This window comes from Anastrepha ludens, chromosome 2, assembly GCF_028408465.1.
Source record: "Anastrepha ludens isolate Willacy chromosome 2, idAnaLude1.1, whole genome shotgun sequence".
NCBI lineage: Eukaryota > Metazoa > Arthropoda > Insecta > Diptera > Tephritidae > Anastrepha > Anastrepha ludens.
The window spans coordinates 27,646,327-27,934,684 of record NC_071498.1 but is presented as its reverse complement, the minus strand read 5'-3'; the positions used below and the strand labels follow the sequence as shown (position 1 = coordinate 27,934,684).

The window sequence follows — 288,358 nt, the reverse complement described above, 5'->3', positions numbered from 1 at the left end:
TTCATTTCCCGGAATCCAGCCTAATGTTACTATGGTGAGGCTTCCTAACGTGTTGAGAAGGTTTAGGCAATCATTTACCAATTTAGGGCTTTTAGAGCCGATTGGCTATCTGAAAGTATGTAGATGTGAGTACCTCTCATTTTCCTGCTAAGGCATTCTCTCACACATATTTCAATGGCATGTATTTCTGCCTGGAATATTGTTGGGTAGAGTCCCATCGGAATCGATTTTTTGAATTTAGGCCCATTGATTCCTGCCCCTGTTCTACCGTTTTGAAATTTGGACCCATCAGTAAACCATAGCTGAGAGCCAGGTTTGAAAGTGATAGAATTAGTTCTCCAGTCTGTGCGTTCATGAATTATAACTTGGAAGTACACTACTAAATAGCTACTTTGAGTACTTTTTTGTTACCTTTAGGCAAGCAGGGGACAACTTTTTGCCCTCTTTCTCAATCCTTCGTAAATGCAACCCTACGTAAAATAGTGTTAAAACGGCCTTGTCATTACTTATCTAACCTTCCATAATTGAATCATGTATTTTTATAAAAATATTTTGATATTTAATTTATTTGAATGAAAGTACAAAACCAAAAACAAAACACGTACTATATGACTCACGTACGCTACTGTTTACAAAAATGGTTGATTAATTTTGCGCCACTTTGTATGTATTAATATAATATGCTATATCAACTTAAAACCATTCTGTCTTGCGCAAAAATTTAGTCATTGCGAGTTTTCAGTGCCTTGTAAATGCGAAGATGTATTTTTATTTTTTTTTTTGTAATTTTTTATTATTATTAATTTTATTATTATAAACTAATGAAAACATTGTAAATAGCATCTATTCATTGCGTGAAAGTAAGCCGCTTAACGTGCGCATGCCCTTTCAATTCAGTCTATTTTTACAGCCCGTGAATGCTCGCAAATATGTAAGTGTAAATATGTATGCGGCTTTACAAGTACGCACATATCGAACTAATTGTGAACAAATAAGTGAGTATCAATTTACATATATACATACACACATACATACATATACATATATATCTATATGTATGCGAAAGTGTGTGCTCCACGTTTTGTTCAAAGAACATCAATACTCACTTTTATTTCTCTTCTTCCAACCTTTATCGAAGTTTGGTCATGCACTTTTCAAAAAAAAACATTAATAATATTTTATATATGTATACATATATAACTATATAAGTATACATATAACTTTAAATGGTATTACTGTTATTGAATATTATGCAATTATATTTTTGGTTAGTTTATTTTGTGTTTGTGTTTTATTAGTTTTTCACTTATTACACCAATTAAACTAAGCGTTGGACCCACTTTGTGCTGAGGTAATGTACCTGCTGCTATTACTTACGAGTATCTTTGACGAATGTATATGCAAAGATACCTACATATACAAATAAGTCACTCCGAAATTCATCACTTCATAGTTTCGTTGTCTAAAAGCGTCGTAAAAACTTTTTCAGAATGCAGTAAAGTTGCATTATTTGCTAATCCGATTATGTGATAACAATCACCTCAATTACACTTACACCACTGCTTGCCATATCTGCCAGTTTCAATACAGGAGGAACTCATATCCATTTCTGTGATTTTAAAAGCTTGAAGTCATATTTTTAGCATATGCAAATTATGGTGGCAAATACAGCCGTTGAAAGATACTTAAGAACGGTGCGTTGGCAATCGTATATCCGCATCCTTTATAAGGTATGCTGTCGTAACGATAATTTTTGTACTTGAATATATTTGTTGTAACCACTCTCAATTAAATGGGTTCATTTATTTACTTCCCTTGAAGGGTTCGCATTGATTTTTTGCCTTTTAGGAGAAGCACTCAATAATGATAGATTTACCAGGTTTGGTCTTTAACTACGGTGAAACAAAAATTGTGAGGGGAACTTCGGCTGCAATAGGAGATTCAGCCGAATACCGCACGATCATTTCACATGTATTCACACACTCGTGCAATCAGTCGTTTTGCAATAGCAACGAAGCAACATGAGCGAAGTCTGTGTTGATTTTTTTTCGTATATCACTAACACAATCTTATGGACAGCCGTAATTCGCACGATAATTTCACACATATGCACACACTCATCCAATCAGTTGATGTTCAGACAGCAAAGAATGTTTCGTTGGTTGATTTTTTTCGTATGTCACTAACACAAATTAAATTTTGTTAAACACATCCCAAGTGACGTCAGCCCACCAGCTGATTCCCGAATTAGCTCATAGTCATATTTCGCTGATATTTTTGTAAGAAATATACTTAAGAATGATTAGGCCTTTGCTTAAAAGTAAGTAAAAAATAAAGTATCTGGAGTATTCCTACAGCACTTGACTTTAGTTGAAACGATTCAATAAAGTCGAAAGAGAAAAAATTCACTTCAGGTGGTTTTTGATGCTTTGGAAAAATTTTCTGAGTTTAAAATAGCGAAAAGCGTTTTCAGAAAAAAGACTACTAGCCAGATTTGTAAGATGATCGTTAGCTTGTTAAAACAGGACCCTAGGAAGATTGCAGCTGACAACCATCGAGAAGTTTTCGTTCACCTGGAAAAGCCCTACGAAGAAGCCATTTGTAGCAGCACCGCAACGACAACGCCGAATTGAGTTTACGCTAGAGGGCATATTCCGGACTCAAACGTGGCGTTATATTTTATTCAGCAAAGAAACGAAAAAAATAGAGTGGCTCCAGATGGCAGAGAGAATACTTGCGGCGGCCAAAACGTGAACCATTCGACTCCAAGTTCGTCTCATCAATCATAAAGCACGGGAGGGGCTGAATAATAATGTGGCACTGTTTTTCGTGGAACGTTGTCGGGTCAATTCATCGGAATAAAATTTTTTTGAGTTATATGTTTGACAAAATAAAATCCGAATCAGTACTTTGCGTGACTACCCCGAGCATCTATAACACCTTGTAGTCTCAGGCTTCTCATAGAATGAATCAATTTTTGAACATCAGAGTACTGAGGTATCGTGTGCCATTCCTCGAAAATAAAGTTTTGCAGTTTTTGAGAATATTGTCTTGCGTCCATCTTATCTTCTATAAACACCAAATCACCCATTCCCTTGTTGGGCATGCATCCCAAAACCATCACTGAAAGTTTGCCAAATTTCACTGTCGGTATAATATTCAGTCTTTTCAGTGCTTTTAATGGCTATATCCACACTCTATTGGGTCCATAATACGTAATACAAGGAGATTTTAGTGTCATCGCAGAATATCAGCTCATCCCAGTAGGTATCTGCTTGAGGCTAGGTACGTTTAGCCTAATATACCGCTTTTCAATGTGCTGTGTGGAGAATCGGGCCCAATAAAGAGCAAAACATCTACTTCTACATTCTTTCTAGCTTCTCCCAGAAGAAGGATATCGTTATTGCATAAAGCTAGACTTCCATACCAGACCTTTCAGGCTTTGTGCTTTTTGAAGTTGTACAGGCTTTGCAGACGTTACTGGTATTAGAAGAGGAACCTTTTAGTTGCATTTAATAGTAGGTAGGGTGGTTGTCGCAAGACACACTTAGACCTTCGGCAGGTCCATTGTGATACAATTTAATAATATTTTTTATTTTTAATGCCTAATTATCAAATAGAATACTGAATAAATATCAAATAATACAAGAGTTTAACACCAGAGTTTACTCTGCCACGAGCCGTCAGTAAATGACTGAAAGTGCCACATCCCACGATGACCAAATAAGTAATAAAGTAAAGGCGCCAACTCACAGCAACAACACGCAAGGCTTCCGCATTGAATCGTCGTATTAAAATGAAGAGCTCGCCCTAATGTCATTTATTCATTCATAGACTGGTTTTAGCAGCAGACGCGTTTCCGGTTTCAAAAGTATAACACATTTTATTGGCAAGATGCCCAGTTTGTTGTGTAGGCGCGCTTGCGGCTAGGTGAAGTTGAAATGACCCTGCCGGCCACTCAGCTAACTTTTCATGCACTTTAATCTAACTTTTTCAATTTCTCAATTGGAGGTGGTTTACTTGGTTTTTACTTGGCTTACTTTCATGCAAGCGATGTCCTTGGCAGTAGTCAATTGTTCGGCTCTGCATCACTTTTCAACTAACGTAAACATACATAGTTGCTTAGAATTTAGCTAAAAGTTTATTTCATTTACAGTTTGCACACTTATTGTTTATTACTATTATGTTAAGATAAATAAAAGAAAAATTGAAAAAAGTAAAATTTTTTTAATTATGCAAGGGCACAAAAGACCAGGAGGTCGATGTGCAAATCTCCAATAAATCTAAATCTAATCACGCCAATCTATTCTTTAACATTTATTTTAGATATCAAAAGCAAAACTATGTGGATTATTTCCCCAAATTTCCGCTGCAGCGGCATGCAATGGCGCCCGTTATTCATTTTTTTGTAGTGCCACTTCCGAATTCGCGATTAATTTAGTTCGACCAAACCAAGTAGAAACTATAACCAACTTTATAAAATGAAGGAATGGAGAAAGTATGAACGTAGATGGCAAAAAAGTTTGTGTATTGGCGCAAACATCCAAAAACCAATCCCATCGATGTGAAGTTCGCATTTGAACGCAATAACTGCGCTTGGTTTCACACATTCGACACAGAAGAAAGAGAAGAGATTGCGGTAGGCAAAATAGAAATAGTTTATGCATTCTATACACACACACACACACACACGCATCTAAAAGCAAATATATTTTTAATCATAATTAATAGTTATTTATGCCCAATTCCATTGCTTTACTTTATTCCTGCCATTTGTGGACGCTCTTACAACTCAGAATATAAACTAAAACGAATATTATTATTTTTATTATTTTATTTATTTAAATGAACTGAATTATTAACTTTTTTAATTTTAATTATTTTTTTCATCCATTTTGGCAATGAAAATGCTTAGTCCCAAGTATTCTAATAATTAAAAAAATATATTTGTTATTCGCCGTATTCTGTGAATCAGAAAGAGAGTCACCATTGAACAGCAGGTATTGCTATGCCAAATAAGGGTACACATGAAACTTTTTTAACACAATTTTATTAGGTCGGGTTGTATGTATGTATGTATGTATGTATGTATGTATGTATGTATGTATGTATGTATATAACGGAATCTTTGAGCTTAATTTTCATTGGCTTCTAAAAATCTGATCGACTTGAAATTTTGCACACCTATCAAAGACAGATGACAATAATAATAAAATAAAATAATTTGATAAAAGTTTTCCATTATCCTTATTAGGATTGCCAGGATTAATATTTTCTTCTTTTTACTGTGGGCAAAAAGTAAGGTGAATTTGGTTGTAAAATGAAAAATCTTTATTTATTCTTGTAAATCAGTTTCTCAGGCTCCCTCCACGAAATAAGTTCTTCATCCCAATTACTTTTTTATCACGGCCGATAACTGCATAGCTTTAGACTCACAGTCGATAAGAAAGGAATTAAATATAACACGAATATATCGAATCATTTATTCACTGACTGCAATGATATCAATAATTTTCATTCATAATAAAAAATAGTTTAAAAAAAAAACTAAAAAAACACGCTTTTTTGCTAATCGAACTAATAAGTAGAAAATAAAAAATAGTTTAAAAAAACTAAAAAACACGCTTTTATTGCCAATCGATTTTATTGCATTTTGCTTCACTTTCATAACCCTCTGTACATAGGTAGTTGCCAATAGAATGATTGTAATATTTACTATATTAAGCATCCCACGCTTTTAACTCTAATTTGAGTTATTCTATTTGTATCTTAATTTTTGTTATAATTCTGTTCTGAGGTAGTTGACTATGACGATCGTTCGATTTGCTATTACTTCATTATAGGTCCCTTTGTCATTAAAATTTATTTTCTACTTTTTAGTTCGATTGGCAATAAAAGCGTGTTTTTTAGTTTTTTTAAACTATTTTTTATTTAAAACCAGTAGCGGTGGGCATGTCTGAAGTTCGATAGAGAAGGGGTAGTCAGAGGCCCGAAAAAATGAGCATTTTCAATCATTTTATTTTGCTAGTCAATTGCTTTATTTTACAAACTTTTCGACTTGACTTAAGCCAAATTTCAAAACAAAAATTAATAATTGTAAAAGTTATCGCTCGTTTCTCCATAAGTCCCTTGCGCTGATCATCACAAGTCCTTGGAGATTCATCTAAAATCAATCGGACAAGAGAAATGAGTTTTATTAATAGATAATCTTGAGCCTGATAGTTTTTTTTTTTCAAAATTAACAATATGGCGGCCTCAGAAAATATTTTTCAGATTTTCGAGAAAAACTGACAATTAATTGCTTAAAAAAACTGAAATTTTTGAAAAAAAAACCTTCGATCCGGCACGAGTTGTTTATGGTTTTCAAAAGCAGTATACATTTTATTGAAATCTACCAAGCGGTTTTTAAGTTACCAGTTTTTGATCACCAGTTCAAAAAACATAGTTTTGAGAAAAACGCATTTATAGCTTTGCGCCGAGCGCCCTTTGTTATTTGTTGAATAACTCGAAAAGGATTTGGCAAATTCACTTAAAATTTTCACACAATATTTTCAAGACATTATACTTTAAGAAAATGCAAACAATAAGTCCAAGTTTTTGAAAATTCTGCCTCCCCCCACCCATTAAATTTCATATTTCCACTTTTTAAGATAGCATAAAACTACACCAAATTTCATTAAAGTGGGAGTACTTATAATATTTCCACCCACTAGCGTGGATGGCGCGGTATTTGTCCAATTTTCAGCACATTTCTGATTTCTTTTCTCTATTTTTAATGAAGTGTCTATAGCGAAATCTAACCAATTTCGGCCGCCGCTTTGTGGCGTCGCGTAACTGTGTCGCCAATGCAGGGACATAGATAATTATTAAAAACAAGAGAATTCTCCGAATCGTACATAAATATGTATAATAATAATATGTGGTTGTGTTTAGGCCAGCAGTAACGGTAATAAACAAAGGTTGTGGAGTACTTTCGCTTGCTTGGCTTGCTAAATGGAATTTCACGTTTCGGGTCACTGCTATTCGGGTTAAATGCGCCCCCGCACTCAGTTACATTTACATTTTCGATACACAACAGCAGCAAAGAACAGTAACAAAACAGCATTAAAAACTGTTTAGACACATTAACACTATCAAATAATTACAGTATTTTTAATAGCGGTGCGCAGCAATCATAATCGCTTACATACACATAATTACTGTGCTAATGGGTTAAACTGACCAGCATTTCCAAATTCTTTAATTGCTCTATGATTTCGGTTTCCTAGGGTGGTGGTTAATTTTGTGTCAGAAGTCAAGTCTACAACTGATATTCAGTGTGCAGCCTATGCCATTTGTTCAATATTATTTAAAGCTTTTTTCACAAAATTTAGTGAGTAGAATAGAATAGAAGGTTATTTATTTATTTATATTATATTATTTATTTATTTATATTTACAGTTCACAAATTTGGCTTACGTCAATGGCCTTAAAGGTCGTATGCCGGAATATGCGAAATATTATTCCTTATCATTAAAAGCGTTTCTTTTTCCCTCTTTCCAATTTAGTAAAAATTTAAATAGCTCATAAAATCTCATACTTGAAAGTGAGTAAAAAGAAAGACCAAATTAGGAAAGATTTTTTTTTAAGTAAATATATGCAAAACACGGACCTGTTATGAGTAAGCTCTGAAAAAATGTATAAAGGGTATTTCAAAAGACGCGCCCTGATGTTGTTTTAAAATAAAACAAGTAAAAATTTAGATTGCATATTTCAATTCTCACTATTTTCATTCAAAATACGGCTCTTAAAAATTATATGTGAAAAATTACTTAATTTAAATGTCCACCACTGAATTAGCATTGGAATTTACTCCCCTCGACACTCGCACAGACAGCTTCGTCGATAGTCAAGCTGCTATTAAAGCAATAATGACTGTGATGACTAGCTCGGAAGGCGTGCAACTGTGTAGACCCAAAATGGACGAGCTCTGCGAGAACAGACAGCTCACAGGTATTGGACCCAGTACCAGAGCACAAGGGAATAGAGGGAAATGAGAGTTGACGAGCTTGCTAAGACAGGCACCCGCTTGTCTAGATTGAGTACGTCAAACACATAAATATCATATATCCTTCACTCTCAGTTTTGCAGACGGAAATAGACGAGGAACTAACTCTAAGAGTGCAGTCTATATGGGAAGCCTTGACCTCCCACAGTATTGCCAAAATAATGCTACGAGCTTGCAACACGAAAACAATCAACTTTATTTTATCACTGCCAAGGAAGGAATGTAAAATATTGGTTGGAGTACTGACGGGACATTGTCTGACGCCATATCACGCAGCTTAAATGGGATTAGTTCATAACGATGCGTATAATTTATGCGAAAAAGAATGTGGTACAGTAGAACACCGCCTTTGCCACTGCCTTGCTCTGAGCAAAACTCGTTACAGCTGCCTGGGATCGCTACAATTTTCATCCCTGACGAATATTGCTGATAAAAGTTTAAACTGTTTATTATAACTTGCCAAGGCATGCATCACGAACTAACAATATTGCTAACACGGCTTCAACACCGCTGGTAACCATACGGACTCTTGTGACATAAAAAATGTGCCGCCTAGGAATTATTCACTATTTACATCTAGGCGTCATTTTTGAAAGACCTTTTGTTATATTATATATAATATATTTTAAATAACAAATTGGTTATCGAGACGGCCGGCGAATGGGTCGGTTGTGCCCGGGCTCGAAACCTCGAGCATGGAATACCAAATGATAGAATTTTTTATTATTATATGTATTTCTGCCATGAAAAAGCTCCTCATAAAAAATCATCTGCCGTTGAGAGTCGGTATAAATCTGCAGGTGGATCAACATCAAGACGCGCACCATAAATACGAGTAGGAGGAAAACCTTGGCCAAATATCGAATACTGGAAGTAAGCCCTATATACATATATATTCACATATATATATCGGGTATCCAACTATTATTTCGCCAGCCAAAACATTCGTCCCAAACTTGAATTGGTAGCAGCTGTTATAAGGGATTTGTCATACACATTGAAATATTTTAGAAGGAAAAACAATAAATGTATTTTTTCCGTTTTTAGTAGAAAACACCAAGCGATCTCTGCCCACAGAATTGGGAGTCAATCTTTCAGATCCCACACAATTGCATCTTGGGACATTTACACACCAAGAAGAGATAGGATTTAAAATAGAATAGATGAAATAAATGTTTGAGGTATCGACGTTCATTAAATCTTTTTTTATACTTTTATCCCATTTTTTGTGACTGTTACTCATGTTACGAGAAAATAAAAATTTTAAATAAAAATTAAATACGTCTTAACGGGTTCTTTGAAATTTTACGTGGGTCAAATCTTACTGCATGTTGTTAAATTCCCTTACGACACTGAATGATTTGACACTTTTCTCTGTTTCGCCCGCGTGAAGAAGACTCATGGCACTTTCAATTACTCCTTGGGGTTATAAATGATTCCAGGTCAAAAATTTAAAGAGCAATAAATAAAGTTATAAAAAGTTTAACAAGTTGTTAAGTTTTTATTGAAAATTACAAAAATATGATTTTACTACAAATCGTCGTCGCTCTACCCTAATTCACTCAAATCTAAGCCCACAACTCCGTGGAGCTACCTAACACCAACAAATATTGCCTGATGAGGGAGAGTAGCCGCGGTTATCATCACCTCTAGATCTAACCAACTCTTGAGAAAGTTTTAAAAAATTCACTACAATTGCTTTAATTTATAAATAGAGTGGAAACTATAATCAATCTGGGCGAAGGGTGCGATGCTGATTAAGAAGGCCAGAAAGCCTTAAAGGTCAGAAGGCCGTTAAAGTAAATACAAGTAGCTTAAGACAACTAGTTATTACCAATTTTTAATTATACAATAATTAAATATACAAGTGTTAACTACAACTTTAATTAGATGTGACAACATTTAACTGACTAAAGACCCATCGAATTAAAAAATAATAACTTTCCATCATGTAAAACATGTTTGTGCGAAGTCAAAGAACTAATATAAGTAAAGATATGTTGTTAACAAAAATAAGAAAGCAGCAACAATTATGAAAATCGCTAATCATAGCGATAGAAGAAATTCACCAAAAACATACAATAAAGGTGGCACAAAATTAATCAGCCCATCGGAAAATTTCATCATTTTTGTAAATGGCGTCGTACGTGAATCATATTTGACACTTATGAACTAACATAAACAGCTGAAGTACACAAACAGACAAGCAATGGAGCGCGTAAAGGTCAAAGTAATTTTTTATTTAGTAAAAAAATTATTTAAAAACAGAATTGATGATTAATTTTACGCCACCTTGTAGATGCAAACTGAAATACAATACAAACGTAAAGATAAATAGAAATCATTCAAAAGAAAGACATAAATTTTACAGCAGAGCCACCAGGTTCAACTAGCTTCATTGACTATCTGAAAAAAGAAAACGAAATATTTGTTCGCCACGAGTATAAGAAAAGCATCTATATTTGAGATTGTAATTCCCACAAAGAACTGCAAAACAAATATTTCATAATATAATTCCAAATAACGACACCTATTCCTAAAGAGCTCGTACCTACTGGCAACCTTTCCTTTTAATTTAATTTTTAATTAAAAAAATTTAAAATTTGAATTAATTTTTTTTTTGTAAAAACGTTAAAAGAAGTGGAGATATTTTTTTATGTCTCAAAATTATTACATTTTCGTTTTTAACTTTTTTTGAAGTTTATTTTATGCTAAAAAAAGTTTAAACACACATTTGTAAAATTTTTAAATTTAATTTTTAATAATTAATATCATTTCTAATAAAAAACAAATGTGGGAAAAAATGTTTTTGGTAATTTTCTTGCAAGTGGCAACCATTCCTGGGGCCGGTCGCCGCTCGGCAAACAATGGCACGCCTTCGAGTGCACTTCTGCCGATAAAAGACTCCTAAAATAGCATCTGCCGTTCGGAGGCGGCATAAAATGGATTATAGGTTTTTCCATCTGTGGAAAAACACCAAAATGCACACCAAAAACAGGAGGGGCAGCTCGCCCAAACGCCTAAAAAAGGAGGTATTTGTATATATATAAATTAGCACCTCTCAGAGTTACTTCTGAATTGAAATGGACAATGAATTAAAGCCAAAATCTTTATGGAATTTATTCACTTCGTGCGGGATTGCTAACGTCCTACCAAGCTGATATGAACAATGCGAAAATCGGCAGCTATCTTCTTAAGCTTCCAACGATCGATTGTAGACTAGCAGTTGAGGTATTCAAGACACACTGCCTTATACAATTTCATGCCACAAAACACTTGCAACAACTTATGTTTCACAACTTATCCTTCGGTAGAGTAGAACTTACATTGATTTTGTGGCGATTTCTTCAATTATAAACATTTCGGTTGCGCTGATCAGGGACTAAGTCGAGCTTCTATGTAATAATACTTTATTCTAAATCTTTATTGCACTCTAAATTGCTAATTTCTGGCATTTCCAATATTTAAAAAGCACGAAGACCTAGAATATTCATACTAAAGGTTGGCAACTCTAGTAAGTATGTATGCACATTTAAAAAGGCATCTCATGGTTAGCTCCTTCTTTGCTGTGCTGTGATCGTACACACACGTGAATTTCGCTGAGATGCCATTATTTAACTCCCCGTTTGTGTTACATGGCCTTATCTAAAGGCAATAATGTGTAGTTTAATACAAGTAAATATGTGTGTAGGTACTTGCATGCAACATACACACACATAGACTTACATCCAAGTGCTTAGTGATAGAATATTTTCTATACCATCTGGTTTTGGCTGCAGCTTCAATGACCTCAATAGCAACAGGATTGGATTGAATGGCGATGACCCACTTGAGTAAGAATACACAGTTATTGTTAGTCTATTAACAGGAACGCCAGTAAACTTGTTTTTTTCTGTAGTGAGATATTTTAGATGTGGACGGAGAAACGTACGGTTTGCACATTTTATTATATTTAAAAGACGGATTTTTATGAAGGAATGATCCAAATGCTTACGAAGGAGGGCCCACAATTTTGAAAATTTATTCCATTATTATTTATGCTTTACGTGTAAAATGTTACTAATTAGGGGCTAGTTACTACTAATAGCAGTACTGTTCTCTTATAAAATACTTAATCAAATTCGTTTATACCGAAATTTCGTTTAAGACGGAACACTATTTGTAAGCACAACTTAGTCTTCGGTTAAAGTGAAACAAAAATTGTCTTTGTAAACAAAATAATTTATATGCTACATTAGCAACTTAAGAGCAAGCAAGACCAAGTTGTACGTATAGATAACCCCGAACGGTTTTTGCACTATTTACCAGTTCGCAACTGCGGCCGGTTCGCAGCCAAAGTGCACCAAAGTTCTTTGGTTGTCTAACCATCGCCTCTTACCTGAAAAAGTGCTGCTGAATTTAACAATTCACCAAATTCTTTAGAATGTACGTTTGCCTTTCTGCCACAGTAAGCCTTAGTGTAGATATGTATGGCTTCTTTACCTTCTACTTTTTTCTACATAACGAAAAAGTCTGCAAGTTATTAATGATCTACACAAATTGGGTGCTCTCTAAGTTTATTACCCTGATTTTGAAGCTTTTGACTCAGAATTTTAAGACGGACAGCTAAGTTATTCGGTACTCAGTTTCAGTCCCTTAGAGACCCCTATACGGCAGCTCTTTCCTTATTTCGAAAGAAATACGGACTGATGATGCCGCCAGTGTTCTAAGAACTTCTGCTTTCTCTAAATCAGCCAATATTCCTGACTCTTAAAACAGCCGAAATCTAGTAGTGTTCTTCAAGTATAGGTCTTCGCGGTCCTGAAGGCATGCAACATGCTTAGGAATCGCTGCTGCGAGGAAGACATAAATATCTTTTCCGATAATCAAGCTGCTATCAATTTCCAAACTCGTGGCGGTGGTCACCGGTCACTAGTTGATAGAGAAGCATGCAGAGAAGCTTGGACCTCCATACAACTCCCATTGCAATAGCTGCGGGGATCAGGCAGAGAAAGAGACTGTTGCACGCTTTCTTTGCGAATGCCCGGGTCTGGCGGCTAGGCGCTTGAGGTTCCTTAGTCTACCTTTCGGAGATAGCCTGAAGCAGTTCTCCAGCCTAGATCCAGCTTTCTTCCTCCACTAGATGACTGTAGATGGGGTTTCTTCCTCTAAATGGTATCTAAATTATGGTGGTCACCAGTCACTGGTTGCGTGTTTAAATTTTTTAGGATAAAATAAATATGAAAAAAGTTAAAAAGGCAAATATAATAATCTTGAGATATAAAAAAAATATCTCCACTTCTTTTAACATTTCACAAAAAACAAAGTTATTAAAATGTTAATTAAAAAAAATCAAGTTTAAACAAATTTAAATTTAAAAAAATTTACAAACAAATTAAAAATTAAATTAAAACTTAAAATTTTAAGTTTTTTTAATAAAAATAATAAAATTTAAAAATTGTTTACATTAAAAATTAAATTAAATTTTTTTTATTTTCAAATTTTAATTTATGTAAACAAAATCGAATTAAAAGAATTTAAAATTTTACTTTAATTTTTAATTAAAAAAATGTAAAGTTTTAATTTAATTTTTAATTTAAAAAAAAATTTAAATTTTAATTTATATTAATTTTTAAGTTTTTTGTAAAAACGTTAAAGTGAATATATTTTTTTGTTTTTAACGTTTTTTTAAGTTTATTTTTTGCTAAAAAAATTTTAATACGCATTTGTAAATTTTTTTAAATTTAATTTTTAATAATTAATTTAATTTTTAATAAAAAAAATATATTTTAAAACTAAAAAATGAATTTTTAATTTTTAAATAATTTCTTTTTATTTAAATTTTTAAATTAAGATTTTTTTTAGCATAAAATAAACCTAAAAAATATTTAGGGGCAAATTTATATTTTATTGTTGATATTTTTTGAGAAAAAATGTTTTTGATAATTTTCATAATGAGATTTCAGTAACTTTTCGAGTTATATTCACCTTCGTATGTACAGTAAATCACTGCAATATTCCGTGTGTTTGCTTACTAAAATAGTTATGTAGCGATGTAGCGCCGCAAGTGCACTGCAGTGGGTAATTGGAGCTAAAAATGGTGATTAATTCCCAAAAGCTGTTAGTTACGTAAAAGTAATTTTTTTGGTTAAGTATTCATAAAAAAGTAAACCGCTACTGCAATTAGAAGCATTTGAATGTTTTTTTCATATCATAAAAAACCAAAATTAGGTTAATTTCTTTTTTTTTTTTGTAATTTTTTATTTATCTAATTGAGATCGAAATATCGACACATAAATGTAACAAACAAATGTTCCTCGCTTTGATCAATTTGCAAATCGGATGGACCGAGGGAATGTGTACAGCTTGACATTAAACAAATCTAGCGCAAAACATTCAGAACTTTTTACTTCACCTAATATTTTAAATGTAAATATATACCCTATCATACATAAAAATATGTTCCAATTAAGGGGATTCGTATCAATATCCAAGACATTTTTATTAATCCATGGTAACGTAGTTGCATTCAATATTTTACTGCAATAAACGGTCGCTGTGACCAGATGAAAACCGGTTCACCTGCACAGGTTACTTCTAATGACCAACTTACGAGTACATACATACATACGCACATGCCGATGTATGATTTTCATATGCTCAGTACTGCATACTCTTGCATGAACGCTCGTAATCGAATTTTTTAATCGCGAAAATGTACGTTAGAAGCAATTTTCTCCATTCTTCTTGCTTCTCTTAACAGTAATTTAGCAAACTGCATTGGACGTATATTCTGCCGTTTGTGTTCTGTTCGTTTTGTTGGCATCACTTTAGTGCCAAGAAATATGTAGCACATCCATACCGGATTTTAATAGGCTGAGTAGCAGCTCGCAAATACAGTGGACGTTCGATAGAAGGAATCTTAGTGGGCGCCTAATTCATACAAACGAAAAATTCGTAAAAGGACAATTTTTCTCTATCTATAATACATCTTTATAAAACTCAATTCAATTATAAAACTCAAAATAATCGGCTTTCAAAAGCTAGACAAGCTTTCGGCGCTCTAAGCCCAATATGGAACTCACGCGTCATTTCCCCCCGTACACAACTGAAAATCTTCGAATCGAACGTAAAATCAACACTGTTGTACGGATACGAAACGTGGAATGGCGCACCAAAAGAAACAGAAAGTGCAAATGTTTGTCAATAAGTGCCTTTGCCAAATCATCAAAATCTTCTGGCCCAATACAATAACAAATGACAACAAATGATGGGGCACTTGACACAACAGCACCCGATCAATACAAAAAGTGGAAATTGGATAGGCCATACGCCACCAAACTACCCAGCGAAATCACTAGATGAGTCATTACATGGAAGCCACAAGGCAAGAGACGTAGAGGAAGATCAGCTCATACCTGGAGAAGGCAGCTGGAAATCGAAATGAAACGGAACGATAGGAACTTATACAAGTATATATAATACATAACTCAAGGTATTAAGTTCGTAAAAAAATTTTTACTTTATTCCAACGACAACAAAATTGGTTTGATGACTTTTTTAACCTATTCCTTGATTTTAAATTTAATTTGTAGAACGTTTCGATTTCCATATTTCACCGAGATAATCTTAACTAAAATTCACTTGTTGGGATTGCCCGAAATCGTTAAATTATTTTCCAAAGATAAACGCTTCTGTACTTTCTTAACTAAACAAGGTAGAACCGGTCACACCAAAAACTATTTTAAACTAACACTTAATTCAAGGTCAGTGATTAGTTGGTTGATTTAAGAGGTGATTCTGTAAGAATTCAATTAGCGCATTTCGTTGTGACAACCTCGCTACCAACGTCCTCGACTTCCATAGGGCAGGGCATTCGCAGAGGAAGTGGAAAATATTTTCTTTTTCTCTGGTAGATCGAACTATGACAATATAAAAGTATATTGTGAGGGATACCCATTTTCGCTGCTTGCTCACCTATGGGCCAGAAGCCAGTTACCACTGCAGTGAGTCTGCAGACATTCGTTCATTTCATATTTATCCATGTTGACGTTTGTTTGTGAGGGTCATAATATTCTATTATCTTTGCATGTCGTCTTATCCCTTCATCTACGATCCACGATTCGTAGGTATTTTGAGGAGATTGCATTCTTGATTGTACCCAGTGGTGTGAGTACAGATTCTGCAAGAATAGCTTATTCATGGCAGATGCCTCTCTTGCCAGTTCATCTGCTTTTTCATATCCTTCAATGTTCCGACGTTCCGAGACCCAGATTAAGGTAACGTTACAGTTTTCGCTCAAGGTTTTAAGGATTTCTGTTTTGTTCCACCAGTTTAAAGGTTGCTGCAGTCGAATGCAGGGGCTGGATTAAAGAGAAGTCTGCGTTTAGTAGCCTACAAGAAGCCCAAAACTTCTCCTATTGACAATACTTCCGCCTGGAAGATGCTGCAAGTATTAAGAAGACGCACAGATTCTTCAATTATAAATCTATTAGAGTACTTACCTGTTCCTCCAACACCACAATCCCTTTTTTGAACCATCTGTAGGATTGGAGTGCCGAAGTTTTTTAGGGAAAGTCCTTTATCCCATTTTTGCCAAGATGGAAAGGGAGTGGCGAAATTCATATTAAATGCCACCATTGAGACGAGGTAATCAGCCAAATCCAAGGTGGTCAGGGGTAACTTGATAAAAAAAAAAAAAAAAAAAAAAAATTTTATGCAGACGAACAACAATAATTTAACTTCCCTTGGCTTAGCGAAAACTGTTTTTGCAACGAGCGCCAAATTTAGAACGAAAAATTAAGCAGCGATAAACCAAAATTCATTAACGTTCGTATTAAAGAAACAGCAGTGAGATAATTTTGATGTTTCGTTAAATCAAAAATTCGTGTTATTCCGAATGTTCGTTATGCTGGCCGACCACTGTAGACTAGACAAATGCATGTACGTACATATTTACAGATTTAGAAGAATTAGGGCAAGCGATGACTTGAGTAAAAACCAAGATATATTTATGTGTGTGTGTATGATATATGCATAAATCTAACGGCAATTATATAAAAAAATATAAAAAATATGATCGTAACAGTAAACAGGGCGTCAGTTTGATAAAAAAATGTTTGAAATGGGCGTGTATCTCAAAGTGTGCTAAGTAAAGTGTGATCAATTTGGAGGTATTGGAAATTGAAATAAAACAACGAAAATTCAAGTTGATTGTGTAATCTTTATTATTTTTGTGTAAAACCATTCATGTCATTTATTATTTTAAAGATAATCCCTTTCAAATGTTGTTCGCAACTGCGCCATAATTCGGCCATCCATAAACACCAATTCTGAATGACTCGTTGGTGCCCAATCCACTGGTCCGAGACGAGAGAAAAATTGCTCACCGAAACGATGACGAAGTCCATTACAAATACATAATTCGCGCGTACACCCTTTTTGGGTGTTTGGCCGAGCTCCTCCTCCTATTTGTGGTGTGCGTCTTGATGTTGTTCCACAAATGGAGGGACCTACAGTTTCAAGCCGACTCCGAACGGCAGATATATTTTAAGGGGAGCTCTTTCATGGCAGAAATACACTCGGAGGTTTGCCTTTGCCTGCCGAGGGGCGACCGCTATTAGAAAAATGTGTTTCTTAATTTTTGGTGGTAAGTTCATTGTTTCAGGGAAATTAGCGGCAGTGTGGTAAGTAGCGCCGTCTTGTTGGTACCTAATCTTGTGGAGATCAAGAGCTTCAATTTTCGGCATCAAAAAGTCGTTTATCATTGCACGATAGTTTTCGACATTCATTGTTACATTGGCGCCAGCCCCACCTTTGAAGAAATATAGGGAGATGATTCCTCTATTATTCACGTAGCCATTAACTAAAAATGAGCCTCATCGCTGAACAAACAGGTCCCAAAATGCGGATTTTCGGGGAGTTTGTCAAGAGCCCAACGACTGAAATTGTGATGCTTTGGAAGATCAACCGGCTTCAAATCTTGAACTACCTTTATGTTCAGATCGACGCCGAATCAAATCTGGGCATTCGGAAAAACTCTAATTGACAGCCGCAATATTCTCTTTATTTAGGACTGTAGGTGGTCTAATCGGTCAGTTTCATACAATATTGTAAAATTATTCTCAATTTTGCCGATGGTTTGCCGAATGGTGCATAAATTGATCTGAACGCGCGATGAACACTTTTCAGAGAACGTCGATTTTCGTAATTGTACGATTTGTAAACGTTGTTGAGGCGTAACTCTTTCCATGATGAAATGTCAATGAAAATTGAAAAAAATTATGTATTTAGTTTGACAGTAGTCGGGAGTGATCTGTCAAAAAAAAAAACCCTATGGGAAAAAGTGCCTCCAATCTCATCACCTTTTTATATGTAGTATATCAAATTTATTAAAACTTTTACGGTGATTGAAATTAGCTCAAATATTTCCCCTTGATACTCCCATTGACCATTTTAAAGTGCAGGAAAGGAGCACTAAGAGTAATAAAGTGATTGAAAAGACTTTATAAGCAAACACTACGAATAGCCCAACAATTTTGGGAGAGCCCATATAAAGCAGCGATTCTAAGCTATCGATCTATATTTCCGACTGCAAAGTTCGGGACAATTTATCGAATTTTGCTTTAGCAAACAGTTTATATGTAAGTATCATAGTAAAGTTCACACTCGACGAACAAAACTAGCATTCAACAAGAATCTCATCACGCTCGTCCTAACGTATGGCGCAAATGTGTGGACGATGACAACATCCGATTAAGCGACGCTTGGAGTGTTTGAGAGAAAGATTCTGCTCAAGGTTTGTGAACCTTTGCGCGTTGGCAACGGCGGATATCGCAGGCGATGGAACGATGAGCTGTATGACCTTTACGCTGACATAGACATAGCGCAGCGAATAAAGATCCAGCGGCTACGCTAACTGGGTCATGTCGTCCGAATGGATACAAACGCTCCGGCTCTGAAAGTATTCGATACGGTACCAGGAAGAGGAAGGCCTCGTCTGCATTGGAAAGATCAGGCGGAGAAGGACTTGGTTTCACTTGGTGTGTCCAATTGGCGCCGGTAGCACGAGACTGGCGCGCTTTGTTAAACTCGGCCAAGAATAAGAAGAAACAGGTTATTACAACTAAAGTAGTTATGATACACAGCTGTCACCTACAAATCCATAGACTTTGAATGTGTACAGTTACGGAGTAAAAGCGAAGTGCATTCAATTGTTTACTTTGTTTACATTTCCGAGTACCTGCAATTTTATCGGTAGCGACACTGTGAGTACAGAATTCCATTGAGAATAATAGATTCAACCAAAGTTTTGTCAACATTTCTAGCAATTGATGCTTAAATAGTAGCTTCTTGAAAATAAAAGTAAAGCAATTTTTGTTTCAGAGTTTATAAATACTAGTTTGTAAACTACAATAAGGAGTTTCAAAATTTTCCAAGTCAAAAAAAAAAAAAAAAAAAAGAAAATGAAACTTATTGAATATAGCGACACCGAAAGTTGTGCAAGAGTTGAAGAGGAATGTTTTATTAGCGACAAAGGAAAAAAGTAAGACAAAAGCTCATCAAAAATGCTGAAATTGTATATTCCATCACTGAGCGAGGAAAAAAAACTATTTTAATTAATTGTTAAAAATGCTTCATTACCTTCATTTTCATTTCTAGATGAGCGCTGATCACATTTGTATATGTACATATCTATAAATATTTTATCTCCTTAAATCTAAAAATAAAAATAAATAATTGGTACGTACACTTCTGTTACGTGTTGGACCGCGCTCCTTCTCCTATTTGTAGAATGCGTAAATAGTTTTTATGAGGAGCTTTTTCATGGCAGAAATACACTCATTCAGAGGTTTGCCATTGCCTGCCAAGGAGCGACCGCTATTAGAAACAACTTTTTCCATCATTTACTGTTTCATGCACGGAGATTCGAACCAACGCACTCTCGAATAGTAATCACGCATCAAGACATTCTGCTACGGCATCCGCCGCTTTTTGTATGATATCCGATAAAATACGGCAACATTTCAATTGTAAATCAATCGGAGATTGCTTGGTATTATCAGCTTTCTAAGTACAGCTTCTAGGGCCCATCTTCTTGGGCATTTTAGTAGACAAACCAGACTCTCGGTGTTGCTGAAGTTACAATGTCCCACGGATTGTTTAAAATTGATGATGAAGTCGGATAGCCATCAAACAAAGCGCTGAAAAAATTTATTGGATTACGAAATGGCGTTGACGGAGAAGTGTGGTTGCATTGATAGAATGAAATCCGGAAATAATCGGTTACCAGTAAAGGTTTGTGAAGCTTTTGCCGGTACGCCTAAACCGAAGTGGTAGGAGTGAACTCCGAAGCCTTGTAAGGCAGAAGATGAAGATATATTTCCAAAACGCCCGCCTGACATACTGGTTAAAAATGGTAGAGTTATGACAATAGATCTCTTCATGTAAAAAGTAACTTAAATTCCGAGAATTCGCTCTCAAAGAGAAAAATATCAAAAAAATTATATGAACGCAAAACCAGTAACAATTTGAATATTTTACGAACAGTTGATTGAATTGTTGGCGGGAAAAACCACAAAAATTCACTTAGCTACGTTGTAAATTAAAAAAAGCAAATAAATGCAAAATAACGAGCTTAGCATCACATGATTTTATTCTGTTCACCATAATTTGTTCCATTTCATCATCGCTGTAAGGTGAAGCACATTCCGTTCGCAATTGCATTTTTGTAGCAATCACAGCTTTCTTCATATTTTCCTTGCAAGCATAGAACAGAAAAAATACATGCAATGCAACGGTGACTGGAGGCTGTGGTTCAGAAGTGCGTACCTCTACATCATTGGCCGATTCCTTTCTAATATATGACTTCAAATAAACTTTATAAATTTATTTTAAAATATATTTACTTACGTTCAACATTTAGATTTAAATGTAGAACTTTTACTCAATTCGCAAATTTTAATTCATTTTAATTATTGCTTTGCGTTCAGCTCTTTTTCTCACTTGCAAACTCTTGCAAATAAAAATTTATCCAGTAAAAACTTGCAACTTCCCCTCAAAATGAAATGACATTTTGCTCTCTCTCTCTCTTTCCCCTACTTTGCAAGTTGTTGGATACAGGAACACCAAAACTTGATAGTCTGTTAAAAATTATTTGCTTCATGAGCAAACCTAATTTTCATCCAAACTGAGAAATCTCTGAAAAAGTTTTCGCACTCGAGGAAATATTTCTCATTATACAGTATAAAATCATTAAATCAAAGCACCGCAGTAATCGGTTTTCATGATTTAAGGGGACAGATACCTGTCAAATTTCGAATTTTTTTTATAAAATGTTAATATAATCCTTTAAGAATAGGTCAAAAAAATTTTAGAGCGTAAATTTAAGTATTTCTTATATTATAGATCGTCAACCGTGACGACTCTATTCTTTGACGACTCTTTTTTCCAAAACTATATTTTTCGAATTGGCGTACACGATAACTCGAAAAGTTATTGCCCGATCTCCCTGAAATTTTGCACACATCTTTTTTATGATATTACTTTCTATGTGTTTCAAGTTTTCGAAAATTTTTCGAAGCAAAAATAGTAGGAAAATTCGCCCCATAATTCCTTTTTTTTTTTGAAGCATTTTATTCCGCGAATTTCCACATTTCAATTTTCTCAAACATTTCACATGAAAAAATATTATGGGACTACTACTTTGTTTATACATATATCTAACAATTTTATATTTCACTTAAATCTGTATTAGTTGATGATGCCTTTACTGCATATCAGCCTGAGTGTGGGTGTGGATGTGTGTGTATGCACTATGCCTTGTGTATTTTCAACATTTCAATATTCAATATTAAGATGAGCCACTCTTTGTTCAGAAGCATGCAAACACCTGTCAATAATATGTCAAATTACGAAGAGTAACTGTAATTGAATTTTCATAAATAATAAATGCAAAGTGGCGGTGATTGTTGGCAGCCTGCAAATGAATATTAAAAAAGGTGTTGGGAAGAACAAATATTGTCAATTTTTGTATGCACCGCCACCTATAAAAGGTGAATTGCCATCGGCTATTTAAGACATTTAGAAAAACGGCTCCTTTGGGAAAGCAGCTAAAATGTCTAAAATCCAAAGCAGGTCGAGAGCGGCAGAATTAGTGACTTTTACTTTCCTTGTCTGCGTTTTATTAAAATCTGCTTCAGCTAACAACTTAGATGCATTTAAGTCTGAATTACACGATGTAAGTTCGAATAGGGATAGTGGGCCCTCTGGTGGAATACCGCCCAAATCCTTTGGTGACATCAACGGTAGAAGCCTATTCGGAAACCATCGCAGCATGCGGCCCATGTATGGTATTGGTCCGAAGATGCTGCAAATATCCCGATCCAAAATACCTATCGAAATGGATTTGTTGATAGAAAACGAGGACAGCAGTCGTCCCAAACGCTTTGACGACTATGGCCATATGCGATTCGGCAAACGAGGAGGTGAGGAACAATTTGACGATTATGGGCACATGCGATTTGGTAGAAGCACTTAAGTATGAACTTAATAAAATTTCTGTGAAATGTTGACGAATTGACTATAAGAATTAGTATAAAATCAAAAATCGGTGATTGATTGTAAATATAAAAATATCTCTAGTGAGCAAATGTATACAGATAATAAATAAAATACTCGTACAGATAAAATGTACGTTTAAAGCAGTTGATAGAGGGATTTGCTTATTTTTATGCTCGAGGCTCTAAGATGAAAATATTAGTTGATTAAATCATTAAATTGAATTATTTACTGTTTGCTTACATAAAAAAATCGAGCAGCTTAGTGGGGAAAAATTGTCAAAAATTAACGGTATTTTGTAGTAACTTCACACTTGAACTAGGGCAATGGGCTATATGGAAAAATTCTTAAAATTGTGGTAAAAAAGTGGTTGATATTTTGAAAAAGTTTTAAAATTTTTGACAAAATTTGAAACTTTGCGCTGTGTTATTTTTGTTGAAGTATGACGTATATTTTGTATAAAAACAGGGGTGTGCTTATAATTTTGCAACGGGGTGTATATGAGAAGAAATCGTGGCGGTATTAATTAATAGTAGTTAGGGCAAGTAAACTTAAAAGCGTTGAAAGTTCGTAATTGGAGAAATAAGGCAAGAGAGAGAGACTGAATTGGAGGAGGATTGTTGATAAAGTCATGGTCCACAACAGACTGTGAAGCTAAGAGAGAGAGAGAGAGTTAGGAAAAGTATTGATTTCGATGAGATCGCTTTCTGAACTTGTTTTTCGACAATTATTGGACTAACCACAATTTTTGGAGCGCCAACGTACAGTGGTTCTAACACTTCACCGGAGAACGAACTAACTTTTATAGAATGGCACACAGTGCAATTTTAAATAACTGTGGAAAACGAGGATAGATTAGTTTTCTCTTTCTATCACTCTTCTTTTTGAACATGTAAAATTTAGATATTTATGCTTTTAATCTAAGTAGTTTGCGAAAAAGCAAAAATCTTTGCTTTTCAAAAGTCAAACTTCTAGCCAGACAGTTATGAATGCATATCTAAAGGGTTTTCCAATAAGAGGTGTTATTTTAATATTCTATTTGCTGTTTTTTAATATAAGCGATCGGATGTTTATTTCATTATAAAGAGAAAGGTATACCGTTAATAGCGGAAAATCACATCAGGCAAATGACCACCACGACGACGCTTACAGGACAATATCCTTTTCATGGAATTTTCCATAACCCTATGTCGTAGACCTTCTCTTTCACGTGGCCTCAAAGAAAAAAGTCACAAGGTATTAAATCACAAGATTTGGGTGGCCAATTATGATCACCTCTTCGAGAGATAACACGGTCCGGAAACTTTTCCCGCAAAAGATCAATGGGTTCGTTGCTTGTGTGGCACGTAGCGCCGTCTTGTTGAAATCATCTTTAGTTAGTCTTGGAATATTTGCAGCGTATTGGCTCGTAGAATATCTCAAAACCCCGACTCTTGGGACCATCGAATTATAGAAGGCGCATTTAGTTAATATGGAAAAATTTGCTAAACTATAGATGCTAAAAATTAAATCAATGTCTATCAGTGCCAGAGAAAGCACAAGAGTCGTTCAACAAATTTTAATATATTTAATAATTTAATATAGAAGGAAAGCAATTTCTGTGGACAGTGTCGCTTATTGGCGCATACTGATCGAATATTTTCTGCCAATAATAAGATGGCATACTTCCTTCAGCACACACACATAGTTTCAGCAAGATGACGCAGCGCAGCACACGACCGGAAAGGCCATGGCAATACTGCGGGGATTTCTTCCCTAACAAACTGATAAACTGTTTCGGTGGCATATCCCAGCTCGCCAGGCACCCAGGTCGCCGGATCTTAAACCTATGGACTTCTCTCAGTGGAAGTATATCAAAAGTAGAGTCTATGAAACAAACCCAGAGACTATCTCAGAACAAAAAGAAAATATCGTTCGCTAGGTTAATGGCAGCGAGTGACACAGAGTACGGCGGCCAGATTCTAGAAGTGTATCCGACTCGAAATAATGAGGAAAAAGTAAACTCCGCATTTGTCTTCTTTGTAATAGTTATGGAAATAAACTTTTATTATTAGTAAAACGTTTTTTATTTTGATTTTTTTGTTTAAATGCCTCGAAAACCCTTTTGAAAAGATTTTTGGAAGTTACATCCCTAGCTGACTTCCAGTGAAAGCTTGGAGACATTTGGTTCAGTGGAAGCGAAGTTATTGCGCCTAAAGAGTCAGTTTGTTTGTGTCATCGGTGCAAAAATGAGTTTCGAATAAAGAGCTCATATCGAATTTTGTTTTAAAATCGGTGAAACGTTTACCGAAACATTTGAATTGTTGAAATTAACTATGGACCAAAAATAGCTCGGAATTCAACATTCGAAAGACCTCATTAAAGAGGCGAGAAGAGACGAGAACTTCCTTTACAACGTTGTAGCTGGTAATACGTAAAACGTGATGTTTCAAACATGAACCTAAAATTAAGCGTCAAAGCGCCGAATGGAAGCCCCAGACCAGCCACCAGGCAAAAAATCGCGTTTGCAGAAGTCAAAAGTGAAGTCGATGCTCATTTGTTTTTACGATTCCCAGGGAATTGTCTACAAGAAGTTCGTACCAACGGGCCAAACCGTCTATGCAATTTTCTATCTTGGCGTTTTGAAGCGTTTGCTGCATCGGATTCGTCGAATTCGCCCTGAAACTGGCGCTTATTGCATGACATTGCACAATCTCATCGATCCACTCTTGTGACTGGTTTTTTGTTAAGAAATCGCATCGGAAAATTGCATTTGGCCAACGAAAGGAAAACGTTTTGTGTCCGTAGAGGTCATCCAAAAGGCTTGTACCGACATCCTGAAGGATATTCCGGTCAATGACCTGAAACATTCTTTCAAAAAGCTTTTAGATCGCGCAAAACAGTGTATCGAGTCTAGACCATTTTGAATAAATAAACGCGAAGTTATCAGAACAAAGCTATGATGAATTTTTTACAACTTTGTATTCCAAATAAAAGTCTGCGAAGTATTTAAACTTAATATCTTATTTTCCATTCTTCAATGTTATCAAATTTGATTTATATTTAATAAGCAATACTTGCAAGCGCCGTCCGGCTAGTTGTTTTCATCACTGTTTATTGGTCCACGCAATGGAACGAGTATCAGAATGGCAGACGACAGGCAGTATCTGTCAATTTTAAAATACATAAATTCTTATGAACGCAATTATTTAGACGACAGTACGAAAATTTGGCGACAGGACTTCAAGTGTCGATGCCGTCAAATTAAATCGATTTCTAATATGACCGGCGGCGAAGAGCATATGTATGTAGTGCTGCCACTAAAAATTCGAAAATTTTTTAGTACAAGAAAAGTATAAAGTAATTATGGTCTTTTAAATTCAGTCAGTTTATTTTCTGGATTTTTTTTACTCCTAATAATCACTCTGAAAAAGCTGTTTGCTATGTCGCTGCCGCTTTGAAAGTATTTAAGAAGGTGTCGTTAAGTCGACAGCTGCAGACAACACATTTTACTGCCGTTACGTGACGTCTCCACTGTGTTTATACCATCACGAACTTTCAGTGCGTTGTTACCGAAGCGCTGGTGAATGTGCAAACAATTCATTCACAGCAAATCAAACGTACAAATTCGAATTTATACTTGCAACCGCCCATTGCAGCGAAGTTTTATTTTCAATGTTGAAGACTATAAAGTCGAAGCATAGAAATAATATTTTATATCAATACTAAATAGATTAGACAGCCGTATTGTAAAGCAAAACAATGGCATAGAAAAGTATTTATTTACAAATTATAATCGGTTTCGGTTTTGTTCTATATTGTTTTTCTGAAAATTTGTACAAACTTTTGTTTCTAAGATATTTATCCTTTGCTTGTGTAACCCTGTGTTTCGATCTCTATTCAGAAACTGTGCAACAATTATCCGATGAACCTTATGATTGCGAAAGCTTTGTACTTTGCTTCAATTTGAATCACTAAAAGACATAAATAAAACCTTACTTTAATTAAACGTATTTTATGCAAAACGAAAACAATTTGACTATTGGTGTATTTGTACGAGTACAGTACGAACGCACCTGTGAAATATTTGTGTAAACTTTATTTGTCAGCTGTTTGACACTATAAAAAAAGGAGAAGCATTACATTTTTTTCTTGTTTAATCCTCTCGGGAGCAAAGGGCCTCGACAAGACTCTTCCGTCGTACACGGTTCTGTGCTGTTGTTTTTTCACCGTCCCATGAGATGTCGGCATCTGCTAGTTCACACAACATCGACCTTCTCCAAGTGTTTTTTGGTCGACCGCTATCTCTGCTCCCTTGCGGGTTCCAGTCCAGTGTCATTCTCGTGATACTATCTGGTGGTTTTCTCAACGTGTCACCTATCCATCGCCACTTTCTGCGTTTGATTTGCCTAAGGATGGGTTCCTCGTTCGTTAATCTCCACAGTGCGTCGGTACTGATGGTGTTTGGCCAGAATATTCTGCAGATGTTGCGGAGGCATTTGTTGATGAGAGATTGTACCCTCTGAAGTTTCGCTTCCGTATAACAATACGAACTTCACGCATGAGCCGAATATTTGTAGTTTAGTGCGCCTGGACATTAAATTTTAAGATTGTAGAAATATCCATATGTCAATACGTGGCTGGTCGGTGTTGGAGATAATCGAAGAACCTAATGGTGACAAATAGTGCTTGGATACTTTTGCAGGTACACATTTTTGTTTAACGTCTGAGAAAGTCAGGACGTAGGTAGAAATTTTACAGAATAAATTTAATTTGATCCTGTAAATGATCTTACAAATTATTATAAATTTAAACTGATTTTGGTTGTATACTGCGTATTGTAACGTATTGAACTAAGCTGTAAGAGTAAAGGGACTTCTTATTGAGAATATTTGAATGCGATTGGGATTGTACTCATGCAAATTCCTTAAAGCGCACCATGTCAAATTAAAAAAAATGCTCTTAAAAAGCTAACCCGCTTAAAATATTTGTAACTTCTATTCTGCAGATGTATTATAAAAGACTTAAAGTCTTACATGTACACCCACATATCTAAGATAAACAAATAAATACGCTTTCTTTGCAGTTGCTATTTGACAAAGGCTCTAATCATTGCTGGAGTAGGATTTGATAAATCACATTCGGTGAGGTGATTTGCTCATCAAAATTCCCTTCCTCACAGGTATTCCTGATGTTGGAAATCTGAGAGTACAGATGTAGCCTTGAGATTCTTAAACCTGCCGTACTACAAGCAGTACAATTGAAACAGCTGAAACAAAATAGTCATTTGGAACGATAAATGTAAGTATTGCTGCATTAATAATTGGCATAAACTAAATATCGAATCTTAACTCACCAAACATTTGCTGCGCCCAGGCACTAACAACAGCGACAGCATTGTATCCAGATCAATTCAAAGCCTCTATTATATGAAACAGAAATGGCTGTGTGATGCGGCAATCGAAGTCATGAAACAAGGCTGTTTGAACTTAGCCATCAAATCTGTTGAAGAAGACATGAGACGTGAACTCGATCAACGTATGTAGCTTAATTCTGAGTATTCACCACACACCAGGTAGGGGTTTGACTGGTAGCCAAAAGCGCATCGAAAGTCTTATACTCTCTATTGCGCTAGTCAAAAAAATATGAAGCAAAAATTGTTAACAATAAAACGAGTAAAAATACTGAAAACGTGAAACAGTGTTAAGCAACCAAGCAACTTAAAAGGTGCTGAAAAAACAGAAAATTAAAATGGAACATTAAGTAAATTTATATACTTTTGTTTAGTTTATATCTTACTAGCAAACCCGGCCCCCTTCGCTGGGCACACTAAAATAGAATAGATATGGTTTAGAACAGAAAATATATGATTTTCATATTATTTATTTCTTTATTCAAGCGCTTTGGCATAAACAATATTTTTTGTTTTTCTATTTGTTTTTGAGTAAATATAAAATATAAATTGAAAATCAGGAAAAAAGAAGATTGTTTTTAAATTTCAAATCAACGCATATGAATAAACAATCGTCTTTTTTCCTGATCATCCATGAATTTTTCGTTTCAATTTATATGTTTTATTAAGCATTGGAGCTTTTTTAACCATTATCCATTTATATTTTTCAAAAAAGAAAACGAAAAAAAGTTTTTTTTCCACGAACACATAATTTCATTCGGATTTCACATTAAATTCTCAAATTTCGTAAGAAACTATTCACTGTTCCAAAATCCACTCCAAAAAAATTCACAAACAATTTTCACATGTTGCACTTACGTTTTTTCCTTATGGCATCCAAATCAGAAAGAAATATTGACACATTGTAACTCACACTGTCAATTTGACAGTTCAGTTCCGCCCCAAGCGTTAAAAAAGTAAGCGACATTATGGCTGGTTCAAAAGAACGCTGTACCCGTTGCCAGTGCTCCGAATTACAACCAAACTTTACGAAACCCATTTTCAATACTTACTTAACAATGTGCGTAAGTTTGGTTTAATTCGGTGCAAAGACACGGCGGGTCCACGTTTTGGCATATATTTCCAGACCCTAGTCATCAATAGGTATGAAAATTACCCCGTATTAAAGCACTTAACAACAGCTTTCATTTGATACCCATATTGTACATACACAACCAAAGGTTACCCGGGTCCACGTTTTGACCTATATCTCGAGACCCCAGTCACGGAGCGGCATGAAAAATACTCTGTACTAAAGCATTCACCAACAGCTTCAATTTGATATCCATATTGTACAAACACATTCTAGGGTCTACGTTTTGGTCTCTATATCGAGACCCTAGTCACGGAGCGGCATAAAAAATACTCTGGACTAAAGCATTCACCAACAGCTTCCATTTGATACCCATATTGTATATACACATCCGAAGATTACCCGGGTCCACGTTTTGACCTATATCTCGAGCCCTATTTCCAAAATAAAATATAATCCATGTTACTCGTGGATGATGTAGCTTTCGAATGGTGAAAGAATTTTTAAAATCGGTCCAGTAGTTTTTGAGCCTATTCGTTACAACCAAACAAACAAACAAACAAAGTTTTCCTCTTTATAATATTAGTATAGATTAAATTAGATACTGTAGCATAAGATGTGCTGTAGCTACAAGGTAACAGTTTAAAAGCGCGAACCTCTATGTGCTCGACTTCTTTTATTGAAAGTCGTGCACATGTCATATATATTATATGTATGTTTTCCTTCTCCTTGGAACGTAGGGCGTGCACACGGGAGGTAAGTTGAAAGTGCATGTGTTGCTATGACTGTAAGGCGAACAGCGCCAAGTTGATCACTTATGCTTGTTGTAAATTCCTATTATAAATCCCTACGCTTAGATGAACCGCGCAGAGCTGGCCTCTTAATTTCCGAATAGAGGCTTAATTCCAAAATTTTAATAAATATTGCACTGTACAAAAACCTCATAAACTACTCTCTCTGTTTTAATATACTAAATTAAACTATGAACATAAATTTTTAAATCAAAATTGTTAACAATGAAACGAAATATTGAACAAAACCTAAAATATTAAGGAAATTTAATTCGTAAAACGTATAAGCGTTATAATTAATTTTTGTTTAAATTCTCAAATATATACATATGTATCATACATATATCTAAAAAATGTTATTGATTCAAGCGACTAAATAGTGATGTTTTAAATAATTTGCTAATTTGTTTTGAAAGTGAAAATTCCGCATTTGTTAATTATTTTTAAAAGTGACAATGAAATGAAAAAGAGCAAACTGTAGAAGGTGACATCCTTGTTTAGAATAGTCGTCTCTAGGTCTGCAGAAAGACGGATACGACAGTTTAAAGGAATTAAAAGTTCGTGTGCTCCTTGGTCAGCCGTGGCTTGCGTTTCCTTGAGGACTCCAATCCAGAGACATTCTTGTGTTGCTGTGGGGTGGTTTGCCAAGAGCGTGGTCTAAATAAGTTTAGTATGCGTTTAATTAACAATTATTTCATTAATTTTGCTTAAACACGGCTACCGAAAAGGACGCACTAGATGCCTAAGGACTTTTATTGGCTCCGATCATAATAGTTTTCATACAAAAATTTTGTTAATGATGGAGAGTAGGAAACGGTGAGAACCCATAAATTCAGAGCTTTGTCAAGCAGCCATTTTTAACTGTTATCGTTTGGTTCAAATTTTATTAATTGAATATTAATTGGCTTACTCTTTAACTAAAGACATAATAAAATCGACCCCTTGAACTAACATTTGGAAAGGGGACGAACGAGTACAAGCAAAATAAAGTACTTTTTTCATTAATTTTTAAAATCCATATTTTGAAAACGGTTAACCCTTTGCGCTCGACGACTTTTTCGTTGGGGTGGAGCAGCAACTCGAGACGATTTTGCGCATATATTACGAGTGTCTTATAGGTAGCATGCAATGAATTTATATACAGATTAACATACGAAAACGTTATATTTTAAACAGACATATGGAAGACATATTTTGGCCTTGATCAAGTTGGATATTTACATTTTACCGTAAACTATTCAAGAGAGTTCAAAAATAGAGCTACAGGTGTTTACACAAATAAAATAGAAGGAAATTGGACTGCAATATAGAGAGCTATCCCATACAGAAACAGAAAACTAAAACTTATAAAATTATATCTTTTTATATTTACAGTTAGTAACATAAATAAGTATACAGGAGCCTGATTTATGGAATTGTTTGAGGCAAACGCTTTCCTTAATATGTAATCAAAATAGTTTACACATGGTAATTATGTACTGGGATAAGCTTTCATATGCGCCTTAATTTAGCTGTAAATTTTAGGTACCGTTATCCACGCTTTGCTTTGTCTTTGATGCCAGCGAAATTTTTGTCACAAAAGTTAGTATACACCAAACGATTGTTCAGTTAGCATAACATTTATTTTTACGCATTGATTAAGAAAGTTAAAACTATTAAAAGGAAATAATCAAAGTGAGTATACAAATTTATGGAAGTACGTTTTGTATTAATTTTTGCGACAGTTTTAGTAATCGCACCAAGAGGAAAAAAGCTTTCTGATGATTTAAAAAAACTGATTATAAAATATCACAAGGAACATAAATCATTGCAAGAAATCGCTCGTTTGATAGATAGGAGTTTTGCTACAGTTCAAAATATTGTGGATAAATGTAAAAGTGCGGGAAGCACCCCAAATTGAAATCTGAAGTTAAAAATGAGCCTGGAAAACAATTTAGCACCCAAACTATGCCGGGTTTTGCATAGTGCTAGTTATCATGGGCGCAATGTTAGGAAAAAGCCCTTCGTGAGTAGTGTCAATCATTCACAAAAGATCATGAAAAATATGACCAAACGTTTTGGCACCAAGTCATATTTTCTGATGAGTGATGGCCGTGAAAAAGTTTGGAGAGAAGTTAACGTGGAATTGGATCCAAACAATATGACCGACACTGTGAAGCATGGAGTGGGCTTTGTGATGGTTTGGGGATGTATGGCTGCGAACAGGGTTGGAAACTTGGTATTTATCGAAAATATTATGGACCGATATGGTTATTTCAAATTTTTGAAAAATAATTTAAAAGAAAGCGCTACGAAATTAAGCCTTGGAGGAACGTTTATCTTCCAGAAGGATAATGACCCCAAGCACACATCCAACAGTGTACGAGAGTGGCTGTTATACAATATGCGAAAACAGCTGAAAACACCGCCACAGTCCCCGGATACCAACCCAATCGAACATTTATGGGAACATTTAAAGCGACAAATACGAAAGCATCCGATTAGAAATAAGGAACAACTAAAAAACGTCCTTCAAGAGGAATGGAATAAAATACCACCAGCTGTAACTGAAAACTTGGTGAAATCAATGCCATCACGACTTAAAGCGATTGTAAAGTCTAATGGTTATCCTATCAAATACTAGGATTTGATTTTAATTATGTTTTTGATTTCACAAATTAATAATGTGATGAACTGTATACTTACTTTTGAGACATGAATTTTTGTAAAGTTTAATATAAAAAGCTATAATTTTGTTCCTTTTTAAAATTTTGTCATTATTTGGATTAAATATGATTTCTGTATTTCATTCATGTAAATAAAACAGTGAAGTGTACGTTGCTTCTCGGGGGAATGCACACAGAGGCGTATGGCAGTTGTGCCAGTAGCCTAAAGACCGACCATTGTGGTAGAATGCCACTCCTGCACGAGGTGCCCCTGCTTTTAACCAAAAATGGCGGATCTAGAGAGGCATAACTCGAAAAAACCCGTAATCCTAGGTGTAATTCGAACCGTGCCTATAGGATGAATGGCACTACGTAAGTGTGTCTTATAACGGTGACCTCCAGATATCGGGCGCCCTCTGGTTGTAATTAGCCTTACCGCGACACCGGGGCACTGTCGTGGCTCGACCTTCCCTTCCCCTTCACTCGTGGGACCACATGGCAGAGTCAAACAATTTATTAAAAAAGGCAGAAGTGCCTAATATAAACCAGGTCGATAACGACCTTTCGGTAAATAGTGCCGAATTACCAACAACATCGCAGGCAGCTAAGGGCAAACAATGCCCTCCAACTGTCAGCGAAAGTACCGATATGGAAGTTGACGACATGGCCCTGGGGCCAGATGGCAAAGCTTCTACCATATCACCAGAGGAAGAGGAGAAACTATTATCTTCTCCCACTCGTGACGCAGGAAGAAAGGACGAAGACAAGGTGCGGCTTTGCGGTGCCGCCAGAAAGCGCCTAAAGTACTTCCTAAGAAAAGGTCACAGCATTGACGAGGCAAGAGAGTTGGCTCAAAAACCAGCTGATCTGAAGCGACAACGCTCCAGCAGCACCACGCCAAAGCAAAGCTCCCCTAAACGTGCCAATTTACAGGGGAGCCCTAGCGTTGGACAAAAGGCAGAAGAGCCTACCGAAACGGAAGGACCAAAGGCAGCAGTGCCTAATCCAGAAGTCAAGGTAGACTCAACAAAAATGTCTTACAAAGACGCGGCGTGTAGCACGAAGTTGGGAATAATTCCTCCTGACTATCCCACTACAGTATGGTCGACGGAAAGACTAACGGCCATACAACATGCTATCCTGGAGGCGATAAGGAAAAAGCAGACTGGCGCTGCAAAGCCCAAATTTAATAGCTGCACCTTTCGCCCAGGATATATAGTTATATCATGCGGCTGCGATGATACGGCTAATTGGCTAAAGGAAGTAGTTCCTAAGCTGAAGCCGTGGAAAGATGCACAGCTGAAGATTGTGCAGGAGGCGGACATACCGCGCCCACAAATCTTCGTTGGTCACTTTCCAGAATTGGACAGCCCCTCAACTGAGGATATCATTAGCCTCCTTGACGGCCAAAACGAGGGCCTCAACACCAATGACTGGCGGGTGCTCAACAGAGTGCGCAAGGGCACTGTGGTAGAAATTACCATTGCTATTGACCCAATCTCCGCAGAAGTCATAAAGACTTCCAATAACTGGTTGAACTACGGGTTCGGTAAAACCCAACTTCGGCCAAAATCTAAAGGCCCGATTGATCCGCCTAAGGTTACCGAACAGGACCCTGACCCCTCGGCGTAACAAAGCTCTGAGAAAGCGGGAACTTTGACTCCAACGGCTTCAATAGCCCAGGACGATAAGGCCAGCTGCTCCAGACACGAGCCAGAAAAGCCAACAACATCCGGCACATGGCGCCATAACGTGGCCGAGGGTATCCGCATGCGACCCCCGCTGCAGGCTGATAAAAAAGCGCACAGCCACAAGAAGGATCGAAGGGGGGATCAGATGTCCGCTGAGGAAGCAGTCCTGCTGAAAAGCAACCGAGGCAAGAAAAAGGCAGCCATTGCCAAACGAAGGATCACTAGATGACCTGGCCTAAGCAAAAACCCTACAACACCAGAAGGCAACTCGGATGCCTTCAAATAAATCTCCATCACGCAAAAGCAGCCTCGGACGTGCTTACGAGGAGATTTAACCAAGAACTCTTGGATGTAGCTTTCATTCAAGAACCATGGGTACGTAAAGGAGTCATTCAGGGACTCCAGAGCGCAAACGGTAAGTTGATATATGCTGCCAACAAAGACCGTCCCAGAGCGGCGTTGATAATAAATAATCAACTAACCTTTATCCCAATATCACAGTTCATTACAGAAGACCTGGTGGCGATTTGGGTAAAAGTGCCAACGAGCAAAGGTGAGCATGAGGTAGTACTTGCCTCCGCCTACGTTCCAGGAGATGAGGTCACTGCTCCAACAAGGGAGGTTATAGCCCTGGTGGAATATTGTCAGCAAAAACGTCTCCGGTGGATCCTCTGCTGTGATGCAAATGCGCACCACACAGCGTGGGGAAGCACAAACATCAATCCAAGAGGTGAGTACCTTATTGAATTTCTACTTAGGTATAATATATCTATCCTAAACCGAGGCAACGAACCTACATTCATTAATGCAATCAGAGGTGAAGTCCTTGACATCACTCTCTCTAGCCATAATGTTTTGTCCGAAGTCTCAAATTGGCATGTGTCAGAGGAAACATCTATGTCGGATCACAGACATATTAGATTCGATATAGGTGCAACCAAACCACAAATGACAATTTACAGAAACCCCAGAAAAACTAACTGGGACTACTTTCACTTCTATTTAGAACAAAGTGTTAACTGCTCTAAGCGTCACATTCAGCTTATATCTGAGCTTGAGTTCGAATCGAACGAACTACATTCAAACATAATATCTGCGTTTCACGAAAGTTGCCCAGTAAAAGTGAAAAAGCCACAAAGAAATGTTCCTTGGTGGAATAGTACACTTTCCAACCTGCGTAAAGAAACAAGAACCCTATGGAATAGAGCTAAAGCAATGGGGGACTGGTCCTCCTACTCAACAGCCCTAACCAACTACAATAAAGAATTGAGGAAATCTAAAAGGGCTACTTGGAGGAATCACTGTGAAAAGATTTGTAGTCTTCCGGATGCTATTCGTATCCAAAAAGCCCTACTAAAAGATCACTCAAACGGCATTAGTACCCTGAAAAAGCCAGACGGAAGCTACACAAAGAATCCAGAGGAAACCAGTCAACTTCTGCTGGACACTCACTTCCCTGGATCACTTGTGCTAGACGAGATCTCTGTACCGGCAGAAGCCACTACATCTGCGGGTGCTGAGAACTTAAAACTAGCAAACAAGCTATTCCATGAAAAGCGGGTACAATGGGCGATATCAACATTCAGCCCATACAAATCTCCTGGTCCTGATGGGATATTCCCCTGTCTTTTACAGCAGGGTGCACACCATATTATCCCTAATTTGACCAGACTATACAAAGCAAGCTTACTGCTAGGGTATTTGCCTACAAAATGGGCTGAGGTTAAGGTCGTATTTATTCCAAAGGTAGGGAAAAAACCCGAACAATTGCCTAAATCATACAGACCAATTAGTCTCAGCTCATTTTTCCTCAAAACAATGGAAAAGATAGTTGATCAGTATATTAGGGAATACAATCTAGCTAAATTCCCACTGCATCGACTTCAATTTGCCTATCAACAGGGAAAATCCACTGAGACTGCAATACACAGCCTGGTAACAGTTATTGAAAAGGCTATTGAGTCCAAACAGATAGCTCTATGTGCATTTATTGACATATCAGGAGCTTTTGATAACACCTCCTATGAGGCAATCTATAATGCCCTATATCTAAAGGAGGTACCTGAACCCATCACTAGATGGATAATATTCATGCTGAAATCTAGGACGATCAGCACCGAACTAGGAGGAACAATCAAATCTATTAAAGCCACAAGAGGTTGCCCTCAAGGTGGCGTACTCTCTCCTCTTCTGTGGACTCTAGTCATAGATGAACTTCTCCACAAACTGAATAACCTAGGATTTCACACTCAGGGTTACGCTGATGACCTAGTAGTTTATGTATTAGGCTGGCATGAGGAAACCATTTCGGATCGCATGCAACAAGCCCTTACACTAATAAACAAATGGTGCACGGAAAAAGGGCTCTCCATCAACCCATCCAAAACAACACTTGTACCATTTACTAGGAGAAGGAACATAAATCTCAAATGTCCGACCCTTAACAGAACAACACTTGAACTCTCGACAGAAGCGAACTATCTTGGCGTTAGTCTTGACAAAACGCTTACGTGGAACTCCCATATTGAGAGAGTTACTTCAAAAGCCACAAGGGCATTCTTTGCCTGTACAAGGCTTTTTGGTAAGACATGGGGACTAAGCCCTAGAATGACCTTCTGGACATTCACCGCAGTTGTAAAACCCATAGTCACTTATGCATCCTTAGCATGGTGGCCCAAGGTCAAGCAAAGAAAGGCGGCAAACGAATTAAGCAAACTGCATCGCCTGGTATGTGTTGGTATTACAGGGGCTATGAAAACGTGTCCCACGGATGCATTGGGTGTGCTCCTGAACATACCACCGCTTCCAATTCTAATTGAAAGGGAAGCTCGCTCGAGTGCCTTAAGACTAAAAGGTATATCCGAACTTAAAAGTGGGGATATGAAAGGACATTTAAAGATCTTAGAAGACTTCCTACATAGTCCCATTCTTCATAGGGATGATATACTATCACCCAAACCAATACTCTTCAGGAACTTCCAAGTTATAATCAATGAACGAACAGACTGGAGAACTAACTCTATCACCTTCAAACCTGGCTCCCAGCTATGGTTTACTGATGGGTCCAAATTGGAAAATGGTAGAACAGGGGCAGGAATCAATGGGCCCAAATTCAAAAAATCGATTCCGATGGGATCCTACCCAACTATATTCCAGGCAGAAATACATGCCATTGAAATATGTGTGAGAGAATGCCTTAGAAGGAAAATGAGAGGTACTCACATCTACATACTTTCAGATAGCCAAGCGGCTTTAAAAGCCCTTCTATCAACAACCATCACCTCTAAACTGGTAAACGATTGCCTAAACCTCCTAAACACGTTAGGAAACCTCAACACAGTAACACTATGTTGGATTCCGGGACATGAAGGACATGAGGGAAATGAAATGGCTGACGACCTTGCAAAACAAGGAGCAAATATGCAACTTACTGGTCCTGAGCCTTTCTGTGGACTGACAAAAGGCCACATTAATGAATTCCTTAGGAAATGGGAGGAAAGAAAACTTGCCGCACATTGGCTAAACTGTGCCGGTCAGCGTCAAGCCAAACTATTCCTAAGTCCCAACAAAGGAATATCTGACAAACTTCTCTCACTAAACAGAGTAGATCTGCGTCTTTTAACCGGATACCTTACAGGTCACTGCAGCCTGAGGTACCATCTAAACAATATTGGTCTATCCGAGACCAATGTCTGCCGCTTTTGCGAAATGGACATAGAAAGCTCAGAACATTTGCTTTGTGAATGTCCTGCGTTGGGCAGACAAAGACTTCACCACCTTGGTGGTATCGTAGTATCTCCATGCAATCTTTGGAACAACAAACCCAAAACTGTGCTAAAATTTCTAAAAAGCCTAAAACTCTAGGGTTACAAAATAGGCCTTTCACAATAGATCAGCTCTGGTCGCAGTGCGTAATGGCCTTCTAATAATAATAATAATAAATAAAACACAATTTTGTTATAACTTAGGTTGTTTGAAGGAATCGATTGGAGGGAAATTGAAAACGTGTCCGGTGTATACTTACTTCTGTTACTAACTGTATGTTAAAAAAAGAATTCTTCAACTCTATTACTAATAGAATTAATAAAGTTTTTAACTTGAATGTTGTTATTTTGTGATGAATTATGTTTTATACCAAAATTCACGAAATTTCCTTTACATTAGCCTAATATCTTTATTCATAAACCAATAGTGAGCTTCTATGAACTGGATATAAAGAAATCTAGTCTAAACAAACACTGTCGCCTCTCACTCGCCGTTCGAGTTGCTGCATGAAACATCGTGGCGAGTGAGAGTCGCCACTCGAGCGCAAAGGGTTAAGTTTTGGATATCGTGCCACATAATTGTATTAAGCAGAAGTGAACTGGGTAATATTGTCCTTGGGCATCGAGGACGACTTTTTTTATTTATTAAACTGATGTGTCTGGTCGCGATATTTTCTACAGGCATCACTTCAGAACGACTTGGTCGATTACGGTGAAGCTTGACAAATTATTAGAAACTGGCTCAACATACATACATGTGCACACACACCCTGCAAGAAATATGGACGTAAAAAATTAAAAAATTTATTTAATTTAAATTATCGAAATTGAATCAATAACCACTATGCCCACCATAGATTGTCGATGACTTTTGTGTTTGATATGGCATAGAATTAATAATCCTACGGCAGGTTTTTGTGCGAACAGTTCTTTGATTTTTTGCCGTAAAACCTCCATATTTTTGAACGTTTCGCGATTCGCATCTTTAAATCTCCCCAAAGGTTTTCAATGGGATATAGGTCGGGCGACTGGATTGGCCATTCCATAACTTTATTATTTAAAAAAAACCATTCACGTACTAACATTGAGTAGTGTTTTGGGTCATTATCTGGCATAAAAATGCACCGGTGCAGTGCTCGCTGATACTATACAAATCATTTTTCTTTTTGTCACCACGTCGTTCTTAGGAATTTTTGTGTTTAAGGACATTTGCAACCAAACTTTTGGACCGGCCAAGTGACTCAGTGATTTTTTTTTTGCTTTCGAAGATTCACAGCAAACCTTCGGTCTTCAACTGTACAATACTGCGCACGACCCATCTTTGAAAGCAATTCATATTAATTATTATATTAGTTATGAAATGAACTACCTACCTTGGCCGACCTGCTCCTCACATTTGTGATGTGGGACTTGATGTTTTCCAAAAATGCGGGGACCTACGGTTTTAAGCCAACTCCGAATCGCAGATGGTTCTGTATAAAGAGCGGCCGCCATTAAAAAAAAAAAAAATCGTCCTATCAATTGGTGTTTCGTTACTGAAGTTTCATACCTATGCACTTCCGAACGGTAGTCACATACCATTAAATCATCAGGTATCCACCGTAATAATACAGAAATTCACGCTCTTAGTGAATTTGAAGGAATCAGTTGATTTCCTGACGTTATAATTGGGTATTTGTTTTCATTTTATTGTTGGATTGTTTTTAATTTTTATGATTATTAAAGTGCGAATTTATCGTACTACGCAGTTCTCTCTTTTTTGCTAATTGCCACACACACAACCAGAAATACTCTCAGGGATGCCGCAATCTCGGCGTCTATCATTCTTGGTTCTATGCCTGTAGCAAACAGCCACTGAGCGTATTAATATTTTTCAATTACTAAAAAAGTATACGTCAATGTTACATAAGCATGCAGTACTCTCATGACTACAATTATATAAATACATATGTTGTGTATGTGTGTATAATTATTCTGCCTTTGCATATACCCAAGTACGCAGTTATACATGCAAGTACATTGAGTCGTTTCAGAGCGCACTTCTTGATTTTGCACCTGCCTTCCTTCACACTGAATGATTTTAGGGTGTTAAACCTTACAAGTTGAGCAAGTTATGCGATAGATATTCAAATACCATATAAATTTCAAAGCTATTATATGAACTTGAAATTTTAAGGTTATATTTTTTGAATCGAATCTCATACAGCCCTTCACATTTGGATCAGCTCGTGCACATTTATTTATTTCAAGGTAGTTTGTGGCTCTGGTTATAAACTTACGACTTTGGACAACAGGTGAAAAAGTGCAAGAAATGCGAACCCGTAGCAGGAAATCCACCGGTGTACTGATGTTAACGGAGTTTTCCATCTCTTTTAGCTCTCTTCCATTTTTCGAAATATAGGGCTGAAGAGCAAATAGTTATAAAATATATAAAAAATAGCTAGAAAAAAGGAGTTCTGTATTTTCTTTCTTGTTACGGTTTATTATTATTAAAATTGTATGTCGGGCTTTTTCGCACAAAAAATGGAATACAAAAAGAACTTCGTTGGCTTGTGTTTTGAGCAATGGATAGCTTCGGTTATGTTTAGAAAACAAAAATAAAAAGTTGTTAATAAAACTTATTATTTTTTTAAATTGCGTAATATTAACTGCTCCTATTTGTCAACCACTTAGCACCTTGCGAGTAAAATAACAAGCGACTTATTAGATAGGAATGTACACTGGTGGAAAAAATAATAGAAACAAGAGTTATATACGGTAAGAATTTAAAAAAAAAAATCGATTTTTTTATTTCTTAATGTACATATATTTAAGAATACACACAGAAAAATTAATATCGTTCCGGTGAATATTTTCGAAGTTCCACGCAAATTTGAAAAGGCGTTTCAGAGTGCTTGAAAGTACAAGACAAACTTTAAACGCATTTTTCTCAAAAAGGTGTTTTCAAAGGCGATGACCAACATTACTCGAAAACGGGTAAACTGATTAGTCTCAAATTTTAACACGGACTTCTTAAATATATTTTAGTAATTAATCGAAGGTTTTTTTCACCGATAAATATTTTTTATAAAAAAAAAAACAATTTAAGGCCGAAATTTTGGTCAAAAATTGATCGTTTTTTTTTCTTTTTTGAAAACCGCCGTTTTGCCAAAAAAATTTATTTTACTTATTCTTTTGATTAATTACTAGATTTGACATTACTTTAACGAAATCTATTTGGGTTTTTAAATTCAGAGGATCCAGTTCAGAGATATAGTGGTCAGCGCGAAACGTCTTTTTTGAGAACAGCTCCCGGTGATCAGCTGTAGCTCCTTTCCAAATAAATATTTTTACTAATAGTATATCTTAAAATATAGTTAAAAGAGAATATAATATGTTTTTGAATTTTTAGATCACTAAATTTAAAAGTTTTCTCTGAAAAAATTCTGGAAAGTTCGCTTTTTTTCGCCCTTATAACTTTATATAACCGCTTAATGCTGCTTATCTTGACAAATTGCTTTTATTGTCACTCCAGCTTCTAATTGTTTTTTGAACATTGAACTATGACATACGCGTGTTTTCATGGACAAAAATAGAAGCAAATCAAATTAACTTTGCAATTTTCGTTTGATATGTAAGCAAGTCATTTATTATGCATTTAAATTAAAAAAAAAAATACAATAGTAAAACTTTATACAAACAATAGCAAATACTTATCAAAATGGGCCGAGGGTACCATTCATCTGATTCGGAGCTGAAATTGATTATACAAAGAAAAGCCATGGACCAAATTGCCGGAATCATGAACTGCTCCAGCTGTCCTCGCACATGTAAAAAAAGAAACGTGAGGCAGAAAGCGGAAAACCACAGTTCGCCAACACAAATTGACCAGACGACAAATCAAAAAGGTTCCATTCAGCGCTTCAGATGCACTGAAGATGTGATAAAAAAAAAAAAGTGCAGTTAGAAGTGACAAACCCCGCGCAAAATCAGATATAGATTAAGAGAGCGAAGTTTGCCGGCGAGAAATCCAACAGAAGTACCATTACTTTCAAAAAAAGAGCATCAACCAAAGACTTTCCTTTGCGTTACGTCATTTGCATCGCGGACACTAGTTAAATATCCTATGATCACATGAAATCAAGATAAATATGTTCGGATCCAATGGAAAATGTTACGGCGGGGCCAAAAAAAAAACAGCGTTCGATCCTAAATTCACCAAAAAACAGTCAAACATGTTAGTGGATCAATAATGTTATGAGGCTGCTATTCTGCATTCGGTGAAGGTCCAATTTTTTCATTAATGGCAATATGTGTGCCGCGGGCTACATAAATATTTTAAATACAGCCATGCTTCCGTTTGCTAGGGAGGAGACGCTTATAAAGTGGGAGTTTATGCACGACAGCGGTTGTTAAGGCATGGATGAGTCAGAATAGCGTCAAGGTTTTTCAGTGGCCGTCACAGTCACCAGACCTTAACCTAAAGAACATCTATAGGGAATACTAAAAAACGGATGGAGCGCGAAGCAAGCGCGAACTTTGGAGAGAGAGAGAGGGTGTAACTTTTGCTAAGTTCGTCAATTCCATGCGTAGGAGATGCTTGGAAGTAATATAAGAGAGGAAGTATATACTATTCTGCACTATTTGTTTATTTCTATTATATTTTCCAACTACTATAAATGAATACTAACTTTTTAAGTAGTTTATGTTATTTTTTCTTCAATTTTGAATGTCTTCATAATTAACGGTTCATATAAATAGTTTTGAAAAAAATAAGAAATAAAAATAAAATGCTAAAAAATTGCCATGTTTCTATTATTTTTCCCACCAGTGTATGTGTATGTAAGTATTTGGCATCATTGAACTATTCGTGGACAGTTGGCAAATAAAAGAGTTTGTGAAGAAACTCGGTGCGTACAAGAAAAAATAAACAACACCGAATTTATGCAGAAAAAAACGGGTTAACCGCTTCGGTACGGATTTAGTTGAGAACATATTTTTTGGTTGCTTGGAGTAGTACAGTCCGGCTCACTTGATTAGAGGCAATAATTTTTATGGAAGAAAATGTTTATAAAAGAAACTTTACTGATAATTCAAGCGAAGTCTGTACTTTACTTGCATCAAAATATTATTCTATAAAAATTATTGCCTTCAATCAAGTGAACCGTAATGTATATAAAATTAATACAATTTACGTCATTTATTTCTAAAATATTGATAACTTATGCAGTATTAAAATGACTTCAGGTAATTAGAATTGCCAAACAAAAGTAAATTAATAAAAATAAAACACGTGATCCTCTCCTAGGACAAGCTGGTGCAGACTTGTTTGTCCCAGACATCAAGTATACCCTAAGGGTTAAATAACTATTTGCGAGTGTGCATAAAGACTATCCACAAAAGGTAAAATTCGTATGTATATGTACGTGGAAGAACTAGGAGACAATTTTTGGGCGCTAGTGTAACTGCTGAGTTGAAAAATTATGCGTTAAAACTTTGTTTCACTGAAGAACATAGTTAACTAGTACAGAAAAACTGATTCTAGTCTAAACTAGTTGCTTACGAGTTAAGGGGTCCCGGTGGTCTAGAGCTCGAAAATTTAGGGTATTTTCAGGAATTTTTTACAATAAAAAAAAATTAATAACGATATTTAAATTATTTAGGCCTTTTATTTAATATCTTTTACATACAAAAATGGAAAAAAAAATTTAATATTAATTTTGGACCTAGACGGTGTTGACCATTTTGGCTCTACTGTTAATTTGAAAAACCAAAAAAATTATTAATCTACTACCGCACCCGTACTAGAATAAAGAAATTAAAAAAATTGACAAAATGGCGCAGTTTTGAATTTGACACTCTAAAAATCGAGTATTTTTTTAGTTGTTCAATCAAAAAATACGAAATAGTTGAAATTCGATTCGGTTGAATAGTTTTTTTTTTTTGTTTTGACAACACCAGTCCAAAGAAAATCGTTTCGAGATAAATGAGTTTAAAGTTTGACGCACAGGAGCGCGCGGACCGCTCTATGCCTAGTTAATGGGCTGTAGAAGCTATATTATTGGGAATTTCCGCAAGAAAATTTCTCAGTATATTCTCAAGATATTACACTTTTGAAATATCTAAAAAATAAATAATCGATTTGTTTAAATTTCTAGACCATTGCCTCCCCCAAGTTGTTTTCAACGAAATCGCTTAGAGAGCCGACCCTACGTATAACCAAAATAATACTCAGAACCTCTCACATTTTTTGCAGTTATTATTATGAAAATTCGCTTATTAAAGGTTTCGCACAATTATTTTATTATATTTATTTTGGCGAAATTATTTTATAAGTTTCAACAAGTTGTTGCGGCGTTGGGTGCTCCATAATAACATTCCATTGACCACTGTCTGCGAATGTTAAATAGCACTTGCCAAATGTCATACACACCAAATTGTTGGCTAAACAAAATCGACATGTAACATAAAACGCACTCCGCGCCATGTGCTTTGCTTGCTTTAAGGCAAATCGTATGTAACCTTCTGCATGTTTAACATGTTAAATTTTTCAGTCCACAACAAGTATGCGTATATGTACATATGTATGTATGTATGTACATATGCATGTATAACATTTCTCCTTGCTAATATCTCCTTGCTTGCTTTAAGGTAAATCGTATGCAGCCGTAGCAAGTGTGTGTGCATGCATATACATACATATGTACACACACATGTACCCCATTTCTCCCTGCTAATGCCCATTCCTAAAGGTCTAGTAATCTTATTCATATTAAGTGAAAAAAGTATATTGTTTCCTTTAATACAATATGAGCTCTTAAATTTGTGTGTACCTTTGCAAGTACCCTATACCTGTTTGTAATCAACAGGTAAGAAAACGAGGTGCGGTGAATTGCTGCTTCCAAAATATTTGAAATTTTTCACATCTAAACCACTTCAAGTATTCTCTCATTCTCTCACAAACACTTATAGACCCATATACTATACGTAGCCATGCAATACCAATGATAGTATAACCGAAAAACTCACCACAAGTCAAAACCAATACACTCATTGTAACATACAACATAACTCTATACCAGCACATATTCTCAACAAAGGTATGTAGTAATAAAACAAGTACTGATCTGTGACTCCAGATACGAACGAAGGCGAAGACGAAGACGAAAACGAAGAGAAAAATACCACGTAGTCGGTACTTTGGTCATGGTCGGCAATGGTTACCTACATTATTCTCAAGTATACTATCGTAGAGTGAACAACGTTTACGCAATTAACGGGTTTTGCGCTTCTTCGTTTAATCGTCGGATTTTTTCGTTTCATTACATTCATGCACAAATACACACACAGTATACTTTAGTATGTTGTCTGGATAAACTGCGAATTTCATGGCATTCCGTTGTGATCCATTGAATTCAGTATTTTCATACATTCGGATCGTCGCATTTTTGAAAACTATTCGCTTATTTTCACTTTGCGGATTAAAATCGAAAAAAAAACATCTAACGATCAGCCGAATTGACGTTATTAAAATATTACAATATTAAAAACATAAAAAAATAACAAAAAAACGACGATTTTGTTTTACAACACCGATTGCAGCTTCTTTGTGTATCCGTGCAAGTAGTGCATACATACATACGTACATACATACATACATACATACATACATACGTACATATGTATTGTTGTGCGTACTTGTCTACATTGGTATTTGCAGAAAAGAGGAAATTCTTGAACTCCGCCATATTTATTTTGCCACGACAATAAAAAACAAGATATTACACTTACCACATATCCGCACCACGAAAGCATGACAAAGCTTTAAATATATGTACATACACATATAGGCATACATATGTAAGCAAAGAATCAATGGGCGCACGACGCTTCAGTGTGGAAGTCAGTAGTTCTACAGTCAAATTCCATTAGCCAGAATACTTGAGCTGCATTCTTTTAACCTTTAAATTTCAAGTGCCAAAAATAAAGAGATCAACAGCAATAATAAAACCAATTTGTGTATACGTGTGCGTGTATATTTTGAAAAAGTGTAAATATAATATAAGAATCTGGATCTACAACAAAGTAGTACTGTAGGGTGTATGCAATGTTCAGTGTTGCGGGTATGCTTATTAATAAGTACGGAAATTAACAGTTTTACACGTACACAAGTATCTTTGCATACATATTGACAAAGGTGTGTGTGTGTAAATGAGAAGAAAAATTAAGAATGAATATCTTGCATGATCGCAATTGTTGTAAATAGTTTTATATGATTGTGTTTAAAAATAATTTGGTGAAAATATGTAAAACAAACGAATTGAAGTTTAAGATGGAATAAAATAGCTGGATTCAAGAACCACTTAGAAACCCATCAAAACCAGAAAATCAACTTTGTTAACGGCTTTGCTTGACAAAACTTCGGTATACTCAATTCACTTGTGCCTCATATGTGTATGTGCATGCATAAATTTTGCTGCCACTAATCTCTCTGCCTTACATGCGTACTCATAAAAGCTTTCTTTTTATGCCTATTGCCTTTCGTCAAGTGTCACTTGAAACTGTGCTTGAAACTGTGACTAAAAGTATATTTAATCCCACTAAATAATTAGGCAGCTAACTTTTTTCCGCGCATACAAATATTTTAGCACACAAAAAAATGGGTGACTCTACGCCTATATGTCGGTGTCGCGTACTTTATTTGGGCAGTGCTGTGCCGCGCCAGAGCAAGGATGGGCTACAAGGTATTCAAGAGCCATTACGCAGTCTTTATCCTTCGGAAGGTGCAATCGGCGCTAAAGGCATTGATTCATGGTTAAGTGTTTGGTCAAATGGAATTCTACTTGAAAACGTTGATGAGAATTTAAAACAAATTACGCGATTTTTCCCCATTGAATCACTGCACTATTGCGCAGCTGTACGTCAAGTTCTAATACCAGAACGCGGAAATTCTAAGACCGAACCGAAATTTCTACCACTTGACTCACCGTTCGCTCGAATGCCCCGCGCACACCATCCACCCATATTTGCCGCTATACTACGCCGTACGACTGGCATCAAAGTGCTTGAGTGTCACGTGTTTATTTGTAAACGGGAAGCTGCCGCAAATGCTCTAGTCAGATGTTGTTTTCACGCATATGCCGACAATTCGTATGCCCGTCAATTGGAGACAGGCAGTTCTGGTGGCGGTGCTGGCAGCAGTGCCTATGGCACACTCAAAAGTGCTGTTGGTAGCAAATCAAATGGAGACCTAACTGGCATCGGCTTGTCCAATGGTAATCATCATCATATAGGCGCCTCCTCAAGCCAAGGTGGGTGGCGTTCACGCGCCGGTAGTACAACCACCCTGAACAGTGTTGGGAGGCAATCCAATGGCCATACTTTTAATGGCACCAGTGGCATCAGCCTGAATGGTGGAGGAAGCAATAGTAGCGCCGCTGAAGGGTACACATCTGTGAAGAATTGTAAGTTATAAACATTTTGATAATTAGAAATAAGCTATATTATTATGTGCTTGCTGCTGTTGTAATACATGTTATGTGCCAGTAGGAAGTTTGTTGCCTAAATCTTTCGAATAGAATATGAAACTAAACACTTCAAGTGTGCGTAAGACCTGCAGTGGCTCAAACTTATTCAAATTTGCAAGTATTTTTTCTTCAAATTGTAAGTCAAATAATTGTTTATTATTTTTTAGAAATTCACTGAACATCAATTTTAAGGGCCGAACCGGAACAAATATGTTCAAGAAAAAATTACGGAACGAAGAAGAATTAGGTCTATGAGTTCAGCCACAAAATTTCATTGCGGTTCGCCTTCGCCTAAAAGAAGCACAGTCGAATTTTTCTTAAAATTGTTTTGTTTTCTTCAAAAATGGTTGTTGTTGTTGCGGTAGCAGTGTAAATATGCCAGGTACGGCGAATGTTGCTGGGCTAGCCGTCCTTTTTTTTTTTGTTTTTTTGTTTTTTTTTCCTTGTTCACTCCACTCGGGAGCATAGGGCCTCGATAAGACAAGTCTTACGTTGGTTTCGTTAATCTATTTTGCTTTCTGATAGGGTAGATGATTAGCCTGTCGCTGTAGTAGTAGCAGTCCTTAGCCGCACATAAATCCGGCTCGTTCCGGTAACGTAGAACCGACTATCGATATGGTATGAAATGGTATCAACTTTTAGTTTTTACTCAAAGCAAGCGGCGTGTGAAACCAGTCAACAGTTTCTGTTTATTGTCGAGTAGTGTGTTGGGGGCATTTTCGTGTTTGATAGGCCGTTTGATGCTCGCTTGAGGCAAAACTATTTTTTTCTTTTTTTGGCGGTCTCGTTGCAGTTTGATCAAGTTTTCATTACCGTTTTCATCACTTCCGTATAATTTTGGTCTTATTTTTTTAGGTGAAAGATTAAAAACTTCGAATTTAGAATCATCTAAAGGAAATTTGTAGAACATTTTTGAAGGTTCATTTTTCAAGAATCGCATCCATGGTATTTGCAGCCACGAGACAGATTCGCCCGCAATATTTTTTAACTCTTCTTTTTGTTGACTCTTCTAGTGATTTTGTTGAAATAAAATCCGACTGCTATATTCGTTTTATCGAAAATTGATTTCTTCTTCCACACTTTTCTATCGATTCATAATGATGTCGTCTCTGTTATTATTTGACTATATAATTTTTTAAAATTTTTTACTCAGACCTCTATCATAATTAACACTAAATGAATTCCACACCCACCATCTAATATTTTATTTTTGACGATATCATTGAAAATAACTGATTAGCTATTTTTTCACTTTTTAATTTTGGCGTAGACTACTTTCATAATTATGGAACATATCTATTAGCGAAAAGCCAACCTTACTGAAGGAAATAAAAAAAAAGTTTTTTTAAATGTAGAATTAGTTTTCGTATGAAGCTTTTGAACAAGAAACTTGCGGCCAAAAAAAAATGTATGCTTTAAAAACTTGTAAAGACTTTTATTGGGCCTTCTTGTGGCAAAGATCATTTATGGGTTAAGTTAGTGTAAACAAGCTTTTGACAAATTTGCTTTGACTAAATAAGTCCGCCTTCAATACTTAACGCAAATTATGTCAATCACGTTGGTATAACATTGAATCTCTGAATAGAGTTTATTGAAGTGAAATAATGTCGGTTCGTTTTAACATTTTTATAAAATTTAAAAAAAAATTTCCTTTTTTTAGGACCAAATAAATATACCTTTTGGAGCGAAATTTTCTGATTTTTATTTTATTTTTTGTTTTAAAGTTTTGTGAAAGACTTTTTAATCATTCCTGAAAACGAAAATTTTTTTGAATTCAAAAAAAAAATTTGATTTTTTGATTTCCTTTGAATCAAAGTTTTCTGGCAAGTTTTTATTTTTTTTGTTCAAAATTTTTGTGAAACATATTTTTAAGAATTTCTGAGAAAGAATTTGAAACAAAAATTTCCGAAAGCGGTTATTTTTGATTTTTTTTTCAAAATTTTTGTGAAATATTTTTTTAGTAATTTCTGGGAAAGAAATAATTTTTTTAAATATATTTTATCCTCAAAAATTAAAAAAAAATTACCAAAGTGATATATTTTCGGTTCGTTTTAAAATTTTTATAAATATTTTTTTTGTAATTAGAAATTTTTTTTATATTTTTTTTTATTTTATTTTTTTTTATTGAAATGTTATACATTTTTATTTACATTCCATAAAGATTGTTGTCGATGTTGGTCTTTGCAGTACATCCCCATAATTGAAGACCATAGGTCCACACCGGCTTTAGCACTTGGTTGTAAATGAGGAGTTTATTTTGAGTTGATAGCTCAGAGTTTCTGCCAATTAGCCATTGGAGTTTTTGCGTCTTTAGATTCAGCTCAGCAGCTTTGATTTTCACGTGCTCTTTCCACTTGAGCTTTACATCTAAAGTCATGCCTAGATACTTTGCACTATTAGCATTTGGCACTATTGCTGACAAAATATGAACTGGTTTGTAGATAAATTTTTTTATTAGTAAAATCCACGTGAACTGATTTGGTTTCATTTAGCTTTATGTTCCAATTTTCAGTCCATGTGACTACTTCGTCAATGGACTTCTGCAGTTTCTGGATGGTTTTTTTTTAGTAATTTCTGAAAAACAAGAGATTTTTTAAAAGGAAAATTTTATACTAAAAACTAAAAATTATAAAAGTGAGAAGAAGAGCCTAAGATATTTCACTTGAAAATACTCCATTTCAAAACTTTCAACGTGGAATGAATCTCAAAACCATTAAATTGTTTTTATGAATTTTTTTTTAGTAATTTCTGATAAAAAAGAGATGTTTTAAAAAGAATATTTTATCCCAAAAAATTAAAAAAAAAATTATCAAAGTGAGATATTTCCGCTAATATAAAATATACCTTTTGAAACAAAATTTTCTGAATTTGTTTTGTTCAAAATTTTTGGAAATTTTGTTTTCTGGAAATTTTTTAATTTTTTTGTTCAAAATTTTTGTGCAAAAAATTGCTTTAGACATTTCTAAAAAGCAAACGTTTTTTTATAATATATGTAGATATGTTTTGTTCTGAAAAATTAAAAAAAAAATTGTAAAAATAAAAAAAAATATTTTTATTATTTTGTTCAGATTTTTGTGAAAATTTTTTTTTAGTAATTTCTGGAAAACCAAAGATTTTTTAAAAGCATTAAAAAACTTATAAAAATGGTAAGAAGAGCCGAAGATATTTCACTTGAAAATACTCCATTCCAAAACTTTCGACGTGGAATAAATCTCAAAACTATTAAATTGTTTTCAGATTTTTTTCAGCTTACTCCTAATTATTATTCAAGTCTACAAATAAATTAATTTTCACAAAAAACTACACCAATGTCAAAAATACTTGGATCACTTGATATGGAATCACTCTTATTCCTTCCAAGAAATGTTAATGATTTTATAAGTATAAGAAATGTTTAGAATACGACTCTCAAGAGATTTGAGATTTATGAGCAATGAGCGAAAAACAGATAATCGACAAATTATTGAAATTTAACGAGCGAAAAGCGAATTTGAGAAACATTTTTGAACACGTTCAATCCTATTGGTGGCAAGTTGCTTGGTCGATCTTCGTATAAAAGGAGTATATTCAAGGTGTGTCCTCATAAATGACGTGAAGAGAAGTTTAAAGGTATTACGTCTTACAAAAACAGAGTGGGACGTCGACATTATACAATTGCACTGCTTATTAAATTTTTTTTGTTTTTCAAAAATTACTACTTACTCTTTATGACACAATTTTATAAACCGTAACTTGAGGGCAAAATTTTGAAGTTTTTTTAGTAAGTCATTTAAGAGCTTTTACTTATCTATACTAATATTATAAAGAGGAAAACTTTGTTTGTTTGTTTGTTTGTTTGTTTGTTTGTTTGTTTGTAACGAATAGGCTCAAAAACTACTGGACCGATTTTAAAAAATCTTTCACCATTCGAAAACTACATTATCCAAGAGTAACATGGATTACATTTTATTTTGGAAAAAATAGGGTTCCGTAAGATATTTGGATTTTTCGGACACAAACTGAAAAAAATCTTATATATAAAATAAAGTCAACTTTTTGTGTGTGTTCGCTAACCGGCCGTGTCTGCACCGAATTAAACCAAACTTACACACATTGTTAAGAAGGTATTGAAGATGGTTTCCGTATAGTTTGGATACCTTTTGGTGGATAGGGCTCGAGATATAGGTCAAAACGTGGACCCGGGTAATCTTCGGATGTGTATATACAATATGGGTATCAAATGGAAGCTGTTGGTGAATGCTTTAGTCCAGAGTATTTTTTATGCCGCTCCGTGACTAGGGTCTCGATATAGAGACCAAAACGTAGACCCTAGAATGTGTTTGTACAATATGGATATCAAATTGAAGCTGTTGGTGAATGCTTTAGTACAGAGTATTTTTCATGCCGCTCCGTGACTGGGGTCTCGAGATATAGGTCAAAACGTGGACCCGGGTAACCTTTGGTTGTGTATGTACAATATGGGTATCAAATGAAAGCTGTTGATAAGTGCTTTAATACGGGGTAATTTTCATACCTATTGATGTCTAGGGTCTCGAAATATATGCCAAAACGTGGACCCGCCGTGTCTTTGCTCCGAATTAAACCAAACTTACGCACATTGTTAAGTAAGTATTGAAAATGGGTTTCGTAAAGTTTGGTTGTAATTCGGAACTCCGGCAACGGGTACAGCGTTCTTTTGAACCAGCCATAATGTCGCTTACTTTTTTAACGCTTGGGGCGGAACTGAACTGTCAAATTGACAGTGTGAGTTACAATGTGTCAATATTTCTTTCTGATTTGGACGCCATAAGGAGAAGACGTAAGTGCAAAGTGTAAACATTTTTTGTGAATTTTTTTGGAGTGGATTTTGGAACAGTGAATAATTTCTTACGAGATTTGAGAATTGAATGTGAAATCCGAATGTTCAAATGAAATTATGTGTTTTTTTTTGAAAAATATAAATGGATAATGGTTATAAAAGCTCCAATGCTTAATAAAACATATAAATTGAAACGAAAAATTCATGGATGATCAGGAAAAAAGACGATTGTTTATTCATATGCGTTGATTTGAAATTTAAAAACAATCTTCTTTTTTCCTGATTTTCAATTTATATTTTATATTTACTCAAAAACAAATAGAAAAACAAAAAAATATTGTGTATGCCAAAGCGCTTGAATAAAGAAATAAATAATATGAAAACCATATATTTTCTGTTCTAAACCATATCTATTCTATTTTAGTGTGCCCAGCGAAGGGGGCCGGGTTTGCTAGTATTTTAATAAATTCGCAACTTCAGGCACACAAAGTCGAAATTGTATCAATCCGAAAGTTAATAACATCCAAAGGGGCTTTAATTAGCGAAAATTCCTTTGAATTGTTTGCCTAAAGTGAAAATTTTACGAAAGAAAATCAGCGATTTGCAAACCCGTTGCCTGCACTCATCGCTTACCGGAAGTAAACTAAGTAGTCACGCTTGTGTGGTTGATGGGGAAATGAAAAAGGAGGTGTGAATTTTGATTGGCAAGCAGTTTTCGTAGTCTATTTCGCGCTTATCAAAGCCCACATTTTCTGTTGGAAAAAATTGCCAAATTGGAATTATCTATCTGCTCCTCCATTAAGTGTGGCTAGTGAGCAATTCTTCAGTGTTGCAGGTCAGCTTAATATCGATTGGTGTTACCGTTGGCAATGTGAAAATACCGATGAGCTATTGTTTTAACATTAAAATATAAATTTTTTTTTTAATTATTTTTAATTAATTACTGCATGCACGCATAAAAACATAGTATACAAACCAGTATCAAAATAAAGTGTGCACCATATTTTGATTAAGTTATTATTTTTTTATAAAAATATAGTTTATACTTCTGCAATAAACATATAAAGCCAAGTTTTACAAAATATGTAAACATTTGGCAAATTTTTATAAAAATTTCAAACTTTCTAATCAAAATTTTTAGATGAATTTCGGGTATGAAGTTCTATAGATCATTGACTTTTGGTGAATAAAGTACAAATTTCAAGTCGATCAAAATTCACACTGATTTTTGCCAATTTTTTTCGGGCGTGATCTTGTGCATTTTCTCCATTTAACGCCTATTGCACTTTTTTTATATGGAAACATCCAACGCCGTCAACAGAAAAGAACTTCAAAAATCAACGTGATTTTTGAACCACTTAAGACTTGCACTTTATTATACCAAAACTCAACGATCTATCAAACTGCATACCTGAAACTTCTCTAAAAATTCTTACTAAAAAGTTTTAAATTTCGATGAAAATTTTACGAATTTTTACAAAATTCATACAAAGTTCGAAAGTTTGCTTTATATGGTTCTTGTTGTAGTGTGCAATATATTTTTATAAAGAAAAGAATTGAAATTACAAAATAAATAAATAAATGGTCATAACATAATATTTTCTCTCACCTTTGCACAGTTTATAAAACCAAGCGATGAATTCTTTAGGCGGTTACACCCGACATTTTTCTTCAAAATTTTTTCCATATGTGGATTTAAAGCCTATCCGTTTAGTAAATGCGAACGTACACATCAGCGTTTGGCTGCTGAAATGAGTGATTGTACAAACCTTTTTGAAAAATCTCCGCTCAACAAAAAAAAATCCCACTTTTCGCTAACGCTTATTAAAATGTTTGCCAATAAAATTCACTAAAATTTGTATCTAATAATAGCTGAGCTCGATAGCCAAATTAGCCATCGCCAGCCATCCATCCAAATCAAGGGCGTAAGTGAAAATTCTCTACTAAAAAAAAAATGCAAAATTTGCCATCAAAAAGGAAAAATAACGAACGCAAAATTTACCATCAAAAACCGGTACAAGAAGCGATATCAGCAGAGATTTTTTAAAAATGTTTGTTTTGTCGAAAAAGTACCATAAACATAAATTATAAATTCTGGTTTGTTTTTGATAAATTTTCCATTTTATCGTTTCTGTCTATAAACTGCAAATTTCAAACTGGCTCAAGGGCAGAAGTGCACAAAATATGAAGTTTCATGAAAGATAATTTTTTTTGTTTAAAAAAAGTTCAGTCATATGCTTACAGATAATTTTTTTTATAATTTTTGTTAGCTAACATTTCTCCTGTCAAAATGAATTTATATTCTTTATACTTCGCTAAGTTCTGCTGATAAAAGTATACAATAGCCCCCGGAGATGTTACTGTTTTGAAGTTATTGTCGAATACCTACGAAAAAAAACATAATACAATAAATTATTTCATTAAACAAAACCTGCGTAATAGAGCGAAAAATGCAAAAAAATATATATAAAATTCAAATTAGTGCTGATTTTTAATTTATCCTAAGTGTAAATTTAGTTATAATTATATAAAACACGGCAGGTTCGATGTGCAGAAAATTGACTACGAATATAACAAATTTAATTTGTTGAATACAACATTTTTATGGGACAATATTCCGTATTCCAAATAGTGTGTGTTAAAAATCCATATTGTAAAATCCTACTTGAAACATTTTTTTATTCTGAGGTCACGTTTTTTCGAAATTCTACCTTGCAAAATTCTATATTAAAAATTCTGGGAGTCCTACGTCATATTTCTTCTCATTATCCCTACGATTCCCCGAATTTTTAGTACAGAAGATTAAATTAAGGTAAAAACAATTAAAACAACTAGTGATGATTTCAGAGACGATTCAACTCGCTAAAAATTTGATCGTACGAGTATATTAATTTCGCTTGATCTTACGTCATACACCTTTGTTACAAAAAAAATATGCCATATGTGCATATCGACATCCAAACATTGACACACCTCGTATCTGTCTCGATTGTCTTCCATTAGCACCGCATAATAGCAGTGCAAAATATGTGACAGTGTTTTGACTTCAACAATGTTTCAACTTATACAATGCGGCCAATTGCAGGAGCACATAAGTATGCACATACACTCGTACATATGTCTGAACATCCACATATTATTGTTGAATTGCCAATTGTTTTCACTTCCTTTTGAGTTTTTGAAAAAAACTAGAGAACGACCGAACATCGACTTTTAAGGCTGAACCGAATCGGACTTCACCCAATTTCGACACTACCGAAACCGAAGCTGACATTTTCAAAGGTCAAAGCACTAAACAACCAATGACTTTTCAAAAATCCATATTTTTACTAATAAGAAAGCGGAAAAGGTGCATAAGATTCGATTATGAAACTAAAATAAATTTCAACTCATAACAAATAAAGGGTCTTTCAAAAATGCCGCCTAGATATCAGTAGCGAATGAATGGATTTGTCAATAAACAAAATTTCCGCATCTGGGGAGAAGAAAACTCTCACGTAATTTTCGGAAAGGCTATTCCCGATAGGCACACTAAGGAACCTCTAGCGCCTAGCCGCCAGACCCAGGCATTTGCAAATAAAGTGTTCAACAGTCTCTTTCTCTGCCGAATCCCCACAAATTCTGCAATGGGGGTTGTATGGAAGTCCAAGCTTCTTGAGTTCCGATCACCCAGTGACCAGTGACCACTGTCATTAGTTAGGAAATTGAATGGCGTGTGATCCTCAGCTTCTGCTTCTGCCATACTGAGAACAAAGTGTTTTTGAGATAGCGCGATAGCGATTAAACAGAACTTCACCTGTCCTGCGCTTTTCTAAGAAATTGTGCAGCTTCCCTTTAACAAACGTCTGAGATGGGGACAACTGAAACCGGTTCTGTGGACCCTTTTCCTGACAAGCTCATCGGCAATTTCACTTTCATCTATGTTATTATGCCCTGGAATCCAGATAAGAGAGATGTTTCCTGCACATTGGAGATGTTTGATCTCCTTTTTACAGGAGTTGAATAGAAGAAAGCTGCAACAGAGCCTTAATCGCAGCTTGACTATAGGAAGAGAGCCTCCCGACTAGAATTACAGTGAGGCATGCCGAAGAATCAGTTAGGCCCGAATTAGGCAGGCCTAACTGAGACACGCCTCACTATTACCTTACCAGGCCCACGCTAGGCAAGGCAAAGATTGGCATGTCAGAACAATACCAAATTTGGTTGTGGTCACGAAAATCTGTGGCAGTGTCTCACTTAGGCATAAATTGGAATCCCTAACTGATTTGTAGAAGGGCATCCGGAGTATTACCGAAGTTCGGTTTTTCGAACCTGCGCCTAATGAGGCAGATGAAGTCCCGGTACCTTTCGGGACTTGGGCCTAGTTTGGCTGCCTTATGAGGCGGAAATTTGGAATGCGGTCTGCCTTATTTGCGCCTAATCACCGCCTTACCAAAATTTCTAGTCGGGCTTATTGTGAATATAAATAGTGAAATCTGAAAGAATCTAAATTTTTACAGGTTTTATTTTAAAACAACATCTGGGCCAAAATAAATTTGATTGCATTCCAAAAGGAATTTTATAGGGTGTTCATAATTTATTTCATATTTTTTCAAGAATTTTTTCCCAAAAGTACGTTGTAATGTAGAAATTAGGAATTTAGAATAGAATTCATTAAACTTTTTTTTTTTATGAGGAGGAAGCATCGAAAACCTGTAGCCTGTGAGGCTTTAACCCGACCTAAACCTCCTACTGTCAATGTACCGATCCCCTCCCAGCACTACCGTGAAGTAAATCATCGGCAGGCGGTTGAGCACTAGGCTCTCCAGGTCATTTACAATTCCCATGCAGCCCGTCAAAAGTTGCATGCACTTTAATCTTGCCACAGCTTTGTCCCAAGGAAGCCACCCCAGTTGGGTGAACATAAAGGCGGCTCACGTATTCTGAAGCTCGGTACGTATTTCTGGTAGCAACCATGGCCTGTCAGGAATTGTGTTAGCTGGAAGTTAAGCCCCATAGCTTCGACGTAACCATCTTCCAATGTTTGCGATTAGTGTATAGTTGCACCTTCTTTTTGTCGAGTTTTTCCAACGCTTCTGCCATTTTAGTGAGGATGCAGCCTTCTCTTTATCTATAATCCCTGCAGGGATGATATGCCAGTGGGATCGTAGTATTTTTGCGCCTACACCCTCACTCGTTTTTCCGCCAATATATCGAAGCAATCGCCAATGCAGCTTTGTCCGAGGTGATTTTGTAAGCGCTTATCACCCTCAGTGCTCAAAAATGATCTTCTATACGCTTTTATCTTCAAGGATTTTGCCCAACTGGAGCGGCATACAGCAGAGTTGATGTGTAATGCTAATTAATAGCCCGCGTCGGCCCGTTCGGTACCGTACATTCTTGACGCTTTCTGGGTTATACATACATATATTCCGTGGCCCAAAACTGAGTCGGTCGTCAATTATTACACCCAAATATTTTATCTGAGGTGACGATTTAGCTGCATGTTTGCCCGTGTGTTGTATGTGTAGATTTGTACATATAAACAACAAAAAAAGCAATACATTCCATTTAACTTTAATATTGGACTTTATTAAGTCTGTATGTTTGTACGAAGTAATAAGTATTTTTCGCAGCTTACTGGCTTGACAAAGCACCTGCTGAATAAGCAGTTGTCAAATGTACTTAGAAATAAGTGATAAGTAAACTCCAATTAATTTACATACATAAATAGCAATCAGTTCTGTTTTAAAAAAGACTGACATAAGTAAAAGTCGCTAATTCAGATTAAATTAGTTTATTTCGTTAAGACCACCGAAACAACACAAAAACAAAATTACATTGTACATCATAGTTAAAAAAAGGAAAATTAATGCTGGCCGCAAAGTTTCGTAGCTGTAATTTTTTTCGTACTAAAAAATTCAACAAATTACATTTTCGTCTTGCAAAACAGAGCAGATTATGTAAATCAAAATTAAATTTTTTCACTTAGCTTTTTTATATTTTTCGTACGAATATCCGTAACTATAGAAAAAATTCTTTCGACAGGTGGCAGAGTTGAAACAAACCTAGCTAATTTTGATATAGTAAAAAAAGCAAAATTGTCACTAAAATGTTTAATTTTGTTCTAATAATGAATGAATGAAATAAATTCTACAGCGTCCATCATTAAAGGATTATCCTTTTCATCGCACCTAACATTGCGCTCAAAAGTTGTCCACTCTTATAGAAGAGCGAAAACATGATTTTGTCAAACCAAACAAAAATAAAAGGCCGCATTCAAAGTCTAACGTTTGAACACATTTTAGTTAAAACCGAATTCTAACTTAAAATAAATTTTTAAAATTTCATTTACTCATTCATTTATTCAATCATAGACCTGTTAAAACTAGTTTCTAGCTAAAATGAGAGCTAACAGAGCTCTTCATATGAAAAGCAAAAATTTACTCGGCACTGTGAAGAAATTTGAGTAGTTTAATCAGTGTACCCTGTGTCAGGTGTATATTTGCGGAAGTATGTGTCGGTATGTGTGAATGCGTGTGTACGGGTTGTTTGCTGTCGTTTTTGTTAGGCACTTCGCAAAAACTCGTTAAATACTTTAATTATGAATCATTTAAAATCACTTGTATTTATTTTTGTTTAATAAGATCATGCCAATTATAGTACTTTTCATTTTTCACAACTTTGACTACAAAACAACTACTTAGAGCTTTATTTTACCATATTAAAGTCATATTTTCCTCAATTTAAAATTAAAATTCTGTTTTTTGATAAAATGCATTTTAAGTTGATCATGGCGGCGTTAGAATAGTCTTTATTATAAAACACAATTCTTATCGTTAAAACTTTTTTTTAGTTTCTCTATGACTACGCGCCAAAAGCTTTCGATTTTATTTTTTAACTTACCTCACAAATCAGCAATCAAGCTTCAGTTGAAGAAGTATTTCACACCCTCTGGAATATAACAGTTTCTAAGCAACAAATGACTATTCCAAAGTATAAACAAATATGTCAGTTGATTATGCGGAAGTGTAACTAATGGTTTCTCCATTGACTGAATATCCATTGACTGAATTACTGTACTTAAAGAATTCGTTATAACTTGGAATTAAACGATCTTACTCAGAACGAGACAGCTGTGCGATTTGTTAAAGCGCAACAATAAGTAGCTAAGCCACGTTACCCGTATGCCTGCTGACTGTACCGTGAAGAAATCCATAACAGGGAAGCCAATGTGCGTGAAAGCCAGAGGCAGACTGAGGAACTGATGGGTAGTCGCAGTGAAAAACGATCTCAAAGATTTGGGGATTCGTAATTACGAAGCAAAAGTTCAAGATCGCCCGCTTTGGAGGTGAATTGTGATGGAAGCTTTGATGAACCCCACCATTGTAACGCCATGAATGATGATGGGTATGATCGGAAGATTTATAATTTTTGCAAATGGTCGCAATCATAATTGACACTTTTGAATCAAACAAATAAAAAAAATGCTAAAGAAGTTATTCAAAAACAAAATTGCATGATTAATTTTGCACCACCTTATAAAACACAGCTAATATTGGTTAGGAAGTGTTTTGAAATTCGACAAATGAGGTCTAGAACACTCCGCATCTCTTTCTCGGTAGTTCCGAACCTGCACAAAATTCCAATAATTTTATATGTGAGGGAAAACCTGTCTTGGTGAAGCATTGGTCACATAACGGTTGTATGTAACACCATAAAGGAATCGAGATAGACATAGCTTTATGTGTATGAATATACCAAAATGCTCATGATGAGAGCAGTCGATATAAACATGTATTTTTGTCCGTGCGCTCAAACCGCGTTGATAAAAGCCATGCCCAATTTTTATTTATTTTTATTCTTATTATTTCTTATGGTTCCAACGAAGAACAAAGGGCCACATCAAATTCCTTTCATTCATATCTGTTCTGCGCCAGTCTCATACCCTTATTCAAGGTTAAATTTGCGGTTCAGGGTTAATTCCAAATCCAACAATCGTCTCCTCGTCTACGGCTGCCTTGGGTATTCCACTCAATAGGGGCTCCTGTTAAGTCATCACATTGTCTATGAATGACGTCGCCATTTCAAACCAATTTTCTTCTATAAATATCTAGGAGCATTGAGGTTTGCTGAGTAGTTCTCCACTGATCAGCATTCGAGATTGTGTTTGGCCGGAAGATTTTGAGGAATTTGCGAGTGCAACGATTAGAGAAAACTTGCAGTGCATTTATACTGCCCGCTTTTGCATTCCTCGTTTCAGTGTCATAGAGTAAAGATGATTTGACATTATAAACAAATATCCTCAGCTTTGTGCGCTTCAAAATGTGCTCCTAGAGCTTTCCAAATGTGGTTTTTGATGTCTTCGCTCGAGCCACCTGACACTAAGAGAAAAAGATTCCACTTCCTCCAGCTGGGTACCATCGATCAGTAACCGACGCGTATTTTGAGTGTTAGTACTCATTACTTTGGTTTTGGAGATGTTGAAAAGCAGCCTTTCCTGTACCAATTGCAGTTGCATTGCCATGTCGGAAGAAGTATTTAATAGTAGCAAGTATCGTCCCCTTAGTGGAAGCCGTCCCTGTAAACCTCAGGAAATCCCACTTCCAGTTCTTGTGGCGTTTATAATTCATAATTTTTATGTGTTAAGACTGAATTTCCATCCGTCCTTCTGATGGTCTGCTTCCTCTTTAATATCGCGATAACCGCTTAGCGATTTTGGCCGAATTTAGAAAAGCGCATCGTTTCTTTCTCGTGCTAACGGCGCCAGTTGGACACACCCAGTGAAGATAAGTCCTTCTGCATCTGAGATTTCTGATGTTACAAGAGAGTTAAGTCATTAGCTATGAGTTTTTCGATTCTACAATAAAAATTAACAGTCAGCCCAAATTAAATTTTATTAAAATGTGCGCTGGTAAATGAGACACATCCGGGCCAAATTTAGCCTGCTTTACTGTTTTATTCATATTTTTAAATGATTGTATACCAGGTTATAACTCAAATGGTTATACACAATTCTACATTTAATGAATTCCGTAATGAGAAGTGCGAATATTTACTTTTTGACTTTGACTCTCTTCCACTGTGAAGACAGAATAGTGCGAAATAGTCCGCAACTGGCGAAAGAGTAGTGGAAACTCGTCACTGCTTTGCCGCGAAATAAAGTTATTGTTTTTGCGCGCGTTGGGAACTAAAGAAATCGTCACCAGCTCACGATGATGGTAACAATTCAAGTGTTTTTATTATTATTTCATATTCTTAGATTAGGGGGCGTCCATAAATTACGTGAGATGTTTAAGGGGGGGAGGGGGTCGAGTCAAATCTCATCTAATCTTACGTTGGAGAGAGGGGGGGTCTCGGCAAATATCACGCAATTTTTTTCTGATTGAAACAAAAAAATTGTACATGCTTAAGATTTAATCTCAAGCGTAATCGTAGTATGATTAAGATCATTCACTAATTCGTTCGAAAGAAAATAATTTCATTCATACTTCGACGTTATACATTACTACTGTCAAACCACCATATTTGTTTTATACCAAATAGCTCAATTTAATCTGAATTTGCGGTACAGTGTAGCCCGTCGGTTGTTTTCGCGCCACTATGAGCCGAACGCCCTATCACTCAGGTTGACGTTTGACAATTCCGGACTTTAAAGAACATGACGGAAAATCATTTGCTCCATTTCTAATGCGCGTACCGATTCAACCGCTGAATGCCTTTATCAGCACGCCTATTGATCTCTATTGCCCAAGTATACGTGATGATTTAGAGAAAATATGCTGCAGTACATGCGGTATTTACTTCGCATCTATCACAAGAGCTGCAGAGCACAGGAGAGCAGCTCACATTGCACCAGCTAAGCAAGCGCGTATGTTCCGCAAAGTGCGACCCTCACGGATTGTCACAAGACGAGCTAATGAGTTACTGTGCGCAAGCGTCAACGGCTTAGAGTGGCTAGATTAGAACGAAGTTGAAGGAGCACATGATTTTACTGAAAATCATATGGACATGTTGGTCCCAATAGTCTCTCTTGAAACCGCGCATGATTCTCAATGGACTGAATTAGAGTAGATATTCTTTTTTTAATCGCAGTAGTTACGATTTAAGTCTTCTATTGTTAAATTTTTATTACACTTATAACTCTCAGCAATATTGATTACTAGTCTTAACTAGTCGTAAATAAAAGCACGAAGCAAATTTTTTTTCTTTTTACAATAACAATCCATCGCGTTTACATAAGAAACCCACATTTTGAAAAATCTCACGTGAGATTGGGGGATGGGGGAGGGGGTTGAATAAAATCTCACGACATCTCACCAGGGGGGGAGGGAGGGTCAGATAATTGAAAAAAACACCTCACGTAATTTATGGACGCCCCCTTACTGCTCAAAACTAGTGGCTTAATTCAAAGAATAAGAAGATTGGGGGAAACGAAAGAACTGTAAATGGTGAAGTGGAGTAGGTAAATAAGCAGATAGAATAGGTAAATAGAAGTGCAAGAGGGGTAAGTACATAGACGTAGAAACGAAGTGAACGAACTTGCGTACATAGGCGAAAGGTTGGCAATGCGAAACGGGTGAGTGTAAATAAGAGTAAGTATCAAAATGTGTATGCATGCATGTGCGTGTGTGCGTATTCTAATAAGTTCAATTATTTCATTTACTTAGCTAATTTATTAAAGTTTCATTTAATTTAATATTTAATTAATTAAATTGTATACGAAAATCATAAAATTGCAGCATCTGACTTGCCAGTGGTAGTTCTAAGCCAGTAGTTTCACTGGTTCACTAGTTCAGGTTTTTCTCCATGGCGGCAGTGCATGCAAACAAACGTAACGTAAAAAAGTATCAACATTTTATCTTCACTTTCCACTTATTTAAATATTGACGGTGCATACCAACGCTTTTTGTTTGTTTTTGGATGAAAGCATTGCCGTTGTTATGTCTGAGGAGAAAAGTAGCAACGAAAATCAAAAACATACAAACGTTTGTATGTTAATTGTCATGTAAATCAACTAAACTCAAAAGCCCTCACAAATGTCTTCACATACCTACATACACACATGTGCGAACATAAACACGCACACACACTTACATATTTTACCGCACCTTTAGGGAAATATAAAAGTGTACAGATCTTCCCAAACATATTTAATTTTTTGGTGGTCATTAACCAAAAGTTTCAACTGCAGATTTCGTTAAATTTTAATTAATTCCAACTATTTTAAGTTTCACTTTTAAGAACGCGATTCATTGCACTATGCGCCAAAATAAAACCAATTGGCTCGCTATTGAGTGAAACCAATTGCTAGTGATGGTTTTAGATGCCAATAATGGCACTGAGTTAATGGTTTATCTTCGAGTTTAGTTTAAACGAGGATGCCCTTGATTGAATCCTGGTATGCCACTTATTGCTTAATTAGGTTAAAAAACTTAACATTGAGACTTGTTCCAGAAAATGCTTACAAAGGAATTTTTGGTACCAGAAATTCATTGATGAAGTTAGTTTTCATTAGCTCTACGCCAAATAGCCTTGTAGGTACGTTTTATTGAATTCTACTACAGTAGAAACTCGATACTTTCACACCTCGATACTTGCATTCTCTTTTGTCTTTCTCTTTTGCTATTTTTGCGTTGTATGAGAAATATCGTAGATGTCATTCTGGTAATGACATAAAACATTTTTGAATTCAATCAGCTGAATGAATGCATAGAGTAACAATAACTCGTATTTAAACAAATTAACAGATTATAAAGAAGTCTGTTACGCAATCTGAATCCGGTCCTGCTGAAAGGAACACTTTTAAGATTTCCGAGTGTCCAAAAATGGAAAAGGCGTTGTTCAGTTGATTAGCGGATCTAAGGACCAAACAATTACCAATTAGAAGGGATATACTATATTAATAGAGAAAGCCAAGTTATTGCATGGCAAACTTAAAAAAAACCCCTAGAGGCGCTAGCAATGGCTGGTCGCAAACTTTAAAAAGAGGCACAGAATACGAGGGCTAAAAATTTGCGGAGAAAAATTTAAAAATCAGAGTGACTCCATCCACCCATTTTTAGACAAATTTTATAAAACAATTATGGGTTGGAGTTTTACAAAAGAGCAGATATACGATGCCGTGCAAGAGATGCCAGACTCGAGCAAAGCCGATGAGTCTGGCTTATTTGTGGAAGCTCTTACCCGATAAAACTCGTGTGCGCTCGAAAGAGACCTCGGCTCCAGGGCATAAGATGAGTAAGGAGAGAATAACGTTTCTTGCTTGTAAAACTGCTGCTGGAAATCATAAAGTAAAAATAATGGTTATTGGGAAATCAGCGAATCCGCGTTTGTTGCAAAATTTTACTGATATGCCTGCTGTCTACAAAGGAAATAAAAGTGCTTGGATGACCTTAACTTCATTTGAAAAATGGTTTCACAGAACATTTGTTCCAGAGGTGCTCGTATGTTCGTTTTTTGTCAAAACAAAGAACACTGTTTTAATCAGAAATTGCTTAAATAAATAGGGAAAAGAACTCCTTCGCACTTCTTCTTATTGATCCATGCCATCCCATAGAAGACAAGCTAAAGAGCTAAGATGGTCAAATCAAATATCGGCCAAATCAAATCCCAATTGTGCGGCTCTAATACAGTCCATGGATCAAAACGTTATAAGGTTTACTAAATTGATCTACAAAAAACCCCTATTAAGTCACATTGTTGCTCGACGTGAAAAATGCAATATGCTTTTTAGCACGTACGTGGGTTGCTCTTACTGCAAATTCAATTCAGTTATCGTTTCTAAAAATTTTTGAAAAAGCGTCTGACTGGGATTGTGACTGTATCATTCCTCTTTCGAGGTTACAGATAACTGATTATGCATTCAATATTCAATTCATTGCAACTTTGCTTCGAGAAGTAGAACTATTGCAGCAAGTCTCCCAATCTGAAATTGAGCAATGGATTGTTGAACCTCATTTCGAACCCACAGCTTTAAACCTAAAATACTGTAATGAAGACGACGAAACAGTCTGTGAAGGAACTAACGATGTGACGCTAAATACGAATAAAATTTAATCGGAGGGGTCAATTTCCGCATTCAATATACAAGAATGCTTGGATTGGGCAGAGCAAAACAATGCTGGTTTAAACGATGTTTGACGCTGCAGAGGCTCAGAAAGAGTGGAGTACTGAACAAACGGGTGTGAACAAAACAAACCAAAATCAAAATTTCTTTAATTTCAAATGCAAATTATCGCTTTAAAATGTATTTAATTAATATATAATAATAAAAACAAATATAATGTACATGTGAGCTCATTCCCTCGCTTTGTCAAAGGCTGTGACAGATTATGACGCTGTTATAAAATGTTTTTATTCAAATATTAATGTGCAAAATAAATTATGTATTCATCACTCTACAGAGTACTCAATGACTCAATTCAACCCTCAATGACTCAAACGACTCAACCCTTTTTGTACTGTACTTTGCTTTTTCGAAATAAATTTATTTACAATTTTTCTTCTCTTTTGCCTGTTATTTCGATTATCAAAATCATCCGAAAGTAATCCAAAAATTTTATCAACATCATCAACTATAGCCATCTTCCACCAACAATATGTATGAATATATGGAAATAAGTGTCAATGAGAAGTAAATTTATACGATTTCCTACCAGTATACGGGTATGTAAAGTATGTTAATGTCTCCGCAAAAAAATTTGAACGTGTGACTTGTGATGTGCGAGGCCTCATGCTGAATGTGGACAATTATTGTTAAAATCATTCCAACTTTCTTTTGTACGTTTGGACATATCTACACACATTACATACATACATTTTGATTAACATTCGTATTTAGTATTCACATTTGGTATTTATGCATCTACATACTAATATTTATACCTGCGCGCACTTGTGCACAGACTACTATAATTTTGCGCAAATAACGGTTGTTTGTAACAGCATGAAGGAATAGAGACAGATAGAGACTTATGTGTATGAACTTACCAAAATATTAAAAATTATGAGAACGGAGTCGGTTGAGCCATGTCTGGCTGTCGATCGGCCGCCCGCTTGAGCGCACGATAACTCGAACAAAAATTAATATATACATATGTAAGTACATATTCGAATGAAACTTGGTGCATACACAGGATGTTTTTTAATGGGTTAGGGGTAGTCAGAGCCCCGAAAAAATTATGATTTTCAATAATTTTTTTTTACTAGTCAATTGGTTTATTTTACAAAATAAAAACATAGCATTAATGCATTATGTTTCGACTTGACTTACGCAAAATCTCAAAAAAAAAAATTAATAATTGTAAAAGTCATTGCTGTTTGTGTGGAGCCCGTTTCTCCAGAAGACCCTTGCGATAGTCATTACAAGTCCTTGGAGTTTTATCTAAAATCAATCAGACAAGAGAAATTAGTTTTATTAATAGATAAACTTGTGCTTGATCGCAGCTTTTTTTTTCAAAATTAAGAATATGGCGCCCACAGGAAATATTTTTCAGATTTTAGAGAAATAAACCAACAATTAGTTGTTTAAAAAAATCGAAATTTTGAACAATTTCGATCAGGCACGATTTTTTTATGTTTTTGAAAAGCAGTATCAATTTTATTGAAGTCTACTAAGCGGTTTTTAAGTTACGGTGATTACCAGTTCAAAAAACATAGTTTTCAGAAAAACGCATTAAAAGTTTTGATTTATGAAGAGTTACACGAAGTATTTAATTACTTACACTGTGTCCACTATTCCTGGGCCATATATTAGTTCTTCAGCCGCTAGCAGCTAGCAGCTTCCAAAATATCGATTTGCTGTTGCCTACGTAGCATTATACCTTCTCGAGTGTTATCGTTAGCGCGTTAGTTGCTTACAGTTGCTGTTAGCTACTTGCTCTCGAGTGCCCTTTGCTAATTCTTGTATAGCTCGAAAAGTATTTGTCAGATTCATTTCACACAATATTTTTAAGAGATTATACTTTAAAAAAATGCAAAAATCCAATTTTTTGAAAATTCTGACTACCCCTAACCTTTTAAGAACTGAAGAGCTTTAAATGATAATTCAAAGCCATTCGATGAGTCCAGTTTTTGACTACTGTTTCTAATAAATCCATATAATAAATCCAAGTGAGCTCAATCAGCAAAAATGCTACGCAAATGATGGTATTTGGCTTATTTTTGTCTGTATTTTGTAGGCGCGTTAGCCAAGATGCCTGCGTAAAATTTGTAGTAGTCGAAAGATAAAGGCCAACAAGATAATAATTCAGAGAAGAAATGGTGTTATGAAGATGATTATTTGTTTCACGCTTAAGTAGTAATCTAGTCGCCTGGTCTGGGGAGTTAGACGGCTATAACTTCGATGATATGTCGTCATGGAAATTTTCAGCCATCCAATCTTGTGTCGCCAGTGAAGGAGCAGAGTCTTGCTGAAAAATGTATGAACTGTCACCGTATACACTATCGATCCAGGGTTTCACTACTGTCTCTAGAACCTCGATATACGTAGTGAAATTTACTCGATATCCTCGATAAAATAAGAGTGGTTGTTGTTGTTGTTATAGCAGTAATAGAAGCCCCGTCAGTGTAGAGTATATTACCGGTCGTCTTCGTCAGGCTCATCTAAAGATAGGCCCAGGAAACTAGCTGTTTCGACAGGTTGGGCCTGAGGGAGAGGGGTGTTAGATGAGTAGGTTTTAAAGGGCATGTGAAAAGGTGGTTAGTATCGTGCGGGGTGCCTTCACATGCCGGACATTCGTTTGGTATGTTGGGGTCAATTCTGGATAAGTAGGAGTTTAACCTGCTACAATATCTAGAACGTAATTGTGCCAGTGTTACGCGGGTCTCACGGGGAAGCTGGAGCTCTTCATCCGCTATGGGTGGTGGTTGGACTCCGATTACGGCATTCACTGGACGGGAGCTTATGAAGGAGGTAACAGTCTCCCGGTGAATGTCGTTTAATGTCTGTCTAAACACTGTCTGGTCCAGTAGCTGTCTGTTTATTTTGTTGTGGATCTCGTCGGCGTAGTGTACTAGGTGTCTCCTGACGTGCCTGGGAGGAGGTTCAGGCTCAAGCAGATGTCTGCTGAACAGTTTCTTATGCTCCTTAACAGGTAGCATATTGGCTCGCCGTGCAGGTGTTGTATTGGGGACATCAAGAGGCAACCCGTCGCTGTCCGAGTGGCAGTTTTTTGACATATCTGGAGCTTTATCCACTGCGTGTCACTGATTCCAGGCGACCAGACAGGCGCAGCATACTTTAGAACCGGCCGGCTAATTGCCTTAAATGTCGATAGCAACAATTCTTTGTCTTTGCCCCAAGTGCTGTTGGCAAGCGATTTGAGGACGTTGTTGCGATTTTGAACTTTAGTGGCAATTGCGGTTGTGTGCGCAGAGAAGGACTTCGACAAACTGTCGAAGGTTCCACCCAAAATATTGGATTGTTTACTGTCGGAATTGGTGTGTCATCGACTTTTACCTTAAGGGGCAGTTTGATCTCCTTTGTCCAGGTGATAAAGAATGTCACCGTGTACTTAGTGGGGGAAAGTTGAAGACACCTCGCAGTGAAAAAGCGAGAAAAGTCGGTGAAGTAGTTGTTCACTTTGGAGCACAGGCTATCGATATCATTACCCGACGCCATTATCGTGCAGTATGAGACCAGGGATTGGCCATGTCCAATTTTACAGAGGTTCTTGTTATGCACATGAAGTTGCAAGCCACTGTTGTGGTTTTAGATATTGTGAGCAACAAAGGGCAAGCCATTCCACCCTAATACACAACACAGTACACAATACCTTAAATCACAACAGTGCCCTGCAACTTCGTGTGCATAACAAGAACCTCTGTAAAATTGGAACATAGCCAATTGTCATTTCTGTGGTTGGGCTTTTGGTGTTTGTCAAAAATTCATCGCAGGCGTTTCAGGGTGTTTAATTTTGTTTAGAAGGCGTTTTAATTGGATAACTCGCTATTAATGATGGTTTCGGGAAGTTGTAGCCACACATATGTTAAGACCAAAATTCCCTCGTCCTTGTGATCTTAAAAGCTACAAATTTCCTTGTCTACGAGTTTATTTGATTCGAAATATTAAAGCCAACACAAATTGCATTTTACTAAAATGTGCACGGGTATATAAAGTTTGGTCCGGACTGAATTTAGCCGTCTTCACTTTTTAATTAAGACGTATTTATTTACCTGTTCACCTGAATAAACTTCCTCATCTTCAATAGCTACAGAGGTGAAATATATATGAGTATGAAATGAGTGAGCTCGATAAGTACATTGGCTCCAAATAAACAAATAAAAAATCAGTCTATTCATTCCTGAAATGTTTGCGTGGGAAGTTATTAAAATTTTTATATTGATCGCATCACTGCGCGTGCAAAGTGTAAAAGCTTTGCTCAAACGGAAAGGTGGAGAACCAAAGATATACGAAAACTGCAAATATACAAACATATATGCATACATACCATTACATTTACATACAAATACCTATACATATATGTAATTCTTATTTGTTTTGTTTTGCTCTTTTCTTCTAACGAGATAAATAAATACGATATTATATTTTATTCTTGCTCTCTTTGTTATGATTTTTGGATGTGAAAGTGAATGGTGATGAAAAGGAAATATCTACCGCGCAGCTATAGCATGTAACTTATAAGTGCGTGTATATGTGCGGTGAGGCAAGTGCGCAGACTTCCTTTGAAATGTGTGTGAATGTGCGCTAGGCCTTTATTTTGTTTACACAGTTTGACCAAAATTGGCATACCTAAGTGATTGATGAATTCAAATTAATCATCCGATAATGTCGTGAACTTATCTATCTAGATTTAATTCTCTTAAACTTAAACAAACAGGTACGCAAACACACCAGAGTTCTCGACTTTGTTCCCAAGTTTTTGGGTAGCCCAGGCGTATGAGCAACGAAGGCCGGCACCGGCACCGGCACCGGCAAAATTTGAAAATAATGTGTAATATACATAAATGTAAAATAATTAGCTGAAAAAAACACAAAAATTGAGAAAATTTACTACAATATGAAAACAAAAAATATCTGTGCGCGAAGCTCACAGAGCATTGGCAACAACATCTGCCCTTAATTATTTCGAAATGGGGAAGGAGCTACTGGTACGGTGAATGGTGAGCGCTATCAAGCCATGCTGACTAGGTTTTTGTTTCCAAAAATTAAACTGCTAAGCATCGACATGACTTTTGGTTCCAACAAGAAATCACAATTTGCCTTACAGCACCAGCGGATATCAACAAAAAAATGCGATGAAATTATCTACCCGATTGTAATGAAAGAATGCATTCCAACAGCGTTTCTGCTCTGTATTACCATTTTATTGGGTTGGTGCGAGACGACCATACGTGCGTTGTTTCGAATCTCCGTGCATGAAACACCAAAATGAAAGAAAAAGTTTTTTTCTAATAGTGGTCGCCCCTCGGCAGGCAATGGCAAACCTCCGAGTATATTATTGCCATGAAAAAGCTCTTCAAAAAAACCATTTGGTGTTCGAAGTCGGCTTAAAACTGTAGATCCTTCCATTTGTCAAACAACATCAAGACGTATACCACCAACTAGGAGGAAAACCCAGAAAGGGTGTAGGCGCCAATTATTTATTTATTTCTTAAGTACATAATAGGATTGCTGTGCATAATTGATAGAGCTTTTCTTATTTATGCTACCGCAAGTTTGAAAAATCGTTTAGTAAACATTTCAAAAAAGTTGCAATTTTCTATATTTATATACCCCTTTTAAATAATATTTTCTAAAGCAAGATTTTTCTTCTCTTTTTGCTTTATTCAATACAGTTTATGGAAGTAGTGCCGATTTGAATGTAACCGTCGATGATGGCGAGACTTCTATATACAATGGAGATGAGAACCACAAAGTCTGGAATGGTTCGCAAGATCAACTTGATGCTATAGCAGTAGAAAGTCCATATGAAGTGTTTTCGGGCAACACATCCACTTTGGGACGACCTGTGAGAGCTCGTCAAATAAGCACACCCATCGATGTACCTCCCCCACCGATGCGTGAGGAAGCTTATAAAAAACGTAAAGATAAGGGAGCATCAAAAACGCCTGGCAGCCAAAGCCTCTCCGGGACACTAATACGTCCGAAGCCTATTCATCCAGTAACATTGCAGCGGCACGGAGTTTATGCTGGTGTTCCAGGAAATGGTATTTACGGTCCAGTGGTTGGATCCGGAGCATATCCATCGCCACAAGGCTCACGAAACTATCACACAATCAGTCATCGAGGTTTCCATGGTGGTCCTCTGGGCCCACCTCCGCACAATCATTACCCTGGCATGCCACCTCCGCCACAAATGATGCATCCACCACATATGGGCATGCCCATGCAAATGCCCGTCATAATGCCACAACAATATGCAACGCTGCAATCCACGCGCACGACAAAGAAAAAGAAGGATAAAAAGAGCAGTGGCATACCTGTTGGATTACCCATTGTGCCACCTGTTTATGCATTCCATCAGCCCATGGGTGCATCGCCGCAATCGCAACCTGCTATTGCGCAATCCCTGATCGGCGAACCGCGTCCACTGGCGATGTCGAATCGCAAGTTGGCAGTGTCCATGGGCAATGGACTCGATGACGCACTCAATTCGGGCACAGAATCACCAGGCGGTACAGGCATCTACCGACGAAAAGGTCATCTAAACGAAAGAGCCTTCAGTTATTCTATACGCCAAGAGCACCGCAGCCGTAGTCATGGCTCATTAGCTAGTCTACAGTTTAATCCACCTGACATGAAGAAGGAACGCGAAATTGCCCAAATGGTAGCCGGACTTGATTTGAGTGCTAGCGAAGAAAGGGAAATGGATCGAAAACACATGCATGCAAACAATGGCGGTGGAGCTGGCATTCAGCCGCCTCAAGCGATTTACGGAAACGGAGTTACAACTGCGGTATACGGCAACAACATGGGTCCGGGCAACTTTGGCAAGGCTCGAAGATAAATCAATTTGATGGAATGCAATGACATTATTGTGCATTTCTATTCAGAAGAGGTCATATAAATATGTTTTAAAGCGTGTGTATGTAGTATCATTTTAATAATTACGGTAGGATAACAAATATAATTTTGTGGCGTAAATATGTAATTATTACTAGGCTAAGTTATGTGCGGACATTTACATATCCGATCTGTATATTAATTTGCAAAAAAGGAAAAAAAAGACGAACACGGTTTAGGACCTACAACAAATACTGAATTACAAATGCGCCTATTCATACAGCTGTAAAAATAATATTAATAATAATAAAGAAGGTAAAACCAAAGAGATACCGGAGTAAAAACGTCGGCGGGTTCTTCTTTTGTATGCGTTAGCGATTTGCTCTCTTATTTGCTTCTGAATGCTTTCCCTTTAAATTAAGAGTTTCTAACGCTGTAAAACTATTTAAAGGAACAAAGATTATTAATTAAGCAAAATATTAATATTTTAGAAAAATATACATATGGACACATAAAATATTTCCCAAATAGTTGAGCCGCTTAAATATGCACTATTTATTTTTCCTAAAACCACCGCTCGGTTGCAGTTGTTCAACGGGATTGAAATCATTAGAACTCAGTTAGTGTAGAATTGACTTAGCTTAACTGAACTTATCTTAACTTAACTTAAGAAATTGGCAAATATAACACTTCAATGTCTTGTTTTGTGTCTAACTACCATATATTACATTTGTTTCCATTCGCAAAAATTATTTTCCAAAATATTTTCTACGTACATTTATTTTAAGAATTATAAAATCAAAGATATGGCAAGCCCGCTTCCTCGACTAACCGCTAACGCAGATTTCCATCTAAGAGGTTGGGCGAAAGTTTAATTTATGTTAAGTTAAGTTACGTAAATTAAGTCTAGACTAACTGAGCTCCTACAGCATCATACATAGTCAGAGTATTGTATATAGGGGGAAATTTTACAAAGTCATGCATACTTCCAAATTTTTATGTATTAATAAAAAGTGAATGGCAAGCCATATTGAACAGGTAGGCTTTTTAATAAAAAGTATCGGGCACAATAGTTTTTCCGTACACCACAGCAGGTTCAGTGGTGAAGGATTTGAGCCTCGAATGCATCAAGCTTCAGTCCCTATGATCATTTACTTAAGCCAGATTGATGAGCTCGCTTGCAATCTTCATCTGGTTGCAGTAGACTTCACTGTTTTGTTTTTTGGTGCGTGAGGTAGGGTTCAAAATGCTTGCGCACGACCTAATCAGCAGACACGTCCAGGGGATGGGTGTGTAAACAAATGACTTCTGCAGAGTTGGTCCAGATGAAAAAGAGACGATCCCGCACCTTTTATGTCATTGCCCGTCTATAGCCAGACGTGGATTTACGATTTTAGATAGACAATTCTTTAATGAATTGGAAGATTTCCTCAGTACTGTGGAAATCAGCGATCTTTTAAAATTTTTCAAAAGTACACATTATTTTTAGGAGAGATAAGGATAAGTTCCCCATGCTGCATCACAATGGCTATGATCGTGAGTGTGTCCCACAGTGGGCAACCGCTTCAACCTAACCTAACCAACAGCGATCGTCGTCTACTGCGTTGATTGGTGTGACCACTAAAACAATCTCTCCTCTCCATCTGGGTAGACACCTTTCCCGGGACTACTTTTTGCATTACTTCGGGAGGGCCCAGAACGGCATCCGTAAAGAACCAATTCTATTCACCCACATCTCAGTCCACCGTATTTGTAGCCAGCTTTCAAGCTATAGGCTCGCCTTCTTGTTTTTCAATTAGTGCGATTTTGCTTTGTTGCACTGCGCCGAGGTCTATCTTTTTCCCCGTAGTAGGTCCTCGATGTATCTCTTCACGGCGTTCTAGCATTTGAGCATTTTGCTGATTTGTTTGCTCGGCGCGATGTCGCAAATCTGCTTTCTCAGAGCATCTCTTTCCGCAAGTCATCTGTCACAACTAAAAAACGTATGTTCAGCGCCATCGCTCGGCGTTTCTCAGTATATACACTTGGAATCGCTTACCTTGCCATGCAGTATAGGTATCTCCGAAGCATCAGTAGCCCACGAGGAACTGAGTTAAGAAGTAATTCACTTCCACGAAGTTCTTTGGATCCATATGCTTATTAATGGAATGAGTTTCGCCATCCATTTGCCACTCGGCTCAGTGTCCCATCGGCTTTGCCACCGCGGTATGGTTTGGCATATCCGTTCCGGAATGACGTGTTTTTTTTTTTTGGGTCCCACGCATCCCTCCGTTCCCCGGCAATGAGGTTGGCGCCTATCTAGCCGCTGATCACAAAAACTGCAGCGCCAAAGACAGTGCGGTAGGCTGGGGCAACTCTGCGGGCCGCTGTTCGTTGCACAACCTCTAATATTTTGCGCTACGCTTTTCAATTTAGTGCATCTCCACATACTTTGCTGCCGTTTCGGAGAATTGAGTTTGTGGCCGCCACGATTAGCCTTGGACCACCGATGTTTGCCATTAATCTGTTTGGCATTTCTTTATACTAAACTGCCCTGATATTAAAAAAACTTAAATTGCAATTTCTTAAAATGCTCCGAAATATCAAAACAATTAATGCAATTTCGAACGTGTTCGTGCAAACTACCTGGATGCAAGTTTTTCTTGTTCTTCTCTTTAAAAGTTTTAAGAATGAAAAAGAATGAAAAATATTCGCAATGTTGATGTTAACTGTCATTTTTCGGCAATTTTGTCATCGCTAATCCCCTAGTCTGCTTAAATTATGAGAATTAAGTCGAGTTGTCAATCCGCATTAGCCCCACTTAATTCCTGAGATAATTCCGGATTAAGTCGCTTAGCCCAATTAACGCCACTGTCTACTTAGTCTATTAGGGACGTTCCAAAATCCGCCTAATACGGAGCTTGGACTCTTGGAATGTCGTTGGAAAAAGTGTGCCCATTTACTTTGCAGAATTTTAAGATTTTAAGTTTTACACAAACCTCTAGCAGTGGAACAAAAACAACAATTGAGTATATTTTGTTGTAGCGTTCGGTGTCTTGAATTTCAATTTTATCGTTGACTAATTTTGCTATTTAGAGACCAAATTATCTGTAAGAAATCAAGTCAACTGCTCTACTGTCACTACCTGTGTTCAATACGTTTGTTCGAAATTAATGCAATGAAGCCGGCCCAACTTTTACTCTATTTAATTTGTTTTGGGAAATTATATTATGTAAAAAATTTTCTAACAATTTGTGTAAATAATTTGTGTAAGCATAAACTTCATATAAGCGCAAAGGAATATATTTAAATAGACATGTAATCGTATTTACGTGTAAATCTAATATTTTAAGCTAAACTTCAAATGAGTTTTTAATGGAAAATGCCGATATGCTTATAAATAAAAATATATTCATATTTATGTGGGTATAGTCGGAAATATACATTTATACATATTTATACACATGTATGTAAATACATATTTATACGAGCATTCTTATACATATCTATCTAAAAATGAACATAAGTGTACTTGTAAATTGCAAATTTTTCAATAGCTGCATTCTCATTTGCTAACGAGTTTGAAAGGCGTGATTTAAATAGTGAAATTTACCAACCAAAAACCAAACGAAAAAAGAATAACTTCGGAATCTTAACTGAATATATTAATTTATTTACTCAAGAAATATAAAATAATTTTTTGGTATTTAACTGAAATTTTCAAAGTATTTCAACATATTTTAACTATTTACAACAACACTACAAATTAGTGTGCGTATCGTTAAAGCGCTCTCAACTCACACCGCTTACCTATATCAATTCCCCCAGCTTATTTGCCTTGTTGCTGTGCATCATTGAGTAAGTAACAAAATAGAGTATATCCTCTTCTTTTCAAACTTCTGCTTTACAAAAAGGAGATGCACAACATATTTGAGTGCCAGTACAGGCACCCCACATACAAAATAATTTTTATGCGAGATTGGGACTCTCTATATGTTATATGTTACTATATGATACTCAATGTTTGCAAGCGCTTCGATACGAGTATATGCATGTCCTATATACCGAATGCTCTTTTGCGACTCGACTGTAAATGTATGCAGCTAATGTTAAGTTTCTGAATGCATATAAAAAATATGAATAGAATTAACAAAATTACGATGCTGGTCAATAAAATTTGAGTAGATTCAATACATATGTATGCATATTGGATATATGTATGTATGTGCGTTATGTATTTTTAGGTACTTTCCTAAATATATGCAAAATAATCGAGCAATTCAGAAGGTGTTGTGGGGGTATAATTTTTTAACACCATAGATATGCACAGTTGCATCGTCATGTTTGATTTTCTTTACGAAACAACAACAAATTGTTCGACAAATATCGTGAAATGAAATGATTTCAGAACGCACACAACGTTAGACGCCTTGTGAATTGCCCAAATGTTTATAATTTGTATTACTTATTTTCTTATCCTTTTTAAAACAATGAGAATTGTGTGCCTTATTAGGTTTATATAATATTTACTGTTACATACATGTACACATACTTTAATAAATTTTTCATGTGCCGAATGTTATTATTAAAACTCTTAATTTCCATGACAAATTATTAATTTAAGACCAAATGTATGTAAAGGAAATTGCGAAAAAAACACAAATAAACGATCGTAGAAATTCTAGCAGAGTCTAGACTAATAATAGGGACCGTAAGTATTCTGTGCATTTTCCAATAGAGCTTTTTCGTGAATTGAGAATTACATTGGCCTATCGAAGGACGAGCGCCAATAGAAAAATGTGTTTGTACACTTTTAATCTGGGGTCAACCAAATGTTAAACGCGTCCCACCCCTCTGCACTTCAGTGTCCATCACTGGAATAATAACATAAACTAATTTAAAATTTATGGCATTTAAAATTATGGTAAGGAGTAAGAATTTAAAATAAAATAAGGTACAATATTATTCACGGCAGCCGCCGTAGCCGAATAGGTTGGTGCGAAACTACCATTCGGAATTCAGAGAGAACGTAGGTTCGAATATCGGTGGAAGATCAAAATAAAGAAAACGATTTTTCTAATAACGGTCGCTCTTCGGCAGGCAATGGCAAACCTCCGAGTGGATTTCTGCCGTGAAAAAGTTCCTCATTGAAAATATCTGCCGTTCGGAGTCGGCTTGAAACTGTAGGTCCCTCCATTTGTGGAACAACATTAAGACGCACGCCACAAATAGGAGGAGGAGCTCAGCCAAACACCCAAAACGGGTGTATGCGCCAATTATATATATATATATATATTATTCAAAACCGAAATACTATAAATTGCTTCTATTCCAAGCTGCAAACATTCAAACAACAACAACATAGGCACTTCCTCGAAGACATGCAGTTGACTGGATTATTTAACCGTAGGTAGGTGAGATGGTTGAGGTACTGCCGTTTCGATACCATTATTAAACCACCAACAAGCAGATATCTGCAGCTTGCTCGAGCTGTTGGCTTAATGGAGAAGGTTGATGGGCTCTAGTTCAAGCACTGCCTCTGGCTGTCGAAGGAAAAAGCACCTAGTGACCGCAATCGCATGGCTGTCAAATCTGAACATTTAGAGAAAAAATGATCAATCGTCTCCTTCCCTGAAGCTTCTGCATTGGGCGTTAAATGGTTAACTTAGATTTTCCGCTCGTGTGCCGATCGTCCAATGACCGGTAAACACAAGATGGCATGGAGTCCCCATGACTTTCTGAGTCCTGCGTTTATAGTACTGAAGCAAAAGGGTTTTGAAATAGCACATAAAGAAATTAACCGCAAAGTCATAAGAAGTTTTCGTGGAACCTTAATCACAAGATGCGTAAATTTTACGTACCAGTTGTTCATGTATGTTTATATATGTACAAGGTGGTGTAAAATTAATCATCCAATTTTACTTTTTCACTAAATGCAAAAAAATCTTTATTTTGATCTATACGCGCTTCATTGCTTGTCTGTTGGCGGCAATTTAGTTCACAAAAGCGAAATATAATTCACACACGACGCGTTCACACATTTGCAAAAATTATAAATCTTCCGGCAGGGTGATTAATTTTGTGCCACCACATACATATGCACATGGAATATGTATGGAATCGCAATAACTCGTAATCCAAGGAACGGAAATATTTTGAGTTATCGCAATTTCCGAATTAGCAGAATTATGATTTATAAAGCACTTTTGCAAAGCCAAAAGCAAAAGTAAACGATTTTCGTTTTTTAATCTTTCGTCAGTTACGAGTTATAGAGCAATATGAAGAGTGAATACGGGTTATGGAGTATTTTTGTCGCACATGAACGGTTAGAAAAAAATTACGAAATCGTTTCGATGAAAAAAATGAGTGAACCAAATTCCATAGTTTCTTTTTTATTTACGAAGGTTTTTATGCGAAAGTACGCTTGCTTGATGGAATCTATGACATGGTGCATTCTGGTTCGTATCTCCGAGTAGCTCAAGCAAACTAAAAGGAATACTAGAAAAGCTTTCACACTCGCCGGTGACGATGCAAGAATGATAGACACAAGATTTCGGCCATCAGAGAGTATATGACGTCGCATTAGCTGAATTGTGCAGTGTTGCCAATCATTTGCTCTTCGCAATCAATTTAGTGCTTTTTTATACCCAAAATGCGAAAATTTTTAAGTTTGGTATTTGTTTCATTTTTTTAATTTAAAGCTGCCGAAAAAAACTGTATTATTAAACAAAAGAAGGTTAAAAAAGGTCACTCTGAGAATATTTTAGAATTTTGTTGGTTCTTATAAAATTTGATCTTTTGAAAGTGAAAATTTAATTTTTTGCTCCTTTTAAGGTTATGTTATAACATTAAATCTTCTTCTCTCAAATCTTCTTAACATTGAAAACCTTTTTACACATTTTAAAAAGCGTTTGAATTTACTGAATGCGAATTAAAACCATGGAGGTGTAATCGTTTCTTTCGGTTCTCAATACTTAGTGGGACATAGGGCATCAAAAGGTGTATGCATAGTAAAAATAAGCAACAAAATATTACTGAAGAAACTATAACGGCATTTTTACAAAAATTGTACCTTATCCTGTTACATAACCTAAAATATAGCAAACAAGTCGTTCCCTTAACAAAAGAGTATCGCTTAACAAAAAAAAACCAAAAAAAATTAATTGTACCTAACCATAACACATTTATAAAAAAAACGCACATTTTAAAGACAATTTGTCACGCATACAAAGTTCTTTAAGTAATTCAATAAAAGTTTTTTGTTTTATTATCTTTAAATGGGCATTTTAGTCCGTTTTTATATCTAAAGCAAGGCAACACTGCAGTAACGAGAGAGAGATTTGACTGCTGAAAGCAGAAGAACACAAACAACAACTGCAATCGCGGGCAATGCGACCAGATGTTAAAAAAAGTAAAGCTAAATAAAACTGCGTGAATTATTGAACTCATTTTTAAAAAATTATAATATAAACATTGCATTTCAATTAGAACAGGCTATAAAAATGTCATGAAGGAAGAACTAAAGCTCCGAGACTGAATAACAAAAAACAAATGCTAAATCATGTTACGAAAATGGTAATCTGGCCATACTGGTGCATGACGTCACTCATTGTCAAATTCACTGAGAGCAAAGTAACGGTACCACGATAGGCGCCATCTCATTCTTTCCATCATGGCTGGCACCCATCTCATACCCATGATGCAAAGAATAATGAGATGGCGCCCATCGTGGTCCCGTTACTTTGCGCTCAGCGAATTTGACAACTAGTTACGTGATTTTAGCTTCAGTATGGCCAGATTACCATTTTCGTAACTTGATTTAGCATTTTTTTTTGTTATTTTTATTATTTCTTGTCTCGGAGTTTTAGTTCATTCCACATGACATTTTTCTAGCCTATTCTAATTAAAAGTAAAGTTTATAATTTTGTAAAATATACATTTTTTAATAATTATTTAAATAATTCACTCAGTTTTATTTAGCTTTACTTTTTTTAACATCTGGTGGCATTGCCCGCGATTGCCGGTGTTGTTGGTGTTCTTCTGCTTTCGGCAGTCAAATCTCTCTCTCGCTACTGCAGAGTTGCCTAGCTTTGGATATAAAAACGCACTAAATGCCCATTTAAAGAAAATAAAACACGAAAGTGTATTGTGTTAAGTAAGAACTTTGTATGCGTCATGATATTGAGCGTGACAAATTGTCTGTAGAATGTGCGTTTTTTTTAAATAAATGTGTTATGCTTATGTACAATTTAATTAATGACTTTTTTTTGTTAAGCGAAACTCTTTTGTTAAGGGAACGACTTTTTTGCTATATTTGAAGTTATGTAACTAGATAAGGTACTCTTTTTGTAAAAATGTCAGTATGGTTTCTTTAGTATTTTCTGGTATTTTGTTGCTTATTTTTACTATGAATACACCTCTTGATGCTCTATGTCTCACTAAGGATTGATGACCGGAATAAACGATTACACCTCTATGGTTTTAATTCGCATTCAATAAATTCAAAGGCTTTTTAAAATGTGTAAAAAGCCTTTCAATCTTAAGAAGAGTTGAGAGCGGGGCATTTAATATTTTTGCATAGCCTTAAATGGAGCCAAAAATTAAATTTACACTTTCAAATTATCAAATTTTATAGGAGTAAACAAATTTTCATTAGCACTAAAATCTTCTCAGAGTGGCCTTTTTTAAACTTCTTTTGTATAATAATACAGTTTTTTTTAACCTAAAGTTTCGCTAGCCGTAAATTAAAAACAAAAAGAAACAAACACCAAACTTAAAAATTGTCGCATTTTCGGTATAAAAAAGCACTAAATTTATTGTGAAGAGCAAATGGTTGGCAATACTGCACAACTCAGCAAACGTGACGTCACGTACGCTCTGGTGGGCGCAATCTTGTTTCTATCATTCTTGTCTCATACCGCTATTCTGCTCTCAGTGAATTTGAAAGAGTTGTTGTGTGCGTGAAGTTAAAAGCCAACTCGTAGACATTGAGAATTATAATACGTTCACATAGGCATTAATCACCTATAAATCCACCAAATTAATCTACCCGTTCACATGTGGCAGATTGCGTGCAAAATCTACAATAAGCTGTCAATATTGCTTTGAAAGGTTCTTCTTCATAGAAATTATTTTGGTGGAATATTTCGGTGTTTTTGGTTTCTTTAATTATTACTAACGATATGAGGAAAATACAAGGAGTAAGAATAGCTAATTTAATTGCGCAATTAATCGGCTGGTAATAATAAACAGTTGGAGGAAATCCGTTTGCGACGTTTACTGAGGTTGCAAAAAATTATGGCAGCAATGCGTGTGGAATATTCTATATTACATTTTATAATAAGTAATAAGAAGACAAAACGTTTATGAACACACGCTTTTTTCTGTAACATGAATCCCTAATTAATAATATTTAACAAACATTTTAATAGAGTTATGTTTAAAGACCTGTTTTCTTTGCCGGCATCCATTTCCTTACATGCGTAATAATAATTATCGATATCACAGAAAACACAGGGTTGTATGTCGAAAAGTATCGTTATTATCTAAGATTTTTTTATAATCTCAGATTTTGGGAGAGAAATTTTGTATGGGAAATCGCGCTTTTTAATTACGGATTTTGAGTTAAGCGCGAAAAAGTAGATCATCTACTTATATGTGAACGTATTATAAACAGGTGTGGAGCAATGCCCGCACCAACTTTCATTAAAATATATCAGTTAGTCAACGGATGGACGGGCAGACATAGCTAAATCGATCTTCTCTTAATTGTGAACATTTTGTTTTATAAATAGGGTGGGCCATCTAAAATTTGCTTTTTGAATCGGCTAAAAAAAAAACTAATCAATATTTTTTCAAACTTTTTTTTTTATTTTGAAGATTGAACATTGTCATTTATGAATGAAAAATTATGTTGTTCAAATGACTGCCACAACTGGCTTTACAGTAGGCCATTCGATCAACCCAATTTTTAAGCACATTTTCGATTGTTTGGGCTCCAATTTCATTAATGGCAACTTCATTTCATGTTTTAAAGCATCAATCGTCTCTGGATGGTTCGCATAGCATTTGTCCTTAACGACTTCCCACAAAAATAGTCCGGCCCTAAATCACAGCTCCGAGACGGCCAATTGATATCGGAATTTCGACTGATTATTCGGTTTTCAAAAACGGTAGCCAAAAGTTCGAGTGTAACTTTGGCAGTGCGACAAGTTGCACCGTCCTGTTGAAACCAAATGTCGTCCATGTCATCCTCTTCAATTTTTGGAAACAACTCGTTGAGCATGGCACGGTAACGCTCGCCATTTACTGCAACTGCGGCTCCTCGCTCATTTTCGAAAAAAAATGGCCCGATGATGCCGCCAGACCAAAAACCGCACCAAACAGTGACTCGCTGTGGACGCATTTGCTTCTCTACAGTAACGTGTGGATTTTCTGAGCCACAAATCCAACAATTTTGCTTATTGACCTAGCCACCGATGTGAAAATGAGCTTCATCAGAAAAGATGATTTTTCGGTAAAAATGCTCATCTTCGGAAGAAGAAGAAGACTCACCACTTTGGAAATAGGTTTTCAATATTTCCCAATTTTGTTCAAGCGTATAGCGTCCCATTTCGTAAATGTCAAATCTTTAAGTAAATTATGAACACATTTGCCATGTCATTTGTGTTACCATTCTGAAAAAAATAGGTGGTTCAAAAAGCAAACGCTATATGGCCCACCCTGATAATACATACATACATACATATTTATTTACACAAATATATTAACTCCACCCCACCTTTACCCAAGTCACAAATAAACTTAAACTTTTTCGGATTTTTATTATTGAGAAGTAATAAGTAGTAAGTAAGACGTACAGGGAACTGCAATCTATATGAAATGAAACATCATCCCATTATGTTCGTCGCTTCAATTAAATGTTTGCTCAACTTTTTGACAAGCGAGTGCCATTACCTATACGTGGAGATCCATTACATATAACCAAATTAATCAGAAATTTTCTAAATAATAATGTTCTTTTAACGACTTTAAGGAATAGGAATGTTCAAGAATGTAGTGAAAAAATTATTTTAATCAATTGTTGATTTATATATTTCTATTCGCATGTTCATTTATTGGCAATTTTACATTCTCCCTTTTTTGTTAAATTTTGTAAAATTTTTGCATATTGGATCTGCACATATATTCGGATTTACTAGTTCGTTGACTTATATCGGCAATAAACTGTCAGTATTAATTTCCTCCTCGTCGGAGTCGTGGTCTTGAGAATTACTAATCATTCCAGTTCGCGGTCTTTCAGCAGGCGGTCCCAATGGGTCATTATGCTGCGTTACTGAAATTGTGAAATGTTGTTTGTTACTAAAAGTTATTAAATTTGGGGAAAAAATTAAAGTATAATTCTGATGACGATGATTAAATATTCTATAATAGTTTGAAAGTCATTCTTTTAAAATATAATGAAATATATGTATATATGCTTCCTTATTTTAAAGTGCAAAATTTGTTCTAAAACATGTATTAAATAAAAAACTGTGCTAAATTCGGACCGCGTTTAGTAAAATTTAATTTGGCTGTAACATCAGACGGACGGACGGAAATTTAGTCTTCACATATAAAAAGTGGACGCGGTTTTTGTTCGATCTCAATTATGAGGTGGGAAGCAATACGGGTACTTAGAACGGGCAGGCTTCATTATGTCGTCTTCGTGATGCATACATTTATCTAAAAATGAGCATATAAAAAGAAGTTTTTTATTAAATTCCAATAATATTTATGTCGAATCTAAATGAGGTACTGAGCAGTACATGTACCAAATTTGGGCGCGTTAAGGACGTCATCCAGGTACACGCATTGACCCAAAAGTGGGCTTTGCATCCCCCATTTTCCGCAGTTTTACTTGCTAGGCTAGGCATATCCCTAGACTGGTGGGCTATGCACTCCCTCCAGCAATTTGCCATTACAACGTTTAAGACCGTCCTTCCCTCAAGGGAAGAGCTTGAACAGTTTGATGTAAGACAGGGAGAGTACATCCATGTATACACAGATGCCTCACAGCTCGAGAGTAAGGTGAGCGGTGGTGTCTACTCCGAGCATCTAGGAATCTCTTTTAGTTTTCCGCTTCACGACTACTGCAGTGTCTTTCAGTTTGAGATGATGGCAATAATGAAAACCGTGACACTGGTACAGTGAGATGTGATACCGGGAGGGAATATCTACATTTTCACTGATAGCCGCGCGGCAATAAAAACCCTCATGAAGCAGTCAACGCCCTCCAAAGCACCTATGTAATGCCACATATATCTTAACAAGACGGTTGAGTCATTTCACCTAAAGGTAACATGGGCTTCTGGCGATTGCAACATTAAGGGCAACTGCAGAGTCGATGAACTAGCAAGACTCGGCACCAAGTTGAATGATGAGTACACAGATCATGGCGTAGGCATACCCTTACAGACATGTAAGCTTCTTATCTTTTAGAAAATTGTAAGAGCAGCAAACGAAAGATGGCGTAGTGAAAGCGCACAGAATCTCGGCTAAGCCACAATAAGCATAGTCTTAGCACACTGATTTCTGTTATAACGGGGCATTAAAGAAGATAGAAGAGACGATCTCGCACCTACTTTGCCATTGTCCTGCTCTATCCAGTCGTATGATAGATTTACTATTTTAAGTAGACAATTCCTTAATGAATTGGAAGAACTTCTCAGTACTGTGGAAATCAGGGATCTTCTAAAATTTGTGAAAAGTGCCAACTGCTTTTAGAAGAGATAAAGACAGGTTCCCCACGCGGCATCCCAATGGGCTATGAGCCTGAGTGTGTCCCATAGTGGACCACCGCTTTATCCTAACTTAACTCTGATATCACGTTCCTTCTTTTGAGGCAATTCTTTTTGCTGTGTAAGCTAAAGGTTTAGTTTGGCAGCACTGCAAACGTCAAACACTTTAAAATGCCATATTTCTAACGACCGTCACTCACCATTTGTATCAAAGTTGACATGACTGAAATTGTTGGAAGAAAAATCTTACCTAACAGTGGCTACTGAGAAATGAAGAATTTTCATTATTTCCAATAAAATTATGTAAAATGGTATGTATGCGTTATTACTAAATTTAAGTATGTATAGTGAATAGGATGCACATCCGATGAAGCTACGCTTAGAGTGTTTGAGAGAAAGATTCTGCGTAAGATTTTTGGATCTTTGCACGTTGGCAACGGCGAATAACGCAGGCGATGGAGCGATAAACTGTAGGAGCTTTACGACGACATAGACATAGCGCAGCGAATAAAGATTCAGCGGCTACGTTAGCTGGGTCATGTCGTCCGAATGGACACAAATACTCCGGCTCTGAAAGTTATCTAGGCGGTACCAGCTGGTGGTAGCAGACGAAGAGGAAGGCCTCCTTTGCGTTGGAAAGATCAAGTGAAGAAGGACTTGCCTTCACTTGGTGTGCCCAACTGGCGCCGGTTAGCATGAGAAAGAAACGGCTGGTGCACTTTGTTAAACTCGGCCAAAATCGCGTAAGCGGTTATCGCGCCAATTAACAAGAAGAGAAGAATATGATGAAGTCTACAAATACAATAACGAAAGGAAATCGATGATCTCCTTCGCATTACGAAGATATGCTATTTTCAAATGCGATTTAGTTGTCAGTACGAAAATTAAATGTGATTTAACAGAAAACCCGATTTGTAAAATTTAAAAATTTGTATATTTAATGTATTTTTTATTCTTTTCACTATCCTGAAAGAAAATAAAACCCAATAATTAGTAATGCATTCAGTACCTGCAACATCTGAATTTATAGTTTGTCGATAGTGATCATCATTGAAACTGGAATTCACGCCATCTATTCCATTCTTCGGTTCTATAATGCAAAATATTTGAATACAATGAGAAATTATGTGTTTAAAAATCTGCAATACTTTCAAAATGAAAAGAAGATTTAAATTAGTAAACAAATACAACTGAAATTAATCTGGAGCTTTCAGACACAACTCAGCGAGTTTTTAGCAATAGAAATTTAGCAGGCAGTGCCGGTACCATGATTTAAAACTGTGAAGCATGGTGGTGGAATCGTGAAGATTTGGTGAGTTTTAAGGAAAGCTGGAGTCAGTAAGTTGAAAATATTATGTAGTACGACGGCCCAATCATCATAATCACTGTTTTCGTGACGGCATCCATTGCTGACCTCCTCCAGTTTTTTAGTTCAAAAGTCTAGACGTCGTCATTCACTGTGTCAATCCAGTTTTTCCTTGGACGACCCCTTTTTTGAGGCACATACAGCTTACTATGGGAGATCTGTTTTGTGATTTTGTTGGAGTCCATTCTCAGACTATGTCCAGCCTACTTAAAGCGCTAATGTTTGATGTAGTCGGCGATTCAAATTAAGCTTTTTTGGAGGCGCCTTGCGCATCTGACAGATTTCATAAGTACCGCAAGGCTTAATTATTGTTGTAAAAAGTTCCAGCTTCCTTCGCTTAGAAAGAAACGTGGAGCCTAGTGCCTCGTATAGCGAAAAGAAGGCCATGTTACCCGTTTGGAGCCTTGCATTAACTTTTTGTTTAGATGTTACATCTGCAAAGAATATAGATCCATGATATTTGAACGGCGCCACCCGCTCAAAAGTGTAACTACCGATCGGTGTGGCCGATTTGCATTCATTTGGAACTTTTTCAGTACACAAGAATTTAGCTTTTAATTGGTTTATGTCGAGACCTAAGCTAAGCGGCCGCCGTAGCCGAATGGGTTGGTGCGTGACTACCATTCGGAATTCAGAGAGAAGGTAGGTTCGAATCTCGGTGAAACACCAAAATTAAGAAAAAGTTTTTTCTAATAGCGGTCGTCCCTCGGCAGGCAATGGCAAACCTCTGAGTGTATTTCTGCCATGAAAGAGCTCCTCATAAAAAATATCTGCCGTTCGGAGTCGGCTTGAAACTATAGGTCCCTCCATTTTGTAGAACAAAATCAACACGCACGCCACAAATAGGAGGAGGAGCTCAGCCAAATACCCAAAAAAGGGTGCACGCGCCAATTATATATATGTATATAAGCTTCTGTCTGCGTTCTCAAAGTTTAGAAAATCCTTTTTCAAGCTTGCATTACTCCCGCGTGCTAGATCGATGTCATGCAGAAGCTAGAGTTTGCAACGATTTTACCATTATGATGCCAATGACCAATTACCAAACATCCGCGCAATCTTCTTCAGAGCAAACATGAAAAAAGTTGAGGCAGACCATGGTGAAAAGAATCCAGAAGTCTGGCATATATCAGACCGTTAACCGGCTCTCAGATAATTTAAAAGAATTAGCTGAAAAACTAATATTGTGTTAGTGATATACAAAAAAAATCAACACATCCTCCGCCCATATTACTTCGTTGCCGTCTGAATAACGACTGACTGGACGAATGTGTGAATACATGTCAAATGGGCGGTTGTTAAGGCCTATGATGCCAAAAAAAGCAAAACGCCCGCTACAACCTCTAACCAACTAAAATGCCGAGTGAATTAGAATAACATTTAGGGAGCGGTTGGCTTGATCCTTCAAGAGAGAAATCCTTTATTACTTTTTAAAAATTTTTAAAGAGTAACTTGGTATTTCATGGACTCCGCTGGAGGTATACATTTTTTTGTAATAAATTACTCATTAAACCAGGTTTTTATATAACGCCAATTTTGTCCAAACGGTGACTGCGCTTCCGTTTTCAATTTGAACGCGGAAAAGTCCAGAGTCAGTTCAAATTACACAGGGCAAAACTCAACTAAAATTAAATAATTAAATGTGTTCATTGAGTCACTACCTGCTAATCGATGCGATCCTCTGCTGGATGCTGTTGAAGAAAGTCTTTGCTGCTGGTAGCGTTGACTGATCTGACGTTCCGTCAGTATTTTATGCAAGCGTGCATACTCCGCGGAGTACTTTTCATGTAAATCTGCCAACCCGAGTGATTTTGTGACTTGCATCAAAGCGCGAACGCATGTCAAATTATCAGGAAAATGGTCGTAAATCTTTTTGAAAATACCAAAATATTGCTTAGGAGACATGTAAGAGTTGCGAAAGCAGCTGGCAACACGCAGCATGAGATTCGGATCATTAGGGTTGGCCAGAACTGCACGTTCATAGTAGTAAATCGCTTTTTCTGTCACTTGCAATTTGATATAGTAAGAGCCAATAGAGCTTGCAATATTTATATCACTTGGGTTAACGCGATAAGCCTCGTTGTAGTACTGATTAGCTTCCTGGTGATCCTGCACTTGCTCGTAAATTGAACCAACTTTTTCGAAGAGTTGAGAATCGGTATCTGCTGCTGACAGGCCTAAAACTTGAAGATATGACTGCAGTGCGGCTGGTGTTGCGGTATTTCGAATAGCATCGCTGTGCAGCTTCTCCTGCAGATTGGCCAACTGAAAATAGACATGGCTATGTTGTACTGAATGTGGTACCATCATTTGTGCTTTGAGCTGTTCAAATTGTTCTTCAGCCAGCTCAACATTACTCTCTTGCAACGCAACAAGGCCAAGATTGTAATTTGCTTCGAAGTTATTCGGTTTAATTTTAAGGGCGCGCTCTAGCTTTGTTCGTGCTGCAGCATAATTTTTACACTCATAGTCGATAATGCTGGCGTTAACAAGTGCCATGGCGTTTGTTTGCAGAACCCCAAATTCATTCAGTTGATTAACACAGTGAGTTGCCATATCAAAATTAGCCAGCTAAAATACAAATAATAAACAATAATATGAATATTCAGTTTAAACTTAGAATAATAAAATGTTTTATAATCTGGTGTATTGTTATTAAGTAAAATCGACTAACACTCGTTGGGCTTCTCGTGCCCATTAGTGCTAAGCACATCGTTAAAGTTATCTCTAATTTTCTCTAACACAAAATGTTCGTTTGAACAAACAATTAAATTAGCAACTAAATAAAGCAACCAATAAGAGGTGTTATTTTGATATTCAAAGAAAAATGCTATTTTTTATTTAATATAAATGATCGAATGTTTATTTCATTATAAAAAGGAAGGTATGCCGTTACTAGTCGAAAATAATATCACGCACCACGACCACGCTTACAGGACAATATCATTTTCATGAAATTTTCCATAACCGAATTGCAAAGTGGCTGCCCTATGCCCTTGATACCCTCATGAATTCCATCTTTGAGGTCTTGAATCGACCCTGGGCTGTTGACGTTTCACGTCGCCGCAAAGAAAAAAGTCACAAGGTGTTAAATCACAAGATCTCGGTGGTCAATTGGGATCACCCCTTCGAGAGATAACACGGTCTGGAAATTTTTCCCGTAAAAGATCAATGGTTTCGTTGCTTGTGTGACACGAAGCGCCGTCTTGTTGCAAATAAACGTTGTTCAGATCAATACCATCCAATTTCGGCCATAAAAAATCGTGAATCACCTTTCCTGTTTAACACCTAACACCTGTTATTGGAAAACCCCTTAGTTCTATCGTGATTTCCAATGAGTCTACCTTCCGCTTATAGAAAATTAATGTGTTGTGTCACAAACAAAACTAAACAAATGAAAAAAGGCAACTAAGTTACAGCCTGTGTCAAAAAAAGGAACCGCGATTATTCATGAAGTATACAATATATATATTTAAAATTTGTTTTACATGAAAGTATGTACAAAACTGCGAGTCACAATTACTCATAAACCGTGTAGACTTCACCGTTGTCGAGTATAGCCTGACATCTTCTTCATGCTTTAAACCAGCTTTTCTGCGTAGCTCGTCGACAAACAGGACCCGATTTTGCGAACTTGACGCGCGAGTTACTTTAAATCATGGATTGGCCTTCCGGCAAGATGCGATTTCATAGTTAAATGAAATGCGTTCTTTTAGTTACATATTTACACAATACATCGATTTGTGTGTGTATGTGTTTGGTTGTATCTACACAATGTTGCCATTGATATTTTTGCTTACTTACTTTTTCTCACATCCGCGTTATCAGTTACAATTTTCCATTGTTTAATAAGACAAAGCCAAAAACCAAAAGATGCAAATAGTTCATTTATCTATAATTAACAATATTCAACATTGTTTTCAAGTTATTTTAATAAAAATTAAAATTTTTCTAAGTTTATTCTGTAAATGATTTCAAAATCTACTATTTGGCAACACTGTGCGGCGAGAGAGCAATCAGCTGACACGATTCTACCGAAACAATCCAAAATCCCACGTCAACGATCTACGATACTAAGGAACGGTGGTTCATTTACATGGGGCTCTCGTTAGTTCCATCGTGTCAGCTGACACGGGCGTACGTTTACGTTGGTGAGCGTGAGCATCATTAGACGCACCAATCGCGAGCCGAGAACGTAATTACGGGCCAATCCACGCGGCACCCTTATCAAAGATTGTGCCTCGATTGCCATCATTACAGGGAAAACTATCTCTTAAACAAATTTAATAAGGGACACCCAATAATACTTCACGACCTCCCTGTTATACCCAACACCGCAGACGTTTGTGAAGCTGGTCAATTTATGTTTAATAAGTCGTACAATATTACGTTTCCAACACAGGGACGCAGAGTGGAGCGAATTAGCTTGTTACGGTGGGTACAACACAGAACATCCACGCAGATGAAGTAAACACACCAATACCATTACCGACTTGCAAACTCTTTATAGACAGGCATATCATCGATCTCACTAATACCCATTGGAGTCAGTCTCCCCTTTACATGAGAAGCAGGCTAACTTGGCCAGAGTTGGATCTCAGCAGCATCCAGCTGTTATTAGATTAATTTAATAAGAAAACTCACAGGACATTGTCTAATTGGTAAGCATGCCAACAGACTAGGACTGCCTCATTACGATTACTGCAGAAACTCGCATGAGGCTGATAAAAAATGGAAGTAGCAGTGGAACATCTTATATGTAGATTCCAAGCACTAAGTAGAAAGAGACTCTGCATTCGCGATCAAAGATGGTCACGTTCTAAAAGCCACAGGGTAGTTTAAGGAGTATACGCATGTTTAGGGGGAAAAGAGTAGCCCTAGTGGCATCATATTGGGTCTGTATAGGTCCGAGTGTGCCGTTAGACAGTCACCATACCTAACCTAACCTAACAAGATGATGGTTATCTTCAACTTTTGTTAATTTGGTTTTGGTTTACTCTTTCGTTTTGGTTTGACAGCTAGTTTCGATAAAGTTCCGATAAAAACTATGGAGCAAAATAATTTGTTAGTAATTTGCACGGTAATTGAGACTGAATTACTTATAAATGAGGTAATACGATCTCAAAATTTTGCATGGCGAAGGGTAATTGGAAGGTGGTACGAATGGTACGAAGAGTACGAATGAGAGCTCGAATTACAAATTTGAAGCCGACTAACGCGTCGTGGAGATATAAATATTTACAGGACTTTGAATTGTAATTACCGCTTGCACCCTTGTTGGTTGTTTGGCCGAGCTCCTCCTCCTATTTGAGGTGTGCGTCTTGATCTTTTCCACAAGTGGAGCTACCTACGCTACCTGCTACCTATGCCGCCTTTGAAAGGCAAATCGTTTTTATGAGGCAGAAATGCACTCGGAGGTTTGCCATTGAATCATTCGAATTACAGTCCAATCGTGATAGTCCGACACATACGGGACCGACTCGTTGTCGGATTATCAAATATTCCGGACTACCGAAGGTTCCATTTAATGACACGAAAAGACAGAAAAAAGTCACATCAACACCGTCAGAAATCGCGAGAGAACTGGCGTCGTTCAAATTTAATGACAAATACGTTGTGACCGGGAAACAAAACACAATCCCCCTCTGCTGCTCTGCTACGACTGATCAAAATAAAATAATGCCAATTGCATCCATAGACGTTATGAGGTTGTCGGATTACCGAACGTGTCGGATTAAGAAATGTCGGACTATCACGATTGTACTGTAGTGCACTTCCGATGGGTAGTCACGCACCAACACAATCGGCTGCGGCAGCCGTCAATAGAGGATATAGCATTACGCTGTAGTATTATCAGGCGCCCAGTTGTATGCACGTTCGTCATCGTTATCAGCTACACATTCTAGCTACATCGAAAAGTCCCCCTTAACTAATTTTTCGTTAACCCTGGATCACTAAACATTCCTCTAATAGACCACGCACTCTTGCAGTTATGCGAATCCAACATATTCCCGTCACACCACCTCACCTACAGAACTTTCATAAAATATTTAATAGCTAGTAGAAATATTATAATACTCCTCTTAATTTAGACTCACTTGTTTGTAATAAAAATGTATTTGTTTTTACTTGGTAGTCTGTGACACGTAACACTGATTTAAGATTAGCGATTTAGGGTTAAGGCCATTGAAGCAGTAAAATTCAGCATTTCATTCAATAAAAACAGCGTCTTTGCTTTAAGGCCGGCGGGCCAATTAAAAGTTCAAAAAAATCGACCTTTTTTTTTTTTGTTTTCAGATGAAAATTGCAAGTTGTATCTTGTACAGAAGTTGGATACTTCAGTGGCAAGGCGCTCTGGGAATCTATTGATAACTCGGCTTACAATATATTGTTGGAGATTGTACAATTTTTTTTTTTTTAGTTCAAATATATATTAAACTATCCCCAAAACTTCATTTGGCTAATTGTTTTTTTTTCTCATCCTACAACGCTTCGCGAAAACTACTGAATTTAGGACATCTAATTGGCCCGCCGGCCTTAACACTTCTTTGGTTTAAAAATATTTTTTTTATAATTATATTAGGTTTAAAAAATGTGTCAACTCAAAGGATATCAAGTTTCTACTGTTTAACTTTTTAATTTCTTTGTATTTCCTTTACTTTGTCATATACAAATTTCCCCAACGAAAAATAAACCTCACTTGAAAAAAATATACTTACGTTGATGTAGATGAATGTTAAATTTATAAGAGCACTGGCGGTCAAGGATTCTTCAGAGTTTTTGTCGTGCGCCTGCAAAGTCTCTATTGCTTGACTCACGTCGTTCTGCCGCAAGTAAACCAAGGCTTTATTTAATTCCAATTCGTTGGCCAACCAGGCCAAACTAGAGGCTTTAATGGTTTCAATGCACCAGTTGTAACCTGGAAGAAAAGGGAAACCTAGGGTTAAGAGTCAATACTACCATTGTATACCATTAACTACACTTATGGACACTTTGCGAACGCCTTTTGTAAACGAAAAAATTGCTGATTTTAACTTTTGCTTGTGCGCTGTTGAAGGTGGCGTAAAAATTGTAAAACTTTCCGCCTTCAAATTAAGTGCAATTCATCGAAGGCTCCAATCGCTGCACGAGTGGGTGTTGATAAACTCATTTAAACATTTTTCGCTCACACTTCAAAAGCACACCAACTAAAGCATACATGTAAAATACGGTTGACGTTGCAGCTATCAGCTAACTATTTTGCGATTCTTTTTTCTCACACGAAATTTGTCGTAGTCTTATCTCTTTCAACCATATTATAAAAATTCTTTAAAACACTACTTACCATCGTTGTAATTTTCCTCGATGATTGGCGATATTAGGTCCACAATCACAGTGATGGCGCGTTTGTCCTTATTCCGCTGTTGTTTTATGTAAACGGCAAGCTCGTCATGCTTAAGAGCTTTTGTGACTTGACGTTTCCTTTCTGCATCACCCACATTTTTCGCTGTCGATGTGGTTACGTTATCATCTACACTCCCACTTGGTGTTCCTTTAATAGCCTGCCCGTGAGGAGTATTACTGCTTTGTTGAAAATTCGCTGAATGCCTCTGTTGCTCGTCTGGGTCTGCACCCAAACCAGCGACGGCCGCATGCTGTTGAATTTTAATTATATTGCTTTCCATTTCTAAATCATTTTCGGTTTCAATCGATTGAATGTCACACATATTGCGAAACGTGCTCTTGATCTTTTCGACATCGCCCATGGCATAGTAACACAGAATCAAGTGAATGCCACTGCGAATTTCAGCCCGTTCTGCCATGATAAACTCAAAGCTGGATGCCGCATCGACATATTGGCCCATACGTACGAAAATTATTCCAATATTGTGTGTTATTTTAAGACGAAGTTGCTTTAAATTAGTTGGTACCGAGTCCAGCGCCATGCGGTACATTTTAATGGCCTTCGTATATAGGCCCATTTTATAGTATATATTTCCCATGTTCAACTTGAGTTGATTTACATGCGGAAACATTTTATTCTTTGTCATGATGCTGTATGTGTTAAGCGCTTCGATGTGCATATCATTGCGCTCGTATTGCTCAGCGAGGTTAAAGAACACCTGGAACATGTCAAGTATCAGAAATATAGTATGATGGTACAGGGTGTCCGATGGCAGAATTAGGAATTAAAGGCTAAATTCGAAAAGAATTACTAACGATAAAAGTTTACTCATGGAATTTGACCTGCGTACTCCGTGCCACTCGCTAGATGAGTGATGTCGGAATGTGATTAACTTCGCGAACAATATTTTCTTTTAAAGCTGAGATGTTCACTGGTTTTGTTCCATAGACTTTACTTTTGAGATACCCCCACAAAATAAAATCCATAGGGGTAAGTTCAGACCACTTACAACCTTAAGCAACCGTCAACACGAATAAACGAAAAGCGATTGGAGACTAACGACAGTCAGAACTGACTTTTGGTCTATCGGAGAACAAGCAGTCAAAATAGGCATCCCTCACAACACATACTGTCACAGTTGTAAACAACCGGAGAAAAAAGAAACAATCTTCCATTTCCTCTGTGAATGCTCTGCCCTATGGAAGCACAGAATGTTAAGCCTAAGTAAACCACTGTTCGACAGTCTCGAAAAACTGTCTGGCTTGGGTGTCAACAACCTACAATAATAAGGTTCCTGAACCGCACAGACTGGATATAGTCATGCTGTAAATAACCGTTAAATAAGTTGGTAACGAAGGTGTGGCAACAAAATGGTGCGGAAGCGTTTGTTGGATTCTGGACAAATCACCAAATAAACCAACCAACCAACCAACCCAGATCGAACTGCTTTAGACAAACAAACAATCGAACAGACGCTTTAAATAAGCACGCACCCCGCGCACAAAAGGGGAACCGGGACCCAGGTACCTCTTGTGTCAGCCGACATAAACGTGGCTCCACTTTGGTGTAATATCTCTAAGTCCTGGAGTGGAATTTAGCCAAGGTGGAGGATTGTTATAGTATTAGAGGGAGCATGCCCCACATACCACTTTTGCTTCTGCACCTTGGATGATGTTTCTGACATTTTGATTTAAACTTCCTTGCAAAAGAAAATTATAAATAGAAATTGGGGTAAGATCGAGCGACTTGCGTGGCCAGGATATGTTACCGAAACGGATGTTCTCTTATTATAAGCAGCAAATGGTTGGTCAACATGCGCCGATAAGAAGCACCATCTCCTGGAATTGCTTGCCCTCGACGATTTTCAAAAAAATATGGTCCAATTATTCCACTACTGGACAATGCACACCAAACCTGTTGACGAGGCTGTTGATGTCTTAATAGTGGGTACTGTCCTTTAGGTTACTGATAATGGCAATTTTGCTTGTTTACACTTCCATTTAAATGAAAATGGGCTGCTTCGCTCCACAACGTAGTGTTTACCGTACGAAATCGCTCCAACAACGTCTCCCACCAATTTTTACGCAATTTTTTTTGAATTTTGAAGGGATGAAATCTGAGATTATTCCTTATTTCATCTTCATCTTCTTTATTTGCTTACTCGTTTACGAATGTATAGCTTAGATTCCGTACTTCCGGCCAACGCATAGTTTCCCTTCCATTGTTAATTCCAGTATTAATTGAAACGTGTCGTATTTTGCGTTTCTCATTATGTGTCCAAGATAAGCTGTCTTGCGACGTTTTATGATTTGTAGCAGTTCGCGGTCTCGATTAACACGTCGAAGAATTTTCAAAATTCGACTAGAAATTCACAGTTCAAAGGTCCCGAGTCTGCTCATGTTAGCGACTTTGAGTGTCGAGCATTCATGCCATATAAGAGCGTCTGTGCGCACACAACATTTCACAAAACGAACTTTAAGATTCATATCGAAGCCATGACAGCTTAAGATGTTTCTAAACTTACAGAATGTTGATCTAGCCACTTCTATTCTAGTTCTTATTTCGGCTGATGCAATTTGAAACTTTTACTATCTGTTCATTGTGAACTAACAGTGCATGATTACCGCCTACGCCTTCGTGACTCAAACGTGAATAACTTTATTTAGTATCGTTTGTAAATCATTCAAGATATCTGCTAAAAGTGATGTATCGTAGGTGTATCTAATGTTATTTATAATCACTGCATTAACCATTTGCCTTCATGTGAATTCCAAAGAGCTGCTTGAAATATTTTCTCAGTATAGATGTTGAAAAGGAGAGATGTATTTAATATACATCCTTGCCTAACGCATTTAAAAATAGGGATTTCTTGCGATTTTTTATTGTCAACATTAATTAACACAATAAAGGTTCCTTCCTATTTCATGCACAATAGTTTTTGGGAGACCGAGGGCACCCACTTTCATTTGTAAGCTGTTTGCCATCGAACTTGTTGCACGGAACCTTCGCACCCATGAATGGATCAAACCTTCATTTGGGGCGTCACGTAAACGTCGAATATTGTAACGTGAACAAAAACTATGACGAGCAGTTGCACACGAATCATTGTTCTTGAAATACGCTTTAGTTGCGATTCGCACGATTAACAAAGCTGGGGACCACTTTTACGCTTAGTGAGTAGGGAAAAAACCTAAAATTTACAACCAAATTCCGCCACCGGGCACCCGGTATTTATATTTTACATATTTAATATTTGCATTTTTCATCATTTATTCGGCATTTACAGACAAATGCTAAAGTACGATATATCCTTGTTTTTGTCTCAAAGATACTACATATATTTTTGGTATTTAAAAGTTCATTGGCTTTAAATACGGCGTTGTAAATAGTCAACTTTAAACTCGAGCGTGTTGGATGAATTTTTTTGTACTTGTAAGGAGTACAGACACACATTCTGTCAAAAAAAGTAACGGGAATTATTCAATAAAACGCAAAATAGTTGTTTAACCATCAAAATTTATTTTGTAGCCTTCGGAGCAATACACATATCAACGATTAGTCCAGTCATCAAAGCACGCATTTGAAGAGATCCTCTTCCGCTCCTGGCCTCTATCGACTCAAAGCCACGTCCGCGGAGTAGCAATTTAAGCTTTGACAAAAGGAAAAAGTCACAGAGGGATAAATCCGGTGAATACTTTGATTGTTCGAAGATATTTGTCGATTGCATGGTGCAAGATCCCTGAGTTTTCCATAACCACAAATTGGGCCATTTCCTACGCACATTCTCTCCCAAACGTCGCATAGCTTCCAAATAATATTATTTATTTACCGTAGAACCATTTGGAATGACCAACCGACTTTGACGTGGTTTTTTGTGTTTCCGCTCATGTGTATAGCGCCATTCAGCCGCCTGTTGACTGGTTTGCATGTTATGTTACGCTAGATAAACGTTGGGTCCGAACTCACTTGCTCAAGCATGTCTTCAGCCATCTTCTTGAGATGAATTTTTTTAAAGAAATTCAACTCTCTTGGAACGAGTCGTGCAGCCACGCGTCTCATGCCCAATTGATGGTGTAAAATGTTGCGAATTGATTCGCGAGACACGCTGAGGTCACGAGCTACCTCCCTCAAACTTAAATGATTGTTTTCCAGTACCATTTCCTTGACTTTATCGACGTTTTCATCCGCTGAAGACGTTGATGGGCGACCAGATCGGTTCAAATCTTCCACGATTTCTCGGCCCTTTGCAAAAGCTGAATACCACTCGTATACCCGTAGTTTTGATAAAGCACACTCGTCATAGGCTTTCTTTAACATTTTCAACGATTCGGCCCACGAAATCCCGTTCAAAATACAAAATTTAAGACAAATTCTTTGTTCGATATGCGGTTGAGTGATATAAATTAAATGCCAAAAACAAGCTAATTGACAGATCACGCTCAAACTCTGCGAAACTATAGAGGACAGTTGTACCAACATTAAAAAAAATTACACATACGTGTAATGCGCGCTTTTTAAATGAACAATTCGCGATATTTTTTTGACAGAATGTATGTTCTTAAAACGCAAACACGCGATAATGCAGAAACCATTTCATACTATTTTATACATAACTACGCGTATTTTACAATAACTAGAACTAAAATGAGTTTTAACATCTTACCGAATAGGTTAAATCGAAATTGTGGTAAATATTTTCTCCATATTGAGCTCGAAATTGATGTAATGTGCGGTCCAGTGAAAAAGCTTCCTTGGACTTATTAAGTGCCTCTGTTAAAATTGACTTTACATCTTTCGGAGATGTTTCGTTGCTAGATCTGATCTTAGGAGTACTCGTGAAGGTTTTCGCTGACAACTGAATGGAGTGTTCGAGAAGCTTCACAATTTTTGTTTCCAAATTTTTAAACTTAATTTGCGGACTAAGAAAATATTTTGAAGTTATTGAAAACTCTTTTTGGCTTAAATTATTTGCCTTGCTTACTTGACTTCCTTCTTTGCATCCACAGCTCCGCTCGTAGATGAGAGAGTTTGCTGTTTGGTCTTTTCTAAAAATAGCTGATCAAAACGTTGTCCACCGGAGCCCGCTGAGTTAGCCACATAACCTACGCCGCGTACAGCTGTCGAAGGACGTGCGGTGGTGGACCTGTCGCTTCCCGTACGGCTGCTTACCAAATTTCCGCGCTATAAGTAAGAACTAATTACATTCAAAAGCAATTTCTGCTACAATATTGCATTGATCATGAGCGCTTAGTATAAACTTTAACGTCGATTTAAAAAAAAAAATGTACCATATATGCCACAGAAAATCGCCAATATACGTACACCTTCTGTTGGATATATTATATCTGTATAAATATGTATGTACAGTAGAAACTCGTTACTTGCACACCTTGATACTTGCGACTTTGTTTTTTTTTTTCATTGCGTACTCAGTACGAGTACTTGCGACATTAGGAAATTTGTACCTCAATACTTGCAACATTTCTTTTTTTCCTTTCTCTTTTGCTTTTTTTACGTTGTATTTTGAGAACAAAACTCGGAGAAGTACCGTACATGTATTAAAATCTCGTATTAAAAAAATTAACAGTCCATAAAGAAGTCTGTTACGCGATCTGAAGCCGGTTCAGGTGAAAGGCAAACTCTTAAGATTTCTGAGTTTCCAAAAATGGAAAAGGCGTTGTTCAATTGGTTAGGGGATCTAAGGACCAAACACTTACCAATTAGAAGAGATATGATTAAAGAGAAAAACAAGTTAAAACATAAAAATTCAGGAAAAGCCTCGAGGCTTCCACGCTAGCAATGTTTGAGTTGCAAACTTTCAACAGAGGCATGGAATATGATGCCTAAAAATTTACGGAGAAAAATTATAAAAAAAGATTGACAACATCAACCCATTTTTAGACAAATTTTACAAAACAATTATGGATTAGAGTTTGACAAAAGAGCAGATATACGATGCCGTCAAGAGATGCCGATGAGTCTGGCTTATTGTGGAAGCTCTTACCCGATAAAACTCTTGTGCGCTCAAAATAATCGTGGGCTCCACGGCATAAAATGAGTAAGCAGAGAATACCGTTCTTGCTTGACGAAATGCTGCTGGAAATCATAAAGTAAAAATAAAGGTTATTGGTTTTTTTACTGATATGCCTGCTGTATACAAAGGAAATAAAAGTACTTGGATGGCCTTAGCTTCGTTTGAAAAATGGTTTCACAGAGCATTTGTTCCAGAGGTACTCGCATGTTTGTTTTTTGTCAAACAGAGAATTCTGTTGTAATCAAAAATTGCTTAAATAAATAGATGAAAAAGTTCGCTCGCACTTCTTCTTATTGATAGTGCTCCATGCCATCCCAAAGAAGGCGAGCTAAAGAGCTACGATGGTATCAAATATCGATAATGTGCTTTCCCACTAACTGTGCGGCCCTAATACAGTCCATTGCTCAAAACGTTATAAAGCTTACTAAATTGAACTACAAAAAAACCCCTCTTAAGTCACATTGTTTCTCAAGGAGAAACTATCTATGAGACACTGCGAAATATCGATCTGAAAAATCCAATATGCTTTTTAGCTCGTGCATGGGTTGCTCTTACTGCAAATTCAATTCAGTCATTGTTTCTAAAAAATTTTGAAAAGGCGTCTGACTGGGATTGTGACGATATCATTCCTCTCTCGGAGTTGCGCTTAAAGATAACTGATTATGCATCCAATATTCAATTCATTGCGACTTTTCTTCGAGAAGTACAACCATCGTAGCTGGTCTCTCAATCTAAAATCGAGCAATGGACTGTTGAACCTCATTTCGAACCCACAGCTTTAAATGAGAAATACTGTAAAGAAGACGACGAAACAGTCTCTGAGGGAACTAACGACCCGACTTTAAATACGAATAAAATTGGATCGTAGGGGGCAATTTCCGCATTCAATATACAAGAATGCTTGGATTTGCTCTGAAAACAATGCTGGCTTAAACGATATTTGACGCTGCAGGAGCGCAGAAACAGTGGGGTACTTAACAAGCGGGTGTGCACAAAACAAACCAAAATCGAGAATTTCTTTAATTTCAAATGAAACTTACCGCTTAAAAATTTGTTTAATTAATATAATAAAAACAAATAAACCTGGATGCTATCAGTAAAAAAACTATTTTAATTTCTATTAAAAAAAAAACTCAATACGTGTGATAAACTCGAAACTTGCACCAAGCCCGGTTTTCATTACGTGCAAGAAACGAGTTTCTGCTGCATATATGTATGTTTATATGTACATATACCGTTCTTATATACATCATTTCTTTTATTTTCTATTATTGCTGAGAAATATCAACAAACTCGTGTCTTACGTTATGAAATGACTTGTGATTTTACTTACTGAGAAAAGCAACGATGTAGGAGGTCGTGCAGCAGAAGTAAGTGGAACTGGTGCATTGGAAATTTGGTCAGCAGAAGTTTCTTCTGGCAAACTATTGACATTCATTGCACACATAGTGAATTTGACACTATTAAAAATCGCTTTGAACGCCTAAAAGTATGGCCTATGCTTCCTCTACTACACCCGTAGGCGAACGGGTCTTAAAAAGGAGAGATAATATTTTTTTAAATAATCCTTTTCATCAAAAATCACTTTTATTCGCACTGAATCCGCTTATTGTCGTGTATTAAACCAAACGCCGAAATATTAATTTAATTGGTAACTTCACTGCCGCCATACAAAGAAAATGCCATGGTAACTGTTGTCAAAAAGTCAAAACAAATGCAATGTGAGGCGAAGCGAATAAACAGTGCAGCGCACGTTCGAATATTACCGTAAATATGCAATATGAATACGCAGCTGATATCGAACCCACCCGTAACCAACCTTTGTTTCTCTACCTTCATAGTTAATTGCAAATGCTCGTACATTCGAAATATAGTGGGAATTGTGTGAGGAAATTGTGACATTTTTATTGAGTGTCGCACATTTGTTTACTTATTGTTTAATTTAAAATTTTATTTCTTATTAAAAAATGTATAAAAAGGGCCAGAATAATAAATAATTATACGTAAAGACTATTAAAATATATGTCTCCCAATAAAAATTAAGCTTAATTAGAAAATAAATAAAAAACGAATCTCTTTCTTCGAATTTCTTCTTCGATTATGAATGTCAAAGTAGATTTGTCTTCGATTTGAGAATTAGGTTATTCTCCAATAAAACGTTATACCCATTATCCCATGTATTTTGCCCATTGTATAGATCCATCAGTAAAACCACTCTCAGCTGGTTGTTAAAAAATACCCACAGCTGAAATCACCTGATTCCAAAACGCTCTGTTCTATTGCATGGTCGCTAAAATATGATTAAATTTCATATAAAATAGTATCAAAAGTCTAAAAAATGTCGCACAAATTAAGATATTTCTCGATAAAAAAAATTACTACAGCTAAGAAATATATTAAAAATATTTCTTATTCTAAATTTCCCAAGACAAATATTTATTTTATAGTTTTTTGATGTCGATGTCGAAATTCTATTGTTTTTAATGCTACCATAAAAATTCTAATTTGGCATAGCAACCCCGCCAATACACTCAAGCAAAAAGACCAAGCTATTGGTGTGGTGCACACCAGGGTGCCTGTCAAAAATATAGGAAGAAGAAGAATATGTTTACTTATAATTTTGTATAATGATTTTACTTCGTAGCACACTCAAAAATCAGCACATTCCCGAAGGGAATATAAGACAGTCACTCTCTTTTATTGGAGAGTTTCAAGTGTGTCACTGCAGAGTAAGCAGTACGAGTATACAGAAGGTACGCGTCGACTAGCGAAGCAATTTGAATTTGTGACGTGAGAGGTGGGGAAGCACTGGTACATTACAAACGGCGCTGCCTCTGTTATTTTAACAGTATTTTCACCCGTTCTGTTCGCTCTGTTATTTTCCTCATTGCTACCGGTGTAAAGTGATGTCTAAAGCACATTCACATAGCAGTGATTAGCAATTAATCCACAAAAATGAATCTACCCGTTCACATATGGCAGACTGTCAAGACTGTTTCGAAAGATTTTTCTACATAGAAATTTGTTTGGTGGAATATTTTATTGTTTTTGGTTTGTTTAATTATCATTAATATTATACTACTGCGGTTGCAAAAAATGATGGCAATAATATACATGCGAAATTCGATATTACATTTTATAATAAGCAAAGAGAATCTTTATAATCTGAGATTATTTCTTAAACTCGGATTTCGGGAGAGAAATTGAGTATGGTTAATCTCGCTGTTTAATTACGGATAGTTAGTTAAACTCGAAAAAATAGACAATCTAGCTTTATGCGAACCTGTACATAAACTAAACGCATTGCTGCCAATAGAATATTCTGAGTTTCTATCCTTATATCTCGATAACAAATACTTCCGAGTAAAATCCGAGATTGTTTCTTCAGCAATAAAGAAAATAAGTGTCGGTTTACATAAGGATAATCCTATTCTCTACCTCCTGTAGATTTCTCATTGGAAACGAGTACGTTACCGCAACTTTTATGGACGGAACGCTCTTTTGGCAGATGGGAGCTGCATTCAAGACGGCCACCACCAATCTGCAAGTGGTTGTTAATTATTTTATTTCATATGACCCTAAAATGGTGGAGCAGTGGTAGACATTAGCGTATGATAGTCAGGTCAAGCGAAAAACAGGCCTGGAGCTAGTTTAAAACGAGTGCAAGAAGTCTCATATTTATATACATACTTACATATTTATGTTGTACTAATACAATATACCACTGCCTTTTTTCTATCTAGCTTTAAAATATTCAAATAAAATTGCCTGTTGGTATCTTTGAATACCGTTTTTAGTTGGAATATCAGAAGGCTTATGCACTCTTTAAGGATGCGTTAACTTAATTTAATAAAATTATCATAGACCAAAAATGAGGGTATTCAGTGTCGTATTATACTCGTAATTTGTTTGTTGGTGCCGAATTTACTGAGATTATCAAATGCACAATGGGACTTTACTCAACTCTCACTGCCATTAGTTTCGAATTTTACTAATTTCCTTGTGAAATGGTTATTGCTTGTGAAATTCCTTTCCTGAATGCCACAGAAATAAATTAATTTGCCCTTCTCAGTTTTTAGTATTTAAACACAAAACGAAGTGTGTGATTGCATTGTAGCTAATAAAGGTATCCAAGGTAGGGTATTACAGAAAAAATTTTGTATGGACGCGCGCAGAAAACCTAAAAAACTGTTAGATTTACTATACCCGAAGTAGGGCATTTTCGCAGCCTTGTCTTTGAAAAATGAACAAACAAAAAATATCACAGTGTAATCAACTAATCATTGAAAAGTACAAGTAAAGGTAATTATTCAATAAATGGGTTCTTAAAAATTAATCCAATTAGTAATTCGTAGAATAATTAAACATTATTTAACAAGTCTGGTTAAATATTTTAAATGGAAACTGCTGCGAAGTTTGCTTTTGTATTCTGGCCTAAAAGTGGATAAATGAGCATTGATGATAGACAGATGTGTAGTTCTTCAAAATACCCTCCAATACGATCAGTACACTTTTGCATTCTTTTCAACTAATATGCGAAGCGTTTTCTCCAGTCGCGTTTCCCGATCGTTTTTTAAGTTGTATGGAATGCGACGCTAACATATCTTTCTTAACACCAGCTCTTCATGCAAAATCTTATTGATGCCTCCCGAACTAATGCCCAAGGATGCCTCATCTCACGGCGTGTGGCATGATGATCCTGCTGAATAATTTCGCGCACAGCAATGATATTTTCTAGCCTAACAACTGATTTTGGGCGTCCCTCCTGGAAGAGAAAATTCATTGCATCAGTTTTGACGGTACTAAAGCGCTGCGCTTGTTCGCCGTGTAATGATTATAGATCAACAATGCCCTTGATAGCCCATGTCGAAAATGTTGACGGCTTAATTCTATTTTTTGCCAAGAAGTGGCTTTAGCCACTGCAAACAATACTACAATATTCTGAGTGCGTTTAAGATAAAATATTTCAAACTTTCCAATGAAAATGTTAGATGACGCCCAGGCCAGAATTTATTCGCGTATCATTCTATAACCAGGAGCCATCTTTAATAACCTGTCAAATTTTATATGGCGAAGATATTTCACTTGTAGGCGTGCACAATGGTGCCCAATAAGATTTCTGGTCTCAAAGGGAATAGTTTGTAACGGATGGGCCATATAGCGTTTGCTTTTTGAACCACCTATTTTTTTGAGAATGGTAACATTTGACATGTCAAATGTGTTCATAATTTACTTAATGTTCGACATTTACGAAATGGGACGCTATACACTTGAACAAAATTGGGAAATATTGAAAGCCTATTTCCAAAGTGGTGAGTCTTCTTCTACTTCCGCGGTTACAGTAAATGGCGAGCGTTACCGTGACATGCTCAACGAGTTGTTTCCAAAAATTGAAGAGGATGACATGGACGACATTTGGTTTCACACTGCCAAAGTTACACTCGAACTTTTGGCTACCGTTTTTGAAAACCGAATAATCAGCCGAAATTCCGATATCAATTGGCCGTCTCGGAGCTGTGATATAAGCCCGTTGGACTATTTTTTGTGGGGAGCCGTTAAGGACAAATGCTATGCGAACCATCCAGAGACGATTGATGCTTTAAAACATGAAATGAAGTTGCCATTAATGAAATTGGAGCTCAAACAATCGCAAATGTGCTTAAAAATTGGGTTGATCGAATGGTCTACTGTAAAGCCAGTAGTGGCAGTCATTTGAACGATATTATTTTTTATTCATAAATGACAATGTTCAATCTTCAAAATAAAAAAAAGTTTGAAAAAATATTGATTAGTTTTTTTTTTTGTAGCCGATTCAAAAAGCAAATTTTACATGGCCCACCCTATATAAATAATCTTTGACAGAAGTCGAATTTGTGCTTTATTCTTTGTATTTCATTTCAACAAGTAAGCTGTGTATTTTGATAATTCTTCTACTTCTCTTAATATGAATATTTTTCAAATGCAGTAAAAACAAAAACCCCTTTTTATCCCAATTTGTAATCGATCTCAGGTCTTTTTATATTAAATAAATATTTACATTAAACTTATTGAGCTGTGGAGCTACTTACTTTAGTGCTTATTTTTCGTTACTTACAAATTTAAAAAAGGAAATATTTTTCTTCACCTACCTTCTTTTATTTTACTTAACTTTACAGCGAAAACGGCCAACAGCATGGGACGTATTCAGCGAATATGACTTTTTCAATAATCAGGAGAATAAACTATCAACACAACATTTTGAGAAATATCTTACTATGATTTTATTACAAGACTTTTCAGGCTGGTCTAATATCTTCTGAAATGCAGGGATTCAATTAACTTCTATGTGTACGCCGATCTTCTCGACCCAGTGCTCCCAGGTACAGGCGTGAACGCACCAATGCACGCAGTAACTATTCAGATTACCACCTTGCTCAAAAAGTCCCCGGAACATATTCAGAAAATTCAAAGTTTATTCTTCAAAAGTGATAATATCGTATTCAAAGTACTCTCCATCAACTGGAACTCACTTATGCCAGCGTACGATCCAGCTCTCAAAACATTTCTGAAACTTCATTTTTGGTGTAGCCATCAGAGTACGCAAATTTCTTTTTCGGCTGAAAGCGACCTGGTTTTTTTTTTGGGCTTAGTTTATTCGTAGCTCTCCACTCGCTCGCCTAATGACTGGATACGGTGTCGTCCTCACAAACGCACGCACTCACGTCTCGTCTCCAGTAAAAATGCATTTGATGAATGCTGATGTTTGGTCGGATTCAACCTTGGAAATCATATCTTTGGCGATATTAAGAAGGGATCGGTTTCTTACATGAAATTTAGGTCCTTTAGGATCAACTTTGCAGCAATTAAGGGTTTGCGCCGAACCCAAATCATTAACCAAAATATCCTGAACGGATCCATGAGCAATGTTCAAGTCCTCTAATGGTTTTCTGATGGTTACTTTGCGGTTATTGATCAACTTTTCTTTCAATTTATTGATGTTTTCCATTTTTAAATTTTCGATGTCGATGGCCTGCCACCACGTTCTCATAAACGGATGGTTCCTTTAGAATATCATTACCGAAACAGGCTCCCAACGTTTCTAGATTTTCACAACATCAGAGGTAGATTTACTCAAGGTAGCGTAACTTTTACGAATGTCAAGCGATGGCTATAAAATTTTGTTAGAAATGCCAATCACAGGTGTGGCAATCTAACAAAAAAAATCAGACCACAAATCAGTTGACTTAAAGCGTCATCTGGCAGATCTTCCGGGAACTTTTTGATCAAAATTAAAAATAAATACTTGGTGCATACACTTCTGTTAGGTGTTTGGCACAGCTGCTCCTCCTATTTGTGGTATGCGTTTTGATGTTCTTCCGCAAATGGAGGGACCTACAGTTTTAAGCCGATTCCGAACGGCGAATGGTTTTTAAGAGGAGATCTTTCATGGCAGAAATACACTCGGAGGTTTGCCATTGCCTGCCGACGGGCGACCACTATTAGAAAAATCTTTGCCTATTATTTTATATCCATGCACGGATATTCGAACATACGCACTCTCAAATGGTAGTCACGCATCAACCCATTCCGCCATGGCGACCGGTATGGCGGTTACGGCGGCCAAAAAGGTGTGTAAAATTATGCAGTTCCTTAAATGTAAAGTTTGTCTCACCAATATAGCCGTATACCAAAATAATCACAACATCACTACGCATTTTTGTTAGCATTATAAGATTTAATTACATATTCAATAAAAATTAATGTGAATTCCAAGGCTCAGCTCTAGCAAGAACACATTAAAAATATTCATGAAATGCCATCTGTGTATAAATCTTGCTTTAAATTCCATTGAAATGATATGTATTCATGTATATGTATATTAAAAAACGAAAAACAAAAATAAACAGTTATGTAAATTATTAACCTTTACTCCACCGTCACTGACTTAGCTAAATTTCGTGGACAGTCGACATCGCAACCGCGGAGCACGGCAATGTGGTATGAAAGTAATTGCATTGGAATGACAGTAAGAATTCCTTGAAGGCAGTCAACAGTGCGTGGGATCTCTAGTGAGCGAGACGAAAAGGACTTGGTCTCTTCGTCACCTTCCTCACAGACAATGATAGGGCAACCCTTGCGTGATGTCACCTGTTGCAACGCATTTATACATTTCACATAAACTGGGTCACGCAAAACAATCATCAGAACAGGCATGCGGTCATCAATAAGCGCTAACGGGCCATGTTTAAGCTCTCCAGCCATAATGCCTTCACTATGCATGTACGTCAGCTCTTTCACTTTCTATGCAACAAAGAAAAAAAGAGTTATTATTTTTTGCACACATTTTCAGCTATTCCAACAGCTTTGGCTAATTTTTACAAAATCAATACTCACCAATGCGCCTTCCAAGCATGTGGCAAAGTTATAGCCACGCCCCATAATCAGCAATGACTTGTGATGGAACAAGTCCTTGGCCAACTCCTGCACCTGTTTATCTAGCTTTAAGACCTCTCTAATTTGGTCCGGTAACTTGGACAATGCCTGTATAATTTCCAAACGGCGCTGCTGCAACGATAGACGATCTTCAGACATCACCAGCGCGAACATTACTAATGAGATGAATTGTGACGTATAAGCTTTAGTGGAGGCGACACCGATTTCGGGACCGGCATTGATGTGTACACCACAGTGAGATTCGCGACATATACTACTGCCAACTGTGTTTGTTATGCCGACTATAAGAGCACCTCGCTGCTTGCAGTATCTTAAGGCCATGAGTGAGTCAGCAGTCTCTCCGGACTGAGAGATGAAAAAGCAAACGTCGTCACGGAAAATGGGTGTGTTGCGATCTAGAAAATCGGATGCTAGCTCCACCATCACCGGCAACTCTGTGAGTTCTTCCAATAATTGGCGCGTGGCCACAGCGCTGTGATACGAAGTGCCACAGCCAATTAACATCAGTCGACGACAGCGCTTAATTTCAGGTATAAACTCCTTAATGCCACCCAATACCACAGTGTTGGAATCAAATCGCACACGACCGCGCATGGTGTTGACCACAGACTCAGGTTGCTCAAAAATCTCCTTCAACATGAAGTAGTCGTAGTTACCCTTCATAATCTGCTGAATTTCCATTTTTAATGTAGTTATCTCCCTCGCATGTGGATCATCTTGGCATTTCTTCAGACGATGGATGCTTAATGTACCATCTCGAACAGCGGCCACATCATCATCCTTAAACATATAAATTTCAATATATATATGAATAGGCATATTCGTACTTATGTATAGATGCCTGAGACTTACCTCCAAGTAAATGACGCGATTGGTGTGCTCAATGACAGCAGAGGCATCGGATGCAAAAAAGTATTCGACCTCCTTCTCCTCCAGTGGCATGAATTCAGAGGCGCTTTCAATACGTGGCAACACTGGCAATTCACGAGTTTGTCCATGAGGACGATGTTCTTTTTGATTAGGTTGTACATTATCAGAAGAAAAGCAGAAGCACAAGCAATGGTTAAAGTTTAGCGTATGCGTTTGATCGTATTTACAAAATACATGCATTTAAGTATGTGGGCATGTATATACATATGTATGTATGAAATAAAATATGCTTGTGCGTGTGAGTGATTCATGAGAGTGGAATTAATCATATGAAAGCAGACTTTACCACTAAAGTTATAACTGTGCATCAAAACTTGTTTAAATATTTATGTATGCAGCCGACGGCCAATGATACGAATTATGTAATTTCATGATGTGCATTAAACCTAAAAATCCGTGTAATCGATTCGATGCTTTTATCCTTTTCGGATTGGCATGACGTCATAGATGCGAGTATGCATATAAACGAGAGTTTAAGGCTCATGTGAAACCGCAAAGGTGTCTTCGTCTTTGACAATGTGGTTATTCGATTCGGTCACATCAGATCATCACATTCTGCTTTTGGAAGTATGTCCTCTTGTTAACGTATAGTTCTTCCGACCACCATGACTTCCTCATTTCGTTTAAGCAGGGAAAGAAAAAAGTCATTCTCCTCGTCGAATTCATGTTTTGTTCTAGCACCTTTTTAAAGATGCTTGTTGTGTATAATCTAAGGCAATTACTGATTGAGCAGACGTCTTGAATTGGGTCTCAAAACGAATGCAATCAAGGAGTGGAAGCGTCGTTCAACCGGGATATCTGGTACTGCTTTACAACGACGACCCACAACTGCCACCTCCCAGTCCATGGCGTTATGCCTCACAGTAACTATCGCACAATTTTTATCCAGGAAGGCAATTAGCTACATTACAATGCAGCCTACTTAACGGCTCGAATTGAGGAGTAAAGGTGGTTTGACCGCAACAAGAGACACAGGCACTGCGGGCTGTAGAGGTCGCCATTTATTTTATTGAATGCCAAGCGCGCCTTGTCGAGCAGGTGCTTTGTCGTACAAACAAGATTAGAACACTTAACAACAACATCAAAAAGATGACGAGTAAGAAGCAGAGATCGAAATCGAGCGTAGTAAATACCATCCACGCGAACATTCTCGCGAGGATGACGGGAACTCTACCAATCGTGGAGTATACCGAGAACTGGTGTTCATAAAGAATGTCATCGCAACCTGGCAGGGGCCATACATCATTAAGGAGCACAGCTTTTGATACTGGTTGGGCTATTCACCGGCCAATCAGATCCAATCCCCAGCCGCGAGCTCGGTCGCCAACTATCAGAGGAGTCACAAGCCCTTAGAATGCTCTGAGTCCGAGAAATCTTCGACACTACTTGGGCATCCCGGTGGCTTGGTTGATTCTAACAAGGTTAGGCTGAGCGTCGTGGGAGTAAAACGACATCTACACTATTTAAAGTAGTGCAAGAGTGAGGTAGTTCGCTCACTTGCAGGGCGAAGGCTTCAAAGCTTACTTGAGTGAAAGTAACTATACCTTCGACCGAGTGAGGACACAATGAAAACATGCAGAACAGCAACAGACAATATCTCCCATCGTAGTTGACCGTAGAAGCAGGAAACGTTCCGCAGGATACCCACGCCTACCACAGAGTAGATAGCAGTGTAAATTATACCGCAGTTCTAAAAGCGAATGGGCGCACCCTCTACTTCCTACAGTATGCCTAAGGATTGGCAAGAAATTCCTCCCCCAGCGGCACCGCAGGCAAATTCCTTGTTACTTGCATACTCTCAAAGCAATCGTTTGGAGGTTCTGCACAATAACTAGAACTAGAAATCGTCCTTAATGACCCCCTTAATGAAACCACCAGGAAACCTCACTGTACCCCAGGGGGTCATTAAGGACGATTTTTTCAAGAATTTTACACACCCGTATCTGATAGGCGTCGCACTTTCTACGAACGGACGCGTTTCTGAATAATGAAATGTTACATAATCTAGCTGGAAATTTATGTATATATGTATAAGTATATGTATCGATATTGATATTGATATAGATATGGTATATTATTATGACGTAGTGATAATATATAAGTATGTACGAGTAGATCAATAAAAATTATGAAGGCCAAAATTTTCTGAGTAAATTGCAATGACGAATTGCGAGAATTATGATTTTGAAGTGAAATGTATAGAACTTATATGATAAGAATTATTTTTCTTCACTTAATATTCTTGAGTATGTTAGAATTTCTCCCGTGGCTACTTAATAAACCTTATTTCTGTTTTATCAAAATATGCTTAACAATTCAGTTGCGAATCTATAACAAAAAGAAGAGCGCAATTATTCCCTACTGCAACTTACACCTGGAAAATATGAAGAATTTTTGAATGATGAATTGCCAAAAACCCTGATTTTGTTATCTTTTGAAGCATGTGGCACCCTTGATCAGATTATGTATATACATATGTACATATATACCTACATCTAATATTCAATAAAAACTTAAATTTGAAAAAGAAAAATTCTTCAAAACCATATCTTAGCTCATTGGCTTCCTGCTGATCTTATAGACGAAAATACTACCACAATGTTTGCAGGAAATTCGCTGGCTTAGTTTTGCAAAAAGTTTTTGCTATGTATGTTGATTGCGATGAAATAGGCTAGCAAATAGTGGAAATTCTGTTTAGTTTTACAACTTATTTACTCATAGGCTAACCTAACATCTCTCAACAGGAATTGCGCAATGACTGACGCTGGAATTTTAACAGGTCACTTGGCGGGGTTTCGGACGGTGTTCACCAACTTATCACTTTGTTCACTCAACAGGTGTTACATACGAACTAACAGAATAGTGGACGTTCTTATGATTTTCGGTCTACCTTATCGGAACGACCCATATTTATGTACTTATATAACCAGCCAAGGACTTTTATTTACGCAGCATTTCCCATAATTTAATTTTATGTTATTACAAAAACAACCACAACAAAAGCCGCCTTATGGAATCGATACATATGCCCACATAACAGCATATTCAATGCTTTATAATGGAAAAATGAACTTAAAGGAATTAGTTACATCCAATTAATGGGTATGAAAAGAGATTCGCTATCCAGAATTATATTACATTGGTTTATGATATTTGTGATCTTTGCAGCAGCCCCAATAATTAATTTTATAGTTTACACACATATATACATAAACATAGCAGGAGCCAAAACTGTTTTTAACAATATTGTAGTTTTGTTTGGTTTATTTTTGATTTTTTGGTTGATTCAGACAGTTTTTTTGTAGTGTTGCAAGCTTTCACAATGTCAATGAATAGCAATAAGGGAAATTAATTAGTTACTTTCATTTATACACCTATATACATATGTACCTATGAATACGTGTCAAACTTCAATTCCGCTTTGATTTCTTCAAAATTGAAGGCATAATTTCAAAAAAGTGACTATACATATTTGCATTTCTAAGAAAGGGGACGCTGGGTATGCCAAATCTGCATGATGATTTGCAGCATCTTTTACTTGCTAATCTGTAACTTGGTTGCCTTCAATGCCGATATGAGATCTTACGTAAAAAAAAAACCTGTGATATGTCCTTGGCAAAGTAGATGCAAACGACGATGTAATGACGCACTCAATAGTCTATTCTGAGTTGCATCCACGTATGAGCAGCTGTGACTAAAAATGCGTAATTTTGGTATTCTTAATTTCCCTTGGGCCCTTGTCACGACGGAGCCGATTGCAAAAGTGGATTGAAATTTATGGAAACGGATCTCTCGGTAGAATACGTTGCTCCAGTTCAAAAATACTAGAAAAGTGTTGATACGCGTCAGTCGCTGTAACAATTAAATCTTCAATGCTACAGCAGTCTTCTTAACAACTTCCCTGTCCACATACAATGCATTTTGTGATTGCTCCACGTCCTCTCTCTCACGCTCTCGTGAGTCACATTTGGCTCATTGGACAGAAAAGTTGATAAGGTGGCGGAGTAAAAATCCCGCAATCATTGGGGCGAATGTAGCTGACGCAGTGTGGAAACCCCTTTTACCGTGTTGGATGTGTGCTAAGTAACCTTTCGTCATTAGGCTGTTGGTTAACTTGTCTCTCTCTTCCAACATAAAACCTCGTTCCCCTTACTTTTGTCCACAATACTGGGTGCAATAGACAGTCCATACTTATTCGTAAGCATCCATTTCGCTAATCCACACAAATGCTACAAAAATCACGTTACTTTCTCCTTGGAGGTAATAAGAATAAATTATGCAACTAATGCATGATGCAGCCAGATGGTCATGAAATCAATGGGTTATACTAATATCAAAGGTTGCTAAGGAATGCCTGGCAGCTACAAATGATATTAGCACCGTCTTCAAGGTCAGCCTTATATGTGTTCCGGGACATAGAGATATTGAAGGAATTTGCAAGGCTGATCAGCCGACTGCCACAATAACTTAACCCTACTTAATGCATCTACATATATTTAGCAGGGCTGAACATTTTGCACTAACACGAAATTACACTATCAATATCATTATCACTAAGTCTTTAGTTTTTCAGTGTTTTAATTATCCGCTTATTGCATTAATTATTTAACATCCAACGCGGGTAAATGGGGTTGGTTACGCGAATACACAGCCTATCCCTCCCATCTGTAAACTTCATCTTCAAGTGGCACCCCCTGTTTAAAACGGAGGAGGCTCTGACGGCCGAGTAAAGGCGATATAACTTTGGCGGTATAACTTAACATCGAGCAAGTAGTTACTTTTCATTGGCTTGCCAGTGTAGGTTTGCACTGTTGCACAGTTTTCCAACTTGCCAAGATTTGATTACATAATTAAATTAATAAACATAATTCATAAAGTTAATCCAACATTATATTTTTTTCATTTTTTTTTTCATATAATATATATTACATAATATATGAATCGGTACATATTAAAGCTGCCTAAGTCCAAAGAGGAAATTTTTCCAGATTTTTGATGTAATGCACAATAACCAATGACTTAATTAATGTCTATAAAAACAATAATTAATAAAAACTTTCCATCGAATAAAGCAAAAAGAAGAGAATATTATAAAAAGGTATAAAAACAAGAACACACAGGTGGCCAAATTTGCCATTCATGCCAAAAAAGCTAACCAAAAATGTTAAATAAATTTAAATAAATAAAAAAATCATCTAAGTTTCCTTTTTCTTGACATTTACAATAATTTTAATGGCGCAAAATTAATACCCCTATCGGAAAATGTTATAATTTTTGCAAATGACGTCGTGGACAGCAGCACTAAACAAACAGAGAAGCAACGGAGCGCGTAAGATCAAAATAAAGATTTCCTTCACTTAAAATAATATTTTTTGATTTTATTGTATTTAGTAAAAAAGTTGCTCAAAAGCGATTGGATGATTAAGTTTGCAACAACTTGTACATTCTCATATAAACAGAGCGCTGAAGGTCCAAATAAAGATTTCCATCAATCAAATTTTTTTTTATTTAGTGAAAAAAGTTGTTCAGAAACAAAAATGGACGATTCATTTTGTGCCACCTGGTACATATTTTCATTTTTCATATAAACAGAGCATTGGAAGTTCAAATAAAGATCTTCATCAATCAAAATCTTTTTGTTTTTGTTTTATTTAGTCAAAAAGTTGGATGGAATTATTTTGCGCCATCTTATATCATAGTAAAAGAATGTAGAAGGAGAATATACGATATGTATGTAACTATAACTTATAGCCTGCATTTTTTATATTTTATCTAGAACGTTTTTAAAGATCCAAGTAGTCTCATGGACAGCAAAGCTATGCCAAGTCTACTACCTTTCAGCTAATCCTCTGCTTTTCAAATTGGCCTCAGCCCATTTCACTTTGCTTTCAAAACTCATCAAGTCATCATTCGTGTGTTTCAAATGCCTTCAAGCCCAATGCTGCTTTAAACTGCTCTACTTAAAATATGGCTTACCTTTGCATTGGTTTTTCTTTGCTAAACGCTTCCATGATCTATTTTTACAGTTTTGCAACAGCTGCTCCAAATAGACAGCGCGAAAAAAATAATCAGAATTTTCTCAAATTGTCTTAAAATGGACTTAAGCTTTTTTGATATGTATCGACTCATAATATAAAAAGGAGTTTGTGAAAAAGTATTGTATACAAAATAATAATTACTTAAATTTTTTTTTTTCAAGATATATGTATATACCTGGTTATGTATATCACCAAGTACGAGTATAAGTGTATGCTATGAAAAGAAGATCAACCTCCACCAGTAGAAAACCAAAATATGTGATAATAAAAGTAGGTATTTATGTGTGTGCAATGAGTAAGCTATGTATTTATTTGTGTATAAAATTTCAGTTAAGAAAAAGACGGTACCTTTTTCACAAGTTTGCGGTGACTTATCGTCTGCGTGATGTAAGAAAGGTGGAAAACGTTAGACCGGTAGTTTTAATAGTAGATGTGTGACATATATTTACGAACAATACACACAGAGTCCGGAAAGTTTTAGAGTCGGTGCAGCGAGAATAAAAGGGAAAGAAGTTAGGACACAAAATTACATAGACATCAAGAGGGATTTAAATGAATAATTACGTATCACCATAAATTAATTAGTAAACAATGGATATAAATATTAAGTATTATTTAAATTTACGCGTATATAAGATAAACAGGGTGCTCAAATCATATAATTCATCAAACAAAATGTTACCATACATAAAAACTATTTAGGAAATGTTGATATGTATGGTATATAGTTTAGTCAATTTTGCACAAATAGAGGGCACTGAAATAATTTAAAAAAAATTAGAATATTGAGGAATTTTGTATTTAAAAATTTATGCTACAAATGTCGACTATATTTCAGAGGTTAAGCAAGTTTTCTTACTTTCTCGATCTTAATAGAAGCAAAAACTGAAAATAGTGGTGACATAGCCATAACGCCATAGTCGTAACCATAACCATAGCCGCAAAATTGCAGAATTTGTCGATTAGTCATTGCGTAACCATAAACAGCTGTTATTGTCATATTAATGAATTAATGACAACACTTGGATTTTGTCATTAAAACACGAATAACTTTCCACCAAATCAATTAATTTTTCGACGTTGATTTCTAATATTCAACTTTTCATCGCAAATCTAAAGTATTTCACAGTTGCTTACGGTTATGGAGAAAAACCAAAATTCAATAGATCTCTCTGGCTACGGTTATGGTTTTGGTGTTATGGTGCAGCACCTATAATTGTTAACAGTGATGCCCATATATTTGATCACAACAGCTGATTTCTATGGTTAGGGTTATGGCGAAGGTACGGCACCACTATTCGCAGCTTAAAGCAGTAAATCAAATTAGTTGCCAAACTGTGTCATAATCAACTTATCCGAAAGCGTAAAAGGATTCACATGTTTTTAGATTTACCAAAAGAGAAGTTAAATTCCTAATAAGGTGTCTGTAGTGCTCGATTTGAGATTTCGGCTATCACAAATTTCTTACTAAAATGATGCAGGGAAAATCCAAATATGATTTTTGTATGGAATATAATCGATAGTAGGAGAATTAAATGTTCTCCAAAGGTTAATCAACACTTGTGAACTAAACTGCTAGAGTATACAAAAAGACAAACATTGGAACGCGTAAAGATCAAAATAAGGTCTTACATCACTTTAAATAATTTTAATTAATAAATTTGTTCTTTTGTTTTTATTTAGTAAAAAAGTGATTCAAAAACTACATTGGATGATTAATTTTGCGCCACGTTATACATAGATATTTGGCTCTCATATAAAGAAGTTTGACAATAACTTGAAATAATAAATTTTGTATCCTAGAATTAGACATAGCGTGCACTCCTAGTATTTTAAGAAAGGTGGGAAAATGATTGGCATTTCATCGGTAAATATTCAACAAATTAACTTATCTAAATGACGCAAAACTTTCTTGAATCAATAAAGGAGTAGAGATGTTTGCCGTAGTTCACTGAATCTTATTACAAGCTTTAATTATGTTTTGTTTGTTTATTTTTCAATTGTATATTAAAAATTTGTGGAACAACATCAAGACGCACACCACAAATAGGAGGAGGAGCTTGGCCAAACACCCAACAGAAGTGTACGCGCCAATTATTTATTTATTTATTTTTTATATTAAAAATATTTGAGCAGAAATTCATTATTACAAAATAATTTTTTTCTTAAATACAACGAATTTGTACAGATATTGGTGAAACTGAAATTGTTCTTCAATGTCATGGTAAAGACATAAGTAATCAGACAATGAGAAAGCAGTATTTTGAGTATTAATATCAGAAACAACTAATTTATAACTAAAAATGAATTACTTTTGTTCAAATTTAAAATCCTTTTTTGATTCTCCTATACTCATACATATATTTGTGCTGTTTGGCAACCACATACATATACATACACACAGCTTTTCGATTTTATACGTTTCAACAACTCTTCCATTTACTTCATTCGGTTACGATTTGCAATTCGCGGCCAAAGTACTACATAATTCGCTATTAAAAATTGTATAGCCACATACAAATTATGTAGCTCTTCATTTTAAGAGAATTCACTTTGAATTGCCTTCCGAATTAGTACGTAATGGCCGGAGCTGAACTGCATAAGTAATTGCAATGTAAGTTGTATTTAATGCGTCTGCCCTGAAGTCGTTAAACAGTTATTGGAACACCCAATATATAGTATATAAATATATGTAAATACTTAATAACACAGAAATTCAAAGCGAATCTTATTTTAAAGATGGTAGTAGTAGGCCAACTGATTTGTTTTATTTTTCGCCGTGCACATTCGGATGTCAGCACAAAATTGAATTACAAAACGTATTATTTTCATTAAAATTTGTTTTTTATAAACACATAAAATAATGAGAAAGAGCACAATTTCTTAAAAAAATGAGGGCGGAAAATAACCATTTTTAAGGTTTCAATCGAGGAATCAGAGCGGTTGGAGTGATCCAGATCATACCGAACATAATTTAAAGGCAATTATTTAATTTGTTGTGACCACTTTTCAAGTGCCGATATATACATAAGTAGTAAGCTCAGGTAAAAAAAACCACAAATTACTAACAAAAGCGTCCTACGATTCTATCTCTAACTGCATGCCGGCTGTTGCCGTAGATCGTCCTCTTGACAAATATTCGCAACGACAAAGGTTTATATTTTGCACAAAACATGAAATGCACACATGAATTTATTGTGAACATTTTAAAATAATTTCAATACGACAAGTACATTGATTCTTTTTTCCATTTTGCCTTCACAGATTAGTCACTTCTTTGCTTCCTAGTTGGACGTGGTGTTCTAATGTTCAAAATGTTGTTGTTGGCTTGGTGCCACCACCTTCAAATAATTCGCCTTGCAGAATTTCTAATTCTATTATATAATAGTAAGTGAAGATAGCTACACCTATGCTTACAATAATTCTTTTTGTACATATTTTTATTATTTAGAATGCGCAAATTTATATATAAGGAAGAAAATTTATTTCGTTTAGAAAGTATTTCAGACTTTAAAACTCAGGTTTGGTAAATTCCATGGCGGAATAAAATCCGGTGAAGTAATTGTATAGCGTTCTCTGTTCATTTTATGGCATTCGACTATCTTCTAGGCCCAATGCTGCTTTGATGAGTTTTGATAAAAGTGTAGAAATGCTCTCCAATTTCTGCCCTTTTTCCCTTTTCAAAAAAGCAGCAACATTTCACAAAAGGCAATGATAAATCTTCCGTGCTGCTATAACTACTTCTCTGGTTTAGTTTCAATTTAATTCCACTATGGCTAAATTCGTTATTTTATGAAATCCTTCCATACATCCCTTTCGATCAAATATTCCATTCAAATAATTGAACAAAATGATTGCTATAAGATGTCAAAATATGTAATTTTGCGCAGAGTTGATTCAAAGGGCAGACGGCTGACGCTCGCAACTAAAATAATTAGTCAGGTTTACTGAATCCTGACCTGCAGTCCCAACCAATTAAAATCAAGTTTTAACGACTGAAACCGAGTTTTAAAATAAACAACATTTTAGCTCTGCTATACTACTAAACTAAATTATCACTTAAGCTACGTTTTATTTTTGAAAAAACATTCAAATTGCGTTTCAGGTTATTTAACTGATGTTTTGACATCTTTTCCAGTTTTGGTGCATGATGCATTGCAGAGACAAAAATAAACAAGGAGCACAACCAGCCTTTTCTAATGGATCACGAGAAACGAACAATTCAAGCCTACTATTTTCTTTACTTAAAATTTGACATTTCATTCAAAAGGAAAACACTTCTTTTATGTAAAGGGTTTTCCAATAACAGGTGTTATTTTGAATAGCCCGCTATTTCGGTAGATGTTGTTTGGTGTGGCGGAGCCATTGGACCTTACTTTTTCGAAAATAAAGCTGGAGCAACAGTTACGGTGAATGGATTGCGCTATCAAGAGATGATTAACGGTTTTGTATCGCCGGAATTGGATAGTATTGATCTAGACAACGTTTATTTTTAAACAAGACGGCGCTACGTGCCACACAAGCAACGAAACCATTGATCTTTTATCAAAATAACACCCCTTATTGGAATATCCTTTACATGCATCTTTACATTAAATTCAGTCTTCCTACATTAGCATACTCGTGTCATCATGTGTATGTTTGTATTTATGTCTGTTAATTTTTTTTAACGTCGGTTAATTTTTTCATTTCACTTGGATGTCTCTGTTCTGTCCCATTGTAGATAGCTGAAATCTAGCTTAAGCATGTAAATAATTGACAAATATTTAAAATCTGCTCTTAAGTTAAAGTTTTGCTTTACTAATTTCAAGTGCTACTAATTTCAACGGTTTGTAAAAGTTTATTTGCGTTTGAACTTTTGCGTTCAGCGTTTCTCAGCTGCCTTTGTAAGATATTGGTGTCATCGATAAATTGTTATTTAACGATAAATTATTTGAATAGAGGTAAGTGAATCAAGAGGTAAGATTTTTGAGCATATCTTCACAGAAATAGTTCAGTGAAATTTGTAAATAAATATGACAAACTAAACATACTTTTAAATGGTATTTCATTGAATGAAAAAAACAATGAATTGAAATAGAGAATAAATAAATTACCTTTTCCATATAAAATTGGGATGTGATCGGTGGATAAGCGCGTCTTTGTTTTTATGCCGACTAACAGGGGAGATCCTCTCCGGGAAGCCACACATTCTCCAGGAAAATGTTTTGATTTAATTGCGATGGCGAATGCACCTTCCTGTAAGTACATAAACAAATTTTATTCGAAACTAGCGATTATGACATAAATCAATATAATGAATATCCTAGTACTCTATCACGTGCACTTTGCATCTTAGCTTTTGGCTTCAAATTGGACACAGGTCTCTTTAATTTGGTATTTTTTGGTATAGAAAAAGTTACTCATAAAGGCGCTTCCAAAGGTGCCGTAAAACTGTACAATGTCAAGAAGCACTTCGCAAATTGGAGGAAAGCTCTGCCATATACCCAACAAAGGATATGCGCGACAATTATACAAGTAGACATACTATAGTAAAGGCCCTAGGCATCTCATTGGGCAGAGTAAGCAATATTTTGACTGAAGTGTTGGGTTTCAGAAAGCTGTGGGCACGATGGATGCCACATTCGTTAACAATGGAACAAAAACACATTCGAATGCGACCTTCTCAGCAACATTTAGAGCGTTTTCAAAAAGATAAAGTAGATTTTGTGCGTCGATTCATCACTATAAATGAGACGTGGGTCTATCACCATGATTCTAAATCAAAACAAGAGACTAAAGAGTGGTGTGAACTTGGTTCGTTGGCTCCGAAACGAGTTGCTGCCCGGAAATCGCCATCAGTTTTTTAAGATACGACAGGAATTTTGTTTGTGGAATACTTGCAAACTGGTAAAACAATAAATTGTGAATATTATTGTAACCTTTTAGGCCAACTGAAGGAAAAAAATTCTAAAAAAAGGCTCACTTTGTAAAAGAAAAAAACTCTTAAGAAAAAAATCTTTTTCATCAGGACAATGCACCACAAAAACATTCTTGCTATGGCTAAAATCCATGTATTGTTGGATCATCCATCGTATTCACCAGATTTGGTCCCTAGCGACACCCATCTATTTTCAGACTTATAAAAATTCATGCTTGGAATGTGTTTTTGATCAAATGATGAGGTCATAACAGCCGCTGAAGCCTATTTTGAAGCCCTTCCAGATTCTCACTTCAGGGATGGAATTCATAAACTGGAATCTCATTAGAACAAATGTATTGATGTTCAGGGAGTCTATACTGCATAATAAAGTATATTTGAAACCATAAAATTGTGTTTTTCTTATCGAACCGCAAAACTTATTGAACTACCTAGTATGTGTATGCAGAAAACGGGCGTTTATTTGGTCATTTTATTTTATAAAACCTTTAGTCATGCGAATCATAGTTGATTGTTTGACTAATGATGCAGTTGATATTGAAAAACAAAATTGTGTTAAATTTCTTATCACACCTTTTGATATCTGTGTACGATGTGATTCTGCGAAGTTTGCTTCTCTACTTTAGTGCAAATGCATGCACTAATATACTTATATGTATGTAAGAGTGTGTGCTACATGCAAACCTTTACGTATGTAAGTATGTGCAGGTGTGTAAAAATCTCAATATCATACCAGTTGTTGAATAACTTGTTCCACAAGTTCGCGGAAAGAGTAGCCTGGATGTTTTTTCCACAGGTGGTACACTAATTTCGCAATAACTTCTGTGTCCGTATCTGATTCGAAAACATATCCTCGTTTCTCCAGAAAAGTTTTTACATCTTTGTAATTAGTAACTATGCCATTGTGAACAACAACGAAACTATTGCCTTCGTCGGAGCGTTGTGGGTGAGAATTGGTCTCGCAAGGAATCCCGTGAGTGGCCCAACGCGTGTGCGCTATACCAACGTGTGTCATTACGGGGGCATCGTACTCCTTACCGCTAAAACCTGTGTAAAATAAAGTTCAAAATTTTATTAGTCCCACATACATACGAATTTGTTTATAGTAACTGTAGTACCGGACAAAAGTATTCGCACATTAACAATTATGAATTTGGAGGGAAGACAAAGGAAGCCGGAATATTATTCTTGATACGCTCGATTTAGAGGAAAAAGACTTATATAAAAGGTTGGCCAAAAAGTCTTGTGAATTTTTATTGAATTTTCAATTGTTCATAAAATTGGTTATAATAATGCGATTTAAGTCAAATATGCGTCGTTTTGTTCGATGACGAGTTCCCAACGAGATGCCAACTTCATAATGCCCCTCTTATAGAAGCTCGCTTCCCTATTGTCAAAAAACTCGGAGAGGCAATTTTCACAGGACTATCTTGTGGACAACTTCCGACTACCAAGCTCGTTCGCCATGGACAGAAATAGGTGGTAATCACTTGGTGCGAGATCCGGACTATACAGTGGATGCAAAAGTACCTCCCATCCCAGCTCCCGGAGCTTCTGGCGCGTCACCAAAGATGTGTGTGGCCTGGCGTTGTCCTGATGGAAGACAATTCGGCCTCTGTTGATCAAAGATGGCCTCTTCTGCATGAGTGCTGCATTCAAGCGGTCCAGTTGTTGGCAGTACAGGTCCGAATTGAGCGTTTGGCCATAGGGGAGCAGCTCATACTGGATGATTCCCTGCCAATCCCACCAAACACACAGAAGAACCTTCCTGGCCGTCAATCCAGGCTTGGCCACCGTCTGGGCAGCTTCACCGCTTTTCGACCACGACCGTTTGCGCTTCACGTTGTCGTAAGTGACCCACTTTTCATCGCCAGTCACCATCCGCTTCAAAAACGGGTCGATTTTGTTGCGCTTTAGAAGCGATTCGCATGCATCCATACGGGCAAAAATGTTTTTTTACGTCAAGTCGTGTGGCACCTTCGAGCTTCTTTTTGAATTCAAGCTTCTTCAAATGGCTTATAACGGTTTGATGACTCATGCCCATCTCTTGGCCGATGCTACGGCTGCTACTGTGCCGGTCTCTTTCGATCAATTCAGCGATTTTATCGCAATTTTCGACGACAGGCCTTCCGGACGCATCTTCGATCACCTCTGCACCAGAACGAAAACGTTGAAACCATCGTTGTGCGGGGGAAATGGAAACTGTATCGGGTCCATAAACTGCACAAATTTTATTGGCAGCATGAGATGCATTTTTTCGTTTATCGTAGTAGTACTGTAAAATATGCCGTATTTTCTCTTTATTTTGCTCCATGTTTGCGACGCTATAACTCACGAACGACTAAAACCAAACAACAATTAATCAAACACGTGTTAGCACGGGAAAAGAGCTTTCCGATGCGACGAATACAACTAGAACTACGCGCTTGCAAAGACAAGCTTGCGGAAATACCGCAAGACTTTTTGGCCAACCATATAGTATAGCCGGTATAGGCTAAACAAACGACTAAACTTTAAGTGAGTCGGGCATTACCCCTGTACGCAAATAGCTAAAACAAATACCAATAATAATCACGCTTACCTTCATTAATTGCATCCTCCAGCACTTTTACTTTTCCACAACGTTTCACCATAACAATGTCTTTGTTTTCTGGCGAGTCAATAGCAACGCCTGTTGAATCATAACCGCGATATTCCAGCCGTTTCAAGCCATTTACAAGCAAGTCTAACACTTCGTGACGAGACTTGGGAGTTAGATAATTTAGGTAAGCAAATATTCCTGTTAAAGAAAGTGCAAAAATATATAATATTTAAGTAAATTTGCACACAAGTCAGGTTAAAATTAACTGGAATAAACTGCGATATTAAAACCATTCGCTCTGTTCATGAGCAGTTTATGTAATGGTTTTTATTGATTGGAGTTTCGATTATATCTATGATTTAATAATAAAAGGTTTGCTCAGTAAGCAGCTTTCTCATTCCCTCTTGACAAATCGGCTCCCTTAGCAAGACAATTATGTTAGTTGTTAACTCTAAATTTTTTTAACAAAAGTGGAAGAAAAGTAAAATTTGTAGAAAAAACATTTCGTTGGAAAACATCCTTACTTTCATTTTGGGACAATAAACGTGAAAGATAGACATTCTGAAAATTTCAGCCCGATGCATTTCAAATATAGGTTGGGGCAGTATTTACTAGGTTACTTTAAAAATACATAAGTTACCAACAAGAGCTCATTTAGAAATATATAATTAATCACAGCCTCTGGATGGCAGATGGTTTTTTATGAGGAGTGTTTTTTCATGGCAGAAATACACTTGGAGGTGTGCCATTGCCTACGAGGAGCGACCGCTATTACAAACAACATTTTCTATTGTTTGGTATTTCGTGCCCGGGGTAGTTTGTCAAATAGTAGGAGTGTAAGAATAATTGCGACTTGAGGGTCAAAACTCCAAACTTCCGTGGGCAAAGCATAGTAAAGCAAGGCGCGGGTATGTTCACAGCTGCTTTTTAGTCAACTAAATGTGTAATGAGTCCGCTTCTTCTATGAAAGACTTTCATTGGGGTCAAAATGCTTAGGTAACATAATAGCGTCATAATAGCGAAACTATTACAAAATATCAATCTGGGTTTAACTTAATAACCTTTTTTTAATATCATTCCTGGCAATTTCCGTTTGTACCATTTATAATTTAAGTAAAAACCAAACATTTTGACCAAAAAGGTATTTAAGTTTTCCACTTTCATCGCCCTTCTTACATGCGACCTTTTGTAAGGGAGTGTCAGAATTCTAATGTCGCAAGTGAGCCAACCTTTAATAATTGAATCATGGATTATATCTACAAAATGTCTTTCGCTATTTACCAAAGCTATTTTTAGTGCAAAAAACATCTTTATTAACTAATTTATTTATTTTCAGGACTATAATTTCGGCGGAAATTTGATTCTTATTCCTATGTAGGTACATAATTTGTTCGATATTTCTATTTCCAGGAGATAGACCTTGCCCGATGTACACATTTGTTCCCGTGAGTAATCAGTTAATGAAGCTTTGTGCCGCCAATCTCAACGAAACATTTTTTACTTATTGTTCCTTATAATTCCCGCTCGAAATTTTGACCTTAAGTCTGTATTGAAACTAAGCGGAGAGAAATGGAATGAGAGCAGAGACGTCTTTGCTTGCTAACGAATTCCGCTGCTCGCTCAACGAAATCTTTTTATGTGAAAGCAGCATTTTAGTGACGATCAAGCGAGTTTCTTTATAACCGCTCAGCTCACAAGCGAAATGCTTAGGCCTGTGCTTCATAGAATAATAATAAAAAAATGTTATTATATTTTGCATAGTTCCAAGCGGAATGCTTTGAAAATCAACATAACAGTTTGTGGTAGGATACTTGTCCTTTGATGCGTCCAACGTTGGGTTCAAACCATTTTGCATACTTTTAGCCGCGATGCTTTAAAATGCAATAAATTTATAAAAGAGTTTGTCTAAAAATAATGCTACAAAATCATATCCAACGTTGGATTCAAGGCAATTTTTTGTTTGACCACGAAGATCCTGAGATGTCACACCTTTGGGCTTTCATTTGTCGGGGTGCATAAAATTCTAAATACTTTGTGAATAAATCAGCTTCAATTAAGGCATTGGAAGCCAACATTACTAAAGTTATTTACGAGACACCCACCGAAGTCTTCTAGCGAGTTATTCGAAATTCGTGTTTAGGGATGGCCGAATTACGACGCAGTTGCGGCCAACATTTGAAAGAGATTGTCTTTAAAAAATAAATGTGTTGAGTGATTCTACACAAAATTGATAAAGATTGTCCAATCAATTTGAATATTCGCTGTCTTATTTCATTTCAAAATCCGATACCTTCAAATATATCACCTTTTAAATATTAGCTATAAGGGCTATAACTCGCTCAGCTTTGCTCTGAATGGCATGAAATTTTGACACTTAATTGCAGAAGGCATATAAAACAACAACACTGTGAAATTTTCTCGGTAAAAAGACTGTAACTCCATCAATTTTTCTCTGATGGGCCAGAAACTTTGGCATATAACCTTTCTGTAAAAGTGCTATAACTCGCTCAGCTTTGATTAGCTTGAAATTTTTGGAGAAGCGTCAGCCCTTCTAAATATGCAAAAATCATAAAAATCGGTTGCAATCCAACAAAACTCACAAACGGGAAGTTACTTAAAAGCCCACTTATTAAACAAAAATAATATTATACTTTATGTGTCTAAAATGCTTATCACACTTTTAATTTATTCTTTACAAATTTATTATTTATAATATCAATTAAAATTCATATTTGACTTACCACACATTTTGGTCTTGGTTCAGGGTTTGATTGCTAATTTAACGTTTCTGTAAAAGAAGAAAATAGTTGGACTACAATTCATATTTCATTTTGCTTGTTTTACACATATTTACATATATGTATATTTATGTATACATATATAATCTTATACACAGGGTCATCGAAAGATAACTTGGGCCTCTATATATCTATTTTATTAAATGAGAATCGTGTGAACAAATAAAAGTTCAGTATTTAGGCTTTCTTTAATGTAATGTACAATCAGCATCAATCGGAATATATGTATGTATGTCTGTGTTTGTGATAAAAGTCTATATTGACGGAGCTGTTTTTGGCGAAAATAAGAAAAATAGAAATAGAAGAAAAAGAAGTTCCAAAACTGTTTGGTATTCTAATAGTGCTCACTCTCACCCGTTAGCCCGTATCAGCTGACATGATGAAACACCGATCTACAATACTACGGAACGGAACGGTGATGAGAATTCATTTACATGGGGCTCTCATTAGTTTCATCATGTTAGCTGATGCAGGCGTATGTTTACGTTGGTGATTGTGAGCACCATAAGCACCATATTTTTTATTGTTTTTTTTTATGCCTTGATAATATATAGATAAGATTACATTACATGTGTGGGGGGTTGAACAAGTCCAAGGAGTCAGTCAGGAAGACCATTGCACTACACCCGGATAGAGTACAGTGGAAGGAATAGAGTGACAGGATAGGTACAGAATGGATGGTAAGACGGAAAAATTTGTTTAAGGTCACTCTTCCGCGAAACTTTTGGATTCATTGAAGAATCTTATTAGATCCACTTAGAACATCGCACTCCAACAGCATAAGTTTGATTCCAGAAAACACCGAACAGCTACAAAGAAAATTTTCTGCAGGGTCCTCATTCTCATGACATGATAGGCATATTGGGTCATCAATGATTCCGATTGTAGCCATATGCTGACCACAGGAGTTGTATCCTGTGATTACACCCACCAGTACTCTCAGGTCCTGTTTGGTTCCTTCACAAAGCACTTGGCTATTTTGCAGAAGCCCAACTCGGGCCAAAGTAGACCTCATGAACTCGTCAATGCATAGTTGAATCAGTGCAGAATTAAATGGTTCAGAGTCTAGTGGCACACTTGCAGAGCATCCCAGGCACCCAAATAAGACTAACTTTGTTGCACTGTTCAATTTTATTTTATATTCACCGACTTATTTCCAAAAGCAGCGTGGGTTAGCAAGGGCTCTTAGTGCAGCTTGACTGACACTACAAATTACAATATTACAACCCCGCCACCTTTTCTCAATCAGCCATCCCAGATTTTGGATCCGTCGGTGTAGAAAGTGTGCTGAAATCCCGTGAATAGGATTTCTGGACTTAACCATTTACCTCTATCTGGGATCAAAACATCATGGGAAAGATGATAATATAAAATTTTAGATGACATGTTTCAGAAGAACTAAAGGTCTACTATATAAAAAACTCTGCGCATATTATCGCTCCTAGCCGGAGCATAGGGCGGAATATAATATAATTTTATAAATTCATAATAATAATGAATCATTTTTTAATGTATATAACTAATTTATAAATATTTTATAGTAATAAATTTTTAATATCGCCAGGCAATGGTTAGCCGGCAGGTTTTTGGTATTTCTGTATTAAAAAAGCTAATATATATATATATAATTGGCGCGTACACCCTTTTTGGGTGTTTGGCAGAGCTCCTCCTCCTATTTGTGGGGTGCGTCTTGATGTTGTTCCACAAATGGAGGGTCCTACAGTTTTAAGCCGATTCCGAACGGCAAATATTTTTATGAGAAGCTTTTTCATGGCAGAAATACACTCGGAGGTTTGCCATTGCCTGCCGAGGAGCGACCACTACTAGGAAAATGTTTTTCTTAATTTTTGGTTAAAAAAGCTAATAGCTTGAGGAAAAAGAAATCCATTATTTTTGCTCGAAGGACTTAAAACTCTTTTATGGTCGAACTTTAGTTACTGGGTAATGCTACGACTACTAACATTATCGCCATTTTCCTTAACATTAAAAATTGACCCTTTAACAAAGAACAACTGTGAAATGTATCGAATTTTCTCTTTGTTCACTTCCATTGTTATCATCGTGTAGCTCACAACTGAATCGAACAAACAAAAAAAAGCAGAAGCATTTTTTAGTGTGAAATGTCCCTTGACAACGAGCACAAACTTTAAATTGGTTTATCGATACTTTACGAAATATCGATCACTACAGCCATCTACCAAAAATGAATGGATTTCTTATTCCCCATCAATGACATATTAACATATTAATTTATTATTAAATTTCACTTTAATGTCTTGAGCTTTGGTACATGATTGGTGCTCACATCCTTTATTGGTTGCTTGGCCGAGTTCCTCCTCTAATTTGCGGCGTGCGTCTTGATGTTGTTCCAGGAGATCTACAGTTTTACGCCTCCCCCGAACGGCAATAATTATTTTATATGAGAAGCTTTTCCATCGCAAAAATACAACTCGGTGGTTCGCCACTGTCTACCGAGGAGCGACCGCTATTAGAAAAAGACATTTTGGCGTTTCATGCCCACAGCGGGTTTCGAATTCACGCAATAACGAATGGTAGTCACGCATCAACACACTTGGCTATGGCCGATGCATAATAATACGAGTAATGACAAATAATTTGACTTTGTTTTTTAAAATTTGATTTGTGTACAGTGGACGGCAATATTATCGCTCTCCCCAAAAACAAACCCTACACGTGTCACCGGTCACTCAACTTTAATGGAAAGCTGTTTAAACATTACAACTAAGAAAACGTGCGACAGAAATTTTCGTACAGAAAAAATTTGATTTGTGCCTAGGGAACACTTTGTTAAGCGCGTTTCTTATATAATATTTTTGCAGCTTTTGACAGCAAATTGGCGAAAAGTCGAATTTAAAGAGAGCAAAGAACGAGAAAGTGAATAAGCGGAAACTAGCCGAAATTTTAAAGTATACCACCAAATTGGAAGCAAAAAGAAACAAATCAGCTGTTATACTGAAATTACCTTGTATGAATCATAGAAGTTAATGCAAAGTGCCCATATATGGTATGAATGGGCCTAGTCTTGTCATTTTTAAAATTTTTCTCAAAATTATTTTATTAAAACTTTAATTCTTAAACATAAATAGTCTAACAATACCACAAGTACTTATAGTCCATATTTTATTTAAAATTAAATCAAAATAAAAACTATAAATTCTAGCGGCGTTATACTCGGTAATACAAATTTATGGAAGTATTGACAGTAGATAACACATGGCTGAAAAGTTCTGGGCCTAACACAAAAATGGCACTAGTTTTAATGCATTTACTTCTTTCTCAGTTAGTACTAACCTTAAAAGACAGCTGTTAAAATTTCATGATATTCTATTCATTAGTTTGCGAGTTATTGTGCCGCTACTTTTATAATTTTCAAAACAGTGGGTCAAACAGAATTTCGTGTTTTAATTGTACACTGCTTCTTGATGGGTTTTTGGGGAATAATACCATACAAGCGAAGCAACGGTTGGAAAAGTGTTATGGGGACTCCGCTCCATCAGAAGCAACAAGAAATCGATGGTTCGTTGAAAAGTGGTCGTAGAGACACCGATGATGCACAACGCAGTGGACCTCCAAATGAAGCAGTAACACCAGAAAACATCAAAAAAGTCCACAAAACCGTTTTTATTGATCGAAAAGTGAAGTTATCGCTGAAACTGAGACCTTTGCCTATTTTGAGGTAAGAGATAAATCATTCCACAAAAGTGGTATTGAAATGTTACAGCGGCGCTGGACTGATTTCGTTGTTCTTGATGAAAATTACATTGGTGAATAAAGCTAATTTTGAACAAAAAAGCGTGTTTCTTTGTTAGGCCTGAAACTTTGCAGCCCATGTATTATCATAGTTTCAAACTATTTTAATTCAATAAATATATTTTTAGCAATAATAAAACACAAAAAAAAAATTCTCTGATTTTATAACATTTTGAAATAACTTCACTTATGTGCAAGTGGTTAAAAAGGCAGAATTGCAGTGCGAGTGATTAATTTTGAAAACGCGATAACAGATTAAAAAGTAAGTACTTTTTGACAAAAAAAAATATTTTCATGGAGTCGATATGCGCATCTTTCTCGACGGATAATAATTTTTCCGCTTTTCAATTGTTTTCTATACTTTACAACCATACGTATACATGGTTCCATATATAAATGGTTCGGTAAAAAAAATTAAAGTATACATTTTGTTCACTAATTTTCTTTTAAAGTATCTTATCGATCTTAAATAAAGCAATTTCCACATTTCCACCGCGCAACAATTTTTTTTTTAACGCTTTAATAATGCATGCAATAAATGTTTAAGTTGACAATAAAATAAACTCGTCAAATTTTTCATTTTTCGCTTATTCATACAAAGCTGAAAAATATAGGGTTAAACTAGGGTTTTACTACCCAAAATGTATACCAAAATAACACACACAACTTCAACTTACTCGATAATAAAAATCATATTGAACAGCACTTCCACAATAAACAACACCTCGAATGGAACCTTTCCAATGATTGGTATGAAAATATTAACTAAACAAAGGCCCATACAACAGACTTCCTTCAAAAAACTAAAAAACCACTCGTACACAAGTTACTCATCTGCATGCCACCTGTAGAGAACAAATATTTACTAACACAAACCCAATTTGCTTAAAAGCACCAATCTTTATCATGGGATCTAAAATAAAATTTATCTAAATTTAAGAACAGAAATATATATGAAATTATCGAGCTTAATGCCTAGCTGCTATAGCTCATTACAAGATTTAAGTTGTACGCTAATTTTTTTCAAATAAGTAAATAGGGTTAAACACTCAATTAAGGTAAAAAGCAGGAAAACCAGCTGAAAACCCCTTTTTTCCTATCAGCACCCGCACCCGCATTAGCACACTTCTTTCTCGCAATTACCAAATACCTTTATTCACAAGTGCACTCTTGCGCACATTCCTTTTCTACTCTAACCGGCGCACCTCAATGCATACATATTTCTGACAAAGCTCAAAGCTAACATCATTTTTCCTGACAATTGCGCTCCCTGCGCGAAATACAACCTTAGCGCAGTGTCAAATGTATCTGTACGAAGCAAGCGCATTGAACAGCTGCTTCTCAAAGATGTGAGTGCAAATTTCTGCTGGCAGCAACTAGCAGCTCTCTCGCATTTTGGCGCTCTCTCTTTGGTGCTCTGCTGCAAATTATTTGTGTTAGCAACGCTTACTGACGGCGTACAGTAAACATTTTGCATCATTATTCGTTAATTTTAAAATAATAATTTTTGTTCAGCTATTCTCCATTTTTATGCAAACATGTAAAGACACAAATAGCCAAATAAACATTTGAAATTCAAACTTACTTACTTTCTATGAATTAAAATTGTTTTTCAAATTGCGCACACGCAATGGGGACACTTTGCGTGCTCGTACATACTTCTGAGCATTTTTTGCTCTTTGTTACATAATTTTGTATTTAATCTCCTAATACCGGATCCAATGAATTTACGTCAGCAAACATGTTCTAGCTATTGCATAATACTTTTTATAACTTCAAATTCGATTAACTGCCTGTCGCCAATCACATCTCTAAACAAGTACGTACGTGTGTGCTTGAATCAGCGTACTCGATTGGAAAATGTACTCTTGTGTATGAACTTCATACCAATAACGGGAGTTTCTATATTTTAAATTAGTTTAATGTTGATGTTCTTTGTCAATTTCAACGATATATGAAAGATATGAACTGATAAGAAGCAATGTTTGTATGCACATGTACATATGTATGTACATATATGCAACTACTTCGAATATGTAAGTAAACATACATATGTACAATACATACGCACATATATGCATATGCGAAGATGCGAAGATGCCTTACTTTGAAGTCTTTTAATAAGTGCTTGGGTGGTGGTAGGTGGCTAAATAATTAAAATCGGCTAGCTTGCTTGAGAATCGTATATCTGCAAATCTTTATGAATCCACTAAGTTCGATTTGTATGAGTGACAGTAAATGTCCTACAATATATAGTAATAATTAGAAAAACCTTTGATCTTTAAATATCACTGAATATTTTATAGTATAAATTTTGCATTGCCAATTTCTTATGCTTGACGCGTATATCTGAATATTCACTCACTTAAATACCTAGTTTTTTCTCTGGTAACGAATGGGCTAAGTGATCACATACTTACGTATATACTTTATGGGCAAAACAGGTACATACGAGTATTATTGCTAAATATTTCTTATGTCTTACACTCAGACGTATGCACATACATCTACTAATAACTGCATTTTTACTTAGCTGCATTAATTCTGCGTTTAACTGAGCGAAACATTTGGCTTTACCGCTTGCTGGATGTTCTCTTGCTTTGCAAAGTTATGTTCGTGTCTATACATATACGTGCGTACATATATTTATATACCGTATATATGTACATAGTACATACATACATACATTCATACAGTATGTAATATAAATAAAAGTATGGCCAACACTAATGCATATGATGGAATACAGTTATGGAACAGCCAATGCTGCTTCGCACTATTGCAATCTTATTGCATTGATCTCCTTTTGTACAACTGGTTCCACAACTTCACAATTTAAAATTCACTCTTGTCTTCAGTAATTTTCATACAAAGGTACGAGTATATTGTTTAGTTTATATGCTTGACTTGAATATTGTATTAAGAAGGAAAATAATAAAGACAATAACAAAGCGTAGCAACATAATAAAAAAGCAAGTTACAAACAGCTATTTACACACCTTCGAATTATTTAATAAGATTCGTCGTGGCTGAGCGTAAAAATCGTAGACCACACTTCGCCGGTTGGTGTGTCACAAATTTGTATTTTATTTAAAATAAACTTAAACTTGCCAACTCCGCAATTGGATGTAGACTGAGCTGAGACCGAAAAGTATCGCGGACGTTATTCTTCGTTTTTATACTTTTACCGCAGACGGCAATGGCGCTGCGCAGCAAGACTTTTTAGTGAGCGGACGTGGTATCAGCGATGGTGTCGTTTAGCCACATACTCACCTACTGGTATTATGCCGATTTCTACCGCTACAAGTACCAGTCTAGAGCGTTAATTGTTATTGGCCAAATATTTGTTGTTATTGTCACCTTGTTTTTTTTAATGGAATTGGTGCGCGCGATCATAATAACGTAGAAATTTGTCTTGCAATTGGCGTTCAACGAAATTCATTGCAGTTTTAGATTGTTTTCGTTTCTATATATAAGTACATACATACGAGTACATGCAGATACATCCATACTCGTGCATATAAATACTATACTTTATAGGTACAAGTATACACATACACACATACCTCATTCGTACTTCTGGTACCACCTTACTTCTTAAAACAATTATATAATTATAATATGCATAATTATGCAAATTTAAATTCTATTATAAAAGTTGCTTTATGATAATAAAGTCGGATTTGCCAAGAGTATCTTTATACACTCGAATTCACAAACTCTTCTATACCTTTCATACAACGAATTATTGTTTGAAAAGCCGTAATTGATTGAACTTTTTCTTTTTAGCCGAGTTGGTCCATTCACCTCTCACAATAAAAGCTAATACATACATACATAAGCAAATATTACAGTTTTACGTTTTAGACCCATCGAACAGTAATTTCGAGTTTAGAAGCTTCAGACATGTCCCTTTTTATTACAACATTTGTATGCCAAGACCAGCCCTTCGAAGGTGCCACCATTTGTGGAACAATATAAAGGCGGAGGAGAAGCTCGATCAAACTCCCAACTAAGTTTGTAAATGCCAATTATATACAAGTATTAGATTGGAGAATAAGTTCATAGCGTTTTTATATTTTATTTTATTTTACAATGATTTGTTTGCTGTTTGCTAAAGGGTAAGTACTCATTCGATAGAACTCTTTCTGCTTTACAAAACTATGTTAGTTGTATTTTTGAGTTATTTAATTTTTTATTACTTTTTCGGCATAGAAATGGGATACCCTAGAGGTAAAAATCAACATTTTCGACACCTACTCTTCTTTACTTTTCATCGAGGTCAAAAAGCTACCGCAGCAGCCCGGTACATTTGAGATGCCATATTCTCTGCACCCTGCACCGACCGATTACCATCTTTTCCACTCCCTGGCAAATAACAAAGAGGTTCTTAAAAACTGACCCAGTAACTTCTTTGACACCAGGCGACCGAATATATACTTGGTGGCACAAAATTAATCACCCTATCGGAAGATCTTATAATTTTTGCTAATGTCTACCTCGTACCGAATATTCATTCAATTTCAGTTTCTCTGCTTCCAAAGGTCAAGAACTTTTTTAAGTAATGTTATTGGACAAATTTTTCGTTTAGAAGAATAATTCTGAAATAATTCTGTCGTTTTAGACAGTTTTTATGTAATATAACCAAACACAAGTCGGGCTTGTTAGAAATCTCATAACTAAAGGGTGATCAATTTAGAGATATCGGACTTTAAATTGAAATGAAACAACGAAAATTCAAATTGTTTGGAGAATCTTTATTATTTTTGTGTAGAAACATTCATGAAATTTATTTTTTAAAGATAATCCCTTTCAAATGTTGGCCGCTACTGCGCCGTAATTCGGTCATCCGTAAACATCTATTTTGAATGACTCGCTGGGGGACTTCGGTCGGTATCTCGTGGCTAACTTTAGTAGTGTTGGTTTCCAATGCCTCAGTTGAAGTTGGCTTATCCACAAAGCATTTCGACTTTTATTCCGGTTTTCGTAATTTCGCAATTGTACGATTTGTAAACTTTGTTGAGGCGTAAGTCTTTCCTTGATGAAATATCAATGAATACTGCAAAAAACTATATATTGAGTTTAACAGTAGTCAATCGTGATCTGTCAAAAACCCCTATTGGAATAATTACTTCCTGTACCCAGATGGAGTATATTTTGTACTTAGTGATGAGTCGATATCCAACTCGAAACTGTCAAAGAGGAGTACCATAGTAGTTCCTTATTTGGAACGTAGTTTCACCGCTCCACTGGATTAATGAAGAGTCTTGGTAAGTTACTTAGTTAAGTACTAAATATCGTCATAGGCTCAAACATCATGCCAAACGAACTATTTGATTTCTTTTGGGAAGAATCGACCAACTTTAGACCATACTAAAAGAAGCTGAAAATGGCGATCCAGCAACTGGAGAAGAGGTATCACATTCCTTGGCTCTGAGTCATGTCGTAGACAAACGCTTCGGCTCTGAAAGTATTCGATGCGTTAGCAGAGCAAGAGAAAAGTCTTCTCTGCCTTGGAAACACAGGTAGAGAAGGTCTTGGGTTCCCTTGCTATGTCCAGCTGGCGTCGGCAATCACGAGAAAGAAAGGACTGGCGCGCTTTGTTGAACTCACCCAAAATCGCGCAGGCAGTTCTCGCACTAATCAAGAAGAAGTGTGTATTGAGTGCTTATAAGTAAAACAATTTTAGAAACTCCCAATGGGAGCAGGCTTAGTTTACACGGACTCATCCGTACAATCAGCGGTATTATTGCATAAACAGATCTTTGTCAATAACTAAATCTAAAGCCGAGCACCTTGCCGGGAAGAGTGTACTTTCTAGGTAGGAAGTGAACTTTCCTCCTCTAACATAATAAACAGCAATTTGATGAATAGATTCAAAGATTCAGTAAGAAAATGCTGGACGTTTTAAGTAATTCACAATTTCCACCAAACAAATCATGGAGTACCAGACCACAGATTGGCTCTTCAGTGCAAACTGTGAGGTGCTTAATTACCAACTGTCAGATTTCCCCAAGTAAATGTTAATATTTTGAAATGTGGGTCGCGTATAACGATCATTCAATAAATATTGAACACACAGGCTTCTTCAATTCTGCATACGTCACGTTGTATTTTGACGATGTCAAATTATGCAAACATCACAATATTTATTAAACCTGTAGCACTCGCCTTCCGTGCTCTTCCCTGTATCTCGCACTAGGTTACAATTCTGTTTCGCGTAGATTCTGAACTATTGCGTGCAGCCGGAGGAGTTGTCACTTCCTAGAACACCACCGTCTGAAAAGAGAAGAAACGCGAACTACTGCAATTTTCGTTCTAAATTCACTGGAAGAACTCAAACCAGCGAAAGTTAAATTGCAAACATTTTGCCAACTCAGAATTTGAACATTTCCTAAAACATTTGCTAGTTTGACTTTAAAATTATCATATAGTAAAAAACAAAATCAAAATAAGATTTTGACGTAAATGCAGAGCGCGTTCATAGACCAACATTATGCAAATGTATGAATAAGTATGCCCATTAAGCGGTGTTTGTGGCAATAAACAAGTTAAGAAAATTGATTATTACATATTGAATACTGTCGAGGAAGCCCAGAGGCTAGTTCGAGAAACAAGATTCCGCAGACTAGTTTTTTTCGATACGGTAGGTGCAATACGTTTGTATATCAAAGAGCCAATCGCTTGTTTTCTTGACGCTCAAATGTGCGTGTGTGTGCTGGTTTTTGTATATATACATTTTGTTATATAAGTGTGTACGTATACATTTGCATATGTATGTTAATAAGTGTGTTAGTAATGGCCTTTTTTGCTACATTCAAAGCTATGAAGTCGAAAGATGACCTTGACTTCAATTAATACCCATAGAAATGGAAAGCTCTCCCATATTTACACTTCGATTTATAATACATACTTTATTATTTAAAATCTTACTTAGCAAGAGCCTTACTAAATATGAACACAAATTTGTGCGTTTAGTATCTGTATTTGTATGCGAACGTATAAAACTTGTAGACTTATTAGATAGACTTGCAGAAGCGATAGTCAGAAGCTTGGGTGTGGGTTACAAAGTACGTACTTTCGAATCCGATAACAACCGAACGGGAAACTGTTCATGTATAAATAATATATCTTTTACTTCAGAGGTATCGAGAATGAAAAGCGTTTGAGAATTATATATATATATAATTGGGGCGTACACCCTTTTCGGGTGTTTGGCCAAGCTCCCCCCTCCTATTTGTGGTGTGTGTCTTGATGTTGTTCCACAAATGGAGGAACCTACAGTTTCAAGCCGACTCCGAACGGCAAATATTTTTATAAGGAGGCCATGAAAAAGGCAGAAATACACTCGGAGGTTTGTCATTGCCTGCCGAGGGGCGACCGCTATTAGAAAAATGTTTTTATTAATTTTGGTTTCACCGAGATTCGAACCAACGTTCTATCTGTGAATTCCGGCTACGGCGGCCGCCCGCATTGATGAATTTCTATGTTGATACTTTGACTCGATAGCTTTGCTCATAAAGGGTCTCTGAGAAGTGACGTCCAGATGTCAATAATGAATCATTCCTAGACGGTACCTTTTTTCATAACACCTTTAACATTTTACAGGTTGTGGCTGAGTTTAGAAAATTTTTGTGACTGTGGTTTAGAAAGATTTGGGATGTTTCTTGTTTCGACACTACTACGATAATTACTGGTGCTCGGAATCGGGCTTGTATTTCTTTTGAAGAACCTCTGGGATGATTGCCCTGTAGACATCATTACCAGTTAAATCGAACGCTGTTTTCAAATGCAAATTCCCAAAAGCATCTCATCGATCAGTTTTTCTTCATAGAAAACCATTTGAGGAGGTACGGAAACGAGACTTGGAACGCGTCTGTGCGTGACATACATGACCTACAAAATTTTATCAACAGCAGCCTTCGTAGGATCATGCACATTGGCCTAACACTACTTTCAACAACAATCTCTGGGCTATGACAAATCAAACGCCTGTCCACCTTAAATTCGCAAGACAAGATTGGAAATAGTTTAGCCATACTCTGCGGAAACCCAATGGAGATATCACCACAGCAACTTTAGACTGGAGTCGGCAAGGAAGTCGCAGATGTGGTAGACCATCGAGCACGTGGAGGCGAAGTGCTACAAGCAGACCGCTCCTGGCTGCAAGTGAAATTCCTAGTTTTAAACAAATCTAATTTTAAATTGTTTACTCAGGCCTTATGTTCCATTCATATTATGCATATTGCTAGGCAAGTTTCAGATATCATCTTGCTAAATAAGATTAGAAAATATAATTTTGAAATAAACCTAAAATAGTAAAGTTTGTTTTTGTTATTGTTGTTCAATAAGTTTTGCGGTTCGATAAGAAAAACACAGTTTATGGTTGGAAATACACTTTATTATTCATTACAGTTTCCTTGAACATCAATACAGTTGTTCCAATGGCATTCCAATTTATTAATTCCATCCCTGAAGTGAGAATCTGAGAGGGCTGCAAAAAACGTTTCCACAGATGGTATGACCTCATCATTTGATGAAAAATGCTTTCCACGTATGCATTTTTTTAAGACTCGAAATAGATGGACGTCACATGTGGCCAAATCTGGTGAATGCAATGGATGCTCTAACAATTCGAACTTTATTGAAAGGATTTTAGCGATTGTCAAAATGTTCTTATTGTGCTTCATCTTTATAAAAAGATTTTTTTTCTTTTGCACTCTGGGTACTTTTCACGATTTTTTCCCCCAGCTGGTCTAAACAATTACAGTAATATTCAGGAATTTATTGTTTTATCAGTTAGCAAGTAAACCACAAACAAAATTCCTTTTTTGGGCGATTTCAGGACACAAATTCGTTTCGGAGGATCATGGTGATAGAACCAATTCTCATCCATAGTGATGAATCAACGCACAAAATCCACTTCATCCATCGAAATCGTCCTAAATGTTGCTGAGAAAATCGCATTCGAATGTATTTTTATTTCATTGTTAACGAATGCGGCACCCATTGTGCACACAGCTTTTTGAAACGCAATACTTCAGTCAAAATATTGCCGTTACTGCTCAATGAGATGCCTAGGGATTATAATAAATCTGTCTCAGTCATTTGACGACTTTCCAATACGATATTCTGTATTTTGTCTACGATTTCTGGTGCTGTAGCTGCTTTGGACGTCCTTGACGTGGATCGTCTTCAAGGCTCATACGACAGCGTTTAAATTTAGCAACCCAGTTTTCTACTGTTCTAATTGATGTTGAAAAGTCCATATACACTTTCAACACCCTTTCACCTTCCAAAAATTAAAATTCAATCACTGCACGAAACTCGATTTTTTCCATTGTAGAAAATACTGTGACCTTCCCAAATTTAGGCTAGTAGCAATGCGAACCGCAAAACTTATTGAACAACCTGGTATAGAAAGTATATGCGGAGTTTCTCGCACTCGCCATAAAAAAATTAACAATTCGCCAAATATTCGAAAAGAATTCGGTATTGCGGCGTTAACAATTTTCAAGTCGACGTCAGTGAGTTTTTAAAGTTGTGTCCTAAGTTTTCATAAATTCCAAAACTCTGTTTTTTATTAGTTCTCTTTTAAAGTTTTTTTATTCAAGTTAAATTTACAACCTATCTTATCATTAATAAACAATAAGTAAATTGCTGTTAAGGTACAAACAAATTGTGGATGTCACTCCAGCAAATGACACTCTATTCACTGACAGGATAATTAAAGTAAAACTTAAAATCCTAAGTACATATTTACATAATTATTTGCTATTTTATGTTAGAGTAACATAATTACATGCTAGTTTGTGTTAAACTTCTATATTTACATTAAGTGCAAGTTAGTTTACAAGTACAATTTTTTTCCTTTTAACCTGCTTATAGCGGGTGCCTGTATTAATGCTACTGCTAAAGGATTGGGATGGTCCTGTAATTTGGCTTTACGTCATTCACTGAATTTTTTTATTTCACCTTTCACGGCACATATTTTTAAATCTCTATGAATAGTACTTAAGGTTCGACACATAACCCAGGAGCTTTGGTCTTTGGTCTTTAGGCTTAGAGTTTTTGATTGAAGGCGCTGTTTTATTTCAATGCTTGAATATCAATATTTGAATACTTCTTTGCGTGTGTAGCAGTTTTTTTTCGTCAGTCGCTAGTCGACAGTCAACAGTTAACTACTGCTAGTCAGCGGCCATATTGAATTTTGACTGATAGTGTCACGTTGGAGAAAACAATGAGGTGGCGTCTATCGTAGTTCCGTTACTTTTCTAGCAGCAAATTTCACAATATCAGCTGATTTTCATGACGTCACACTAGCCCAATTGGTGATTGGTGTGACCAGATTACCATTTTCGTGACCCGACTTAGTATTTTTTTGTTCTCTAGCCTTGGAGTTTTGGTTCTTTCTTCCTGCTATTTTTATAGCCTGTTCTAATTAAAATTTAATGTTTATAAATAATTATGTAATATATAAATTTTTCAAAATTAGTTGAATAATTCACGCATTTCTATTTAGCTTAACTTTGTTTTATCATCTGGTCACACAATCGGCGATTGCGCTTATTGTTGGTGTTGGTGTATATTCGTGTGTTATTTGTGCGTGAGCGTGTTTCCAAGTTTGTTCGTCTTCTTCTCACAACAAGGTACTCCTTTTTCAAAAAGCTCGTTATGGTTTCTGCAGTATTATCTGGTATTTCTTCCTTTTTTCTTTTCTTCTTCATATAATTACTCCTCTATGGCTTTAATTCGTATTCAGTAAATTGAAAGGCTTTTTAAAATTTATAAAAAAAATTGTAAATGTTAAGAAGAGTATTCTTGCATAACCTCTGAAGGAGCAAGAAATGTGATTTGCACTTTCAAAACATCAATTTTTATAAGAATCAAAAAAATTTCAATAGCACTAAAATCTTCTCAAAGTGGCCTTTTTAGCATTTTTTTAATTACAACATTTTTTTTTAACTGAGTGTTTTAGTAGCTTCATATTGAAAAAAAGAAAGAAACAGCAAACCCAAAAATTTCATATTTTGGGTATAAAAAAGCACTAAATTTATTGCGAAGAGCAACACTACACAACTAGACTAATGTGACGTCACGCAATCTTGTTTCTATCATTCTTGGGATAGTGTGTACCAGAGATCAGCTAGACCTCTTATTGTGACTCCAAATCAGTGATGCCCAAAGCCGATACTCCCACGCTTGCTTTGAGGGTATAGGAAAATAAAATTGTATACGCACCAAAAATTTCGATTGAAATAGAAAAATAATTTTTAAACAGATACAACCTAGCAGTCGTAACTTTTGACCTAACTGCTGCTGTACTGCTTCTATTGTCTTGCTTTTCTGTTGCAAGATGACTACAGATGTATTGCCATATTCAAAAATGCAGCCCCAACCACCTAAGCTCCTGATGGGTCCTTAGAAAAAGAGTCAAAAATCTCAATTTTTTCTTGCGCTTTCACTTGCTTTGAGTAAATGAAGGCACTGAATTCAATGGAAACGTCTTGCAAATTAGCTTAAGTATATAATTTAATTAAATTAAACAAATTTTACACAAATCGAGCTCAATAAAGCGTCGGAAATTTTGATTGAAAGAATTGAAAATCTTTCAAACGTTACAATGGTCGATGTGGTTAATCCAATCAATTACGAGGGCCGTTTGCATCGGAAATTTTGATTGAAAGAATTTAAAATCTTTCAAACGTTACAATGGTCGATGTGGTTAATCCAATCAATTACGAGGGCCGTTTGAAAAGTCCGAAAGATGACACTTCTGTCGTGTTTCGAGATCATGCTTAGTTAGTAGCATCTCTTGAAAGAACACACACCAAATTTCAGCCAGATCGTGGCATATTTCCTTGTGTTCGGCATTCGTTTGAATCGAAGCAGTCAAGTGACGACAGAAATCCATCACGACAACACACCAGCTCACGTTTCAGCAGTCGGGGCCACAAAATTAATGAAAATAGCATTCCAACTCATTTCACATATCGCCATATTCTCCAGACTTGGCTGGCTCCCTCGGACTATTATTTGTTCCCCAATTTGAGGAAATGGCTGGCAGCAAAAATATTTTATTCAAATGAGGTCGTGATTGCAGAAACGAATGGTTATTTTTCAGACTTAGACAAATCCTTTTATTTTGAAGGCATCAACCAACTAGAATAACATTGGATGAAGAATATACCCTATGATCTGAAAGTAACGGGAATGTTTAAATAAAACAAAACAGAGTTTAATTTCAGGCAAATTTGTTTTCCTCCTTCAAAATATAACCCGTCTGAAGCAACACACATGTGCCAACGTTTAACCCAGTCCTCCATGCACCTCTGGTAGGCCGACGAAGGGATGGACTTCAGCTCCTTCGTGGCATTCTCTTTGATCTCCTCTATCGACTGAAATCTCCTTCAACGAAGTGGTAACCTCAACTTGAGAAAGAAAAAGAAGTCGCACGGAACCATATCAGGTGTTTGCACGAAGGTATTTACTTGGTATTTGGTCAGATAATCCAGTACAATTTGGACTCGGTGCGATGAAGCGTTATCATCATGCAACATCTAAGAATTGTTTGCCCACATTTCCGGACGGTCAGGCAGACACTAATGACCCGATGGCGCTAAAAAGTGACAGATGTGTGGTGTCTTACAGTCCTAACAACATAAGAAAAAAATATGGGCCGGTTCCCACGTGCGCAGTTCGTTTAAATTAAACATTCCTAGTACCTTCTGATCATAGGGTAAACCTAAAAGGAGACTATGTCGAAATATGAAGAAAGGTTTGCCCAAAGCAATTAAGTAGCTTTTATTTTTGCACGTACTTCTCAAACGACCCTCGTAATGGGGCTTCGGAAAATTCGCGTACAATTTATTCCAGCAGTTTTACCTACACTACTTTCATGCAGAAATCTCTTCCGCGTAAGCGACCTTCGGCCGGAAAAAAATAAGTTCCATCAGTCCAACTCCGGTTTTCATAGAAATCCGTTTAGTCGGTTTGTGGGGTGTTTTTATTTTCATTTTGCGATTTTCTGCGCAATGGTGATTTAACAATTCATTGATTATAATATTAAATCGTTATTGCAAGAAAATTTTTTAAAACGCTTAAATTATTAAATAACAGAGATAACAGTAATATGAGATAATGGATTGAAATGGGTGGTAATTTCTGCTTGCAGCATTTTTTAGCGAGACATCGCAGATTCATAACCCGCGAGTTATGGTATTTCAGTACAACTTTTCTCTTTGCAAAATAAGTTAATATCAAATAATAAACGTATTTTTACGTGGTTTAAAATTTACTTTTTTGCTTTCAATGCAGCAGAAAAAAATGTAAATAACTTTTCAATTTCAAACAACGTAAAACTACTGAACAAAATACAGGTAATCCTTACATTTACTGCTGCTCAAGGCAGCAGGAGTAGAGCAGCTGATTTGACTTATTTTCATTTCTGTCAAACTCTATTTATCTTCTGTTTTGCATTGTCCAGAGAATTCAAGCAACAACAAAATACACTCCTTTGTTGTCTTCCTCTACTGCTGCTACCTTATTGATGTGCCTCGCTACTATCATACTTATGACTGTACAGGTGGTCCATACAGTAATTTTCTTTTAAGGCCCTCGCCTCACTTGAAATGCTCGTTTTTGGGTGTTTCTTTAAAAGCGTGTAAAACGAAAACGAAAACGATCGACAACTTTTTGAACGAACCTCGTATGGCCTAACAAAATTTTATTTTTAATAATGGATCAAAAACTAAAATACTGAAAACGAAAATAAAAAGCCTTTTTTCGCTTCGTTTTACACGCTTTTAAAGAAGCACCCAAAAACACCATTTCAAATAAGGCGAAAGCCCTAATCATATGATATATTGGCAGCTCTTTTGACAGAAAGTCAGTTTCATATCGAAATGAAATCAATCGATTTACGCATTAACAATCTTGGTAAGTATTACAAACTTAATGAACAACGATTTTGCTCGAAAAATCATCTTCTGCCGCTTGGACTGTTGATCGCAAAACCCGCATCTGATTATAAACACAAATGCATTCCCAGAGAGTGACAGTCTGTTCTTGATTTCGGATCGATGGCATAATTGGCACAATTTTCTTAGAAAATGCTGCTGGAAACGCCATTTCGGTCAACGGTGAGCGGTACAGAGACACGATAAACAATTTGTTGAGGCCGAAAATTAAAGGCATGGACTTGTGTGATCTTTGGTTTCAGAAGAGTGGCGCATCATGACACACAGCCCATGTCGCAATCGATGTTTTATTAAGTTCGGTATTCGTATTATCAGCCTTCTAGGCGATTTCAAGTGACCACCTCGAAGCAGCGATATGACGCCGTTAGACTTTTTTGCGTGGTGCTGTGAAGGACCGCTGCTTGCGAACAACCCATTAACGATTCAGTCCGATTCAGTAAGATGAGTATCGAGGAAGTCATGAGTGAGATAGAGCACGAAGTATTGGTAAACTGGGTGTTAACAGGATGCGCTTCTGTGAAGCCAACCGAGGCAGACACTTGAATGAAATCATGTTCCGTAAATAATGCGAATGTTCGAATAAACCAATAAATACCGAAAAAAAATCTAGTTTCGTTCATTTTCTCGAATTTTTAAAGATAAATCGCTATATGGACCACCCTGTAAACTATCTTAATGCTATTTTCTTAATACATAAACCAACTTCTTACAGCATCCCATCACATATTTATACATACATACATATTATACGTAATATGCTCGTGTGCGTGTCGTACATACATACATATAAAATACATATGTGAATGTATGTCGAGTACTATACTTATACATACATACATATCTCGAAATAACGATTTATAATTCTATGTCTTTTGCCAGTTCATAAATGGCTTAGTCCCCTTCAAAAGCAATAAGTTTTATTCTATCAGATTGCACGTCATTAGCTGCTATCTGCGTTTCCTGAGCCAAGACTGATTCGGCTACACTGTGTCCTGCATCTTCGCTGACGTTTCGTCCTCGTGGCTGGCACCGGGATTGTCATTTTCATTGCTGCTCTCATTGAATTTCTCTTTCTGCACTTTCGATGCATTACATGAGAGGTGGGCGATAGCTTCGACTTTGTGGCAAGAGGTATCACTCGTGAGAGATTTTATTTTTACACCTCCCTGTGAATTTCGTCATCCATAATAGAATTGGGAGTTTACTGGGACGCCAGTCGATAAAGTACGTGGAGCGGTGCCATCATAAGACAGTTGCTGCTGCAGTACGGAAGGAATTGCGGATGTTTTCATGCGACCTAATGTTGACGTCGTAAAATACTGATTGTTGGCAGTAGATGTTGTCATTGGCGGGGTTTGAAGATTTGGGGGTCGCTTCAGTATTCCCTCTGCGTTGATGAAATAGCCTGCACGAATTGTTGGCGTGTTTGTGTATTGCGCTAGTGATGTCATTGGAATAGCAGTGCCTAGAAAGAAAAGAAATTTTGTAGTCGTATAATGATCTAAAAGATTATGGAGTTTAGGATCGGTTTAGCTGTTATGTGAGTTAACGTAAATATTAGAATTCCCCAATGTGGGAGAGTATAATATTTAATTAACTAAATGGCTAATATACTATTTTAACAATAGGGAGTGGTGTTGTGTAAAAATCATCCCTTGTAAGATTGCCAGGAAAGGGTTGACAGAACCGGCTGCAGTTGTCTCCATCTCAGACATCGGTGCCCCCTTGATCGTTTTTTAAGGGAAGCTGCACAATTTCTTTCTTATAAAAGCGCAAGACAGATGAAGTTCTATCTTATCGTGTGCTATCTCAAAAACACTTTGGCCTCAGTAAACAGAAGTAGGACGCTTAAAGTGCTGGGGATACCCTGACATTCAATTTCCAAACTCTTAGCGGTGTTCACCGGTCACTGGATGCCCGGAACTCATGCGGAGAAGCTTGGACTTCCGTACAACCCCCATTGCAGAAACTGTGGGGATCCGGCAGATTTCTCTGTTGAACACTTTCTTTGCAAATGTCCGGGTCTGGCAGCTAGGCGTTCGAGATTCCTTAATGTGCTTTTCGGGGATAGCCTGAGGCAGTTCTCCAGCCTAGATATCGTTTCTCCCATCCACTACACCAACAAACACTAGTGCTACTTGCAGTGTACTCGTGGTACTCTTGCCATCTAACCTACCTACCTACCTACTAAAGGCTGACTAGGCAGCACTGATAGTTGATTTTCAGCAGCTGTCAAAATATTCAATAAGATTTGCCATTTCTTCACGCTTTCCGAACGTGTCGAAATTATGAATAAAAAATATTATTGAAATTCCGGTTGTAAATAGGCAACGTGGATTTCGATATGAGGTCGACGGTCAACCACGAGACACATTTTTAGCTCAGCAGCTTTGTCAACAATTAAAATTGTTACTACTGGAGCGAACACAATCCGCAATCGTTCGACAAACATCAATTCATCCACAAAGGTTAACTGTTTAATGAAGTTTATGGCATGACGACATTATCAGATCTTATTTCTTTCGTAATGGGGAAGAACATAACGTTAACGTAGACTTCCTGTAGACAAAACTTTACAACATCGTTATATCCGAACTGTAGTTCCCATAACACGGCGCTATATGCCTTACCAGCGACGCGGCAGCTCCTAAAATAGTGAAGGGGAAATTTGCCAATTGGGTAATTTCAAGGCGAGCGTTAATCAATTGGCCGCCGCGATAATGCGCTTTACGCCTATCGACTATTTTCGCTGAAACTACGTGGATTTTGTATCTACGCTAACAATATTCGATCCGCAACGACGTCATGCTGGACCTTGTCATCAAAAATCGGACCGACCGCTTCAAGCCCCTCCAGAAAGCTCGATGCGGCCATTTAAATGACGTGCTGCTCCATATACTTTACATTGACATTAACGTAGCTTCAGAATAGAGCAAGAATCAATTTGATATCTCAAACCTTCTTGTTTTATTTCAGCTACTTTTCTTTATTGTATATCTGGTCACCCTATATAAAGCCTTATTTCACTCGAGACCCGTTGTAGGCACGAAATACCAAAAGTAATGAAAGTATTTCTCAAATCTCCGAGTTTATTTCTGCACTGAAAACACTTTCGGAGGTGGCATGGAACTGTATAGCCCTCCACTTCATTCGATCCCTCCACGAACATTTGATTCGATTTCCGCACGTTCGGAGCTTTAGACAGATATTTGTGTATCGGTAGTGGCATTTTGTTCATTATCTGTTTTTTGCAAGACCTGCGTGTTAACTATTCTATTCTACAATGCGCGTGTTCTCGAAGGTTAAAACAATCTCACAAAAAAATCAAAGAAATTTTAACCTTTAATTTCCAAGTCGTCAAAATAACATATTTTGATAAACCTTTCTGGCAAACTAATATGTAATACAAAAATTTATCTAACATAAAACTTACCACAATTTAGTGAAGTGTTGTCACTCGATCCCTTGCCGCCAACCACACTTGCCGGTGCAAGTATGCCACTAACGCCCGTCTGATAATCCATGGCGTTGTTTGTGACCACCTGTATTTGCGCTTTTGAGGAAATTCCGATGATATCGGGAGATTGTCTAGGTCCGCATAGTTCGGAATTTCTCATTATAGCCGAGGAACCGGTTCCGCCGACAACTGCACTTAGCGGCATAGTTGTGCTTCCTTGCAGTCCGAGCGTCGATGAGCTTTGAGCTCTGTTAGATGGTCCGAGACCGTTGTATATGCCACTATCCGGACCATACGTTAAATAGTTCTACAATTAAAAGAATTTCTAATTATAAAGATCGTTTTGTGACTTGCGCATACGCATGAAATATTTACAGGTTATTAAAAAAAATGGGAATCGTCGTCATAAGAGCTCTGGCTCACGTGTTTCTGCTCAGCCTAAACTCCACTTAACTTAGAATGCATAGAAAGCTGTAGGTTATAGATTCCTAAGTTATGTATTTTACGTAAAAAAGGATGATATATTGCCAGGTGGTAAACAAAATTTGCGAGTAAATTTGATTAAAACGTCACTGGGTACTCGCCATTCACTTGGGAGTGGCCAGGACGATTCTTCTACATATGGTTCAAGCAGCTCACAACGGCCGGGATTAGCCCACGTATCCTCTGGGTAGCTCCCGAACACCCGTTCGGGAGTGAGCTAACGTGAGAAGGCGAAGCATTCCAGGATAGCTGGTTGTGCGCTGGGTTTGGGACCCGCCACTTAAAAATCCCCCCCAATGAAAAGAATTACAAAGCCTCGGATGAGAACTGCCTTTACTGATGACGACCCCTGCAAACGAAATAAGGAATATGATTTGAGGGCATGCACCTGGAATGTCCGGTCCCTTAATGGGGAAGGTGCCTCTGCCCGGCTGGTTGATGTCCTCGTGAGAGTAAAGGCTGACATCACTGCCATCCAAGAGATGCGATGGACGGGGCAAGGTAAGAAAACCATAGGACCTTGCGACGTCTACTACAGCTGCCATGTAAAGGAGCGCAAATTCGGTGTCGGATTTGTTGTGGGAGAGAGACTTCGTCGCCAAGTACTGTCGTTCACTCCGGTGGACGAGCGTCTCGCAATAATCCGCATCAAAGCGCGATTTTTTAACATCTCGCTAATTTGCGCCCACGCCCCGACGGAAGAGAAGGACGATGCGACCAAAGATTCCTTCTATGAGCGCTTGGAACGTTCCTGTGAGCGCTGCCCCCGCCACGACATAAAAATCGTGCTTGGCGACTTCAACGCCAGGGTGGGCAAGGAGGGAATTTTTGGTCCCACAGTCGGAAAATTCAGCCTGCACAACGAAACATCCGGTAACGGACAGAGGCTGATCGACTTCGCCGGGGCCCGAAACATGGTAGTCTGCAGCACCAGATTCCAGCATAAAAAGATGCACCAAGCTACCTGGCTGTCTCCTGATCGAAAAACGCGAAACCAGATCGATCATGTTGTGATAGATGGAAGACACGCTTCTAGTGTATTAGATGTACGTACGATCCGAGGGCCCAACATCGACTCGGATCATTACCTTGTTGCAGCCAAGCTGCGCACCCGCCTCTGTGCAGCAAAAAACGTACATCTACCTACGCAAAGAATGTTCGACATCGAAAAGCTGCAATCACAACAGACAGCCAGAAGATTCGCCACTCGACTCTCACTCCTGCTCTCGGAGAGCACTGCCCAACAAACCGGCATGCGCGAGCAATGGAGCAACATTTCTCGTTCACTACGTACCGCCGCCGAAGAAGAAATCGGATTCCGGCGAGCCCGAAAAAACAATTGGTACGACGAGGAATGTCATGCTGCCGCAGAAAGAAAGGATGCCGCCTATAGAGCCACGCTGCGATCGGGCGCAACGCGAGCCATGTGGGATCGCTACAGAGAGCTGAAAAAGGAAGAGAGACGTATTATCCGACAGAAGAAACGAGAGGCCGAAATACGTGAGTGCGAGGAGCTTGAGATGCTGGCCAACAGGAACAACGCCCGAAAATTTTACCAGAAAGTTCGGCGGCTTACAGAAGGTTTCAAGACCGGGGCGTTTTCCTGTAAGAACAAAGACGGCGATCTGGTGACTGACGTACAGAGCAATCTTAAATTATGGAGGGAACACTTCTCGAACCTGTTAAACGGTGACAGCTGCGCATGTCATAGAGAATGTGAAGATCCCGATACCCCAATCGTTGACGACGGAATTGTCGTTCCGTTACCCGACCATGACGAGGTGAGAATAGCAATATCACGGCTAAAAAACAACAAAGCCGCGGGCGCCGACGGACTGCCGGCTGAGCTATTCAAACAGGGCGGCGAGGAGCTGGTAAGGTGCATGCATCAGCTCCTATGCAAAATATGGTCGGATGAAAGCATGCCTGCCGATTGGAATTTAAGTGTGCTCTGCCCAATCCATAAGAAGGGCGATCCTGCAATTTGTGCCAATTACCGCGGGATTAGTCTTCTAAATATCGCCTATAAGGTTCTAGCGAGCGTATTGTGTGAAAGGCTGAAGCCCACCGTCAACCAACTGATTGGACCTTATCAGTGTGGCTTCAGACCTGGAAAGTCCACCATTGACCAAATATTCTCAATACGCCAAATCCTGGAAAAGACCCATGAAAGGAGAATCGACACACACCATCTTTTCGTCGACTTCAAAGCTGCATTCGACAGTACGGAAAGGAGTTACCTGTATGCCGCGATGTCTGAATTTGGTATCCCCGCAAAACTAATACGGCTATGTAAGATGACGTTGCTCAACACCAGCAGCGCCGTCAGAATTGGGAAGGACCTCTCCGAGCCGTTTGATACCAAACGAGGTTTCAGACAGGGTGACTCGCTGTCGTGTGACTTCTTTAACCTGATGTTGGAGAGCATCGTACGAGCCGCAGAACTTAATCGCTCAGGCACAATTTTTTATAAGAGCGTACAATTGCTGGCGTATGCCGATGATATTGACATCATCGGCCTTAACAACCGCGCTGTTAGTTCTGCCTTCTCCAAACTGGATAAAGAGGCAAAGCGAATGGGTTTGGTGGTGAACGAGGACAAAACGAAGTACCTCCTGTCTTCAAACAAACAGTCGGCGCACTCGCGTATCGGCACCCACGTCACTGTTGACAGTTATAATTTTGAGGTTGTAAAAGACTTCGTGTATTTAGGAACCAGCATTAACACCGATAACAATGTCAGCCTTGAAATCCAACGTAGAATCTCTCTTGCCAACAAGTGCTACTTTGGACTAAGTAGGCAATTGCGCAGTAAAGTCCTCTCTCGACGAACAAAACTAACACTCTACAAGACTCTCATCATGCCCGTCCTAACGTATGGCGCAGAAGCTTGGACGATGACAACATCCGATGAAGCGACGCTTGGAGTGTTCGAGAGAAAGATTCTGCGTAAGATTTTTGGACCTTTGCACGTTGGCAATGGCGAATATCGTAGACGATGGAACGATGAGCTGTATGAGCTTTACGACGACATAGACATAGCGCAGCGAATTAAGATCCAGCGGCTTCGTTGGCTGGGTCATGTCGTCCGAATGGATACAAACGCTCCGGCTTTGAAAGTATTCGATGCGGTACCAGCTGGTGGTAGCAGAGGAAGAGGAAGGCCTCCTCTGCGTTGGAAAGATCAGGTGGAGAAGGACTTGGCTTCACTTGGTGTGTCCAATTGGCGCCGGTTAGCACGAGAGAGAAACGACTGGCGCGCTTTGTTAATCTCGGCCAAAATCGCGTAAGCGGTTATCGCGCCAATCAAGAAGAAGAAGAAGGGTACTCGCCAGCCGATTGCTCACCCTCTCATTTCACACGTATTCACACACTCGTCCAATCGGTCGTTGGTCAGACGGCAAAGAAGCAACATGGGCGGAGACTGTGTTGACCTTTTTCGTATATCACCAACACATTCTCAGTTTCTTTCGTAAAAAATACGCTGTCATAACCCCGGTTACGTCAACCAATCCACTGATTATTTCAAATTCGCTGAGAGCCGGTTAATGGTCTGACCAGGCCATACCTTCTGAACTCTTTTCCCCGCGAATTTTTCGTACAAATATGAAAGATGGAAATGCATCATGGCGCAAATAAAGACAGAGCAAACAAACAAACAAAATAAAACGTTGTAAACATGGACGATGAAAAATAAAGCTTTTAGCTTCCTGAAAATGAGCCCTTCGCTGAACACCTTTTCTACAACCTTTGGTTGGGCACCCGGATCTGGCCTTTTTTCCGACCTGTTCAAGGATCCTTTTTAAAAGGTTATATCCATGAATCGATAGAAACTGAAATTTCAGGAAGCTACCTGAAGCTCAATAGAAATATGTTAAATTCACGTCTAAAGTCCAAAAAGTCAGTCTGGCCAGACACGGGTACGCAAAGGAGGATTAAGTAAATTCCAAGCCTTAACTCTAACGCTTTAACTCTAGTAGGTAATAACTAGTGCGCAGCTGCAAAGAATCAGCTGATTTGATTACGTAAAGGTCGCGATGACAGCGGTTTGTTTTCAACAGAGATTGGCATAAACTGAGATTACGTTGGTCACATCAGGAAAAACCGATTGAATGTTACTTCGTAAAAAAGTATACCGCAGCAAGCATAAATAACCACACGATATGGCGACTTTCTAATTGTAGAGTTGAATCTGTTTAATAAACTCTTTTATTAGCTCGTCAACTATGGCTTCACAGAATAACTTGAACATGTAAAAGATTAAAAATGTGTCGCTACTTTTGATAAATGATTATTTATTATAAAAATGTTTACCAACAAACAAGGCGTGAGACATAAGATAGTACTAGTATATATGTTTAAGTATATGTACAAAAGAACTAGTTTCCCAACTCTGCTTTTTATCATACCGCAGTATACCGAACCATACCACTTTGAGGGCCTCTGCCTTTTATCGTTACTGCACCAAACACGAAGGTATACCGCACCGGGCGCCTTTCAAAGAGAAGGTTCGGGAACGAATTGCACGTTAACCAGTCAAACGCCCCCAAAACTCGACTTCGAAGTTTTTACCATTCCAACACGGCTAGGAGAGCGTAGCTGAGCTTAGTTGAGAAGATTGGCAGATATGGCATTTGTTCAATAATGGGAATTGCTAAGTTTTCGTAAGCAAAATAAAATAACATCAGGTTAATTTTTTGGCTTGTATCTCTTCTCATATAAATGCGGATTTCGCGACTCTTGGTATGTATGTACATATGTGCAGACATATACATACATATATGTCCATGAACTTACATATGTCCGTCAAAGGCTTATGATGTGAGACAAAAACAAAACAAAGGTTTTTTGTTTTGTTTTTCAAAATTAAAAATAGTAAAACGGATGTCAGGAAAAGTAATGCAAATACCGAACACTTGAGTAAACAAATAACGACTCTGAGTTGAAAATAAAACTGAGACAGCGACTAGAACAAATTAGCCATCTGGAAAATAGATGTATTAAAAATTAATAATTTTTAGTAATGCTGCCTGGGGCACGACAGTTTCGAGAACCTGACAGCATATAAGAGCCATAAGCTGTACTCTGAAATTCTCAAAATCAGGGAGGAAGATACATACATATATGTGGGAAGGAGGAATTTGCTGGGTAAATACTCTGACCAAAGACGAGAGTCCAGCAATGATGAGAGTCTTTGATGAATTGCAATTAAGAAATAGGAAGCTTAGAAAACTGTAACATGAAATTAATTGAAATAAAAAACACTGAGATGCATGCATTTTATTGATTTTATTGATTCAATCGAATTAATTTTCGGTAGACATGCCTATTTTTTTTACTGAAACGACTCACTGGGCTAAGTTTCACCCCAATTCAGCTACTTTTTTTCGCAAACAAAGTTAAAGTTTTAATGTACCCCTTTTTTTTGTAAGTATTTAGATAAAAAAAATGTAAATGAATAGCCTCTTTTAATTTATTCTAAGATCAAAGATCAGAAATAAACTTTGCATTCTAAAAAAAAATATATGTATCGGAAAACTATCTTGGATTTCAGAAAAGTGTATAAACTAAAAATAAATTAGTCAGAATACAAGAAAATGGCAAATTCATACAAAAATAGTTAGTAAACAGTTAGTTAGTTAGTTAGTTGCATTATATGGTTTTTGTAGTAGTATGAACTATATTTTTGTATGAAATACATTAACATTAAAAAAAATAAATAAATAGTCAAAACTTATCAATTTGTGGTGTACACTTTCCTTTGACGCTGACAGTATGTACGTACATATGTATATTTAGCTTAGTTTTGTCAAAAGTGAATTTTTATCTTATTTAATTCCATTTCTATAAGAAGTGATTTTTTAGAGCAATAATGTCAATGTGGTCTAGAAGTCGGCCTCTAAAAGAAAGCGAGGGTGATCTGATTTGGATGAGGACATATTGATTTTGATGACGATGATAATGCCCTAGACTTGTCAATATATGGATTACAATTTCTTTTGACGTTAACTGTATATGCGAAAACAATACGCGAACTACGCACTGGGGTAAAATTCACCCCATCACTTTTTTAGACCTGCATAAATTCGGTGCGCACCAACTACTGAGGACTTACTGCATAAATTCGAAGAACGAAATCGGCGTTGCTAAAATACAGCTAACGGTATATTTCTATCTGAACAATAACTGATTGGACGATGAGTGAATACGTGTGAAGTGAGCGGTCAGAATCCCGCTGCCGAATTTCCGATGATGTGGAAGTCGAAGTTAATCGCTCAATTTCGTTTTTCACATGATCTGAAGGCTAAACCTGGTAATCTATCATACTTGATTTGTTCATGGGTGTAGCGACTAAGCCGTGACTGATACAAAAATACAAGTAAATACACTCTTATTTTTCCTATTTTTTGACAGGCACCCTTGGTGTGAGTTTGACAGGAAGTCAGTGTGTGCTTGGACTTTTTACTTCAGCGTATTAGCGGGGTTGCTATACCAAATTTGAATTTTTATGGTAACATCAAAAACAATAGACTATCGACAAAAACTCTAAAAAATAATATCTTTGACTTGAAAAATTTTCAATGACAAATATTTTTAAAATATTTCTTAGCTATAATAATGCTTTTTATTCAGAAATATCTGTATTCGTACGACACCTCTAAGACTGTTTGATACGATTTTCTATGAAATTTACGCGTTTTGGGATCAGGTGATTCCAGCTCTGGCAATTTTTTACCAATCAGCTGAGAGTATTTTTACTTATGGATCTTTACAATGACCATGACTGAAGCCCAGGCAGCAACGGCTCATCATCCCGAAGTGGAACTAACGAGACGTTCTAAGAGAGCTCGCAAACAACCTGATAGACTTCAGCAGAAGTCGGCAAATTTGATGCAAGTGTGTTGGTGAGCACAGAGTAATCGAAATTCATAGTGTTGAAAAGAGTAAAATTTAAAGACCAAATGTACCAACAATAAAAAATTACAGAGAATTAGAAAGCCTTATTTCATTTGAGAAAATCGAGTTTATAAGGTTTTGATTTTTTTGAGGTAATTCTAACTAGCGTCAGCCAGCATGAACCCGCCAAAACTGCGTAAATACTTACAGCTTCCAACACTATTAATGAAAACGATACCAAAAACAAAGTATTTGCCGTCCCATACACACACATTTACATATGTACAAGTATAACTAAAAATTTACCTCTTTTTTCGATACACTGGACACAGGCTGTATGTTGATCTCCGCATCTATCTCTGATATCGTGTCGTTGAATCCATTAGGAATTGCGGTATCCATACCAACGTTACCGGAATCATCTATGGGTGACATTTGCGTCTCGGAACTAAACGAGTGGTGCTTTTGTATCAAAACGTGAACTGTCACAATAATTATACACACAATAACACCTCCCAAGCCGGCAAACAATAGATACAAGTACAGTCGCTCTTGGTTATCTACATTTTAAAACAAAACAAGCGAAAGTCCTTATTAAAAATGATTTAAGTATAATTACACCAATTACAAGTACAATGGTGTACATATTTTTAATGTAAATGTACATATATACAAAGTACGGTAAAATTAGAAGAATTGCGCACCTTCCAAGCTCAAGTCAGCACTATGAGTCATAACAGGATTAATACCAGCACTGTCCGGAACTTCAAGATGAAATGATATATTCACTCTATTGGCGTCCAAAGAGCCCGGTGTGGAAAATTGTGTACCATTCGTTCTGGCGGATGTAGCGGTACTGTTGCTGTACACTTTCGGAATAGCTTCGGATTCCTTGTAGCTCAGCTCATCGTCATACAATTCGTTATCCCCCTCAAATTCTTCAGTCTCGTCTCCTTCAATTTCCGATTCGTATCGGTCCTTTAAAACTTGCATTGGCACTATTTGGTAATATGACATCAATTCGATTTATTGCATTTAAAATAATATTTATAGTTCTTATGCATACAAAATAAATGAGTGGGGTGTGCACAAAGTTGATTAAAAGTATTTAATTTTAAATCTCAAAATTTCTGAAACATGTTTAAATTAGTATATTTATTTTTATAATACAGGGTTTGATTGAAAAGAAATGAGCCTTCTCGCGCGGAGCGTCTGCCAAGCGATCAACCGAATTGGCTGGTGGGGGAAAATGATCGTTGGACCTTCCCCTTCCACTAGAAACCGGTCCTAGTTCGCTGGCAAAAGCGGTGCAGTCAACATCGCTCCGCGCGTGAAAGCTGTTTTAAAAGTGTGTTAGGATTTTGCAGTGGCGAAAATGCAGCGATCGTTGGAGCAACGTTACTCGATCAAATTTTGCGTAAAGCTAAACAAAACGAGTATCGAAACCATTGGGCTACTCAAGGAGGTTTACGGGGACCAATCTCAGTCCAGTGCCCAGGTAAAACGGTGGCACGAGTCATTCAAGGAAGGCCGGGAGGACGTCGAAGACACGAACAGCGATCTGGAAGGCCTTCGACGACGCAAACAGGCGAAGATGTGAACCGGGTCCACAAGGAGTTTGTACCTCCAGGAAGCACTGTAAACGCGGCATTTTACAAAGAAGGGCTCCTTTGGCTGAAAAACCGTGTCGCCCGGGTTCGGCCCGACCTCGTCAACAATTGCACCCTTCATCACGACAATGCGCCGGCGCGCACCGCCTCCTCTGCACCTCTGCATTGGCCAAGATAGGAGTTCCGGTGCTTCCCCACCCTCCCTACAGCCCAGACCTGTCCCCTCCGGACTTCTTCTTGTTCCCGCGCCTGAAAAGAAAGCTGAAGAGGAGGCGTTTCGACTCCATCGAGGCGATACAAAAAACAGTGACAGCCGAATTGAACGCGATTCCGGCGGATGAGTTTAAAAAATGTTTCCTGCAGTAGAAGGACCGCTATCAGCGGTGTATTGACGCTCAAGGGTCCTATTTTGAAGAATATTAGTTGTATAAGCCAAAAGGTTTAATAAAACTACTTAGAAAAATAAGGCTCATTACTTTTATTAATCCTGTAAAATAATAATAACAATAACTTAGCACAGAGTGAGGATAACCGAAGCTTTTTTGCTGAGCTTCTAGGTGAGCTCATTTACGAATTAGGGGGCGTCCATAAATTACGTGAGGTGTTTTTTTTAATTTTCTGACCCTCCCTCCCCCCCTGATGAGATGTCGTGAGATTTTATTCAACCCCCTCCCCCATCCCCCAATCTCACGTGAGATTTTTCAAAATGTGGGTTTCTTATGTAAACGCGTTGGATTGTTATTGTAAAAAGAAAAAAAAAATTGCTTCGTGCTTTTATTTACGACTAGTTAAGACTAGTAATCAATATTGCTGAGAGTTATAAGTGTAATAAAAATTTAACAATAGAAGACTTAAATCGTAACTACTGCGATTAAAAAAAGAATATCTACTCTAATTCAGTCCATGGAGAATCATGCGCGGTTTCAAGAGAGACTATTGGGACCAACATGTCCATATGATTTTCAGTAAAATCATGTGCTCCTTCAACTTCGTTCTAATCTAGCCACTCTAAGCCGTTGACGCTTGCGCACAGTAACTCATTAGCTCGTCTTGTGACAATCCGTGAGGGTCGCACTTTGCGGAACATACGCGCTTGCTTAGCTGGTGCAATGTGAGCTGCTCTCCTGTGCTCTGCAGCTCTTGTGATAGATGCGAAGTAAATACCGCATGTACTGTAGCATATTTTCTCTAAATCATCACGTATACTTGGGCAATAGAGATCAATAGGCGTGCTGATGAAGGCAATCAGCGGTTCAATCGGTACGCGTATTAGAAATGGAGCAAATGATTTTCCGTCATGTTCTTTAAAGTCCGGAATTGTCAAACGTCAACCTGAGTGATAGGGCGTTCGGCTCATAGTGGCGCGAAAACAACCGACGGGCTACACTGTACCGCAAATTCAGATTAAATTGAGCTATTTGGTATAAAACAAATATGGTGGTTTGACAGTAGTAATGTATAACGTCGAAGTATGAATGAAATTATTTTCTTTCGAACGAATTAGTGAATGATCTTAATCATACTACGATTACGCTTGGGATTAAATCTTAAGCATGTACAATTTTTTTGTTTCAATCAGAAAAAAAATTGCGTGATATTTGCCGAGACCCCCCTCTCTCCAACGTAAGATTAGATGAGATTTTACTCGACCCCCTCCCCCCCTTAAACATCTCACGTAATTTATGGACGCCCCCTTAGTTAGTTTGATTGCTTGCTCATAGGTCAAAGATTCGATTACCTCCGCTACTTACTCATATATAAAAGATAGCAAGCATGAAGAAAGAATACATTGCACGGTTTGCTTTTTTGGTTTTAAATGGACGAAAATTGTACCTCACATTTTTTTGTTGATTATAATAAAGTATGAAATTAGATGAATTTTCAGCCCAAAAAAAAAGAAATTCTTAGAGCGCTTTTTGTAAAAAGTGAAAAAACGAAAGATAATGGAATAGTATAAAATAAGCAAGTAATTAACATGAAATAAAGTAAAAATGTGTTATTGTAGATATTTTTATTTTATTATTTTTTTACGAACTTTTGATCATAACCAATTCAAATATGATGACAATTGTATTCACAAACAGCACGTTGCAAATGCTTAGAATAATTTGGATGACTGTTTAATACCTTATAATTGTTCCAACTTGCACTAAAGTCATGATGCAAAGATTCTACAGCTTGTTCACTGTAAAACCCTAATCCGCATTTGTTTTTCAAACAAAATTGTGGCACATGATGAAACAAAGCGTGAATTTTTGGAGTTACTGAAGTACCAAGATCCAGGAAGCTTTTCTGGAATTCGTCGATATCATTTTGATACGTGTCCTTTAATACTGAAGAAAAGCAACTGTCAACAACTTTCTTTAAATTTTCAAAAGCTTTTACAAATTTAAGGCACTCCAAATTACATATAGCTCTTAGTTTATCGACACTATCCAAAAGTTTTTTGCATTGATTACCTTCAAAGGCAGGAGAACCGTAAGTTAGCGACCTTTCAACGTGACAATTTTTGGCCCACAGTAAACTTACTTCTTCAAATTTTATCATCATGTCATTGAATATAGTGTTTACTGCTCCAATCATCAAATGCAACTCGGGAGGCGGAATAATGTCTAAAATTTCTCTTCGTGAATCAAGCGATGAAAAAACTGGAAGATTAACACAATTTTTGTAATTTTTGGCTTTTTTATAGTTTTTACCTTCGTGAATCCAGCATTCATAATTTCTTACACAGTTTCCAATACTTCTAGAGTTACCACAAAGATTTAATTACATTTAAAAACATTAAAGATACCGACCGGGTGTCAACAGCGCATTGCATTGTTTTGCTTCCACGCGCATCACAATCATATGCAGAATTTTGAAAGTAAACAAAGAGCATGATGTCTTATATATAAACTTTTTAAATCTTTAGGATAAGAATAGGTTATTAGGAAAGTTATTAGGAATAAGTATTAAGTTCTAAATCATAAGCAAGATGTATAAAGTTTTGAAAGATGATCAGTTAAACAATCTTTTAATTATTGTTTTTCGTAGATATATATTTTCTTTTGCATATAATTGTCAATATTTTCAATAGATATTAAAATATTATCAATTATTACATGAAAAAATATAGTCAATATTTTCACAATACAATATTTTTATTTTATGTAACGTTAATTATATGGATATTTTATATTATTCGATTTTTTCGTTTTTTTCACTTTTTTCAAAAAGCGCTCTAAGAATTTCTTTTTTTTTGGCCTGAAAATTCATCAAATTTCATACTTTATTATAATCAACAAAAAAATTTGAGGTACAATTTTCGTCCATTTAAAACCAAAAAAGCAAACCGTGATTGAATTCCAATCAAAATTGATTGCGGGTGGGTTAGTAATATAGGGTTGTTCAATAGGTGCGCTTCAACTTTTTTCCGATAGGGAGGGCGAACGACGCAATATTTTTTATTTTTCGCTTGTCACTTGTAAACTTCATTAGTATACATTTCATCATGGAACGCTACACACTTGAGCAACGATTGCAAATCGTGCAAATTTTTTATGAAAATAATCGTTCTGTTGCTGCTACTTTAAGAGCATTACGGCCATTTTACGGTCCATTTAACAAGCCGTCCCGTTTTGGGGTTATGTGAAGTCATTGGTCTACAGTAACAAGCCGGCGACGATTTGTGAGCTCAGAGCCAATATTGAACGCGAAATTGCTGGAATTTCGGCCGATTTATGCAAAAGAGTGGTCGAAAATTGGGTTCAACGATTGGACTTCGTAAAACGTGCACGCGGTGGTCATGCAAAAGATATCGAATTCTATACTTAAATGTATATGTTCCAACTCGATAATAAAAAAAAAATTAGTTAAAAAAGTCAAACCGTTTGTGTTTTATTCAAAAAAGTTCAAAAGTTGAAGCGCTCTTACTGAAAAACCCTATACATAGAGCTCTAAATGCCCGGGTATGGAGCAGGCGAGTAGCTCTAACGGTGCTTGAATTTCGTTCATTACTCTACTGCTCAAATGTTTGTTTAAATATTTTAGGCGTCTGACCAATTTGAACAGCTAAAGAAAACCTGCCAAATTTATTTGTCGTCATTGCCTTAGCTTTCCAATGACGATAGAAACAAGGCGCATTCATTAGAGAAGCAAGGCGCATTCACCAGACCAACAACAATGCTTTGTTTGCTTGATTGTCACGGTAAAGTATTGGCATAGTAGAAAACAAAGAATTAATTCCCCTTTTTTCGTTCTGTGTTGACAGTCATATGGACACGGCGAAAGAAAAAATTATAATCAGTTGGTTTGCAGATACCAGCTTTAAAAGATTCGCCTCGGTTAGAAGTGTAAATGAATTTGTAAAACTGAAAAAAATGTTATTAAAATATTCAAAATAATCACAAGAGGCATCACTCAAATTACTAGAAAAAACTCGATATACTCGAGCCACTTAGTAGATGTGCCGTTACGCGTTGCTCATACGCCCCGGCTGTTCGAAAATGTTCGATCGAAATCAATAGTTCTAGTTAAAAACACCATAAGATTTGGGCTTGTGTTGGAGTTTAGATCACTTTGACTCATCAAAGTCATTATTTGTTATTTATTATTTTTTTTTTTAATTTTTCTTCTTCTTACACAAAACAGTTGACTGCTCAATTTGACAGTTTTCCCGCTCATCTTTTCTACTATGAGACTTCGTGCTAGTGAGAAACACAAATTAGTCTCTCAAAACGGCTCTCAGTAACCTGAAAACCGACAAAAGAAACATAAAATGGGCATTTGTGGGCAGCCGCGACCACGGGTGAGCAAAGAAATATACTGATAATGAGCATTTGCCAAAAATTGAGTAATTGTGACTCTACTGTCTTACTTACTCAATGCTTGAAGACTAATAAGTCTATATACTGTATGCATGTACATACGTGTGCCTTTAAGTACGTATGCATGTATGTACTTAGATAAATACAGGGTGCGGGTCTCGAAGTGTAACCAACTTCAGAGCGCTCGCGCAGCTGATCTACGGGCATCAGCTGTCTGTTAGTTGGCTAAAAGATAGTCCAGAGTATTGTTTACAAGCGCGCGGAAGAGTAAACAGTGACTGCTAGCATCGCGAAACGTCACGGAAATGGTCATCAAAACGTCACGTGAAATGGTACAAAAAGTGAAGAAGCGACTTTAGCGAAGTCCCCGACAAAGTTCCAATCAAACGGCGAAAGAACTGAAAATATCTGACCATAGTATCCGCCGCATACTCCAAAATGATGTCAAAGTCAATCCTTACAAGATCCACAGGCGCATGATCTCACACCAAAGCAGCCACAAGTCAGACTTGAGAGAGCGAAGGAGTTGCTTCGCTTGGCCGAATGCGGTCAACTTTCGAGCATTGTATTTTCTGATCAGACAATTTTTCAAATTGAGCAATTCGTAAACTCCCAAAACGATAGGGTTTATTTGACCGAGCATTCATACGAGGAGTTGAGTCATCGATTGGTCACCAGGAGGCAACACCCACTACAGGTAATGGTTTGGGCCGCTGTAACCGCAGATGGGAGCTCTCGTTTCTGGACCGTCTCAAGGCCATAGTCAAGACAAAAGGTGGTCATATCGAGCAAAAATAAATTGATTTTTAATTTTGTATTATTTTCACACATTTTTTACTTTCAAATGAATAAAAGTAATTTTTCAAACTAAATTTATGGCCGTTTTAATTGGTTCGAGGGCCGGACCCTGTAATGTAGGCGAATGGAATTGATAAAAGAAAATTAAAATATTTAGTGTTATTGACATTTATATTACATGACAATTTAGGCAAGGAATGTTGGTATCCAATAGCTTTACAAACAAAAAAATAATAATAATAAAAATAATAATTGCAATAATACTTCCTTTGGTGTGGGGTTTGATCTTGGCTTTCTCTCAATTTTGCGATGTGTGTCTTGATGTTGTCCTACAAATGAGGTATCTACAATTTTATACTGCCTCCGAACGACAGATGTTTTATATGAGATACTTTTTCGTGGCAGAAATATACTCGTAGATTTGACATTGCTAGTTGGTGGTATGCGCTATTAGAAACAAGTATTCTATCATTTGATGTTCCATACCCACAGTGCGCTTTGAAACCAGCTCTAACCCATTGTTGGTCATGCATAAACCCGCTCGGGTATGGCGGCCACAATAATAATAACAATAATCTCAACACTTATAATAATAATTTGTATTTGTGCCGGACTACCACCTTGTTTCCAGGTTTAATGCGCACTGTGTACACGAAAAAGCTTTCCCTAAGACGCACTCAACAAAGGATAAGCTCGGCTCGCTACATCTAAAATACGTAGCGACGTGCAGACTTAACAAAATGTTACATACCGCAGGTGTAAACCACTTTCAAATACATTCGCGAGTTTCGCTTGCACGGAGACCCGAAAGTGTTCGCATCAGCAGCTAAATTGCATCGGCGACGTCCATGACAAATCTGCATCACTGTTTCGGTGGCATAGGATGCTTGGCAAGCTAAAATATCAAGAGAAGCAGGAAATCGTAAGATTTACTTGTACTTCAGCATTTATCCTTAAACATAATCAGAGCTCTGTACTGAAGATTATTTCATAAAGCCATATTTAATATATTAGCCTTTATAAATGAAAGAAAGCTTTAAGAAAATTTTTGGTATTTTGTACTTACTTTCTTCACGAACTCCTTGTGGTTGGGGGCATTGAATACTTTCATACTCTGTGCGTCCAAAGCTTGCGCTGTAGACCGCAATGCGAGAATAAGGGTTGCATTCCAACTGAGCTACATCATTGTGGCAGGCGACTTTACTGCGGAATTCATCTGCACAGAGTACAAATGTGGAATATTTATTATTTATGTAAAACGTGCATATAAACTGAGCAAATTTTAAAATTTATATTTATCTTAGAATATAAAAAGGAGTAGGCTCTGATTTAACCCTCCGTTGGGCAACCAGACTTCTACGACTTTGGACGTGAATTCAACATATTTCTATTACAGCTAACGACTCGAGCTTCCAGGTAGCTTCTTAAAATTTAAATTCTATCGATTTATGGATATACCCTTTTAATAAATATCCACGAACAGGACGAAAAAAGCCAAGTCCCGGGTGCACAACCGAAGGTCATAAAAAAGATGTCTAAGGCGGGTTAAATTCTTTGTGAATGTTGGAAGATATTAAGCAAAATTTTCCCAAAGAGTCATTTATATATGTATGTGTTAAAATGTTAACCCATGTTTGTCAATGTCCTTAAATGCGAAATTTTAGATCTGACTCTAAGCACACATAACTCGGCTTCTACTGTCACAAATTGGTGGATCTTGGGTGAAGAATTAATGTCGGATTAAAGACATATTGTATGCGACATAAACCAGTTTTCAGAAATCCCAAAAAACCGGATAGGAATTCGGAAGAAACGAGCAAACCACCAAAATGTTGGGTGTCGCCTTCGACATTTGCCTCTTCTTCCCGGCGAAAACAACCGCAATTTCTACTAAGGTCCAAAACCGCAACAAGGTCTTAAAATCGCTACCCAGCAGCTCTTGAGACAAAGAAGTATTGCTGGCGGCATTTAAAGCCCGTCTGGTCGCCTGGTACTAGTCATTCGCAGTGGACAAAGCTCCAGACCTGTCAAGATACTGCTAACATCACAGCCACGGCATATCTGCCTACAACAAGCCCTACGCATAACCCAGAAGTTGTACGGCAGCAAAAGTATTTCAATAAATCCGAAAAAAACAATCCCGATATCATTCATTCGCAGAAGGAAACTTTCTAGAATAGGACTTCCTATACTAAAAATCTCTAGGAATTTCAAGATGTTGTAAATCGGCATTACAAATAAGTACAAAGAAATTTGTTTGTTAAATGATATCACTTACATGGACGACATTTATAAGCCACTTCAACGATTTTGCGGCGTTTATGGCAGGGGTCCACACTTATGTTGCTAGTCGTACTATAATTACTGCTAGCGTCGCCAGTTGTGGTCAGTCGATAGTAGTGTGGAGCACCATTGAATTTGCAGTGTTTCTTTTTTTGGCATGCTTCAACGACCGTCTGCAACAGTGAGTACTGCAAGATAGAATGGTAACATTTTTGATAAACATTTTTATATTATAGAGAATATATTAGGCACAAACACTTATATATTATAACAAACGCGAAAAAACAGACTATCTAACATTTGAAACTTGAAATAGGCAATATGATGGCTGAGTCGCAAAGCTCAACTAAGATGGGCCTGAAATTTTCAACTTCTAGAACGGCGACGGGAGTTGATGCAGCAACAGCAACAATCTTTTCGGCTGTGCGCACTGTACAAACTCGATAACTTGTTGTTGTATTCAATAGAGACGATGAACCAATTGATCCGAGGGCGCTTCTCTTCTACCGAATTTGGAACGTAATTTTCTTGCAGTGTCGGAAGGTGATTCACCATTTTGCAAGTAAACTTTCAAAAATTGCCTAATGGTTCAAGCGTAAATAAACCAATTTCGTGAACCACGGATGTTAACTTAACTTTCTCTTTTAATATCAATGCATTTTAGTGGACGCTTTAAAGCAATCGTTAGTTCAAGAATCAAACATTAGATGGCCCACCCTCTATATGTATGATATATGATATATTTTTATTTTGAAATATTATAAGTTTTTTGCCATTCCGCTATTTGCAAATAAAGGACGAGTTTCGTTGTTATTGCAATGTTCCGAAGTTGTATCTTACCTTCTTCTAGGAAAATCAAAAAGTGTGCGCAACTAACCCAAAAAAGTCCTCTTAGTAGCAACGATTACCTGCATTACATCACGTATCGCTCTCGGTGCCTGACGTGGTGTCGGGTATATTCCCTGCCTCCTGAAGGCTTTGGGGCTAAGGTGTCAGTAAGAGAAGGTTCGCTCTCGGCGTTGCCCACTATTTCTCCCTCCACCATATTTGGTTCAGCAAGTCCGCTCGAGCGTTGCCTCACTAAACCCTTGGTGGCTCATCCTACTTGAGGACCTTGATTGGACTCATTTATAATGGAGTTAAAGCTGTAGCTTGAAATTGAAATTTGAAAACGGCGAACCAAGAAGCACCGAGAGAATGGTAACTCCTAAAGCACTCAGACTAAAAAGCCCACTGTGTTTAAAGCTCTGTAAAGTAAAAGGGTTAATAGTCAAGGAGAGAAAGAGAGAAGTGACGTAGAGAAAAAGTTAGGATAGAATAGAGATAGCTAGTCCGGTGAAAATTTCCCAGATTCTTTCGCAAATCTGAAAATATTCTCCAGTTTCAGAGAACGAATTTTACTCACTGTCACGATATCGGAACGCAAAATCCGTAGCCCTGCGCCAGGTTAGAGGAGACAGATAGGTAAATCGAGTATTCAATGATTCCAATGGTGGTCATATGCTGACCCCATGGGATAGGTTCTTGACTGGACGCTTTATGTAAATTGCGTACATAATCGCTGATCCGTCCCTGTGGGGTAATCGCTGATCCGCAGTTGGTCAATTCATCGGCAATTTAATTTTCTTATACACCTTGGTGTCCTATAACCCATATAAGCTGATTAAGCTTCTTCTTACATTCTTAAACAATTTTTGAGGTTTGCTTTGCGTCAGTCAATGCAATCTAGCTGCAACAGCTACAGCAATATCTCTTAGTACTCCATCACAGTTCGCGAGAGCTAGGAACACAGGTTCGATGATAACAAAAGCATCGTAGCTTTGCATCTCTCTCTTTTGCCCTCGCCAACTCTAAATATACTTCAGCCAACTATGGATAGTCCATCGTAACCAAGTTGGATAAGCTCCAGAAGTCTCTGTGGATTGGATAGTTCAACTGGCATCCAGACCTTAAAAGAACAGATGGATTCGTTGTAAAGCTTCGCCGAGTGCTCATTGGCGCATGGTATAAGTTACACACGGCCCTAATTTCAGCCGCTATCCCGGTTTACCGGTACCGCGCCAAGAAGTCTCGTAAGAATAACCTTATAAACTTTACAGAGACCTATTAGAACTGACCTCCGGTTATCCGGAGCTATGTTACTGTCAGGGTGCCCCGTGCCGATAATTGCCAGCATCAGGTGTTTCCTCGCCACCTCGTTAAAGGCTTTGGAAAGCTTTGACTGAGACTTACTGGGTTGTGGGTGGACCGAAGACCGAAGTCAATTGGATCCACTCTGAATGTTTACTACTTATTACCATTTATGTATAGCACTAATTATAAATCGAAATATTCTAAATTTTAAATAAATCACTGATGATGCTCTCCACTCTCATCCTGTTCATTTCATGAAAAATATTTGGATTTATTCCAAATTTGATTCAATTATGGTGTGCTTGCGAAGTGCGAACGAAAATTTCAATTCCATAATAGCGATAAATAAAACATTACCTGCAACGCATTTGGCCACATGCAATTTTCAGAGTTTATATCGTCAGTAATATTGCTACTTGAAGCGTTTTCTAGACGCACTCCGTTTTCTTCTATTTCTTCTGTCATAACTGTATCCGTTTGTGAGCTTGTGCTTGGTATTTCCGTGGCTGGTATGGCCTGGCTGTACCCGTTGTAGGTGTATTGAGTAGTTGAAATTTTCTGCCCTGGAGAACCAAACGTAGATCCACGCAGGAGGTGCTTAGCTTTCGCTTGTACTGGTTTGGCAGTGTGATGCAGCGGGCATAGCTCATCGATGCTAAATCCATCTGAATAAAAACCAAGAAAAATTAAATTTATAGCGTTAAAATATTGGACAATTAATAATATACATTCACAAACAGTAAATTTTGGCAAAACTCTTTATTGAACCGATCTGTCAAGGTAACATAAATCATTGTGACATCATTAGCAATGATGAACTCAAAAGAGTAAACAAAATTGAGTATGAACTTACTGAAACAGCACTTAACTCACTTGTTACAGAAATCGAGAAGTCAATTTATAATAAATAATTCACACTGGTAGCCTTCCTTGATATCAAGGGCGCCTTCCGGATACCATAATAAAGGCACTGACGGATTTCGGGATCTCTGGCGCTCTGGTTGAGTTCATCAAAATATGCTCTTGAGCAGATTTGTGATCGCAACCCTAGGGACCTCAGAGATCAAGAAAAAAGTTAGCAGAGGAACACCTCAAGGCGGTGTGCTGTCCCCTCTCCTATGGGTGCTGGCATTAAACTTCTTGCTAAAGAGCCTAGAGGAGAAAGGACAACACGTCGTAGCATATGCGGACGATGTTGCAGTGGTAGTAAGAGGGAAATTTCCCAATACACTTAGAGAAGTCATGCAAGACTTACTAAACATGGTTGAAAACTGGTCAAAAGCAAATGATAGAGTAAAAAAGGCGAAAATAGTACTACACTCTTGTAAACAGCTGATAGGACTAAATTGGGGTCTCTCCCCATCTATCGTGTTTTGGCTTTACACAGCAATTGTCAGACCAATCCTAACATATGGTGACCGGCTTTATACATTAAAAGAACTATGGTACATGTACAAAGAATGCCCAGTCTTTGCATCTGCGGGGCCCTTAGGACCACACCCACAGATGCCCTAAATATTATGCTTAACCTTTTACCAATAGAGCGATTCGGTAAGCAAACAGCTGCCAAAGCAGCTCTCAGGCTAAGAGAAATCGGCCTACTCAGAACGAACCAAAGAGGACACTCTTCAATTTTAGAAAAATTCCCCTACATTCCTGGCACAACGGATTTCTGTAAGACCAATAGCATCAATTTAAATAAATCCTTTGTCACAGTATTTCCTTCCAAAAAGGAATGGGATAACGAGCTTATTGTTAAGAAAAATGACTTCAACATCTACACAGATGGCTCAAAACTGGACAACAAAGTAGGTGGAGGGGCTTACTCCGATAAACTCGGAGTATGCCAATCATTTCGCCATTTCAGGCGGAGGTCACTGCCATAAAACAGGGACTTACGGTAATAAAAACGAGAGTATGATCTACAAATGAAGTCTTCATTTACTCGGACAGTCAAGCGGCAATAAAAGCGCTTGAATCAAAAACGCACTCGTCACTGTGGACACAAGTCTCCCCTTCTAATTCACGCTGTGCTAAAACCATCTGGATTCCCTAATAGGAGACTAAAAATTGTGGATGTTTGAAGACTCCAAGCCAGCCATAATTGAAAGAAGTAATTTATAAACCGATATCGCATTCTTGCAAGAGCGGAACAATGACAAAGAAGGTGTTAAACAGTCTCCACTTCCTCCTCTTTACTGCAGCTCCGAAGGCATTACAGCTGAGCATCCTACGCTTCCTATGAATTTCGATGATAATGCCAACCACTGTACTAATAGGAGTCTGGTCTATATTGATGAGGAACCTAGTTTGTGTTCTCACCTTCTGGCAAGACCTGTCTAGTTATCTCACAAGTTGGCTTGTTCTCGCCTGCGTGATAAATACCGGTTTTGCTTACGCTTGCATGCGCCGAGAAGGAGAGCAAGCTTTCGAAGGTGACACACCGGGTTTGAAAGGGCATGTGAATAGATGGCTAGTACCGTACGATGTGCCTTCACGTGTCGGACATGTAGTAATTATGTCGGGATCGATTCTGGATAAGTAAGAATTTAACCTACTACAATATCCACGTCGTAATTGATCCAAAGACCCACGAGACAACTGCAGCTCTTCGTCAGCAATAGGTGGTGGTTGGACTCCGATAACGGCATTCGGGGTAATGAGTTTAAGAAGGTGGTCTATATACTGTCCGGTTCAGTAGCTGGATCTCGTCTTTGTAGTTGAAGATATGTCTCCTGACTCGCCTGGGAAGTGATTCAAGATCCAGCAAATGTCTGTAAGAGTGATTCCTATGGTAACGGTGATTCCTTGATCGGTAGCCACAGTGTGAAGGTATTGTAGGGCGCACAACAGGAAACATCGCATCGGTTCTGATGGCAGTATTTCGACTGGTCTGGAGCTTTGTCGACTGCGTATCACTAGTACCTAGCGACCAGATGAGGCATAATTCAGCACCGGCCGGCTAAATGCTTTAAATGTCGCGAGCAACATCTCTTTGTTTTTGCCCCAGGTATCGTGGGCTAGCTATTTAAAGACCTTGTTGTGGTTTCGGACCTTAATGGCAATTGCGGTTGTATGCGCAGAAAGAGAAGAGCAAACTATCAAAGGTGACTCCAAAAATACTAGGGTTGTTAACGGTTGGTATTGATGCGACTTTAACCTTTATCTATAGTTTAACCTTCTTCGTTCAGGTGGTAAATAGGATCGCCGTAGATTTTGTGATAAAGTTGGAGATTCCTCACAGTGAGAAAACGAGAAAGTGTGTAAAAAAGTCGTTCAGTTTGGAACATACGTCTTCGATGAAATTGCAATCATCAGCGTAAGAAATCACTGAAACTCCCTCTGGTGATTGAGGAGGCTTCGAGTTGCAAAAAGTGAAAAATAAGGATTACAAGTACACCACTCTACGGCACTCCTTGCATTATTGTGCTCTGTCTAAAATTTTGATTTCGAAATATTACCCACGAGTGTCGATCACACAGATAATTTGCGGACCACCCCTTCAGCCCTGGTGGGACGTTCGACTGTTAAATATCCACATGACATTTATTTATTTATTCTTAGAAAATCTAAAAATAGACGATTTCTCGCATACTACAACAAAAATACTTAACGATAATAGCTTTTAAAGTACTTACCTTTGTTTTTGAAATTATTGTACTGTGCGAATTCAATTGATATGCTGGTGCCACGCGGGCAAGCAATAGCCACTTGATCGGTATCGCACGCTGCTTTTTGATATGTACGCAGTGTTGCTGATAAAAGCGCTGTAAGGTATCGTTGTATGTATGTATGATCGAAAGCCACCCCACAAATTACATGAGTTCACAACAGCAGTCAGACGACATTGATTTGTTTTACAATTATAGAATATTTATGTAAATCAGCAGTTGAATACAGGAAATAGTGAATTGCAGGCATGCAAAAAAGCAGCATTGTTCCGAATGATGTTTTGGAGTAGAAATGGAGAGTTCAAAAGAAAGAAAAATTTTTAATTAAAACTTGGTAAGATTAGAAATTACAAACATTAATTTTACATATTAGGGTAGCTCACAAACAAGCGCAAATGGCTAGGCGTCACGACATTTGCAAAGTATGATAGCCACTATATAATTTAAATGTTGCGTTGCCAAAGCTATTTGCAAGTGTCATGCCAAGCCGTTTAAAATATATTGTGCATTGTATTGTATTGTAATAACTGAAATTTGTAATAATACCTAACTAGATTAGTCGACTAATACGAGTATCACATATGCGTCCGATGAATAATTGGAAGAAGAAGAATTATTAGCTGTCAAATCCTCTCAACTTGAGATCGAACCAAAATATTTATTGTGTATGTACTTATACATACATAAGTAGGTCTTGATTTGTATGTCTTTACGAGGCATGACGTAGAGAATAGAAAGATGGCACCATTCAAGAACCCGAACGTTGTTCTTGGCGGATTTGAAAAATAAGTGTCGTCAGTATAGAAAGTAAGCAAACCTTTGTATGAAAATTTATGCACTTGCAGATGTATGTGTGCACGATGTATTCCATCATTATTGGCTTTCAACTTAGATTCGCTTATTCCTTCTTTTTTTCTGTTGTTTATTTTCTGCACTGGCGACTTGCAAATCGACTTTTTGACAATTCAGATTATTCGTAGTCGCTGAAACTGCTCAGTACAGATAACTAGACTCGAAACTCATTTTTTAAGTGAGAGTGCACCCAAGAACTCGTTCGAATTCTTGGCAGCACTGCCAACCCCTGCCCAGGAAAACAGGTTATGGATAAAAAGCAAATAAATTAATAGAAATGGCGAGCTGTCAGAAATAAAAGGCGCGAAGAATACCTGACGAAAACAGTTAATGTCGCGATTTGATTTATTTTCAGAAATTTACGAGGTTGTTCAATAAGTTTTGCGGCACAATTCATTCTTTGTTAACAAGCCATTTAGTTTTGACGTGTCACAGTATTTTCGACAACGGAGAAGATCGATTTTCGTGCAATGAAAATTTATGAAGGAATGTTAAAATTAGTGCAGTAGAAAAATGGGTTGCTGAATTTAAACGGGGTCGTTCAAGCCTTGAAGACGATCCACGTCAAAGACGTCCAAAAATGGCAACAACACCAGAAATCGTAGAAAAATACCGAATAGCGTATTAGAAAATCGTCGAGTGACTGAAAGATTTAGTATAAGCCCTAGGCATGTGATTGGGCAGTGTAGTGACGGAAGTATTGCGTTTCAGAAAGCTGTGGGCACGATGGATGCCGCATTCGCTAACAATGGAGCAAAAGTACATTCGAATACGACTTTCTCAGCAACATTCAGGCGTTTTCGAAAGCATAAAGTAGATTTTGTGCGTCGATTAAGCACTATGAATGAGATTTTGGTTTATCACCATGATTCTAAATCAAAAGAAAAAGCTAAAGAGTGGTGTGAACTTGGTTCTTCGGCTCCGAAACGAGTTCGTGCCCAGAAATCGGCCAAGGTGTTTTTATCAATTTTTTGTTATGGGAAAGGAATTTTGTTTGTGGATTCTAAATATTATTGCAACCTTTTAGACCAGCTGAAGGGAAAAATTCTTGAAAAATTACCCAGTTTTCAAAAGAAAAAAATTCTTTTTCATCAGGGCAATGCACCGTGTCACAAGAGTATTTTGACCATGGCTAAAATCCATCGTATTCACCATATTTAGCACCTAACGAGTTCCGTCTGCTTTCATGATGAGGTCATAACAGCTGTGCAAACGTATTTTGAAGCCCTTACAGATTCTCACTTCAGAGATGGAATTCATAAATTGGACTCTTGTTGGAACAAGTGAATTTATGTTCAGGAAGACTATACTGAATAAGAAAGTGTATTTCAAACCGTAAAATTGAGTTTTTCTTATCGAACCGCAAATCTTATTGAACAACCTAGTATATTACTGTAAAATAAGAGGAAGAAATAAAAAGGGAGAAGCTAAATATTAAAGTTAGTGCAAGGTTGATATTTTAAGGTAATACGTTTTATTGTAGCACATTTCAGCTAAGAAATCCCACAAGTGCGTTCGAGAATGCTAATGAGTTTTCAACGTCCCAAGCGACTGAAAGGAAAATTGTACTGCAATTTCTTGAATTTTTGATATTTTGCAAACATATTTTATTAACAATTTTTTTAAATTACAAAAACTGAAGTGTTACTTTGTTAATCGTAATTTTTATTTTTATTTGGCCTTGACCTATTTTGTTTGTTATTTTGCAAATTGGTTTTTTGTGCCCACTTTTTATGTTACATTCAAAAATTTTTAAAATTTCAATATTTTCTTCTTCCTTATATTTACATATTTATAATTATGTTTTTCGTCTTCTTTATTTTTGTCTTTCGTCTTCTTTATTTCTGTCTTTCTTCTTTTTCTTGATTGCCGCGATAACCTCTTACGCGATTTTGGCCAAGTTTAACAAAGTGCGCCAGTAGTTTCTTTCTCATGCTAAGCGGCGCCAGTTGGACATACCAAGTGAGCCAAGTCCTTCTCCACCTGATCTTTTCAACGCGGAGGCGGGTTTCCTCTTCCGTTGCTACCACCAGCTGAGACCGCATCGAATACTTTGAGAGCCAAACACTTCGGCTCCATTTGGATGGCATGACGCAGGAAACGAAGCCGCTGGATCTTTATTCGCTGCACTAATTCTATGTCGCTGTAAAGCTCATTGTTTCATCGCCTGTCAAATTCCAAAAATCTTCCGCAAAATCTTTCTCTCAAATACTCCAAGGGGCGCCTCATCGGATATTGTCATCGTCATGGGCCCAAAACTAAAACTAAAAGAAATGGTTCTTTCGGTATTGCACCTCTGGCTAAAGTAATAATAATAATAAATTCAAATCGACAGCGCTCTCTCAAGGAAAAGAGTTTCGCATCTAGTTATTTGCGAACTTTTGTCGGCTTCTTTTCTAAACAAAGCACTGTGACATCCCCTTTTACGTCAGCAAATCAGCTATTCCTTAATACTCGTAGTCGCTGAGAGCCGTTAACGATCTGATATTGGCCACGCCTTTTGTACCTATTCTCTCCACCGTGAGTTATCTATGCTTCTGAGTATATCAACGTTGTCTGGCGTTGCCCTCCGAGCTACGTTATTAACTTTACTTGGTTGCGGTAACCAACGTCAAGCCAACGCAGAAACGGAAAAGTTGATACCAAGCTTGTGTTACTAGAATGGCTGATTAATTTTCTTTTCCATTTGTACTACTTCTATACCCGATAGAACGTGTTCATACACGGGAACTTTTGTTGCTTCAACTACGCGAATTCTCTTTTAGTGTCGTCCGTGTCGTTCACACACTTGTAATTGTTTTACTTTTTGGTCTAAAGCTAACAACAAAATTTAGAAGAATGAAAACACAAAACGAGTTGCCCGAGCACGAGCAACTCAGTGCCCCTCTCTTTCCTCTCTTCCGCCACTGTTCCACAAGTTACGAGTTGCTTCAACAAAAGTCGCCCTGTATGAACGCAGTCATACGCATGGTTGGTTTGGTTGGCTTTACGCGTGATGTAAGAAGCTCGCTTAGCCCAAACCGAGAGCTAAAGAGTATTTACTTATCAAAACACGCTTAAAAAATGCTCAGCAGCTTATAAGAGCTTTGCAACATTAGCCACTACGTTAATTTGAGAGATTTCCGATTTTGCACCGAAAAATACTATATGTACAGTGAGGGACTAAAGTCTACAAACAGCACCACATTTGCTTATTTTCCAGAAGGTTTACAATAGATGAAAAAACTGTTGATATGGTTTTTTTTTTTGGAGCTTATATTTATTAATAAATTTATTAAATTATTTCACTTCCTTTATAACAAAAAAATTACAAGACAACATAAAAGCGATATGACAAAAGACTACATACATTTCATTTAGCTTAAAAACAAAAACAAATTTATTTATTTTAAAACTAGCTTTTTGAATACTTTTAGGATTTAGTAGGTTCATCACCGTTATCAATCACTGCTTCAACGCGTGGTGGCATTGATCCAACTAGTTGAGAAAGCTCTTCCTGCGTTATTTGGCTTCATGCCTCCATCAACTATTTTTTTATTGATTTTGCGTTAGTTTATTTAGTTAATTATTATACTTCGTCAAATTTTTCTCTCAAAAAGCTTCCAAACAGTCCCAGACGGATTTAAATCCGGACTTCACGGCGATACATTTAGTTGTCTGTGTGCGTAATATAAAATCCTCAAAGAATCCTTCGTGCAGTATGCTTAGAGTCATTGTCTTTTTGGAAAACTCAACCTTGCCCAAGATCTAAGCAATCTACTGATGGTTTCAAATGTTCTTCTAATAAGTTTTTATGTTTTTATCGGCCCATAGTACCTTCAATAAAAGTCAGCTTTCCAACGCCAGATGCAGCTGTAGCTACCCAACCCATTGCGCTACTTTTTCAATGTTTGCCTTGCTTAAGTGAAACAAAGCAGATGGGTGTAACACATGGCTGAAAAGTCCCGAGCCTAACAAAGAAAACACTTTTTATTTTATTTGTTCAAAATTAGCTTTATTCGTCAACGTAATTTCCATCATTTCAGCGCCGCCCCAACATTTCAATACCACTTTTGCTGCCAACAGCCAGTAGTCGCTGGGAGCCAAATCTGTCGAATACGGTGGATGTAGGAGCAATTCGAAGTCCAATTCATGTATGATAGTTTTGTCATTGTTTTGATTGGCTTGTAACATGGTGCGTTGCCTTGATGAAACGAATTTTTTTCTTTGTCATATGCAGACGTTTCTTTGTAATTTCGGTCTTCAAACGCTCCAACGTGACTTCTGGCTATTCCCAAAACTCAAGAGACCACTCCGGGGAACGCGTTTCGAATCGATTGAGGAGATAAAAGCTAAATCGAAGAAGGTGCTGATGGCTATACCGGAAATGGACTATTTGGCATGTTTCGGCGATTGGAAAAATCGTTGGCATAAGTGTATTTCATCGAGAGGGGATTATTTTGAAGGGGATGAAATTGATTTACAAAAATAAATAAAGATTTTGCATTTTACAACCAAATTCACCTTACTTTTTGCCCACAGTAGTATTACACCACGCACATCCCAAAATACCGAGGTCATGACTTTTCCAACCTTTTATCACGCTTTCGGGCGCTTTGATCGTGTTTCACCAGTTGCTGTCCACTCAGATGACGATCAATTTGATTCCGGAGTCAAGTGGTGGATTCATGTTTCTTCCATTGTGACATATCGACGCAAAAGTTCCGGTTTATTACTTTTAAACTTGGCCAAACACTGCTCAGAATCACCTACATGTTGTTGTTTATGATCAGCAGTGAGCAAACGCGGCACCCACTTTAAATATAGCTTTCTCATAGTCAAATCCTCATGAATTTAAAGCCATTCTTATATTCATATAAAGCCGTTCTTTTGATATCTCCACGATGTCAGCTAACTCACGCAACTTCTCTTTTCGATCATTCAAAACGATTTTGTGGATTTTTTTGATGTTTTCTGGTGTTACCGCTTCATTTGGACGTCCACTGCGTTGTGCGTCACCGGTGGCTCTGCGACCACTTTTCAAGTCAGCAAATCATCGAACCATCGATTTATTGTTGTTTCTGATGGAGCGGAGTCCCTATTACACTTTTCAAACCGTTGCTTTGTTTGAACGATATTTTTCCCCATCAAGAAGCAGAGCAAAATTAAAACACGAAATTCTTTTTGATCCATTATTTTGAAAATAACAAAAGTAGCGTCACTCTTAGCACAAAAATTTTAACAGCTGTCATTTGAAAGTTAGTACTAACTGAAAAATAGGTGAATACAATGAAACTAGTGCCATCTAAGTGTTAGACCCGGGACTTTCAGCCCATGCGTTATTGTATGCCTTCTGGGAAATAAGAAAATATAATATGCTGCTGTATGTGGACTTAAGTCCTTCACTATATATAATATAATTTTACAGCACTTCATTATTTCTAGCAGAAAACGTGAAATTAGTCACAATTTTCAGCAACGATATGCAAAATCAAAATTCTTTTCGATATTTTCTTATATTTATGTGTGTAAAAGCCAGCAGCACGTAAAAATTCTACCTATCTGTGCTGGCCTACTCAGCTTGCAATGTAATACATACTCGTACATAGCTTTATACGGTAACTTCAGTTGCAATTGCCAAATCACGAAGAAAAAACAGACAAAACTTATTCAATAACGAGATGCACGAAAATAATATAATATATGTAAATGTAAACAGAAGCAGAGTAAATATGAATGTGCTTACCTAAGGGATCCACTCGCAAAATTATTTCTGTTTCCACCGCATTGATTACATAGAGCGATAAAAAGATCAAAATCTCTGCTTTTGAATAATTCATTATACTCTCGGCTGAGTATGGGCACCGAAATCACTTGAAAACATTGGTGTCTATTTTTCGGTGATATTACCTCAAGTAGAGTTTTTTTTATAGTCGCATGTAAATACATGTATTGAAACCGTTTAAGAACATACATACTAATCCATTTACACAAACGACATCACTGCAAATATGAATGGTGGTGGTTGTATCGCCCTGAGTTGACTTTAAAGATTCTCATTCCAAAAACGTTGTTATAGTTATTAATCATGATTCAATAAGAGAAGGTTTGCTCAGTAAGCAGCTTTCCCGTTGCCTCTTGACAACTCGGCTCCCTTAGCAAGTTACTGAGTTTCTAAATCTGGGCATTTTGTGTAAAAGTGGACAAAAAGTAAAATTTGTAGAAAAAATAAAAGATATTTAATTATTTACAATTGCTTTAAAGACACTGGCATTCTGTGAGGGTAAGTCCTCACTGGTCCTTGAGTGTATCGAGAAACTAAACTTGTTAGGATCGCACAGAATCGCATCCGACTAATTTAGGTCCCAGGACTACCCCTCTGTCCTAACTGGGAACGAAGTAGTTGAAGCATTGGCAAAAGTGGCTGCGCCCTCGTTTTATAGAAGCCGAGCTCTTCCTTGCTATGGGACAATACACCATCAAGCAGGAGTTTAGGAGTGAATAACAAAGGCTAAGGGAAGTTAACTTGCACCAAACTATGAGGCTAAGACAGGTGAAATCCTTATTGAGGAGGGTACAGCCAAAAGAAATCTAGCAAACTCATAGCCCTCCCAAGGGATGAACTGAGAATGCCCAGGGGCATTTTCACAGGCCAGATTACGCACTCATTTGCACACAAGGCTCCAATACACCTTCCACCTTCATCTCCTACAAAACTGCCAAAATTATGCTAAAAATTTGGAATACCAAAATTGCAATCTTTATTTTTTCACTGTATTTCCTATACGGCAAAATATTGGTTGGAGTACTGAACATGCAGCTAAAATGGGATTAGTCCAGACCGATGTGTGTAACACATGCAATGAAACGAATGTTAGGGGTACTTTGGAACACCTAAATACTTTGCCATTACCCTGCTCTCTACAGGATTCGACTCATCCTTGAAGGATATTGCTGATAAAAAGCTGAACGGCTTGTTAAAGTTCGCGAGAACGTGCATTATGAATTACGTAAAATGATATCTGCGACTCCAGATATGTACATGGCACTGGAAACACAATGAACCCTAGGGGTCTATGTGAGATCCTTTTACAAATAAGCCGGCACTATCTAACCTAACCTTCTCTGGATGGCAACGCTATATGGCGTAGAAGGTTTAGACATCTTGGCCCATTGCAGCCAGAAGAAACATATGCTCAGTTCAGCACAGCTCTATCTTAAGTTTAACAAGGGGACCGGGTTTGGATGAGGTACTGTAATGAGTACAGAGCACAAAAGACCATGAGGTCAAAGTGCAAACTTCAAACTACATCTAATCTCAACTGATTATATCCACTTTCTCCACCCTTCTTAAATGCAACTTTTTCTAAGGGAGTGTGAAAACTCGAATGTCTCAAGTGAGCAAACCTTTGATAATTGAATCATGATTATTAATAACACAGGCCAACAAAATCTCGCTTTTTTACAGCTTTTAAAACGGCTATGGGTGTTTCTTGAAGGTTTTTTTATGTTGACAACGAATATGATCTTGAAAATGCTCCAGAACGTCAGGATTTTTGGCAATTTGAGGTTAAAAAGTCAAAAAATGCAGATTTTGGCCATTTTTTAATTTTTTTTTGGGCAAGGTAAAGTTTTTTTTTTAATTTTCCACAACGGCATCGCACAGTACTAGTCTTCAGTTTTAAAATCCATTTTTAAAAATATTTTTGCGATTAATATAAAAAAAATTATACTATTTTGAATTCGCCCTTTACAGGGGCGTTAGAAAGTTAGGAAGGTTGAATTTGCATATCTAAAAGTCTCCAATTCAAAATAGAATAACTTTTTTTATATTAATCGTAAAAATATTTAAAAAAAAATGGATTTTAAAGCTGAAGACTAGTACTTTGCGATGCCGTTGTGGAAAATTAAAAAAAGCTTTACCTTGCCCAAAAAAAAATTTAAAAAATTGCCAAAATCTGCATTTTTTGACTTTTTAACCTCAAATTGCCAAAAATCCTGACGTGCTGGAGCATTTTCAAGGTCATATTCGTTTTCAGCATAAAAAAACCTTAAGGGGTAACACCACTGTACACGCGTAAAATAAACACGATTTTTAAAGAATTTTTTTGTATAGAAGGAAAGGGAAAACAATCACTCTGATTTGGGAAGTTATTACTTATATACCAAAATACAAAACTACAAAGTTTGATCGAAAAATTTTACAAAATGGCGGCATTGGAGACATTTTTGTAATGTGTTTTCTCTTGAAGGAGCTCCGCGGCACGCAGCACAGAGGGTGCAAATTTTAATCTGGAACAAAGAAACATTTTTTTCCTTAATCTAGATAAGAATAGCTAGAGAAACACGTAGGGGATTTAAAAAATATTTATTTTTGTGGAACTAGCAAGCATTTGAAGGAAAAAACTCTATTTTGGACTAAAAAAACGGCACTTAAATAATTATAACAATCGTTTAAATTAATCTATCGAAAATCCCCTACGCTCTTCTCTTAAGAAGGTTATTATACAGACGTAGTGAAAAACCTGATTAAAAATATTTAAAATTGTTTGAGTTATGCTGCGTGCCAATTTCAGAAAACGTGTTTTGAGAAAAACGCGTTTAAAGTTTGGAAATTTGGAGAAGTCGTTAGGTAGCAGTCACTAACGCTTGGTTAAAAGCTTAAAATATTTATGAAATAAACTTCGGTAACGTATAAAACTTTTTGTTCTTTATTTTAAAAGGTTCAAAGAATTTTTTAAGCTTATAAAAAAAAAATCAATTTTTTGAAATTTCTACAGTGGTGTTACCCCTTAAAACCTTAGTTAAAATTATCGAAAAAGTTTTTTGGTTGTTGGCCCAGTGAAATAGTCATCGCGTGTTGACCAACCTGATGAATAGCCAAAAAACCATTTCAAGGGTAGTTCAGTCCTGTAAATCCAGGCTGAACTATCTCGGTAGACATAAAATCCTGATGCTAGCATGGGTCCCGAGACACGTGGGGATCGCGGGCAACGAGATCTCTGATTCTTTAGCTAGGAGGCCAAAGAAGTTGGCCTCAAAGCCCATTCTGCAACTCCCTTCTGCAGCCATAAAAGCCACGGTTAGCAAGCGGGTTACTTTAACCCACAAGCGAGCTTAACAGGCTGGGCTGCAGATGAACAAAACTGATGTTACCTGTCATGTCCGACCAACTGTCGCAGACCCTCCTGTCATTAAGCAGAAGGGACTGTAGGCAGCTGGTTGGACTGATGACGGGCGAAGCACAGCATGTGGAGAGGAAAATGAGACGGCAGCCACTTTCTGTGCGTCTGCGCGGCCTTGGCTCGAATCAGGCTTGAGGTCTTTGGCGCTGATATGTTAAAAAGCGCCTACTCAGATTTGTTCGGTTAGATTTAAAGCAAATTAAAAAGGAAAAAAGAGAAAACAAAAAATAAAAATTAGTATTAACAATAGCTGTCTGTATCTTACCACCACGATGGTATGCAAACAGGAAGCTGAAGGTAGTTCAACTCTTCATTAAACCGAGGCAAATCACGGACGACAATTTCAATGGCAAGATGCACAAACTTCTCCAGTACTCTTAACTCATATCAAATAAAAGTCTTGTCCATGAAATCACAACTCCAACTCTTAAAACCCCTCAGAGCTGATTTGATTTTCATCTGATTCACTAAAAAAAAAATTCGGTTTGAAAAAGCTTGTCAAGGGACCAAAACTCCTTTGTTAAAGCTGTCAATATTGTGGTAGAGTTCTCACAACCTGTCATGCAACGGGACGGCGTTCTTTAGAGAGAGAAGAATTAACACGCCGCGGTGAGTTCAGTCGCGACTTTCGTACGCACCGCACTAGTAGGAGTAGTAGGTGTAGCACCAACATATTTGGTATACCTTGGATAGTAATGGGTCCTCACATCCTTGGAGGTCTGAAAATTGCGCTTTCTACAGTGATAAGAAATTCATGGTCGGGTTGGGTTGTCATTAAGACGTAAGTAAAGTGTGGGAAATAAATATAAGTTTATAATGTTGGAAGAGTGCAAGGATGATAGATTACCAGGTTTGACCTTTAGCTATGGTGAAAAATGAAGTTGAACGTTTTTCGAACTAAAAGAAGACAACTATATGAACAAACCTTTATACAATAACATATTATTTTGTATTGGCACAGCAACCTCGCCAATACGCTCAAGTAAAAAGACCAAGCACTCACACCATCACACGCCTGGATGCTTGTCAAAAAAATAGAAAGAAGAAGAGTGTGCTTACTTATAATTTTGTACAAATTACGTCAACCAATCAGCTGACCCCTTTTAATTCGCTGAGAGCCAGTTAACGGTGAGATCTAAGCCAGACCTTTGAAATTCTATCACCATGGGACAAATGCGATTTACATGACGAACTGAAGATGAGCGTTCTTACTAACGTTGTTTTATACGGAGCGGTTCACTTAGATCTTTTAGAAAATTAAATAAATCTCCTCTGAATATAAATTCAATAAATACAGTTAGTTGTAAGCTATTGTAATACAGGCTGTTTTAGTGCAACCTGACAGTCACTAAAGACTCCAATCTGTATCCCGCTCCATCTCTTCTCAATTATCCATTCTGCTACTTGCAAAATGGCAAAAATTTCCGTTTGGAAAGCAGTTGTCATTCCTCTCATAACGTAATGATACCATCCGGCTCCAGAACCTATTCCATTCTTAGACCCATCGGTAAAGAAAATATCCGTCAAACCTCCCTGAATATATTGTGGATTGCTCACGCAATCTGAAATCAAATTTCGTGCCAAAAACCATATATATGGAGTCTACACATTGCTTTTATTGCTTCCTGTTGTATCTTAAGATCCAGCGGGAGCAAATCAAGCATAGCATTTAGGGCATCACCATCGGTTGTACTCATGGCACCCGTGATGCATAAACATACACTTCTTTGTAGTCTGTATAGTTCCCGAAGTGTGGACTTAACCATAGTCCGTCTTCACCAAAGTGAAGTGCTGTGTATATCTACCAGACCACAGCAGGTTTCAGACCCCAGGTTTGCCAAAGGCTCTACGGCATTGTTGAATGATACGTTCTAGATGTTTATAGACCTTTTTATTTACCAGAAGTTGGCTATACTTATATGACATCATATCCAAAACATAACCTATTTCGATATATCCGATTTTAAAAAATATTTACAAAAAAATTTGTTAGTTCAAGGGTACAATTTTTCCCGTTTTTAGTTAAAGGGTACGTCAGTAAATAAAAATCATCAATACAATTTTAATCAAGCCTTAGCAGCTAAAAATTACTGCTTCGTAAAGTTTTGAATTTACGATTTTCTACCACGTGTTTCCTACTTTACATCTTAAAATAAGTGTTAAATGGAAAATATTTTGCAAATTATCTTAGAAACTATAATGTATTTTTAGCTATCCAAATAGGTATATTATTCTAAGAATAATGTAATTGAATAGACTCAACAGGTAGTCCGCCATTACTCTTAGGTACCTGGCATAATTTCAACAATTGCACAGGTCGGGTGAAAAAATAAATATGTAGTTTATTTATTCACTAGAAAAAGCCAGTGTCATGGTAGGGTCAAAGCAAAATCAAAAAATTCTACCAAAAAAATATTGAACAGATACTCCCACTATTATTAAAGCCCCATATGAATTTTATAATTTGTTGCAGGAAAATTATCCATAGTCATGTGCACACGTGGTGAAAACGTGTTTAACCCTATAGGTACGGAGTCGCTCGTCGGGCGAGCATCGCTGAGGACGAGAGGTGGAGAGTGCGCAGTAAAGAAAATAAATACGTTGAACGTTATAAAAACTAAGGCTTTTTATTTAACACAATAAACGTTTTTCCTAAAATCAGAAAATAATGATAACAAACTCCTATCACTACTAATGTTGAAATGCCTGAGTGGATGCCTAAATGCACGGATTTCACTTCCACTTGACGAAGTAATGCCGTTATATTCCGTCTTATCAGATTCAAAGTAATATTCGTCAGAACTGTCACTAGCCATCGTGCGTAGGATAAAATATAAAATATATAAAAAGCCTGCTGGTTCCTCTGGCAGGGCCACTGAGTGAAGAACTGAAATTCGTTCTGACTCTACCGTCGTCTCATATCGTAAGTTTACATTATAAGGAAAATAAGATTTCATCGCCCCTTAAGGCCCCTAATGGCCCCTAATGTCTTTGAATGAAATCGTGACTCTTTTACTATACCTCTGCGTATGTTATCGCTCAGAACGACAGACGTCGCGAGCCTTGCAGCTACGAACTAATTTGGGTGGCATATACGCCGGCACGCGTCCGGAATGGTAACACGGCTTGGGCGGCTATATGCCGACACACGTCCCCAAAGGGTTAAAGGTGTGCTATTTAGAAGACCGTTATCAGTCGATGGGCTGACATCACTTGGGACGTGTTTACAAAAAAACTGAGATTGTGTTGGTAATATACGAAAAAAAATCAGGACAGCTTTCACTAATGTTGCTTCGTTGCTATTTGAACAAACGACTGATTAGACGACTATGTGAATGTGTGTGTGAAATGATTGTGCGGAATTCGGGCAGCCGAAGCTCCCCTCACAAACTTCTTTTTCACCTTAGTTAAAGAGCAAACCTGGTAAATATATTATCCTTGAAGTGCACCCAATATAGTTTAAAACAAAATGCGATAATTTGGAAAGCAATGTATTTACATAACAGTTTCAATTATATGTGAGGAGCAGCAGGACGCTTGTATTTTATGTATTACTTAAAAAATTCTCTGGTATTATATTTAAGCAAATCGAAATATTGTCAAAGCATCCAGGATGCGTAGAAACAAATTTAGACTCATATGCTACATTTTTTCGCATACATACAAATGTACCATATAAATGAATACACATAGTAGAAAAAGTCTGCGTTCACCTATACAAATATTCTTTGCATTAGAAAAAGTTCAAAACAATAAATATTTCAGAAATTTTTTTTAATGAGTTTTATTTCGTTCACTTAAACGTAACTATCACACATATTTCGCTACCAATAACAAAATCAAATTTAAAATGAGATTACATAAAATTAAAAAGGCCATTCAAACTAAACGGAAAAAGTTTGCGTTCACTTCAATAATAATAAAATAAAAGGCTTAAGATCATAGGAATGTTTTAAAATTAATAGCTAGTTGGATATCCACGCCTTTTTATGACTTCTAGAAGGCGTCTTTTCATTGATCCAACTAGTTTGGCTGTTATTTCTGGACTTATGGCTTCCCATTCCTCTTTAAGCGCGTTCTTAAGCATTTCCTTGCTAGTTATTATACGCTCTCGTTTTTTTTTCTAGAACGTCCCATAAGTGCTCAATGGGGTTAAGGTCAGGTGATTGTGGGGGTGTGCGAAGTTGTTTTGGAACATTATACAACAACCACAACCTAACAATCTCTGCTGTGTGTTTCGGGTCTTTGTCCTGTTGGAAAACAAATCTTTCACCGAGTCCCAGTTTGATTGCACTTTCTTTCAAATTCGTTTTTAAAATATCGAGATAATCATGTCTGTTCATTATCGACTCAATAAACTGTATATTTCCAACGCCCGAACTAGCCATACACCCCCATATCATGGCACCTCCTCCCCCATGCTTTACCGTAGGTACCAGATTTTGCTTTCCAAGTGCCGTTCCGTTTTTCCTACAAATAATTTTACGACCTTTTATCCCGAAAATGCAAAACTTGCTCTCATCTGAAAAAATCACACTATTCGAACACTCTGGTGGCTTGTTTACATATTACTTGGCGAAAGCCATCCGCTTAAGTCGATTTACTCGCGATATGAAGGGTTTTTTCGGGCCACTCTGCCGTGAAATCCGATTCTTTTTAGAATTTTTCTTACTGTATCTGGATGTACTTTCTTTTGGTATTTTACTTCTATGTCTTTTGAAATTTGGCTTGCTGTTAGTCGTGGATTAGACTTCACAAGAATAATTATGTTGCGTTCTTCTCTTTCCGTCAGTTTTTTTGGACGCCCAGAACGAGGCTTAGACTCCAAACAATTCGTTTGCTTGAAGTTGTTTATCACTCTTTGGACCGAGGAGTATTGCCTCCCAACAATTTTCGCGATTTCCCGATAGCTCTTACTATTTTGCCACAAACTTACAATGATTTTCCTTTCACCAATATCTATTTCTTTTCGCCTTTGGTCCACAGTAGCAAAAAATGTATTTCTAATATCAATTTTTCCCTCTTTAGATTTGTTCTTAACCGCGTCAACTACATGAATGATTTAAAATTAAATTTAACGTAATTGCCATGCAAATAATCGTCACTATTCGAAATGAACGCACACTTTTTCTGCTCAGCCTATTTAAGAAACTGTACTACAATCCCGTTATCTGAACACGACGCAGCTCAAACTCCAAAAAATTTTGTTCATACCCTCTACGAATAATTTTCTTTGAAATAAGTGAAAAGAAATAACTGAGAATTTTAAGATAAACACGTTAAATTATTTTAATACTTTATAACAGTGGGTGAACGCAGACTTTTCCTACCATGTGTATATGATTGCGAAGGCAAGTCAGCATGGCACCACTGTGCAAACTAAATTTTTTTTATGCGGTAGAATTGCAGTAGATTTGAGTAAAATGCGGTAGATTTTCATTTATTCGACAAAACAAAAAATATATATAGGAATAATAACAGAGGAATTCAGTTTTTGTACTTGTGGTACTTGGTTTTACTACAAAAGATTTTTCTCTGACTAGAAAGCGTTTGAAATTTATTTGACAAACCGTCAATTCCATTCACAAATTTATATTTCTGCGCAAAAATAATTAAGTCACTAGGAGATGCATATGTATGTATGCATCTACAGGTGTATAAATCATTCCCAACTCTGGTGGGGGTAGGTGCGTTTGCTGGCGTTTGTACAATTAGTGCTACGTTCTTTCTCATCAAGTGCACATTTTTTTTCTTTTTAATAGAGGTGGTACTGCCACTGGGCGAAGCGCTGGAAAATTTAAATGTTTATTTAAAATTAAATATAACATAAATTTATAATTTAACTTTTTACAAATTTATGCATCTACAAACGCACCGCCAAAACCTACTGGAAACTATATTTAGTAACTAGAATGCTAGAATACAGGACTACGTCATCTCAGGCTCAAGACGTCAGCACAGAAAATAAGAGAACCAAATGAAGAGGAAGAGTAGGTGAGAGGAAAAATAAGCGAGGGTAAGTGAAAAGTCAAGAATGAAAGTATAAATCATGCACGCATACATTTGCACACAAAGCTTGGCTCATTTTCAGTACTGACGTCACTCAAATGTCAAATTCGCCAAGAATAAAGTAGCAGTTTGCGGATGGCGCCACCTTGGTACGCCCTACATAGTGGATTTCGACCTGGATATGAAGGTGCTGTCAGACAAGGTTTTGTAGTACTAAGATCAATACTTTAAACATAAGTTACCAGACAAAAAAACAAGAAATTTTGTATACTAAAATGCGTTCCCACGACAGTTGGTTCTGCAAAAGTTACAGGAACAACCCAGTTTTATATCCAGCCAACGACTGCCACTCAGCAGCATTCCACGTACATGTTTATGCTACTACAACAACTACTAAAATGCGGTAAATGTGGTAGATTGTGAAATTTAAAAAAGTGTACAGTAAATTTACCGCATATGCGGTAGAAATCTGCGCACGACATGGCACTTGCATCGCTGTGTCGCATCATAACTTTTTGCACGAGCAAAACTCATCTTCGCTCACTTCTACAACTAGGCGTGATGATTTGCCTTTCCTCTTGTTATCACCCGACCGACCGCATCAATGTGAATATTTCGCAAAAATTTACTTACTCATTTCTGCAAAACATTTGCATATTAAATTTGTTAATATTCGATATGCAACTTATTGGAAATGGAATGTGAAAAATATCATCAAAATATTCTTCCACTACTCTGAAACAAAACAAATTTTTGGAATGAGTTCTCCTTTTAAAACTTCATTTCAAGTGGTAATATGAAGTATTTATCGAGATACAAGCAATTACATAAAACTGGGCGTGGCATCGCCCATTTTTACTTTACTTGAGTCCTATTCCTTTTTTGGGTTCATCACTTTCACCCAATTTGAGAAATTTAAGCTTATTTATAACAGATATCACGTTTGGTTTTTGTAAACTATCGATATATGAGTGGTGGGCGTGGTTATTGACCCATTTATAGAGAGTAATATTTTCACCAAGTTTCATTGTATTATCTAATTTTTTTTTTTCGGGTTGCTCAAGTGTGCAAGGTGACGTTGAATATGGCCTACAGTTCAAAATCAAAAATTAGGAAGAACCTCTCCAAGCCGTTTTAAATCAAAGGAGGCTTTAAACAAATCATGTTTCCGCATACGACAGAAGTGAGATTATGATAGTACACCTTTTCAAAGCATATAAGAAACATTAAATTAAATTAAAAACAAAAAATTAAATAGAAATAGAAAAATTAAAAAAAGAAATAAATAAATAAAAAAATTTTATAAAAAATAGAAAAAAATTTAAAAAAACTTACAAAAAAAAAAAACAAAAAAAAAAAATAAGAAATTCATAAAAAAATTTAATTGAAAAATAAATATAAAAAAAAATTATAAAATCAGCCTCAGTAAGTTATTTCTATCAAGAGCAAAAAAACAATAAAATAAAAAAAAAAATAAAAAACATCACAGAAAAGTTAAAAAAAAAGAATTAAAAAAATAAATTCAAAAACTTATAAAACTATCCTCAGTAGGTTATTATATTTCAATCCAAGGCAAAAAAAAATAATAAATAAAAGCAAAATGAAAAAAAAGAAAATAAAAAACGTAATATAAAACAAAATTAAAAAAAAAAATAAATAAAAAATTACAAAAAAAAATTAAAATTAAAAAAATTGGAAGAAAATTAAAAAAAAACAATTAATACAAAATTTTATGAAAAACAAAAAATAAATAAATAAAATATTATAAAAGCAGCCTCAGTAAGTTATCAAGGGAAAAAATAAATAGAATTTAAAAAAAATTTAAAAAAACATTAGAAAAAAATTAAAAAAAAGAATTTAAAAAATTATAAAATTAGCTTCAGTAAGTTATTTCTATCAAGAGTATGTAGTGAGCAAATTCACTTGGATTTCACCAATTTCACGCTCTCCAAGATCGCCCCTTAAGCCTAAGTTATATAAATTGCTTAATGTTTCAATTTAAAACACAATAAAAAAAGTTATAACTGTGGTGAAAGATTTTGTCTAACTAGAAAGGAACATAAACACTATCAACTATGTCAGTCTTGAGATCAGGCGAGGAAAACTATCGCCAACAAGTCCTCACAAGAATCTCACCTCACCATACGCTTCAGAAGCGTAGACGATAACGAATGAAAATTAGCGAAGGATAGGAGTGATCGAGAAAACTTGTCAACACAAGATCAGGTGGACGAGTAGTGCGGAAGAAAATGATATTTGAAAATTCGCTTCAAATAAGCTCATGAACGAGCGGCTTCTTTACAAATACGATCGGGAAATCGGATAAATTATTACGGTTGTTTGTTTATTATGAATGTCCACCAATTAGAAATTGTTAGAAAGTAAAGTTGTGATAGTAATTTCGACTGCCACCTCATAAGGGATTCGGCAGCAGAAATGTGACACCTCATTTCGCACTCATTCGTACACACTTCCAATCAATCGTTGTTCAGGCGGCAACGAACTAACAAATGAACCACTGTCACATACCCCTATTACGTCAGCAAATCAGCTTTCTTTAAAATCTCAGAGAGCCGGTTAAAGGTCTGAAGTTGGCCACACCTTCTCGATTCGCTCCATGATCTACATGGAAAATCCAATCATGGCGGCGCCTATTGCAAATTCACGCATTTAGAAAAAGCATCGCATCCCCCACTATGTGTAGATGTGTTTGTTTCAGATGGTCAAAAAATGCAGCAAATGCTCGTAGCGCAAGACCTGCTTGTATCATATTTCCAGTGTGGCAAAGCCGCTTGTAATTTGTACAAATTATAAAATTTTTAGAAAATTCTGGATTCGTATTGATTGTATGTTATGATTTGCAAAGTGTATTAAGAAAACTGAAATCAATACCTGACTTGCGCTTATTGAATAGGCAAAACGTAAACAGACCATATAGAAAGTGGTGCAAAATTAATCCTCCAATTTTGTTTTTGAATAATTATTTTACTAAATAAAAACAAAAGATTTTGAGTGATGGAAGTCTTTATTTGAAACTTCAACGCTCCGCTTATATGAGAACAAAATACGAAACAATTACTAAATAAAAAAAAAATGATTAGAGTAATGGAAAATCTTTATTTTGACCTCCATTGTTTGTCTTTTTGTTAAGTCCACAAAGATTGATTAGTATAGTACTCTTCATTTGATGAAAACGCTTGTAACATTGGATTGGATGTCTTCTTTTGAAATTAGAATACTCAATTTCACTACATAGATTCCAAGTGCGGAGCGCAGAAGCGGAATCAGAGAAGTCGGTCTGGATGGCACATACATATGTGACGGGAAGGCTATGGCAATTCTAAGCTGAGCACCAAACCAAATTAACTCATTCACATTAAGAACTGTAGCATGGCAAAAAGCGCTTGGAGCTTTTTTTTCGTTTGGGTGAACATTTTTTATAAATTTGTACATACATACATACATATAAATCAAATATTGCTCTTGGCAAATAGGTTACTGCAATGCCAAACTGTTGTCAAGTCAAATGAACGTATCGAAAGAAAATATGTCACCCATTGATTTTAAATTGTCTAATACACTTCCTTTATATTTATTCTTTATAAAACCGAAGGGGGGAACTTATATCCCATACCGCCCACAAATACAAAGTGGCACTCAAGTCCTACATTAAAATTCCGAATGAATAATTTCTTCAATTGGTTTTCCTTTTTTTCACTTGAAGCAACTTAAATATGAACGTATGATAATTTTTGTAGAGTTTATCAACAGGGAATAAAAACATTGTGAAAGAAGCATCTAAGAGAAACTCCACGAAAAAATAAATATGCAAGTAATGAAAATTAATTTGGATGTTTGTTAGGTTTACAATTTTTGTTTTCTTGACTGAAGTAGTTTTGAAAAATATTTCTTATTTTTATTATTTTGTGCATATTATAGCATATAAATAAAATTATGCTACGACAGTTATTGTCTTGTTGTTTGTTTGTTGAAGTAGAAGAAGTAGGTGACGTCATAATATGCAACATGGCAATCTAAATGATATATCAAATTGGGCATCAAGCATCATAAATCATCGAGAGAAGCAAAGAGATGACATCATAAGTGGATTGAGTTAGTCTGCATGTCATGATGGGTGGGGTAGCCTGTCATGCTAGGGATATTACATCCGGAGCGAGTTGTTTAAAGGGTCACTGATGATAATCTGGAAAAATCAGCAGCGACTTATTGGCAATTATCCATGTCATGCAGCTGCTTACACGACGTCAGGTATCGGTTTCCAACTGGGTGTTTAGTGAAGCATGTATACATACATATACAAATATGTATGCATGCCTCGCCCTACAGTGAGCTTGAAATAGTCACTAACGATTCCGATTTGCTACTAGACTATCTTTAATTGAATATATATATATACACATAATTGGCGCGTACACCTTTTTTGGGTGTTTGGCCGAGCTCCTCCTCCTATTTGTGGTGTGCGTCTTGATGTTGTTCCACAAAAGGAGAGACCTACAGTTTCAAGCCGACACCGAACGGCAGATATTTTTATGAGAAGCTTTGTCATGACAGAAATACACTCGGAGCCATTGCCTGCCGAGGGGCGACCGCTATTAGAAAAATGTTTTTCTTAATTTTGGTGTTCGAACCTACGTTCTCTCTGTGAATTCCGAATGGTAGTCACGCACCAACCCATTCGACTACCGCGGTCGCCTTCAATTGAATTGGGTCAATATTTATCTGCTTGTTGTTGTTGTAGCAGTAACTTTGCCCTGTCAGTGTAGTGTAATCACCGGTCGTCTTCGTCTAGCTCATCTAACGGTAGGCCCAGGAAACTCGCTGTTTGCGATAGGTTGGGTCCAGAGGGAGAGGGGTGTCAGATAAGTAGGTTGGATGGGGCATGTGAAAAGGTGGTTAGTGTCGGGCGGGAAGCCTTCACATGGCGGACATATAATATGTTTAGTATGTCGGGGTCGATTCTGGATAGGTAGGAGTTTAACTTTCTCCAGTATCCAGAACGTCATTAAAGCTCGTACATATAATATAACGGAAATTATTTCCAAAAGCTAGAAACTCCAACAAAAATACACATCCATATTTATCTGCTAATCACAGTTGCTTCACCGCTCTCTGCATCAAGCAACGATTACTTGATAACTGCACATTTAGCGTTTGCAAGCGTTATTTTCATCGGTAGCACGTTTTTTTTTCCTTTTGAACGGCTTATTTTAAATTCAAATTAATTTGTCGAGCATTTCTATCGTAATTTAATTCCACTGTGAAACGGTCTTTAGTTTTCACTAAGACACTTAGTTTAATGAAATTTTAATTAGAAAGCCAAGGTTCGCCAGGCCACTCGTATTGCAGTCGTAAAAAATTTTATTATTTTTCGAAATTTATTTAAATTTATTTTCGTTCATTTCACAGAAAATGCTTGTACTACGTTTAACGGCACTCGTTGCGTTTTGAATATTTCATGAAACGCGTTGCATGCAGACGGCAATTGAATTGCATGTAAATTTGCAGGCGAAACGATTAACTTAAAAATAAATGTGTGAAGGGCCTAAGTATGCAGGACAAAACGGTCGACATCACTTCTTACTAAGTAAATTAAAGAGAATGCTAACCACCTCACGCAGAGTTCTAGCGATGCTCAAGAAATATGGGAAATCTCGTGTTAGTTACACATACATACATACATAAGTCATGTAATTTAAACAAACATACATTGGTATTTAGGGGAAACCCTTCATAACAAACTAATCCGATTTCAAATGTTATCTGCTGCGAAATTTCAAAGTACGAGTTTAAAGACCGATTTATTAAGTGTCTAATGTATTTTTTATATTGCATTATTAGAACTTCAATTTAGCCGTTATTCATGAACAACAATTAAAATCACCACACCACAACTATCCCATTCGTACAAAAAGTTCCAGCAGTGGATAGGTAATATACATATCTACGTGCATATGTATGTACAAACAAAACTATGCACAGTCACTGACACCTAGGCGGCAACTTCTTAAGCGGAGCTATGCCAGGGCGATTGCTGGCCCCGTATAATTTACTTGCATAACTAAATATGGCTCCGTCGTTTGCATGCTTGAACGTGCTGTTGATTCAAAAAAACAAATACACCAAGGCGGCAGTCAGTTTTTTTAATATATTTCGTACGTTGCATTTCACTGGTGCGTATGCAGGCACGATTAGACCACAGTGACAAGGATCACAATAACGAAAACTAACATATATACGTGCTCATTTACTCGACGTCGTATTTCTCTCGTTGATGTTTAATCTGAAATAAGCAATTAAACTTTTCTACTGCTGCCTTCTACATTGTTCGTTGAAAATTCTCAACACGCAACCTATTTGTAGTTGCCCCGATTTTCGACTGAAGCATCGTGGCGCAACGATACGATTTTCAGACGGAAAATACTTGAATACTTAGGGAAATTTTCCATATGGGGACATTTGCTCTTCACTGCTTAAAATCCTTTTTGTTGGTTACTCAATCAAGAGAATTGAGAGAGAGGAAAATTGTATTAAAATTCGCCTTCACATAAGTGGGCACAAGGTATACACACAAAACAGCAGAAGTGTTGTTCCTGTGACACTCTTATACGTATTTGTGTAGGTAAGCATATGCCGTTTATTCGCGAATACGTATTTACAAATCTTGACTAGAACAACCCACCAGCAAAGGAATTAACTGCTGAAAAAAGTAAGCAATAGAAGATTTCGTATTGAAAACAAATTTTTTTGTATTTGTTATTTTCAAGAAATGTTGAAATTAAATTTATATGAGTCGTTAATCCAAAAACCCTAACTTTTGCAGCGACGGCAACAATTGCTGTCGCTTTTATGGTTTCCTGTACTGATGCTACGTATCGATTGAAAGCAGCTTCGAGTGAGGTGATATAAAAAACGAGTTATCAAAAACGTTTGATGAAACAAATAAAATTCTAACAAAAATTATTCAAATGGCAATAATTATATTTGTAGTGAGTGCCTAATAGGCGTCATCGAGAAAAAGATTTTAAAATGGGTAAAGGTTGATACCAAAAAAATGGTTTTGTTTTTGGCAAAAAGAAAAACAAAGAAATACGCAAAAGTAAGTTCATATAAACAAAATAATAAAAATCGATTTGTTCAATTAAACTTAAAATAAAGCAAGCAAGGAAATCCTCTATTTAGTTGTCCGATCTGACTAATATATAATACAGTCATTCACACCTTATTTGATACAGATACGATTTTTTTGTAAAGTGTTCTATATTTCATAATATTTTGCGAAAATGGAAAAACAGATTATGCAGATATTTTATTTATTTTGTTTATTTCATTTTTCAGCCTAAAATACAAAAAAGTGTCCACGTCGCAGTTAAAAAAGAGCAACTATTTGTTTCTAATTTTAAAAAATTTAAGGTATCATATTTGGTATCATACTTTTTTGGGTATCCTTCATTATCAATAACACCTTGAAGTCAACCAGTTTAGTTGCGTATTTTGGCCTAATTTGATTCCACACTTCAAGTATCGCCTTTTCAAAATCAGATTTGTGATAGATGTCATATTTTCTTATATTTGTCTTCAAAATCGACCACAAATTTTTGATTACATTCAAATCCGTTGCTTGTGCAGGATTTTCAATGTGGGGACATTTTTATATAATGTTAACCATGATTGTATTATTTGTGACTTGTGCTTGGGACCGTTATCTTGATAAAAGCAAAAGTCAATTTGTAATTTTCTAGCGCTAGGCTTTGAAACAAATTTTCTTGCAGAAGTTTTAAATAAACACATTTGCTCATTGCTTCTTCGCTAAAAATCAACTTTCCATCTCCATTTGATGACATGCATTTCCAAGCAAATCCGTTGCCACCGCCGTGTTTTGTAGTAGCCCGCAAATTTGTTGATGGTTTGAACTTCGCATTGGCCTTGCGGTCCGCCAGGTCCAAATACGCTTATTTTTATCTCGTCTGCAAAAAGTACGGCCCCCCAAAATGCTGGAGTTCTATTTAGATGGTCACGCGCGAACTGCGATCTCTTATTTCTATGCCTTTCACTTACGAAAGGTTTATTACGGGTTATTCTGCCATTGAAATTTAGTTCCCTCAGTATTTTTCAAACAGTGAATGGTAAGTCTTATCAAAATCCCTTTTAGCCATTTCAGTTGACTTTGGAGCGCTTGTTGCTGGATTTTTCTTCTTGGCGCACCACTCTTCCTCTGTGAAAGTTTTATTTGGAGCCAGTCGTCCCTTATTTACTATACGATTTTCATGCATAAGGCGTTCAATAAAGCCCTGAACTGTTGTCGAACTTAAATGCACAATTTCAATAAATACATACATATTTATTTATCATAACAAATGTCCATATTCCTTCTTATAACAAAGTGTTTCAAAGTTCAAGCCCTACTCCTGGACGACAACGCCAGGCCCCTGTTGCACCAGTCGCCAAAGCGGCACTTTAAGAGCTCAAATGGGAGGTTCTTCAGCATCTGCCGTATTCTACGGACTTTGCACTGACCGATTACCATCTTTTCCGCTCCCTGTCAAACCATATGAAGGGAGTCACTTTGTATTACAAAGAGGTCCTCGAAAATTGGATCAACAGCTTCTTTGACACCAGACCAGGCGATTTTTGGCGAAAGGCATCAACAAATTGGTCGAGAGGTGGGAAGAGGTTGTAAACAGCAATGGCGAATATATAATTGATTAACTTATTGATATAGTTATTGTTTTTTGTTTAAATAAAAGCCTTCGGTGAAAGCGCTACGAACTTATTCCCCAACCGAATATGTATGTATGTATGTATGTATGTATATACTCGTAATTAATCGTTTGTAGAAAATATTTTCTTTATCTGTTTCTGTTCTCAATAATTGTAATTTAGTTATGTTTATTTTTAATGTTAATATTATGGGTTCGTTTCATAAATACTACATTTTTATTCAACTCTCGTATTTCATCGCAAATCTAGTGTTGATTATATAGGTATATTTTTACTGTAGTTAGCCAATTTGACTCATACAAAAAATGGAAGAAAAAAAGAAAAAAAAACAGTTTTAGTTGGGAATAATTGCTCATCGTTTGTAACGTTTGCGTCAGATTTGTAACTATTTTCAATAAATTTATCTCATATTTTTGAAATCTAGGCAAATTTGATAGTTTTGAATCTTTCACTGCATTCATTTTTTTTATCTATCTCTTGACATTGTTTTGGAGAAAAAAAGCGGGCCCCATTTCGTAGCCTTAAAATATGAGCATTTTAAATTTTTGGCTTCTTATGCTCCTCTAGCATAATTCTGATTTTGAAACAGCCCATCCCTTAGTCAAGACTCGGCGAGCCTCAAGTTCGGTGCAGGATTTTATAAATGTCATCATGCCTTGGCCAATAATCCATTTGAAAGCACTACTTAAAGAATCAATCATAATATGCCTTTTAGCATTCGCAGTTTGACCCGAGACCTCTTTGAATACGGTATAACCTGGTAATCTACCAACAACTCCACCTTCTTTCAATGGTTTTCACAAAATCCCATTAACAGCTTCTTCGGTAGAATTTTTTTCATTGCAAGAAGTATTCGTTTTTGGTTTCAGAATCACCAATAATGCTAGCCCTTTTTTTTTGCACTACTCGAAAATTCTTCTGCTCGAAATTCTTCAGTGCTATTGACTTCCGTCTCTATTTCACTTTCGTTACCACATAATTCCGTATCAGTTGCATTCGATTCATTATCTGATTGGTATTCTTTATTATGTTTCGTTTTGTTAGCAAAAGAAAATTTTTCTGATTTTTCCCAGGATATCTACTCAGCATTACATATAAGATATATATCAATTAAAATAGTTTTTTCAAATAAATATTGAAACTACAAATCAGACTTCACAATCCCCGACCTCAACTTCAAGAAAGACTTCACGGTACGTTTTCCACCGAGAACCGAGTGGAGAAAAGGGAAAGTGATTGGTAGATTCGATGTCGAAATCTACACTGACGGTTCTAAGATGAACTGTGGTGTGGGAGCTGGCCTCTATTCGGAGCCGCTCAAATTATCCAAATCATTTCGACTTCCTGACTGCGCCAGCGTATTCCTGGAAGAACTATTAGCAATCAGGGAAGATTGTAAGTCACTGAAACACTACAAAGAAATTGGTGCAAGAGTAGCTATCTGTTCAGACAGTCAAGTAGCTATCAAGGCTTTAGATTCCAATTCTATTTCATCCAAACTATCATACTTTCACAGTGTAGAGTGGAACTAGAACTGCTTGGTCATTGGCCTCAAATGATATCGGTTCTCGGTTATGGGAATATCGAGGGTAAAGAGATAGCGGATGAGCTAGCAAGGAAAGGTTCAGCACTAGACATAGCAGAGGCGGTGGCGGTTCCTACCCCATTCAATACAATAAAAACATCCATTGTGTTACAGTACTATGCTTTAGCCGAAAGAACGTGGAAGCAATTAACTACATGCGCCATAACAAGAAAAACATGGCCGTCGTACAACATCCAAAGAACGATTTGCCTGTTAGGATGCTCTCGCCCAAGCATTTCACGTCTCACTGAAAGCCTTACAGGTCACTGCATGCAGCCAGACTCAACCTTTCTTTCAATCTCATCTGCAGAAGCTGTCAGGCGGAGGGGGGTAAAGAAAGTCTTTTCCAATCTTTATGTGAATGTCCAGGTTTAGAAAGAACAAGACTTCGATCTTTCGATAAATCTTTCCTATAACAAATTAATGAAATCTCAGACACAGATATATTAATTTTAGTGTTATATCTGGATCTCAGAAAATGGATCTGACTCATACAAAAAAAAACAACCTTGGTTGGCCCACCAAAAAATTGATTGTATAAAATTATAGTGAATTATTTCACCAAAAAAGTTCTGTTCGCACGATGTATAAAACGGAATGATGAAAAAGTTGGGTAAATAAAACACCTTTTCACACCAGGTAACTAATAAATTGACAAGTTTGATAATGAATGTTCAAGCATCAGCTTTCTTTCGTCTTCTAATAAGAAGTTTTTTAAGCAAGCCAGGCGTTTAATTTGCCTAAAGCAATTAATTATTAAATAATTTTATGACTCAAAGCCGTAAAAACAGGAATACCACATTCGAATATGCGAAATGAGCTGGTCGGTGGAGGGTAGTAGCCTATATTTACTTATATATATGTATTTCATTGCGTAACTGAAAACCAACATATGTAAGTATTTAAAAACTAATATTTAAGTTTTATATGTATAAATGACTCAAATTGGCTCGGTCCATAAATCTAGTGTTCAGTATTCGAGTACGTTTCCCTGCTTAATACTTTTATATATATCAACTTCATCTTATCCAGTTCAATCTCTTCAACATATCGGCTGTTCAAGTATCTCTACTTTTTTAAGGATAAATCTCATGCATCTGTTTTGAAGCTTTTGAAGTTTGCCAATTTTGTTATCTGACATTATATATACGAAATTAGACGCAATGATCGACTTACATTAGAACTTTTTTTTTTTAATTTTTTAATCCGTTTTTGGTAAACATCACCTGTGAGGCGGCTTTGAACAAAACACCACTACTACACACAAGCTCGTACAACAACACTTACCTGAGTTGGCAAGAACGCACGCTTCACATGCGTGAGCATAAAGAAAAAATGTATGCGCCTGACAGGCCGTGTTTACCATTCTAGGATTAATATATTTGAATGTTTTTTGCATAGCCGCAATTTTTTTAGCAACTTTTCGAACTGAATATTTAATATATCATGTAAGTCCATAAGTTCGTGCGTTTTTTAAAGGTGGTTTTAAAATTAAGGGGGAACGCCACTGTGAAAATTCAAAAAAAATAGATTTTTTTTTGCATAAATTATTAGTATAACAACTCAAGAAAATGTGGTAAAAATTTTAAAGCGAAATTCGCTTTATTCCCGATTCTATGTGCACTTAAGTGAGCGCCCGTCGGTTCGGCCCCGTAGCGCTTACGATACGGTGCTTTATTTCAAACGCATTTTTCTCGAAACGACTTTTTTTGATACGAAGACTAATGAACCAATTTTAATTTTCTTCTTTTCAAAATTTTTGTTATCGCATGGGCTATCGTTGTACGTAGCCGATTTTCAAAATTTTGAAAATAACTATTTTTTGGGCCTCTTGAAAATCAAAAAAATGGTGAAAAACACACATCGAAATTCAAATCACCACCATTTTGTCAAAAACCAAAAAAAAAAAACCGCTACGTGCAACGATAGCCACTATTGTGTAGATTAATAAAATTTTTGGTTTTTTGATTTCAGATGATTATTCATTGCTGTATCGCTGCCACCAGATGACGTCATTTGTTTGTTAACTCGTTACGTTTATTTACATAAATTTGTCAGTTTTCGATATTTAAAAAAAAAATTTAGTTTAGTTTAATACATATATAAATAATAAATTGCCTTTTGTCCGATCCTCGAATAATCATTCCTTCTTACAAAAAAAAAAACCCAAAAATTGACTATTTTGTGACCCCCCACAGTGGCGTTCCCCCTTAATAAAAAGATGTTTAAAGTATTTATTAATCAATAATATATTTTCCTTCATTATTTACAATGTCTTCCAAACTTTTATGCAAATTTTTAATTCCCTGCTCAAAAAATTGTTTGGAGCCAAAATAAGCTTTGAGGGGATGATAATCACAAGGTGCCATATCCGGAGAGTATGGTGGATGCGGCGATACAAGTATTCTTCGAATTTAAATTTGGTGTCAATTGTTATAACTAAATATTGGGTTGGGGAATAAGTTCATAGCGTTTTTATATATATTTTTTTATTTTACAACGATTTCTTTGCTGTTTGGCAAAGGTTTGGAATTTATTCGATAGAACTTTTTTTGCTCTACAAAACTATGTTAATTGTATTTTTGAGCTATTTAATTTTTATTAGTTTTGAGGCTCAGAAATGGAATACCGAGGAGGCAAAAATCAACATTTTCGACACCTGCTCTTCTTTGCTTTTCATCGAGGTCAAAAAGTTGCCGAAGCAGCCCGGAGAAGGCGTCATAGGCGTGTCTATAGTACGGAAATGGTTTGCAAAGTACAAATATGGCGGCTTTGAAGTCGATTACATGCCCCGCAGCGGAATTAACAATTCCTGAATTCGACAAAGCATGTCTCAAATCACTTTTGAAGGAGAACGGTCGCCGAAACAGTCGTGAATTGGCGGAAAAAATTAACTGCGATCATAAACGATTCCCAATCACCTTCATTCAATGGGATTTATCGAAAAAGTGGGTGACTGGGTGCCTCACGAGCTCAACGAAAAAAACAAAGAAAGTCGTCTTCAAATTGCTTCTCAGGGGAGATGAGAAATGGTGCCTATACATCAATATGAAGCAGAGAAAGGAGTGGGTGGCTCCATGCGCCAAAGCCGAGAGTCAAGGCAGATTTTCATCCAAAGAAGATCATAATATGTGTTTAATGGGACTGGGAGGGCATGGTGCGTTGTTTAAATAAAAGTCTACAGTGAAAACGCTACGCACTTATTCCCCAACCTAATAATTGGTACGACAAGAAATTGCACGCTGCTGCAAGACAGTACCAATAGTGATTACTCGCTAGGGGTGATGGGGAAAGGAAGAAGAATGTCCGAATTAAAAACGAAAAGCCGAAAGACGTGAGTTCTAAAAGCTTGAGATGTTGGTCGATAAAAAAAAACGCCCGAAATGCTATCAAGTTCGGCAGCTTATAGAAAGTTGGCTGACCACTTGAGCATGCTTAAGCTGTTTAGGCAATACTTCTCGCAGAATGGTGACAGAAGTGGATGGCATAGATAAGATGCAGACCTGGTTGCTCAAATCGTTGCCGACAGGGAGGTCCTTCTGTTATCTGACCATGTCGAAGTGCGAATAGCAAAAGCGCAAATGGAGAACAAAAAAGTAGCGGGAGCCGACGGACTGCCTGCAGAGCTATTCAAACATAGCAGAGAGGTCTTGGTAAGATGCTCGCATCAGCTGCTATGTAGGATATGAACAGTTGAGCAATACCCCACCAGAATTACGAAGGACCTCTCCAAGCTGTTTGGTACCAAATGAGATTTCCGATTTTCTTACTTTAGTTTACTATTTTTATTTTATTTTCTTAATTCATACAGCTACAACTGTTGGTGATGGTGTTTCATGGTGTTTTCAATGCCTGGAAAAGTATGCAGAATTGGATTGAAAACTGGCCCAAAAATTTTACTTTGGTATACTTTATTCCCTTCGTTTTTATGGGGTGCTAGGCATATTAAATGCCATATTCACCATCTTATTATATCAATGGCAACTAAGTTCACCTGTTTTATAGCAGCTTCCGTCCAAATGCACTAGCTGAGCTTTCCCACAAAAAGCACTTTCCCGATGTGCAATAAAAAGAGCTTTTAAGGAATGAAAACACACAAAATCTAAATGAGCGTTTTCGGAGTTCTAAATACAAAATTCGTTCGTAAGGAGTTTACCACACAGAGAACCAAAGAATATTAATGAAATATTCTCTGATGAAATTAGAAGGAAAACATTTTACTGTTTTTTTAGTACAATTGAGTTTCGAAAATTCTCTAGCAAAGAATTTTAGAGCGCCGCCAATATAGACACCACTCTTTGTTTATGGCTTCTGCCTTTAATTTTATATTTCTATAAAAAACAATTAAATTGGTAAGATACTTTCCTTATTTACCTAACAAGTAAGGAAATATTCAGGGATGTTGCAGATAAATAAATACATAAATAATATATTTCTGAGTTTTATTATATCGCTCAGAAAAAATATCATTTATGGAGTTATAGTTTTTTGATAAAAAATAAAACTCATTTTTCGGGAGTAATTTTTTCACTCAATAATAATAACTACATTGTGGGTTGTATATGTTTGATCAAAAAATAATCATGATTTTACGAGTCTTATTTTTATGATAAAAAAAAAAAGATTAATTTTCTAGTATTATTTGTTTGATTAAATAAAAGCAATTTATTTACGATATTTTTTTCCTTCACAAATGAAAATTAATTTTTGAGTTTTAAGTTTTTTGGTAAATCGTAAAACTCAAAACGCCGCACCTCACCTAAGCTCACCACAATTCACCGCAATATAACTCACCTTAACGCACCATAACTCGCTTCATCTTAACTCATTTCGCCTTAACTCACCATACCTCCCTTCACCTCAACTCAGCTCACCTTAGCTTGCCTTATCTCACTATACAACAACCCAACACGCCTTGACTTACCTTAACTCACCATATCTCAACTCAACTCACCTTAACTCACGTTATCTCAGCTCAGCGAACGAAATCGCAAATAAATATAAAATTAAAAAAAAAATGGAGTTCCGATAATACTTTTATAAAATTTAAAACCTCCCGCGTGTGTATTGACACGCCTTTGAGAGATAAAGATTACTAAAGAAAATAAATGAAAAACTATTTTGACTGGTTGAAGCAAATGAGAATTTCTTTTAATTCGTCGAATTCTACTTATCCCATCAAATTACGTAGGTGACTTCAATTTCGGATCAGTTGGTTTTTTCCAATGACAAACAGATTTAAAACACAGAGACATTGACGTGCGTACGCCTGCTTTCTCCACGATTGGTCGTTCTTCAAGAGATTTACACATTTGCGTTATCGATAATAAATTGAAAATATTATTGAGTATGGAAATAAGTGGGCGGCCACCGTAGCCGAATGGGTTGGTACGCGACTACCATTCGGAATACACAGAGAGAACGTCGTTTCGAATCTCGGTGAAAACACCAAAATTAAGTAAAACATTTTTCTAATAGTCGCCCCTCGGCAGGCAATGGCAAACCTCCGAGTGTATTTCTGCCATGAAAAAGCTCCTCATAAAAAATATCTGCCGTTCGGAGTCGGCTTGAAACTGTAGGTCCCTCCATTTGTGGAACAACATCAAGGCGCACAGCACAAATACGAGGAGGAGCTCTGCCAAACACCCAAAAAGGGTGTGCGCGCCAATTATATATATATGGAAATAAGTTTCCGTTCTTTCTAAGCCAAAGTTAGGGATTATTTAAACAATTAAATAATACAAGATATTATGTGAAGTATGTGGAATTGCAAGCTACAACTTTACTTAATCTTTCAGGCAGCATACGGATTCCTCTGACGAAAAATTCGAGTTCTTTTGACTTCATCCATTCATTGAGCGAGTTTGCGATGCTCTCGTAAGAAGTGAACCGGTCTCCAATAAGGGCTGAATGCATTGATCGGAACAGATGGTAATCTGAAGGGGCAATGTCTGGGGAATACTGCGGGTGGCGGAAGATTTCCCAATTCAGTCCCTCTAAATATTTCTGGACCAGCGTTGGCATGCACCAAAATCAGTTTGTCATGTCTATCGTCCCATTCCGGTCGCTTTTCTTTGAGTGCTGGATTCAAACGCATGAGCTGCACTCGGTATCGATCGCTAGTGATGGTTTCAGATGGTTTAAGGAGTTCATAATAGAGGACACCCTTCTGATCCCACGAGATGCACAACATAACCTTTGAAGAATGAATTTTTTTTTTCGCTGTCTATGGACCTGGTTCACCTGGCAGGCTCTTTTCAACGCTTATGGTTATAGCAAAATCGGATCCATTATTTTTCATCGCCAGTAGCGATGCGATGCAGGAAACCTTTTCTTTTCTACCGTTCAAGAAGCATCTCACATGTCACCACACGTCTCCCGAGATCCCGCTCCTTCAATTGTTGTGGCACCCAGTTACCAGCTTTCTGCTTCCTGGACCATTCCCATCGCGTGCAAACGTTTACCGACGGTTGATCTGGTCACATCCAACTCTTTAGACATGTCATGGGTTCGACATGCGTCTTCATCTAATAATGGTTGTAGTTGAGTATATTCGAATTTTTTCGGTCCCTCTTCGCAATCTTTATCACTCACGTCGAAATTGCCACTTTGGAAGCGTCGAAACCACTCTTTACGAGTTGTATTTGATGAAGCGTGTTTACCGTAAATATTGATCAATGTACGACACGTTTCAGCTGCGCCTTTCTTGAAAAGGTAATAATGTAAGGCATGACTTCCCGCAAACGCTGTTTTTTCGTCGGATAAAAATACATTTTTGACGTCGGATAAAAAAGCATCTTTACGCTTCAAACGAATGTCAACTACGGCGATCAAGACCTCACATATACACCTTCAAATCACCAGTCTATTACTAGAGCAAACACAAAAATAGTATCAGCAAAGACACCTCTTTTACGAGGAAAGAAACTTATTCCCATACCCAATATATACGAGAGGGTTCAATAAGTACCCGTGTTAGAAAGGGAGATGCCATTTTTTCAAAAAAAAATTTTTATTTTGCAACATATGTAGTCCCCTTTTAGAAATATACACTTATCCCAACGTACAGAGAAGTGCTTCCCTCAATAAATACTCATATATGCACATACACATATGTTCATGTGGGTTAAAACTCCTCATTGTCATCTAATTTTATACAAAATAGTGAATACACCTAAAAATCATGTCACCTTACAAAAAATCAGTTGTATGCTGAGATTTAGTATATCAAGCACGTGAAAAATCAGTTATGTCCGTAAAGCTAGCCTTAAACAGGATTTAAAATAATTCACTTTTTATCTCCCATAATGATGGCTCATTTTTGAAACATTATAAGTTCTTCTAAAAAATTTTTATTAACACTTGTCATTTTTCCGCTTATTCTTATCTCGACGACGGTCAGTAAAAAAATGAGAAAATCCGCAAACTGCGCCACACACTCCTGCAAGAAATATCAGGTAAATGAAAATTTTCAATTACTTGGCATTTGTGTTAAGCATTTTTGAAGACGGTGTATAATTTTTTTAGCAAACCAAAGTGGCAAATGTTGTTAAAAGAATCATTACAGAAGTATTCTTGCCCGATTTTGCACATTAGGGCGCCATTTAGTCAAAGATCCAGCTGCTTCGTAATTAGCTTTTCAGCTTTTTCGTACGATCAACACATAACGGCAGGGCTGGCTGAAATAGATGTATGGCAAAAATTTTTATATACTCAAAATTGTGAAAATCAAATTACCGCATTGGATATACTGAAATCTGAGAAATCTATGGCGTTATAAAAACAAACCCCAAAGCGACTCACTTACGCACTTGCTCTAAAAAGAAAAACTAATGATACTAATCACTCTGAAGATGCACTGGTACAGATACTACAGAAGCTAAATGAGCAAATGAATTTGAATGAAGCACCGTAAGTCGCTTAGGTAAACTTGAGGTGTACTTATCAGAATTTAACTGAAACTTGAACGAACTACTAAAGCGCAAAAATGAGTTGGAGATTATACTCAATTCAGAAAATGTTGATGTCTGTATGATATCTGAAAGGCGTTTCACAACACAACCATACATAAAAATTAAAAACTATGAAACGTATCATATGATTCATCCAAGCAATTGTGCCCAAGGTGATAGTGGAATAATACTAAAAAGCTGCATCAAGCTCTTTAAAGAATAAAGAGTTTCTGGTGATGAATTTCAAGCTACAGCAATAACAATTAATGAAGATCAAAACCCCCATCGCTTATCGCACTTTATTTTTTAAGCACATTTTCTAACCCTTGACACAATTTGTATGCATTTATATTTAAAAATTTGGTAATATATAGTTAATAAATCTGTGAGCTTTATGGTTTATTTCATGATGTTAAATAAATATGTTTATGTGCAAGACAGATTATTTTTTATTGTTCTGCTTGCTTTTAGTTTTGAAAGGAATGAGTAAACCTGTGGCCGTGGCACCACCCATTATTTCAAATGTTTCTCGGGTTCTATTTTTTTATGTTCATCTTTTATACCAAATGTGAGTAATTTTCCTTTATTTATAACAGAGATAACACGTTTTTTATTTTTTTTAAATTACTGTTCCATGGGAAGTGGGGCGGAGTTATTGACCGATTTCGGTCCAAATCCATTATTTTCTCGGTAGATGGCTGTAGTGATTGATATCTCGTAAGTGTCGATGAAACAATTTAAAGTTTATGTTCGTTGTCAAGGTGACAGACATTTCACTCTAAAAAAATTATTTTACTGTTTTTTGTTGTGAATTACAGGGTATTAAGGGCTTACATACGTCCAGAATTTTCAAAAAAACATCGATTTTTTTGCAAATTATTATTCTTTATAGTTTTAGGCGCATTTCTGTGGAAGTCGATTGTAAAAATTCCCCATAGATACAAAGTTATGGTAGAAAATGTAACTGCCCGGCGAGAGTTTGATGCGCACAGGTAGCAGTTTAAACTCGTTTTTCTCGAATATTTTTAAATATTCGAAAGTGTTTGCTCTATATTCTGTCGAGCCGGAGCTTGGATATTTTTATTAAAAAAAATTATAAACATAATTAAAGTGTGATATGGATCACGTAAAATGCATACTTTTTTAAAAATGCCAAAATTGCAAAATTTTTCGAAATTCAAAAAATCCGGCTCTACAGACTATAACTAAAACTTTATTTTACAAGACTTTTTTTTTACTTTTTACAGATCCATCAACATTTCACGGAGAAATGATGCAGACCGTGGGGCAACTTTTTTTCATTGTACTTTGGGTCACGTGATTTTTTATATACTAATTTTTGCAAAGAAAAATTAAAATAAATTTTTTTATAAAGTTTAAGTACTAACAAACAATACATACAATTTTTTATATTATTTCTATTGTTATCCTTTCTAAAACCAGTTTTTCTTTTAGCGCATTTGTTGGCGCTGCTGGACGTATGTATGTAACGCCTTAACAATGGAATTCAACAAAGAGAAAATTCGGTACATTTTACAGATTTCTGTTTGATAAAGGCGAAAATCGAAGCCAGGCCGCTGAAATTGTAAAAGCATCTAGCACATGCCGGCCTGTCGTCGAAAATGTCGATCAAATAATCGAAGTAAATAGTCGTAGCATTGTCCAGGAGCTACAGCTCTACCATAAAACAGTTGTAAACCATTTGCGGCAAATAAAAAATTAAAGTAATATTGTAGATAGTGGATAGTGGCAGTCATTCGGATGAAAATTCAAATTGCCTAATAATACAGTCCAAAAATTTTACAAAAATGTTACTCAACACAAGCAAACGCTAGTAGTTATGAAACAGGACGTCTTTCAGACGAACTTTGCTGAAGGCAGTAGGTATTGGTCCAGAGGGTCGGAATTTTTTTCAAGGCATGTCAAAGTTCCAAAATTTGTTTCGAAAGTGCAATTATATAATTTATCGAAAATATTATGTTTAAAACAAGTTCAAGTATAGAATGTCTAAGAATTGCGTTCCATACTCATCCGTCCGCCCTAATGCTCATAAGTGTAAGTGTAGGGGAAATATATAAACATTAGCTTGTACTGAGCTTTCTTACGCTTTTATCTTAACCCGGCGACACCCATTTGTTTGCTTAAAATTTTCATGGAACATTTTAACCCTCTCATGACCGCTCATAATAGCTGTTTTGAGAACGGGTTAAAAATGCCCATTTAAGTAGGAATGAAAGGCTTAAGGTCGACTACAAAAAATGTCTCCCATTAGATTCTACGGCAAAAGTCAGAGTAGAGAAATTTTTTTTGGAGTCGTTTTACACATGAAATGTTTAATAAAATAAATACACTTTCGGCGGAATTGTTAAAACTTTAACACCGCGAATAAAAAAAATCGACTAATACTAACTTCGGCCAAGTTGGTCTGGGATACATTCTCTTCCATAATAATTAACGTCAGTTCGTGTTAAATAACCGCAGCTGGTTAATGTCATTATGAGTAGGGCATTTGAAAAGCAGTCATTTGCTGTACAAGGCATTCACATACACACGCTTGTGCACAAACATGCATACATCCGACTTAGATGGTTAAAAATGGAGCAATTAAATGGGCAATAATGTATAAACTTTAAACTTTACTTCCTAGGGGGCAACAATATTTAATAAAGTGTGCTAGGTCGCCAACGCCAGTAATTGGGCCACAACGCGTCGATGTGCAATGGAATTCGCGGAAAAGCACGATTTTGTCAATATAATTTTTCTAAGTTTAATCTTAACATTATGGGCTTACTGGCTGTGGACGAGAAAAGAACTTTATGCATTCGCATTTCGTTTCCCAGGACTATTTGGATTCCCAATTTTTGGAGTGATACATCGCTTAAAGAGCTTAAATAGTACATTTGTGTTATAAATATTTATATAAAAAGTGATTAGGCTTTGTGATATTAATTTTAAGATTGGAAACTACTGGAGCCGATTACTTTGCAAAGTGAAAATATCAAACGTGAGAGGGGCACCTATAATAATTCAATTGGGCTCACATCCTTAACATATATGTGATGTCATATAAAGTGCGTTCCAGAGACAAGCGAACTTTTTAAAAATTCAACTTCCTTGAATTCTATATTTGTTTATTTCGCCCCGTTATGACTAGCGCAACGAGTTACAGGGCCTAAAAATATGTATGTCTGTTGAGTGTTTCAGATTGTGGACCGAGCTATCATTGATTTGATTCGAGATTTTCATACAATTCTCTCGAATCGCTTTTCCTTCCACAAAGCGGCAAATGTGTTTTTCCGAATACTTAGGTAGAAGTCCTACGGAGCCAAATTAGGCGAATATGGGGAGTAGTTAAGATTCGAGTTGTAGTCAAAAAGAAAGTCCCGATTTCCTGTCGGTGAGAAGACGCATGCTTAGCTGCTGTGTCATATTCTAGCGGTATACGATAAACACCGTGTATCATACCTTTGAAAACAGCCATTAACACTTTGTGGAAAATGGACTCGGAATCGTAAACGCTAGTCAACATTGTGATCACTTTTAACTTCTTCAAACGAGTTTCTGTGGTTTTGGCTTATCTAGCGCATTTCACCAAGAGCTTGCCACTTGGTTTCACGGTCATTTTCCAATGAAGCATTTTGCCTTTTTTAGTCCGTTTGGTCACCAACGGAGGGTTCCAGACACTTTTGCTTTGGATGTGATAGACAAATTCGTAACAGATAGGTTACTATGGCCCCAAATAAATAAGAAAAGGACAAAGGAACTGCTTAGCCTTTTAAGAGAGGATATCTCGAAGGTCGTGGCTTGTATAACCGGTCATTGGCTATTTGGCAGGCATTCCTTGAGACTAGCAGTTTTCACCCATGAATATTGCACAAGTAGTAGAGATGAGGAAGAGGAAGAAACAGTTGAGCACTTACTTTCCAATTGTCCAGGCGTAGCTAAAATCAGGAAAATCCTTTTTCAATTCTTTTACGGAACTGTCTGGCGAGGAGATGGGGCCAATTCTGCGCTTTATAAAAGCCACAAAATGATTCTACGAAGAAAAATAAATAAAGCTCCCATGTCGCACAGTGATATCACAACGAACCTGTAAGGGCAAGTGAGTTGTTCGTATAGACCGACTACCACCACAACCTAACCCATCAGTATCATTCAAGACCATAAAGTGGCATGCTACGCGGGACAATGAAATATTATCTTTTCATCTGATAGGCTCTTCCTCCTCCTCAGCATCTGCAATAGTCGAAATGAGGTACGCTCAATCTTTGAGCATGTCGATCTTAGAGACAGTGGCCTGTGATCAAAGCAACTAACATAGAACCGTTTTTCTATGACCGATTAAGTAGCGCCTGACGTTGTTACTTGTACCACGCAGTTTGTAGCCTGAGAGGGGTATACCTACAATCTCCATACCAAAAGGTAGGTGAGTGGTAGTGCCCTCTCTGGCTAATTTGTCTGCCTCACAGTTCCCTGTTAAGTCGCTATGCTTTCGCATTTCAAATGTATGTGGAAATATTCCGCCATCTCGTTGAGAGGTGCCCGGCATTTGCGAGCAAAGATGGAAGTAGTAACAGGCCCACTAAGAGATTTAATCGTCGCTTGGTTATCAGAATAAATATAGATTTCTGTAAAAGTTGACTCAATTTTGCCTCAAATTTGGCTGTGATGTAACAAATTAATGTTTTTAGAGGCACAGTTCTGAAGAAGTGTCTGCCATTTCCACACCCCGATATCACTGAACTATGCCGCGGTATGAGCAATCATTCATATAAACTTTGAATTGAATTGAAACGTTTACCAAGCTGTAAATAAAACTTAGCATTAACTTTTTTTAATTGGTTCGCTTTTAGTTTGGTGTTTGACCGAGCTCGTCCTACAACACTGTGCTACAAAAAAAAAAAACGAAATACACCTGACAAATACACCTGACAAATTTGGTTTACGCAATTTTTATCCGATTATTGAAAGTAATACATTAATTTCTTCGTTAATAAATGCACTCAAAGAATATTAACAAACATCTTTAATTTTGTTGTAAAATTATGCAATAAAAAATTGTTAAAGTTAAAAAAATGATAAAAAAAAGCTCTTTCTCCAGGTTTAATCAAATAAAAATCACAACTAACTATTGTAGTTTGAATAATTACTTGTTGTACATCACTTGAAAGGTCTGACAATATCCTTTTCAAAACATATAAAATATTGAAAATCGGTGAAAAAATGACTGAGATATCCGTAGATTACCGCGCAAAGTCTGAAAAAACGGTTTTTTATAAATAAATAAAAATTGGAGGGTACAAAAAATATAACAAAAATATTTGTATGCATTATTCGACCATATAAACAACCTACAGTGTGTAATTTATCAGGTGTATTTTCAGTGTTGCACGGTGCAATTGGCGACATACGTCTGGCGTTATCCTACAAATGGAGACACATAGGTACAGTTGTATGCAATCTCCGCTGAGTGATGCCGATTAATGTTTTATGAGTGCAGAACTCCTTTCAATGAACTCCATTATCCATCAATCGATATACTTTAGTGCTCTTAGGCGATATGATGCAGAAGGGCATTAATGCCCTGGTTATAGTTTGGTCGAGTGGCACAGCCAAGAGTACTGAAAATGACTTCTAATTGAGGTAAAAATATCGACAGACGAACCAATAAAAGCCGGCGTTGAGCTCAGAAAATCAAAATACGAATATCAATTTTTTAAAGGTGGTAACTCTATGCTTGCCTTCAAACTTTCTCATACCCCTTTATTGGATATTATACCAATATTGTTATATCTTGTTTCTACAGCGTATTAAAACGTGCCTCAAAAGATTTCCGGATCACGCTTTCGTATTAAAATAAAGTATAGAAACAAGTTCCTTCCAAAAACCGTTATGCATATTATCCACGCTTATAAACAATCGTTCTAGTAGTTTCGCACTCTATAGGTAACGTAGGGACAAACATATATTGCATTATATATACAAGGTGGCGCAAAAATAATCACCCTATCGGAAGATTTAGAATTTTTGCAAATGGTGTCGCACGGCAATCTGTTTGAAACTTGCCAATTAAACTGCTGCAAACAGCAAACCAATGAAGCGCGTAAAGGTCAAAATAAAGATTTTCATCACTGAAAATAATTTTTTTTAATCAAATATAGATACTAATTAAAAATAGTAAAAAATACTAAATAAAAAATAATTATTAAGTAAAAAAGTTATTTTCATAACTTAAAATTTTTAACTAAATAAAAAAAATTATTTAGTAAAAAAAATTATATTCATAATTTTTACTAAGTAATAATAATAATTATTTTCATAATTTTAAGTAAATAATAATAATTCTTTTACTAATTTTTTTTTTAATGTAATAATAATACAATAGATAAATACAATACTAATATAATAAAAATATAATGATAATACAATAATAATAAACATGAATTTTCCATAATGAATATAAATCTATATATATAAAAGAAAGTCATGTTAGTTACACTATTTATAACTCGAGAACGGCTGAACCGATTTGGCTGAAAATTGGTGAAAAGGTAGCTTAGAACCAGGAGACGGACATAGGATACTTTTTATCCCATTCGAACGCGTTTCCGTATAAAATGTGGTATAACAAAAACGCATCTGATATGGAATAACAAAACGCAAATGACAGCTAAACGTAATTTTGTCTATGGTTAAGTAGAAACTTTGATAATGTAAATTTTGTCATAAATATACCTATAATCACAATAATTTGTATTCTCTTTGAATCATCATTATCAATGCCGCGACCAAGACGATCGAATCTTTCCCGGCAAAGCCGTAATGCAAGAAGGATACGAAACATTGCGAATAAAACGGCTGAAGAAGCACAAGGAATTGCCCGTGAAGAGCGCCGCGTTCGTACGGGTCGACTTCGTGCTTCTCAATCACAAGAGCAAAGCGAGGCAGCCCGTTAAACGGTTCGGTTGGCTATGCGAAATCAACAAGTAGATTATTTTCGATGCACAAGAAGAGAATTATCAAGTGCTGATTTGAATCGAGCAGCGTTTCGATATGATTGCAACACTGATTACTGCTTGCATCCTAGCGTTTGCATTGCAGAAATCACTTGAAGTGCCTAACTTCATACTGAAGGATCTTCGGCAACACCTTTGGCGGTTTGATCATATTGTTGGCAGTAACGTAAAAACATTATCGCTAACCACTAATACTCGTACGAGAGTTCAACTTGAAAATGAACAAAGTGCTCCACAATTTTTCAAACAATTGTTAGCTGTTGGAAATGGAAAAGTCCCAGATGATGCGACAACTGGATTAATTACTCTTACCAACGACTTTTGCCGATTTGTAGACTCTCAATTAGCTCTTATTGAAATTGTTTTTCCAAACATTAGTGAAAATTATCAGAATTATGCTTGGTTAAGTCAACTCGCCGCAAAAAATAATGATGTATACGCACTGAATTTCACCATTCACCATTCGATGGCGATTTGGTGACACACAAATTCGTTGATTCCATAACAAATCCCCATGATGTAGTAAATTATCCAACGGAGTTTTTGAACTCTCTGGAATTACCAGGATTTGCACCATATAACTTGCAACTCAAAGTTGGTTCAGTTATTATGATATTAGAAAATCAGTCTTTTCACACGTTGCGTGTTCACCAGTTGGGAAACCATCCGCTTTGTTTGTGTTAACGACATACCAAAGAACAAAAAATGTGGTTTACCAAAAGCACTTCAATGAAACGGATAAATGAAATATAATTTTTCCTTTTCAAATATAAAACAAAAAAAATTATTTTTTTTCATCTTTTAATCCCTAAACGAAATGTTACAAAAAACGAAGCCATCTGGTGGCGAATCGGAGTTCGCGGGTTTGCTAGTATATAATAATAATACATAAAAATTAAAAAAATATATATATTCATACTAAATACTTTAGTAAAAAGTACTAAATTAAAACAATTATTTTCATAATTTAAAAAATATATTAATAATTTTTCACTAACTAATTTTTAAAATATAATAATAATAAAGAAATATATTAGTAATTAATAAATTTAATAATAATAAATAAAAAAATTTCAAAATAAAAAACAAATTATTTTCATACTTTTTACTAAATAATAATTGTATTTTACTATTTTATTTTTTTTTAAACAATGTTTATTATTATTATATTTTTTATTAATAGGTCTATTTATAAGTTCGTGCGGTTTTACAACAGATGGCGTAACTTGATTATTATTCCATCGATCCACATTTCCAAACATTCATTGGAGAGCTACTGTCGTAAGGCACAAACGTCAGTATAAGTTTTTTATTTGAAGCGTAAGCAACAATATTTTTACCACACTTGAAAATGTCGAATTTCGTGCCAAATAATGTGTTTTTGCGGGGAATTCTTCTTCATTATTTTAATATGAAGAAAAAAGCAGCCGAAAGTCATCGTATCTTGGTGGAAGTTTATGGTGAGCATGCTCTATCTGAGCGAACGTGCCAGAAGTGGTTTGCACGCTTTAAAAGTGGTGATTTTGGCTTGGAAGACGAAGAACGCGAGGGTGCGCCGCCAAAGTTCATGGATACCGAATTGGAGGAATTGCTCGATCAAGATCCGGCTCAAACGCAAGAAGAGGTTGCAAAAACTTTGGGAGTTGATCAATCAACCATTTCCAAACGTTTAAAAGCCATGGGAATGATCCGAAAGGTAGGCCATTGGGTGCCGTATGAATTGAAGCCAAGAGACGTTGAACGCCGTTTTATGGCATGCGAACAACTGCTTCAACGGCACAAAAGAAAGGGTTTTTTGCATCGAATTGTGACTGGCGATGAAAAGTGGGTCCATTACGACAATCCAAAACGTCGGGCAACGTATGGATACCCTGGTCATGCTTCAACATCGACGTCGGCGCAGAATATTCATGGCCTGAAGGTTATGCTGTGTATCTGGTGGGACCAGCTGGGTGTTGTGTATTATGAGCTACTGAAACCGAATGAAACGATTACGGGGGATGTCTACCGACGACAATTGATGCGTTTGAGCCGAGCACTGCGAGAAAAACGGCCGCAATACGCCGATAGACACGACAAAGTTATTTTGCAACATGACAATGCTCGGCCACATGTTGCACAAGTGGTCAAAACATACTTAGAAACGCTCAAATGGGATGTCCTACCCCACCCGCTGTATAGTCCAGACCTTGCGCCATCCGATTACTATCTCTTCCGATCGATGCAACATGGCCTGGCTGACCAGCACTTCCGTAATTACGATGAAGTCAAAAAATGGATCGATTCGTGGATTGCGGCAAAACCGACCGAATTTTTCACAAAGGGAATCCGTGAATTGCCAGAAAGATGGGAAAAAGTAGTAGTAAGCGATGGACAATATTTTGAATATTAAATTTGTAACCATTTTACGTCAATAAAGTTTCAAATTTCGAAAAAAAACCGCACGAACTTATTCATAGTCCTATTATAATTTTTCTTTTTAGATTAAATACTAAATAAAAAAGAACTATTTAGTAAGAAAGTTATTTTCATAAATTTTTTTACCTTTTTTAGTAAATCAAGTTATATTCATAATTTTTACTAGATGATAATACGAATTATTTTCATATTTTTTAATAAAAAATAGTAATAATTTTTCGCTAAAATTTTTTAGTTAAACAAATCTTTTTTTAAGAAAAATGATATCCATAATTTTTACTAATTAATACTACGAATTATGTTCATAATATAAAAAAACAATATTACAAATTTTTCACTAAATAATTTGTATAATATAATAATAATAAATAAACAAAATAATAATTAATACATATATTAATAACACAGGCCGACAAAATTTAACCAACATTCAGACCCAGAAACCAGACTATATATTTCCGAAGGTTTATGATGCGCTGAATCCAAATCTGGCCTCAGAATTGCTCTATTAGTTTGAGTTTTCGAGATATCCTAACCTAAAAGTGCAAAAAACCCCATTTTTGCCCATATTTGAGGTTATGTAGCCTTGCAGATGTTTTCTTTCACCAAAATTAAAGGATGGCATCTTTAAATACAATCCTTCTTTTTTCAAATGGCGTTTTGTTTGCTCAAATATCATTTTTTTTCGCAGAGATATCGCATTTTGAAATTTTCATGTTTCGAAATTTTCCTACACCTGAAAATCGATTAAGATAACATAGACATGATATAGTCGATTACTAATTTTCTTGAATTGAGTCTTATTTTTCTTAAAATTTTGTCTCACACCATAAGTGGCTGACTCACCACACCCCTACACTATCTAACCTTTGGGTTAGCCCTAACCCCTAGAAACCACCCCTATCATACCGCGAGCAGGCTAACCCACATAACCGCAAGCAGGCTTTCCCACAAACTCCAAATTTACATACTATTAATCCATATATTTCAGGCCCTCAAACCCAAGAAAATTAGTAAGCGACTATATCATGTCTATGTTATCTTAATCGATTTTCAGGTGTAGGAAAATTTCGAAACATGAAAATTTCAAAATGCGATATCTCTGCGAAAAAAAATGATATTTGAGCAAACAAAACGCCATTTGAAAAAAGAAGGATTGTATTTAAAGATGCCATCCTTTAATTTTGGTGAAAGAAAACATCTGCAAGGCTACATAACCTCAAATATGGGCAAAAATGGGGTTTTTGCACTTTTAGGTTAGGATATCTCGAAAACTCAAACTAATAAATTAATTTTAGTTATCAATCCGAATTTTGCATGGACAGAGAAGCAGATATTAGTTTAAATTATTTCGGATACTTTTCCTTGTAGACTAGTGTAATAAATAAAAAACAATTCAAAATAAAAAAAAATTATTTTCATACTTTTTGTTAAATAATAATAATTTTTTTTACTAAATAATTCTTTTTATTTTGAAAAAATGCTTATTATTATTATATTTTTTATTATTAGGTGCGCAACTAAGTTCTCGCTGTTTTTTTTATGAAAATACAACTTTATTCTGAAAAAATGGTTACAAGTGAATCATTGAAAGTATTGCCCATCGCTGGCTACTACATTTTCCCATCTTTCTGGTAGATCTCGTATGCCGTAGCATAACCTTCGCAGCGTGAATATTCGGCCGAGGGAACGACGTAGAAGTATGACCGGGCAGTCCCCATGACTTTCTTTTCTTTGGAGTGCTGTAATGAATCCATTTTTCATCACCCGTCACGATGCGATGAAGAAAACCCCTTCCTTTTTCGGAGCTGAAGCAGTTGTTCACGGGCGAAAAAACGAACTTCAACATCCTTTGGTTTTAACTCATAAGGAACCCAAGTCCCCTGTTTCTGAATCATTCCCAAAACATGCAATCGCTTGGAAATGGATTGACGAGTAACTCCTAATACTGAAGCAAGCGTTTGACACGGATCCTCATTGAGCAATGCCTCCAATTCAGCGTCTTCGAAGGTTTTTGGCCTTCCTTCATGCGGACGGTCGTCAACATTAAAATCACCGTCTTTGAAGCGACGGAACCAATCTCGGCACATTGTTTCACTTAAACCAGCATCTCCATAAACTTTTTGTAGCTCTCGATGCGCTTCAGCCAGCGTTTTTTTCGAATGAAAGAGGAAAATCAACACTTCCTGCAAATGACGATTATTCGGCACAAATTCAGACATTTTCACAAAACCAAAAGTATATGATACCAAAACAAAATCACTAATGTGTCGAAGCAGTTTGTTTACCATATGTCTAAGCTTGATTTATGACGTTTAGGTTATGTTAGAATCGACTAGCGCACACTGCTGGCGGCATCTATTGACAAACAGCGGGAACTTAGTTGCGCACCTAATATAATTTTCTTTTAGATTTAGTAAACAAATTATTTTCAGTGATGGAAATCTTTATTTCGACCTTTATTTTTACTAGATAAAAAAACAATATTAAATTATTAATTTTGTGTCAACGTGTACGTACTTGAATGAAGTAATTTTAGGTATACAATTTTGAAATTGCAGATGTCATATTTGAGATAGGTAAAATGTTTAAAGATTGTAAGTCATACACGATCTGTACGTGGATGGGCTTACGCCCTGTTATTATGACTGCCGATCCTGCCTTCATAAAGGATGTACTGTCTTCAAACGATTTACTAAATAAAGCCCAACCATTATATGTACCAATCTATGAAGCATTCAAAGGCGGAATAATTGCAAGTCCAGGTAAAATTTCTATTCACTGGTATGTATGTACCTATTGTAACCTGCTTACCGTAGTATCACAACTAAAAATAATTTTCACAATAAAAAAAACTAGTCTCTTCTAGCAAGGGCTAATAAAAAAAAATACAAGAACTCTGCTTAACTTTCGTTTCCTTTTTTATATTGTATATAATTTTTTTCTATATTGGATTCAGAGCAATAACATAAAAATATGTTTGGTTTTAAGTTGTGACACTTTTGGCCGTTTGCTCACTTCCTGTTAATGTGAATATTACAAACGAGCAGAATATTTTATCAAAAGGGTTAAATTTTAATTTCACTTTTTCAACATCCATTTATATATTTATGTGATACGCAATATTGAATGCCTGACAGCGCCGCAACGCAAAAGAACGAAAACTGTCATTATCAGCTGTTCGAAAACAAACAAATTAATAAATCTTTGTTATTTCACCAATCAAATCAGCTGTTTGCTTCCAAGAGAAAAGCCTGAAGCATTCCCGGTCTCACTAATCAATTTTAAATTTTTCAGAATACTAAAATTTATAATAACAGAGTTTCTTATTAAACTTGTAAAACTTTGAATTTTAACAGCCCGATTAATTTTAAAATTGATTGGTAAAACCGGACACCAGCGAGTTCAGTGTTAACCTTTTTCCGCCACTTACACATATCAGGTTTTCGAGGATCGAAAATACGTTTTAGCGATGAAATATTTTAACAGGAAATCGAGAAAACGGCCCTAAGAGGTATTCATATGTTATAAAACAGTTACGAACTAATCAGGAACGAAATTTTTATCTAAGAAGATTTAAATATTTTTGTTAGGTTCACTTGCCATTTCTTTACTTTTGCCTTATTTACGTCATGAATATTACTCGGACTTTTTTATATCTCTTCCTTAAGCGCGTTTTTATGAGAAGTTCTAACATGACAGACTCTTAAGAATCTATATGCAAATATGTTTTAGATATAAAAACGCCCTTATTTCTGGGGTACCTCCCTAAATACACTTTGAGTTGTCCACACGTTCTTATACGAGTGCATTCCAAGTATACTCGTACGACCATCTGTAATCGTTCTCATGCATTCATGCCTTTCTAGGTCATGGAACCATTTAGACGCTCTTATGGACCGCAGGATAGGTTTTATCCCAACACCGGGGAGTTCTGTAAGAGAGTCAGAAGAGTATTTTCCTAACATCCTTGCTCTACTCTTAGCTAAGGTTGGACAATTACATAGGAAGTGTTCTACTATTTCTTCCTCTTCCACGTCAGAAGTTGTAGAGTTCATGAGAAAATACTCCTACCCTAGAAGGATACAAGCCACGGCCTTCGAGATGTTCTCCCTTGAGAGGTTGAGCAATTCTCCTGACCTCTTTTTATTTATTTACGGCCAAATTAGCCTGGTGGCAATACAAGTATTTTCTTCTCTCTATGACCTATTGGGCTCCTGGAGAATATTATTTTTTATCCTTAATTTGCAAGTTGCTACAGGAATTCAAATATTGTCTCTGCTTTCAAGCAGTGGAAGATTAGTACCGTTTCTGGCTAGCTTATCGGCCTTCCAATTTCCTTTAATATTTCTAATGTCCCGGAACCCATATAAGATTGACCTTGAAGGTGGTGCTAATATCATTTAGAGCTGGCAAGCATTCCTGAGCAACTGCTTCCATGGATTTGATGGCCACCTGGCTATATATATAAAAGATATATGTATATCCTAGTTTTTTTACGGCGTGTGTGTTAAGGTACACAGTTACCTCCTTTATGGCTAAGACTTTTGCCTGGTAGACGCTACAGTAGACGCTCGGGATGTTAGTCGATAACTTAATCGATAAATATCAAATATTTTAGCCATTTTGCGACATTTGGTCATTGGAGTTTAGGACTGCCATTATAAAGGAAATTATCAACTAAAATTACAAGGTTTTGACTGTTGGCCAAGCTCCTTATGCTATTTGTGAAGTGCGTCTTGATCTTGTTCCACAAATGCAGGGACCTACAGTTTTACGCGCCTCCGAATGGCAGATGGTTTTTTATAAGACAGAAATACACTCGAAGGTTTGCCATTGTCTGCCGAGGAGCGATCGCTATTAGAAAAAACTTGTTCAATAAATTGGTTTTTCGCGTCCAAAATTTCGTGCCTGTGCACTTCCGATTGGTAGTCACGCACCAACCCATTCGACTATGGCGATCATATTACGGGGCATTAAAAAGTGCATTTCCTCACAATAGCATATAATGAAGATTATTTTTACTGGCTGACTTGGTAAACCAGTTATTTATGCACAAATGTATTATTTTATTTCAGTATTATAAAAAAAGCAAAGTAAATAACAATTCAATATCTACAGCTATAAGGAGCTCGGAATTTATTACATTTCGAACTAGACACTGCGAGGTGTTGACTTTAGGCATCTTTTCAAAAGAATAGAGTTCCACTATTTCTGTTCTCCTTCGCAATACTTGTAGTTCATTGGCATTTAAACATTTTATTTTTTTGTTTTTTTGCCTACCCTTAAACTTAGTATCGTTCCACAGATTTTCATTGGGGTTAAGGTCGGGGCTTTGTGCAGACATGGACTCGAAGGAATATGGCTCTATCGCATTTTTGAGAATATCAAGATGAGCAGACTTATGCATATTGCCATTTATTTTCATCCGTCTTTGTTGCGTATTGGGGATTGAGTTCTTGTTTTTTTTTTTTTTTTTTGACGATGCACAAAAGTATATCCATTAACGCCTAATATGATTGGATGATGATTTTAGATTCGTCAGTATTCTCTTCCAGAAATGTATGTCTTGGCTTCTATGGGCATTTGCAAAAGACAAACGCGCCTTGATATTTTTATCGACAGTGGCGCTTTTTTTCTGGCGCATGCCATTTTTTTCGCCATTATCGGTCGAGAGAACTTAAACGTTTACTTATCTTAACGTTAGCCTGGTCCTGCTGAATTGTAATACTTCGCGCAGATATCTTTCGATGAGTATTCCTTGTAGCAGTATTTTTGTCTGTACTAAGAAATTTGATGACTTTGTTTACCATTTTACAAGAACAACTCTTTATTTCTGCAGGGTTTCTTTGTTTTGTACCTTTTATAGGTCTCAAATAATGTTCTTCTCTTCAAGTGAGCCTCACTGCTCCCATTGCTCGTCTTCCCATTTTCGCGCCCTATAAGAGTTTTAAAGGAGATAAATACTTTGTTGTTGCTTTCGTATGCAAATTTTTCGTTAAGTTTATCTAGCATAGAGATAGCGAACAGAGAAGTGGCCTATTAAAAAAGTTAACGGGACTTATTGCTTGCTTTGCTTTAATTCGTTTAGGAAGCCACGCCCACCCTTTCCTTGTATTGCTAGATATATTTTTTTTTGGTACATGGAAGTAAATTTAGGCTAAAAAAAATATGGATCCAAGCCGATGATTTTTGTTAGGTCGTCCTTCTCTTAAGTCAAAACATGTGCAAAAGCCAGGGAGATGTTGAAGAACTGATCCGGCCTACAACCAGTTGAATGTCGCCAATAATCTTTCCTCTCTTGCGAAGATTTCTACAGACGGAATTACTCTCCTACCTTAATTTCCAGCGATCGCAAATTTCTCTAAGCATATTTTTCTACGAGTACAACTCCCTGGTATTAAGATTATATTCGATACAAAATTTAAATCTTCTTTAAAAAAAATTATAAGCTTGTATTTTATTTCTGATCGTTCGTAATTAGCTAAAAATAGACACACATAAATAATATTTTTCAAAAAAATACAAATATGCGACTGATAATTTTAGCGTCCGAATGGCATCGAAATCGTCGATTAATAAATCCGAGTTTTCATCAAAAATTACTCACATCCTTTTTCCCAATATTTAACAAGTCTAAAGACGGAGCCATCCAAAAATTCTGTGAAATGGCAAATAGTGGGCAGGAATATCATATTGGGGAAGAATTGCAAAGGGTCACTTTAGGCATAACCGTTGGTGAGGATTGATAGCTGTTTAACTTATATAATTAACACTAACACCTATGCATTACTTTAGAAACGACAATGGGGAAAAAAATGGAGAAAGGTGATGAGGTATCAGAGGATTTAGTAAAAGCTTATGTTGTGTAAGTATATTAAGTTAATAAATTTGAAAAATTAAAATTTGGATAAAGATTTTTTCAGAGCTCTCGAAGCCATGCCCACAGAATGCATTATGGCATATATACATTTAAACCATTGGTACGCTCGTTTCACGAAAAGCACAAAAGAGTACATACACAAATTCATTATGGAGGTGAATCGCATTAAGTTTTTTCAAGTAAAATTAATCTCCAGTTACATTTTTATATTTACCTTACCAGCTTTTGAATCGGAAATTGTCACAAATATCTAGCACGAAGGTTGCTGCCAATTTATCTACTGAAAACTCGAACGTCCTCGATGATGCTACGAGTGAAAATGGCGAATTTAAAGCAAAAATTCCGAATATTTTCGTTGATCATGCACTAAATTTATTCCAAGAGGGGAAAATGTCTTATCATGATGTAATTGGAGAAGCTAACACCATCGTAACCGCAGTAAGTACGAAACCGTAGATGCATTTTTTAAAAATTCATATGCATTGGAATACTTGAATTATTGGTGTAACTTATTTTGTAAATTTGCGTACATATTTCGTTCGCTGCTTCTAGAAAGTTTACTTTAGAATTTTCCCAACACTGAAGAGTTGAAGAGATTCAGAACAGGGGCAGTTTCCACATCGGCGGTTATTGAAATAAAACAACGAAAATTCAAATTGGTTGGACAATCTTTATTTTTTTGTGTAGAACCATTCAAGACATTTATTTTTTAAAGATAATCACTTTCAAATGATGGCCACAACTGCGCCGTAATTCGGCCATCCATAAACACAAATTTTGAATGAACAGTTGTTTTCAGTGGATATATTGGCTGTTCTTGAATGACTGGGGCTTGCTTTTCGACCCAAATACGGCAATTTTTCTTATTGACCTAGCCATTAATCCAAAAATGGGTCTCATCGCTGAACACCATACGAGAGTGGTTCGATAAGTACCCGTGTTTAATGACGGAGGGCGTTCCTAAGAGAAATTGGTGTTATCTATCAAACTGCTGTGCTGCTATCTATCAAACGACGGCAAAACAAATTTCAGACTGATTGATAGGTTAGTTTGGATTTGCTAGGTATTCGAATAAGACGTGATAAGTTGACGATGAAAAAATTGTCGGCCCGATGGGTGCCGCGATTGCTCACGGTGGACAGCAAGTGGATACGGCTGTTAATTTCGAAGCAGTGTTTGGAGTAATTTAAACTAAACAACAATCAAAACAATGTAATTCTCACGGTGAATCTGCTCCAAAGAAGGCGAAGATAGTCCCATCGGCCAGAAAGGTCATGGCGACGATTTCTTGGGACGCTAACGGCGTCATCCTCTTGGATTTAAAAAAACACGGACGAACGATCACTGGGCAATACTGCAATAAGTTATTGGACCGCTTTCCCAAAAAATTTAAGGCCGCATTTGGCGAAAAAGAAGGTGCTGTTGCACCACGATAACGCAACGACACATTCACCCGTGGAGTTCGACAGTCAGGAGCGTCGGGAGAAGTGTATCATTCTAAAGGGGGAATATGTTGAAAACATGAAAAAACAATTTTTTTAATAAATGGTACTTATTGAACCCCCCTCGTAAGTTGGTCTAAACGCGCGATGAATACCTTTCACAGAGCGCTGATTTTCGTAATACAATTGAACGATTTTTAGTTTAGGCGTGTCTTTCCATGATAAAATGTCAATTAGTACTAAAAAAAATGGATTTAGTTTGACAGTAGTCACGCGTGATCTGTCAAAAAAATCTGATCGCCCTTTACCTATAAATTAAGGACAACCTCATCGTTTGACATCGTTCATGTTGAAAAGTCTGGAACGAGTGGTGGAGAAACATATTCGAGTGGGGGTATTGCCGAGAAGTCCACTTAGTAGAAATCAACACGCTTACCAGAGTGACGGATAAAATCATGTGAATCAGCCTTACACGATCTTGTTAGCAAGATTGAAGCTGGGCTGGAAGCTGACGAATACACAATGGGCGTGTTCGTGGACATTGAGGGGGCTTTTGATAATGCCACTTTCGGCTCGATATGTTCTTCTGCCGAACAACACAGAGTTAATCAAGTCATTATAAAATGGATATACTCCATGCTCTCTGAGAGGCTGTTAACCGCTGGTGGGAGCGATGACGAGCAAATCACAGTCAGGGCCAAGCAAGGATGTCCCCAAGGGGGTGTTCTTTCTCCGCTGCTGTGGTGCTTCGTCGTAGACTCCCTATTAGCGGAGATGCAGGAACTCGGCTTTCACGTCCAAACATATGCGGACGATGTCTGTGCGCTAACATCGGATAAATCCTTAAGGAGGCTTTGCACGAAAGTGCAGAGGATTCTTGACAAAATCGATGATTGGTGCATGAGACAAGGTCTTTCCGTTAATCCGAACAAAACAACCATAGTTTTGTTTACGAGAAAATGGAAATTGGATGGACTCAGTCTTCCAACACTGAAAGGTGTGACACTTGGTCTTTCCAACGAAGTTAAATATCTAGGAGTAATCTTGGATAAGAAGCTGACCTGGGAGACACACGTTTCACTGAAGGTGAATCGTGCATTGAAGATTTTTCAGCAATGCCGTAGAGCCTTTGGCAAAACTTGGGGTCTGAAACCTGCTGTGGTCCTATGGATATACACGGCACTTATCAGACCAATCATCACTTACGCTTCTGTGGTCTGGTGGCGACGGAGCATGGTTAAGTCCACAATCCGGGAACTATACAGGCTGCAAAGAAGTGTATGTTTATGCATCACGGGTGCCATGAGTACAACCTCTCGTGATGCCCTAAGTGCTATACCTGATTTGCTCCCCCTGGATCTTAAGATACAACAGAAAGCAATAAAAGCAATGTGTAGACTCCATAAATATGGTTTCTGGCACGAAGATGGAACTTCGGGACACAGAGAAATCGGAGCAGTATCCACTGTTTTTGGCACCTAAAGATGACCTGATACCCACAGTTTCATTCGGAAGGAAATTTGATGTCAGATTTCCATTGCGTGAGCAATGGAGCAATGCAGAATGCATGCAGGGAGGTTTGACGGATATTTTCTTTACCGATGGGTCCAAGAATGAAATAGGGTCTGGAGCCGGATGGTACTTAAACGATAGTAATAAGTATCGCTATGCTATGGGGGGAATGACAACTGTTTTCCAAACAGAAGTTTTTGCCATCCTAAAAGTAGCCGAATGGATAATCGAGAGGAGATGGAGCGGGAAACAGATTGGAGTCTTCAGTGACAGTCAAGCTGCATTGAAGGTCCTGGAGAACGCGAAGCAAACCTCAAAAATTGTTCAAGAATGTAAGAAGAAGCTTAATTCTGTCGCAAGACAAAACAGGCTTGTACTTATATGGGTTCCGGGACACTCCGGTGTTCAAGGAAACGAAATTGCCGACGAATTGGCCAACCGTGGATCAGCGGTGCCCCCACAGGGGCCAGAGCCAATAATCGGAATCAGTCCCGCAGGAATCAAGAATTGGATCAACGATTATGTAGGCAATCTACATAAAGAGCGATGGTCCGGTCTAGAACGCTGCAGAACTGCAAAGTGTTTTGTGACAAGTCCGAACAGAAAACTGTCAAACTTTCTACTAAAACTTAGAAGGAAAGACATTCGGTTGATGGTCGGCATCATTACAGGACACAACCCATGGGGTCAGCATATGACCACCATTGGAATCATCGAGGACCCGGTATGCCTGTCATGCTTGGAGGAGGCGGATAGCACTGAGCACTTTCTCTGTGAGTGTCCTGCCTTTGCTAGAGCGCGACTACGGGTATTGGGTTCCGATGTCATGGGAATGAGTAATATTCGTTCTCTAAAACTGGAGGATATTTACAGATTTGCCAAAGAATCTGGAAAATTCTCACAGGACTAACTATCTCTATCTCTGTCTCCATTCTTTCCTATCTCTTTCTCTGATACTTTTCTCCCTCCCTCCTTGACTATCTACCCCCTTTCCGGAGCTTTAAATACAATGGGCTTTTTAGCCTGAGTGTTTTAGGAGATACCAAATCTCCTGGTGCTCCTTGGCTCGACCTCTTCAAACTCATTCATTCAAGGACGACCTCGATAAGCGCCACTAGTGGCATCTCTCTGACTTTGCACAGACTTTTCAGGTGAATAGTTTCTTTTTCCAAAAATAATAAATATTTATAAATAATTAGCTTTTTCGAATATATGCAAAGCACCTTGAACAAGCTCGACAAAAGATCTGGTTAGAATCATCAGAATTTGTTTTTTATTATTGCCATAAAAAGGATAAGCATTTCGAAGTTCTCCTCACGGAGCATTAAAGTTATTTTCTCAGGGGCGGCAACACAATCAATAACTACCTGGATAACGTCATAAGTATATAAAAAAGTTAAAGAAAGAGTCGCCTTCTACTTTCTAAAGGCTAAAGATTTAAAAGAAAAAAAAAGAGCATTATATAATAGAACAGGGTCAGTAAATTGTAAAGATCCTAAAGCATTCTAAAGGGAAACCTTTTGAATTCACCTAATCCAGTTGATAGTAAGTTACTGAAAAGTCCGCCAAATATTAGCGGCATGCTGAAGGTGTGCTCAAACAAACGATGTAAAGCAATTTTAAGGTGAATGGCTCAGAAAACTCCGCAGTTCATAAGATTTAGAAACGGCAAAGTTAATCTGATTGTTGAATGGAAATTTAGTATTAAAAATTACACCAAGAAGTTTGGTTTCATCAACAGCCTGCAAACTACAGTTAGCAATATTAAAGGAGCTTCGACAAATGCAAAGTAATTTCGACCCAGCTTTCCCCTCATCATCTACCTTAGCTTCACAGACTTTGGTAGACCATAGCTTCTGCAGTTACATTCCTTCATTGAACTCGATCATTGGTGAGTTCCTTCCAATTGGCAACGCTCATTGTCTTTAGATCATTTACGACAGAATTCAGCAACATTTCCCGCGATCTTTAGCCACCAAGGCTAAATTGACAGCACAATAGTGTCCGCTCATTTCATACGTATTCTTACGCTCTTCAATGTTTAGAGCTCAGCCAAAAGAGCACTCATTACGTCAGCAAATCAGCTGATTCCTTCAAATTCACTGAGTGTCGATTAAAGGTTTGATGTTGACCACACATTTGCATTCTGTACAACGTAGTCGCCACCTACTGTATTCTCTCGACCGAAGGTTTATGATAAGTATTCAACAAATAATTGGTACACAGCTCGGGTATACGAGTATATATAATTGAATCATTAAAGTGGAGAATTTTGATATACTGACATACTTCAATGGGAGGAACGCGTGGAACTGTAAGAAGACCTAAGCCAAAGTAAATTTATTACAGGTAATGGCATCCGCATATAAGTAAAAGCATAAGAGTACTTCGGTTTTTGCTTTTTGTATTCCACCACGTCAAAATCAGCATGCTCTGCTGCACACTTCCCATTTCAGTGCTCCACCACCGCCAAAAAACGAACAGCAAAAAAGGAACGCCAAAAAGTGTTCTTAACACCGCTTAACCTTTTCCAAGCCCAATACATACTTTTTCATGTCTCCTTTTGTAATATTTCACTTTATATATTGTTTGAATCGCCAACTGTGCATTATCAATGCACACAAATGGCAAAGTAAACACACAAATGTAAATAAAACAAATCATTTTAATTTTATTCATATCTATATAGTATATATATATATATATATAATTGGCGCGTACACCCTTTTTTGGGTGTTTGGCCGAGCTCCTCCTCCTACTTTTGGGGTGCGTCTTGATGTTGTTCCACAAATGGAGGGACCTACAGTTTTAAGCCGACTGCGAATGTCAGATATTTTTTTATGAGGAGCTTTTTCATGGCAGAAATACACTCGGAGGCTTGCCATTGCCTGCCGAGGGGCGACCGCTATTAGAAAAATGTTTTTCTGAATTTTAGTGTTTTCACCGAGATTCGAACCGACGTTCTCTCTGTGAATTCCGAATGGTGGTCACGTACCAACCCATTCAGCTACGGCGGCCGTTTATTCATATCTACGGCAAAAAAATCAGCTGGGTGATTGCCATCACCTGTAATAAATCCGCCTTGAACTAAGCTGACGAAGACTACTCACCATCGACACATTTTTTACCATAAATTAACAGCAAGGGCAGTCTCTCTGCCCTCAATTTATTAGCAGAAGAAAATTCAACAATTTTTATATACAAAATTTGGTAAAATGCAAAATATGCGCGTAAAAGTCATCTTCTTTTTATTTGTATCACAACAAAAATTGTCATTTGACAAAGTATTCTATACATATGTGTTCGCTTTTTTATTTCAAAAACTTTTTTGTTGAATATGTAAACATTTACATTTTGAATTCCCATATAGGCTTTTGAGACATCCGCAAATGGACTCTTGTCAACTCTTCTAATGTTGGCCATGCACCCTTCTGTGCAGGACAGATTATACGAGGAAATCGTAAACGTATTCCCTGAAAAATCCTTTTACATAGGCTATGAACATTTTGCTAGTCTGCCTTACCTGGATATGGTTGTCAACGAGACCTTGCGACTAATGCCGTCTGTACCCATGATTGGCAGACAAGTGGTACAAAATACAACCCTTAGCAACGGCTTAGAACTGCCAAAAGGATTTTCCATTTTAATTTCAATTTTTGATGTGCATCGAAGAACAGATATTTGGGGTCCAAATGCACATAAATTCAACCCAGACAATTTTTTGCCGGAGAATTTGGAGGGAAAGCACCCATATGCGTATATGCCCTTCTCGAAAGGCATGCGTAACTGCATTGGTAAGCATTTGCTTCGATTATTACCTATTTATGTACCCATTTGAATAATAAAATGAGTTCGTTTTCTTTTTTTTAGGATGGAAATACGCACTAATGGCAATTAAAGTACTATTGGCAGGATTTGTTCGAAACTTTTCATTTTCAACGACCGCGAAATTAGAAGATTTGAAATTTTCTAATAATATATCTCTTAAATATACTTTCGAACCCAAGTTGACTATAAAACATCGCAAAGATTAATAATTAGAAATAAGATTTATTATGCATCACAGACCAAAAACGATAAATCGGGAAGTTATAAACGGGTGACGGCCATTGCATCCAGGCTAAAGGAGATGAAGAGCCCATTTATCATAGATGCAAGTTTTTTCATTTGACTTCCTAATTGATTCCATTGAATCAAAATACAAAAATACAAATACAAATACAAATTAATTTATATTTTCTAAAGAAATCATTGGAGTGCTTTAAGCACTTCTTTGCTACATCATCCATATATTTTTTTCCAATTTGTAAAAACCTAATTTTTCAATATAAGCATGTGAATGTTTAAGTTTGCTGTTATAATAATTATAATTTCTCAATGTGTTTTTCTGAGAGCAGTGGTTTTGCTGATGTGGAACGGTAGGATATGTTCCCCTTCTTTAGTCGACGTACGATGGTGTTGATACTCACATCTATTCCCTTTTTAGCAAGATCTGATCATGCTTGGCGTAGTCACAGGGAAAGGTCCCGCTAAAAAAGTTAGACGATCACTTTATCCTGCTTTTTTGTCGTCACTTGCTTCAAGCCGCGCTCGGAAAAGTCATCAAAATTTTTGTACAACTTACAGCGTGCATAAAAATACCGCCTCAAGAAAGTTTCGAACGACACTAACCTGAGTTAACACTGGCGTCGTAGCCCCTGAGTGGGACTATTATGCGGCAAAAAGCAGAGCGAAATATATCTTGAAGTTACAAGAAAAAAATCGGTTCTTTTCTTCTGACACAGACTGTAAATGAAGCCGTCAAAATAGGCACCTCCCATTTTTTCGATTGCCTTAACCATCATCAGATATAAACAAGCAAATTGATTCCAAAAGTGTTGAACGCGAGATAAGTTTACATAAATAAGTATAAGTTTAATAAATGACATCAGCGTTGTAAATAATACATTTTACCAACTTTATTATGCATAATTTACCCATGCACAGCATCAAAGCTTTCGCTGTCAAAGCGTTGATGGTGGCAACCACTCGGGTTTCTCGCATTGCGTCAAAGCGAAGCGAAATTGAATTTAATCATTGGCAAATTGGAGCAATCAGTTGGGTTGCGGTGGGAATCTAAAGACCTGTCAACATGATACTTTCGAATCACATTGGCGGCCGCTTCGCTCCTGGATGGCATTAGCGAATTATATTGCAATCGAGGTATTAGTGTTAGCGTCAATATGTTTTGTATTTCACCTTTATCATATTCCCACAAGGACCGGCTTATATGAAATATGTCTCACCAACCTCTGATAACGGTCTGAATGAAACGCCAACAAAGCAATGAGAAGAGTAAGATTAACGCTGCCGAAGTCACGATTGCGTTAAATAAAGTGGGACAGGGGCTTTTAGGGCTTTCAAAATCAGTTTTAAATTGGAGCAAATGATGTGAAGTTAATCCGGTCCATGTGCTTAATAAAAACACTCAATGAAAACATGTTTTTTTAATTATTTTTATGCGATAATGCGAAATGTAATTGCAGCGAAGCAAAGTGTGAAATTGCAAAATTTTGTCAACAACAACAAACAAACTCAAAAATCTCGCATCACTCTCTACATTTCACTCTATTCCGACCATAAGTGAAAAAGCAAAAACAAAATGCGCAACAGCTGATTTCCGCTGTGATCGCTGAAACGTGAGGTTGCCACTTGTAAGAGCAAATAAAATGCCTAACATTTCTTTAAAGCGTTTCGTTACATTTCTTAGTGTAACACTGCGATTATGTGCACATTCAGGAATATGTAAAGAAACCGCCCGCATTTATACCGATTACAACTGTACAAATTTATATTTAAATTATGTTAATTGGCAGAATTTTCAAAAGAATTGTTTTAGGTATGTAACTTTTTTGGCATATTTTCCCAAAACTTAAAACAACTGTGCATTAAAAGAGAGGTATTTTAATTAACTTTCCAATGGTGTACTTGGTTTTGTACAGCATTGAGTAGTTTTTGAGATATTAAAATGCGTAAAATTTATCTTAGACTTTCGAATTTTACTCTATAGGGTTATTCAATAGGTGCGCTTCAACTTTTTTCCGATAGGGAGGCCGAACGACGCAATATTTTTTATTTTTCGCTTGTCATTTGTAAACTTCATTAGCATACATTTCATCATGGAACGCTACACACTTGAGCAACGATTGCAAATCGTGCAAATTTTTTATGAAAATAATCGTTCTGTTGCTGCTACTTTAAGAGCATTATGGCCATTTTACGGTCCATTTAACTAGCCGTCCCGTTTTGGGGTTATGTGAAGTCATTGGTCTACAGTAACAAGCCGGCGACGATTTGTGAGCTCAGAGCCAATATTGAACGCGAAATTGCTGGAATTTCGGCCGATTTATGCAAAAGAGTGGTCGAAAATTGGGTTCAACTATTGGACTTCGTAAAACGTGCACGCGGTGGTCATGCAAAAGAAATCGAGTTTCATACTTAAATGTATATATTCCAACTCGATAATAAAAAAAAAATTAGTTAAAAAAGTCAAACCGTTTGTGTTTTATTCAAAAAAGTTCAAAAGTTGAAGCGCTCTTACTGAAAAACCCTATATTTTTAGTTTCTGCTAAAAATTTTAGATCCGTTGATGTCAGTATAAATACGGTGCAGTTCTATCGATCCTCATGTTTGGTTTTCGTCATTCGCCGAGTTTTAATGCGATCGACAAAAAGTTGATTGCGTGCGAAAGTAATCAAGAGCTTAACTCATTCAATTCAGCAGCTATTACGACACCAAGATCTAAAAGGCAGAAATGAAATTCACCGGCTTTGTTTGAAATTTCCAGAGCCTACATTTCAAAAGGAGTAGGAGCTAAACAAATCAAATTTCGACTTCGGAAAATAATTAAAAAAAGAAGAAATAAAGCTGAAAAGTATATAGAGAGCAGGTTGAGAGACTAAGAACTTTAAAGATTGAAGAAAGAGAGTGCATCGCTTAGGGGAAGATAGAGAAATTGAAAGAGTCACTAAACTTCAATTCCAATTAAAAACAACTAAAATAACAATAACTAAATTTTTGAAATACGTAAAATTGTGGAATATAAATTTATGAATAAAATATTGAATGTTTCTTAAATGGAAGATGTTTTTATTGGTGTTATAAAAGATAAAAACAAAACTGTGCAAAAACAAAAAAAAATGGCATGGCGTAAAAGGTAATACGGCATGGCCGCAAATTGCTCCCTCTTACACCATTTTTGACTAATATGCAGTTGTTACGAAAAACATTTATCTTGCCAAACTTCGTTTGATCAAACAGTTCGTAAAAGCATTCATGTTTCACATTTTTGGGGGTCGTGAGAGCAAGAGTCTAATCGGGACTGCAGGCTTTGTAAACAGATATAAACCTTTAGTCAAAATGCCCCATAGTTTTAATATAAGTTAATATTAGAATCTGTTTTATTAAAATATTTAAAGTGAGAGGAGATCAAGATAAGTTTAGATGACTGCATGCACAAGAAAATGTATACATAATCCGATAGTAACATAGGGTTGCGTCTATTTTAAGGTCTAATATCTTCGTATGCTCTAAAAGTTTCCTTCCAAGATTAATTGACGCTCGTATATTTTAGCCATTATTTATTATTATTTTTCTTTGCAAATTAATGTTATTCAATATTTTTGTGTCATTTTTCCAGAACTGCGGAGACCCGTAACTCAAATTAATGCGACACATGTACAAGGGGGGCGCAAAATTAATCACCCTATCGGAAGATTTATAATTTTTGCAAATGACATCGTATTTCAAACATATTTGGCACTTGTGAATTAAATTAATTTGAAATCAAATATAAAAATCCCATTGGCTCATGAACAAAAGGTTCAAGTTATCAATATTCAACAAAATCCTGCCGTGCAAGCAAATTCTGAGACCTGTGCGGACATATGGAATACAAATATGAGGTTGCCCAAGTTCCATGTAATACAGATTTAAATATTTTAAAATAAAATATTAAGGGGCTATATACCGTTAGAATTTTCAAAAACTCAATTTTTTGTTTCTTAATATTTTTTTCATATATATTTAAGAATACACACAGAACGTTTAATATCGAAGTTAGACGCAAATTTGAAAGGCGTTTCAAAGTAAAGTAAAGTGCTTTTCAAACTTTAAACGCTTTTTTCTCAAAATGGTGGTTTAAAGTCGGTGACCAACATTACTCGAAAACGGCAAACCGTTTAGTCTCAAATTTTAACACGAGCTTTTTAAATCTGGTTTTTAGTAATTAATGGAAGCTTTTTTTTGAGAAATCGCCATTTTGTCAAAAAAATGTATTTTTCTTATTTCTTCGATTAATTACTAGATTTAACATTACTTTAATGAAATCTATTTGGTTTTTTTAATTTCAGAGGATTCAGTTCAGAGATATAGTGGTCACCGCAAAACGTCTTTTTTGAGAGGAGCTCCCAGAGATCAGCTGTAACTCCTTTCCCAATAAATATTTTTACTAATACTAAGTCTTAAAATACAGTTGAAAGATAGAATAATATGTGTACAAATTGTTAGATCAATAAACAGTAAAGTTTTCTCAGAAAGGTTTCCCAGAAAAAATTCTGGAAAAATCGCTTTTTCGGCCTTCTCACTGAATATAGCCCCTTAAGGTGTGCCGTAAACGCTCCTTGGTGTATACGCTATAAGGACCTTGAAAGAGATATTGGCATCGTATCAGCCGCCGGTGCAATACGCCTTAAAAGTATGCTGAGTCACACATGGATAGACTTCAACAACATATCAACTACATATCTAACCTAAGCAATTGAAGGACAAGGCTTAAACAGAAGAAGCTCCATAATCTCCTGGAGTAAACAACATCTCAGCAATTCTGCAGAACACCCAAAAATATTATTTGCATTAGTCAAAACTCAACGTTAATCGTTAATTAAAACATATACATATTAACTGGTGCAATGTTATGTAATAAAAATAAAAAAATAATAAATAAATAAATAAAAAAATGAAAATTAAAAAACAAAACAAAAACAATTAAACAGCTACAGTATGCAAACAGATAAGCAATCAAGCGTGTAAGGGTCAATATAAAGATTTCCATAACTTAAAATGATATTTTTTTTGTTTTTATTAAGTAAAAAAGTTGTTCAAAAACATGGGTTGATTAATTTTGCGCCACCTTGGAAGTATTTGGTTCTCATCTAAATGGAGCGTTGAAGGTTCAAATAAAGATTTCTATTACTCAAAAATTTTTTTTTTTATTTATTAATAAAAAAAGTTATTCAAAAACTAAATGGGATGATTAGTTTTGAGCCACCTTGTAGCTAACTTTAAGACAGTCCCCGTAGTAATTTTTCACTGCGTGCAGTATGCTTTGACCTATACTTCTTTCAATGTGACTTTCATAAAATTTGTATGTAATTATTTGTAATATTGTTATTTAAATATTTAAATATTTTTAAAATGCTTATTAATAATGAATTAAGCGGCGAAGAACTCACCCAATTTCTCTCCGCAAGTAACACAATGAATAAGTTGTAATAGCAGTATCACGATGACGTGTATAGTTATCCACCTTAAACGAGTATTCGGTAAAAAAGTGTAGTGTTGCTGCTTCTCCATCTTACGGAGCTGGGTTTGGATAGTTTCTCTTCTTAGGACACTACCAACATAATTGAAGATGTATTGTGATTAGAGTTTACTTGCACAATTCACAATCTCTACATTCTTGAGTGTATTGCATGTATGTATATGTTGTACATGGAATTACATATGTACATACATATTTATCGTTGGTTGTCAAATAACTGTTACACAACATACTAGCCATTCTCTATAAGCATTTTGTACTATTGGAACAGTTAGCTTAGTTTTTTCTCTCTCTGAGCAGCATTTGACAGATTTAGTTTTTTTTTCTAAAATCCTAAATCAATTGATTACCGCTTAAGGGTATAGTTAATATAACCTTTCATTTTTAATAACGCATGTTGTTGCTTATTTTTCCACTTTCACTTATTTTGGTCCACATTCCTTATGAAATACACATTGCAAACGGTCATCAACCACCTAAACCGTGAAAGAATACATACATATAGGATGCAGTGTAGTCGCGATAACTCGCAAGCTCGATAAATTGAAAATCACGAAAATTGGTAACAAAGCGCGATGTCCTTTGTATATCTCAAACAAAATGTATGTAATTTGATCCCTTCTAAAATTCGTTTTTTTTTTCACTCGTACGATTTCGTTAATTTTTTTTTAGTCTTTCGTGCCTGGCCAAAGTGCTCTACTATTTATAACTCAGGCGCGAGGAAATAGTAAAAATCGTAAACCTCTTTTACCCATTCCTTAGTTCCTCACAACTCGTAATGAATGCAATGTAAATGAAAACCATAAGCGACATTTTGGGCAGTTTTTGCAGATTTTGATTTGATTTTCTTTTCCGTACGCGGTTGCAAAACTCTGTCAATAAAAAAAAAAAACAAAAAAGAAAGATGTTCAGGAGATTTAGAGGAAGAGACTCCTATGATTTCCACTAAAACTGCAAAGAATAGCATACAAAATTTATATACAAACAGAAGTTGACGATGAAATTTTCGCTGATATTTTAAAACTAGAAAATTGATTTTGTAAGTTAAGCAGCAACAAAACGATGGAAAAGCGTGTAACTGATTACTTTTCAAAAATGATAAGTGTATTTCAATGAAATTTATAAAAATAAGTAATCTCAATAACTCGTTTCGCTTTCTATAACTCGTAATTCCGCTAACTCGAAATTCGCGATAACTCGTAATATTATTCACACACGTCTGTAGTGGTTCGCCAAAAACTCAGGAAGCTTGGTTGGGAAGTTTTAACGCATTCACCATATAGTCTGGAACTGTCACCAAACGTTCCCACGACAGTCGGTTCCGCTTAACCGCAACGACCCGGATTTATATCCGGCCAAGAGTGTCACTTCAGCAGCATTCCCCGTATATTTATCAGAAATGTTTATGCTGCTGTAACAACAACCCATCACCAAGCGATTACCACCTTTTTCGCTCATTGCAAAACTCCCTAAGTGATAAGAAATTGGCTTCAAGAGAAGATTGTGAAAATCGATTACTAGAGTTTTTCGCCAATGAGGACCAAGACTTCTACGAGCGAGGCATTATGAAGCCACCTTTAAAATGGCAACAAATTGTACAACAAAACGGTGCATATTTGTCCCATATCAGACAATCCGAAACATCTTATTTTTGAATTTTACGCGAAAATAATGCATTTCTTTCTAATATTTTGCTGGTTTGCAAGTTATCACGACCCCACTGCAAGTATGATAAGGAGTCGCACATACCTACGCCACTTTAGAATAAGCAAAATTGTTAAAAAGAAACTCCCACATTGAAAACGACACGTGTGAGTATAGGATTTGGGCTCACTGCTCTCAGTACTACAACACTTAAAGGAACACCAGCAGCATAGTTGCTTTGTTGGAGAAGTCAAATTTTTTATTTTTTTTTATTTATACCAGCTTATACAATGTTAATTAACATGTGTACAACCTAAAACATGCAGCGCTAGCATCAGAGGCTATCAGCTGTGGTTGGAGAAGTTAATTATTCTTTCACTCTGCGATATCGCTTATTTGCTTACATAAGTACGTTGATCTCTTTTTTAAGAGATATGAATATCCTTATTCTCGCTTGCATATTTTTTCTGGTCACACAGCAGAGTTAAAAATAAGCACAAAATCATCGAAGATTTTTTTCCATCACACTTAAATGATATTGGGTTGTTTCTATCTAATTTCACTTTGAATTTTCTCTAGTACGCGGTCATTCGTTGATCACTTTGCAGTTGCATTGCAACTATTGAGAAATCCTTGTTTTAATATAAACCTTTGATTGCTGTTACTTTTTCTTTAGGTGTAAAATATTTCATCCCACTCGTTTATGTATTCGATAACTCCTGTTCCTTTTATATTTTGTTTGTGTTTGACGGTAAATTTAATAATTTTGTTGAAACTTCATTATTTTAACGTATTGCATTATAGCAGGGTTTTAAACACTGCATCAGTGCTTATTTGCAAACTCTTTTAGTTTCAAATTGGAAGTTTCCTCTTAGCAGACACAGAAACAGAAATCACCTTGTACACATTTATTTATACAATTGCACTCTTATCAATAATATTTAATCACCCAATGATTGAGCGCAACGCATTGGCTAAAACTTAGTTAAAGAATATTCGCAATTTGTGTTTGCACTCTACACCGCGTCACAACAATTATTCTATTGACGCAAGTACCCGGAAGCACACAAACCAGATGTAATAAATATTAGATTCATTTAGAAATGAGTGGTGTTGTACAGGTTTGTTATACGAAGAGTGATATATTTTTAAAAATGAATCTTGTGCATAATTTATTTTGCTATTAGCTTTTAGGTGTAAAATTTGTTGTCACCATTTTCAACACTAAACTATTTCACAAGTAAATATGTCCAAAAACAGGTGCTTAGATACTAAATGCAAACAAAACTCTGTGGCAATTGGCGTACAATAATTTCACGTAAATGGTTTTGTTCCTTTTGACGAATGTACATTTTAACTTTGTTGGTGAGGGGTGATGAGCCCTCTTTTGGAATAAAATTACACGTATGAGATATAAAAGAAAAATTCCGCTTAAATTTTGAACAAAATTTAAATGTGCCGACAACCAACTATGATTAGGGACTGGAAAGCCTAGCAAGCATCCAAACAAATGTAGGCGGATATTGAAGCCTGGATGCTAAGGGAGAGTACCATAACAGAACATTTTCATTGAACAGCGAAAAGCTTCAGAATACCAGAGAGAAAATGTTGGCTTTTCATGAGAGTCTCCACTCCTAAAGTATTCGATATGTGCTTGTGTATGTATACTTGTGCGTATATAGAGAATGCGTATAGTTGTGCTCTTCTTAATTTTACGATATTAATGAGACGAGTGTGTGAAGCGCGGCAATATGTATTTATGTATGCGTATGTTGGCGGAAGTGAAGATGAAATTTATTTAAATATTTGGCCAACAAAATGATTTTTAACTTCAAAGTTTTTCAGAATTTTTATTCGAATTTCATACATGAATACCGAATTTGTGTGTTAATATAATATTCGCATGGAACATTAGGAGTATTTGATAAATGCAGGGTAAATAGTTGGGAATATAATCAAAGAATTACACATTGGGAAGTCACACAAGAACTCCGTCAAGCCTAAAGTCTTATAAGACCTTTTACCCACAATAGGGAATTGCATAGCATGCGTAAAGTAGACAGCAAGAAAATAGTAAGATTTCTGATAGGTCACTATTACTTATTATTGCTTATTATATAGTATCTCAAAAACTCACACTGGGGGTGAGACAGAGTGTAGACTCTGGCGAGAGGATGTTCACACAACAGCTTTGCCTTGCCTTGGCGCAAAACTGCACATTTTCAATGAGAGCAAATGGATCCGAATGAAAAGAAGAATGCCCCTATTGTAGATATTCTGAAATTTGTCCGCAAGTCGGAAAATTTACTGAAAGGACTTGACTTTCAACCAATTCTAAGTTTGCCAACTGATTTCGGATGCTACTTAGCCCATTGATGCAATTTGTAAGTAAGAAAAAAGAGGCTTAAGTTTATCCCCTTTCTGAAAAGGTAGTAAAAAGATGGAAAAGGTCGATATAAGCCATAGATTAAGTTTATGTTATTTTATGAATAGTACTTAATTATTTATATTTACGTCTTAACCATTCCCGTGGACTTGTCACATATAGTATGTATATTGACAATGCATATAATTGGCATCTATTTTAAAAATTTCTGCAACGTTCGGTATGTTTCACAAAAGCTTTGACAATCTATTTCTTAAAAACTATAAGTTTCCCACAAAAATCCATGTTAATCCATGCGCCATATCGTTCCAACCCCAATGAATTGTTTCGGTTGGGTCTTCCAACTTTTAATTAGCCGGTCAAAAAGTATTTGAATAACGTTACATTTGTATTTATCCAGTTTCCCAAGTCGTTCCTTAAAATGGGCAAATTCTTGTTCCAGCTGAAACACACGCCGATCAGTATATAAACTAAATCAAAATCGGTTTAAATAAAACTTTTTAAATGAAAACGGATCTACTTTGTTTATGTAGAGGCGTCAACCAATGAATGGGCCGTCTCGCGCTCATTCCAGCCATGTAAAATTTCGATAGGCATCGAAAGAACATCACTAGATAACTTCGTCCTCTTCCGATTTGGACCGATCTCGAAATCAGTTGCCGAAAAGTGATGCAAGCCAACTTTTTCGCCTGGTTTCAATGAGGTGCCGCTCGATTTTACCCAATATTTTCTTTTCATTTTGTGTTTTACAACATGAACAAACTTAACGCCCTCTTTTGCCATGTTTTGTGGTACAACAAAAGCAGTATTGCATGCTAAAAGCACTTTCTCTGTAAATACCCAGGTTTAGCAGCTAGACGATTAAGGTCACTGGGTATTCCTTTCCTCGACAGCCTGGTGCAGTGCGCCAACATAAATCCCTTCAATCTTCTCCATTGCATCAACAGCTCTGGCTGGCTGTAGATATCTCCTCGTTGGAAGTCTCATCAATGGTAGAGTAACTGCGGGTATTGTGGTATAGGCGGGTAATGTGGTATACCAGCTTTATTCGAAAACTAAAGACGTGGAAATAACGGGACCAAGTTAGGTATTTCGGCATTCTCAGAATCTTAAGAAAGCGTGATTTGATTTGTGTTTTGCAAGGCATACAGTGAGTCAGTTGTAAAAAAATCGCATGGTCGTGTGGTTGGCATTTTTTTGTGCTCAGTGGAAAATTTCTGGCAAATTAAAATCCTGTGCTTTAAACTGCATTTATTCATCGGGAAGTAATAAGTGAGTTTAATACTAGTGAAGCATATAAGCAATATTTTTGTATATTTGGTCGATATTTAATTATTCAAAATTAATTTGTTCAAACTCTAATGCGGCTATTGTGGTATAGGTAAAGGCGGCTAAAGTGGTATAGTGTACCATATTACCCTCTCGATCAAAAAAATGCCGAAGAAAGGTGAAATACGAAAATGGAAAGCAGAAGATATGAAAAAAGCTATCCAAGCGGTTAGAAAATGTGAAATGGGTATTCTCTTGGCTTCCAAGACATTTAGTGACCCCCATACCACTCTGCAGCGCATGTCAAGAAGCGAGAAATCCATCGAGGAGCTGTTGACAACTAAACTTGGCCGGGCTCCGATTTTAACAGCGGAAATTGAAAATGACTTAGTTAAATATTTACTAGAAATGGAGTCAAGGTTCTGGGGACTAACACGCGCAGACGTGCGGTAATTGTGTTATCAAATTGCCACAAGAAACAACATTCCCAATAAGTTCTCCGTTATTAAAGAGTGCGCTGGCAAGGATTGGCTAAAAGGCTTCTGTAACCGACACCGAAATGTTCTGAGTTTTCGAAAGCCAACTGGAACAAACGTCGACCGTGCACGTGGTTTTTCTCGAGAAAATGTTGATATATTTTTCAAATTGCTGGAACAAGAAAACGCAAAACATAATTCTCCGCGAACTCGTATCTGGAACGTTGACAAAACCGGAATATCAATAGTTCCTTCGCAGCAGGCACAAATAATCGCTCGGAAAGGAAAAAAAAACAGATTGGAACAATGACTTCAGCTGAGCGAGGATCGCTTGTTACAGTCATCACTTGCATGAGCGCAGGAGATGGTTTCGTACCACCATTTTTCATCTTTCCACGAAAAAACCATAATCCCCTTCTAATGAAAGGCGCCCCCCTGGCTCAAACTCGGCGTGCCATTTGTCTGGATGGGTTCAGATTCCCATCTTCACGAAATGGTTCAGGAATTTTTTAAGAGTAACGAAACCATCTCCGTCTGAACCTCTGCTTCTTATATTAGATGGGCATTATAGCCACACACGCAATATAGAAGTTATTGATCTAGCCCGCGAACACAATGTGACTATACTTTCTTTGCCACCCCATTCAACACACAAACTTCAACCGTTGGATAAGGCTTTTATGGGACCTTTTAAGAAGTACTATAATGACGAAATAAGACGATTTATGCGTGAACAGGGCAGAAAAGTTACACATTTTGATATCGCAGGACTATTTACTAAGGCTTATTGGAGGGTTCAAACTGGACAAATTGCAATAAATAGTTTTAAAGCCACGGAGATTTATCCGTTTGACAAACATATTTTCACAGATGCAGATTTTATAGCTGGGAACTCATCATCATCAGGTACAATTTAGTTTTAAATATAAAAAATCTTGCTAGATATATTGTCTTCTCAGAGGATCCAGTTGAAACTATAAATTCAACGACAGAAGAAACCCCAGGCGCATCAACCATGGAAATTGAGCCTGAAATTCGTAAGTTTCGCAATAAAATCCATGGAAATTTTAGGAACGCTATTTAATTTGTTTATAGAAGCAATCACAAGCCGAGGACTCGTTACTCCCTGGGAAATATCTCCACCACCAAAGCTACGAGTTCCACCACCTAATCGGAAAGGCCGGAAAACAAAGGCAACTTCGCCTTATAAGTGTAATTTGTTACAGAGCATTGAAAGCATTAACAGAAAACGCAATGCTCCGGTTAATCCATCTCCAAAACCCTCTAACAAAAAAAATATTTCTACCAAATCGTTTATTGACTCGCATTCAAGTGACAGTGAAGAGAAGTTTCCAGATGTTCCACCAACAAAAGAATCCTCTTGCAACTACTGTGGCAAAATTTATGGGGAGGTTACAGTAATGAAGTCTTGTCTGCAATGCGAACAAATTTGGGCCCACGAAAAGTGTATTCCCAATCGAAGTGCTATTTTTCTTTGCGATTCTTGTAAGCAATACTCTTACAAATGTTATGAATTTTATTTTTGCGTTTTTTGTCAATTGAAGTTTAAAATATTTTTGTCATAATCCTTTTTTAAATGGTTCGCAATAAAATTTTAGTTATCAATCAAAAGTAACTGACTTATTATTAAAGGCATCATATGCGGGTAATGTGGTATACTATACCACATTACCAGAATAAGGTATACCACATTACCCGCCAATTTCTTCAAGGGCTTGTTTCCGTCTTTTGCAGTACTTTCTTAAATATTTCTGAAACTCGCGGCTCTACGGCTTTTGAAGCTAAGTTTATTTGAACTTAATAACGGTAGCATATTGTTGATAAATTTTCATTCAAATCAAATAAAATTTAACGATTTTATAGACGAAAATAAAATGGGTATACCACAATACCCGCAGTTACTCTATCAAAACGACGCTTTAGTCATACCTGGGGGGTACCAGGCTGGTACTTCAACTATTTCACCTACTCAGCGATATGATCTACATGAACATAAGCACAATAATCATTTGTATAAAATACTGTCAATTGTTTAAGTCTTAGCTACAGCGAAAAAAGAAGAAATAAAAGAGAAAGACCAACGCGAATTCATACCAGGTGTTCTTACTAGAGCAACTGATTTGTTTTGTAAATATTGTTGTTGCTCTAAGGACTTCACCATGTACAGGTTCGCCTTGGGAACCAGCTTTTTTATTATATCATGTGCTTTATTTTAAAAGTCAATATTTACAGCATTGCAAACGCTAGAACTATGTAGTAAAAGTATAAATGTAATTAATACTAACACAACAACAAATCACCCTTTTTCTATTTATACAATAATTTACAATATTTAAAATTATATACGAATTAAAAAACAACTTTTGAGTATGGAATGTGAAACAGCTACTATTTCTGAAATATATACAGTTAACTATAAAAGTATGTATGCAGAATTATTTTTAGGCATTTTGTATTACAAATAAGAAGCTTACGGCTTACGGGTATTACCAAATATTTGCTGTCTGAAGTGAGTTTCCTAAAACATGTTTTAACGAGAAATGTATGCGAATAGGAATGCAGTTTACATAAAAAGCGATGGTCCAGTCTAGAACGCTGCAGAACTGTAAAGTGTTTTGTGACTAGCTCGAACAGAAAACTGTCGAACTTTCTTCTAAAAATTGGTAGAAAATACGTTCGGTTGATGGTAGGAATTGTTACAGGACACAATCCATGGGGTCAGCATATGACCACCATTGGAAACATTGAGGACCCGATTGGCCTGTCTTGCTTACAGATAGCACTGAACATTTTCTCTGTGCGTACCCCGCCTTTGCTAGTGTAAGATGCTGATGTCATGAGAATGAGTAAAATTAGTTCTGTCAAAATCGAGGATATTTTCAGATTTGTCAAAAAATCTAGAAAATTCTCAAAGGTCTAGCTATCTCTGTCTCCGTCTCTATTATATTCTATCTCTTTCTCTCTATCACTTCTCTCCATTCCTCCTTGACAATCTATCCTTTTACTTTCTAGAGCTTTGAACGCAATGGGTTTTTTAGCCTGAGGGCTTTACGAGTTACCAAATCTCCGAGTGCTTCTTTTCAAGTTTGAACGAGATACAAAAATATTAACCACATTTACTAGACCCTTTAAGGGGTTATATACCTTGTGGTCCGGTGAAATTAGCGAAAGTTGGGTTTTTTTTAAAGATATGTAGCAATAATTTTATTGTATAAAAGTTTTTATTATTGGATATTACAATGTTTAAAGAAAAAAAAAAGGCTTTGTTTGTGTAAAAATATTTAAAAATGGCGGAGTTATGGCGTTTTCCCCCAAGACCCTTTTTTTGGAAGAGGCTTGCGGTGGACGCGATTCAAGTCCACCAAGTCAACTGAAATCAAAAAATTGAAAAGATTTCATTAGTATAGGGTTATATCTTCTTAGTGAACGATCAATATATTAAATATTTTGATTTTTGTGAAAATAGGAACATGTTTTTAAAAAACTCCACTTCTACAGTCCTAAAATTGGCATTAAAAAATTCATATCTGCAAAATAAAAATTTATACATAAAAAGTTGATTGTTCACTAAGAGGCGACATCAATTACGAACAATTTAAAAAAAAAATTATAAAAATCGGTTGAATACTTTTTTTGCAATCGCGTCCACCGCAAAAGCATTTTTGGAAAAACACGTTTTTGAGATAATCGCGTTTAAAGTTTCAAGCGCCGCATGAGGCCGTACGCTCAGGACGTGACGACGCACAATTTAAAACGCTGTAACTTTCGATCTATTGCTCAGATCTCTATGAAATTTTTGGAAAATGTTCTCAAGGGATTGTACTTTACGATAAAGAAATAAAATTTATTTTGATTTTTTTGAAAAACACAAGGTATATAACCCCTTAAATTTGATAAATAATTATACAAAGTAGGATTTGGAAAATGAATCTCAAAAGCAAGTTGGGAAAAATAAGTCACTTTCCAATTCAAAAAGGTATAGAAAATGAGCAACCGTCGCGTATTATCAAACGTCAAATTTGCCTTGCACAGTCCCACATATTCAGAAAGCACGAAGCCGCATTCCAATAAGAAAAGTTAAAACGATGCACATGCCTGGTCTTAAAAAAATAACAAACGGTTCGAGACAAGGATGATAGATTTACAAGGTGAAAAAGAAAAGTGTGAGGAGAATTTCGGCTAGCAGTGAGATTCAACCGAATTCTGCACGATCATTTCACATGTACACACACACTCGTCCAAACAGTTGTTGTTCAGATATCAATGAAGCAATATGAGCGAAGACTGTCCTGATTTTTTCGTATGTCACTAACACAATCTTATCGGCAGCCGAAATTTGAGCGGCAATGAAGTGTCATTGGTTCATTTTTTCGCAAATCACCAACACAACCTTAGTTTCTTCGTAAACAAACCGCTTCGTGGCCCTAGTTACGGCAGCTTATCTGTTATTGGCCACCCCTTCTCAATTCTTTTCACCATGGGTCCGAGGAGTACTGTATAATGCTGGGTATTACGATCAACTTGCGCTCAAGAAACCCTCTCAAAATGTGGGAAATCGTTATTTTCTCTTACATACCTATTTCTTGCATGTCAGACGAACAAGGAAAGCTAACATTGAGCTTGAATAAAACAAAGCATAGCCGTAGTAGTGTTACAAATCCACGGGTGTATAAGTATAACAGAAGAAAGAGTGGAAGTATAACAAATATTTGATGAAACTATAGATCAATAAGAGGCATCGAATGGAGTTTCACCAGACATCTTGAGGACCTGGACTTCGCCGATGACATCTGCCGCCTCTGTCACAAACTCACTGACATGCGAGCAAAGGTGGTCAGACTAGTCACGCTGGCATGCACTGTCGGACTCGAGATCAACAGCGCCAAGACGAAGGCTATGAGAGTCAACCACAATAAAGCATGACAAATAAGGATTAAAGGGTGCCCGATGGAATTTGTCGGCTGCAGGCGACGGCGGAGTAAATGAAGATGTCAATTGCAGACTAAACAAAGCAAGGGCGGCATTCCGGAAAATGGAGATCGAAGAATGAGGCGATGGATAGCCACACGCTTACAAAACCACCAGATAGCATCATCAGAGTGGCACTGGACTGGAACACGAGAGGGAGCAGTGGTCACGGTCGGCCAAAGAAAACGTGGAGAAGGGCGATGTTGGGTGAGCTAGCAGAAGTCGACATCACATTCAGCGTGTATGAGTGAATAAGGAAAAAAACGCAATATTAAAGAAATATTTTCGTAGTAATTTATAAAATTGCTACACAATATAGCAGTGTACTCTTCTCACAGCAAGTAAAGCAGTGATCAAGACTTCTCCAACAATGACAGGGTCAAAGTACATCTACACAACTACAAATATTGCTCCACTGTGTAACTAATCCTGATTTAGAGAATTGATAATCCTCTTTCATGGGACTATTTTTTCTGCATACATACTTTTATGAGTAACTGTTCACATTTAATTTGATTCATGCGGCATATACATACATACATTTTATCATATTATTCATATTTATATACATATATAATAAATTTAAAAATAATATAATATTTAAATCCGATACAAAAGAGCCATTCTGCCATTCTATGAAATCTTTAAAATCACACGTAAAAAGTGGACTAAAACTTTTTATTATTTATTGACCTGTCAATCCTGATAGCAGCTTCTTTGCAAACATTCGGAGTTGTAAAGGATCACCGACATTAAAATCCTCAAAAATAGTGCCCATCTCCTTTTCCAAACCGTCCGATATCGATGTAGTTATCCGATCTTTAAACAAGTTTGTAATTGGAGTCAAAATTAAGCCAGTCAGCTGTCGTATTAATTGAATCTGCTCCAACTGAACGTATATTTTCCTGTTGAAATTTAATTTAATTTAAACATAACAATTTATTGTATAAATACATTTTTGTGTTCCTCCATACACGAAATACATAACATCAGAGCAAGAAGTATTAAAATAGTCGATAATTCTCAGATAAACAACATAAACGAGCTCATTCTGAACAATTTTTCTTCCTCTTACCTAAACTGGACGAGTCGAAATTTGTTGAGGGTTAGGCTGATATTTGTTACATCTATTGACATCTCCGCATGGACAATTGTGTCTTCTAAAGCACCCATTACCTTTCCATATCCCTGAACGGGCATTAATTGAAGAAGAAAGTCGTATTCAAACTGGAAAAAGCCAAAAATGTAATAAAATATTGAGTTGGGGAATAGGTTCATAGCGTTTTTATATTTTCTTTTATTTTACAACGATTTGTTTGCTGTTTGGTAAAGGGAAAGTGTTTATTCGATAGAACTCTTTCTGCTCTGCTTTTCTTCGAGGTGAAAAAGCTGCCGAAACAGCCCGCGACATTTGCGACGTGTATGGAGAAGGCGTCATAGGCGAATCTATAGTACGGAAATGGTTTGCAAAGTTCAAAAATGGCGACTTTGACATCGATGACACGTCCCGCAGCGGAACAGCGGAAGGCCTTCTGAATTCGATGAAGGAGAACGGTCGCCAAACCAGTCGTGAATTGGCCGAAAAAATTAACTGTGATCATAAAGCGATTCTCAATCAGCTTCATTCAATGGGATTTGCCGAAAAATTGGGAACCTGAGTGCTTCACAAGCTCAAAGAAAAAAACAAAGAAAGTCGCCTTCAAATTGTTTCTCAGCATCTCGCCTGCCATCGAGCAATAGGCGGTCATAAACAGCGGTTTTCGAACCGAATCGTCGTGGGAGATGGGAGATGGTGCCTATACATCAATATGAAGCAAAGATTGGAGTGAGTGGGTGACTCCAAGAGATACGCCAAAGCCGAGAGTCAAGGCAGATCTTCATCCAAAGAAGATCATGATATGCGTTTAGTGGGACTGGGAGGGCATGGTGCACTAGGAAATGACCGAAAATAATGCCACGGTCAATAAGGAGCTCTGCATTGCCCAGCTACACCACGTGAATGAGGCTATTCGGCATGGTCAAACCATACTCCTTAGTTTAAAGTAGCACTTGTTGGCAAGAGAGATTCTACGTTGGATTTCCAGGCTGACATTGTTATCGGTATTAATGCTGGTTCCTAAATATACGAAGTCTTTTACAACCTCGAAATCATAGCTGTCAACAGTGACGTAGGTGCCGATGCGCGAGTGCACCGACTGTTTGTTGATGACAAGAGGTACTTCGTTTAGTCCTCGTTCACCACTAAACCCATTTGCCTTTTTATCCAGTTTGGAAAAGGCAGAACTAACAGTGCGGTTGTTAAGGCCGATGATGTCAAGTGCTCCTTCCTCTGATCTAATGCTCCTTTTATTGTAAAATAATAATTTATTGCTTTTTTTCACTATTAATGAATATTTCGCCTCTTTTTCTATTTCGCTCTATTTCAAGTCCAAGAAAGTACTTGATGCCAAAAACCCCTCTTTGACCCAATGGGGACCCTGATGAAGATTAAACGATGGGCATCTGTTGGTCGCCATAAGTGCTGGGTACTCCTCCTGCATTGTTTTCTTTCACTCGAAAGAGTATTCATCAGCTAATGCTTTAGAGTGCGTCATTTCAGTATCCTCGCCATGCTGTAAGTAGTGCAACCTTTGGCACATTTTTCTTCCTCTGTACGAATGAGCTTTCGCCTAACTCTTCCATGACGTTGTTTACCTTCCACATCGTCCGAGTCACTGTTTGGCCTACTTCACGCTCGGCGATGTCACTGACGTTTCGTCAATTACGATTATATCTTCAAGTTCCTATTTTTCTTCTGTACAAAGTCGTCACTCTGATTTGCTTCTACTCTATTGCTATCTTTAAAATTCATGATGATTAGGATATCTGTTGTGCTGTCGCTATGCGCATACCAGTACTACCTATTTCAATTTTCTACAAATCTGACGCCACGTCGCACAATTACTCGCTTTAGGCACTTCAGAGTATCATTGCCTTTCGCACTAAATTTTCCACAATGTATTTTGTTTAACGCAAATGCACGCGAACCAAAAACTCGTAAATGTTTTACTGACGGCATTCCGTTATACGATGATTTGTACGGAGAAATTTTAACAGCTTTTAGCGATTGTGTAGGTATACTGCCGTGAGAATCGCCTCACTCCACAGCTCTTTTTCCATACTAACATACTCTTGACCATCTCGACGAATGTGCGAGTAACTTTCTCCGCCACTCCGTTATGTTGTGGAGTATAAGGCACTGTCAACTGTCTTTTAATTCCGTACTTATTTAAAACCCCATTCAACTTGTTGCTGGTGTATTCCGTATTATTGTCACTTCGCATATTTTTTTTCATTTACGTTTGACATGCGACCATATTTTTAAATCATTCAAACTTTTCGAATACTTCACTTCTGCAATTTCAACACAGGACCCCCTGTCGCAGCTTACACCGATATAAAAAGATGTTATTCTCTATACTCTTTTTTGCACCTTAATCTTTTATCACTTTCGATTTTCTTTGACACTGAGTAAAAATATGCCAACACATCCCGCAGCTTTAGCACTCGCCTATAATACTCGTATTTGTATTTGCTTTTGCCCTCGCTTTGCTATGTGGCGTTGATTCATGATTGCCTTGTTGTTCTCTTCTGATACCTTCTTTGACTTTCCGAACGTTTAAGGTCGGCAACTCAACTCCAGTCTTGTTGGCTACAAAGAAATGTTCTACACTACAGGCAAACTAGGTTTATAAATTTGAGCTCTGCCATAAACCTTAAGAAACACGTACATTCATATGTGTTACCACTTGGTACCACATAATTGGGCTCAAGTCTTTCCCCTAATCCCCGATTTGGTGAAACCAATTCGTCTGCAGAAGTAAGAGACAGCGATGTCGCGTTCTGTTAAGGGGGGAGCCTGGTTTATAAGGTCAAAAAAATAATTTTTTTTTTTTCGTTTTAAGCGATTCCTAATATATTTCAGAATACGAGGGGTGCCTTTTATATGTCGGGATTAGAGAACAAAAACAAATTTTAATCATCAAAAATCACTTTATTGTGTTTCAAAATATTCTCCATGAAGATCTATACACTTTTGCATGCGTTTGAACCAGTTGTCGAAGCCCTTTTGCCACTCTGAATGAGGTACCTCCAAAACATGCATTCTGAATACCGCAACCGCTTCTTCAGGTGTCGAAAAACGTTGACCTCTCAGTTTGTTTTTTACGTACGGGAATAAAAAGAAGTCATTCGGTACCAAGTCAGGACTATACGGCGGATGACCCATTAATTCGATGTTTTGGGTGCTCAAAAATGCAGTTGTTTGAGCCGGTGTGTGAGAGCTCGCATTGTCCTGGTGAAGAGTGATCCGTCTTTGGCGATTGGTTTTCCTAATTTCTTGGAAGACAACTGGCAAACAAATGGTTCAGTACCACTCAGAATTTACTGTTCTGCGTTGTTCTAGTGGTACGGTTGCGACATGTCCAGTTTTTCCGAAAAAACAGGCAACCATTTACTTGGAAGTGCTTCGTGCGCGAACAACTTTTGTTGGATTTGGCTCATCATGAAACACCCATACAGTGGACTGCTGTTTACTTTCGGGCTCATACGCGTAAATCCATGATTCATCACCTGTCACGATGTCATAGACGTGTTTCGAAGCCCCGCGATCGTATTTTTTGAGCATTTCCTTCGACCAATCGACACGAGCCTTTTTTTGAGCGATTAACAAATTGTGTGGGATCCAACGCGAACAAATTTTTTTGACAGTGAAATGTTTATGGAATATTGAATGTACTACTATGGAAAAAAGTATGGTGAATTTGGTTGTAAAATGAAAAATCTTTATTTATTCTTGTAAATAAATTTCATCCCCTTCAAAATAATGCCCTCTCGATGAAATACACTTATGCCAACGATTTTTCCAATCCCCGAAACATGCCAAATAGTCCATTTCCGGTATAGCCATCAGCACCGTCTTCGATTCAGCTTTTATCTCCTCAATCGACTCGAAACGCGTTCCCCGGAGTGGTCTCTTGAGTTTTGGGAATAGCCAGAAGTCACACGGAGCCAAATCAGGCGAATACGGTGGTTACGGAACGATATGCGTGGAATTTTTGGCGAAATGGTCACGAAGAACGAGTGCAGTGTGAAACGGTGCATTACCGTGATGTAAAAACCAAGAGTTATTGGCCCATAATTCTGGTTTTCTTAGACGAATTGCTTCACATAAACGACGCATTACGCTCAAATAATATTCCTTATTAACAGTTTGGCCAGGTGGAAGCAATTCATAGTGCATCGCACCACGAAAATCGAAAAAAACTGTCATCATTTCGGTCTGGCCTCGCCTTTAGCACGATATTCGCTTGATTGGTCGGTTGTTTCAGGGTCGTCAGCATAAATCCAAGTCTCATCTCCCGTAATGATGCATTTGAGCTTGTCCTAATATTCTGAGAGCATTGTTTCACACACATCAACGCGACGACTTTTTTCCAAGAAATTGAGAGTTTTCGTTACCAAACGAGATTTGACTTTTCGTAGGCCCAAATGGTCTTTCAAAATGGTTTTCACAGACCTTTCTGATATTCCGATCATATCAGTAAGGTTTTTAACAGTCAACCGACGATTTTTGAGCACTAACTCCTTCACTTTATTGACGTGTTGGTCATCTGTTGACATCGATGGTTGTCCGGAGCGCTCCAAGTCATCAACACGTTCTCGACCCTCTTTGAAGCCTTTGTACCACTTATAAACATTTTTATGCGACATGTTCGAATCACCAAATGCCTTCTGCTGCATGCTAAACGTTTCCGCAGCCGAAATTTCATTCCGCAAACAAAATTTGATGGCACTTCTCTGCTCAAAATGCACTCTTGGTCGTTTGGTAAACACAAGCGTAAACATATTTCTGATAATGACATTCACATGAAAGTTGGCCCAGATATTATTAACAGTGCTGCCAACTCATGAAAAAAATAACTAGAGCGAAATTTTAATCCCGCGAAGTTTGGCAAATAAATTCACCTTACTTTTTGCCCACAGTAGTATGCTGGTCCCACTAATGCCTAAGATTGTCTCAATCTCCCGATAGGTCACATGACGATCTTGCAATATCAGTTCGCGCACAGCATCAATGGTTTTCGGAACAACAACTGATTTTGGACGACCTTCACGAAATTCGCCTTGGAGTGAACTACGACCACGATTGAATTCACCATACCATCGATAAACACTGGTCCTTGATGGAGCTTCATCGCCAAAAAATGAATTAAGTTCATCCATGCAATGTTGCTGAGTTAATCCACGTCGAAAGTTGTAAAAAATAATCGCACGAAAATGCTCACGATTTAATTCCATTTTTGGACCGAGATGAATCTTTTAAGTTACTGTAAACAACACAAATAGCGCTGGTATTTCAAAACGTTCTGAGTACGTAAAAGCCAAAAAATGTCAAGCTTTGCGATACAGCTGTCAGTTGCCAGATTGCAACACCAGGGTTGCCAAATCCCGAAATATAAAAGGCACCCCTCGTATTCACACAAAGTTACAGAGCCTAATTCTCAATATTTCCGTAGATACAAAGCCAAAGGTAGGCGAGCGTTAGGTAGTTACGCTGTGACCGGACAGCTATAGTACAAACTTTATCTTCTTTTCTCGACTTTTCATTTTTATGATTTCTTTGAATTGGCGTACATGAATGAAAAAAACTAATGAACCTTTTGAAATGAATCTTAGCTTCTTCTCTTCAGTATTAAATGCTCTTCTATTTGAACTAACAAAATAGATAAAAAAAATTTTCAAGATTTTTATACCAAGTTGAAGTGAATTTTTTTTTTATAGAAGGGCATTTTTTTCTTTAAAACCTTCAAAAAGTTGAAATTTTGGAATTTCTCTCAGTTTTCTTAGTTCATCTAGAATAAAAAATCATGATAATTAGAAATCCATTTGAATTTTTTGCTTTAGATAATAATTACGAGCTGTATCTTGTACGCCAGTTGGAAACTCCAGCGTTGCAGCACTCTACTAATTTCTATGTAAAACATTTTTTTCAATTTATTTTAACCAGTACAAAAATTTTGTATACTTCTTAAATGTTCATTAAAAGATAGAAAAAACTTTGCAGTGCTAAATTAATTTTTTCCTTAAAAAACAAAATCGCAAAGAGATGCAATTTTTAGACCTCATAAACCAGGCTCCCCCCTTAAAAGTGGGCCAGGCACAGAGAAAGTGTTCAACACTTTCCACTTCCTCCTCGTTTTGTAGCTATGACAGAAGTCATTTAAGGGAAGCACCATACGTTTCCCATGTGCTCCTATTAGATCGTGGAATGAACTAATAAAAGGCCGCCTTATATTTATGAGGTTCTATATTATATTTCTATATTCATTCCATCTACCCAAGACCTGCCTCAAAACTGGGCCCCGTGGCTCATGTACATCTATGTTTTTCCATAAGAGTTCTTAGAATTTTGAAATCTAAAATCTTTCCATAGTTGGCATGCATTAAATCTCATTTCGTGTCAATTTACCCGGAACTTGTCATAGATACCTATGGGCAGATGGTCTAATAGTGTCCCAAGAGCCTTGGAGGCGGTAGAGGGCAGCACCCTTGGGGTAGGCATGGATGCTGTTTTCTGTACTCTTTTCAGTTTTCATTTCGATATCATCTTTTCCAACCGTGCCCACCAAGCAGTGGCCACATAGAAGAGGATGGTCCTCACAATCACAGTCTACAACCAGTATCCTACGCGCGGTTTTATTCCCATCTTTTACTTCTGAACCTGTCTTCGATGTTTCGGTTCCAGTTAAGTTTACAGTGTAGAATAATCCTGAGGTGCTTTACCTCGATAGCAAGTGTAAGTTCTACCCATTTAGAGAGGTTTATGAATATCACCATTTCGGTCTCCCTGAATCTGCTATCCAGTTTCCGCACTCCACCAGGGTGGTCCCATGTTGCTTTTGGACAACCTTGTGGACGCGATGTTATGAAAACAGAGTTGCATATTTTGATAACAAAGCTTACCACTTCATGAACTTTAAGTGATGAGTCAAGCTCACCGAGAGGAAGAACCTTTGTCTTAAAAGGATTCGTGTTATCAGTTCTTAACTGAGGTGATATCTGTTCTTCAGTCCGCAGCGTGCCGGAAGGAGCGCGTTTGTGGAAAGAAGCTGAAAGTGATGCTTTTTGTTTTATTCAGTCCGTCCTCCTCCTACTTCTGCAACATGAGAGGGTGGTAGCTCTCAAAGGGTATAAAATCAAGAAGCGATTTCCCTCGAGAGCAGGTGTTGCTGTATGCCCATAATGAAAGGTGGGAGTTGGGGTAAACGACGATTACAATAGCTTTCAGGTTCATTTTTTGTTAGTAGTATTTTCGAAAAACGTGGTTCGATTTTTTTGTTGGTAAAAACGTTGTGAAACATTATAGTGTATGAAGAACATAAAGCCACTAAGTCATCATTACATTGAAAATATTGTGTTGCAAGCTAATTGCTTTTCGTGTTAAATGTAGTTCGATGCGGATAAGGCATTGCGTGACTTTGCTTCATGTATTATTATTATTATTAGAAGGCCATTACGCACTGCGACCAGAGCTGATCTATTGTGAAAGGCCTATTTTGTAACCCTAGAGTTTTAGGCTTTTTAGAAATTTTAGCACAGTTTTGGGTTTGTTGTTCCAAAGATTGCATGGAGATACTACGATACCACCAAGGTGGTGAAGTCTTTGTCTGCCCAACGCAGGACATTCACAAAGCAAATGTTCTGAGCTTTCTATGTCCATTTCGCAAAAGCGGCAGACATTGGTCTCGGATAGACCAATATTGTTTAGATGGTACCTCAGGCTGCAGTGACCTGTAAGGTATCCGGTTAAAAGACGCAGATCTACTCTGTTTAGTGAGAGAAGTTTGTCAGATATTCCTTTGTTGGGACTTAGGAATAGTTTGGCTTGACGCTGACCGGCACAGTTTAGCCAATGTGCGGCAAGTTTTCTTTCCTCCCATTTCCTAAGGAATTCATTAATGTGGCCTTTTGTCAGTCCACAGAAAGGCTCAGGACCAGTAAGTTGCATATTTGCTCCTTGTTTTGCAAGGTCGTCAGCCATTTCATTTCCCTCATGTCCTTCATGTCCCGGAATCCAACATAGTGTTACTGTGTTGAGGTTTCCTAACGTGTTTAGGAGGTTTAGGCAATCGTTTACCAGTTTAGAGGTGATGGTTGTTGATAGAAGGGCTTTTAAAGCCGCTTGGCTATCTGAAAGTATGTAGATGTGAGTACCTCTCATTTTCCTTCTAAGGCATTCTCTCACACATATTTCAATGGCATGTATTTCTGCCTGGAATATAGTTGGGTAGGATCCCATCGGAATCGATTTTTTGAATTTGGGCCCATTGATTCCTGCCCCTGTTCTACCATTTTCCAATTTGGACCCATCAGTAAACCATAGCTGGGAGCCAGGTTTGAAGGTGATAGAGTTAGTTCTCCAGTCTGTTCGTTCATTGATTATAAATGTATGATTAAAAATTGGATGACGGAATCCGATTTACCTGTAAATTGCTAATTTTTAAGTCGAATCGAATTATAAATATCTTGTCTCTGTATGTCATCAGAGCGTTGCCCTCTCGCTTTATCCCTTCGACGTTATATACGATTCCGTTGCTTAAAATCAGCTGGGCCTGGTACACTGCCAAAATTGGAGTCTGTGGAATTCAAAATTAATGAAGTATTCAAAATTAAATCATCGAGCTAAGAAAAGTATAAATAAAATTGAATTATATAAACTAATTTGAGTAAAATTAACATTTTTTTCCAAGCACTTAGACAATATTGTTCATGGCGCTTAAGGCCAAGAGAAAAAATTAAAAAAAAAAGATAGGGATTAACAGATCATTGTTCCTATGCAAACTTTCCAGATTTCGAATCCGGACTGTAACAGAGAAAACGCCCTGTACTATTTTCTTCATCCTTCTTATACAACGAGATGTACACAGAGGGTTGTCGGTGATACCTATAGGGACCATACGTCGTCCCGTGGATTGTAATTAATCCTATTAGCACCCACCCCCCCTCTGTCTTATAAGGAATTTTGCTGGCACCCTGCCACGCCTTTTCAGAAAACACTTCATCGATCGGTGTCAATACTGGCTGAAGACTTCTCATAAGCTTTATTAATGAAATCCTTAATACATCTGTTTCCGCTAGATTAAATGAAGGGAGCTACAGTTTTACGCCGCCTGCCAAGAGGTGAGAAGCTTTTTCATTACCTTTGACTGCCAGGGGCACCCGCTATTAAATAAAAGTATTTTCTATAATTATGGTTCACAGTGGGTTTCAAACCCGAGCACTACCGAATGGTAATCACGCATCAACCCATTCGGAGGTCGCGGAAGAACTTAGGTTTTCGCCTCTATGCACTAGATGGCTTAGATCTTCCAGTTCCTTTTTCCGTTTAAAAGCAAACTGCAGCAATCATCTTATTCTGGGCCCTCTGTGTTTACATATGTCACCTTAAGAAATTTCATTGACACGATACTCCATCTTATTACTGCTTCTACCACTTCATACCTGCTTACCGCATAGCTGGCTATGTTAAAAGGTCTCTAAACATCAGCAACGATTCTTTGTGTGCACCCACCTCGTTCCAGCTGATTCACAGGGCTTTCTGTTTTGGCATGCCTGTTGGTGACCGCTAGGAATCCACCAAGCCCTTTGATTTAATGTTTTTATCGATTGGGTGTCAGACTTTTTAGTCTGAAGCTTTTTACCAGCGCATATTCGTGTTGCACCGGTCTGAGAAGACTATCCTCACTTTCCTCCAAAGAGTAGGAAAAACGGCAAATTACCAAACAAGCCCTAAACATCTTTTTATTTCCCCACACTTAAGCATCTTCTGATACACACTATCCGGACCCGCTAATTTAAAATCGTCAAAAGAGTGTAAAACAAATTATTTCCGTTTCCCATCTCCTTCATCAGGAATTAGTGTTGTATATGTCCAGGAGCTATTTGAGACTTCCGAAGTCCCGTAAATCTGTGATCAGATAGAGATTTCTCTTCCAAGCTCAAGCGTCCTTTAATGTGATCTGTCAAAACTTCGTTAGTTAAGGTTAGGTCAATCACTACTTGGCATCTGTTGGTAACAAAAGTAGGTTTGTAGTTTCACTTCGTGTCACCCCATTTAGTATTTTGTGAGTTCGCGTCGCAGCCCTCTGTTAGGGGTATACCATATGACACGGTGTATTGAACGCAGTCCATAACCTCCCTCAACGTAGAGAGAAATATAGATAAATACAGGTAGACCGAGGTTATAATGGCCTTTGCGCAGGAAATAGGGTTCTAAAACGTATCACATCGCCTCTCCAGACTTGGTTCTCTCGGATCCAGCGAACTGCTATTTGTTCTCCAATGAAAGAAGAAATGGCTGACCAGAAAAAGATTTTATTAAAACGAGGAGCTGATTGCAGAAACAAATGACTATTTTTCAGACTTGAACAAGTCCTGTTATATTCCGAAGAGATCAACAAGTTAGAACAGCGTTGAACGAAGTGTATAAGCCTAAAAGGAGACTATGTCGAAAAATAAAAAAGGTTTGTCCCAAATAATTAAGTAGTTTTTATATTAGCGCCGACTTTTTAAACGGCCAACTTTTAAAACGTCGAGGCAAAACAAAAAATCTATTTAGAAAAGTAGTATTAGTCGAAGAGAAAAACGACAATGAATACTTTATAATTAAGTATAAGATCGTAAAGGAAGGAAATATAAAAATCAGTTTAAAAACAAGACCAAAAAAAACAATTTCAAGACAGTTAAAAATTCTAAAATCAGTCAATTAGTTTATTGTACCTACTCACCACTAAGTTTGTCGCATAAGTCTTTTGTTTTGAATTTGAAATTGTATTCGATTATTACTACAAAACTCTTTTTTTTATTTTGACTTAGTAACTCAAGATAAATTAAGTAACATTTTTGAACTAAAACTAATGAGGATTTGCTACTGCTATTTTCTTCTTGTGGTGAGAGAAGTGGCTAATGTACTAACTTGTTGTTCTAATCGTATGCTCGCATTCTACCCACTACGCTCCTCATCGGCAAATTCACTTTAAGCGAAAAAAGAACGAAGCACCGTTTGGGATTTGATTTCCTAAATCAAAAGCGAACATGGAGAGGAATTGCCTGAAAATTACTGAATTCTTTACTAATGTTTTTACATTGTCCAAAAGTCGGATTGAAAGGGTTAAATTAAATTAAAGTCATTGAATTAAATTGAATTAAAATGTATTGCATTCAATTGAAATTAATTAAATTGAAATGACTTAAATTGAAAAGAAATAAATTGAAATGAAATTAATTGCATTAAATTGAAATTAAATGCATTAGATTGAATTGAGTTCAACTGAATTGAAATGAATTCCATTGAATTGAATCGAATGAGTGAGTTGAATTGAATTAAAGTGAACTTAATTAAATTGAATTGAATTGAGTTTAATTTAATTCCAATAAATTGCACTGAATTGAATTTAATTGAATTTGAGTAAATTGTGAATTGAAATATGAAATTGGTTTACATATTTTTTTTTACTTATTTGTATAAGATTATCATGAAAAAAAATATTTGTAACCAAATTAAAATTTTTTTCCTACCAAAGAAATAGTCTCGCTCAAATCCGGTAAGTGCATATGTTCAATCTGCATACCATTTAAGTGGTTCAAAACCATCGGAATGACTACATCCACCTGCGCATTAATATTTGTCCAGGTAGTTTCTTCTGCCTCATCGCTCTCCTCTATCGTCGGCGCTGATTCCGAAGAATTGCTCATTAAACCGTTAACAAGTTGGCTAAACGGGAAAAAGGGAGAAATAAATTTTGCATAATTGTAAAGGATGCATAAAAATAAAATAACACTGCGTATACTTGTACATATAAGCTTACAGTAAGGAATTAAGCGAATTGAGCAATGTTCCCTCACTGTTAGGGATAATGAAAATGGAACGAAGAGAAATGGTATTTTACACTTCTTTGGAATAAATTGGAATTGTAAAGTAAATCTACTTTGTAAGAGCTGAGGGTGTGAGCAAATATCTATCATGGGCCACTTATATTATTCTACCCCCTTAGAAAGCACTATTTATGTACTCATCTCCTGCATAAATCAAGAACTTTTTTGGATTTACCACCCCAAAGCAGGCAACATATGACCATGAAAGTAAAGTTTTCTTTTTTTCGGAGTTTTCAAAAAAGAAAGCAATGCATTAAAGAAATGTCTCCTGCTTATAAGTAATTCACTCACTTTAATTCATACCCCTACAAATACTTCTTCCATATACACCCCATTGCAAAATTATAAACACAGCATTATCTTTTTCATAAAAATATATTCATATTATACTATAACACAAAAATCCAAAGTTAACTGTTGAAAAAATCCTTCGAACTTCCATCAAACACTTTAACTTTTCAACCAAAAGTTTTCTACAATAAAAAAATAACTGGCACTTACATTCTTTTTGGGTGTTTGGACGAGCTCCTTTCACTATTTGTGATGTGTGCCTTGATGTTGTTCCACAAAGGGAGGGACTTTCAATTTTATGCCGACTCCGAACAGCAAATGGTTTTTATGAGGAGCTTTTTCATGACAGAAATACACTCGGAGGATTGTCATTACCTGTCGAGGGGCGACCGCTCTTAGAAAAAACGTTTTCTATCATTTTGGTGTTTCATGCATGGAAATTCAAACTTACGCACTGCTGAATGATTTTCACGCACCAACCTATTCGACTACGGCGGTCGAAGTTTTATAGCCCACTGAATTTCTTGATAACAAAGGCAAGTATTAAGTAAGTAGAAAATACCGTTGATTTTTGACAATTTTTTTTCGCAGCGAATCACGCCTCCTTTTCTTTCATACAAAGTGCCTCCTCGATTTTTTTTTATATGCAGAAGAACCACCGTCAATTGCATATCTGGAAAAATTTTAAGAATTCTGCATACATTCTATATTACTCGAGGCAGCAATTTGAGGTTTTGCAATTGTCAGTTTCAGTGCTCTCTATCCTGATTAATAAGCATAAGTTGGCCTCTTTGTTCATTTAGATTAGGTTAGGTTGAACGGGTTGAGTCGCAATCACGCAGTCACCGGTTCGTTCCATAGTGATACCAGATGGAATTCATTAGTAATGCGTTTTGAAATAGTCCATCCGCATGCTGCCTGCTTCTGTTGCGAATTTAAGGAGGCATTTCCAACCCTCTGCTGAGATATTTTCCAATACATCAAACTGTTGTGTCCCCTTTCACCCATTTACCAAGCCATCATTTGTGTTAATGCTCACAACTGTGGTCTTTAGTATTAGGCTGAAGAGCAGGCCCTAAATTTCTGAAAATATTTTCACTTTACTTACCCAAACCCGCCCTTGTGTCTACGTTTTTTGTAGCTCACAAAACACCTGAGTCGGAATTTGGCTTATTTACGAGCATTAATGCTCTAAAATTCTTCAGTGGACGCAAATAGGTGAAATGCTTCATCGGAAACTACAGTTTAGTTAACGGCTCTGATTCTCTTTAAAGATATAGGGATAGCTAAGGGCTGATCTCCTCCTTGCCTTATAATTTCGTTTACTTCAAAAGGTTTGAATAACCCTCATTAGGATTAGAAAACCCCGTATATTCTGACTGGTGATAATTAAAAATTCCAGCGTCTACCACTGATTATTATTTTTAACTCACTCAATCTACATTGAAGAGAGCTTACAATGTCATTGCTAAGAGCTCGTAAACCTCAATGGCACTGATTTGCTAAAAGTGAAAATATTGAGTGAAGTATAAGCCGTCAATTTCCTAGTTTACCTTATCCTGTTTTGTAAGCAAATTTAAGGGTAACATATAAGACTTATCACTGTTAACACACGGACCATATTTGCAGCTCAAGAGGTTATAGATGATAAGTCGCTGTTGAAACTACAGTACAGGGAACTAAGCTAGCCCGGAACTGTTAAGACATGGACCGTATTTGAAGTACAAGAGGTGATAAGACTCGCAGTTGAAACTACAGTACAGGGACTGAAGGAGCTCGGAACCAACATTTACACGGTGATTACTGCCACGATAGCTTCTCATTACCTTTACTGCGGATTCATCAGACCCAAAGTGGTTTTTTGCCTTAGTGCATAATATTTTATGATTAACCGAGTCAAAAGTTTTTGAAAAATCAAGTACTCAGAGTTATTTTAGATGATTTTTGTCAAAGGATATCCTAATGTCGTCAAGAATTTTAATCATAGCTGTGGAACAACTCATCGCAGCATTTCACCTAGTTAAACAGAACAAAAATGAAATTGGCATCAAAAGGAGAAAGATGTTTAATTTTTCGATTAATTCAAATTAGCGAAGTTTTAAGTAACATTTTTACAATATGCAAGACGTTTCCGCAAGTGAGCCAACGCTTGGCCCGAAACAGAGTTGCAGCGGAGCAGCGGGTAAAGCGTTGACGTGGCGATCAGCCGCCAGCTGATTCACTTCCGTCGCAAAATTCGGTTAAACACGACATCTGACGTTTAGTGGTTAGAATAAAATTAATTTTGTGGTGAAATATTTTCGCTTACGTGCAATTTCGTGCTATTAAATTTGTGTCTGGCTGACCGCTGCTATTCTGTTCAAGGGGTTTGCAAAAAAGATTTTTTACATTTTTCACAGTGAACTAACTTTATCGCCGTCGGCAGTGGCAAAATTAAACATAAATATATTCACGACGAACTACGTCAGGCGAACTTCTCTGTTATAGTCCCGTCACAATGGGCCCATTTCATCCGTTCCGGCAACGTATTGCAAATGCGGCGAAAATGACAACTGCTTAAAGAAGAACAATTTTGTATCGCGCAAATTTGTATCGCTGGTTTTTTTATGATATCAAATTAAATGCAGGCAATTTCGATGAAAGGTTAAACAAATAGGGAAAAGGCTAGGCTTAACCAAATTGTCCTGAAAAATGAATGTACGTTATGGTGGCAGCCACCGTCTACGACTATCATAAATTCTTTTAAAACCTCCTTTCGCTTCAATAAGCATTAACTTTATAACATATTTCACAACCACCAGCCACCTCTTTATACACAACTAAATATGATATTTGCTTTCTCGACAAGAACATCTGTTTGTTTTTTGTTTATATGCGGCAATACTTTCATTGTGGCACCACGGTACGTTTCACACTTCACGTCGGTCGAATGAGTTGCCGCAACAAATGCAAAGGACCCATTGTGACAGCCCTATTCGTCAGGCGAACTTCGCCATTACTTTGATTGTGTGCAATCTCATATACTGCGGCGTGTTTAGTATTGAAAGCGAAGTTTCGACCAACGAAGTACGCTGAACGATTTGATTCCATTTATACTATAAGAGTTGCAAGCCCGCACAAATGTTTGTACTAATATATATGACATATGACTTTGTGACACCTTGTGAATCACCTAAATATGAATATCTTTGGGATATGATTTTTTAAATAAGCCTTCGCTTACATACCTTATTTTCCATTCAGCAGCAACAGTAGAATAAGTAACAGTTAAAATGGAACACAAATACACAAATATTAAATAGGTTTTTACGTTCATTTTCTTCAAAATCGCTAAAGTTGCACTAGTGAAATCGATAAAAATTTCTGAATGACTTTGCCGAGCCGTTGCTATTCAATGAATCACATGATCGTTGCAACTATCTCTACGACATGTGTACTTTCCTCGCATTGCAAATATGTACAGTAATCCTCGCTTAATAGAACATAAAAAAAGTTGTTATTGAGTAAACCGGACTCCGTTTTATAGAGCAATATTTCAGTTGAAAAAATTCCTTTTAAAATAATGAAATGTTCAATTATAAAATAGAAAACTTATTATGACTTAATCAAAAAACAATAATTAAACTAATTCAAAAAATGTATAATAATAAAGGAAAACCGTTAAATAGACATTAATTCAATTCATTCCACTTACCAGATAACACTTTCAGAGAATATAAATAATAATAAATATTCAACAAATCCAATCCTAGTTTAGTAGATAATACCCATTTATTTGCTTTTTAAGCAGGAAAATTCAATTGAGCGGAATTCTATTTTGCGGGAAAATTAGGTACATATATTTTCCATGGAAGCAGAACAGTTCATACATTTGTTCTATTAAAAGCGAAAGCCTATGAGTGTGTGTCTATGTGCAATTCTCGAAAGCGGCGATTACTGTATCTATATTTAGACTTGAATGTGTATTTACGTATAATTAAATTATTCACTGTTATACTGTGTCTACAGAGCTTAATAACAAATATTACGCACTTGAATCAATGTACGATACTGAAAAAGTGATTTTTATGTATACGTTGATTACGTTTGATCAAGGAAACTTTTCAATGTCAGCAATAAGTTATTTGTAATGATTATTATGAGGGGATTTAGCACTGCGACCTGAAAGATGTATTGAGGCCCCTTCATGGATTCAGAGTATTTCTCTGAGCCCAATATGTTTATCCAGGTGTTTGTCCAGCTTGTGAATCAGTGCTAGGCACACGTTTAGCGATTTAATTTTCCACTCAACAGAACCTGGAATTCTATTGGAGGAAAGTAAGATCATGATTCAATCAATGTCCTGTTATTACTTTGTGATGATTGTAAAATTATTCTTATTCATTTCCATACAATCTTTAAATCGGTTTAGATTAAAACTATCTATTGATTTTGATTGCGCAAATCCCGGTAGATTAACGGTTACAGACGACGTAATATGCGTTGTTGCTAGAAAGATACCAGTTGACATCCGAAATAGATGGCAGAGTGGCAAAGAAGGTGAGAAAGGTCAACTAAAGGCCGGTGGACGTACAATCTTATTACCAGTTCTCGAAAGGTGGATGAATAGGAAGCATTGCGATATCAACTACTACGTAACACAAATACTTACATCTGCTGCTTCTTGGGACATCTACACCGTTTCCAGGTGACTAAAGCTCTTTTTGCTCCAGTAGCTCGAATACAGCAGAGAGCGCAGAACACGTGGTCTTTCAGTGCAAACGTTTAATTAAGAACGAGAAATGCTGGAGAGGGCATTCGACTGCAGTCGTGATAAAGCTCAACCAGAGTGACTGTGAGAAGAAAACCCAATATTAGCAGCATGACTACAACCTCTTGTGAACGCATTGGGAGGAGTAGATACTATCGATGGCGTACAGTCACACGCTGGAGGGGAACCTGGACGCAGGAATCTGTTGTCTCGATAGACATAAACGGCTGCACGTAGTTTTAAAGATTGAAAACAACCGATTATAGTGATAGTGGGAGTATCCCTCACATACCACTGGTGTATGCCCTTTTGATAATGTTTCTGGCATTTGATTTCAATCTCCTTACACAAAACAAAACACGGTATATTACCCCTGCATGATCTTCTTTGTCTTTCCTCTACTTCTAGAATGATAGAGGAGAACTTACCATTCCCTAGGTCACAAATGGGAGGTCCCCTTTTTCGAGCTAATGTGTCTGCGATTTCATTCCCACTAAATCCTATGTACCCTGGGACCCACAGCATATGTACCTCATTATGCCAGCCTAAGATATTCAGCTTATCAAGACATCCCAGCACCAGTTTGATGTAACCAGAAAGATTTTATATTTTTATCTTTTACATTTTTGTTCTTGCCTAGCACTTCCGAGTATATTTTCCTCAAATACACCTGCCCCTACACCTTCCCGGTGAGGGATCCGCCCTTGTACCATGTTATCTTGTGGTTTTAGATAACCCTTCATAAGTCTTTTTATTCCCAGGGTTAGTCTTGAAGCGGTTGACAAATTTGAATATGAATTGAGATCTCAGAGGTTAGTTCTTCAAGAATTATACATAATGGGTATTCTGAAATTTTGAGTGGTCCGACTTACATATTTATTTTTTCTCGCTCAGTTTAAACAATTAAAAAATGTTCAATAACGCCTGATCAAAAAGTTCCCGGAATATATTCAGAAAATTCAAAATGCAAGCTTATCCTCCATAAGTGATATTAACGCCTTCGAGGTACGCCCCAACTGCTCAACTGCAACGCACTTAAGCCAGCCTATGATCCAGCTCTCGAAAGATTGGAACTTTATTTTCGGTATAGCCAACAGAACTATCTTACATTCTTTCATTACTTCCTTTCGGCTGTTAAAACGTCACTTCCCTGTAGTGGACTCGATCATCGATGGATTGTTGGATGGTATACGTTTCGTTCTTGGTCAAAAATTCACTGATATTGAATAAGCTCATACTGTATTAAATCCAAAAAATGAAATTTTCCATGACCGAATTGCAAAGTGGCTGCCCTATGTCCTCGATAGCCTCACGAATTCCATCTTTGAGGTCTTAAACCGACCATGGGCTGTTGGCATAGACCTTCTCTTTCACGTGGCCCCAAAGAAAAAGTCACAAGGTGTTAAATCACAAGATCTCGGTAGCCAATTGTGATCACCTCTTCGAGAGATAACACGGTCCGGAAACTTTTCCCGTAAAAGATCAATTATTTCGTGGCACGTAGCGCCGTCTTGTTGAAAACAAACGTTGTCCAGATCAATACCATCCAGTTCCGGCCATAAAAAATCGTTATTCATATCTCGATTGCGCAATCCATTCACCTGTATCATCTCTTATTGGAAAACCCTATACCCTAGGTATGCTAACAGGTCATAATCTATTGGCTGCACATGCGTACAAGATAGGGATTGCTACTACGGAAAGATGCAGGAAATGCAGAGAGGATGTTGAGGAAACTTTAGAACATCTTCTGTGTGTTTGTCTGGCATTATTAAAAACGCGTTTAAAATGCCTAGGAGTCCTACTGTTTGAGGGACCGGAGGTCGTCCCAAAAGCGGATCTCCCAACTCTGCTTAGATTCGCCAAAAGCGCTGACATCTTCCATGATGTCACTTTCGGTATTCATAGAGGTCGATCACCATCTGGTATCGCTAGGTACCAAAAGGTCTATGCGTGGCTTATTGCCAACCTGGCTAATTGATTCATGTAAATGTCTGACCTTCTGGCAAAAATTCGTGGTGTACGAGTACAATACTGTTGTAATCTATAAAAATCGTGTGCCTCGCTTTCTTTTTTGACTAAAAACGATGTGGTTTTTTTGGGCTTGCTTCATTCGGAGCACTTCACTCACTCGCCTGTTGTCTGAATTGCGTGTCGTACCCATAAACCCACGTCTCGTCTCATGGGATTCGATTGTTGAATGTTGGGTCAAATTCCGTCTTGGAAATCATTTTGGCGCAAACCAAAATCTGTAACTACAATATCCTGAAAGGATTCATACGCAATGTTCAAGTCCTCTGCCAGTTCTCTTGCTTATTAAATTGGGCTTTTTAAAAAGTAAATCAGTACATTTCAGCTGTATCTGCGGAGTCTCCATTTCAAGAATGCGCCCCTCCGTTCGTGTTTGTTGAAAGGTAAGACGCCCGACGGGTTCCATTAAAAACAATGAAACCAAATTTGTTCATTTGTTAAATATATTTATTGTAAAGGGCATATAACACTGTTTTATGAGCAAAGTAACCATATCATTCTATATATAATTACATGTAATTATTGTAAGAAATGGGGGTCACACTAAACCAGTGGAACCACTGGTTTCACATTGCGAATATATTCTTCAAAATTTTTGTCATCCTGAAGAGCAGGATTCATTTCGTTAATTATCTGCGGCAAAACAGGGTTGTCCAACATGGAAGTATGATTTCCGTCAATAACTTTAAGAACTACTTTTCCTGTTGTAATTTTTGATAGGCAATAGTCCTCTTCTATATCCTGTAATGATACTTCGGCAGGCCTGATTAAGGTGATTGGTGTTGTCAATACATCAATATTATCCAAGTCATAATTGGCAGCCATACGAATGCGTTGAAACATCGCATTAACCAGGTTATGTGCGTATTCTTTACTGTATAAGTCTTGCTTGCTTACATAATCCATAAATCTTGACATTTTATCAGTTAATTTGTCGAGTTTACCAAACTCTAAGATAACTAACTGGTGAGGCTCGTCTGGATATATTTGTTTTACAATACTGGTAAGAAGTACATTATATAAATCAATATCGGTGAAGTTATCGCCTAAATGGGCTAAGGTTAATTTTTTAAGGAAATGCGGAGCTCCGTCGATGAATAAAAGTTGCCCTCGAAAATTGGCTTTTTCCAACATTGCAGCCAATTGTAGAGCTACAAATGCCCCATATGAATATCCAATGATATAAAAAGGTTCTGTAGCCTTCAACTCTGCTTTGACATACTGAAAAATAGTTATTAAGAGAAAAAATGTTATTACGTAATATCACTTGGCAAATGTGGAAGGGTGTTTGTATTTGCATAATACTAAATAACATTGAATAAAATAAAATATTTACTTCAAAGCATGCTGCAGCAACGTCGGTAACCGTTGAATAGTCAGCGAATTTGTGAAGTTGTAAAACAAATGTAGGATTGTTTATATGTGCGCCCATGTTGTACCATGCCTGACCTGCTGTGCCTTCCAAGCCCGGTATTATTATAATTGGTGACATTGATTGTTTTGTAGCATCGGCCGATGTCTGAAGAGGTATCATAACTTCATTGCAACGTGCTTCATCACCCAGATTTCTTAATAAAATCTCCATTCCCAGAAGATTACTATCTGAGGAAAATATCATTTTCACAGCTTCCGTGCTCTCTTTTTCTCGCGCATCTGCATATTCTTGCAATTTTTGGAATGTCAGCCCACGTAAATCTTGTGGCGTCAGTGTAAGATCGAAATCTCTTTCCAAGGTTTGCTTTATTTCAACTGCCATTAGAGAATCCATGCCTATTTCAGATAATGTAGTGCCCAAGGACACAGATTTCAAGTCTCGAATGCCCATGATGTTCATAACAGTTTCCAGTATACTTTCATTTCCTCTGCGCCCGGCACGTTTTTCAGCAACCACCATGCTAGAGACTATCGGCTCCGGACTAGCTAAGAGCACGTCCAATTCAAATAGGCAAGACGAAAGGCGTTGCTGTAAAGTGCCACCAATATCCATGTCCAGCTTATCTTCAGCCATATCTGCGACCAGACCAACCTCTCCAATCGCTCCCCATTGAATCGCTTTTCCGGGGTAACCGTGCTGAACTCGATCCTCTATAATGCGCTCCATAATTGAATTTGCCATTCCATAGTTTGTTTGTCCAGCATTGCCACGACCACACGAAACACTCGAAAATACAACGAAATGCTCTAGATGAGGGCAAAGGGAACGCGATAACTGGTCTAAATATTTTGTGGCCGTGGCTTTAGGAGCAAAGCTTTCCACGAATTTTTCTTTCGTTTGATTCATAAATATTCCATCTCTCAAGACTACTGCCAAATTGAATATTCCTCCAACGGGTGCCATTTCTGCAGCTTGATTAATTAAGGCCATAGAACCCTCAATGGTACTTATGTCAAACATACTGACAATAACTTCACAACCATATGTTTTCCATAAACTACAAGAAAAGTGTAATCAAAAAGTGAAGTGTTAAAGGCAATATTGCAATAAAAGCTTTTTCGAAACATACGCTATCCTGTACGCTTGATAATCCTTCGATATGCCACGGCTGGAGCTAAGCACCAATTTGCGTGCTCCACGTATTGCCATCCAATCTGCTAACTCTAAACCGAAACCGCCGAGGCCGCCAGGGATTATATAGCTGCGGTCAGGTTTAAAGTAAAGTTGACTTAGAACTTTAACTGGTAACGTAACTGTCGATTCTGCATCTTCGCGAACTTGAATTAAGGCTTTGCCGATATGTTTTCCACCTATGAGATGTCTGAATGCTTGTTCAATATCCTGAGCTGGGAAAACTGTATATGGCAGGGGCTGAATAATACCCTTTTCGATGCCAACATCAATCATATGTTTTAAACACTGCAAAGAGAGAGCGTTAAATTAAACAGCCATAAATTCTTATTAATTCGAACTTGCATAAATCTCTTCATCTGCAGCGAACTCTAGCCTGTCAGCCAGGACTGCGTGGAATGTTATCTCTTTAAGGAAACAGCTCATGCCGAGTTTTGTATCGTTGGACATATCAAATTTTCCGATTTCTAGGAAATGGCCGCCCGCTCCCAAACAACGAACTGACGCTAATAATTTGTCTTCAGCCAATGAGTTCAGCACAAAGTCGACGCCCTTGCCTTCGGTTTCACGTTGTATCATTATTTCAAAAGATGTATCTCGAGAATTGCCAATGTGACTTTCTAAAAATTTAATGAACTATTTTATTATCATTGCCTTTTATGCGTTAATTATTACCTTTTAATTCGGGGAATGTTTCTAATAAAAATTGTTTCTTCAGAGCCGTACTGCAAGTGGTAAATACTTCTAGATTGTAAGCCAATGCGACACGTATGGCTGCAAGGCCTATCCCACCAGTTCCTGCGTGAATAAGAATACTCTTTCCCTTGCGTATATCTGTTTTCATGAAAAATGCATAGTATACGGTAATGTATACGACTGGAACTGTAGCTGCTTCTCGGAGAGTCCAGTGGTCAGGGACATCCCACATAAATTTAGGTGGTCTTTCGTTAAAAGATGCGGCTCCGGCTTTTGCGACCATGCTCATGATTTTCCTACCAGTCTTCATGTTTATTCCGGAGAATTCCAAACCCAGTACGCACAACTGGTCAAGACGACTACTACCGTACAATTCAACAGCCAAGCGGCCAGTTGCCAACATAACATCCCTAAAGTTAAGTGACGAGTACACAATTCGAACGGAGCATGTATTGGTGTCCAAAGGGCCCTCCAACCAGCGCAAGGTGGATAAGTCGCCTCGTTGCATGACATTTCCATAGATGTGATCTGATCTTGGCTTTGGCGAGATGTCACAGGCTAACTGTAAATGTCTGTAAGAGCCCCATTTGCCCTATTTTAAATAATTAAAATTCTTTAGTATAGACAAAATTTCTTGAAAAGTCAATCGAATACCTGATGATACACATTAACAGCAAGACCCAGTGCATATTGGGCTTTATAAAGTGAGTTCGTCAAATCAAACGGAGGAGCGCTCTTATCGTTTATGAAAAAGCAAGAAATTAGATTTCCATCGGGCTCCTTACGCAAGCAGTTCACAAGCCCAATAAGGCCATTAGTAACTTCGTTGTAGGAATAAAGCACTAATGGAGTTTTGTTGGCAAGATTTGTTTGAATTTGTGAAATCCACGCAAATTCATCGTCTTTCTCAGAAACTTTCACAACCACCGGTTCAAACGCGAGTTTTTTAACGACTTTTTGAAGTAATAAAATTTTCTCATCGCCAGTCAAACGTATATTTGCGATTAAATTGAAATTTTCAAAAACCTCAAAACTGGATTGAGTGAAAGACGAGTTTTCTTTTGAAATTAGGTAACCATTTTCAACCAGACTCTTATAAGCTGCATTTGCCACAACATCATTTTGCTCACGGAAAAGGTCATTAGCCACGATAAAATGACAATTCGTTTGATTTGTAAATTTTGCAGTTTCTATATGGACTCCAGCTATTTCATCCACTGGTTGATCTGTGAAGAGCAAGCAATCACCTGTTACCAAAGGCAAGTCCTCTAATGCTTCTACAAAGTTGGATATAACCGGTTCTTTGTCGACTGCGCCTACTTCTACAATTTTCATTTTCAATGAAGGCGTATTTTCTAGCGCTAATTGAACGCATACGCGCACAGCATCTTTTAAGTTAAGGACAGGTGTTGGAAATTGTGAAATGAATTGGTATTTTTCAAGCACAGGTATGCCAGGAGCTTTGCGCCTTTGTACAGGACTGGCATGCAGTCCAATTAATTCAATACCACCAGCAACAATGCGATCATGCTTAGGTTCAACGTAAACATCGAAAACGCGATTTTCTGGATCCATTTTGGTCATGAGATCAAAATGGTGCAGCCCATAAATTCGCAACTTGCGAATTTTGGTTGGAATAAGTAAAGTACGCGAATCAGTTCCCAAAATTTGAATTTGCAACATAGCATCCATGAATGTGACCCAATTATACTTCCACTCTACTCTGCCATATAGGCCGTCACCACGTGCTAGAGTTACCGCACGGAAACCACCATTATAATGATAACCGCGCAACCTGAGTTCTTTGTAAAAATCTTTCCTTGACAACAGTGGGAAGTTTGATTTCTCATTTGACCCGTAAGGTTTTGGTATTGTTGGTTTCTCAATTTCACGTATACATCCAGTCACAACCAAGCTGCCCGATTCGGTAATCTTTAAAATTATGAAGTAAACATATAAACATATCGTTTAAATTCAACAAAATATAAATTCGTACTTCAAATTGTCCTGTTCCATAATGAATCATCACATTCAGCTCCACATTTCCATTTAAAGTCATATTTGTTGCTCGCAAAAAACGCACATCTTCGAACTCAACCGGAACGTCCATGTAGCTGGGCCCGTGATACATCAAAGAAAATGTCTCCCACACATATTGGAGATAACAAGTAGCCGGAACTAAGATTTTGCCGTCAATAATGTGGCCGCTCAGAAATTCCTCATTATCACTACTCAAGTTTATTTTAAACAAGCGCTCGCCACTCGACTTAGTTTTCATATTCTCATATTTCGTTACAAACCAATCTTCACTGTGGTCCCAACGCACTAACGAGCTAATACCAGGCGTACCTTTCGATACGGGGAATTCAACTTTTGGATATAACTTATCCACAGGGAAGGTAACTCCACAGCTGAACAATCTGAAAAGTAATGAATGATGATGATGTGCAAATTTGTAAATCTATAAATTTTCAACTTTTCTTTATACTTACTTTCCTAAAGCGGTGAGCAGGAACAAAGTGTTATTTTTATTATTACGTTGTGTTAGAGGAATATGAATTCCTTTCGGCATTGATCGTCTTAGAATTGCTTGTAGCAATCCGTGTGGTGCAATCTCAATCGTTAATGCATTTCTGGGGAGCAAATCGAAAGTCTCCTCAAAAAGAACACTATTCAAAAGGTTGTTAGCGTGATATTCTGCAGAGCATAGATTGCGTCCTGATTGCTCCCAATCATTCTTTGGTACACTGGTGCTCAACCACTTTGCACTTCTAGGTTTTGGATTGGGTATTATTTTTTGCAAATATTTTAGAAAGTCAGGACCCATATGGGCAATATAACGCGAATGATAAGCAATATTTGAACAAGGAACTTCTTTGGCAAAAATATCTTTTGCCTTTAAATCTGCCACAAATTTAGCTATGTCATCGGCTGGACCAGAAATAGTGCACGAATCTGAACTATTTCGACAAGCCACTTCAATTACATCTGGCAGCATGTTCACAATATTTTTGTAGCCCATTCCTACTGCCGCCATCGAACCTTTTATTTTCTCCATTTCTAAACTGACTTTTCCGCGATAGTAAGAAGCCAAAATCATCTGTTCTGCAGTGAAACATCCGTCAGCATAACCGCAACCTAATTCACCCACGGAATGCCCAATTATGTAATCAGGTTCGATATTTAATGAACGTAAGACGTCTACTAAACCAATTTGAATTGCAGCGATGCCTACAAATGAGTGCATTATATTATCGAATATAGTCGGATCTGTTGATGTTAGAATGTTCATTAAGTCAAGTCCTTTCGATTGTAGAGTATAATGGCTTCGTGTAATAGATTGGAAAAAAGTAGGAATCTGCAATAGTGATGCTCCCATAGCTGTCCACTGGGAACCCATACCACTAAATACCCAAACAACAGGGCGTTTTATGCCAGTAAAGTGTTGAACGTCTCTAACAAGGGTCTTTACGCGCTCTGTTCCGCATTTCTCAAATACGGCATATCCCCGAAATACCATGCCGGAGACCTCCTCCTTTTGTATATTATGTAATAATGCGACAAACTCTGCATCCAATGGTTTTTTCTCCACTGAATTAAACACTTCATTGATGGACTCTTCAGTTCTTCCAGCCCATGTTAACAATCTGGGAATATCATCGTTTGGGACGCCATTGTTTATTTTGGGCTTGTCGAACCCTTTTAAAAGGGCATGTGCATTAGCTCCCCCAAAACCAAAAGAATTGACTCCTATGTAAGGTTTCTCCAGATTCTCGACCTCTTTTACCACAACTAGGCGGCCTTCTGACAAAGCAGTAATTTCAGGTTTCACCTCACTAAAGTTTATGTTTGGAGCAATCTTTCCGTTTTCAAATGCAAGACACGCTTTCACCAATGAACAAATGCCAGAAGCCGATTCGGAGTGGCCGATATTCGATTTTACTGAGCCAACAAGTAAAGGTTCTTTGCGCTGGCTGCATAAGATGTTATCAATTGCTCGGCACTCTTCGGGATCACCTACCACAGTTCCAGTGCTATGCGCTTCCAAGTACCCTAAGTCAATGGGTTTCACATCGATTTCGTTATAAAATTCAGCGATTAGTTGTTCTTGAAGTTTTCCAGAGGGGTATGTTATTCCTTCGGGCTTATATCCATCGCAGTTGGTTTTTGAGTAAACAACGGTTGCATATACACGTTTAGCTTCACGCCTTCGTTGTAAGAACAAGCAATTTATTGCTTCGGCTCGCGTGTAACCAGATGCATTTTTGTCGAAAGGTCGACAGTAGCCGTCAGATGCTAATACGCCTAGTCTGAAAAATATTTTAGTTTATAACTAAACCGATTCTTAGGTATTGAGGATGTATAAACATATTATACTCTAAATATGTGCAGAACCTCTTACGTACCTAGCAAACTGAAGGGTTACAAACGGATGCAATATTAAATTCGATCCTCCAATAATTGCTGCATCTATTTCACCACTACGCAAAGCAGAGAAAGCACTGTCTAAGGCATACATTGAGCTGGAACAAGCAGTATCTACTAAAAAAGACGGCCCTTGCAAACCTAGACAATAAGAAATTCTGTTTGCCATCATTGCGCGACTACAACCGGTTATGCCAAATCCTCCGGATGACACTTTTTCATAAAACCAAGTTTTCTCCGACTCTGAAATACACGAACCAACGTAAACACCGGTTTTTGTACCGCGGAGGTTTTTCGGATTTATGCCTGCATCTATCACAGCCTCATAAGCTGTTTCGATCAAAATCCGCGTTTGTGGGTCCATTGTATGGGCTTGTTTGAAATGAACACCAAAAAATGTGGCATCGAATTTTTCCAAATCATGAATTTTTCCGGCTCGTTTGGGAATCTCAGGGTTGAAATGGCGCCAGCGACGTTCATCATCATCTACCATATCAATCTGTAAGAAATATATGTAGATCAATATGGTATTATACTCGTATATGTGCTAACTAATGGGGGATTTGTGGTGCGGGGATTTATAAAAAATTAATTTCAGTTCCAATGTCATTCAAATTTCAATTTTTACATTCATATCATGATTCAATTATTAAAGGTTTTCTCACTTGTGACATTAGAATTTTGACACTCCCTTACATAAGGTTGCATTTAAGAAGGGTGAGAAAGGGTGAGAAGGGAGAAAAATTAAATCCCTCTTGATGATAATATATAGTAGCAAAAATGTACTCTTTTATTTAAATGGAAATAAGCTGCAAACGGTTCAAAACCTAATTTAGAATGAATATTTGAATGTTAATAAGTTATTTTAAAATTCATTGTTCATGCACAATGTAAATTTAATTTCATATACCATACATATGTATGGTACATATGTAGTGTATAAGCAAATATATGGTGCAAATAGGAGTTTTTAGCAGAATTTGTCTAATGAGAACTAAAACACAAAATAGTTAAAATAAGTCCAATAATTCAATTCAATTTTGAATTGAATTTTGTTGTTGTGATTACGAGAGCATTAACATTACCCATACATGTTGGGATATAACTCCGCGTTAGTCCGGTAACGAAGTACCGACTGCGGTGCGATAGGCAAATAGGATCATAATAAATTATTTCATAGAAGAAGCAGATTCATCACAAATTTAATTGACTAAAAACACACTTTAACATACTTACGCCATACTAGACTACGTTTTACCTACGTAAATTTATAGTTTTGGTACCCAAGTAAAAATTGTTCGTATGTTACTATCTACTTGAAAAACAAACTGTATTTACTGAGCAAACCTTTAATAGTTGAATCATGCATTCATATCACATTTTTCAATATTTTATTTATTTCAAGACGTATTCATTAAAGTTGATGGCACTAGACCAACAACAACGTTCGGAACATAGAAATGTCCCGACCAAAAAAGCAAAAATGAAGAAAGGAAGGACGAACTATGTTGCCGACGTGAAGTTGAAGCTGGAAGCATACGACGATGGTGCGAATGGAATGGCGAGATAGTCACGCACTGGCTACTGAGAAATAATTGAGTTTAAAAAATTTGTAAAATCACATCTGGATAGAGAGAAATAAAAAAATTGCGACTTTGAAAAGAAGTTCAGTTCTCATAGAGTACGAGTAATAGGTGCATTACTTTCATAAATAGTTTTATGCTTTTCCCCGTAAAAAGGCTAGAAATCGGAGACTTCTAGAGGAACGTTAAAGTATATCCGCTCAAGTAAAACTGAACAATCAGTGTTGCCATTAATTATGACGTAGATAAATGACAAGGATAGAACAGTTCTTCTCTTTTCCAAAGAGCTGAAACTAATTAACAAACCCCGAGAATCGTATGACGGAATAGGAGTCTCAAACCTTAGCGAACGCAAAGCATATTTTAGAAACACTTTTTGAACTCGTTCAAGTCTATTAACTCAAAATTGGTCTCCAAATTATAACTTAGTATTCCCAATGCGAACGGACGAGAGTTGTGTATATAACCTCAAAAGTGTACGACTCCGAGAATTCAGTAGTATTGCGTCGAATAAAACCTAGAACTGGGTACGATTTTGACATAGCTGATGAAAAATTCTTGGAGTCACCCCAAGATCCTTAATTTCCATTATATTGTGTAGCACAAGGCTATTAACAAAGGACAGCATGTTCGTAGAATTCTGACGCCTAGAAAAAGTAATGTGAAAGCAGTTTTTTATGTTTAAAGAGAGCTGTGACTTAAATGGAGATTATTCAGATCACAATAAAGTTTTTCTGCGTCTTCTGCATCTTTTCGGATAGAAAAGTCTTTCAAATCGTCGACGTAAAGAAAATCGTAAAATAAAAATAGTTGCTAATGTGATTTCGGCCGCCGTAGCCGAAAGGATTGTTACGCGACTACCATTCGGAGGTGCGTAGGTTCGAATCTCGGTGCATGATACACTAAAATGATTCAAAACACCCTCAAATTTTTTTATTTATTGTTAAAAACCCGATTTATGGTGTTTTTGATGAAGTAAAAATACAAAACTAACCCATTTTTCAACCGATTTTTTGTTTCAATATGGTCTTGGGAAGGGGAGTGTATGTGCGTTATGAATGTATATAATTCTAAGATTGAACAATTGACGTTAAAAAAAAAACTTTTCAATAACAAGCTCTGATTTGTGCAATTTTTCCACATTTTTTTCAATGTGATGCAATTTTTTGGCCACTATTCTCCAACGGGCACCACAAATATATACTCGTACATATTTTTAAACTCCAAAAAAATGTGCTGGAAATAAGCTATTTTTCATCTTCATACATTGAAAACTGTAAAAGTTACGATTTTTTTTTTTTAATATTTTTTCCACATTTTTGAAAATCCAGCTGAACCGAGACTGCGAGAGAATACCGCATGACCGATAGTGCTTTACTGCTCATTGCGGCTAATTTTCAAAGACAGCAATAAGTTTACATAACTATGAATATATTTAACATATCAAAACATAGGTAAAGATACGTTACGTTTATTTATAGATATTTTGAATCGAGTACTCATAGAAGTACATACAATGCAATCGGTCCAATTGTGTTACGCAGGGTCCTATTTAGTGAAGTGAGATTAGGATAAGTTATTCAAGGTTACGTCGAGTTTGGATAGGTTGGCATTGCAAACTAATCAAAATGACTTCCTTTTGCAATGCAGAAAAGCAGCACAATGGGTTCGATTAACTCACATTGTGTATGGTTGGATTGATTTCGACAACGTTAGGTTAGGTGAGGTTTAGTTAGGTAATACTACGTCCGGATAAGTCAGAAAATTGTAGAAGTAAGTCAGAAAATTGCGTTACTTTTTGCATTATTTTTTTTGACGTTATAATATTCTTCTACGGTCTATGTTCAACTCGAGAATGTTCTGTTTTAATTTTATTTCTACAAAAACGTTCTTCACTTGGAAAATTTCTTTTCAATTTTGATGAAATAATGTTTGCTAGATTCGGAATGGACACAGCTATGAGTAAATATACTTAATTATACACGTATTTCGCGAATAATAACAGCTATAAGATTTTCCACTAATAAATACACCTTTCATTTCAATATTATCGACAACATCTCGTTAAACTCGCAAAAATTGGAAAAATTGACTACAATTTAAGTTTTATGTTGAAAAATTAGTGGTTATTTTAGCTTAGCGTGAAAAATAGAAGACATACGTCAGAAGGACTAACATTTATCTCAACAAAACTGTTTCAAGATTGGAAATCGGATAAAAGGCAGACGAGCTACGAATTTCTAAGTGTCGGAAAACACCCAAACTCGGTTTTTTAACGACAAATAAAAAATTTGAGGCTGTTAAAAATTTTTTGAACACGGTTTCGCGACGTTTTCGGCTAGATCTACAGTGCTCATCAGGTCACTTCAAAAGTTCTGATTCACTGTAGCACCTTGTTATAGTATATATTTATACACATATAAGTCTTGCTTTGAAAATTTTAATAATAGCCACTCGAGCCTTCAGGCTTAAAATGAAGCTTAAGCAATTAAGATTACTGAAAATCGCTCTATAAAAAGGTAGTTGCGCAGTAGAAATGATAGGGCTGGACTTAGGTTAGACTTAGTTAAACTTGTAGATCGCACATAGAGCAGAAATTGATCCATAGTGGTAAAAAATATTAGATCTAAGCGGCAATATAAAATTTCAATTTCTTTCTTGGATAAAAGAGTTCATATTATAATCTGTAGACTTACTTATATTCAATTATATCTAATATATATATATATAATTGGCGCGTACACCCTTTTTTGGGTGTTTGGCCGAGCTCCTCCTCCGATTTGTGGCGTGCGTCTTGATGTTGTTCCTCAAATGGAGGGACCTACAGTTTCAAGCCGACTCCGAATGGTATATATTTTTTTATGTGGAGCTTTTTCATGGCAGAAATACACTAGAAGGTTTGCCATTGCCTGCCGAGAAGAAAAAATAAAGAAAAACTTTTTCTTAATTTTGGTTTTTCACGGAGATTCGAACCTACGTTCTCTCTGTGAACTCCGAAACATTTTTTTTTTTTTTGCATTTTCTTAAAGTATCATATCTTAAAAATATTGTGTGATAATTTGAAGTGAATACGACAAATACCTTTCGAGTTATTCAACAATTAACAAAGGGCGCTCGGACAACAACAAAAACTGTAAAAGCGTTTTTCTTAAAACTATGTTTTTTGATCTGGTTGATTTCAATAAAATTGATACTGCTTTTGAAAAACATAAAAAACTCGTGCCAGATCGAAGGATTTTTGTTAAAAAATTTCAATTTTTTTTTTAACAATTAATTGTCGGTTTTCTCGAAAATCTGAATAATATTTTCTGAGGCCGTCATATTGTTAATTAAAAAAAAAGGCTTCGATCAGGCACAAGATTATCTATTAGTAAAACTAATTTCTCTTGTCCGATTGATTTTAGATGAATTTCCAAGGACTTGTGTTAATTACCGCAAAAGACTCTGGAGAAACGGGCTCCACACAAACAGCGATAACTTTTACAGTTATTATTATTATTTTTTTTTTTTTGAATGTATTAATGCTGTGCTTTTATTTTTGTAAAATAAAGCAATTGATTAGCAAAAAAATTATTGAAAATTAACATTTTTTCAGGCCTCTGACTACCCCTAACCCCTTATATCACTTCAATTATATTGCATGCGGCATACATTTATTTTCTACTTTTTAGTTAATTTATAAGGACGTGGTATATTTACAAAAAAAAAATTAAAATTAAAATTTATTACAATTAATTTTTTTTTTTATTTTGAGAACACAAAATATAATGCCATATAAAGCATTGCAACTTCCGTATCTGGGTGGGGTATTGAGTGATTACCATTTTGTAAACCTCAATTTCGATAGCGAGAACATCAAATAATAAAAAGTTTTTTGTTTTCATAGCGGTCGGTTTTCGGCAAACTTCTGAGTAGTAAAATGTAGTACAAGTAGAATTAAGCAAAAATTAGATTTTATATTTTTGACACATTTGTTCCTAATGCATTTAGATTGTTTTGGTTCGGGGTAGTCGCATTCAAGTCAATTGAGGACCAGCAGTTCGGCGGTCATTTTCATGTGAAAATCGAGTATTATTGCCATTAAAAATTTCTGAAACTAAAACCGGTAGTTTCCATTGTTTATGCACACAACAATCTTAAAACAAAAGCATTATACTCCAATTCCCTTCGCCTTTAATATTTGCTCACTCATATGGCTTCATTTGGTAAGTTTTCCCGAATTCAAATTTGAAATTTTCATTGATTAGTAAAAAATGAATAGAGTAGAAATATTTCCTTTAGTTATGCAGTTATTGTAAAGTTATCAAGCACCTTATTGTAGAGATTGTACTCGTATTCCTCAATATTATGAGAATTTGGAAATTTTCCAGCCATCCCTGATATAACAATATCATCACCCGCGGTTTCAGGAAATGATCTCGAGAATTTTTTAAACTTTTTCGAGGCTACATCTTGCGATTCAGACAATTTTGACTGCTGTGTTTCCTTTTGAGGCGCCATTATCGAGGATTTTGCCCGGAATAATTGAACTAGAAGTAATTCTTAAAACACACCGTTTAACTTTTTGCGACTTTCACACAAAAACACCGAGCAGATATGCATGAATTGCCAAACGAATAGCAATTGCTTATGGCTTAAATAAATCAGGCTACTTTTATAATTTTTTTTGACGCATTTAAATCCGCTTTGCATGTGCACCTAAAATGGATATTTAATGAAGGCAGGGGCAGACGATCGCTAAGAATAATTCATTAATGCGGGCTCTTTCTATTAATTCGATGGGTTCAACGAAGCAAATTTAAATTAAAATCTATTTATTAGCACTTACTAAATTACTATGTGCATAAGAAGGCATGTATATCTCTATGCCTGTGAGCGTTGTGTTCGTTGACCTAAAGTAAAACGAAAGTGTTACTTAATATTCCTTTTTTGTTTTCTTCAGTTGCATAAAAGTCAACAATGCGATCCCTTAAAAGGTAAATGTGTTAAAAATCATTTGGGTATTAACTAAAACGTAAAGGTGTATTGAGAGAAAACTCATACATATACGTAGAGGCGATTCAAAGATGTAGAAAACTTATGTATCAATATGTATGCACATACATATGTACAGTGTCGCCTGTTCTGTTCTATTTAGTATTGAATTTTACTGTAAGCTGGTAACACCAACTCGTAGGACGGTCATTAAACCCGAATTTTATAAGCAGGAATATAGGCAATACGTATAATTATTTGGAGTCCATGTTTTGGTGCAGTTTGACTTATGCTGATTAACCCTCACATACACTCCTATAGCGCATGGCGCGAAAGAGATGCAAATACATGCATCTCAGTACCTTCCTAGAACGACGAAAGCTCACTTTGGCACCAGTAGTCAATAAAAGTTTTTCTTATTAATATTTGTAGATTTTTATTAATATTATATTGGGTATGGGAATAAGTTTCTGTCCTTTCTTAGCCAAAGTTACGAATTATTTAAACAATTAAAAAATAAAAAAGTCATGTGTAGAACTAAAGGCAAAAAACTGACTCAATTCGTACTTACGCTCTCGCGAAAGGACTGCAGAACTATCATAAGTATGCTAACAGGTCATAATCTATTGGCTGCACATGCGTACAAGATAGGGATTGCTAACACAGACAAATGCAGGAAATGCAGAGAGGATGTTGAGGAAACTTTAGAACACCTTCTGTGCGTTTGTGCGGCATTATCAAAAACGCGTTTAAAATGCCTGGGAGTCCCATTGTTTGAGGGTCTGGGGGACGTCTCACAAGCGCTGCTTAGATTCGCCAAAAGCGCTGACATCCTACATGATGTATACTTTAAGTATTCATAGATGTCGGTCTCCATCAGGTATCGCTAGGGACCAAAAGCTCTATGCGTGGCTTGCTGCCAACCAGGCTAACCTAACCTAAATAATATATGATATTATGTGAGGTATGTGCCATTGGAAGCTACAACTTTACTCCATCTTTCAGACAACATACGGATTCCTCTGACGAAAAATTCGAGTTCTTTTGACTTTATCCATTCATTGAGCCAATTTGCGATGCTCTCGTAAGAAGTGAACCATTCTCCAATAAGGGCTCACTGCATTGATCGGAACAGACGGTAATCCGAAGGTGCAATGTTTGGGGAATACGGCGGATGGGGCAAGCTTTCCCAATTAAATCCCTCTAAATATTTCTGAAGCGATTTAGGAACGTGTGGCCTGGCGATGTCATGCAGCAAAATCAGTGTGTCATGTCTATCGTCCCATTCCGGCCGCTTTTCTTTGAGAGCTCGATTCAAACGCATTAGCTGAAGTCGGTATCAATCGCCAGTGATGGTTTTAGATGGTTTAAGGTGCTCATAATAGATGACACCCTTCTGATCCCATCAGATGCACAACAGTTCCTTTGAAGCATGAATATTTTTTATCGCTGTCTATGGACCTGGTTCACCTGACAGGCTCCAACGCTTAGTGTTATCGTAATAGATCCATTTTTCATCGCCAGTAACGAAACCTTTTCTTTTCTACTGTTCAAACGTCACCACATGTCTCTCGATACCTCTCTCCGATGTCCTTCAATTGATGTGGCTCCCAGTTACCTGCTTTCTGCTAAATATAGTTTATGAATCTAGGGTTAAGGATACTACTTAGGAAAACTGAAATGAGTAGGGAAGAATAATGTGCCGAACTACCCAGATCTACAATATTCCCTTTTTCTATATAAGACTGTCTTACGTTGTATTTTTGAGCGCGGAACAGGACTTTGAGATCTATATGTATCCAGCTTGTCATAGTTTTGAAGGTATTGTATTTTTGGGCACTTCTACTCCAACTCAAATCAAAGCCTGAATCTTACACTGCATATGAAAGTACACCATATATGCGAGTTCCAAAAAACAATAAATAGTTTTGCACAATTTTATGTTAACCCTTTAAGGTCCAATTATTACGAATTGTAAGTTACTAAATGAAATTGAGCTACGCTCATAAAAATTACTACTTGAAGGTTTCCGGGTTAGCTGATTATAAATCGGATGTCAGTTTTTCGAAATTCCGAGATGGCGGACGCGAAATGTAAAAGTTGAGCTAATCTCATCAAATTGAACATTCGAGATTTTTGAAGACGTTAATTATAGCTATTTTCAATTTTGACAAAATGGATGGTTTTAGTTTTTGTTCATTTATTAAATTTATGCGGCAATATACCGCCCTATTTATCTATCTCCTTTAAACTGCCGAACACTGCTAGTTTTTTTCACGCAGAAGTCTTTGCGATACTACAGGCATGCAAAATGCTTAGGAAACATGGGACCGAGGGAGATATTAACATTTTCTCCGATAGTCAAGCCGCGATCAAGGCTCTGACGACGCCATGGTGCAGAACCAAACTAGTAAACTTTTGTAAGAAGGAGGTCAGTTCTCTTGGGTGTGCTGATAACAATTCTCTGATCTGGGTTCCAGGACTTAGGAACATAGAGGGAAATTAAATTGCTGATGAGCTTGCCAGGAAGGGGACTAAATTAGCCTTAGGGCTCTCCTACCCAGTCATCGGTATCTCCCTGACAGTTGTTAAAGGGGAACTGCACAAATTATTTCTCAGAGAAGCGCAGAGAAGGTGGAGCTCCATTTCTTCATGTGCTATTTCGAAAACGCTTTGGCCCCAAAACAATATACGGAGGACTCAAAAAGTCATGGCGACTCCACACCATTCGATTTCCAAACTAGTAGGTGTGTTTACCAGTCATTGGACGATCGGCACACACGCGGAAAAGCTAGGTTTACCATTTAACCCTCATTGCTGTGGGGATCTTTCAGAGATGGAGACTGTTGAGCACTTTCTCTGTAAATGTCCCAGCTTGGCAGCTAGAAGATTAAGGCCACTGTGTGCTCCTTTCTTCGACATCCTGGGGCAGTGCGCCAACCTAAATCCAATCTTCTCCATTACATCAACAGCTATGGCTGGCTGTAGATATTTTCTTGGTGAAGATCCCATAATGGTATCAAAACGGCGCTTTAGTGCTACTTGGGAGGTGCCTGTGTGGTAATTCAACCATTTCACCTACCTACCCCCTGATGCCTTAAATAAATTTTTAATTATCTTCTTCTTCCATTTCTTATTATTATAATAACATATAACACATGATACATAAGTACTTAATAAATAAATAAATAAGCATACGATACATATATAAATAAGTACATGTATATGCCACACTCTCCGACGTCCAGCATTCGACCATCGTTTAGAAGGACGTTTGGGTGGTCTATTTGCTTGCACTATCCCATCCATTGCAACTCTAGGCAGTTGGTCAGCTCTCATCCTTCTAACATGTTTGTGCCATTCTTAACGTCTTCTGCGTCCCCATTTATATATAGATATCTTGAACTTCACATATTTGTCTTATTTCTTCGTTTCTTATGTGGTCGAGTTTTATGTGTCCGCTTTCTTATTTTGCTTTTCACGCTCACCTTGTTTATTCCTCCATACTATGCCCCTCAAAAAGCCAGAAATGTGTGCTGAGTTCACTGTTTGAGTTTTAACCTCATTGACGAGATATATTTGTGAGGTTATGGTGTTCTCAAGTATTGAATGCTCATGACTTGTTGTACGCTCCAAGTTCGCATCTTAGAGGATGTTTTGATATGGTCATGGATTTTGTTTTTTTATCCGAGATCTGCAGGTGGAGTTTGGTTGCCGATTGTTCGGATGCAAATAAAAGTCTTTGCGCATTTTCCTCCGTATCCGATAAAATACCAGCAACAATTTTTATATCTTTGCCACCCCATTGTATAACCCTTTTTTGATGTTGATTTAACATCATTAATTATTTCGTGATTTATCACGTTAAACAGAACGGGGCTGGGACTGTCGCCTTATCTGATGCGGGTCTGTACAGGTATTTCAGAAGAAGTCTCATTGTTTATTCTTAGGTATGTGCTATTATATTTGTAATACCAATAATCACCATCTATCATCTATTATTAAGACTATTCGCCTGCCAATTTTCCGCTTTCTAAGTTGATTTAACACATCTGATAAAAGAAGTTTATCAAAAGCTTTGGTCAAATTGATGAAACAGAGAAACAACGGCTTATTATATTCGATCGTTTTTTCAATATGGCATCAATTTTTGATCGATTTGGCCGAAATCTTTGTTGTTCGTCATTGAGACCAGTTTGAGTGTTGTGCTTAAAAGAGTGATTCCTCTATGATTATTAAGATCCTGTTGATCCCCCTTTTTATGGATAGAAATTGTCGTACTTTCTCTGCATTCGTCTGGTACTTTATTATTTTCAAGTATTTCATTAAACAGATCTTTTATTTCTACTATCAAACTACTTCCTGCATATTTCAGCATCTCATTACATATGTTGGCAGACTCTTGGGACTTTCTGTTCTTTATTTGGTTCACAGAACTCTCTACATCTCAAAGGGATATCCAATAATGTTCAGATACATCGTCGATACTAAAGCTAAAGTTGAACTGGAGCCCAGCCATGTAATGCCCGATAGAGAGAAATTGCTAAGTATACTTAGATCGAAGCCCAAAGTAATATATCGCACCCTAAATACAAAAGGGTCACAACTCAAAATGAGCAGAAGCTTAAATATGAACGAGACGTTATCAATAAAACGGTCCGCGGATGACATATGGCAAAAAATAAATTTTTGAAGTGAAACTTCTTTAGGCGCGTCGGGGGCCCCAAGGCAGATTGAAAATAGGCGAGGGAAACGGTAAGTTCGGAGCGTTACCGAAATCCGTCAAATGGGCGGGGCCAAGGAGCAGCTGCTCCTTCCCACTCTCACCTATTCGCTCTCTCTGTCGCTCTCTCGCATCGCAAGCGCTGAACAATGTGAGGGAGCCACCGAGACACGCCTGAAATGAACTGAAATGTATGTATATAGCACACAAGTAAGCATTGAAGTAGACTGGCGACATGCAGGCAACCGACAATCGACAACCGACAACGGGTATTATAGATAGCCATAGCCCGTGCAAATGAGTGCTGTGTGTGAGTATCAGATAAAGCGCCCTCTTGAATGTGTGTAAGCGCGAAAGCAATAAGAAACTGCTGTGAAGTAAATAGATGGTAGGTATGAAGGAGACGAAGCGATACAATGAGTGCGTTTGCCAAACGAGTGACGATAGTTGAAGGAGAAGGTTGTAAAATGACATTTCAACCGTTTCGGTGATCAAAGCAAATTGATTAACGCGCCAAAAGTAGGCAAAAAATACCATTGGAAGTGCAAAGAAATGTCAGCATCAAGTGCAACACTGCACCCAAGTGTCAAATTTGAAGCTAATAAGGACAAAAATAAATAGTACAAATTTATGTGGAGTGATATAGAAAAAAAAAATGAAAACCTGAATTTAACACGAGAGAGGGGGGAGAGATCTAAACCGGGGCTCCCATGCATGGAACAACCCACTTAGAAGTTTCACTTCTACCGTGCGTGAGTCTGACAGACCCTAGTTTTTTTGTTTTTTGGTAGGTCTGTTATAAGCTTACATGGCAAATTTCAGCGTGATATGTCACATAGTTTGTTTTCTGTGCTACTGTAAACAAGTCAGGCTCGAGTGTGGAAAATTTTGAGTTGTGCCCCTTTTGTATTTAGGGTGCGATATATTACTTCTTCTTGGACATACCAAGTGAAGCCAAGTCCTTCCCCACCTGATCTTTCCAACGCAGAGGAGGCCTTCCTCTTTCTCTGCTACCACCAGCTGGTACCGCATCGAATACTTTCAGAGCCGGAACGTTTACATCCATTCGGACGACATGACCCAGCCAGCGTAGCCGCTGGATCTTTATTCGCTGCGCTAGGTAAATGTCGTCGTAATATACCTTTACTTTGGACAATTTATTAATTTTACGAATATTAGAAGAGGTTATTCATTTCTCGGAACATCTTAAAAGTATACAAACAGTAAGAATTCAAAAATGCATGCAGAAATTTAGAGGAATTGCCGCTCTTAATTGAAGCATAGCCCGGAAAAAGAAAAGGTTATATATAAATGCCACCCAAAAAATTACTTCTAATTAAGTTACTACCAAAATAGATAAAAATTTATCAAAACTTAAAAAGATTGTGTTGTACTCAAGTTTTGAATCAAAAAGTATCATATTTATTAGCAGAAAAATACAGACATCGCAATTTGCACAAAAATAAGAATCCAAAGCCTTTCTGGAATCAAACGTAATGAAGATGCAAATTGAAAAGCTAAGCCAGCGTTGTATGAAAACATGTTTGTACATTGTACCGGTGAACTCACAAAAGAAATCATTGGCAAATAAAATGTGAACAGATTGGAGGTACTTTTCCAATAGGGATTTTTTTGACAGATTTTTGACAGATCACGCGTGACTACCGTCAAACTAAATAGATAATTCTTTCAGTATTAATTGACATTTCATCACGAAAAGATTCATGTCTTAACAACGTTTAAAAATCGTACAATTGTATTACGAAAAACGACGTTTTGTGAAAATCGTCCTTGGCGGGCGCTCAGGCCAACTAATGGTGTGGGGCCATTTTTGGCTTAACGGCTTAGTCCATAAATAAAATTGTCGTATTTGGACTGAGGAGCAAACCGAAGCCTGAAGCCATTCAAAAACAGCGGCTAGAATTTAGTATAGTGCCGATCGCTTTGGAAAAAACGGTAAAAAGGGGGTGATAGAGGGGTGTATCCTCATCTTAAAACTGAAAACAGAACCTGCCGGAGGCTTATAGTTTTTAAGTAATTTAATGTTAAAGTTCTATAATTTAGCGAAAAGTTGGTGTTGCCATACACCTGAAATGAAAGCGAAGTTCGCACGCAGGGATGTTCAGTGGAAGGTTCATTGTAAAACTGCAGTATTTTTTGCTGTAATTTAAAGTTGAGAAATGAATTTGAAAATAAAAACATACAACTCATTTAAACTTAAAAACAATGATATTAAGCGTATCACAAAAAATAATAAAGTAATTAAAATTAAATTAAATTAATTAACACAGTATTTTTGCGTGGAACTCTTTATCGCGTATACATACGCAGGTTCCTTTGAATTTTACAGGAGCGTCGACTAGGAGGGTTTTTGTAAATTTGTTACCCTCATCAGTCCAACTCCGGCTACGCAATCCACAGTATTTTTGCGTAGAACTCCTTTTCGCGTGGGCGGCCTTCGGCCGCGCTTCAAAAAAATAACCCTCATCAGTCCAACTCCGGCTACGCAATCCACAGTATTTTTGCGTAGAACTCCTTTTCGCGTGGGCGGCCTTCGGCCGCGCTTCAAAAAAATAACCCTCATCAGTCCAACTCCGGCTACGCAATCCACAGTATTTTTGCGTAGAACTCCTTTTCGCGTGGGCGGCCTTCGGCCGCGCTTCAAAAAAATAACCCTCATCAGTCCAACTCCGGCTACGCAATCCACAGTATTTTTGCGTAGAACTCCTTTTCGCGTGGGCGGCCTTCGGCCGCGCTTCAAAAAAATAACCCTCATCAGTCCAACTCCGGCTACGCAATCCACAGTATTTTTGCGTAAAACTCCTTTCCGTGTTAAAACCATTGAACCCAAAATTAAAACGTCATATGCGTGTATGTAGTAAGCAGGCACAATAACCCCCATTCCCATCATTAACACTAAACTCAAGTACTTAATTTTTGTTTTCATTTGCAGGCATCCGGCAACACCATACTGTTGTAATTCCAATCTTCTTCTTGTTCGCGCTTAAAATTGGAATGTGATTGCATAGGCAAATGAATTTGCATTTAATTTTAATAGATATAATTAGAATATTAGCATAAAAATCGGTACAAACACGCGTGTGAGTGTATATTTGGTGATTTATAGTGAAATGTTAAAAAATATAGAGTGTAATGTGGCAAATTATACTGATGTTCCCAAGGGCATTTTGAATGTAAATAATTAAAAAATTATTATTTCCCGATTAATTTAAAGTTATAAAGAGTGTTCCTTAACACCTCACTAACATCTCCACCAAGTTTCATTAAAAAAAACATTATAGTTTGCCAGAAATTCCAAGATCGGCACTGTTCTAAACTCCAGCCAAAACAGCCATTAAACCCATTGAAAACAACCGTTTTGTGGGGACTATGGGCTGTTGGAATCTTCAACCCATATTTCTTCAAAAACTGGGCTGGCGCCAATGTAACAGAGAATGGCGAACGCTACGGCGCTATGATAACGGACTTTTTAATGCCGGAAATTGAAGCCCGTTATCTACACAACAAGACAGCGCTACTTGCCATATATTGCGTGAAATAAGGGATTTACTGCGTCGTCGTTTTAGTTAGCAATTCATCTCCCGTCTCGGACCAGTGAAGTGACCACCAAGATCGTGTGATATCTCACCTTTGAACTTTTATATGTCGGGGTATGTAAAGTCTAAATGCTTTGTGGATAAACCAGCTTCGATTGAGGCATTGGAAGCCAACATTACCAAAGTTATTCACAAGATACTGAACGAAGTTCTCCGAGTCATTCAAAATTGGTGTTTACGGATGGCCGAATTACGGCGCAGTTGCGGCCAACATTTGAAAGGGATTGTATTTAAAAAATGAATGTCTTTATTACTTTCACTCAAAAATAATAAAGATTGCACAATCAATTTTAATTTTCGTTATTTTATCTAAATTGATCACCCTTTACACACGAGGAGCGGGAGTTCACAAAGGTTGTGAGGGACTCTCGATGAACGTCATTTACTGCCCACTATTTCCGACCCGATGGGCGTTTCACTATATAAAATCGCCAACTACAATCCTTTGTCTTTGTGGTAAGTGCTACCTGCTAGCGATTTGAGGACCTTGTTACCGTTTTGGACTTTAGTGGAAATTACGGTTGTAGAGCAAACTGTCGAAGGAGAACCCTAAAATTTTGAGGTTGTTTACGAGTGGTATTGGTGTATCGTTGACTTGCACCTTTAGCTGCAGTTTGACATCCTTCGTTCAAGTGGTAGATAGGGTCGCCGTCCACTTAGTGGGGGAAAGTTGGAGATCCCTTGGAGAGTCATCGCATGAGATCCGGGAAACTCTCTCGGGTGGTTGAGGAAGTTTCGAAATATAGAAGTTGAGAACCAAAGGAAGAAGGGGCACAACCAAAAGGTAAGGTTTTGCTCTCCTTTGTTTAAAAATTTGATCTTGAAATATATACAACAGGTAAATTGCGAACCACTTCTTCAGAGGGAGAGTAGATTGTTGGGTGTTTGACGTGACGTGAATTCGTTCCCACAACTGAATGCCACACAATCTCTCGCAGTAATTTTTTAGCTTATTAAAAAAAAGGAGCTTGTAATGAAAATGACCGGCGCAGATCCGAAACAGATTACCACGTTGCAATCCTGGAGAAGAGTTAGCTTGGTTGAAAATGCAAGATAAGGAATTGAAAAAAATAATATCGGTATTGGGCTTAACTAAATATTGTATTTTGGAAGTGCAAAAGAAACGCGAAGAAAAGAAGATCGTTTATGGGAAAAAGTAATAAAATGTCATACCTTACCTGATAGAATACAAGAATGCGCCTTCCCATGGACCGTTGCGTCAGTTTAGAAGATAAACAAACAAAAAGAAAAAGAAGAGTAAGCGAACACAAGTGGAGTATCAAATAGAAGAAAATATATATACACACACAAACAATTATAAATAGGTGGCACGACGAGTGTGTTCGAGCTGTAATAATTGCGACAGTAGTACGTAGCCGAATCGGTTGGTGATGCGGCAGCCGAGTCTTGCACGATTATTTCACATTCACATTCACACACTCGTCCAATCAGTCGTGTCATTGGCAAAGAAGTGTCATTAGTTGATTTTT

At 36.9% G+C, this 288,358-nt stretch overlaps 8 protein-coding genes across 13 annotated transcripts; 3 read left to right on the top strand and 5 right to left on the bottom strand.

The window, feature by feature from the left end:
* Nucleotides 1–22,006: 22,006 nt before the first annotated feature.
* On the top strand, nt 22,007–22,729 carry LOC128856961 (drosulfakinins). The gene has a single exon (XM_054092442.1). The coding sequence runs from the start codon at nt 22,143–22,145 to the stop codon at nt 22,563–22,565; it is 423 nt and encodes a 140-aa protein (XP_053948417.1). The 5' UTR covers nt 22,007–22,142; the 3' UTR covers nt 22,566–22,729.
* Nucleotides 22,730–44,950: 22,221 nt separating this feature from the next.
* On the top strand, nt 44,951–76,652 carry LOC128866873 (uncharacterized). Of its 3 annotated transcripts, none has more exons than XM_054107926.1 (3): nt 44,951–45,278; nt 46,532–47,383; nt 71,025–76,652. In XM_054107926.1, exons 2-3 carry the CDS (start codon nt 46,579–46,581, stop codon nt 72,194–72,196), a joined length of 1,977 nt encoding a protein of 658 aa, XP_053963901.1. In that variant the 5' UTR covers nt 44,951–45,278; nt 46,532–46,578; the 3' UTR covers nt 72,197–76,652. The 3 variants fall into 3 exon arrangements, with proteins under 3 accessions (XP_053963901.1, XP_053963893.1, XP_053963886.1); XM_054107918.1 differs by having other exon boundaries at nt 44,953–45,278; nt 46,437–47,383; XM_054107911.1 differs by having other exon boundaries at nt 44,953–47,383.
* A 6,369-nt stretch (nt 76,653–83,021) lies between these two features.
* LOC128866865 (intraflagellar transport protein 88 homolog) lies at nt 83,022–101,485 on the bottom strand. Its single transcript, XM_054107899.1, has 8 exons — nt 101,065–101,485; nt 98,679–98,878; nt 98,361–98,616; nt 93,638–94,415; nt 93,033–93,232; nt 87,975–88,884; nt 85,960–86,040; nt 83,022–83,506 (listed from the first exon to the last, which is right to left on the bottom strand). The coding sequence occupies exons 1-8, from the start codon at nt 101,176–101,178 to the stop codon at nt 83,382–83,384; spliced, it is 2,664 nt and encodes an 887-aa protein (XP_053963874.1). The 5' UTR covers nt 101,179–101,485; the 3' UTR covers nt 83,022–83,381.
* A 5,939-nt stretch (nt 101,486–107,424) lies between these two features.
* Nucleotides 107,425–133,450, bottom strand: LOC128866852 (glutamine--fructose-6-phosphate aminotransferase [isomerizing] 2). Of its 3 annotated transcripts, none has more exons than XM_054107868.1 (9): nt 133,202–133,449; nt 126,375–126,421; nt 123,634–123,831; nt 121,786–122,099; nt 120,229–120,370; nt 115,481–115,510; nt 109,017–109,174; nt 108,105–108,944; nt 107,425–108,011 (listed from the first exon to the last, which is right to left on the bottom strand). In XM_054107868.1, the coding sequence occupies exons 2-9, from the start codon at nt 126,379–126,381 to the stop codon at nt 107,637–107,639; spliced, it is 2,064 nt and encodes a 687-aa protein (XP_053963843.1). In that variant the 5' UTR covers nt 126,382–126,421; nt 133,202–133,449; the 3' UTR covers nt 107,425–107,636. The 3 variants fall into 3 exon arrangements, with proteins under 3 accessions (XP_053963843.1, XP_053963860.1, XP_053963851.1); XM_054107885.1 differs by having other exon boundaries at nt 109,017–109,138; XM_054107876.1 differs by lacking the exon at nt 115,481–115,510 and having other exon boundaries at nt 133,202–133,450.
* A 6,347-nt stretch (nt 133,451–139,797) lies between these two features.
* Nucleotides 139,798–233,943, bottom strand: LOC128866831 (uncharacterized). Of its 2 annotated transcripts, none has more exons than XM_054107834.1 (10): nt 233,385–233,943; nt 170,289–170,417; nt 167,008–167,315; nt 164,513–164,705; nt 163,301–163,450; nt 162,986–163,129; nt 155,723–156,016; nt 155,325–155,578; nt 147,615–147,945; nt 139,798–145,646 (listed from the first exon to the last, which is right to left on the bottom strand). In XM_054107834.1, the coding sequence occupies exons 1-10, from the start codon at nt 233,503–233,505 to the stop codon at nt 145,360–145,362; spliced, it is 2,211 nt and encodes a 736-aa protein (XP_053963809.1). In that variant the 5' UTR covers nt 233,506–233,943; the 3' UTR covers nt 139,798–145,359. The 2 variants fall into 2 exon arrangements, with proteins under 2 accessions (XP_053963809.1, XP_053963817.1); XM_054107842.1 differs by lacking the exon at nt 233,385–233,943 and adding an exon at nt 176,899–177,180.
* Nucleotides 207,332–228,201, top strand: LOC128866843 (probable cytochrome P450 313a4). Its single transcript, XM_054107856.1, has 8 exons — nt 207,332–207,516; nt 216,618–216,821; nt 220,606–220,794; nt 220,855–220,924; nt 220,983–221,094; nt 221,162–221,377; nt 227,264–227,687; nt 227,764–228,201. Exons 1-8 carry the CDS (start codon nt 207,342–207,344, stop codon nt 227,925–227,927), a joined length of 1,554 nt encoding a protein of 517 aa, XP_053963831.1. The 5' UTR covers nt 207,332–207,341; the 3' UTR covers nt 227,928–228,201.
* Nucleotides 233,944–241,510: 7,567 nt separating the features above from the next.
* Nucleotides 241,511–260,942, bottom strand: LOC128866822 (uncharacterized). The gene is made up of 5 exons (XM_054107822.1): nt 260,731–260,942; nt 256,856–257,051; nt 253,762–253,914; nt 245,313–245,464; nt 241,511–245,142 (listed from the first exon to the last, which is right to left on the bottom strand). The coding sequence occupies exons 1-5, from the start codon at nt 260,817–260,819 to the stop codon at nt 244,923–244,925; spliced, it is 810 nt and encodes a 269-aa protein (XP_053963797.1). The 5' UTR covers nt 260,820–260,942; the 3' UTR covers nt 241,511–244,922.
* Nucleotides 260,943–264,715: 3,773 nt separating this feature from the next.
* On the bottom strand, nt 264,716–278,159 carry LOC128866816 (fatty acid synthase). The gene is made up of 10 exons (XM_054107809.1): nt 277,866–278,159; nt 271,953–272,470; nt 270,039–271,856; nt 269,543–269,966; nt 268,201–269,478; nt 267,526–268,138; nt 267,196–267,470; nt 266,789–267,138; nt 265,621–266,716; nt 264,716–265,505 (listed from the first exon to the last, which is right to left on the bottom strand). Exons 1-10 carry the CDS (start codon nt 278,052–278,054, stop codon nt 264,828–264,830), a joined length of 7,239 nt encoding a protein of 2,412 aa, XP_053963784.1. The 5' UTR covers nt 278,055–278,159; the 3' UTR covers nt 264,716–264,827.
* Between the last annotated feature and the right edge of the window lie 10,199 nt (nt 278,160–288,358).

Excerpts from the sequence above, each read along its gene's own strand:
- LOC128856961 (XM_054092442.1), top strand. The coding sequence starts at position 22,143 with ATGTCTAAAATCCAAAGCAGGTCGAGAGCGGCAGAATTAGTGACTTTT.
- LOC128866873 (XM_054107926.1), top strand. The coding sequence starts at position 46,579 with ATGGGTGACTCTACGCCTATATGTCGGTGTCGCGTACTTTATTTGGGC. Across the intron at positions 47,384-71,024 it reads GTACACATCTGTGAAGAATT|TTTATGGAAGTAGTGCCGAT; the intron begins GTAAGTTATAAA and ends TATTCAATACAG.
- LOC128866865 (XM_054107899.1), bottom strand. The coding sequence starts at position 101,178 with ATGTGTGCAATGAATGTCAATAGTTTGCCAGAAGAAACTTCTGCTGAC. Across the intron at positions 98,879-101,064 it reads CTACATCGTTGCTTTTCTCA|CGCGGAAATTTGGTAAGCAG; the intron begins GTAAGTAAAATC and ends TCTTACTTATAG. Across the intron at positions 88,885-93,032 it reads TAACATTCATCTACATCAAC|CTGGCTAATTTTGATATGGC; the intron begins GTAAGTATATTT and ends TTTGTATTTTAG.
- LOC128866852 (XM_054107868.1), bottom strand. Across the intron at positions 109,175-115,480 it reads ACCGCAAACTTGTGAAAAAG|AACATCGTCCTCATGGACAA; the intron begins GTACCGTCTTTT and ends CTAATCAAAAAG. Across the intron at positions 108,945-109,016 it reads ATCGCGTCATTTACTTGGAG|GATGATGATGTGGCCGCTGT; the intron begins GTAAGTCTCAGG and ends TATATGTTTAAG.
- LOC128866843 (XM_054107856.1), top strand. The coding sequence starts at position 207,342 with ATGGAATTCGCGGAAAAGCACGATTTTGTCAATATAATTTTTCTAAGT. Across the intron at positions 221,378-227,263 it reads CTAACACCATCGTAACCGCA|GCTTTTGAGACATCCGCAAA; the intron begins GTAAGTACGAAA and ends ATTCCCATATAG. Across the intron at positions 227,688-227,763 it reads AGGCATGCGTAACTGCATTG|GATGGAAATACGCACTAATG; the intron begins GTAAGCATTTGC and ends TCTTTTTTTTAG.
- LOC128866831 (XM_054107834.1), bottom strand. The coding sequence starts at position 233,505 with ATGGAGAAGCAGCAACACTACACTTTTTTACCGAATACTCGTTTAAGG. Across the intron at positions 163,451-164,512 it reads GGCTTATAAATGTCGTCCAT|ATGAATTCCGCAGTAAAGTC; the intron begins GTAAGTGATATC and ends TACTCTGTGCAG. Across the intron at positions 155,579-155,722 it reads TGCTGACTTGAGCTTGGAAG|ATAACCAAGAGCGACTGTAC; the intron begins GTGCGCAATTCT and ends TTTAAAATGTAG.
- LOC128866822 (XM_054107822.1), bottom strand. The coding sequence starts at position 260,819 with ATGAACGTAAAAACCTATTTAATATTTGTGTATTTGTGTTCCATTTTA. Across the intron at positions 245,465-253,761 it reads TAAAAATTAGCAATTTACAG|TTTGAATACGACTTTCTTCT; the intron begins GTAAATCGGATT and ends GGCTTTTTCCAG. Across the intron at positions 245,143-245,312 it reads TTTCGACTCGTCCAGTTTAG|GAAAATATACGTTCAGTTGG; the intron begins GTAAGAGGAAGA and ends AAATTTCAACAG.
- LOC128866816 (XM_054107809.1), bottom strand. The coding sequence starts at position 278,054 with ATGGCGCCTCAAAAGGAAACACAGCAGTCAAAATTGTCTGAATCGCAA. Across the intron at positions 266,717-266,788 it reads TATCAAGCGTACAGGATAGC|TTTATGGAAAACATATGGTT; the intron begins GTATGTTTCGAA and ends CTTTTCTTGTAG. Across the intron at positions 265,506-265,620 it reads TTGCTGCAGCATGCTTTGAA|TATGTCAAAGCAGAGTTGAA; the intron begins GTAAATATTTTA and ends ACTATTTTTCAG.